The sequence below is a fragment of the Pungitius pungitius genome, chromosome 8 (genome assembly GCF_949316345.1).
Source record: "Pungitius pungitius chromosome 8, fPunPun2.1, whole genome shotgun sequence".
Classification (NCBI taxonomy): domain Eukaryota; kingdom Metazoa; phylum Chordata; class Actinopteri; order Perciformes; family Gasterosteidae; genus Pungitius; species Pungitius pungitius.
In genome coordinates, this window is record NC_084907.1 from 1,088,963 (window position 1) to 1,369,682 (window position 280,720).

The 280,720-nt window shown below is 45.6% G+C and overlaps 20 protein-coding genes and 2 long non-coding RNA genes across 34 annotated transcripts in view; 14 read left to right on the top strand and 8 right to left on the bottom strand.

Annotated features, from left to right (window-relative positions):
• Window positions 1-16,861: 16,861 nt before the first annotated feature.
• kcna3a (potassium voltage-gated channel, shaker-related subfamily, member 3a) lies at window positions 16,862-22,560 on the top strand. Its single transcript, XM_062564154.1, has one exon. The coding sequence runs from the start codon at window positions 20,979-20,981 to the stop codon at window positions 22,518-22,520; it is 1,542 nt and encodes a 513-aa protein (XP_062420138.1). The 5' UTR covers window positions 16,862-20,978; the 3' UTR covers window positions 22,521-22,560.
• A 6,566-nt stretch (window positions 22,561-29,126) lies between these two features.
• On the top strand, window positions 29,127-32,622 carry LOC119229874 (potassium voltage-gated channel subfamily A member 2). The gene is made up of 2 exons (XM_037490674.2): window positions 29,127-29,845; window positions 30,660-32,622. The coding sequence occupies exon 2, from the start codon at window positions 30,797-30,799 to the stop codon at window positions 32,279-32,281; it is 1,485 nt and encodes a 494-aa protein (XP_037346571.1). The 5' UTR covers window positions 29,127-29,845; window positions 30,660-30,796; the 3' UTR covers window positions 32,282-32,622.
• Window positions 32,623-36,614: 3,992 nt separating this feature from the next.
• LOC119229872 (potassium voltage-gated channel subfamily A member 10) lies at window positions 36,615-49,841 on the top strand. 2 transcript variants are annotated; one of them, XM_062563821.1, is made up of 5 exons: window positions 36,615-38,060; window positions 38,203-38,290; window positions 38,865-39,421; window positions 39,696-39,780; window positions 46,423-49,841. In XM_062563821.1, the coding sequence occupies exon 5, from the start codon at window positions 46,580-46,582 to the stop codon at window positions 48,266-48,268; it is 1,689 nt and encodes a 562-aa protein (XP_062419805.1). In that variant the 5' UTR covers window positions 36,615-38,060; window positions 38,203-38,290; window positions 38,865-39,421; window positions 39,696-39,780; window positions 46,423-46,579; the 3' UTR covers window positions 48,269-49,841. The 2 variants fall into 2 exon arrangements, with proteins under 2 accessions (XP_062419805.1, XP_037346569.1); XM_037490672.2 differs by lacking the exons at window positions 36,615-38,060; window positions 38,203-38,290; window positions 38,865-39,421; window positions 39,696-39,780 and adding an exon at window positions 45,446-45,617.
• A 7,769-nt stretch (window positions 49,842-57,610) lies between these two features.
• LOC119229750 (uncharacterized) lies at window positions 57,611-60,954 on the top strand. Its single transcript, XM_037490428.2, has 6 exons — window positions 57,611-57,862; window positions 58,414-59,028; window positions 59,121-59,222; window positions 59,354-59,415; window positions 60,035-60,295; window positions 60,426-60,954. Exons 2-6 carry the CDS (start codon window positions 58,428-58,430, stop codon window positions 60,462-60,464), a joined length of 1,065 nt encoding a protein of 354 aa, XP_037346325.2. The 5' UTR covers window positions 57,611-57,862; window positions 58,414-58,427; the 3' UTR covers window positions 60,465-60,954.
• A 1,859-nt stretch (window positions 60,955-62,813) lies between these two features.
• On the bottom strand, window positions 62,814-64,593 carry rplp2 (ribosomal protein, large P2). 2 transcript variants are annotated; one of them, XM_037490435.2, is made up of 5 exons: window positions 64,483-64,509; window positions 63,415-63,538; window positions 63,285-63,333; window positions 63,112-63,201; window positions 62,814-62,938 (listed from the first exon to the last, which is right to left on the bottom strand). In XM_037490435.2, the coding sequence occupies exons 2-5, from the start codon at window positions 63,535-63,537 to the stop codon at window positions 62,862-62,864; spliced, it is 339 nt and encodes a 112-aa protein (XP_037346332.1). In that variant the 5' UTR covers window position 63,538; window positions 64,483-64,509; the 3' UTR covers window positions 62,814-62,861. The 2 variants fall into 2 exon arrangements, with proteins under 2 accessions (XP_037346332.1, XP_037346330.1); XM_037490433.2 differs by having other exon boundaries at window positions 63,285-63,538; window positions 64,483-64,593.
• A 1,490-nt stretch (window positions 64,594-66,083) lies between these two features.
• Window positions 66,084-69,616, bottom strand: LOC119229753 (adenosine receptor A1). Its single transcript, XM_037490431.2, has 2 exons — window positions 67,855-69,616; window positions 66,084-67,070 (listed from the first exon to the last, which is right to left on the bottom strand). The coding sequence occupies exons 1-2, from the start codon at window positions 68,208-68,210 to the stop codon at window positions 66,431-66,433; spliced, it is 996 nt and encodes a 331-aa protein (XP_037346328.2). The 5' UTR covers window positions 68,211-69,616; the 3' UTR covers window positions 66,084-66,430.
• Window positions 69,617-72,521: 2,905 nt separating this feature from the next.
• LOC134132261 (uncharacterized) lies at window positions 72,522-73,513 on the top strand. The gene is made up of 3 exons (XR_009956798.1): window positions 72,522-72,653; window positions 72,744-72,837; window positions 73,455-73,513. It is a non-coding gene; the product is annotated as an uncharacterized LOC134132261 (long non-coding RNA).
• A 9,601-nt stretch (window positions 73,514-83,114) lies between these two features.
• On the top strand, window positions 83,115-85,193 carry LOC119229754 (adenosine receptor A1-like). The gene is made up of 2 exons (XM_037490432.2): window positions 83,115-83,443; window positions 83,649-85,193. The coding sequence occupies exons 1-2, from the start codon at window positions 83,115-83,117 to the stop codon at window positions 84,268-84,270; spliced, it is 951 nt and encodes a 316-aa protein (XP_037346329.2). The 3' UTR covers window positions 84,271-85,193.
• An 11,401-nt stretch (window positions 85,194-96,594) lies between these two features.
• Window positions 96,595-106,194, top strand: LOC119229751 (tubby-related protein 1-like). 4 transcript variants are annotated; one of them, XM_062564146.1, is made up of 15 exons: window positions 96,595-96,801; window positions 96,959-96,995; window positions 97,453-97,495; window positions 99,722-99,851; window positions 99,976-100,086; window positions 100,168-100,305; window positions 102,053-102,172; window positions 102,278-102,409; window positions 102,483-102,565; window positions 102,647-102,811; window positions 102,899-103,011; window positions 103,103-103,211; window positions 103,327-103,425; window positions 103,765-103,936; window positions 104,937-106,194. In XM_062564146.1, the coding sequence occupies exons 2-15, from the start codon at window positions 96,985-96,987 to the stop codon at window positions 105,068-105,070; spliced, it is 1,560 nt and encodes a 519-aa protein (XP_062420130.1). In that variant the 5' UTR covers window positions 96,595-96,801; window positions 96,959-96,984; the 3' UTR covers window positions 105,071-106,194. The 4 variants fall into 4 exon arrangements, with proteins under 4 accessions (XP_062420130.1, XP_062420129.1, XP_037346326.2 ...); XM_062564145.1 differs by having other exon boundaries at window positions 96,596-96,801; window positions 99,719-99,851; XM_037490429.2 differs by lacking the exons at window positions 96,595-96,801; window positions 96,959-96,995; window positions 97,453-97,495 and adding an exon at window positions 97,771-97,907 and having other exon boundaries at window positions 99,719-99,851.
• A 10,672-nt stretch (window positions 106,195-116,866) lies between these two features.
• tead3b (TEA domain family member 3 b) lies at window positions 116,867-132,897 on the top strand. Its single transcript, XM_037448158.2, has 15 exons — window positions 116,867-116,875; window positions 118,828-119,089; window positions 124,126-124,190; window positions 124,653-124,715; window positions 124,862-124,924; window positions 126,819-126,830; window positions 127,651-127,776; window positions 127,925-127,965; window positions 128,194-128,250; window positions 128,709-128,776; window positions 128,897-129,033; window positions 129,410-129,583; window positions 129,950-130,093; window positions 130,292-130,444; window positions 130,884-132,897. The coding sequence occupies exons 1-15, from the start codon at window positions 116,867-116,869 to the stop codon at window positions 130,995-130,997; spliced, it is 1,488 nt and encodes a 495-aa protein (XP_037304055.2). The 3' UTR covers window positions 130,998-132,897.
• A 609-nt stretch (window positions 132,898-133,506) lies between these two features.
• smpd2b (sphingomyelin phosphodiesterase 2b) lies at window positions 133,507-139,103 on the top strand. Of its 3 annotated transcripts, none has more exons than XM_037491322.2 (11): window positions 133,507-133,754; window positions 134,687-134,801; window positions 134,901-134,997; window positions 135,136-135,212; window positions 135,580-135,673; window positions 136,228-136,317; window positions 136,398-136,480; window positions 136,596-136,728; window positions 136,803-136,907; window positions 137,003-137,186; window positions 137,746-139,103. In XM_037491322.2, exons 2-11 carry the CDS (start codon window positions 134,752-134,754, stop codon window positions 138,201-138,203), a joined length of 1,371 nt encoding a protein of 456 aa, XP_037347219.2. In that variant the 5' UTR covers window positions 133,507-133,754; window positions 134,687-134,751; the 3' UTR covers window positions 138,204-139,103. The 3 variants fall into 3 exon arrangements, with proteins under 3 accessions (XP_037347219.2, XP_037347221.2, XP_037347217.2); XM_037491320.2 differs by having other exon boundaries at window positions 133,508-133,754; window positions 134,681-134,801; XM_037491324.2 differs by lacking the exon at window positions 134,687-134,801.
• A 678-nt stretch (window positions 139,104-139,781) lies between these two features.
• On the top strand, window positions 139,782-146,469 carry pkp1b (plakophilin 1b). Its single transcript, XM_037491319.2, has 13 exons — window positions 139,782-140,127; window positions 140,756-140,838; window positions 141,266-141,558; window positions 141,658-141,784; window positions 142,213-142,420; window positions 142,839-143,004; window positions 143,550-143,667; window positions 144,083-144,262; window positions 144,627-144,797; window positions 144,968-145,121; window positions 145,217-145,403; window positions 145,541-145,625; window positions 145,913-146,469. Exons 1-13 carry the CDS (start codon window positions 139,932-139,934, stop codon window positions 145,973-145,975), a joined length of 2,031 nt encoding a protein of 676 aa, XP_037347216.2. The 5' UTR covers window positions 139,782-139,931; the 3' UTR covers window positions 145,976-146,469.
• Window positions 146,470-146,659: 190 nt separating this feature from the next.
• Window positions 146,660-149,621, bottom strand: LOC119230224 (troponin T, cardiac muscle isoforms-like). The gene is made up of 11 exons (XM_037491325.2): window positions 149,592-149,621; window positions 148,952-148,978; window positions 148,810-148,831; window positions 148,658-148,721; window positions 148,459-148,575; window positions 148,283-148,360; window positions 148,104-148,205; window positions 147,907-148,016; window positions 147,736-147,826; window positions 147,242-147,282; window positions 146,660-147,066 (listed from the first exon to the last, which is right to left on the bottom strand). Exons 5-11 carry the CDS (start codon window positions 148,555-148,557, stop codon window positions 147,027-147,029), a joined length of 561 nt encoding a protein of 186 aa, XP_037347222.2. The 5' UTR covers window positions 148,558-148,575; window positions 148,658-148,721; window positions 148,810-148,831; window positions 148,952-148,978; window positions 149,592-149,621; the 3' UTR covers window positions 146,660-147,026.
• Window positions 149,622-152,814: 3,193 nt separating this feature from the next.
• Window positions 152,815-154,163, bottom strand: LOC119193873 (troponin I, slow skeletal muscle-like). The gene is made up of 5 exons (XM_062564084.1): window positions 153,903-154,163; window positions 153,696-153,827; window positions 153,525-153,614; window positions 153,207-153,383; window positions 152,815-153,058 (listed from the first exon to the last, which is right to left on the bottom strand). Exons 1-5 carry the CDS (start codon window positions 153,984-153,986, stop codon window positions 152,954-152,956), a joined length of 588 nt encoding a protein of 195 aa, XP_062420068.1. The 5' UTR covers window positions 153,987-154,163; the 3' UTR covers window positions 152,815-152,953.
• A 2,025-nt stretch (window positions 154,164-156,188) lies between these two features.
• On the bottom strand, window positions 156,189-163,557 carry csrp1b (cysteine and glycine-rich protein 1b). Its single transcript, XM_037447762.2, has 7 exons — window positions 163,142-163,557; window positions 160,080-160,266; window positions 159,199-159,315; window positions 158,675-158,843; window positions 158,442-158,577; window positions 158,260-158,353; window positions 156,189-157,654 (listed from the first exon to the last, which is right to left on the bottom strand). The coding sequence occupies exons 3-7, from the start codon at window positions 159,305-159,307 to the stop codon at window positions 157,578-157,580; spliced, it is 585 nt and encodes a 194-aa protein (XP_037303659.1). The 5' UTR covers window positions 159,308-159,315; window positions 160,080-160,266; window positions 163,142-163,557; the 3' UTR covers window positions 156,189-157,577.
• A 406-nt stretch (window positions 163,558-163,963) lies between these two features.
• Window positions 163,964-213,945, top strand: nav1b (neuron navigator 1b). Of its 3 annotated transcripts, XM_062564081.1 has the most exons (30): window positions 163,964-164,026; window positions 171,898-172,689; window positions 172,829-172,917; window positions 183,373-183,475; window positions 184,687-185,037; window positions 195,848-195,992; window positions 196,883-197,183; window positions 197,888-198,638; window positions 199,268-199,687; window positions 200,309-200,469; window positions 200,968-201,141; window positions 201,688-201,740; window positions 201,958-201,981; window positions 202,264-202,341; window positions 203,600-203,683; window positions 204,032-204,143; window positions 204,236-204,357; window positions 204,919-205,091; window positions 205,464-205,620; window positions 205,862-206,054; window positions 206,576-206,676; window positions 206,764-206,859; window positions 207,108-207,276; window positions 208,769-209,004; window positions 209,114-209,268; window positions 209,359-209,430; window positions 210,007-210,203; window positions 210,336-210,454; window positions 210,551-210,748; window positions 210,830-213,945. In XM_062564081.1, the coding sequence occupies exons 2-30, from the start codon at window positions 171,926-171,928 to the stop codon at window positions 210,911-210,913; spliced, it is 5,682 nt and encodes a 1,893-aa protein (XP_062420065.1). In that variant the 5' UTR covers window positions 163,964-164,026; window positions 171,898-171,925; the 3' UTR covers window positions 210,914-213,945. The 3 variants fall into 3 exon arrangements, with proteins under 3 accessions (XP_062420065.1, XP_062420066.1, XP_062420067.1); XM_062564082.1 differs by lacking the exons at window positions 163,964-164,026; window positions 171,898-172,689; window positions 172,829-172,917 and adding exons at window positions 176,691-178,255; window positions 200,166-200,207; XM_062564083.1 differs by lacking the exons at window positions 163,964-164,026; window positions 171,898-172,689; window positions 172,829-172,917; window positions 201,958-201,981 and adding exons at window positions 176,691-178,255; window positions 200,166-200,207.
• A 300-nt stretch (window positions 213,946-214,245) lies between these two features.
• On the top strand, window positions 214,246-222,006 carry mybphb (myosin binding protein Hb). 2 transcript variants are annotated; one of them, XM_037448496.2, is made up of 13 exons: window positions 214,246-214,521; window positions 215,964-216,023; window positions 216,141-216,275; window positions 216,797-216,964; window positions 218,709-218,797; window positions 218,880-219,072; window positions 219,707-219,846; window positions 219,925-220,084; window positions 220,240-220,376; window positions 220,757-220,943; window positions 221,046-221,099; window positions 221,627-221,658; window positions 221,748-222,006. In XM_037448496.2, the coding sequence occupies exons 1-11, from the start codon at window positions 214,296-214,298 to the stop codon at window positions 221,075-221,077; spliced, it is 1,527 nt and encodes a 508-aa protein (XP_037304393.2). In that variant the 5' UTR covers window positions 214,246-214,295; the 3' UTR covers window positions 221,078-221,099; window positions 221,627-221,658; window positions 221,748-222,006. The 2 variants fall into 2 exon arrangements, with proteins under 2 accessions (XP_037304393.2, XP_062420093.1); XM_062564109.1 differs by having other exon boundaries at window positions 221,627-221,657; window positions 221,757-222,006.
• A 4,447-nt stretch (window positions 222,007-226,453) lies between these two features.
• On the top strand, window positions 226,454-247,009 carry LOC119229892 (synaptotagmin-2-like). 3 transcript variants are annotated; one of them, XM_037490696.2, is made up of 9 exons: window positions 226,454-226,738; window positions 241,138-241,366; window positions 241,455-241,612; window positions 243,523-243,657; window positions 244,072-244,239; window positions 245,375-245,542; window positions 245,714-245,831; window positions 246,179-246,312; window positions 246,444-247,009. In XM_037490696.2, exons 2-9 carry the CDS (start codon window positions 241,162-241,164, stop codon window positions 246,657-246,659), a joined length of 1,302 nt encoding a protein of 433 aa, XP_037346593.2. In that variant the 5' UTR covers window positions 226,454-226,738; window positions 241,138-241,161; the 3' UTR covers window positions 246,660-247,009. The 3 variants fall into 3 exon arrangements, with proteins under 3 accessions (XP_037346593.2, XP_037346595.2, XP_037346594.2); XM_037490698.2 differs by having other exon boundaries at window positions 226,455-226,738; window positions 243,532-243,657; XM_037490697.2 differs by lacking the exon at window positions 226,454-226,738 and adding an exon at window positions 238,273-238,448.
• A 4,286-nt stretch (window positions 247,010-251,295) lies between these two features.
• Window positions 251,296-256,792, bottom strand: LOC119229648 (protein phosphatase 1 regulatory subunit 12B-like). The gene is made up of 7 exons (XM_037490224.2): window positions 256,466-256,792; window positions 253,749-253,765; window positions 253,535-253,673; window positions 252,754-252,855; window positions 252,399-252,446; window positions 252,258-252,308; window positions 251,296-251,540 (listed from the first exon to the last, which is right to left on the bottom strand). Exons 1-7 carry the CDS (start codon window positions 256,592-256,594, stop codon window positions 251,454-251,456), a joined length of 573 nt encoding a protein of 190 aa, XP_037346121.2. The 5' UTR covers window positions 256,595-256,792; the 3' UTR covers window positions 251,296-251,453.
• On the top strand, window positions 253,302-274,279 carry LOC119229649 (uncharacterized). The gene is made up of 3 exons (XR_005121636.2): window positions 253,302-253,439; window positions 254,202-254,317; window positions 274,170-274,279. It is a non-coding gene; the product is annotated as an uncharacterized LOC119229649 (long non-coding RNA).
• Window positions 259,655-269,865, bottom strand: LOC119229646 (immunoglobulin-like and fibronectin type III domain-containing protein 1). The gene is made up of 23 exons (XM_062563732.1): window positions 269,829-269,865; window positions 267,492-267,614; window positions 267,271-267,410; window positions 266,969-267,068; window positions 266,839-266,865; window positions 266,687-266,720; window positions 266,414-266,609; window positions 265,362-265,475; window positions 265,097-265,259; window positions 264,728-265,000; window positions 264,313-264,609; window positions 264,085-264,209; window positions 263,861-264,002; window positions 263,474-263,767; window positions 263,088-263,387; window positions 262,439-262,615; window positions 262,114-262,242; window positions 261,645-261,953; window positions 261,429-261,514; window positions 261,144-261,336; window positions 260,733-261,029; window positions 259,927-260,253; window positions 259,655-259,831 (listed from the first exon to the last, which is right to left on the bottom strand). Exons 1-23 carry the CDS (start codon window positions 269,863-269,865, stop codon window positions 259,827-259,829), a joined length of 3,888 nt encoding a protein of 1,295 aa, XP_062419716.1. The 3' UTR covers window positions 259,655-259,826.
• Window positions 272,897-280,720, bottom strand: part of LOC119229647 (immunoglobulin-like and fibronectin type III domain-containing protein 1) — a 13,447-nt gene continuing 5,623 nt past the window's right edge. The window contains exons 6-23 of the mRNA XM_037490223.2: window positions 280,657-280,720; window positions 280,374-280,566; window positions 280,183-280,296; window positions 279,742-279,910; window positions 279,346-279,618; window positions 278,992-279,207; window positions 278,597-278,656; window positions 277,327-277,442; window positions 276,996-277,137; window positions 276,610-276,903; window positions 276,152-276,454; window positions 275,785-275,964; window positions 275,561-275,689; window positions 275,384-275,463; window positions 275,029-275,221; window positions 274,143-274,439; window positions 273,167-273,493; window positions 272,897-273,074 (exon numbers count right to left, since the gene is read on the bottom strand). The exon at window positions 280,657-280,720 is cut by the window's right edge and continues 18 nt beyond it. Coding sequence (XP_037346120.2) covers window positions 273,070-273,074; window positions 273,167-273,493; window positions 274,143-274,439; window positions 275,029-275,221; window positions 275,384-275,463; window positions 275,561-275,689; window positions 275,785-275,964; window positions 276,152-276,454; window positions 276,610-276,903; window positions 276,996-277,137; window positions 277,327-277,442; window positions 278,597-278,656; window positions 278,992-279,207; window positions 279,346-279,618; window positions 279,742-279,910; window positions 280,183-280,296; window positions 280,374-280,566; window positions 280,657-280,720 — 3,155 coding nt within the window. The 3' untranslated portion in view covers window positions 272,897-273,069. The remainder of the gene's footprint in view (window positions 273,075-273,166; window positions 273,494-274,142; window positions 274,440-275,028; window positions 275,222-275,383; window positions 275,464-275,560; window positions 275,690-275,784; window positions 275,965-276,151; window positions 276,455-276,609; window positions 276,904-276,995; window positions 277,138-277,326; window positions 277,443-278,596; window positions 278,657-278,991; window positions 279,208-279,345; window positions 279,619-279,741; window positions 279,911-280,182; window positions 280,297-280,373; window positions 280,567-280,656) is intronic.

The window sequence follows — 280,720 nt, forward strand, 5'->3', positions numbered from 1 at the left end:
TGAATGAATGATCTACCTAAAGATACTATAAGGAAATGGAAAAATTACTATAGAAATGGTCAAAAATGAACATTTTTGGATCAATCACTCATCTTAAATCACTCTTTAAGATGAGGCCTTTTGGAGAACAATAGTCATTTTCAACAACTTTGACTTGATAACCTCCATACAAATATATAATTACCAGCATAGATGTTTGAGGGAGGGGTGGTTTTGGTGTTGGCAGATTCTTGGCGTTCCTCTATCAGTATTGGACATGAAAACTGATATTTACTTCACTTTAATTGTATCTGTTCATTGCTGTTTGTGTCTGTTTCTGCTCTGATTTCATAATGTGCGATGGTTTGAACAGAGAGTCCACATTATGTTGTTGGTCTTAAAACAATCCAGCAGGCCCTGAGTTCCGTGGTCACATACCGAGTTGTGGTCTGTTGTGTTTGTGCCGACAACATTTTCTCAAATACTGTTTTTTTTTTTTTTTTTTTTTAACCAAAAAGTCTCAAAGCTCGTCTGCACCAAACTAGCAAATATTTGTGCGTCAGCTTCAGGCGCGAGACAGCTGGTCTGAAGCCTTCGCCACGCGGAAAGACGACTCCATTTCCTTTGCTGGCTTTTGTTTCCGTCTTTGCTTTGACATTCTGTGGCAAACGCTGCCCACGTGTGTTGTTTAAAGCCTGGTTTTCACTGAGCGTGTGATACATCTGCACCTTTATGACCAATCAAACCTCTGACACCTCCGAGGCTCTGCAGCCGCCGCTTTCCCCGCTGCAATTTTCCATATCCTTCCAGCGTGTCATTATGGTCACACCGTCTCCAAATAAGTTCACCCCTGCTTTTTGTGGAAGGTAAATAGAGCGAGTGTGTTTGTACAAATGTATATGTTTGACGTTAAGCAAGTTCGGCTGTCACCTTAAATGCTCGTCTGAAGATGAAGATCCCTATATTCATTTGTTATATGCTTTATACTTATATACACTTTATATACAGCTATTTACGCCGCTCTATGTGCACTTTCTGATACGTTCGGAGGAGGCACCTGTGAAATCGCAGCGTCTCGTCAACAGAGGGAACACTGCGTGTTGTTACCCAGCGGGAAGTTTAAAAAAGTGTCTTTTCTTTTTCTTTCCAGGTTTTGTTAGTGTTCCGTGTTCCTTGAACTGAGCCTGAGGCTGCAAGGGATGATGGGACATTTCTGCATGCGTGCACGGTGCAGACATAGATACTTATGCAATTATGTAAGAAGGGCGGCTAATCGGGTTTAATGCCAGTGAAGGGAAGAATAACAAAAGATTCTGTAATTGTTGGCAACTCTCTAAATATTCAGCTTAACGTTTGTCGTGCCGTCCAATCGAGAGTTCATTTAAACTTTGAACTGCGTTAAACTTTGGTCTTTCCTAAATTCATAAGGAAAGTTTTATTTAGTGTTCACAGCATTCTGGCATTCATCAGAAGGTGAAAATAAGTCCTTGTCTTGTATAACCCTAAAGCATGAGACACAAACTGTAAATCCTGTTTGCTGTGTTCAGCCACCAAGTTACAAAGGTGCATAAAAAGATGCAAAGAATGCATGTAAAGAGCCTCTTTATTGAGTTGATGACCGTTGAACCACCATGCTTAAAAAAAAAAAATGTAATTGTAAATAAATTCTAAGAAAAACGGTGGTTACCTTTGAAGACCTACAAGGAAGGACCGGATCTCATTAACCCTCCTACATAGAAGAGCAAAACAGAACCAAAGTCAGATCCTTGTCGCTCCCATGAATGGAAAGCAAAGCAGTGGGATGACAAAAAAAGGAAGAAAAATGTGTTTGTGATTATCACTGCAGGCCGATCTTTCCTTTAAGGTGTGCAGAAGCCTTTATTCCAACACAGCACCTGTAACCTGTGTGTTCTGCCGGACTCTGGTCCTCCACCTGTGGAACGGATAGTTCAGAAGCTCCACTGATGGAACAGCAAGCATGTGGTCCCTTTATTTCCCTCTGTCTTCTGACCACACAACCTCTTAGCTCAAGTTCAACAGCATCACATGTCGATCGCAAGATTTTCGACGGGTCCGACAACAAAATAATACGTGGTTTTCTATTCAATTAGAATGCAGCCAAAAGTCCTCTTTTTGGTTTGGCTTGCATGGACTATTTCCACTTGACTCTTTTCATATGTGGCGATTCCAACATGTCTCTCAGACCTAAAAGGTTGGAACGTGTCCTGCAGAAGTCACCAGCATGTAAATGTGTACCGTTAAAGCCCATTTATAGGAATACGGCTGCAGTATTTGGCACAGCTAATAATAATTGTTTAGTCACGTTCAGTTAAGCATAAATATGAACTCACAGCACATCTGTTGAACATTTTGCAATAGTGCTGAAAGATTTAGTTGGATTAGTTGTATTTTACCACTTTTCTGTTTTGATCTCATTGTAGAATTTTGAACCCTTTTTCACAAAGTTTATGCCTCACTTTTAAAGACACAAGTTTAATGCTTGAATCTGTGTCGGCACCACAGAAGTGTCCCTCACAGCATCGGAGCAAAAGACCCAGACGTTTACACAGAGAGCGTCACCGAGGCTTCAAACGGCCCCCTGCCGATTAAACCTTAGTCTGGCCCCTTCAGACGTCTTTCCTTACTCTACGTGCAGGTGATCACCAACACACTTCCAAGACACAGGGGTGTGCATGTAGGTGGTCATAGTGAAATGTATAGTATATCTACAAATGTATTATCAAAGTCCTGTTTCTCACCTGGCATTTCATTACATTTGGTTTGGAAATTGTGCTATTCAAATGTGTTCCTTGTTTAGTGGTAGTCTATTTGAATTTTCCACTATTTCGGTTTCACATTTTCACAAAGAATTCGTTGAGTCTGGCAACTGGGAGTCAAGTAGCGTCCACGCTTCTTTTTTCACTTATAAGTTCAACCACAACTGCCAAGGACACTGTACGCTGAGCTTCCCAAGTCAAAAGACACAACCACACGCTCCCTTTGAAGGCAGCATGGAGCACAGAACAAGTGGCCTTGAGTTCAAAGATGCCTCCGAAGGCTGGATGACGAGCTCCGCCCCTCATGACGGAGAGTAAAGCGGGCATCAAGCTGCCATGGGTGAAGATGAACTTGTGCGTGATGTAAGACCAACATAGATGCCATCAGAGATGTATAAGGGGAAAAATCTGCTTTTGTTATTTCCATCCCTCTAATTAAGCGCCGAGACCCCTCCTCTGATTTCAACACTCTTTGTTGCTGTAAACGGGCTGCTGCCTCTTTTGTTTGAGCGCAGAGAAGCCTCGCTATTGATCCTGCACATTGTTTTTTTCTCCCAGCCATGTGGTTTGGATTAAAGAGGTAAAAGATAAAAGAGTTGTGCTACGTTGCTCAAATGCAATCTGTATACTATAAACTCTTAAACTGTTCAGATCTCAAGCAGAAGTATGCATTTTGGCGATGCTGGAGAGTGAGAGCATGTGTCTGTCATACGCATCAAGGTGTGTTTGAATTCCTGTTCCAAAACGGGCAGATGCACGGTATGGAAAAAGTACAAAAAGAGCATTGCAAGTCTCCTCGAGTATAATCACCTGCGATTATGACAAGAATGCAATGATTTGTTTTTACTCCGTGTTGCACATCATTTGGGGAAAAAGTCCCCTGCAGCACGCTCCTGGTTTCCAACCCAACATACCATACGAATGCAAAAACAGTGCAGGAATGCTTTGAGAACATCACCTAGCCCGAGGAGACGAGTGAAGGTCTAATGGGTGCTATTGTAACCTGACGAGCCGGAGGCAAAGCTTAAGTCTACGAGGGGATGGAGGAGATGATCAGTTCAAACCCCCATCAACTGTCTAAAACAAAGCAATTCACACAAATCCTCAGTAGTAACTATCATACCATATAGATACAGTAGGTATAAAAATGTGTTTTACTTTAACTCAAAGGGTGCACATTTAAACTATTCCATATGAATAATATGTGAAACCACTTTGCCCTTTCTATTCATGCATTATAAGTTGAGGTAAAATCCTCTACCTCTGCAGGAGCTGTCGCTTTCCTCCACGGACTCAAGGCTGCCGAGGATCCCTGAAATGTATTCCAGTTTCTGTCCAATTCCAACAGTGAGGTGAAGAAGATCTTTGAGTCAATTATCCCAAACAGTCCTCTCTGAGTCTTGCACTTGTTTGAAAATCGTTGAAAAAGTAAGTGTGCAGCGTCCCAGAGGCTGCAGGATCCGTCTGCCCGCTGAGGGCTGCAGGGTCCTAGTGCCTGCCCAAGCAAAGGCTCATCAAGAACATTTCAACAGGATGGTTGAGTTTGAAGAATATAGAAAGAAATCTAACTACTGTTATTTCAGTTGGATATGTGGTTGTATTAGAATAAATAGTTTATTCAAATGAACTCAAACTAGAATTTGTTTCTTATTTTAACTTAATCTACTGCTGTTGATCCTACTGATACTATTCATGCCGTGCTGACATCGTGGTCATTAAGACGCAACATCCCTTCGTTCCACACTGAAATATATATATATATATATATTTAAATTCATTTATATATATAATATTATTTATTTCCTGTTGCTTATGCTTCCACGTTGTTACTTGTATAGTGACACTCATTGACACAATGAATGAACTTTGTATCTAACATGCGTGAAACTATTTTACAGAATCAGTCCCCTTTTCAGATTTATACAGTTATTGCATCTCAATAAGCGTTTCTACTTTGTCCTCAACTGAAAGGAATTAAAAATGTCAGTCCTGCTAGTTCCACGCACAAGAAGACCGTCATCAGGTTATAAACAAACACAGGAGCCCCATTCGGATTATGCAATGCATGGATTATATATTATACATTTATGAGATTACCCTTTTCCCCCAAATAATTCCACTGATCAGATTTTTTGGCAGATAATCTCATCCACACTGGTCAATTTGTGAACTCCAATACTGGAATAATGTTCTTTCTTTTTTCTTTTTCTTCTAACGTTCTTAAACTAGGAATTCATTCATAGGTTGTCATCGCTCCTCAGAGTCTTTGCAGGTGTTTGTATTCCCCCAGATGTTAAATTGGTGAAATTCTTTTTCTAAACTGACGTAATTGTGGACACCCCCTCTGGTGCAGGATAGTGTTACACAGCGGATCGGTACATGAAACACTGGGAGTTCGTGGGAGTGAGCCGGCATAAACTAACCCAGGTGTGGAAAAAGTACATATGTGGTAGCGAGGCTTTCCTCTCTCTCATCCCCCCCCCCTTCCCTCCCCCCACAACAAGTGTTGCAAGTCTCTTTCTAAAAAGGGGGTCGGCAGGGTGTCTGCATTTCTGTCCTAAAATCGTATCACACTGGCTTCGATGCTCCTCTCGTCATGGACAGTGTTTTTCCACCGTGCTCCTCTGATCCTTGTTCAGCTGCAGCGAGCGGTTCCACGCTGCATGATGGGTCGGACTCGTCAATTTACAACATCGCAGTTAGATTTGTCTTTTGGGAATATCTGGTCGACGAGACACCCATCAGAGAAGCGTTACATGGGGGGGGGGGGGGGCACTGCAGGGCTTTGGGGATTTGAAGCGCGGCCGTCCCACCGGTCTCCTGTGAAAGTCATTTGCAGGAGCCGGGTCAGTACCTGGGGCCCGGACAGAGGAAACAAAGTCACACGTGTGTTGTGCATGGGGACGGACGGCATTTGATGTTTCCAGAGCTCAGATGTCGTTTTACAGCCACTTTTTTGTGTCGTGCATTCAACTCGCTGGAGGTGTGATGAATTCTTTCGTTGCTTTTTGGTGTTAAGCAATGTAACGTGTGCGTGACAGAACATGATGGCTTTACAGTAGCTAATGCGGGGGGGGGGGGTGATTAGCTCCGTTTGAACCCTATCTTGCATTCCTTTGTCGGAGTGGAACAACATCAGAAAGGTTTGAATCCAGGTTGCTGGCAAACGGGTGGAACAATCGGCACGCCTTCGCGATGGCGCTTTGTGACGAGCTCTTGGCAACAACTGGAACAAGAGCTGAAATATATGCGGCATCCTCTCCAAAACCCCACCGGGGCTCAGTCGGACGTGAAAGACCAGTAACGTGGACGGTGTTTCATGGGGGAGCAGCGATCAGATGGTCTGCCTGTAGAAGCAACACTTTATCTCCAAATGACTCCGAAGAGAGGAAATGTGCGACGCACATCTGGCCTCCATCAGCCACATCAACTCAGACCCGGCGTTTGAAACCGACAGCGGACTTCGTGGAACTGAGCAGGAAGTAGGGCTTCATCTTCGTTCTATAAAACATTCACATTTGATTACCGCGGAGACACAGCAGAACGTACCGCGGGTCGTCTTCACGCCCGGCTTCAGCTCTCCCGGAGGGCCCGTCACAAGGTCGCGTTCAGTTAAACAGGTTATATGCAACTTTATTCTTAGACTTTATTTGCTGGGTCAAACCTCATAAAACCAGTGCCAGTGGATTAAAATCAAATTAAACTTAGAACTGGGTAATCAACGTTTCCCTGAGTCCGTATTCAGGTCCTGTAGCATTTTTAACTCTTATTAGGGGTAATCATCAGTGGGCCTAACCCTAAGTGTATTAAGCAGACACTCATAATTCCAACAAACCTGGGGATCCATTTTTGGATCTGTGATCACCCATCGGTAACCACCCTAAACCTAACCCTCCTCCATTAGGACGCCCCAAAAAACACAACCAACTGTGGTGTGCAATATTGCTTTTAAAATGACATAACTTACTTTCCCTGTTCCTTTGAGGAACGGCTGCGTCGGCTGTGCTTTTTTCTTCCTGCGAACGTGATCTCAGGAGCCGACTCTTGACCTCAGATTGTTTGATCTGGTTTTAGTTCAAACATTAATCTTAAACTCAAATCCTGCGTCTTCAGCAACCAAACTACAATAAAAAAAGAGGAACCGCCCAAAAGGTACGTAAAGGTACTTAAGCTCTTTTCAGTGCTTATCTCAAGCAAATTGAGCACCTGACCTGAGAAGTGATCTGAAGGATCTGAGCTCAGCCCCCCAGACAGAACCAGGCTAAGCATGTGCCCTGTGACCTCCAGTCCCCAGCCCAGATTAGCCCGGGGCCACCAGGCAGATAGCCTTTCAGGGAAAAAGGCTCCCCAAGTCTGGAGGACAATAGCTGTGTTGTCTTTGACAGAAAGGACCATTTCTGTATTGGATTCCATTTCTTCTCCAGCAGAAGAATTCAAAAAATGTCACCGCTGTCCTGTAATTTCACGTCAGACTGTCTTCGCTGTCCTGGAGGCTCATGGTTCTCCAACAGAACGGTTCATCTGAGTCCAAAGCTGCACCTGAAACCTCATTTCTCTTAAAAGATAAAAGATAAAAAACGTCTCAGCCTCGTCTGGGTCCGAAACATGACACGATTCTCTGCACATCTGTGTTTACAGCTGTGTGATGACTGAGGGATCCATCCTCTCTAGTTAGTGTTTGTTTACAAAGGCTTCGGTGTGTGTGTGTGTGTGTGTGTGTGTGTGTTCTGTGAAGACTGACGTTTCAACCATAGGGATACAAACTCACAACAAGAAACAACAATTTCATTAAATAAGCCAATTTACTTGTTCTAGATAAGTCCAGTTTAAGGTCTACAGTGTGTTAGTGTTTAGTGTGAAGATGTGAAGGCTCTCTGTGGTCCTGATGTCATCATAGAGCTCCTTCCACCATTTAGGAGCAGGAGAGCAAAGAGTGGAGATCTAGTACAGTGTTTTGCTCTCAGTGAGGGAGGAACAAGCAGCTTGATGTTGGGATGGAGGGTTTCACCAGGTCCTGGATGGAGACTGGACTCTTTGTGTTTACTGCTCCGGTTCCCCATCTTACCTTGTACTACTTCATAGGCTTTGGTGGTTGTGCATGATTTAGTAATGATATGATGCAGTCAGTACTCTATGTGCAGTAAAACATTCAGACTTTATACGTTTTCAGATGTTTTAAAGGCGATGTTCTGATGCCAGAAACAACTGATTTCAATCCTCCTTTTCTTTCATAACATGGTCACTTTCTCGTTTTCAGCAGCCAACAAGTTTTTTTTTTCATGGGACCAAGAAGAGGTTTCAAGTGTGATATTCAGTAGACAATAAATAAATAAAGCCAAGCATTATTAAATATAAATGAATCCTTCTCAAGCTCGTTCAAACAAAAGTACAATGAAATAAGTTAATCTGTCTGCTACAACCTCAATGGGATCTCAATGCCAGACGATGTAATGGTAATAGTGGTTTGTGATATAATCGGCCATTGTCAACTGGGCATTACGTCTCGGCCTTGGCTACCCCCCCCCCCACCCCCACCCTCGACCCCCCCCACCGATGCCCCGCGGCACAGAGCCGCTGCCCTGCAGTTTTGAGCTGAAGGGTGGAAAACTGAGCTCGACAGAGGAGTCTGCTGTCACATCCATGAATGTTTGTCTCTCATCCATTTGGAATGTTTCCCAATATGAAACATACTTCTTGTTGATTATTCCATGCCATTTCCTCTCATGGGTACAGACATCTTTGTTTGTAAAAACTCAAGCACCCATTCTCCAGAGAGCAACCTCTGGCTTTCCATCTCAATTAAGTTGTCAAATGTCTTTCCTTCATCTCGGGTCTTTCCATGATACGTTTCTTTGTAATGAGTATAGTATTCAGGATTTAATGTATTCCTCCATCTTTAATCTATACGTTTTCACATTTACATCTAATCACATTCAACCACCTACTTAGCCAGATTGAAAACATGTCCTGCAAACGCAATGATGCTTTCATAAGCACTGAAACATCCTCTCAAGTGGTGGAGAAATGCATCGGCCACTAGCCAAAGACGCAACCTCTGCATGGACGCCTCGCGTGGCTTACAGGGCCATAACACTGATGAGGAAACGACAGGAACGCATCGGTCTTTGATCTATGGCTCGGGCCTCCTCTTGGTGTCGGCTACAGGCCCATTTATTGGCCCGACAGCAAGAGCTGCACCGCGGGAACGATCCCAAGAGGCCGCTCCTCCGCCTCCAACTCCTCCGTCACCCGCCCAGGACTCGTAAAGCCAACCATTGGCCCTTGAAATCAAATATGACCGAGGTGGGACACTCTGTCTCAGGGCTGGATAGGTTTGACCCCATGGCTGGGTCAGTGTCTATTATACCATTATCCAGTGGGGGGGCATTGAGGACCCCCCACTGCCACCCACACACACACACACACACACCCAGAGGATCAGGTGACCCTCCAACCTTTGAAACTGTGTATGTGATCAAACCCACTGCCTCTGCTAAGGACACTTTGAGTGAAAAGTCCCCCCCCCCCCCCACTCCAGTCCTGCTGTGGTTGCAGATACTTGGATGGGAAGAGAAACCGTAAGTTTAGGGCCAAAAAAGTGTCCTTGTGTGTCCCTGATTTAGCAGTAACACAAATTAGGCCAAGATTGAACTGATTTCTTTCATTGTAAAACAAATTCACGCTCGTAGTCGCTCTGACTCTCCTCCTCCATCCGTCTCCTCCTCCTCCATCCGTCTACTCCTCCTCCATCGCACTCCTCCTCCTCCATCCGTCTCCTCTTCCTCCATCCGTCTCCTCCTCCTCCATCGCACTCCTCCTCCTCCACCCGTCTCCTCTTCCTCCATCCGTCTCCTCCTCCTCCATTGCACTCCTCCTCCTCCATCCGTCTCCTCTTCCTCCATCCGTCTCCTCCTCCTCCATCGCACTCCTCCTCCTCCATCCGTCTCCTCTTCCTCCATCCGTCTCCTCCTCCTCCATCGCACTCCTCCTCCTCCATCCGTCTCCTCTTCCTCCATCCGTCTCCTCCATCGCACTCCTCCTCCTCCATCCGTCTCCTCTTCCTCCATCCGTCTCCTCCTCCTCCATCGCACTCCTCCTCCTCCATCCGTCTCCTCCTCCTCATCAGTCTCCTCCTCCTCCATCGTTCTCCTCCTCCTCCATCAGTCTCCTCCTCCTCCATCGCACTCCTCCTCCTTCATCGGTCTCCTCCTCCTCCATCGCTCTCCTCTTCCTCCATCGCACTCCTCCTCCTCCATCGGTCTCCTCCTCCTCCATCGGTCTCCTCCTCCTCCATCCGTCTCCTCCATCGGTCTCCTCCTCCATCGCACTCCTCCTCCTCCATCCGTCTCCTCCTTCTCTATCAGTCTCCTCCTCCTCCATCCGTCTCCTCCTCTTCCATCGGTCTCCTCCTCCTCCATTTGTCTTCTCCTCCTCCATCGTTTGTTACAACCGATTAAATGACGGTATATTTTATAGATGTGGTTGACTAATCAGAAAATACTCAGTCATTTGAAGATAAGACACATGCAAAATAAATAATTTTTCTATTTAGGTAGCACAAAAATCTAACTGGTATTAGTCCCAGTACATTGACAAATATGAAAATGATGTGTATTCTATTTGTATCACTTCAATGGTTGGAGTGGAACATTTCTTCCATGTACTACGTGACCCGACCTCACGCGGCTAAACTGATTTAGGCCCACTTGTAACATGAAAACTAACACACAGGATGGCGCCCAGATATTTGGCAATCTGGAGTCCAGATGTCACGAGGTGGCGAGATGCTGGAGCAGGTTGCGGGCGGAAGAAGGCAGGACTCAGGCGCAGGATTCTCAGACGAAGTGCCTTTTATTCAAAAAACCAAAAACCCACGTGCTCCAACCATGGGAGACATTAGACAATGACGCGACAAAGGACAACTGGCACGCAGAGCTTAAATACACAAGGGAGGTGCAGGTGATTGGACACAGGTGGAAACACTCAAGCAATCACAAGACAAGGCAGGAAGTGAAGTTAACCCAGGACCACAAGGAACATGAAACTTCAAACTAAAACAGGAAGGGAGACCAAACCGTGACACCAGATGTGTCTGATCTACACTGCGCATAATTCCCGACCCGGCTGCACTTGCAGTCTGAGGCCGAAGCGCTGTGGTTGATTCATGGGACTCGAATGGCTTCTGTAGCCTCCCAGCGGTCATGAAGGTATGTTTCTCCACCGTAGAGTCTGTAGGAATAACGTTCAAACAGGTGCGACCAACCGCTGAAAACTGGTTCAATATTTGTTTCGACATTATGTCCAGTTTCCATCTTGGGACCTTCAGGGTTGGTTTAACCCTCGGAAGCCCAAACGCTTCCTCCTGTCGTCTTCTGGTAGCTGGGGCCTTGTTTTCCGTCTTTTTTTAGTTACAGTTTCAGAGACTTTTTTTTGTGCGCCGAGTAGCACTCAATAAAATGTGATTTCAGGAATCATTTCAAACGTTTATTTGTCACAGCGTTTGAAATGAGACAGAATGACGTGATTTTGGTCACATATTTAATCTTCTAATCGTTCAATTCTCCCAAGTGAAGCGTTACGTGATGCGTTCAGGGACATTCTCTGCAACTCTGCGATAATGTGTGTGTTTCTACAGACAGAAAACATTCTTCTCCGATTGGCCGGTTTGGTGGGTTCAGAGGGTTAGTAACCACAGGCATTCTGAGCATCACCATCAACTGCACATTTGTGGCCTTGGCCCTGAAGTGAGCGTGTGATTTTCACTTTAAACATCTTTGATCTCAGGTTCAACACTCAGGTTGGAGGTTTAAGGGGGAGGGGGGGGGAGCACTGCTAATCCTTAGCTGTCATTTTCAATTAATCTGTCTGTTCCAGTCCAACAGTGCTGCTGAATGCCAACATAATTGAAACAAGATGGAATAGTGTCTGCAGGGTGTGTGTGTTAGCAATCTGCTGCCCTCCTGTGGAGTCACGGCAACTCTGTTCCTGATCAAATATTGCAGTAGATGAGAAAACCACAGAGAAGCCCTCACGGTGATGGATTGTAGATCATTTATTCATCTTCTACACTTCTTATCCCTAAACGGCCAACGCGGGTGGAGTTAGATTCATATTTATTATTCCACCCCGCCACAAAGCCAATTCATATTCATCAGTCTTTTCATTGTGCATTGCTGACCAAATAGCTTGATACACGAGTGGTGATGTCTTCTTCTTGTGTTTTTTTTCATATCCTCTCACCGTTGTTTCACCCCCTGGGCACCTCGCCGGTGGATGCATAGCACGACACCTCCTGTTTTGACGCCTATATCCTCCGAGGAGCAGCGACGGGGCAAGAGATCCACCGTCTGACTGCTCATTAGAACGAGAAGATGAATCCTCTCAGGGATCCCTTTACCGCACGAGACCCAACGACAACAAACTCAAAATGATTGTTTTCAATGCGCTTTCTTTGTGGAGGAAGGTTTTGTCCCCCCCTCCCCCCCCCCTCCCCCCCTGGGTCCCAGGCTGGAAAGCAGCAGGGCCTGACTGGAGGGAGACACTGCAGGACTCTCTCAGGGACAGAAAAGTACTTTACAGGGAATGCGTTATGCATGCTCATCCATAAGAAATCCCAGCATCATAATGAGGCCTATATATAGACGGCGACATACATCTCGATGCTGCACGCGGCCTCAGAGGAGAGCGGGGTGTTTGATGTCGGATGCAGTGTTGCGAGCGTGAACACTTGACGGATGGCATACTTTTCAGTTTCCTTTGTTGTGGTATCCGCTCTTCTAACTTCTTTCCATAGAAATATAAATATTGCATCAATGACGTCGTGTGAGGCTTTTATAGGAAGACATCTCGTTTGTGAAGGCCGGTTTCTTTCCAGCGGCGTCCTCGGGTCCGTCATCCAGCGCATCCGCTTGGGGCTCGCTGCTCGCCGCCGCTTTGCTTCATTTAGGCTGAAACGCAAACTCCAGCCCTGCTTAAAAGAAAATGCACCAAAAAAAAAACTAGGTTTATAAACCAAACTGGTTCCAAAGTGACCACTGAATTATTCACATTGGAAACAAAACCAAAATCCATCAGGGTTGTCATTCACTGTCAATTGAGCTAACAAATAAGTTAACGGCTATTCTGCAACTCGGCACTTTCTATCAAGTTTTTATTTTCACGCTGGAAAGTGACGTCACAATAAGCGCATCAGGCGTAGGTAGTAACTGTGCCCCCCCCCCCCACCCTCCGTGTGCTCTGTGAGATCACTCGGAAATGGCCTGGCCTCCTTGTGACAGGTCAGAATATTTATATCCATGTCGCATCTGTGCACAGATTGTTCTCCTTTTCATAAATCATTGAGCTAAGGCAATTGCACATTCAGGAAGAAGTGAGACCCCCCCGCCCTCCCCTCCCCCGTCCTCCCCCCCGTCCTCCCCTCCCTCCCTCCCTGGTGTGGCAGCAGCAGCCACTGTGTCCAATATCTCGTGCTTGTTTGTTTAGTGAGATGTGCCGAGGGGACGAATGTGAGCGGCATCCAACGCGACAGCCTCAGAGCGCGAGCGGATGTTATTGCGACATCTTTCTGCCGCCTTCATCGTGCGCATGAGTTGCTGAGTCTGCGGGGGGGGCTTTGCGAGTGATAAACATCCTTCATCACACCTACAAAGATTGCGACCGTGTCATCTTTAATGGTTGTGTGAGATGGAGTGGGGGCCGTCCATGGAACCAGTGCACAGACACGCAGACACACGTCTACCAACAGGTCTCCCTGAGTTTGGTCATTGGTGGTAAACGTTTTCATGTGAGGAAGAGGGTCTCTCCTCAGGGGTCTATCAATCATTGATACCGTCGATAATAAGCTCATTAAGTGGTTCAGGTATTGGACACAACGTGAAAAATCCAGATTAAACGCAAGTCCTTCTTTTTCATTTCATTGTTTCTGCTAATAGTTTCATTTCTTTGATGACTTTACTTCCACCTCAATTTCCTGTCCTCTAATCCCATTAAAAAGAAATCATTTCCAATTAGTTGAATACAGTGAGGTTTGAGAGCCGCGGCTCTTATCTCGTCGGTTCAGTCCCGTTGGGGGGATATTTTGGGACTGACTGGGTGCAGTTTCTTTAAAACGACGTTATTGTGAGTAGTCGAGGTTGAACTGACTCAAACTTGGTGGGAGGGTGAAGGGTAAAATTCATTCACACATTCATAACCATGATCGTTTCACAAAAATGTCTACTAGGACGAAAGGATGAAGTGACACGTTTCAGACAAACCTGAATGATGAGAGGAGGAAATGAGACATTATTTACGAATTTAAGTTCTTTTCTGACAAAGGCTCATTTATATGAGGGCAAGTTGTAAATATCTGTGAGATGTGGACAAGATTTGAAGATGTTTTCCATTATTTTTGTCACGGTTTGGGTCTGCTTCTTGTCTTATTTTGTAGTTTTCATGTCTCTTGTGATCCTGGGTGACTTCACTTCCTGCCTTGTCCGGTCTTCCCCTGTGATTGTCTGCCGTGCCTGATCCTTTTCACCTGTGTCCAATCACCTGCACCCCCCTTGTGTATTTAAGCCCTGTGAGTCTCTGGTCTTGTGTGGCGTCATTACATGTCGACGTTCTTGCCAAGTGAGTCTGTTTCGTGTTTTCAAGTCCAGGTCCCTGTTTTTGTCTGTTTTGTTTTGTTTAATGGAGCCAATTTATATATATATATATATATATATATATATATATATATATATATACGTGCAGGAACACCACTTGGCCTGTCGCAGGTTGCAGATACACGGCTCGTCCAAAGCACCGAAACAATACGTCCAGCTAACGCGTTCTTAATTAAAGGAGCACAAGAGCGGAGCTCTGAGGGAGATCCATCTGTGATGTTGCACTGAGGAGTGCTGATGTCTCTTCAAAGGCGCAGTACGTCTAATGAGGACTCGCGCTTTGAAGTCTGTCCTTTGAAGTCTGTTTGCTTTTGTTTGGATTTTTTCTCAGAGAAGATGAATTGCCTCGTCCATTAACATTAAAAAGAAATGAAGAGGGGGGGCTTACATCCTGCCTGGCTGATTGGATGTGATTGTTGTCGTTTGGTAATTGTAATAACCCCTTGAAATGACAGAGGGTGCTTAATAGAGGACGGTAGCCCCCTACACACGTTCACTTTGTGTTCTTTATGCGACACAAACAGACGAAGCAGGTCCAGGACGCGTCTTCTGCTTTCTGCTTCTTCTGGGAGATGCAGGAGAAAAGCATCACATCTTTGTTATTAGGCAGAAATGAATGCTCATTATATTTCTGATTGAATCTGCTCCACAGTGCACTGCGTGTGTGAGCAACGTGATGCGTTGGTTTTTTCAGAACCGGGTCTTTTTTTTTTTTTTCCTCAACTGTCGTCAGGCTCCATCACCACCACAACCAGTCAGTGTAGAGCATGTGTCAGGGTGGAACAGAGGGAGTTTTAATGATGTTCCTGTCACCGTGGTGATGAGGAGACAGTGAACCCACAGTGGCAGCAGCATAATAGAAACGGACCCTACCTGGGTTAGAAGACAACATCTCTGACGGACAACCGCGTCATTATCTGTGGTGGCAGTTGGTGGGAAACTTGGCTGTGTGTGTCTGTCCATGCATGAGAGTGTGTACTATTTGCATGTGTGCACGTGCACACACACGTGTGGCCACTTATCGTGACTGTAAATACTCACTGTGTTTAAGGTTTTCTCTCTTTGTCATGAGGAAATATCTAATCCTGCTTTGCATATTGCCCTACTCGTGGGTGTATGAATGCATATTGGCGTGTGTGGTTATATGTATGAATACACACACACACACACACACACACATACACACTAACATGTGCTTCGGGTGAGGTCTTAAGTGGGCAGCAAGCTGTGAAATTTAATCTTGAAGTTGTAATTTATACAGCCTGAAATACAGAGCTGGAAAATTCCTTTCGCTTTATCGCTGTGCTGGGATCCCCCCTTTGCCGTGGTTACCATGGTTACCACCCGCCTGCCAAAATACCATCAAAGCAATGTCACCATCTGTCTGCACACTGATATTAGTTTTTGTGCTGTAGAATTGTTGGCAACAGATCTACACAACTGGTATCTTACTGCTCTCTATCTCTCCTCCTGACTTTCTTTCTTTAAAATTCAACTCACACGCGTCACATTCTTCTAATAGTTTCCCGACACGGCAGCCATCCAGATTCTTTGTGTCTCTACACCAAAAATAACGACTGGAATGTTGGTCTAAATTCATTTTGGCAATGTCTTTAGTATCTTGGTGTCCATCCCTTTTTATTACGGAAATGTGGGAAACGTCGTGACTTGATGGACGGGACGGTGTAGCATTAAAATGGACTGGACACCCCACAGGGAGGTGATCCACCGCTCTAATTATCTTTAAGCATTAAGCTTGAGCCCGCTCCCTTCTACTGAGACACACCCAGGAGCCGAGGAGCCTGGAATTTAATAAGCATACGTCTTTTGTTGTTTATCGTGAGCCATTTTAATAGAGGTCTTGCTCCTCTTCATCCTGGTGCCCCCCCCCCCACCCCCCCCCGTTCCCAAATGAGCCATTCTGCCTTCTCTCCCTGTGATCAGCGAGACCTTCACACCTCCACTCGGGACGTGTGTTCGTCTGCCCATCTGCTCCTTACAAACTGTGGTTCACACTGGCATCGCGTGAGGAAGGTGCGAGTCTGAAAATGTGCAGAAATAATTCAGCAGGAAGCCGTTTCTAAGACGAGAATAAGAATTATTGAAGGAATAACGTTTGGTTACTTTCTGCTCCAACTGCACCGTTTGTTTTGTTGATCAAAAGTCAATTAAATATAAACCCAATATACTTTATTTTTAATTTGGAGCTTTAGTCGTAAAATAAATATGCAATAATACTTTAACCATTTGATTGTTCCAGCCTCTAAATCGAATTGCTGCTTACACTTTTTTTTTTTTTTTTACATCCATATCAAATATAGTTTTCCGATCGGTCGTCAAACATTTGCTGTTTTTTTTGTTGGTGAAATAAGTTGGTGATTTTTTTATTTTGGTGCAGCCTGAATCCTTTTGGCCCCTGAATGAAAGTCGGGTTTTCTTTCTTTTTTTAAAGAGACCCGATTAGCATCCTGGTGCTTGTGGTCTTTCTGGTCTCGGGTCAGACACAAAGCGATGGTCCAACCCTCAGGGGAGTCTTACCAGCACCACGCCGATACCACCGCCCACACCTCCGTCACAGCGCCGTGCAGGGCCCGGGGAGCGCCACCCTTCCACCCAACCTGCCGCTCGGAATAGCACGGAGTCGCGTGCCATCGCCGCCTCTGGAGATCCTGGGGACCTGCGTCACATGACCTCCGAGGAGAGCGCGGCGGCTCCAGCCCGCAGTCGCCCCTCAAAGGCCAATTTGTATCCACCTTGAGTGGAGAAGAACCTCATTGAAATGCGTGTTCAATGCTGCCCAGGCTGTTGAAGGTCAGATGATGCTAATCAGAAGTGTTTAGTAATGGGACTTGTGTTTCACTTGTTCTGTTCTGTCTATATTTGCAGGAAATGATTTGTCTTGGAACGTCTGGTCTGGTTTCTGCTTCTGTGTGTGTGTGTTTTTCTGGATTTGTGCAGATACAACTGTGCACTGCATGTAAGTCGGCACCGGTAAGTGGCGTGTGTGTGCGTTTTGTGTGTTTGTTTTGTGGAAGTGCAGCTGTACCGTTAAGGCACAGACGTTGATGAGATGCAGAGTTTAATTCCCCCGTCGTCTTCACGCTTGTTTTATTCATCGCTGTGGCAGCAGCTGCTCGCGTTTCCTTGGTGGGGAAAGACTTCCTGAGGCGTACGCAAATTCAAACACACAATCTTACCACACTAAGAAAAGTACATTGTGACTCATACAAATAAAACCACTTCTAGATTTTCCTTTTACAAACCCCGTTTGTTTCCAAACTGTTCATTAACTACTTTTTAAACTTGTAATATAACCTTTGTGCCACATGAACTATGCATTTTTACCCAATAGAAGTATTTACCGCAGTTTTTTTTCCATAATATACCTGACAACGTGTAAATGTTTCCCAGTGCCACTGCGGTCAAAGACTTTTATTCACAACCAAAAAAATGACCCAGTAGATGATCAGCCTTTGTGTGTAACTGTATTTAAAGTGGAGTTTTAAATTCTACTCTCTGTAACAGTTCTTTGGTCTGGACAAACCGCCGTGTGATTCTATGCTATCGGATGCCATCTGATGGCTTGATTGGGCCCTTTATTACATTGACTCGGATTGAATTCGTCACCTTAAGCGTCTGACAGGATATTGACTGAAGGAGCTTTCAAAACCACTTCCATTATTCATCATTTAACCCCTCGCCCCCCCCCCCACAGCTTCGCTCCGTGGCGAGAAATAGTGTTGTTGCATGACTCGTGACCTTGACCTTTCACCCTGACCCCTGATGGCTGTGGCAGCGGACAATAGCAATGTGTAATGATTGGGTGCTGTTAGGGCTGGCAGCCAATGCCTGACTGATCAATAGATGCTGCTCTCCCTCTCTATTGATCCATCGTGCCTTGCTCCTCGTTACTCCATGAGCCGTCCATGTCACGTTGGAGGAGAACTCGCCCTCTTTGCTCATTACGCTCGGTGTTGGAGAAAGAGAAACGCAGTTCAGACCTCGTCTCCCTCTCGGGTCAGAAGCACAATGTCACTTGTAACGTCACTTAAAATTGCACTTTTCTGCCAGCATTATTAAGTCATCCTTTAACTGTACACATGACATCCATTGCAGTCTGTCCATCCCGGGAGAGGGATCCCTCCTCTGACGTTCTCCCTAAGGTTTCTTCCCTTTTTTCCCCATTGAAGGTTTTTTTTCATATTTTGGGGAGTTTTTCCTGTGCCGATGTGAGGGTTTCGGGACAGAGGATGTTGCATGTGTACAGACTGTAAAGCCCTCTGAGGCAAATTTGTAATTTGCGATTTTGGGCTATACAAAATAAAATGAATTGAATTGAATTGAATTGAACTTGCCAGACTGATAGAAAAAAGCCTATCTTTAGCTTTCTTTAGCTCCAGAGGTCTGGATATGTAATATGTCTGTTTTTTATTCTCAGCCGGCAGGCAGCCAGAATGGGCTAGAAATGGACTGAATGACCTTGTGGAGGTAAAACTCCATTTAGCATGTATGAAGGCATGTGAGGTTGGGAATATGCATGTGCTCAAAAAGGTCAGTGTCTAGGGGGAATCATTGGCTCTGCTTTATGAGGAGAATAAATCACCTGTACTGCTGTGACTGATCAAAAAATAGACTTGATATCGAGTCTGACACCTTTGCTCTCACGTAGATGCTATCTGCATGAAAATATCCTCAAAACCACGGCACGCATTCAGCCGCACACAATGTAACCAGGAATGTAGACGTCCAGACTACGAATCAAACCCGTCCTGAAGGAATTTACATTTCATTTTCTTTTCAGCTGTTAACTGGAGTTTGAATTGGAGGATAGAAAGAGAGAGGGAACACAGAGCTGTTCGATGATGAAAGTGTGTCTCGGGTTTTCTGATTCTTCGGGGTTGGATAAGCTCGCCGTAGACGCTCACTAATCGCCACAGTCTGGGTTTCTTTACGCGTGACGTGTTCATTCCTCACCTTTCACCCTGACCCTGTAACTCCTTGAACTTATCTCCCTCCCACTTTACAAAACACTTCATATTGGGTTGCCTTGGCAATAAAAAATGAATAAAATAACCCAGACAAAGACTTCCCGTGCTGGCTGAGAGGCGACTAACAGGAGGTTGTTAATGAGAGCCGGGTTTCTTATTTTAATGCAGCGATTTTAATGAGTTGAGTAGAAATAAACCGTCAGTGTCTGAAAATGGACGAACCACTTTGAAATCTATTTCATCACACAGAAACATCACAGACAATAAAGATTTGCATCGAATCAACTTTAACCCCAAGATTAACAATTGCAATAGAACTAAAGCATGAATTAAGAAAAATAATGTAGGACTTTCGGAATTTCAATATAACATAGACACAAGTGTGTCTTTTTGTGGACATGGTTGACGCTCATTGTCCTATGTCCTATAACTAACAAATATCCATCCATCCATCTTCAAACCACTCATCCTTGCTAGAGTCAATCCCAGCTAATAAAAGGGCGGGTAAACCCTGGATCGGTCGCCAACACCGACAACCATTCACCCTCACATCTACAATGATACACCTACAGGTCCCAATCAACCTAATCCACACAGAAGGGAGTCAAACCCAGGACCTGCTTGCTGTGAGGTGACCACCACACTTCCTAAAAAAAAATTCAAAATATATTCAGTTTAAAATAATCGAAAATTCAGGAAAGCAGCAAAGCAATCACTTTGGAGTAGTAGCTGACATGATAATTAAGTGGAGGTCCTTCACCAGGAATTTTTGGACACTTTTTTGTATTCTGCTGAATCTTTTTGCAACATTTTATATTACGAACAAAATTCAGTTGTCAAATACCATTTAAAAATAATATCTATATTTAATAATATAATTAAAATGTGTCATCTCCTACAGTGAGAGGTTTTCCTCTCAATTGTGTTTCTGGCGGGACAAAAGACTTTTTAGAGTGTCAGTCAAGAGGATTTTCTCATTTATTCGTTTGAAAGGACGTTGCCATGTTTGTACTAAGCTGTTTTTAACTTTCAATTTGACATGTTGAAATGAATACCCAGAGTTTCACAATAGTAAATTAGCCCCGTCGATTCGGAAGCGTGGCGCGCATGTTTCCAGCACCACGGAGAGCTACAGCCCCTCGACAAGAAGAAACCAGACGCGAACACTTCCATTCATGTGGTTTGGACTGTGAACATCTGGACAGCCCCAACCCCCCCCCTCGCTGTGTGGACAAACCTGGTTACATCAGCTCAGGTGCTTTGGGAGATGTGACGCGATGCTGCTGTTGTTCCTCTTAAAGAACGCTGTTCCGCCGCATGAATGAAAGTGTGAAGTTCCTTTCCCATTGGACGGATGGTGGACGTATGCCAGACATGTGCGCGCCGTGGGCGGGTGTCGGCGTGCGCGCGCGTGTCTGTGCGTGTCTGTGTCTGTGTGTGTGTGTGTGTGTGACGGGGCGGTGGGGAGGGGAGCGCTCCAGTGCGTGAACACGCGCAGAAAGGTGACAGTTAGGAGACATGCACTTGGCATCGGCCCCGGCTCCGCGAAGCTGTAGGGCTTTGGCTGGGAGAGAAGAAAAAACACCTGTATGGACGAGCAGGCGTTCAGCGTGATCCATCCGCGCTCCACCGCCTGGCACGAGGGCGACGGCCCGGCGTATGCCGAGGCGGAGGAGGGCGTCATGACGGCGCGGCGCATGCTGGAGGAGCCCGCCGTGCCCTCGTCGCGTCGCCTGTCGGTGGACCGAGGCGAGCGCGGCCGGCAGGGATGCTGCGAGAGGGTGGTCATCAACATCTCGGGCTTGCGCTTCGAGACGCAACTGAAAACTTTCAACCAGTTCCCGGACACGCTGCTGGGGAACCCGCGGAAAAGGATGCGCTACTTTGACCCGCTGAGGAACGAGTACTTCTTCGACAGGAACAGACCGAGCTTCGATGCCATCCTGTACTACTACCAGTCGGGGGGGCGCATCCGGAGACCTGTTAACGTCCCCATTGATATTTTCTCCGAGGAGATCAGGTTCTATCAACTCGGAGAGGAGGCCATGGAGAAATTCCGCGACGATGAAGGGTTTATAAAAGAAGAGGAGCGCGTGTTGCCCAAAAGAGAGTTCCAAAAGCAGGTTTGGCTTTTGTTTGAGTATCCCGAAAGCTCCGGACCCGCGCGGGGGATCGCCATAGTTTCGGTGCTGGTCATTCTGATTTCAATCGTTATTTTCTGCATGGAGACTCTTCCGGAGTTTCGGGATGACAGAGACCAATCCACAGTGGCCCCCGCGGTCAACGGCACGGCGCCCCACGCGGCGAGCCCGTTCTTAGACCCCTTCTTTGTGATCGAGACCCTGTGCATCATATGGTTCTCTTTCGAGTTGCTCGTCCGGTTCTTCGCCTGCCCCAGCAAAACGTGCTTCTCCAAAAACATCATGAACATCATCGACATCGTGGCGATATTCCCGTACTTCATCACCCTGGGCACCGAGCTGGCCGAGAAGGAGACCAACGGCGGCCAGCAGGCCATGTCCCTGGCGATCCTCCGGGTCATCCGACTGGTGAGGGTCTTTCGCATTTTTAAGCTGTCGCGTCACTCGAAGGGACTTCAGATCCTGGGCCAGACGCTCAAGGCCAGCATGCGGGAACTCGGCTTGCTCATATTCTTCCTTTTCATCGGGGTTATCCTCTTTTCCAGCGCGGTGTACTTTGCGGAAGCGGACGACCCCTCGTCCAGTTTCACCAGCATCCCCGACGCGTTTTGGTGGGCGGTGGTCACCATGACCACGGTCGGATACGGAGACATGCACCCGGTGACCATCGGTGGGAAGGTCGTGGGTTCGCTGTGCGCAATAGCGGGCGTGCTGACCATTGCCCTGCCCGTGCCGGTGATTGTGTCCAACTTCAACTACTTTTACCACAGGGAGACGGACGGAGAGGAGACCCCCCAGTACGTGCACACCAGCAGCTGCGAGCACCTCCCCCCGGAGGAGCTGAGGAGGTCGTGCAGCTCTCCATCCCTGAGCAAGTCCGAGTACATGGTGATAGAGGAGTGCATCCACAGCGCGTTCAAACAGCCCCACTTCTCCACCGAAAACAACCAGAACTGCGTGAACATCACAAAGATCTTCACAGATGTGTGAATGAGCCCCGCGATGCACTTTTATGGAGCATGAAGACTTAGTAGCTATATTATATTATATTTATATACATGAAATATATATATATATATATATATATATATATATATATATATATATATATATATATATATATATATATATATATATATATCATAATGTGTCAGTCCATATCTGTGTATTTTTTATTAACGAAGGCTGTAAGCAAACGAGATTTTTCTTGGTTCCATGTGATTCACATGTTTTGAGTATTTCTAAGAGGTCAAGACGTGTTAATATGAACCGGAAAGATTTGCACTGTAAAAGTAACCTCAGTAATTACAAGAACAACAATAATAACAACAACAACAACATGTCAAGAAGTAAGCAGCTTGTTAAAAGCAATATTTTTGCAGTACAGGGCCACACGAGGCTCCACATATCTTGATATTTATGCGGACGTTGTTGGTGTTGATGATAGGAATACACGTGTAGCATATTATCTACTTAATATATTGCATTTACCCACAAGTTGAAAAATATGTTGTGCTTTGTGGAAAGAAAACGTTCTGTCAAGTAATGTGATATACAGCCAAATGTCTGTTTTAGGTTATATTTAATGTCATAACTTCTTGAGATGTTGACATGAATATTCAGGTAATACAAGTGGGTTAAATGGAAACACTTATCATGAGATATAAGTCTAGCTTTCCGTAAAATTGTATTTTTATTCAAAGTTGCCTATTAAATAAAATGGAAAATGACCTATCCCGACTCAAAATGTAATTCAACCAATATTTCAATTTCCATCCAAAGTGAGCAGAATGGAATATATGAAACACATAGAGCGTGTCGGAGGTCATGTGTGCATGACTAATATATTTAGGAGGCACGGCGTGAGGAACTTCTAGTCCACTGCTCGCCGCTCACGCCTTGTGATGCAGTCGCCATGACGACGGTGGTTTCCTGGGTAACCCCCCTCTGACGTTACCGTGGTCTTGTGTTTCATTTTCACAAAGAGTGTACAACAGTTGTGTCCTTGGGGGGTAAAAAGGGGGCATCCACAGGTTAATGGTGTGGCTATATAATGTCTAATGACTAATATGATCATTTATCAGTTCATTTACAGCACACACATTGTGGAAATGATGAGAATATGATGAAGCTGCTCTGTATTTCGGATGCGAGTTGGCATGCCAACTGGTCTGATGTCAGCTAAAAGTGAGCATTTGGTACAAAGTGTCTGAATGACATGAACAAACAGCAAAACTCAAAGATTTGACATTAATCACAGCGCTTCCTCTTAAAATATCAATTATGACTTTACTTTTGCTGTTTTATTGTTTTCAGTCTCAATTGATGTATTGATTATTTTCTCCTTCTGCTGATTGAACATTTCATTTACTTTGACAAGGTTTCAAATTATGTCTTATAAGTTCTTGTTTTGTTAATCTATAGTGGTTCTGTTTATGTAATAAAATGGAGAATAGCAGCAAATGTCAGAAACTTGCTGCACAGAAGGTGTTGAGCCAATTAGAAGAGAAATGTGTTCAAACACAGCATCATTTGTACAAACTACTGTCTCATTAATTAGTTTAACTGAATTTGTAATGATTCCAAACCAGGTTTAATCATTTTAAGTCGTCTGCCTGAAACAGAGCTCCATCACTATGGAAATAGCTATGTGCTGCCCTCTAGTGGATGTACAGAGCCATTACTACTGGGAAGGAGTTGAATATTCAGCTTATGATGACACTATTTAGCCCTGTTTTAGATAGTTATTAGAGTGGATCTGTATCTGATTAAACCCTTATACTCATCCTCACTTTGTTAACTCTATTCCCTGAGCCCAGTTTAAAAAAAACATGACAACACCATTGTTTATTAACTCAATACTACCGTCCACATAAGGACACATTACTTTTGTCTCTCATCTATTTTCCTATATATCAGTGGAAGGATTGTCTACTGTACACTTCTTAGTATTTGATATTTTTTCGTCTCATTCTGGTTTGCGGAGAGGTCAGGAATCCCGTCAGAGGGGAGATCAATGTTGTCATTTATTCTCATAAACTCTCTTTGAATGGCCCCTTCTTTCCATATAGAGCTGGGCATCAAACTGTATTAGAAGAAGCTGCCACATTTCTCCATATTTTCCTCTCGATAATAGACACGCTTCTGTCAGGGGGTTTGCATCTCAGCTTTTTAGCTCTTTTTTAGCCCTTGTAGTCCAAGTAAAAGGCATCATGAAGACAGAAGTTAGGGAACACACTGCAGCATCTAGCAGCTAAATAGTCAGAACCTGGTGGACACAGAACTAAAAAGAGGGGGACTGCTGGACTAGAAACGACCATTGGTTTGTTGCTTTAACACCTTCAGAAGTGTTTTGTCATGTTCAGGATTATGTGTACTTTCTCTCATTCAGATGTTTCTTGATCTGAATGGAGATATCTGCATTATTGTATTTAGCTGAAGGCTGCTTGGACAACATTGGCTTTTAGAGACACCTCATTTTCTTATCTTCTGTTAAAATGTTACCCGACCCTCTGTGTGTTTTACGCCACGTACGTATGTAGGCATGGAAATGAACGTGCAGAACGTCAAGTTAAGAGGTGGACGCAGGATGAACAGCTATTTAAAAAAAAAGGTTGACCTAATCATCTAGTTTTGGGATCCTGGACACCGTGCACGTGCATGCTGACACACACACAAACCCAGATGCAGGAGAACTGCAAACCGTCAGCTGCGCAGCTGCTCCTTTCAGATACTGCAGATAGGAGGAGTGCAGGATCGGGTTCGGGAGGGGGGGGGGGTGTAAACCGGACCCTGGGCTTCCCCCCCCTCTGGTCATGTCAGCATTGGCCACACATGAGGAGAATCGCCGCTCGTCATCCTTGAACTTTACCAAAGCGACGCAGCGGGTGCGGAATGGGGGGGGGGGGGGGGGTGGTTAGTGAACCCTCGTCTGTTTAGTCACAGTTTTGTCTCTTTCTTTTTTTTCTCTGACGGTGTTTTCATGTGGTACAATATTTGCCCTTAAACTGTAAATCCGTGCTGCCCGAAATAGAAGGCGTGTGACGTATTGCCATTATCTCTCTGGGTGCCATTCATCCATCTGCTCATGTAATCATGCTCTCGGGGGGGATTCAGAAAGTTCAGTCTTCTGCATCAGGACTCGGTCTTCAGGCTATCAGTGAAAGCGTTTCAGACGGAGAACCTGTCCCCCTTCCCCCCCCCCCCCCCCCGAGGGGGAACGTGTAACAAGAACTACCGAGCCAGGTGTGGAGCTGTGAGACGAGGAGGACGATCCTTCACGATGCACTTCTCCTTCTTCATCTTCATCTTCATCTCCATGCAGCCGACCGCAGGCAAACCAAAAGTGCTTCGTCATCGTGCCGTAACTTTACCTGAGATCTCTGAGGGGCACGAGAGATGCCGTGGGCGTGATGTCACCGCCCAGCCTCCTCCCACCGCTGCCCCTGGCGATGGTCTCCGTAGCAACCGAATGAGGCTGAGGGCAAGATTCACCCAGATACAGGGACAGTGCTGACACTGGGCAATTTCTGTGGTGCTTTCAGGTGCTTTTCAGCGGTCCGTTCGCCCTTGAAGGACAAGGTGAGTGTCCCATTTAGTTTTTGGATGATGCGACATGGCAAACCTGGGAACCGTCCAGCGCCGGTCGGCTCATACTTCACGGACAGTGGCTGCTTTGCAGTGTGGACTGCAGACCAGAGCGCCGCACGAGGCTGAGGCGAATGAAAAAAAGAAAAAAAAAAAAAACCCCAAAGGATTGCATCGCCGCAGAGACACAGTCGCTGTCACTCGGCATCCCACAAGTCCCAGAATGTGCATCTGTGCTGCGACAAAACAAGCACAGCCCACTGCCTCTGCAACGCTGATGAGCAGACCCGGATAGTGCTCGTGCCTTTTGATGCCACATTATTTTGTGGAGCTTTCTAAAACAAGAAAAGAGAGCAAAAACCAGGATTTGCCAAATCCATTTTGGGGTGGAGCGACATGCTGCAGTTCCCAAAGTCACCCGCTTCCCTCTGTGCATTTTAAAAAGCTCTTTGTCACGAACACAATCGGTTTCACATTGGTCCTCTCATCCTCACTCCGGTGACCTTGGTGTAATACAACCTGAAGTGTTCCTGCAGCAAGCACTTACCTCGACTTGAATTTCACTCAGCCAGACGCACCGTGTAGGGCACGCAGCATCAGGGTCTCCCTGCAGCAGTCACACCGACTCACAGTCCAAATTCAATGCAACCCCTTTTTTTACTTTTCTTTTTTCTCCTGAAGACAATGTGTGTGTTTGTTTCAGGATGTAGTTTTTTTTGACCTGCAGATGGGCCGCATTCGTTTGCACCGACGCTGTAATTACGAGGAAAATGTCCACAGGTGGCGACTGGTTTGCCGCAGACCTGCGAGTGTAGATCCTCAGCTCAAATCGCGGGTGTGCGCAGACCTCTGTGAGGTCATGCGGGTGTAACTGAGGTGCAGCTTGCCAGTATACCGCAGTGGACCAGCGTCCTTGTGTCTCTCCTGGCGTCTGGCTCTTTTCCAACCCGCTGGGCCTCAATCTGACGACCCTCTCCTTCCCTTCCCTTTTGTTCCTCTCTGTACGGTGCTCTCTGTCCCCTATCCCTCCCTCCTTTATCTCCATCTCTTCCTGTATCTGCCTCAGATCTACTGTTTGCTCGGGTTACTGGACACAAGGAGCCGCATTGCTACATATTCATTTTACCGAGCCACCCTATTTAGCATAATATGGCCATTGACTATGGTGATGATTTTGTATGGAAACACTTAATACTGAATGAAGGAATTGTTCACACACTAGTATACACACTGCGTGTTAGCTTGAGACCTGTTGGCTGCTGCAATGCAGTGTCAAGGACAAAAGGGGTTAAACGGACATTAAAGAGAGTTCTTAAAAAGAGCCCTGCAGTCCAGAGCACTGAGGCAGAGAGCGGCGCTGACACAGGGGTTTTGGGTTTAGATCGTAAGAGCTAAAGCAGGGGTCACTTACAGGCAGACAACCGTGAATCCGGGTCAGAGTACGGACCTGGACCACATTCTTAAGGAGCGCTTGTATTTGATCCAGGAAACACACCGTTTAATTACACACACCGGCCAATCAAATATGTATTTAGATGAACTTATTAGATTCCCTATTGTATGTTGGTTTGTTCCATAACTCAACGACGACTATAGGAACCAGCCGTGGGGTTCTGTGCTCTGTACTATCGATCAGAAAGGGGTCCTTGACTGATCAAGATTCGGGAACTTCTGATATACCCGTATACAAAAAGTCTGTTCAATGCAAACTAGTCTGACTGCAAAACTAGATTATGTACATGGTAAAGGTTTAAATGGGCCGGGCCATCTTTTTTTTAATTAATTATAGAATTATATTAATTACCCGACAAGGATCCTGCGCCCAAACTGCATCTGATCGGAAATCAACACCTCTTGGAAACAAATTCATGGATGACGCCATCATTCGCCAACTTGCATCCATTTGTCCACACGTGATAGAAGCACGCACAGAGCGGGAACCCTTCACTTTGAATTAAAGCCCACCATCGGATCCAAAGTGGACCGAGCTTTAAATCCTGCATTAGCTGTCTTTGCAACGGGCCCCCGGCTCATAAATAATGGCCGAGCTGCCATGAGGGAGTGGGGAAAGCCACTGAAAGACAGCGAGAGGCAACAGACAGGCAGACAGACGGAAGGGACCCGGCGGGGGGGGCGTGGTGGTCTCATGTCTGCCAGGAGTAACCCTCCCTCCCTCCCGTTCCCCCCGACCACCGCCTTCCCTTCAAACGCGAGGGATTCCCGCTGACCTTTGGCCCCTCTGGACGTCCCTTCTGGCCACGCTGTTTTCATTCCCAGCTCCAGCACTGATGGCGTGGCGAGGATTTACTATCGACCCCCGTGATCTTCGAGCACAGTGATGGAGGTTTTGATCTATTTTAGTCACCCTTCTATCTATTATTGATGCTGCTCGTTGCGTTGTCGCCTTAGGATGTTATTCTAATTTCAGCAGGAACAGCCTGGGAAAGACCCCTAAATGAGGGAGGCGTCCCACTAAAACACCGTTTGTGGAACAAGTGTTTTTTTTCCCCCCAAAGCAAACCGCTGCAGCTTACTTTGTTCAAATAAAGTTGCTATAACTCGACCTTGTGTTCGTCCAATCTCGTTCAAATGAAGCACAACACGTGCTTGTCTGCCTCCATCCGGCATTGAACAACGCTGGAGATGTGTACCGCTTTAAGGTGCCCACGCTGCAGTTAAGGTGGAAGGAGTGGCGCCGTGGGCTTCGGTTTTCCCTCCATCACCATCACGGCTCTTGGTATGCACGGCAGTGCCCGAATGCAGCTTGGACTGTGAAGCTTTATTAAGCCGACCGCTGCAGAAGGAGGTTTCACCCAGAATTCTTTCACCTGGGGGAAAACAGCGTGTCACTTTGTGGCGAGCGCAATAAAAGGGCCCCTCGGGAACCAAGAAGCGCAGTTATTGCGTAATCCCGGAGCCGCCACGTCGGCCGATCCTTTCATGCGTGCCGTTTCAATACTCTGCTGAGGAGACTCTCAGAACTGTGAGAACTGTCAGAACTGCTCGTTTAAACGTTCGGACGCGCTTGCACGCGCGTATCCACGGCGCGCACACGGGAGCCTGCGTGATGTCTCCACGTGGCGCGCCTCAACGGGGGACAAACGTGGAGATTGGCCGAGTGATTTTCAGATGAATTGTCACACTAACACGAAAAGAATAAGTCCTGATGCGCGTTTCCACAACGCGTGTTTTTTTTCCTTTTAAGCCCACTCCCTCCTCCTCCTCCTCCTCCTCGCCTCGCTTTTCCTCCCCACCCTTTTGCAGATGTTGGCTCTGCGAGCCCCTCATCAGGACCATTTACCTTTGCGCGTCACAGTCATGCTGTGCTGGAGGGCAAACAGCGGGGGCAAATCATTGTGCTGATGCTGCACCTTTGGTCGGTGGAGGGAAACACCAGCACCTCCTCGATCGGTCCCCTCCCTCCTCCCTCCTCCCTTTTTTTTTTTTTTTTTTTTTGTTGCCAATCGCCATCCAACGACAGCCTACCCGTAGGAAAGGAGTCTGGGAGGGGAGAGCGAGGACACACCCGCACATACTGTACCCGGTGTACGCGGCGAGGATGCCGCAGACAACACGAGGTGAACATCATCGAATGCTCCACATTGGATTTTTTTTTTTTTTTTAACCTGCTCTGACGACCTGATTGTCGCAGCTGGTTATTCACCTCGCTGATATCAACGTCCAGCGGGAGCAGCAACTCCCACCACGTATGGAAAAGATGCCTCCAGGTATGTTGCAGATCACGATAAAGCAGCTTATCATCTCTGATTTCTGATATATGTGTGTTTTAAAGTCTTGGCATTTGGTTCATCCGTAAAGGTTATGAAAGGCAATAGGCAGTTCTGGATTTGTTTCCTATAGATTTTATTCAGTAAAACAACGTGCTGCCACTCTGAGTTGAGATGATGCAGGCGAGAGACAATCTTGCAACCTATTTCCTCTCATGTATAAATTATTTATGGTGGTTTTTAAATATTTCAGAGACAGGCACCATTTCAAGACTAAAATGCTGCAACCAAAACAAAACATAAGTCCGTTGGTATGACTGTGTGTGTTTGTTTGGTGCATCACTAAATCTTAATAGCGTCTCGTGTGTGTGTGTGTGTGTGTGTTGAGACTGCAGTGGATCTCTATGATATTCTAGACAGGATGTTGTCTGTGTGAACTCGGTGCTGCGTTGCCGTATTCATGCAGGGCTCCACTGCAGAAAAGGTAGTGCCGATCATTCAAGCGGATTCTGTCCATTGCAGCAGACCAGCAATTTACACGAGTCCAAATGCTTTTATGCACTAGCGTGCTAGTGAGTTTCCCTGCATTGAAGCAGTTCATATGCAGGAGTGATGGTTCATTTGCATGTTAATTTGTCCAAGCCATGGACAGGACTGTCCCAAGTTTACATGAGTGGATTCATTGATGCATCCATTGCCCTCTCTGGACGGCATAACTTTGCATGAGTCAAATCAAATCTTCTGACAGTGTTTTGTATGTCCCCGGTGGGCCTGACCTGGTTGCCTGTCTCTGCTTTGTCTGTCCCGCATGCAGTCGGAACCTAGGGGACACCCTGTGGCCGTCAGGTCATTACGCCGTTGAGCCCCCTCCCTCTCCTGGACCCCGCCCGCAGTTCTCCAAGCTGCAGGACCCTGACTCACTGAAAAGTGCAGGCCTCCACCCCCTGCAGAATGACTGTCGCCACCGGCGACCCCTCTGACGAGGCGGCCACTCACCCGGGGCAGGACTACGACCCGGAGGCCGACCACGAGTGCTGCGAGAGGGTGGTCATCAACATCTCAGGGCTTCGCTTCGAGACTCAACTAAAGACCCTCTCACAGTTCCCAGAGACGCTGCTGGGGGACCCCAAAAAGAGGATGCGCTACTTCGACCCGCTGAGGAACGAGTACTTTTTTGACAGGAACAGACCCAGCTTCGACGCCATATTGTATTATTACCAATCAGGGGGCCGGCTAAGAAGGCCGGTCAACGTCACCCTTGATATTTTCTCAGAGGAGATTCGCTTCTACGAGCTGGGCGACGAGGCCATCGAGATATTCAGAGAAGACGAGGGCTTCATCAAGGAGGAGGAGCGTCCTCTTCCGGACAACGAGTTTCAGAGACAGGTGTGGCTGCTGTTTGAGTACCCAGAGAGCTCAGGTCCTGCTAGGATTATTGCCATAATCTCTGTTATGGTCATTCTGATATCTATCGTCAGTTTCTGCTTGGAGACCCTTCCCATTTTCCGCAATGATGATGACGATATGCACAGGTCTGAAGTCTATTACCCCGAGACCAACACCACAATCATCACTTACACGTCCACCTACTTCACCGACCCCTTCTTTATCCTGGAGACCCTCTGCATCATATGGTTCTCCTTTGAGTTTCTAGTGCGCTTCTTCGCCTGCCCCAGCAAAGCCGGCTTTTTTGGCAACATAATGAACATAATTGATATCGTTGCCATCATCCCTTACTTCATCACTCTCGGCACGGAGCTCGCGGAAAAGCCAGACGACGGTCAGGCGGGTCAGCAAGCCATGTCTTTAGCCATTCTCAGGGTCATCCGCTTGGTGCGAGTGTTCCGTATTTTTAAGCTCTCCCGTCACTCCAAGGGGCTTCAGATTTTGGGTCAGACCCTGAAAGCCAGCATGAGAGAGCTGGGCCTGCTCATCTTCTTCCTCTTCATCGGGGTCATCCTTTTCTCGAGCGCCGTCTACTTCGCCGAAGCGGACGAGCCCGAGTCCCAGTTCGAAAGCATCCCGGACGCCTTCTGGTGGGCCGTGGTGTCCATGACAACGGTAGGCTACGGCGATATGGTCCCAACCACCATCGGCGGCAAGATCGTGGGCTCCCTCTGCGCCATCGCCGGCGTGCTCACCATCGCCTTGCCCGTGCCCGTCATCGTGTCCAACTTCAACTACTTCTACCACCGCGAGACCGAAGGCGAGGAGCAGGCGCAGTACCTGCAGGTCAACGTGGCCAAGGCCGACTCGTCGGAGGAGCTGAAGAAGAGCCGCAGCGGCTCCACCATCAGTAAATCGGACTACATGGAGATCCAGGAGGCGGTGAACAACAGCCGCGAGGAAATTCAGGAGGAGAACCTTAAGACGGCCAACTGCACGCTGGCCAACACAAACTACGTAAACATCACCAAAATGCTCACAGATGTGTAGGCTTCTGCTTTTTCTCCTCCCCCGTCAAGGCGGGAAAACGCGCAGCCGGGCATCTGGGCGGGACAGGCGCACAGCCTCCCATCTCACGTGTGCTGGGAAAAGAAGGCAATAGAAATCAGGGTGACGATGATGGACAGTTGGATATTAAAGAACGCGAAGCCCATCCGCTCACTCCTCACTCATCCTGTCTTCCCTCCTCACAACTTGCCGTTAAAACTCCTGATGACTGTCAAACAGAGTGGAATTTCGCATTTCTGCATGGAGTTGGCTGGCTTTTTGTGTGTGTATGTGTGTGCGTGCGTGCGTGTGGCTGTTTTAAAAAAAAAAAAAAAGAATAACAATGCCTAAAAATGTCCCGCTCACAACAGTAGCCAATATTAGTGCACAACACGAAAAAAATGGGGGAAATAAGGCAAGAATAAAAATAAAAAAAGTATATTAAGTATTTCTTTCAAAAAGAAAGAAGAAAAAAAAAAGGCAGACTAACGCTGCTTTCATGCCCCGTCCCCTTATTTCCCGCCATGCGCTTTCTGAAGGGCCCCACGCGCGCGCTACATACGCTGCTTCCTGGAGCCGTGAAAGGAGAATCGTCTCAGGCTGAACCGTTTAGAGACAGGAGGATGCCTGAGCTCCCTCCGGCGCCGGTAAAGGCCAGCGGGCGGTTTGCGACGGCGTTGGTGGAGAAGCACGCCGCGTCGGAACAAGGATGAATGACAGCCGTTAGCGCACACAGCTTACGGTTCGGCACCTTTTCGTTTTTTTTCCCAGCAGACATCAGTATCTGATGAATGACTGAGAATAGCCTTGACTTTTCACTGCTTGGGTCTTACTGTGTGTATTGCAATGCAAGCTCCCCCCCCCCCCCCTTCCATTCACCCCAAACTGGTCTTACTGCAGAGCTTTGAGGACGACTTGAATGTTCCTTCTTGTTTTGTTTGTTCTTTCAAGGTTTTGCAAACACGCACACACGGTGCGCACAAAAGCACACATATTCAAATAGTAGGTTAACTGTGACTTTACTGATAGCCGATAGGTAGATAGGTGCTGTTAGTATTAATCATATAGCCAATAGATTATTGCATGACATTTTTATCAGAAGGAGGAGTTCCACTCCTCGACTGCCACTTGCTTCAATCGCACCACTGTATATTTGTCTGTACACTGCCTTCTATACATATCCACACTTTGGAAAAGGCCGACTGCAGGTAGCTGTCACGCAAACCTAAAGCTTTATGTTAGAGGATTTCTTAAGGAATAATAACGAGGCAGAGTCCCCCTCGATACTAACATTCCACGTAGAAGTCGCCGCGTTAAACCTTCGCCAGGTGGCTGTAACCAGCTGGGCTGTGATTTGTGAAGGACTTGCAGAGCTGTCTTTTTCATAGGTTTAATCACGCCATCACGTCGTCGCGATGAATATAGCAACTTTTAAGGAATCGTGTATAGAACAATGCCTCCCCCCTCCCCCCCATCCCCCAGATTTACGCTAATCTCTTAATGTTGCATGACCACAAAACATTCCGAGAACGCATGCAGATCAAAGAAGAAGCCAGACGAAACATGTAATTAATATAATAGATATATTTATGACTTATATAAGATACATGTATACACACGAGGCACATATACAGCACACATACACTTTTATTGGAGGGTTAAAAAAAACTTAAAAGAGCAATGTTTAAGAGAAAGCTACAGACTTTCGGCAATGCGCGGATCATTGCCGCGTGTTTATTTTCAATGACAATAAGAATTGTCCAGAGCACTTTTTCTATTTTGCTCCCGTTTCAGGGCCTGTGGAGAGTGTCTGCGACGCGCTCCCGCTCGCCAGCTCAAAGGCGTCTTCTTTCCCTGATTTGCCAGCAAACACAAAACGTTTGCTTCACTCGGGAATAAGAAAGTCCGTCTGTGAATAAATTGTCGAAAGGCGGGTTGGTGTCCAAACCGGTGCCACCCAAGAGTCAGAGATGCGTCTGCGTTAAATTATTATAAAGACGTGCCACGATGCCAGAAGCTCAAGCTGTCTTTAAAAGTTGGTTGTGATTCACGGATCGTGTCCAGCTGAGACTCCTCCTCCGTTGGCTCCGCGCTGCCACTGTAACGGCCAAAACGCAGCGCGCCAACATGGGAAGTGATAATTGGCAGCAGCGCAGCAGAAATGGCTCCTCTGACTCCCCTCCCTTCTGCATCGGTTCACAGACGGCCGACGGGAAGCTGGTGCTTCGGAAGGAGGCCCCGTCTCACCCGGCCCTGCCTCGGTTCTGCGTCTGTTGGAAGGGTTGCGGAGCATTAGGGGGGGGATTGAGATGTTAAAAAGTTATGGGACTCAATGTCGGACCATTTTCAATAGTTATTTAGCAATATTCCCATAATCCTTTGGGGGAAGGGTCTGTGTCGAAGACAAAGATGTTTTTTTTTTTTTTTTTTAAGACTGAACCTTAATGGACCTCCACCGTCCAAGATCTAGTCGATCATCAGTTGAGTATTGCTGTGTGTGTGTGTGTGTGTGTGTGTGTGTGTGTGTGTGTGTGTGTGTGTGGGAGAGCAAGCGAGAGAACCACTGAATGTCAGCGTCTTAGCCTGGTTGTACAGCTGCATTCATCAAACAACCATTTGCATATAGCTGTATATGGAGGGGGGGGGGGGGGGGGTCACAGAATGACCAAATATATTTGTCTATGGATGCAAATGCATTGTATCTTTCTGCATTCCATGTTCTTGTTTCTTTACTCATGTAAATGATGAATGTTACGGATGCATGCAGCATCTATCTGAGACGTTGGGGAACGTCATCAAACCTCAGACACACAACCTGAACATCAACAGTTATTTCTGCTTAGAGCACAAAGACGAGCAGAGTCATCCTCGTCTGTAGACCTGCAGATTTGACTCTTCGGTGAAAACAAAATCCATTAAGAAGAAGCTGTGTGCTCCACAGCTACTTAAAACAATAAAACCCCCACCAGCAAATCCACTCCCCCTAGAAGGCTGCCCAACAGTGCAAACACTGAGAAATCTATGCAGAGTAAGTTAAGAGGGTTAAAGTACAGGAAGTTTTACGGTGGCAGACTGAGCGCTGACGCTGCATCCGAGACGAGCCTCGAGAGAAACACTTTGCAATATATATTGTGTCTGTTTAAAGCGCGATGTCAGCTCAACTCAAACATACCACCAAGGAAATGAATATGCAATCTGTGTGCGTGTGTGTGTGTTTGAGGACAAACATTTTGTTTTTGGTTTGACCCCCTTGCATCCGCTGAAACAATGTGTACAGTTCACCCGCCCCCCCACCCCGGTCAGCCCCATCCACCCTCATTTCATAGAGGCCTGAAAACATCCATCAACGTTGGTACAGTGGATAACGGATTTTCTTTCTATGAAATGAAATGTGAGAGAATAATGTACATATTAACCAATGGATGATGGATCAAAGTCCATGTGCTCGATACTGTGTGAGAAGTCTGGATTTAAAACGTAGTATTATCTGCACTTTACAGGACAAAAAGGACAATCTCTGGACAAGACATACATGTGAAATTAAAGATGCGTATACTCCTTCCAAATGATCATAGCCCTGAAAAAGTAATATCAGTAATGAAGCCAATAATAATTCAACTGAAATGTTGTGTTCAGTGTGTTTATTGTGTGTCACTTTTTGTTGCTCAAGATGGAAACGTACGAGGGGGGGTTTGTCAGATGTTTGCTGCAGCCTCCTTCACGCCGTTCGCCATGTATTTACTCAGCAAAATGATTTGAGGAGCTAATTTTAGCCCGAAGAGCGTCTGCGCCGACGCCAAATGCCACGAATCGATCACAGGGCCCTTTGTTGGTATTTTTAGGACACCTAGCAGCTTTGTTGCCGGGGGGCAGCGTGGAGGACATCTTTCAAACGCCTCCTGGTATCTTCAGCTTCTTCCTCTCTTTAAGTGCACGGTGTATGCTCCCTGCAGTTAAAAGAGAGAGAGAGAGCAGGCTGTTCTATTAATAGCCTTTTTGTTGGAGAAAGAGAGAGAGGTGCAGGAGGAGGAGGATGATGAACGTGAGCAGAGGAGGAGACATGGAGGAGGGGGGGACGACTTAAAGATTTTTCATGGCAGCACATCCATGTGTGACGAGCCACTAAAGGGAAACATGGATTCTGCTATTGCAGATGTCTCAGGTGATTTGGCGTTTTCTTCTTCTGGTTCCTTTCCATGTTTTGCCTCCGCTCACCTCAAGGTCGCATCCACACCTGCAGAGTGTAGCGAGGTACCGGCGCTAGAGTGCCGTCTCGGTTACACCACTGCGTCTCACCGGGGGCCCTCGGGGGCTGCAGCTGCAGGGGGGGGCCAAAACGAGGTAAGAGGCAGGCGGGATGGAGCGGCCCAAACCAAGGGCACCCAGGCCTGCCGCAGGTGGCGCCTGGTGTTGTTGCTGTTGTTGTTGTTGTTGTTGTTAGGGAGGAGTGTGTGAGTGCTGGCTCATGCCCACAGGAGCACGGCGCGTACCTTTCACTGCGCGTATCAGCTGGTAATTAGAGCCAAGCGCCGTGGGACCTGATGCGTCAGCGCATGAAGCGGGGGCCCGGGCCGCGCCTTGTTATCACCAGGTGTTCGGAAACATAAAAAGTCCTTCCCTGCGATCCGCCACCAGGCCCCACCCGAGAAGACCTGCAGCCGCGCGTGTGGAGGGGAAACGGTGAAAATAACGGATACGGAGGTCCGGTGTTTGGTGTGGAATCCTTGTTTGTCCAGTGATGAGGACAAACAAGGAAGAGAACAACATTACTGCCCTCTAGGGGCGTCGTTTCCCATCTCTCAGACACCCAGGGGTTACACTGACATGGGGTTAGTATCGATTAGAGGCCAATTCAAATGATGTGTCAACCAATAGAATAATCCAAAAATATATGATCACGAGTAGAGGTCCTTACTACATAAACATATCATATATATATATCTTCAGGTACTATAAGCCATGAGATAGTAAATATGATGACTTGATGAGTAAGTAGGGTTTTTTTGGAGCAGGTTGGTGTTTAGTCCAGCTGGACCCACTACTGAGGCGGACATGATCAGTTTGTCTCTTCAAAGCCTTTCATTAGACACAGAAGGCAACAACTCAAATATCCCAAATGGGACCAGAGGCCCCAACTAGAGGCCGACGTTGGTCATGACTGGATTCATCCGAAAAGTTACTAAAGAAGAGTAAAAAAAGTCATTTAAAAAAAATGAAAGTAAAGTAGAAGTGCAATGAAACATGCAATATTTTAAACAAGTACACGTCGATCCAGACGATCCAGATTTATTCTTGATGGGTTTAATCTGTAATCCCTCCATGTGGAGACATGACAGTTGTGTTGGGTTTCCAGACACAATGGGACACATGTCCACGCCTGCTCCGTCCTCTCGGCCCCACTGAGAGTACACACACACACACACACACACACAATAGGTGACCAATGGGCAGACATGCAACCCCTCTCACAGGGGAGCACACACAGTACCAGGAGACATGAAGTTATATGAAAGACCACAGCAGAGAAAATCCTTCTGTAAGTCCTTAAGTGGAGAGAGGTCTTCGGGCTGCGGCTCCTCAAACGTCAACGTGTGATGTTTGTGTCTTCTGACCTGAGGGACGGAGGGATCGATGGACATTTTGAGCCATGTATAATCTCAGCATCGGAAGCGAGGTGTGGAGATCCTGTGTCCACTGAGGCGAAGCCCCGGAGGACCTCATGGGGCTGTCAAAGGGGAACAGTTTCTTCTTCAGCTCCTGGAATGGAACGGCTTTGTTCACAGTAAGTGACTCATCGTCGGGTTGTGAGGAGTCCTTTTTATTAAAATCCATTTCCAACATCTTGAAGGAACAAGTGAAACATTTTTGAAAGTATGTGCTTTCATTTGAGAAGATCAATGGCAGTCTCTTATCTGTGTGTCCAGTGTGAGCTGAGCATAAAGACTGAAGAGCCAGAGCCAACGGTTCTGAAAAGAGCTTTTGTGCTGGAAAGGAGTTTTCTCTTCTGAGAAAGTAAGTCTGAGCTGCTAAATTAATTTAACAATCAACCTGCAATCATTTCATTAAATAGCAAGGACTTCCACACTGTGTCAGGACCGAGGATACAGAAATGACATTAAATACCACCAACATAAAACATTCATAAATATTAGCAATTCAGTGAATGTCCATGGAAGCATAAAAGAAGACACTTTATGGTCATCAGCTCCGTGTTGATTTCAAAATGAAGGATTTCAATGTGACGGCCAAAAAGACACTTAACAAGAACGATACACTACAGACTGCACTCATTGAAAAGGCTCAACGTGCGACTCAATCATCTCGATCAATGTGAGGTTCAAACCGCGTCCTTGCTGCTGGAAGAGGAAAGAATGTCAGAGGCTTTAAATATCCTCTGTGAGTTAATATTTAATCAACATCTTAGTCCCCCCCACCCCCCCACCCCTTCCTCCTACATCCCACCTCCAACTCTGAGATTGTGCGTAATGCCTCCACTTTGTTTTGTTGAAGTGTATCCTGCTTGTGATGCAAATGATTTGTTCTCTTTCTGCTTATCGGTTCAGAAATGCATTTTCCCTCTTTATAGAAAACGGCTGAAAAAAGAAAGGAGAGAGGTGAAATCCCAATTAAAAAGAGACTGTCACGGTTTGGGTCCTCTTCCTGTTTTATTTTGTAGTTTCTTGTCTCTCGTGTCTCTGGGTGAACTTCACTTCCTGCCTTGTCTTGTGATTGCCTGATTGTTTCCACCTGTGTCCAATCACCTGCACCTCCCTTGTGTATTTAAGCCCCGTGAGCCTGTTGTCCCTCGTCGCGTCATTGCCTATTGTCCCTCGTCGTTGGTGCACGTTCTTTAGTTTTGTGTTTGATTAAAGAGCACTCTGTTCGAGAAATCCTGCGTTTGAGTCCTCCCTGCAACCGGCTCCAGCTGCTCCCCGACAGAGCCGTTGGAATGGGCCTGAATAAGTGGTCCAATTTAAAATGACACAGAAAACTAAAGCTCGTTAGGTAGAGCGTCTCCTCGCGTGTGTTTGTCTTCATTATGGATGCTGATGAAGAGGGAGCCTCTGGCCTCAGCGTCTTCATCACTGTGTGGATGACGCTGCTTGTGTTCCTTCCCAAATCCACAAAGATCGAAGACCAGCTGTGAGTGTGTGTGTCTGGTTTACTGCCTTGATTATTTCTACCCAGAACAGAAGAAGAAAAAAAAAAAGACAAACTATGAACAGACCACGTTTTAAAAGTGAAAATGATCATCCATCAAATCAATTAACATTGTATTGGTTACTTACTGCAGACCAACAAGCTGCATTGTAAAGTGAACAGTTTTATACCCAACCCAACAGTCGCAGATACACAGTAAATAAATATGTCATTTATGTTTCCTCCCCAGAAAATTTTGACTCCAATTCCTTTTCAGCTCTGTTTGGGTCTCCACCAACCCTGAAGTTAAACATCTGGATCTCCATCTGCGTCCGCTGGCTGGTTGACGGTGGCGAGTAAACGTAAGCATCAGACCCTAAAACACTCAAGTTCACTCCTTCTCACACACTCATTTCAGCCGTTGTTCACACACAAAAACACGGTCACTTTGTGCGGCTAAATATCTTTCTGCACTGAATAAAAAATGCTAAAAAGTAAACATGCACCATTTGGTAAACTGGACGCTGACGGGGTTCCCGGGTGGAGGAGGTTCATCAGCTTGCCTTGGTTTATTATTCATGTCTGATCAGACAGAGTGAGGCAGTAGAAACCTGCACAGAGCCTTAAAGAGCCAAGACCCAAACCGACGCGTCCCGTGTGATTTGGGATTTCTGTCTGAGGGAAAACAAAGGAAATGCTTTTTATCAGGAGTGTGCACGTAGGTACTTCAGTGCATTCGTCAGCGAGTCATGGGCTCTATCCCCATTGGTTCCTGTTACAATTTATTGGAATGAAAATCTTTGAGATTAACTTTAACAGAATGCATCTTTAGAATGTTTCTAGAGAGTATTTCTAGAGCAGAACAGCAGAACTGAACTTATATTCCACCCATTCACTGATTATGTTTAGACCCATGCTACAGCGTGTGAGAACCATCATCTTTGCCCCGGGGGGTGTCTATTTCCTGCACATATACACGGTGGCTGCACCAGGCGACCAGAGACCCTTTGGTGCAGAGACATTTAAAGTCCAAAGAAGAAGGTTGTTCCAGGGGAGAATGCTTGCAGAAAGGGGGGGCGCGATAGTGGTTGTGTGGGCTTTGGAGCCGCGCTGTGGGGCCGAGGCACACTGTGTGTTGGCCTCAAATTACAAGGGAATGTATCTCATCTGGACTATTTTCACCTGTGAATTTTGTACTGTTTTACAGTTCCTTGTTCACGATTATATGGATAAAATACACTTTTTTTGGTGTATTTTGAACACTGCATTAGGCCATCACGTTTTTGAGCTAAGTGCTAACACCAGCACGCCATCATGCCCAAAACGCACAAACATACAGCAGGTATAAAGTTCTTAGCTTAGTATAGCATGCTAATTCATATATTTGCCTTTTATCACTAAGCTCAAAAAAAGATGAGATGAGGCGAGGCGTTCAAGAGATGTGAACCTCTTTAGTTCTGCAGGTATCATGTCAGAAACAGCTTGTAAACTGTTGGACTAATCAAAATGTCGACGTGATGTTGGCACTGGATGGATAATCGTGGAAAGCTCTGTGATGCCTCAACCCGCAAACATGTCACTCTCATTTCTCATTGTCACTTTGCGGGTCAGCCGAAATGTCAAAACCCGTCGACATTCAACAGAGACTCAGTGGGTCCATGTGAAAACACGCACACACGAAACGATGGCGCCTGATCACTGGATCCTGCGCTGCACAGAAAGAGGTTTTCTGCACCGATGGAGGCGGAAGGACGAAGGGAACAGAGTTTTATTCAGAGATGACAAAGAACTTGGAGGTTTCAAGTGGCGTCGGCTCTCCTCACGTGAAGGTCGCGCGGATTGTGTTGCTTCTGGTGCATTAGTACAGCACGGCGGTGTATTTAGAGCTAAGTGAAGGGGTTGCGTTCCCTCTGCAAAACCTGAATCAACACGACGTGAACTGGGAGATATTTGGGGATTTGTTGATTTGCACCAAATCGATTGAAACCTTGTTCAATCTTTTTCTGCTGTGCCTTCTGCTAAATCCTCTCCCTTTAGAGAGACTTAAAACTGCTCCTTAAACTGCTCCTCAATCTGAGAGGATGCATTAGGGAGTCGAGACCAGCTTCTTTCACCGCTGGATGACGAGGTAATTTGAATTTTATCCTTTTAAGCAGAGCTAATAGTTGAATAAGCACATTTAATTCAAAATCTCACGTCTTAATCTTCCTCCGATCATTTCAGGTGAATGCTTACAGAAAAAGCAGCTTAAATCACATATTGTTTTGTACCTTACAACAGGCCAGGTGGGCGCTCCACCTCGGGGGGGCTTCGGATGAGCTCGGGGCGCCTGCATTCGTGGGTTCAGCGGTGAGCCGTGTTGACGGATGGAGAAAAGTACCTGTGACCTGGTGTTCTGATGGGTTCTACAGTGTGACGCAGCATCTGCAGGTGGATGCAAATGTTTTTCTCCTCTAAAATCAGAAAAGAAAGTGTGATTTAATCAGTGAGTTTGAGTTCAAGTTCTCTGCTCCTCCCCCATCGCGTTGGGTACAAAGAGTCAACCCAGATTAGCACTTGTCTTTTGATTAGTGAGGCCGTGGAAACAACCCAGACATTTCAATTAAGTGGGGAGTATTTAGCACACACTGCTGCGTGATCTCATTTGGGGCAAAACCTCCGTCTGAACAAAGAGTGGAAGTGTGCACTCATTCATTTATTATTATTCATCCAACTTGACTTGGTGGCATCTAAGTCTCTGAATTGATTCAGATTAGATTCATATGCATATTCCTTCAATGTGGGAGAATTTATCGATCGTAAATTTTAAGAATTTCTAACTTTCGGGGAAAACGATACATGAGATACAAACTATTTTTCCTGTTTAAGGTTTTGTATCATGTGATCATGTGATCAACTGTGTGTACTAAAGTGAACCATTTGCAGTATATTGTACTTTGTTAAGTTGCGTGGCACATTGTCAAAGGACTCAGGGGGGAAAGGAAGGTGTTTTATGACCACACTGAGTTTTCAGTGTGTCATGTGATTTTTTTTTGAGGCCCATCCACCTTTTTCTGGAAATGATTGTCAGTAGTTTAGTGATATTGGAGGGAGGGGATTTTTATTCTCACTGAGGCTTTGAATGAACAAGGAAACTCAAAGTGGGGTCATTGCAATTACATATTTTTATTAGGTTCTGTTTGATTTTCAAGACCACAGAGGAATGTCCAAAATGATTCAATGGAAAAAATATATATATTTGCAAACCTTTTTCATTTTAAAGGCACAATTTCTCACAATTGTCTTGAAAGCTCCTTGTGCCCCCATCTGGATATCAAGTTCAGCCACGAGGGATCCCGGTTTGAGAAAGGCAGATCCCTTGTTTGACACTGAATCCAGATGAACCCGTGACCCTCTGGAGGTTTGCCCTTGTGTCCCGCTGACCCGACCTTGAAATGGAGAGAACCTCTGCCGCAATATATAGGATTACTAGACTGGAATAACCAGCTGCCTTTACAACTGCTATAAAATTACCAGGTTGGAATATCTAATCCCTGCTACTTGACATGCACTTTGAAATCCTGTCATCTCTAATGGATGAGCATACGGGCTTTTGAGGTAGAATTACTCAGATCAAGTGCACAAGATGAGAAAACCACTTATTCTATTACTGCGTCTTTAACAGAGACAAAGGGAGAGTTTGGGGAAAGCACATGAACACGTCAACAGGTGCAGGATCAGAAAGGTGTCAAAAGAGCTCTTCACCATCTGCTAATCACTACAACGAGCATTCTGAATATATTTACTCACTCAGGTGGTCGTGATCCGGGAGACAGAGCCGGATAATACGTCTCACATCGGGGAATAAAGAAACGAACTAGAAGAAAATATTGATAGTCTTTCAAAACTAAAACATTCAAAATTCAGCAAGAAATATAGAAAAATAAAGGATAATACATTTAATTTGATATGAGCGTTTAATTAAACAAAAGCAAGGGGCCCACAATAGTATTAATAAGAAAATGTTTTCACAAAAGGAAAACTTAGTGCCTTCTTATTTACAGTAGTTTAGTTACTGGCTCTTTTAAGATTCTCAGATTTAAGATGTTCCTCTTCCATCCCTCTTTCATTTCTCCACTGTTGCTGTTTAAAACCATAAGTGTATTTTATTCAAAATGAATGTTGAAATTAAACCACCCAACAATCTCTGAAATGAAAGTGGCTCCAGAGACGAATGTTTCATTGAAGGCTTTATTTTAGACTCAAAATGCTGCTTTTCATCTGTTGTCCTTGAAGAGATGTTCTTAAAGTTAAAAGAATGGAATGAAAAAATATGGTATCAGCTGTCACAAGAGGACTATGGTTCTGTTTTAACCCCCCCACCCCCCCCCCATGCAGGACTTGTTCTGATACTACACAGTGTTCGTGGCTTAAACTTCCTTGAAGGTGTCTGGATGTTTATACTGATGCTGCGTCAGTGAAGTTCACGCACCAGCGTGCCGATGGGAAACTGCTTTGTCGACGCAGTCTGTTAATGAGTAAGGTGACGGTGTCGTAGAGGCTGGACGCCTGTAGGGGGGGGGGGGGAGGTATAGAGCGCTGCGTAGAAGGACGGGAGGAGGCACGTTCTTCCTCTGCTCCTGAGACGAGTGACACTGCAGTGGCTGCGGTCCACCTCATGGTACCTGGTACCTCACCCATTTACACCCCCCCCCTCCCCCCTCCCTCACTGACTGGGGACGGATCGATTGTTTACCCGCTCAGTCCTCCTGTCCTCCTGTCTCTCTTCGCACGGACAACACTCCATCACCAAGTGACGGCTCACGCCTTCTCAATGACACGAGACATGTGGGGGGGGGGGAAACAGGCAGTACTCGTGCAGCACGTCAGCTGAGGGACGTCTCTGCTGCTCATGGGGACGAACCTGCCCCTTTACGTCGGGTAAAAAGACAACAGCTTTCTATTCCTGGATGCACACGTGCGTGGAGGACGTACGTAGACTGCGAAGTCTTCTCAGAGTGCGCTGCGACCTTGAAGCCCGGAGCGCCGCAATGTTACAGCCGAGTCCGGGCTGCGGCGGGGCGGGAGGAGAGGGAGGCGGAGGGGATGACTGGTGACTTCGGGCAACTGGTCCTCTCTCAGGAAACTCAATAGTCAACCCGTGATGCCAAATTGGCTGCCCTTCCAAAAAAAAGAGAGAGAAAGAAGTAGAAGATTAACTTTGATTAAAGTTTGAGCTCCTCGAGGGGATTCAGAGGAACTTGAAAAAAAAGGACGTGCTGCTTTTTCTGTAATTTGAATTGAAGCTTTTAATTAAGCTCGTGGCACTTTTTGAAAGCTACACAGCCACTGTATCAACATGACGAACCTTTAATGTGTGACAGGCGCAGATGCCGGAGTTGCCCCCCCACACACACACACACATCTGCAGGTGTCTTGGAAAAGGACTGTTTTTGACACCAGCTGATCAATACTAAACACCACTTATGTTTGCCCAGAATAAATGACCTCTATGGATATTTCAAGTATTTATCAATGTAAGCGATATCAGTGTTGTGTTTGATTCTAGTTTCTAGTAGAGAAACTGTTTAATGGATTCCCCTCAAAAAATAGACGCACTTGACATTTTTTGAAAATGAAACATTTTTCTAGGATATTCACGACAGGGGCTGAATCCCCTGGGAACATGTGCACTGCTGCAGGTGTTGCGCGCTGTAACAGGGGAAGAATACACCATAATCCCCAAGGTGAGGGAGGATTGGATGATCCCAAATGTGGATGCTTGCTCTGCAGGAAAGAGGGGGAAAGAGTGGGTGCCACTCTGCCTCCGTCACATTCAAACAGTGATTGGCTCCTGCAGGGTGAATCTCCCATCAGCTTCCTATATCATCCTCCCTTACCTCACTGGCGGAAGAGGGAGCAGGGAGAAGGAAGCCCAGGTTACCCCCCCCCCACATTCAAAATACAGTGAGTTTCCTGCGTTCTCTGTTTTCGCGCGCGCGTGTGTGTGTGTGTGTGTGTGTGTGTGTGTGTGTACCTCTGGCGTCTCTGGTTTCGTACAGGGTGTTGAATTACCCAATGGGAGCTTTAATAGAGCCTGAGGCACTCTTGATTGTAAGTCTGGATGACGGAGGGATTCAAGGGAGTGAGGGGGGAACAGAGCGCAGCCGTAAGGCAGGAAAAGAGAGGGCACGACAACTCCTGCGGAGCCGGGGAGCGGGTGAGTGGTGCGGACATCTGCACACAGCTGGATTTAAACTTTACATTTACTTAAACCCAAATGTGCGTGTAACTGGGGGTGACGAGAGCAGTGATGTGATGACAGTGAGTGTTTCCATGATGTGTGAGATGAGGCTGAGTTGTGAAGTGGGAGGATTGCAGTAGTAAATTAGAACAAATTACACACAATTAAAAGCATCTAAAGATGCGAGACAGTACATCTGCTGGCACTTTTCTCTCCTTCAAGTGTCCTTTTGTCCTGGACTCAGTAATCTGTCTCTGCCAGTGGGGCACAATCGATATGTATCTTTTGCATGCGCCGCATCGCGATGTCCTCAGAGAGGAGAGATACGGTGCCACTGTATCTGCCACGATATGCAAGTGGAAATAGTCCCTAATGAGTCTCACGCAGTGCGCAGGGCCCTCGGTGTCAAGTGGACACGGATGTTGCAGCTTGAAAGCGCGTGTCAGGATTTGGTTACCTGTATGAACCTGACAAGTGGAATTATGAACCGCTGTTTAGCTCCACATTCATAAGTGAAGACTCGTTTTTTTCAATCATGTTCAGACATGATCAGCAGTACTGCACATACCTTTGTAAGCACTTTTACATCCAAACTTGCAGAGCTTGTGTTTCTGTTCGGTTGGAGAATGCGGAGAAAAGAATTACTGTAGAAGCACAGTATCGGATGACAACTTCTATGCTGATGCAAACACCAGCTGAAAATTGCCCCTGCACACAAAACTGTATCCCACTATACAACATGTTATAACATACCTGCTTTCACCCCCCCCTTCTTCTACAGATCACTGAGAGGACTGAATCCAAATGTAGCATACAGCTGCCTGAATGATAACCAGGAGGAGGGGGACCCTGCCAGGATCTTCAACGTGGCACCGGTCGAGGTGTCCCCTCTGTTTCCTGCTGTCCAACCCGGCTGACAGCTAGCCACCGCGCAGGCCATGGAGGTGCCGCTCGTAAATTTTGAGAACATGGACGACGTTGGCATCCACCTGGGAGACCCGAGTGACTCCGGGTACCCAACGTCCCCCCCGTCGGAGGCCCCCGATCCGAATCTGTTGACCCACCGCCTGAGCTCGCCGCGCCAGTCGCCGGGCAGAGGACGACGCGGGCATCATTCTGGTCAAGAGGGGCTGTCGCCGTCCTCTCCCCCGACTCTGACCACCAAAGCGGCCTCCAGCAGCGGAAGCCTGATCTCCAATCTGAAGCTCCTAATCAACAGCGAGTCTCCCACCGACAGCGTCTTCAGTAAGATGCCGAGGGACTGCTGCGAGAATGAAGACTTGTTTGAGAAGCACTTCGTTGAAGAAAAGGACGAGAAGGTTGTCATCAATGTTTCCGGCCTGATGTTCGAGACCCAGCTCAGCACGCTGAATAGGTTTCCAGAATCGTTGCTAGGGGACCCCATGAAGAGGATAAGCTACTTTGACCCCATGAAGAACGAGTACTTCTTTGACAGAAACCGCCCGTCGTTTGATGGTATTCTGCACTTCTATCAGTCGGGGGGGAGAATCCGCAGACCAGTCAACGTTCCTTTAGATGTTTTTGCGAATGAAATAGTTTTCTATGAGTTGGGTCACGAAGCGATGGAGCAGTTCCGCGAAGACGAGGGGTTTATCAAAGAGCCTGAGGTCCTATTGCCCACCAACGAACTCAAACGGCAGTTCTGGCTCCTGTTTGAATACCCGGAAAGCTCCAGTGCAGCCAAATTGGTCGCTTTAGTCTCGGTGTTCGTCATCGTCATTTCCATCGTCATCTTCTGCCTAGAGACTCTGCCAGAGTTCAGGGAGGACACTGACTTTGTCCCGAGTTTAACCCAACTCCTCAACGGGACCCAATCGGCCACTCATCCCGCCACCAAAGACGTGTTTGCGTATCTGACGGATCCCTTTTTCATCGTGGAGACCATTTGCATCGTTTGGTTCTGCTTTGAAGTTGGTGTCCGCTTTGTGGTGTGCCCCAGCAAAAGGGATTTCTTCAATAACATCATGAACACCATTGACATCGTCTCAATAATTCCCTACTTTGTCACCCTGGGAACCGAGCTGGCCACGACGCCCGATGAGGATTTGAACTCCAGCCAGAACATGTCCCTGGCGATCCTGAGAATCATCCGTCTGGTGAGGGTTTTCAGAATTTTCAAGCTCTCCCGACACTCGAAAGGCCTTCAGATCTTGGGGCAGACGTTGAAAGCCAGTATGAGGGAACTCGGGCTTCTCATCTTCTTCCTTTTCATAGGAGTCATCCTGTTCTCAAGCGCCATCTACTTTGCAGAAGTGGATGAGCCGCAGACGCAGTTTGTCAGCATCCCCGACGGCTTCTGGTGGGCCGTGGTGACGATGACCACGGTGGGATACGGAGACATGTGCCCCATCACAATTGGAGGCAAAATGGTCGGCACCCTGTGTGCCATCGCCGGCGTCCTGACCATCGCCTTGCCCGTCCCCGTCATCGTTTCCAACTTTAACTATTTCTACCACCGCGAGACTGAGCAGGAGGAGAAGCAGGTGATGGACGCAGCCGCAGAGGCCGCGCAGAAAATGTCAGCGGCAAACAAGTACGGAAGCACGCCGTCTTTAAACAAAAGTAACGGCACCTGGCAGAGTGAGAAGAACGGCACGCCGCAATAGAGGAAGCATGTCCAGGGCATGAGAACGTGCCCCGCGGTGAGTTCCTCCTTATTCTCACTCTGTTTTGTACCGTGGACATTACGACAGTATTAAAAGGCCCTGTGTGGTGAGACGGCCTCTGAATGAGGGCGTCCGTCTGCTTGTGGATGTGTCAAAGTGCAATTAACACAACTCACTCCAATGAGAAGAACTCTTTCTTTCAGGGCAATTTGAAGAAAAATATGATGGCTCACTTGCGTGCGATTAGCATTTCAAATGTAGACGGTTGGAGGAAAGAAATTGTTAATTTTGGTCAGATTGGTCGTGTAGGATCTACGGTACATAAAACCACATTCATCGAGAAAATATACGGGATGATCTGGAATTATACTCAGAGCTCAGAGTCTATCTTCCCTTCATATTCAGCAAAACTTTAATAAAACTTGGCTTGACTTTCAAGGGCAGGCGAAGGCGTCCTGTGGAAGAGGACACACATTGTGTTATCAGCAAATCTATAGTTGTACTCAGCCAGCAGAACTTCTCCACATGACACAGTGCAACAATATCAGGGCGATAAGTAGTCGGCACCTTTGCACGTCCGTCATTAGCCTTATGGATGCAAAATGTAACTATTATAGTACATGCAGTAGTTTCATGCAGCTTTAAAAATCCCAATATATATTTCATGTCATATTATTTTGCACCCTACACCAGATTATCACCTTCTGATATTATCACTATATGAATTTGCCCTTTAAAAAGCATATCAATGCCTTCAACTGGAAGCTTATTTCACAAATATCTCTCCTGCTTTGTTGGAGCTTTACACCATCAGCTGTTGGCAGGGAAAGCACATTTCTGCATAGATGTATGAGATGTGTGTGTATACCATGTATGTATGTATATATGTACATATATTTATATATACATATATACATACAACCAGACAGAGAAAAAAACACTTTGCACACTTGTATTTGACCATATCTCCATTTAACATCTCAATTGTATTGCATGACATTATGTGCCGAAAAAAGGCCCAACTCTTATTAGGAGGAACTGAATGTTTGACATATTCATCGTACCGATATGTCATGATCTTTGAATCGTGTGATGATCAATATATTACATGTGATTGGGAAACCTCAACTCAATTTGTGAAATGATGACAGCAAGTGATGCGGTGTGTGTCTCATCAGGAAATCGGTTTCTATGTATGCATGCCACGTATATATATCTTGAAAACTGACTGTATTTGAGTTCATTATAAGTATGAATACAGCTTGTACAGGAATGTCAGCGGACGTAGATGCAACACAAGCAAGGCCTTTCTAATAATCCTGCAATATGCAAATGATGATGACGTGTGGGTGGAAAAGCGCTTTTCACCTGTTGAAAGGGCAATAACGAATCGATCCAAATGAGACGCAATAAGGTGACATCAGTTCGTCACCTTGGTACTCAGCACTTTACTATGCTATGAAGCACTTAATATTTAAGGACTGTTACTGTGTGTGTCAACATTTTACGGTGTACAGTGTCAGAATGTTTAATTTATTCTCTTAAGAGTGCCTTCCATTAAACATGTATCCTAACCCAGGTTTCCCTCTGATGATTTCTGTGATCGATTGGACTTGTGTCATCAGGTGAATTTAAGTTTAGAATTTATTTTTTAAACTGTTTCTGTGTCCAACAGTAACAGCGATGGATGGAAGGGTCGCTTGCTCATTATCACATTTTCATTGTTACAAAGCCCTCTTGACCCGGATGTTTTCCAGTTTTTTCTTTTTTAAATATACATTTCTAAAAATATATAGATCTCTGGTGTCATGGTGGCAGAGTGGAAGAGCAGACCTTTTCTCCATGGTGGTTCCGGTAAGAAGACTTTTATCTCATTAAGAAATGAGGAGAATGGAACACGCCTGGAAACGCAAGGACAGATGTCACATTATTGATTATTATTAAATCATGAGGAAAAGCAGGAAGAGGAAGAGTTTTTGTTGTGGTTGTTGGGATCAAATGAGCGTCTTCTTTCTATTAGAAAGGTAATTCTTGTGTCGTGACGTGTTGGACGTCTTTGACTGGGATGGCTTCAAATGCACCAAATGAAATATGCAGACCAAATTAATCATTTATAAAATTTGCTATCTTGGCATCTGAGGCTGGCGGCCGGCTGTTTCATTTGAGTGCTAAACAGTCAGTGAGACAGCTGAAAAAATGACTTATTTTTGTGATTAAACATATTTGTATATATATATATATTAGGGCCAGGGCTTTAGCGCGTTAATTACGATTAATTAATTACAATGTGAATTAAGATTAATTAATTACACAAAAATAACACATTAAACATTTTTTACGCATTTTTACACTTATTCTTTGCACCGCGGAACGTTTCTCACTGGATGAGTTTCGGAGGACCGATTATACTGGAGCACCAACTAGCGTTCATGACGTCAGACAACAACAAACCACAGTGAACATGAACGAAGAAGCTGATGAGACCGTGTCTGGTGGCCCCGTGAATGGGAAATCTTATTATAATAAACACACGGATGGAAGCGTCGATAAGAGCGTGGTTGTGTGCAAGCTGTGCAACAAGGAATTCACATCGAGCCTCAAGTATCACCTCAACGCAAAACAATTAGCAGCTAGCATGGACGTTAGCTCGACCCGAGTACAAGGACCCACACCCAACCCACACTGCACCAGATGACTGGTTTAAGGACCAGGGTAACTTGAAAGTATTGGTCTACTTAAAAAAACCTTACCTATAGGCTACCTGAATTTCTGAAAGTACTATATTTCTAAATATGCTATTTCTACACTTGTCTGCTGGAATTGGTTGAACAAAAATAAAAATCCATGTGAAAAAAATTACTTCTCACTGTTCTCAGGTCAAATATTTATGCAATTAAATATGTATTTAAATTACAAAGCCTCTAATTAGATTAATATTTTTAATATATATATTATATATATATATTATATATATTGACCTTACATATATTTTTTTATAATATTTTTTTACCTATTATTTAAAAAAAATCTTTTCTGTGACATTTTTTGACCCTACATATTTTGACTTTTTTCACAATATTTTTTTTCCCATGACATGACTGGAATGATCTTAGATGGAGCAACCTACACGTCCCTGTCACTAATGCCAAATGCCCCAAATTTCTGTGCTTTAAACCTTTTCTGGGTTCAACCCTCAAGGGACATGGTGGCTCTTCCTAAATCCTTTTTTAGTTTTGGGTAACTGACATTTATAAAAAATCATAATGGGATATTGCCCCAGAGACGGATTGGTGCATCTTGGAGGATCAACCATGCTATTCATCCTTCCTGCATTGGTAAAGGCACAAGTGAGTTGAATTTGAATGTAACAGAGAATTGGAGGGTGGATGCACTAAAAAGGGTAAACAAATCTACACCCTGTGCCAGACTGTCAGTTTAAGGTTGTCTACAGGATGCCCTGAAGTAGATAAACATGTGATTGTCTTGGAAAATGCCCTCAGAGGCTGTAATAAGTTTCATGTCAGTGTGACCACTGAATGAGACACATCTGCTCATCTCTACTGACTCATCCGGCCTTCTCTCCCGTCAAAAAGGTGGAACCCTATAGGCTACGTAGCATGGCTAATAAGTGCTAAAAGCTAAAGCAATTAACATCAAATTCAATTCATCATTCAAAAGATTCTTCATCATTCTTGACAATGCCATCATAACTCAAGTGAACGCGCCTTGTGTTTCTGCAGAACCCCCAGGGTACACTTCTCTGAAACAACCAGTGGGGACAATGCCCCCACTACTACCTCCGCGGTAGTGCGCTCAAGACTTGGCGGGTGGGATTTGAACCCACTGGCGGTGCGCACAGAGGCTTTTGGCACCCCGCACTCACCCCTACACTACCAGTCCTGGTCACATTTTGGCAACTTTGATTCTCCTATTTAACCTTGAGCATGTGAGTTAAACTTTAAAACTCTTTTAATTGCTATTTCCACATCTGGGCTTGAACCCACAACCTTCAAGTGCAGTGCAGGGGATTATGTCAGCAGCTCTTCCACTGTGCTACTTCACCACACACTAACCAGCCCTTTGTTTGTTGTATTTAACCTTGAGATTGCTACTCAAACCTGAAGTAAAGCCAAAGACTCAAACCCAAAACCTTCAAATGCAGTGCAGGCTTGTGCCAGCAGCTCTTCCACTGTGCTACTTCACCACACACTAACCAACTCTTTGTTTGTTGTATTTAACCTTGAGATTGCTACTCAAACCTGAAGTAAAGCCAAAGACTCAAACCCAAAACCTTCAAATGCAGTGCAGGCTTGTGCCAGCAGCTCTTCCACTGTGCTACTTCACCACACACTAACCAACTCTTTGTTTGTTGTATTTAACCTTGAGATTGCTACTCAAACCTGAAGTAAAGCCAAAGGTTCAAACCCAAGACTGGGCTTGAACCCACAACCTATAGAGTAAGGACAGTAGCTCCTCAGCTCTTGTGCTGCACTACCTCACCATGCACAAATTAAATTGTTGTTTCTCGTATCCAACCTTGAGACTGCTACTCAAACCTCAAAACTCTTTTTAAATGCTATTTCCACATCTGGGCTTGAACCCACAACCTTCAAGTGCAGTGCAGGGGCTTATGTCAGCAGCTCTTCCGCTGTGCTACTTCACCACACACTAACCAGCCCTTTGTTTGTTGTATTTAACCTTGAGATTGCTACTCAAACCTGAAGTAAAGCCAAAGGCTCGAACCCACAACCTATAGAGTAAGGACAGTAGCTCCTCAGCTCTTGTGCTGCACTACCTCACCATGCACCAATTACATTTTTGTTTCTCGTATTTAACCTTGAGACTGCTACTCAAACCTCAAAACTGTTTCAAAGCAGAAGTGATGTCTGCATGAAGGGGCATGAACCCACAACCTCAGACAGCAGGTTGGAGCCTGCAGCCCTTCAGTTGTTCCCTTGTGCTATTCAAGCACATCCCTCATTGTGTCCGTTTCTCATATTAGACCTTGGGATTGTTTACTAAACCTCAAAACTATTTCAAAGTTTACAGTTTGAAGCCCTGACTGCAACCAAACCCTCCTTCTGAGAGAGCAGGTTTGAACTGAGGATCCTCCACACTTCAGCCTTCCTGCTATCTCCCTGCACTGTTCCACCACACACCTGTTGATGCTTTTGAATCCAACCTCAATTCTCATAGATTCTCAGGCTGGAATCCACAACCGTTCCATACCGTTATAATAGAATTGCAGGTCAAGTAAAGTCATATAATGGCATTTCTAATAAAGCCCTAGTTGATTTCACTACTTTTATGCTGTGATCCTTATTTCACTTTTTTCGACATGTGTGCTGAGGCCCGCGTGTGAATTGAGAGGATCCATACCGACTCCCCTATGGAGCTAAACCAGTCTGACGGTCCTCCTCAGAAGCTGTCCCCCCGTGTCTGGCGTGGGGGGCCCTGCAGCGCTGCCCGGGGGAGGGGGGGGGGGGGTCGGGTGTGTATCTGCAGTGATCTTGTCCTGCCTGAAAGAGCCAATGACCCCCCCCCCTTCCGCCCCACTGATCACTGATCGGACCCCGAAAGACGAGGCCTGATGGCCTCTAAAGCGTTTAACAGACAGGCAGCTCCGGCAAGGTCAGCGCTGATGCCAGACCGTCGTCTATAATTCATCGGGCATTCCACGAAGAGATCACATCCACCCGGCCGTCCATGAAGAAACCCATCGAGCGGCCAGTGTCCAATCACGGTGACGCAGCAGGCCCCTCCCCCCCTCCCGTACGCCTCCTGTTGTTCCCTTTAGGGTACCATGCACTCCTTTGAGAGAAATGGGTCTCACAGGAGCAGTGTCACATGGGCGGATTGGGTTACTGTTTGCTCAGCAGACACGTTATAAGCTTCACGCCCTCCGCGGGGACAAAGTCAAAGTCGGCGCTGTGCGGCTCGACTTCGAATCAAATCCCTCCCGGGTGTCGGGTTTCTTGCGGTGACGGTGACTCTCCGTCCGCGGCGCCGGGCCTCGCCTCCGGGGCGCAGCAGTGTAACATTAAGCAACGCTCATGGGTTGGATATCGATCGAGGCTCACCTACAGTATTTTTGGAGCCATTGATTCTGCTGCCTGACTTTGCTGAACAAGAACAGGGAGACATTGAGAAGGTTTTGCATTAGGCGAATGAGATCAGACAGGTGGACACACCTTGCTTCTTAAACGGGGGCGATGACATATCAGGTGTCCTGACACAGCGGTGGTTGAAAGACTCTTTACGTTTGGGAAGTCCTAAAGTTTTATTCGCTTTTATAATGTAGGGAATCCTGGACGTCACCGATGCATCCAGCGTGTCCTCCTGTTTATCGCTGTGTCACATTTAAAGAGAGCGTCTTTGTTTAATGTTTAACTTTCCAGTTTCATTTTCCTGTTTGTCACTGGTGCTTTAAATTCATTTTATTTGACAGTGGCGTCCATCCGTCATCTTTATTTCTCCGGCTTTGTTCTCCTTGTTCCGAGCTGTTGTTTAATTTCGGCGTCAGTGACCAGAGTGAAATCTCTTGTTATGGACAGTTAATGTCATTTCAGTTCTGAATACATTTTTTGATATTTGCCATGCAACAGTTAACCAGTAAATCTGTCACTTTCTATTCCTGAAATGTCTACGGCTGGTGTCATTCTTTATCTCTCTTATTGTCAACAGAACCCATAAAAAACAAAAGCAACAATGAATTCATCCTATGACTATAAAATGTAATGTAATATCAATGTAAATATTAACGATTAACGATGTTTGTTCAGAAATATAAATTCCTGTTGTTGGTTTTTAACAGTTCAAATGGACCTAAAGTAACATTTATGCCAAGCTCTCAATATATGAAATAAATCATTATAATGGATATCTTAACAAATCCATGAAGCATTCTGAGTACACAGGTATGTCATCATTTGGGGAATACACATTACTGGAGCCATTGTATTCTCATCTATCTGTCTGAGGATGATTTGCTAGCGCAGTTCTGCCTGGATGCACCAGTACACATCAATCCTATTTCTTTTGATTGGAGATGGGAGTCCCATGAGAGGGCAAGTAATGATTCAGGGAGATAAAGATTTATGACAGGTAACTGCAGGCTGGCTGCTCCGCTGCAGTGCGCCAGGCCCGGAGGTCAATGAGCAGACTTTGTGGGACGAAACGTGAGCATTTATCCTGCTTAACGCACATGAAAAATGACCAAGGTGACCTGAAGTACCAGCCGGGACCAGACCGGGTGCTTTCAGGGGACGATGTGAATGTGAGAAGTGAAGTAAGTAGGGTTAAGATAAAGTAAAGTACAACACGGTAGAAGAAAGTAGCATGAAGTAAAAACGTGCTCATGGGGAGTGGATTTGATTTGTTTTTTCCACAGAAAGTGTTTAACAGTGTTTAGCACGACACCTAGTGGCTTTATTGTGGTACTACACATAAGCAAAGTGCACTATTTTCTTTATTTCCCTGGCAATTTTACATTTAATTTAAAAAAAGGAGTCAGGAGTATGTCTAAACAAAGCTGATAAATTAAAAGTTGAAATTAAAAGATGTAATTAACAACAATTTACTTTCGGATGTGAACATTTTAAAACACAATGTGATTAGGAACGTGTAAAGCAGTTTTAAAACGTACAACCAAAAGAGAATCAGCCATGTGTTGAAGACATATTCAGGCCGAGTCACAAGGTCAAGGTCACATAGTGTCGTCATAATGATCGCACTCCAGACCTGCTCAGCAGCTGAGCCCCACGGCGCCTCCTACCAGCAGCTCCTGGTCACGTTGCTTTCTGTTACAGAAAGCGTCTCCTGTTTCCAGTAAACAGAGGAGATAAGAGATGCCTCGTAGGAAAATAAGAGGCCTCCTGTTGTTTTTCTCCCCTCTTCACATAGTTTTACAATCACTTCCTGGAACGTTGCATTGCACGGCGCGACATTCACCGGGTTCATGTGAGCCGGCTGGACAGGAAAACAGCGGCTCAAACTAAAACGATGTGATTCACGATAGTTTGGTCCATTCAGCTCAGCAGCAGGTAAATAATTAAACAGGTTACAAAAGGTGGAAACCAGCCTCGAGAGCTCTCCCTTCATCTCCTTCTCTCTCTGCACCTTCTATCCATGTTATCTTCTCTCTGTCTCCATCTGCCTCTCTTCATCCTTCTCTCTTTTCCTCTTTTTTTCTCCTTTTCCCAAAATATTTCATGACACCGTTTAAACTAAATCAATCTATTCCTCATGAAAGGATTCACAAAGGAATACATGTTGTAATACAGTTTACATTTAGGTGTAATTGTTTAAGCCAGACTACAAAAACATGAATTAATATTATTATATAATTGTTCTGTGTAGTGTTATATTTTCTCTACACTTAGAGCAGGGACGAAGCATAAAGCAACAACGCTAACTGCAGCATCTGAGTTTTCCATTAAATTAAAACAGCAAAAGCAAACCTTCAACACTCGGCTGTACTGATTCTATTCTCAGACTTTAGGCCTCGTCTGGCTTGATTTATTCATGGATCTAAAGTGCACCCACCTGAGGGACAAGATGTTGCAATGAGTGAACTAAAACTGAATAACACTATTATGTCCGTGTGTAGAGCAGCTAATACAAATGCTAGAATGATTACAACTTCATTTATAACCTGCCCCTTTAGCCCTTACAGGTTTTACCCTCTGACTCTGTTTTTGTTGTCAACTTCATACTCAACGTCATCCTCAAACACCAACAAAAGGAAATAGGTCTCTGTTATTTACTGAAGGCAGCCTGAGGTTTGTTCCGCTTTCTGTGTCTTTTTGTCTGTTGTTGGTTTCTCTTTTGCTTTGTGTGGGTTTTTCTCGTAGTACTTAGTGTGACTAATGAATAAATCAATGGGGACTTTTGAATATTGGCAACTGAATCGGGATATTCCGAGTAATGATGCAGCTTGTGTTCTTATTGCGAACTGAGTGTAATTAGATAAAGCCGCGACAATAGTTGATCAGGTTCATTTTATTATTTGATGAATGTATTGTACTCATTGGACAAAATTATTTATTGAAGTTTCCTAAATTTGAGCATATTGTAATTTGTAAACCAAACGACAGGTGGGCATCAAATCTTTTTGCTACGTTTTATTGGCCAAACAGGGAATCGATGAACAGAGGGACTCAAGTGGGTTGTTGACAGCATTCTGACAGCCCATAATGTCACACACACACACACACACACACACACACACACACACACACACACACACACACACACACACACACACACACACACACACACCACGCCTCTAGCAGGAAGTGAGCGGCTTCTCTTCCCCTCAGACACTCGGAGGGGGAAGTTTTACAGCCGAAACCAAAAACAAGTGCGAGAAAAAAACCGAAAAGCAGGAAGTGTTTTGGCCCTTTCCGACCTCCTTCTCAGTAGCCGTGCCGTGACGTCACGCGGCTCCAGGTGAGGAGAAGGGGCGAGCACGTGACCAAATATGGGCGGAGGAGGCGCGCAGGTGGACTTGCTGCGGAGTGTCCCTCCGCGGGACGCGTAGCTCGCGATCACTCGCTGGAGACACAGGTCCTGAGGAGGCTGCGGGAGGACGAGGTGAGTCCCTCCGGCCCCGCGGCGCCCGGTTCGCTTGGTTTCGTTTGCCCGGCTCCTCTTTGCTCCTTTTGGAGCAGTTTGAATAGAACGCAGGATTCTGTCTGGTCCACGTGATAAACATCTGTTTGGCTGTACGTGTAGTTTCAAAGAGGAAACGATCAGTCGATTTTGCTTACCCTTAAGCATTGAGTTTTTCTAGCTCCTCTTGTGGTAATTAACTGAAAACCTTTGGGGTTTTTTTACTCTGTTTGGATGAGTCAACACGTCAAGTCAGATAATTGTGATCCAAAGGATAAATCATTGGAAAGTGAATCGATAATCTCAATTATTTTTTACCGTTAGTAATTATTACCGTAATAATTGTATTATTATTATCAACAATTTTTTTGGATCTGCAAACAATGTCCCATCAGCATTTTTTCTGCCTTGTTGACTTGTTGTTGTTTTGGCTGTAACAGCTTCTTCCAAAGAGCTTTCTCACTAAAAATGGCCGAATCGTCGTACAAGACAATTGTAAACTGACGTTATTTTCTGCTGTTTTCTCGTTCCAGTAGTAGCCGAAACCATGGCAACCCACCCGAGGGCACAAAGGCCTCCTAACGGCCAGCTGATCTCAGTTCCTCACAAGGACACGCTCCGTCTGCTGGAGGTCTACGTCAAGCGCAGCCTCAGCCTCAATGACGGGGCACTGGCCGACAAGAGGCCGGGGGGGAAAGAAAAGTGGGTGACCATGCCGAGGAAGCTGAGGCGACACTCCAGCGACCCGTCACTCCGCTTGGCCGATGGACCCGAGCAGGAAATCGGTCCGTATTCCGCAGCCGATCCGGCCCCGGAGCGGCCTCAGACTTGTCCGGAGGAACCACCGAAACCAATGAAGAAACCAAAGAAGAACAAGAAGCCGTCCCTGTGGAAAAGCTTCCTGGGGATTTTCTCCCGGAAGTCCGGCGAGGAGAAGGACGAGGCGGCGGACGGCGCTCCGGAGGTAGCCGAGGCGGCGGCCTCTGACGACGCGACCACCTGCCTGCCCTCGATTCAAGTCTCTTCACAGAAGAAGAAGTCCTCGAGGAGTAAATCCCTCAGAAGAAGGTTCTCCAAAAGGCGATCTCTGACGAAATGGGACAAACCGACGAAAGAGGTCAACCACGCTGACATCACTCGAGTTGAAGGTAAGGTGGGATGGAGAAATGGACTTTGTGGGTGGGATATAAGAAATGACAATTAGTTGGATGCTCATCAACACGGACGCTTTCCTTTCCAGCTGTGGAATCGACGTATCACTACTACGAGACGGTGTCAGAGGAGCTGGAGAAAATTCTCCACGAGGTTCAGGAAAAAGAGGAAGTGGTACCGCTCTCAGATGGTGAGAACCATATTGTTTTATTCCATTTCTCAAAGGTTTTATATCTTATTTCTCTTGGCATTGTGGCGCTTAAGATAAACTAAATCCCCATCATTTTCCAGCACATTGATTCCACTTTTGTTTTTTCTCAGGGGAAGTGATTGACAGGATCATTGCGTTGACAAAGGAGGAGGGTGATGCCATAGATTGCAAGGTTTGTATTCATTTCTCTTTTGGGTCAATCGAACTCCAGTAACGTTTGATCATGTGGAGAAATTCACATGAGCATTAGCTTAAAATGCTTCAGATGGAGTGGGGTTATTCGTGAGATGATGTAACTAGTTAATACGCATATGAAGTGTTTTGGGGCTCCAGCAGTTTCTACAGAAAGCCAAAACACATCAATAAACCATAAACAAAGTCATAAAGTTCCAATCATAAAAAGTACAAACTCCACCACTAGTGACTGGCGCTGAGGTCGTTGTTATGCAACAGCGCGGCGTGACGCGAGCCTCCCGGCTGCAGGCCGTTCATTCGTCACCATTTTGACAGAAAGACGCGTCAAAGCGCAGTAGCAGTAAGTCACGTGACCTGCTGCGTCACGTGACTGTTGTTCAGTCAAAACAGGGAGTGTGATGACGTCACCATGTGCCGAGCCAACCCGGAATTCACTGCAAGGTTTCTCAACCTTTTTAAGGTTGATTGTAAAAATAATAAAAGGTTTTCAAATACCACAGCAGATTTTTTCATTCATAGCGTGTGTTTATTAACTACAGGTCAAAGTGCTGTGTAAATACTGACGCCCCCCCCCCCCCCCTCCCCGTCTCCTCCAGCTGAGAGACAACCCCACCCTGAGCAACTTCTTCAAAGGGATGTCCTACTCCTCCTTCCAGAAGTTGGCCGATGCCTACCTGGAGACGGAGGCGACGCCGACCCACAATCCCCCCACCGTCCTGCCGACGGCCCCCGAGCTGGTCAAGCTGGCCTTCACGCTGGACTTTACGGCCCGGATAGCCGGGCTCTCCAAACAGAACGTAGGACACATCACGGGCCTGGGGAACCGCTATCTGCACGACCGCTTTGAGTACCAACAGGTGAGGATCCGACCTGACGCCCCCTGCGCTCCTTTTCTATACTTCATCTGCATGATTATTCAGATTAAAGCAAAAGGTGCAGCATATGAACTGTTTAACGCACTAAACAACGTTGGTTTTCTTCCATCAGGCGTGTTCTGGCCATCCGGGGTCGGACAGCGAGGACTGAGAGGCCTCAACCCGTCTCTGCACCACAGATGTGGTTCAGGATGTTTTGCAATAAGTTTCTCACAAGCAAACACTCGTTTTTAGCCTGCGTTCGTTTTCATGATCACTTGCCATTTCCTGTTTTGTTTGCTTTTGTGAGAAAAAAAAAAGCACGTTGAACGGCTTTGTTCGATTTATATGTTTATTTTTCAAAGGGTTGACTGGACAATCAACTTATTATATTTAAGAAAAGCGGATTCTACCATTTTAAATGAAGATATTCTGCACTTATTTAATTATATTTGTTCTTCCCATTGATTTGTAGTGATACAAACCAGTGACCTTTGTATATAAGATAGATACCTTTTGTATAATATTTGTTTACAGATTTTAATATAAGCCAAACTTTGTTTAATAGAAGCTCCCCTGAAATGTGACATCCAAATTGTGTTGTGTTGAATGCTGGCATTCATATAACGTACACAAAATAAATATGTTTAATTTAATGCTTAACCATATATCAAAATCATGTGACTATTTATTGTGTGTGTCCTTGAGTCTCGTATTGCGCTGCAGCGAATCACGGCTGTGACTCACACTTCATAAGAGCACCTGTTTTACACCTGCTAAGGGCCGCTAGTGACTACACAGCTTAGTGCAGCACCCCCCCTCCCCCTCACCCCCCCCCCCCCCCCCCCTCACACAACACAGCAGCAGACTTCACACACGGCGGATACGTCTGCTTTCTTTATACCAAGGAGTCCAATCCTCGTCCTTGGTGAAGGGGACCTTGAACAGCATCGGCCATGTCTAATAGCTGGCAGCGTTGGTTAAGCTGCGTATACAGCGTGTGTGTGTGTGTATACACACATGTGCACATACGTGACCGCAGCTTTCTAGCAACATTTGGAAGGGTCACACGTCAACAGGTGAGCAAGTGCCGCCCTGTTATGTAAAGCACAAATAGTTGTGTAATGGAACAAGAAAGAGCGTACACACCTTCCGAACGGCACGGACACAAAAACTCCCAGACCGAAATGAACATGTCACTACTACTACTGTCACTACGTACGCACAGTGAAGGCTGTCATCCACAAGGGCCCAGGTGTAATGAGACGTGACAGGCTGTCGGTTCAATCCTTAAAGTGACGGCTCTCACCTGCAGGCAGGAGGCCTTTAATCCTGCACAAATGGCGTTTTATGTGGATTTCAGCGGCACTTTGCTACGACACGTCAGGAATAAGAGACAAAGGACAAAGACGGAGAAACGGGTCAGGGAACACGATGCTCCTCATGTCCTCATTCACGGCCATAAGAATCAGAGATTGCATTAAGGTGCCAAATGTGAATCTTTAAATTCACAACACTACGTATTTTGGCTTTACGCTCAGTTGTTGTGTCTCTTCTTTTCAACCGTAACAGTGACGCCTTGAGATTGACTTATTTGTTTGTTGAAAAAGACAGAGAAACATTTAGTAAGACGAAAACAAGTGCAGGGGACGAGTCAGTAAAAATAATGACAGGTACTTTTCAGGATTGCTCAACAGCGTTGGAAAGTTAGGTGACTAAAAAAGCTATTACACAATTATATATTAATTTAAAAGGAATTAACAAAAGACCGATTGTGATCCGACTGATGACTCACATCATCAGATCCTCACACTAATATACAAATACTGCGTCATCATTTCAAAGCAGACTCTTGGGCCAAGAATACATAACTTTAAAGTTCTCTGCTACCAGCAAGAAAACCCGGCCGGATCATTAAGAGCATTTAGCAACTACTAAATCCAGTAACTTGGCATTTAAAATGGGTATGGTCTATTTTCATAGATTCAAAGTAATTATAACCTCTATAACCTTTTGTTTCTAGAGTTTGTAAAAAAGTTGTTAGTCAATAACTTCGCCAGAATCATTTCATCTTGAGTCAGTCTTTTCATGATTCCATAAAAATCTAAAGATCAAATTGTCAGACCACATCCAAGTTAAAACTACTTCATTATTGCATATGAATTTGAGTTTAGTTTAATTCCAGATTAGTTGAAATATGCGTTTTAAGGGCCAAGCCGTAATAACGCTGGCTGTTTAATGACTAAAAGGTGGTGCCAACAGGTCTTTGGTTTGTGGTAGGCAGTGGATCCTGGCGTGTCCCTTTAAGCCGGAGCCATTATGTGGTTTGGACCGACTGACCACACGCAGAGTCCAGATTGCCGAATGATGACACGCTGCCCTGTCTGGACTATTTTTAGCTAATAACAACTTTCAAAGTCAATCTACATATTTCTAGAACCCCAATGGTGATGAATTTGAGTATAGCATCATTTGTGAGAACTATTTCAAACACAATTATAAAAAGGACAAAGACAACATGTTGTGTGTAAACCTTTTACATTTTTATTGCTTTTCAAAACAACGCAGATTAATCAAAGAGTCCAAAGCCCATATCTTCGTCTGATTCTTCTGACTCCTCTTTCTTCTCCTCCTTTTTCTCTTCCGCTGGAACCAAGATGGAGTAAGACGACAGTCAATACTTCAGACAGACTTTAGGATGAATGTTTAGCAGCACTTGCAGCCACATTTAGTTGTAGGTCTGCTAAATTTGAACATTTACGAGGGCGGTGAAAGTGCGATCTGACAATACAATTTAGAACTGAACTGTGTGCACATACCAACAGCAGGCGCGGCCCCAGCCGCCGCCACGGCTGCCACAGGTGCCGCCACAGCACCTCCTGCTGGCACGGAGGCTAACTTAGAGAGGCCTGGGGACGAAGAAAATCTAAATTCACCACTTATCCACAAACAACAACATGATGCTCTGGTGCATTTACGCTAAGACCTTTACCTGAGTTCATGACTTCATTGATGTCTTTTCCATTAAGTTCACTTATGACCTGCAGAGAAATACAAGATCCACCTTCAGCACTAAAAATGTCAAGTTTTTGTCTTGCACAATAAGGCGTTAAACGGCGTACTTTGTTCAGGCGTTCGTCCTCTGCTTCGATTCCCACGCTGCCCAAGATGTCCTTGATGTCCTTTGAAGACGGGCTGGTGTTTCCACCGAGCACAGCCAGGAGGTAAGCGGCCACGTAACGCATTCTGTTCACAAAGGAAACGAATTAACAGCAACTGTGTACAAAAACAAACATGGTTTTACACTGTTGACAAAATAAACAGTGGCACTTTGGCAACTTGGAGCCATTCAATTGTGATGGCCACTTGTCACTATTTACACTTGCAAAAAGAAAATGTCGATAATTGAAATAAAAATAATGTGCATTTTATTGTTGCTTTTGTCAACAAATGAGTCATCCATTCGGTTTTGTAATATTGAGACTTTGGTTTTCCAATCAACATAGTGACTCCTCTTTGGGTGTAATTGAATGCAACATTATGATCTTACCGAAGTAGTAAAAAATAGTAGTAATAAATTAGTATTTCCTAAGAAGTACCCTCATGTTAAAGGACCACGCCGTCGCGTCTCGTGCGGCCCACTGAAATTCAACCCTCCTCCAACGCAGGTTCATTATTTTCCCGACAACGTGCACTCATTACGTGAGCTTTTTAATCATCCATACAAACTCCTACACAAACATACCAGCAAAGGAACATCACAATTAAAAGCATGGTCTACACGTTGTACGAATCTCTTAATGAGTCGGGCGGAGCCCTGGGTGACGTTAGCTTAGCGCTGGTTAGCTTAGCTGGTCGTATATTGTTACGAGTCTTAAGACTTCCGTTAAAAAGACAACAGCCAAAGGTCGGCGGTTAGAGTTTGTCGGTTTTAATTTGTAACGTTGATTTTTACTGCCGCCACAGTTTGTTCCCGCTGAGATTCTTTTGTAATTTAGAGCGAACAGAAAAAGCATGGCGGTGTTTTTACAACAACGCCAGATGCCTTCCATTTGTGACAGCGGCTTCTGGTCCGGGACCTCCCCGTTTTTCAGCAGCTAGAACCAAACCTCGAGAACACGTCGCTCTAAAGAAACCCAGTTGGACACCAATCATTTTACAAACATTAAACTATTTAAATTTGGACTTACTTTAAGTCTAAACAGACACGAAACGTCGGTCACGCTAAGAATAAATCCGGAAGAGAGAGAGCTGAAACCGGAAACTGCTGAAGACTGTAAGCTTGTGATTTCATTGGTCCACTCAGACCGACAGTGACGTTGGTAATGGGATGAACCAATGAACGAGTGTAAATTAATTAATTAATTAATTAATCTTTTTTATACTATGAAATAGTACGTTTTTCATTTTAAAATAACCTAAATCTATTTATATTAATTGTGCGGTTTCACAATCGTGTATTTTTTTCATTATTAATATTGGTGATTTTTGCATTGTTTTTGTAAGTAGTGCAAAAACATTATCCTGTATCCCACAAATGTGTACTTTGAGCATACATATGTATATAGGTGTGTATATATGTGCAAATGTACATTTACAATACCTCAAATTCCGTGTCTCCACTGATTATAAAAAAAACCTATGCACCTTTGAGCAGTTTACGTTTTATGTTGTACTGTTAACATTAATACACAAGGGAAGGACACATTAAAAAGATGAAGATGCTGAAAATTGTTTGTCTATAGTATACAGTATGAAAGAAAAAAGATTCAGTTGATTTGCATTATTTATTTCCAATAATTTACCATCCAAACATAGTTTAAAAAATGATTCCTTACTGGGCATTTGTAATACCACAATGCAGAAAACACAAACACATGATTACACCATGAAGAGGTCACCGTCCATTCGTGTCCTACAGGTCCAATAATTCCTCCTGTCTCTCCTGAGCAAAGAGCCGTTCGACCAGAAAGGCCACTGAATCTGAAACAAACTCTGCAATCTTGTTCACGTTTGTCACGTACCACATTTTATAGGCAAACTCTCCCAATAGGATGATGACAAAAATGAGCAAGAACCCGAGGAAGATGCGGTCCACACAAAAGTTTGCCTTTTCTCTGAAGGTCCACCGGTCCCAAGGTAGTGCACGCTGTGCTTCATAGTATTTACCAAAGTGTAACAGGGCTGTGTGATCGCCATCCAGCTCTTCCTGCGGATCCTCCAGGTCTTGGACTCCATCCGCTCCGTCGGTTTCAGCCATTTCACAGTGGTTCTCTGCTGCAAATTTCCCTCAGCTGTCTGAGAATCGAAAAACAATACAACAAATATTGCTTTTGGAGATTGACGTACATCTATATGAAGCTTAAAAAATGTTTTTTTTTTGGATGAATGGTAAAGATCTTACCTCACAGAAGATTAGTTTCAGAAAAAGATGAGTTGCTCACATAAGATTTAGACACTTTGGGCTTTTTTGTCTTTGATGTCCCTTCAGGCCACAAGCCACTGGAGGGTGTGCTACGAAGGCAGTGAAGGCTGGATGGCTATGCTGGGGGTTAGGCTGGGGATTAGAACACACTCAGCACTTTCAAATCCCTCATCAAGGATGAAGGCGACAGATGGCAACATACGTTTTGATACCACGCCGGCAGGTTCATGTGCGAGCGTCTCAGGTGGGCAGAGCATAAGTGTGAGAAATATCTCAGCTAGAACCACAACAAACCCACACATCAGATGACAACCCCCCCCCCCCCCACACATGCAAGTTCCAAACCAGATTAAGATTCAACCTTTATTTAGGATCTGTAGGTGGTAGTGTTGTTACACGGACGGAAATCATGCAGAAGTGAAAGTGATGACACAGCAGAACGAGAACGAGGATGCAGCAGAAGCTTCAGCTCGAGAGTCTGAATAAATCCCCTCAGCATAAAGCTCAATGACATTTTTACTCAAATGTCTGCCACGGCTATTGAAATATCCCAAAGACTAGTTGAAGAGATGCTGGCATCCTCTGATTTCAATTCCATTAGTTTTAGTGACTTTATTATGACTTTGCATTCTAGGCAGGGCCCTTACACGTTTCATGAATGTCTTTCTGGGAGACATTAGGGATCCAGACACGCCGCTTCGCTGCGAGCCACTTTACGGGTCTATAGCCTCCTTCTCTGTCTGGGCCTGGATGCTGGCGGGACACAGGGTGGCCTCCTTGGGCTTGCACATCACGCAGCGGTTGCCGATCGCGATCAGCGTGACACGGAACGGCTTTATCCTGAAGGCGTAAACCATGGGGTTGAGGGCAGAGTTCACGTGGGACATGAAGATGCCGGCGAACAGGGCGGAACTGTCCACGGTGCACTCCGGGCAGAAGAAGTCAACGCAGTTCATGATGTGTATCGGCAGCCAGCACACGGCAAAGAGAAACACCACCAGCGCCAGAGACTTGGCCAGCTTCAGCTCCTTCCGGTAGTACCTCTCTCCGTCACACGTGGCCTCGGCGCGCCGGTTGAGCTGCCGGCGGATCACCCTGAAGATCTCGGCGTACAGGGCGATCATGGCAGACAGCGGCACCACCACCCAGCCGAAGAAGTTGAAGTACACCATGTAGTCCATCCTCATGACCGCGGTGAACTTGCAGGCGATGTGGCTGGAATTGCCGAGGCTTCCCTGAGTTTCATGGAGTTTATTCCATCCAATCATTGGAACCAATCCGGTGAGGAAGGAGAGGATCCAACACAGACAAACGGCCACGCATGCCCTCCTCTGGGTCACCACGGTGCTGTACCTGAGAAGAGTGGTTGGAACACACATTTTTATAGCTCAAATGCATACTGTCCTCCTGCAAATATTCATATTGCATTTTTTTTTTTATATAAAATATTGCTCAGACGGATATTTCACAAGTGGCAGACATCAGCAAACAAGAAGCAGTATGGGCGACTGCCAAAGTCATGTTAAGTAATTGTATCGGTTATTTTGCCAGACTGGGATGTTGTAATTTGCTTAAAAGCTTCTGATGTCCTACCCGTAGGTTTGTACTAAACCATGTAAGGATAAATGGTGCCTTATCAGACAGTGAAAAACACGTCCTCCTGATTCACCCTTTGATGCAAAAGATGATATAGATGGGTAATCGGGGTGTGTAGGACTTTTCCTGTTTAAGGGAGGAATTATTTTCCAAAACATGTTGACTCTTAGAGGCAATTTGGTAACTCAGATAGAAAGAAAGTGAAATGTAGTGAGGTATTAATAGAATAAATCAGGAACACACCAGAACAGCCTATTCCAACCAGGCATTGATAATGAGTTTGAAAATAACATCCGCTTCCTATTGCTCCTAATCATGAATATTTAATTGATCTTTATCGTAAACAGAGTGTCACTAATTACGGCAAATTGATACAGTGATTCTTTTTGAATCAATGTCACTCACCACATTTATCACCCAACACAATCTTTTCCAAACTAATCTCTGCTTTCTTTCAATATGCCTGAACCCGGAGAAAACTAAATCACACTTCCTTTAAAGTGAAAGTGTAACCGACTCCTTTTTAACAGAAGTTCCTCACCTGGTGGGGATCTTGACACGAAGGTATCGGTCGATGGCGATAGCCAGCAGGGAAAGGATGGAGCTCTGGGTGATGATGAGCAGCAGGCAGGACAGGAAGAGGCAGGTGTGGAACTGAGTTTTAAATTCCAGACTGAGGACGATGGCCAGGGGGATGACCAGAACCCCCACGGCGATATCAGCCACGGCCAGAGACACAATGAAGCAGAAGGTGGTGTTGCGCAGAGCTCGGTTCACGCACACCGCCAGCACCACCAGCACGTTGCCCACTACGGAGGCCAGGGCTATGGCCGTCTCCACGGAGATGTACATGACGTTCACGTGCTTCCAGCGCTCGATGCCAGGGGAGGACGACATCGTCACCGTTCACAGCTTACCTTTTGCTCCGGTTACAAAGAGGAAGAATCAAAATGTGTCGTTAAACCTTCCTGCCTCCACTTCTGGGTGTTGTTTCAGCAAAAACATCATCCATTTGGAATGTTTTAGAGCTGGAAGTACTTTTTCTCCTTGTGCCATGTACACAATGCGTGTCCCTTGTGCTCCTGACAGGATGTTGGACAATTAATCCTCAGCATGTTGTTCAAGCTTTGTGCGAAACTGGATTCCAGTGCATCACGTCTCCTCCCGTCTCTCTCTCTCTCTTTTACTAATCTGTAAAAAACCGTCCATAAAATTGAGGGGAGGGGCTTTACTTCCTGCAGTACCCTGCAGCAGTAGGTTTTCCCACATGGAGTGTGTTGTATGAGGGTGTGTGCGGTGTGTGTGGTTTCTGAGAGCAGCTGTGGGCTCCACACAATGTACCACCAGATGTATTTTGATTCCCGTGTTGATGATGAAATATTGATATGCACTAGAGAAGATTTGATCTCATTGCATCTTTATTGGTAATAGCTTGCAAGTTCCAGATGAAAGTTCAATGCCAAAAAAGATATGCTGGAAGAAAAAGAGTCGATATTACATCGTGTGCAAATGTGATTGCGTTGATTGGTTCAAGAACCAAGCTCACGGGATGCATGCGTTTAACTTAACTGGAAATACAAGGTTGGTATGGAAATTTAAATAAAATGAAAATAAAATTCTAGAAACTACGCCGGGTGGAGGGACAAAACCTCATAGTACATAGTGTTTTTTTCCACAAAACACTATGTACTACATGTAAAATATCATGCAAAGACCTGCAAAGAGATGCTTCTGTTGTGATGCTATTTCAATGGCAACATTCAGTGCTTCTTTGATAAATGTTTCAGAGCCACAGCGACGGCATTTCATTTCCATGATGCGTGTTTTCCTCTCCAACCTTTTTATGGCTTAGACACTGCAGATTAAAATGCACGTAGGAATCGTAATGTAATATTCTGTCAGAGAAGGAAAAGAGTTTGGCAGCAGGTATCACTGAGCAGGCAATCAATTAGATGGTCTTTAGTTGCTTAGGGAGGCACATTTAATGTCTGCCAGTAAATATACTCAGTCTGTTATGGTCTGACCTTTTTTCAGAAAGGAAAGGGTTGACTCAGGATCTTGTTTTTACTGTAAGATCTCGAGGCATGAACTGGTAATGACTCAGTTTTATCTGGCCTCTGCATTCATTAGCTTCATGGCATCCATTATCACTCCTAGTCTGAAGATGCAAAAGCTGTAAATGCCATAAATAATGCCTCATCTAATACATTTGTGTAGCTCTCAACAACTGTTTGCTGCACTTAAATTGTTATTACAGCCATTTATTCATTGCACTTTGTGTCTAATCGTTCAGAACGAGTGCTGTCTTCTTCATGAATCCACTCACATCTGAGTAGAAATCATCTAACACGGGCAACCTTCCAACAATCCTAATCATCAGCAATGAACCCAACAGGCAGGGCGGGGCGGGGCGTCTTGGGCGATTGCAGCCTGGGAAACAGATCAATCAAGCTAATGTTAATAACAGACCGATAACAACTAGCCAAAGTGAAAGAGGTCAAAGAGAATGCACTTCAACATTTACAAAAAGCACACTTATTTTGAGAGCCGTTGGTAAAACTACTAAGTGCCTACCCCTGCATTAGCCAGCATGGATTACCGCATACGTCAATATTTCTTCCGCCATTATTACCCTGAGGAATACTCCCCTTTGTTGCATCCCACCACACCTCATTATTCATAAAAATGGCGTAATGACGTAATGAATTTGATTACGGCCTCGTGAGGATCCGCCTGTGACATGTGGCACAGAGATTACACAAGAGCAGCCTGGAGCTTCTGTTACCGGTTCCAATGAACAGAATGACTCTCACCATCCTCACAGAGCATTACGGCTGCATTCATTTCACTGAGAAGAATGACTCTGCTGCTACACTGTAGCACAATTAAAGATGAAAATTAATTTACGGACCAGCTCATAAAATGTGCCTGTTTTCATCCACTTCCTGGTTGTGTGTCCTCACCACCGTCCTGTGTGCGTCGCAGCTGGGTAGCGATGTGTAGAAGCCCACATGGAAAGAACCTATATGTGGATATATGCACATATATGAAACATATATGCAGTATATATGTACATATATACTGCATATATGCGTATATATGCTACATATAGGCGACATATATGTGGCATATATGCGCATATATGCAGCATATATATTGTCATATGTGGCATATATGCGCATATATGCTGCATATATGCAGCATATATGTCGCCTATATGTAGCATATATACGCATATATGCAGTATATATGCTACATATAGGCGACCTATATGTGGCATATATGCACATATATGAAACCTATATGCAGTATATATGTATATATATACTGCATATATGCGTATATATGCTACATATAATTCGGACTAATGTTATGTTTGGTAACGTTAAACATGATTCGACAAACGTTTGCAGTTAACATTTAAATTTTCTTGCACCAGAATTTGAAAAACCCCTCTAAATTAAACTGCGTGAGATCGAGGTGGAGAAAGAGGGCACACATGGGCAAACAAAACGTCCTCCCATCCCAAACTCAAAGTACATTGAGCAGCAGGCGAAGACTGAGAAGGCTTAAAAAAAGGTAACTGACTGCACCAATTAGTGCTTTAGTTTAAGTTATCTCCCCCTCTCCTGTTTCTTAATGTGTATGTTTGTAGGTTTGTAATTAAAACTTGGATGACCTGCAACTTCCTGATGTTAAACTCGGAAAAAACGGAAGTTATCATGATAGGCCCAGAGCGCCTTCGAAGTCAGCTGTCACGTGATACAGTCTCTATGGATGGAATTGCTCTGGTATCCAACAGCACCGTCAGAAATCTTGGAGTTCTCTTCGACCAGGATATGTCCTTCAACTCTCATATAAAGAAGACTTCAAGGACTGCCTTTTTTCATCTACGGAATATATCGAAAATCAGGAACTTTCTGTCTCAAAGTGATTCAGAAAAACTAGTTCATGCATTTGTTACTTCTAGACTGGATTACTGTAATTCTTTGTTATCTCTTGTAAATCGCTTAAACCTCTCCAACTGATTCAGAATGCTGCAGCACGTGTATTAACAAGAACTAAGAAATGGGATCATATAACTCCTGTGTTAACTTCTCTGCACTGGCTTCCTGTTAAATCAAGAATAGAATTTAAGGTACTTCTCCTCACCTACAAGGCACTTGCTGGTGAGGCACCGTCTTATCTTAAAGAGCTTGTTACACCGTATTGCCCTACAAGACATCTACGCTCCATAGATGCTGGGCTACTTGTGGTTCCTAGAGTTTTAAAAAGTAGGATGGGGGCCAGAGCCTTCAGTTATCAAGCTCCTCTTTTGTGGAACCAGCTTCCACTTTCAGTCCGAGGGGCAGACTCGGTCAGTTCATTTAAGATAAAGCTTAAAACGTTCCTCTTTGATATTGCTTATAGTTAGGGCTGGCTCAGGTTAGCCTGGACCAGCCCTTAGTTAAGCTGCTCTAGGTTTAGACTGCCGGGGGACTTCTTAGGACACACCGAGCCCCTCTCTCACTCTCTCACTCTCACTCTCTCCTCCCACAATCATCCATGTTTTAATAATGTACATCACTAATTAAGCTTCTTTCCGGGAGTTTTTTGTGCTTTCTCGCCTAGCAGGTCTCCGTGGATCATAGTTTCGTGCGGACCCCGGTTCTGACTCCTGGCTCATGGCTCTGCTGACACCTGCTGCTGCCATCATCATTACTTTAAATATGATTCATATTACTGTCATCAAAAACCAACATCTTTCTGCTCTCCCTCCCCACAGAAGCCTCTGTGGATGGTGGTTCGATCTGATGGAGGTTGTCCCTGCAGTGGTCCTGCCGTACACCTGTTCTGCTACTTGCAATTACTTGTATCATTTCAGTTAGAGAAATTGAGTGTATTGTTGATTCTGTACACATGACATCCATTGCAGTCTGTCCATCCCGGGAGAGGGATCCCTCCTCTGACGTTCTCCCTAAGGTTTCTTCCCTTTTTTCCCCATTGAAGGGTTTTTTCATATTTTGGGGAGTTGTTCCTGTGCCGATGTGAGGGTTTGGGGACAGAGGATGTTGCATGTGTACAGACTGTAAAGCCCTCTGAGGCAAATTTGTAATTTGCGATTTTGGGCTATACAAAATAAAATGAATTGAATTGAATTGAATTGTAATTGTGTCATCTATGATGATTTAATGTGCTTTGACAAGATATATGTGCAAGGTGGTGTAACGCAAGTCAATAAGAGTTGGGCTAAAAGTCAGTGTCTTGTGGGTTGACAGTAAAAAGGGAGGGTCTTCCAAAAACAAGCACCAGGAGGGTGAGAAGCAGGAGGAGGGTCATAACAGACTTTCAAAGAACAAGGTACACTACCAGTCTGCATCCTGTGTGTGTGCTGTTACATTACATTACAATACATTCATGGTTCCTCTGTTTCTCCCTCTCCCTCCAAAGGTTGTCGTGAAAAAGAAAAATGTTTCTAAATACGAGACAGGAGGAGGAGGAGGAGAAAGTGGATGATGAGGCGCGTCATGACACAAAGAACAAGGTACACTACCAGTCTGCATTCAGTGTGTGTTATTAACTAAGCTATAGAGATTTTTATGTTTGGATAGTTAGTGGTAATATGTCATTTACTTGCCCCACATGCATAACATTGTTGAAAAGATGTTTTTCTTCTCTAACAAGACTGCGGCAACAACTAAAAACGCAGCGAAACCACAGGTGAATAACATTATGTAGTAAGGATGAGTATAAACTGTATGCTTTCCACTGCATAGTACAGCATGGTACGGCTCGCTTTAAATGGTACCTGGTCTGTTGATGTTCTAAGCGTACCGTAACGGTACTTTAAACGTGACATGAACACACTGAAGTGGTACTTCTGCAGTGGAAAAGCAACTGAGTTAAAGCGAACCGAGCTGTGCCGTACTGAGACGAGTCGTACCACGCAGTGGAAAAGCAAAGCGAGCCGAGCCGAGGCGTTACATGCAGTGGAATAAATCATGTTTGTGTGCGGGCATACCATCGCTTTTTTACTTGCTATTTTTGTATTTCCTTGCACCTCAAGAAAACGTGATGTGTGTGTATATATAAAAAAAACTCTTGCTTATTCCACCTTCATTTTACCCGCCTTTCATAATAATTTTGAAATATTACTTTAAGGTGGGAAGCCAACCAGAGGGGACGGGGAGCAGCTGGTTGCCCTGGACAAAATAAAAAAGCAGCCATTATTGGTGAGTAAATGCATAATGTGTTGAGAAGGGAAAACAAAACTTTTAAGACGTTATAAGTTCACCACTTTAACCATAGCCTACTTGTATCAATGTATAATAGGCATCAATGGAGACTGGATAAGGTAGGGCACCCATTATTGTTACTGTATCTGCTTAGCACCTATAATACTAATTCATTGCTTGCACACTTTTTGATCCCACCTTTCCTTTTCTAAAGCCTCATTTCTGGGGTATTGCGCTCAATGTGCTGTAAGGTGTGTAGTCTTCTATTTTGTAGAACATGTATTGTTGCAAATAACCTCATGGCATATTGTTGTTGTCTGAAGTGTTCATAAATAATATTCACCCCTCCTTCACCCTTAATCCCCTCTGTCCTGCCTTATTTTGTCTATGCCGGTAATTGATTTGCTTGATTTTAATGCATACCTTCTTCGAGCATGGTGTGTGTGTGTGTGTGTGTGTATGTGTGTGTGTGTGTGTGTGTGTGTGTGTGTAAAACAAAAGGTCTTGTTTGCTCAAAGCCCAGCCCAGAGAACACGGAATGTGTTAAAAAGTCAGGATTTGTTAATTCAGAACAGATGGCTGAATGCCATTCGCTCATTATTGTTACGATATTATTATATTGTCTAATTATTTTTGTCTTCTCTAGATACTACATTGAAGAAATGGCCGGCAGCCAGCCGAGGGCAGATAGGCACAGCTATAAATTCCAAGCTCGCAGTGTTAGTAATTTCAAAAGAGAGGCTCGTGTTCAAAAATTGGAAGCCTGGATGGGGACGTCTGGAAGAATTCAGCCAAACTACTTCTCTCGTTCTGGTAGATTTATTCATCAGATCACAGGTCAAGTATAAGCGCTGCGTTTGCAAAGGCAGGAGCAATCCTACCGGCCCGCAGGCCGGAAGAACACACACTAACTAACATCAGCAAGAACATGTTTTATAACCCAAAAGACAAAGAAAAGATTTCTATTGGCCCTAAGCTGGCGTAGGGGATGAACCTTCTCCCCCCGCCTCTAAGGATCCGGTCACATCCAATGTGCAGACCACCTTGCCTAACGTAAACAAAGAACAATGGTTGAGTGTTGGTTGGGGTGTGGTGTGAACCTCCCTCCTTATCTTACACATCTGCTGGTTGACCCGCTGACCTTGCTTCCCTAGTCAGAACAGAAACCGATCCCCTTATCAATACACACAGAGAAACCTCTGTTTGTCCGTGCGGGTCCCGACTCTTAAATCAAGTCCAGACAGGAACCCCCATCCTGCCAGACTGTCTCTGACTTGAATTCTTCAGCAGGACAGGAAAACAATTTCTAACTCAGCACTAAGAAAAAAGCTTTTGATTATCAATTCCCCCTTTTTACATAATTCATTATGTAAACCAAAAAATCAAAAGAAACTACTAATCTAAGCACTAAAAACCTATATCAGTGAGTACGGGTGAATGCAGCAGAAATGGAAATCCTCTAAACATAAAAAAAACAAGACACTAAAACCTATATCAGTGTAGAGGGTGTATGCAGCAGTTATGGAAATTTCTATGCATCATAAGGGACACTAAAAAATCTCTATCACATCTAAACCGATTACAATAGACACAGAAATACATCCTAGCCCCAAAAACTATCACACCACCTACGTGCGTGCATCCACTATATATGATGTGTGCAACAGTTAGCAGATCATCTATTCAGGGACGTTGACCCTAACGGGGTGTCTTCTTCAGGTCCATTGAAGTCGGTTCTTACAATATCCATCTCCTCCATTCTCCCACAGCCCTAACAATTGGATCCTTTCATGTAACAAAACCATCTTGTATGGCAGGGGCATTTTAGCATCTACTGCAGTTGTGATGCATTAAAGACATAATTGTCTGATACAGGGATCTAGTATCCACAAAGGGTGAAGGCTACTATGCTATACTATAGTACAAAACAGTGACATTATCAAACCCTTTCATTGTCCAAAATGTTGACTTAACCAATTATTAATGGGATTGTCTATGCCAGAGTGTTCAGCTTATTTAAAGGACATGGCTCTTAGTCTATTTAATGCTCTAGTAAAGGATCCATCTGGGGCAGAGTTAATTAAAAGGAGAGTGTCAACATATTTGACTATAAAAACGCCTTTTATCCCATGTGATGTACGCACAACAGTCTCGTGTTCCATTTTTAACTGGTCTATTTTAGTTTTAGTTAGTTTTTTTAGCTATGTTCCTTACACAAGTGGGGTGCCATATTTCCATATTATCTAATTTGCCACTATATTACATCAAAATCTTAATTCTTTAACCTGTTCTACACACCCCCTTTTGAAACAGAACAGAAACCACAAATCTGTTCTTTTCATAAACACCCAGATAAAACAGTTACAATTTGTCAGTTAGGACACAGAAAAAACATCTGCCAGGTTGATGCTGGTGAAACATCTCTCATCAGAGCCTATTGCATTAAACATAGTGTTAAACATAGAATTTGGGGCGTTAATAGTGTGTTGACACCACAACTTAAAACTCAAATCGTGCACCGTATGATAGTCGGGCTTCTGGTTCTAGGGACCCAATTAATCAAGGTATTCCAGGGGAACCTCGTCTTTTCCAAAACGCCTGCATCCAGCAATCCTTCAATTTATTTTCTATCCCTACTGCTTATTATCCCTTACGGGGTACTAAGGACGGTAAATTTGGACCGTTCCATTTAACCATTTCAATTCAATTACCACCGTTGCAATTGGAATCAATCCCACATCAATCAAGCTCCCCCTTTCGTCCAAAATGTGTCAAGAAATCTACCATGAGTTGTGTTTCCATTGTCAGTGTGTGGTTTCACATGTGTTTCTCTGATTTGAGTTTACTTCAAATGTGTGTGCAATAGTTTAATATTTGTAGTGGGCTCCCAGTCCGTGGCATCAACCCCTGTCTTTAACGATTGACCCCATGTTCTCAGCTTCTCCTCTGCTTTGGATGATCAAGGTGATGTGAGGAGCCAACGTCTCCCGTAGCGCATCTGCTACGCCTTGTTTTCCCCACAAAGATGTCACAGACGTTGGATGTCCATTCAAACTCCAGTCGTAATCCACAGGATATCATAGTCCTCCTCAGGAGAAGACAAACAGTTAATTGTGCAATGTTCAGTCCGGTGTAACACCTTGAATCAGGAGCCCCAACAGTGAACAGTCTCATGTAGATCAGGTTGGTCTTAGTCTTCCACTCTCTCCCACCAGACGTCTGCCTCTGTCTGTGTCTGCTGGACTTCAGCTTGCAGCAGCTGGCTGTCAGAGTGGGGCGTGGATAGAAAGCAGCCACTCCTCTGATTGGCCCGAAAATCCGGCACAGCATTCCTTGATGGTGGCAGATGGCATGTTCACTGTGGAATAGCACCAGAGTCCAGCATAGATCTGTAATGTCTTCCATTGATCGTCAGAGTAACCTCAGGTTCTGGAACAGGTTACCATCAGCCATCGGATCTGGGCACCACTATGGCATCTATTATAGTGTGTATGGTGCTTGTGGTGGATGGACATCATGAGGGTCTCGAGCTGTGTTGGACTGAGGCCTCTGGCCTTTAGGTGATTAGGAGCATGCCCTGGAACAATTTCCAGACTGCCCACAACAGAAACAATTATTTTTCTTTGTCTAAACTGCCCCTCATTCATCTTACCTCGGCCTCGGTTGCCCCTCCCCACTGTCTTCTCGGTTGGCTGTAGCACCGTACAGTGGGGCCCCCGTCATGTCCTGTAGTCCTGCTTGTACGAGGCATAAAGTTAGGGACAGAGAGCCTGTGGAGGAGGGTATGCGTCTGGTTGCTGGTAGACGGCGCCTTAGGAGAAGGGAGGGTTATCTGGATAAAGGCTGAATAGGTGCTCACTCTCACCCAGTTCACCTTCTTGGGATATTAAAGTCTGATCCTTGGCCAGAGCTTCGCAACCCAATTATCTTACAATTAGCTCATTTTCTTAATTTTATTTAATTGTAGTTTATTCATTAGTCCTGCTTACTGTGGCTGATAAGAAACAATGTTGTACATTCATCACAAAGACAAATTTGTTCTTACTCTCCGATATCTAAAGCCTTGGTATAATTTCTCTCTTTACTTGTTTTTTTTAAAACATCTACTGTTTTATTGAACACAATTCAATCAATCTAGAAGGGTTAGGGTTAAAGATCTTTAGTTTTAATATTCAAATTGTATCATAACGTATCGGTGCAATTTTATTAAATTCTGGTCATTTAAACTTGAGGATTGTGTTTTGCACAATTAATCCATGCCCAATATTTCTCTCTTCTGTAGTAAGTAGCACAGCAAAACTGTACACACATCTCCATCACTCCTGTTGAGGCCTGTATCAATTTAAAACATGGTTAAAAATATCCCCATATGAAGTTAAATCTAATATCCAAATAACCTCAAGACCTCTAAGGCAATATTTCAAATTTTGTGTTTATCCCCAAAACGAATCTCCCTTCTTACTCTACTATGTTTGTTTAAAAATGTTCATTTTTATTTGTTCTAATCATTCTACGTTAAATCCTCAATTTAAGTGTTGCACTTAAAAAGAAAGTAGGTCAGGGCATTTGTTGTTTCCTGTTGAAACACGATCAGCACCTGTTGTGTGTTAACCATCTAAAAGTTGGAATATATTTGATCAATCTGTTTGTAAAATCCCATCTACAATCCAATTGTTTGTGTAACTTTGTAACTTTTGACATTACAGTAGTGATGAGCCAAATCATCTAAACTAAAAAGGAAAGAATATCCTCTTTATGTCCTAATATTTAAGAAAACTACATAGACTTAATCACATCACTGAAGAATACTTACATTTAAGATTCATTTCATTCAACAGTATGTGTGTGTGTGTGTGTGTGTGTGTGTGTGTGTGTGTGTGTGTGTGTGGTTCAAGAATTTGCTTGAGTTGCTCCAAGTGAGCAAGCATCTCTTTGTCCAGCCTTAATGGCCCCACCGTTTCTCCCACGCATCTTCTGACTGCTGTGACCTTGTTACTCCCATAAAACCCTTCAACAAGATCTATTATGTGTCTTCTAGCATATCTTCCTTCCTGCATGTCTACAACTCTAATGATTTCCCTTCCCGCATTAACTTCTCTAAACTTGTGAACTACTATCACTAGTGGATGGACATCTGCAGTTGTATCAATCACTAAAACCCACAGTTTTAAACGATGTATCAGAAGGTTAATCCCAAACCACCAGTGAAATAAACAATAGGACCAAGAGACGATAAATTCAGTTTGCAGCAGACCCATCTGGTCAGGACTTCCTATCCTACAGCAGCCTGAGTGTCTCCACTTTTACTGCTTTTCGGCCCAAAAGCAAAACGAAGGCATATCTGTTACTTGCAAACACAACTTAGCTCATGTCCAAGTTGGGATCCAATACATTCACTCATTCATTCATTCAACACTGATAGAGTACAGATCTCTCATGTTTAGCACAGTCAAATGCAGTATGTAATACTTTTTACTTGTTGAACCATTACAAGACGACAGTCTGTAACAAAGTTTCCATATTTCATGTCCTGCTAGTATCAATATTCCTTGATCAGACATTTGCTTCCATCATCAAGATACTGTATCAAGTGTATCGTGCACTATACACTCAATATCAGCACTCAACGATTTACAGCTCATCTCTGAGTGTAGGAGACTAAAACTACAAACATTAATACCAAACGACTGACACTATATACACCTACTCTCCTCATTTCTCATCACTTCTTAGGTTTCAAATCATTACTTTGATGCAGGTTCTGATCTGGCCGAGTTTCCTTGATAACATCACCCTGTCTCATGCTTGTTCTGTCCGAACCGGGTGATTGATTGCTGTTTTCCTCAAGCTACGAGTTGGGGCCTTTTCTGACCATCCCGTGACCTTGTGGTGTGTTTAGATTACTCTAATTTACAGGCTCCGGCTGGGGTCTGTCTTTCAAATACCCAACTTTTCTCGTTTCTCCCAGAAATGTTCTACCACATTTCCACATTTAGTTACAGTTCTTAATAACCTATTGTTGACCTCATATAGTTAAATCAACATTGGGGTAATAGCTTGGAGTCCTAGAAACTCATTCACATAGAAGTCATTCATGCTTCATTATAACAACTTTATTCACTCTGAAAAAACAGGACAACCAAACAATTTTGATATCTCCAATTGTTGTTTTGTTTGTAAACCTGTTGTTGGATCTACAATCCCTAACTGCACCGACGCTTGTGCGTGTCTCACCCATAAGGGGTGTTAACATATTAATTTATTCTGATTCGTCAAACTAACTGATTTATGTGAACCCCAAATGACACAAAATCATTAAACCATTACAATCAATTTTTATTTTATATCTTTTTCTTTTGCTACGTCTATCTAATTCACTTCTTGCACTGAACTTTTCTAACTGTCTGTGTGAAACTCTGTCGGCATCAATAATCACACAACTTTATAAGAATTGATCTTCTTTCCACATTGTCTCCCTTTAGCTCCTAGCACTGCATGTGCTTGTGTGTGTGCTGGCTCTGCAGCCGGCTGCAGCACCCTGCTGGCTGAGTCTCTGTCTCATCATGATAAGGGGCTCCGCAGCTGCAGCCTTCCTGCATCTCTACGTCCCGCTCCACTTATTTCTGTTACATGTTTCCTTTTTTAATTTAGATTTTTTTCTTTTCATAAATCTCTCATAGATCTTAAATAGACCCAGAGTGCCTACTTTGCATCCATCCCATATCATTATGGTTTCCTCTGTTTTCCTCACAGTTTCACAGGTTATTTTATTTGTTCACACATGGCTTTAGAACACCAGAGAAAGGACACAATGCCCAATACTGTGAACCCAATCAAGAAGCTTCTACTGTATTAGAGGAATACAGCGCTCGATTGTTGAGGCTTATAACACCAGTTCACCTGTATTGTTTTATTTCTCTCATGTTTGTATCACCACTATTGACTATGATTTTCCCTTTTACCCTTTAATACATATCCCCACAGATGTGTAGTCCGGTCAAACACTTTTCACTGTCAGATTCTCAGTCCTTTTCAAGTCCTGATCCACAGCTTCTAGGTTCGGTAAAACACCAGGAGTTACACCAACCACCCACACATTTCCCAGTATGAAAAATAACAAATCTTTCCCTGTGTCCTTATTTCGTCATCTAATATTCTAACCTGCCAGTCCCCATATCACACTAATGGGGCTGCAGGACCAGAGGTACCTTTCAACTTGGGTTTTCTTCTGACTAATGATTAACATAAATTTAAACCCTGCTCTGATCTAAACTGCCAGTCCACGACATACATACGTGCAACTGCAATCACCAAAGGGACCGTTTCAACTCTGGATTTCTACCGACTAAGAGTCGACCTCAGGGAACTCAAGTGAGCCCCGTCATTCCTTTTTAAACTCTATATAATTACCTAAAGTTCCCTACCCGCTGAGTCCCTACTCTTTCTTCTAAACCGCCAATATTACTGACGTAGTACTGCGGTTACCAGCGGTACACAGACCCATCTGGATTCCTAATGACTAAGGGTCGACCTTCGATAGCTCAAATGAGCACCGTCGTTCCTTTTTAAACCCTGTATTTAATTAACTAAAGCCCTACCCTGTGTCCCTACACTAACTAAATCGTCAGCCTTACCGCATGCGAACGTAACGATCTGCGATCACCAGGAGGTCCACCGACCTCAACTCTGGATTTCTAATGAGTTGACTTCAGGCAAACTCCTTATATATATATAACTAAAATCCCTACCCTATGGACACTCATTTACTTTCCCTAATGTTGAATTCAATGTGATTATGTGCTTATACTTTACATGTGATCATCAGAAAATTTTGAAATTTAGTTTAAATTTAGTGGTCTTATAGGACAGAGACGTATTCTGCAGTTGACAACAATTATTTTAGATTTGTCCAATCGCAGACTTTTCATTCCTTTAGAACAAAAAGGGGCTCGTCTGCTCACCCATTCTGTAGCGCGCTCCTTTGTTGTCAACGCTGAACCACGCCGCCGGCCTTCTGCCTGTTCCGGAAAACGGATGCCCCCTCGATCTTCATCCAGGTCAGCCAATCACGTCAGGGTCACCAAAATTGTTAGTAATTTCAAAAGAGAGGCTCGTGTTCAAAAATTGGAAGCCTGGATGGGGACGTCTGGAAGAATTCAGCCAAACTACTTCTCTCGTTCTGGTAGATTTATTCATCAGATCACAGGTCAAGTATAAGCGCTGCGTTTGCAAAGGCAGGAGCAATCCTACCGGCCCGCAGGCCGGAAGAACACACACTAACTAACATCAGCAAGAACATGTTTTATAACCCAAAAGACAAAGAAAAGATTTCTATTGGCCCTAAGCTGGCGTAGGGGATGAACCTTCTCCCCCCGCCTCTAAGGATCCGGTCACATCCAATGTGCAGACCACCTTGCCTAACGTAAACAAAGAACAATGGTTGAGTGTTGGTTGGGGTGTGGTGTGAACCTCCCTCCTTATCTTACACATCTGCTGGTTGACCCGCTGACCTTGCTTCCCTAGTCAGAACAGAAACCGATCCCCTTATCAATACACACAGAGAAACCTCTGTTTGTCCGTGCGGGTCCCGACTCTTAAATCAAGTCCAGACAGGAACCCCCATCCTGCCAGACTGTCTCTGACTTGAATTCTTCAGCAGGACAGGAAAACAATTTCTAACTCAGCACTAAGAAAAAAGCTTTTGATTATCAGCAGAGATGCGAAGATCCATGAATTTTTTTTTTTTGTTGTCATTTTTGTACATTTTGATAGACCTTAAATAAATAATGTAAATTTCCACATTTTGGGCTTTTATTTTTGTTTCCTATTTTGTATTTTAATAATTTTACTAATATATAGGTGGACATATATAGGTACATTTATGCATGTATATATATGTGTACATGTATGCACGCATATATGCGCGCATATATGCGTGCATGTGTGCGTGTATGTATGCGTGCATGTATGCGTACATGTATGCGTGCATATATGCGTGCATATATGTGGCGCATATATGTACATATATAATATAACATATAGGAAAACGGCAAATTTTATATATGTCACATATATCAATTACCTATATCAAAACATATATTAAAACATATATGTTTATATAGGTTCTTTCCATGTGGGAGTCTCCACCGCAGCGTCCGGTCTGGTCTTCTTGGAAGGACACTGCAGGTGGTGGCTCTTGTCGTGTTGTTAAACGGCGCCAGAGACTCGCCCTGCAGCGGTGGGCGGCAAAGGGCTAAGCCCAAATCTCAATGGATTTTAGAACACTGAAATTATGATGTTATTTACTTTTTTCCAGAAGTGGCAAAGCATCAAGACTCATCATTTAATGAAACATCTACCATTATGTAAGCCTGCAAAGACTCTAGATGCACAACTTACAGCCGTGTTATCTTTGAGGAACATCACAACGTAACAGGAAAAAAGAAAAAAAAGGACTTCCGCAGAGGTTTCACAATACTGAGATGAGTGATAAGTGGCACAACACAGCGCCGTGCAGTCACGCTCGGACTCGCACTCCGACTTTCCACTCCTTCCACCATCGGACATCATCCAGATCAGGAGCGCAATGGAGGCAATAGTCGTGATCTACACGGTGTTGGAGTTGCTCATCGGCGCTAGCTGCTGTCTTGGTAATGCGCTGGTCATTTTGGCGCTGCGGGCCAGTAAAAGCCTTCGCCAGCCCACCTTCTGCCTCATCGTCTCTCTGGCTGTCACCGACTTTCTGGTCGGCATCGTGGTCGTTCCCATAGCGCTGTTCGTGGACAGCAGAGTAGAGACGTCTTTCCACGGCTGTCTCTTCCTCAGCTGTGTGACCATCCTGTTGACCCTGGTCTCAGTTTTGTGTCTCCTGGCCATTGCAGTGGACCGCTTCCTCCGGGTGTTTGTACCTCTCAGGTAAGCCCGTCCAGACGCACTCACGCCTCCTGGATGCAGAGCCAAGTTAAAGGGCAGGGATTAGTTGGTGATTCAGTGACATCTTCTGTTAAAAGTCTTCAAAACTACAATCACAAGATGGTCTCTGTAAAACGTGTTCATACAGGGTCACAGCACTCCAACACCTCTTTGTTGAGGCTAACCGCTGCTTATTTTCTGTCTGAAGGTACAAAAGGACAGTAACGCAGAGACACTCTTGCCTTGTGGTAGCAGCGTGTTGGCTGCTTGGAATCCCCCTGAGTTTTGCTCCCATGCTTGGATGGAACAAAAATGGCTCCGTGTCCAACTCGACTATTGAATGCAAGTTCATAGATGTGATCCCCTTGTCATACCTGGTGTACTTCAACTTCTTTCTCTGCAACCTGGTACCTCTGACCGTGATGACTGCGTTGTACGGCTACATTTTCTGCACCATCCGAGGAAACCTTCGAGAGAAACCAGGCAACAGGCCCCAAAACTCATCTCAGGACTACCTGAAGAAGGAGAAACAGCTGGCAGGGTCTCTGTCTCTGGTCTTGTTTCTGTTTGCCGTGTCCTGGCTCCCTCTCCACATTATGAACACCATTAATTACTTTACATCACCAGGTTCTGTACACGAAATAGCTATCTATGTTGGCATCGTGCTCAGTCACGCTAACTCGGCTGTAAACCCAGTCGTGTATGCGTTCAAAATAAAAAAGATCAGGACAGGCTACATGAAGCTCTGGAGAAAGTACGTAACATGTGGAGAAGAAAAACCAGTGAGTCAGACATCGCAGTCGACAGACAACAGTAACAATGACACCTGAGGACCAAAACAGGGAACAGGACAGGGAAATGTCCTTGTTGCTTCGCGCCTTTGTTCTTCAGGAGCAGGTTTGATTTTTATAACTGGAATTGAACATTCATATTGACATTGTGTGAACATATAAGAAGTGAATTGTATTGGAATCTAAAAAAACATTCCTTATTTATACAGTGGAAACATATTTAACAGTTTGCACTGAAAGGCATGTTGTCTCTTATGTAAAGAAATGTTGTGTGAATGTGGTGGAGCTTGCATATGAGACTGTTGCTAAATATTGTCTTACAGAGAAAAAAGACAACTTCCACTTTTTAAAAAAGCTTTGGTTTAGTTTCCCTGTTGTCTTTTCTGTTGCTGTTGCGTGTCCTCTTCAACAGAAATAACACTATTAGCTTCACTAAAAAAGCCCTGCGATGTATTCGAGCTTGAAGTGTTTGTTTGTATCAGGTGGGAGCAACATGGCAACCACCTGTTAATAATGTCCCATTCTCCTATGGAAACATAATTCTAATGATTATTAACATTGCAGTCCAACACAACAACCCAACACAAAATACAGCCTACAAGCTGCAGAGCTGTTGGACGGCATTCACAGTGTACTATGACTGATGCCTTTTTAACCACCAATCTTAAGATCACCTCCTTAATGAACCAATGCACACCTACTGAATTAAAGAAAACATTCCAACCTGAAATCTGTTTGTTGGTAAATCTTTTATTTAAATGTAAAGATGAGCAGTCGTATGTTCTTAGTTCAGTGTGTTACAGTTAGCCATTATTTTTTATTTCCTCACTTTAAAGTTCCTGACCAGCGCAAGATGATGACTTAGTTTGGAATAACAACCTGTAAGTGGATTTTTTTATCCTTCTTTTTTATTATTGTAGAAAATCAGCTTTTTCAAATACAAAAATACAATACAAATTTTTTGAAGCAAGAGAATATTCCTAAAGGAAAACTGCTTGAATGATTTTTGAGTTTTTATTGTAATGCTAGAAGAAAAAAGCTTGTGTTATAGATTATAGCTTGTGGCTATAATCTTACAGCACAGCGAGGCAGGAAGGATGGACCCGTCTGTGGTCTGATGCGGAACTAAAGCATCTAACCAACAAACCAGACTTTGGGCCGTGGGAACTTCAAGTTTAATCTCATTCATGGTTTTAAGATTAAGAAGCTAAAGTTAATTGTTTCAATTTTGTCCAACCGGGTTACCCAAATAACCCGAACATTGTAGACCGAAGTCATGGGGCAGAAAAGTCCCCTATAAGTTGGCTCTTTGTGCGCTCTCCTGCCCTCGGTGTGTTGATGAAGCTGCTCCACGCCACACAGAGGGACCGGCACCGGAGCCCGCTTGATTGCGGTCCCGGGACCACCTCCTCGATGCACACCAGGAAGCGGTTGTTTGGTCTGAGCAGAGAACGAGTTGTGCAAACTGCACTGGAGGGTAAACGCTTCGAGGACAGATTCAAACCAAACAAAGCTACGGGAACGCAGCCTAAGAAAATGCTGTTTACAGCTTTTTTTCCATGTAACAACTCTGTTGTCAAATTGAAACCACCAGCCTTTTTGCTTGCTTATATACATTTTTACAAGTTACTATGATCCAAATTTCTTTAGACTTAAACACATGCACGTGCAATTTCAAACTCTGGTTGCGGCTTTCAGCTAAATAACAGCGTATCATTTGAAAGATCTGAGCCCACAATATCTCATTTCCTGTTTTTGCAAGTGTGAGATTTGGAAAGTTTCAATCTTCTATTATTAGATTTCTTTGCTGACTTATTTCCGACCAAACAACCTAATAACTAATGTTTTACACAATGATATTAAAGTGCGATTAAGAGTATAAGGTGTACTCCCTGAATGTTGAAAGTTTATGACGTGTCCTTATTCAGAAATCTCTCAGATTCACTGAACAGTCATGAAATTTAACCAAGATCGCCTTTATTCTTTGATTTTCAGGCAAAAACATTTATTCAACATCCTCTGCTTTCCAGTTACTGAGAAATTTCAATTCAATTTAAAAAGGTTATATGGTCCTTAACACAGTTTAACAGTGATTGAAACAATTTACAACTGCAATGAGGAAGTCAATGAGACAGAGTCAAATACAAACATACAAATTAAAAAATTAAACCCCCAACAATAAATGAATAAAGCCATATACTCTGCAACAGTTTGGTTTCCAGTAACAAATCAATGGCTTAATTTCTTTCAAATACATACATTTATCAGATATTTTATAAACCGCATCACAGATTTCATACGTGAAACAAAATTAAATACTTAAACTTATTCTCTCTGGCATCATACATCAATATCACGTCATCTTTTTATAGTCATTCTTTTATACCTGTGTAAGTCAGATTTTACAGGATAAGCTGCTAGAGCTATTGTTGCGTCTGATTACATCCTCATCGTTCGCCATCATCAGCACGTGATTAATGTTCTGTTTCTACAAGAGACGCATGCAATGAGACACATTACCAGTAGCTCCTTAATGACTGTAAGGATCCTGCTTCTATGGAGGGCCTCAAACGCCTCACAGAGTGGTGGCAGTCTCTGTCCACACGATGGCCTCAGAGAGACTCCGACGCCACGCGGCATCAATCCGAGCACTCACTGCACCTCTCAAGGAAGGTAATGGGCTGTGTAGTTATCACCTGAGTAGGAGTCACTCAATCCCACAAACTATACAACCTACTACCTCACCTTGCTAGGCTCAACGTCAGGCACAAATGAAGGACTACCCCATACGTGCCAACCTTAGTGCGCGTTGTTCCTACCACCGTGTCCTGTGTGTGAGGTACAACATGCTTTTTATTGTTTCCTGAAGAAAAATGACTTCAGAAACCTAAACCCTATTAATAGCAGGAGTGATACAATAACCACTAACCAGATGGGTTCTGGGAACTAAAGAAATATTCAAAAACGCCTTGACTTATTATTAGTGAGCTCTTTTATTCACCCGGAGTACATTCTCACAGCAGATCAACCCGTCTCCTAAGGAAAGACAGTAGACTGTATAGTTATCTCAGAGGGAGGACAGGGACCCCACAACTATTCAATCTACTACCTCAGCCTTGAGGGCGGATGCTTCAGCAGCAGGCAGTGGGAACCTGTCAATCAGACTGTGAGAGAGAAAAATAGAGAGTGATTAAAACAACGTTTTTATTCCACTCGGGGCAAACAGCAGTTGTTGGTTGTGCGGCGGCAACTCGGACGACACCAAGAAATCAGGTGTGATTGCAGTTTTTTTTTTTTTTTATCAGGGATCACCTGATAGGAGCGATTTCCTCCTGCCCGAGTTGTTAAATCAAACCAGACTGACAGTGTGATTCGGTATCTGACCACTGTGTTAAAGAACCACTGCTGAGGGACACACACACGCTGCTTAATTATCCCCCAGCACATCAACAGCAAAAATAATATTTGTCTCTACAGAGGGCTTAGTTTGGTGGAAACTGGCTCATAATGTAGGGCAGCTTTGCCAAGAACTAATACTTATTTCACTCTCCAACTTGAAGCCACGCTTCCCCAGCAGACAGAACGAGCTGCCCCCCCCCCCCCCTCTAGTTCACTTTCAACGGAGCAAAGGGGGAATGATTGAAAATGGCAGCACCTCGGCCATCTTAGGGAGCCGTTTGGCACCAGTACCCAACATCTGTGGTGCAACCGGTACAACAACTCTCTCCTCCTTCCAGTCCCTGTCGTTGGTTTAACTACTGAAGGAATGGCTTCGTCATAGATTATTTCACAGAGTTAATTGGTGTTTTTTTCTTCTTTTTGCCTGGAGTTTGAAATAGAAAAGCTGCAGGTTTGACTGCAGTTTATTGCCCTTTTTGGTCAGAGTTAGAGCCACTTTAATTCCATTGAAAAAAAACAAAAAAAAACAAGGTCTGTTGTGCCAGCTGGAGTCTGGGCAACAAGCCGGGCCCGAGCTGCCCGGGCCCAGACAGAGCCCCACTTTGGCCCCGGACCATGTTGTGGTAGACGACGGTGGTTGACCCATGCAACAGGCCGGGCCGCTTTGCATAAATTAAACATGTGAACCGAGCAGTTCATTAACGCTCTAAATTCCTCTTTGGCCTAATTAATGGCGGCGGTGATGGAAATGTTTTGGCAGGCTGAGGTGCAGTGGTGCAGAAAGAAAAGGCAAAGGGGCATCAGAGAGGGGGAGGACTTAAATGAGATGTTGAATTAATTAGACGTTAAATGCTGTTAAACTCCTCCAAGCGGCCGGCCGATGCAGACGGGTTGGAAGCAAGAGGGAGTCGATTCAACTTTTCACACAAAAGGTTGTCTGGACTTAGGTGTTTTGGTGTTTTGGGGATGAAGCACTACTGTGTGGTGGATAACTTCTGTAATTTAATCACATGGTATGTTGAGTATTCACACCAATGAAATATATACAAATTTACACACACACACACACACACACAGATACACACATACACAAGCGAAGGTCTCATTCAACGTCTGTTCCTACCTTTCAAAATGTGCTGTTTGTGATTGAGGGTTTCGACAAAAGCCGTACAAGAGGTAAACCCAAATAAGTATCTCCATGACGATACGTTCCGGCGGGTGGATCCAACGCCGGCAAACCGCTCTTTCCTTTTCGTTAGTGTTTTACACCCGGAAGTGATGTCCTGACTTCCGCGGTACATCCGCCAGCTGCGGATGAGGAGAAAATGGCTGCTCTGTTGCAGAGTATAAGGAAGTCTCACTCTGTCCCGTGTCAGGGGCGACAGGTTGACTGGTCATTGTTCTCCTGCCTGCTTTGGAGCAGCTCGTCCCCAATGGCCAACGTATTACATATCCACGTTGGATGCCCAGGTGTGTGAAGGAGCTGCAAATTTAGCAGATGAACGCGCAAAGAAATACACCCACGACTTGTTGGTCCGCGATGATCGGCCCGATCAGGCGGCTGTGAAGGAAAAAGACTGAGGTTGGTTCCCTCGAGTGGCTCCCTCCCCGATATTTGGTGCCAATAAATGGGCATTGTCTGCGTGCCAGCCTGAATCTCAATGAGACAAAACAAAAAAAAAGGAGGGTGATGCTGTGGATGCAGCGTCGCAAAAAAAGCTACCTCTGAGGGGGGAGGAGAGTGTTGGCATCCAAGCAATGAGAAGAGGCCATGTCAGAAAAAAGGGGGGCTCCGTTGCCACGCTATAAGGTGGCGGCGGAGCTCGCTGCCAGATGCTCAGTGCAACGTGAACTCCACGCTTCACACGTCCAGAGAAAAGGTCCTTTGTTTCCCAAGAACACTTTGTCCGGGTGTTGGGCGACGGGTTGTGTTGTTGCACGAGCCTGTGGCGTCAGGTGAATCTCATCATCTGCGCTGCAGGTCCAGATTTAATGACGTCCAGTCAGCAAGCCAACTAATTTACAGATAAACTAATTGAATGATAATCTAATAACACATATTAGTCGTTCCGGGTATACCTTTCCTTGTGTGTTAGTGTAATTGTGCGATTTTGGACAGTTATGAATAAAGACTGTTATTCGTTTGCTAGAAATGGAGCAAATGCTGAGAGGAATAAAACCGATGGTTTGATTGTTTTGTTTGTTTTTACATTTACATCCAATCAGATTTTCTTCCTGTGAAGCAAAGCTAGACGTGTGCTATAGCAAATCAGTGGCAACCAATTTTAACCCATAATATAAACCGACAGTCTTGTGTATTTCCGTAAAACTACATTCAAGCTCATTAAGATTTAAACCAGACGCGTCTTTTGTTCAGCGCTCAAACAAACCTGTTCCACTGGTTTTTTAATCTTTCGACCCTTTCTGGGGTCCAGACCCCCGGGCCGCGAGCCACTGCGAGATTTAATATCTGGTCCCAATTTAAAAGAAAATAACCATCTATATTTGTCAGGATGTCATTAGATGGACCGGCTTTGGGCTTTTAAGGCCCAGTGGGCAGAACAGAATGAGTTTTTATGAATGACATGTGGCTGGACGTGAAGTGCATTTAATTTGAGTCTAGAGTTACAATGCAACTTCTAAGATAACATATTACCACTGCTTTTACCGCTTCTACTGCTTCAACTTAATGCATGTTGAATAAAGGGCAAAGTGCATTGATTTAATTGCGATGCAGGCTGAAAATCAATAAATGCTAAAATACAAATTCTGCATCTTAAATTGTTGGGGCTTGCTACAAATACAAATGCTAATTATTTAAACTTGTTTTTAAAAAAAACAAAGCAATGCGACTTCGAGCTGTAGAAAACTCCTGTCTCTGGACATGTGTGTCAGATGCAGATGAAGTTTGAATCTTCACTAGACAGAGTCCATGGTGGGAAATAACTAAAATAATAAAATTGTGGGTTGTTGCATTCAAAGTTAGCAGCTTAATGTCAATACGACGCGTCTATTTGTCACACGTGGCTGTATATTGTTGCAGGAAACCTGCTAATCCAATATTCCACACATTGAAGCTAATGCAAGGACACTGGTGGAACATCTGGACCTTCCAGATGTAAATCCCAAGATGGATGTCTGGTGGCTTTTTTGCACAAAACTAGAACAGCTTAACAGTCGTAGTTAATGCAAACCAGCGGTGGTCTGAAGAGTCAGATCAAATGCTGTTTATAGCCCAAGATGTGTTTGCCAACAAACAGGAAGAGACCTTCCTGACCTGATGAAAGCAGCAACACCCCCCACCCCTCAAAAAGAGAGACTTTGATCCTGTTAACCACACAGTCACTCTGCGACCGGAAGAGAAAAAAAGAAACTAGCGGAGGATGTGGCTTTCCAAACAACATGTCATTGAGCAAGTTCATTTCAGGACGGCAAATGGCGGTGGGTGGGGTGTGGGGTGTGGGGCGGGGGGTACATTTATTTTCTCTCTCGCTGCCCATCATCGCTGCGCCATCCCGCTTCTCTCCTTCCTGCACCCTTTGTGTGCAACTGTCGTTATCCCGGACCGATGGCGGTGTGCAAACAAAGGCGGACGCCACGTCGAGGAGCATGTGGCTCATTTCAAACAATCGCTCCGCAACGAGTTCGCTTCATAAAGAGGAGTCGTTTTAAAAAAAAAAAGAAAAACCACGCTGTTGTTTAGAAATGTTCCCTCGTTGTCCAGATGTTTTCGTAGCTTTTCGTAGCGTTTTGCGTTTGGAACCCAAACGGCGGGATCTAAAAACCGGAGAGGCTGCGATCTTCCAACGCGAGCATGACTCGGAGGGATCTGGTTCATACTGGTTTGTGAACAGTTCCATCAAACCGCAGCTCCCCAGAGCACATTAAAAGTAATCTATCCTGTGTGTTAGAACATATAAACACACCTATGATTCATCACTTGTGGTCAAATGAATGGGGAACAATAGCCAAGACACAGCGGAAGGTTATTTTGCGTTGCCTCCGGTGCAAAGATCTCGCACCTTCGTTGCAATCATGCAAGAAGGTTTGATTAAAAGAGACAAACAATTTTTATCTCTGAGATTTCCCGGTTTCAAACTTAGAGGTTATTATCACTTTTACTGGGGGGAGGGGTGGTTTGTTTGATCAAGTCACTGGAGTTCAAGTGTCTTGTGGTAAATAATACTCTCATTTGCAGTAAATTATACTTACATGTTGTACAGTAAGAAGCATTTTCCCAACCACTAAAGTGTCTTATTGTTGGTTCGGAGCTATGTAAACACACGGCTCATTACGGTAACTATACACATGCTTTGGTGATTATTTCTCAATGCATTCAACCCAAGAAACAAATTCCTACAAACTAAAGGTCGGCATGTCTTGATTCAGCAGAAAGGGCGGAGGTTTTCGGCATCGTGTTCGGTGCAAGCAAAGCAGACGCGTGTGCAGTGTGCAGGGTGAAGATAAAGAAATGCATTCTGCTGAAGCATAAGGGCACACTTCAGCACAAAGAGGAATATATCAAGGCCAAAAAAGAAGCTAAATCAAAAAAAATGGAAATACCTGGAGGTGAGTTTTTTTGTACAGGTCAGGTAAGTGTTCACCCGCAGAGAATTGGGCCATGGTGGAGGAGATGAAAAAAAAAGGCTGATTAGAAAAAGGAGACAAGAATGCATTTCCACATCCCTCTCTCTCGCCTGCAAGACAAGAGAAAGGCTGAGCGGTGTACCAGCGAGCAGCCCCACTTCAACAGGGGCTGGGGCTTGAGAGCCCTTTCTGCGCCATGCCCTCCTCTCTCCCTGCCCACTTTCACCCCGCTGCCAAGAGAGAGAGAGAGAGAGAGACAGAGAGAGAGACGCAGCGGGGAGGAAGCATGAAGTCACAGAATTGTGCTCACGATGGTGTTTAAAAGCAGACGTGAGCTCTGAAGTTGACACAGTCCGCATAATGGCGATCAGTCATTATTATCGTCAAATAGACGTCTCACTTGACAATGGGATTAAGAGCTGGGAAGGGGGGGGGGGTTGCAGAGAAAGGAGCCCAGGTAAAGACATCCAAAGTATACTTACAAGGTGTCTTCAAAAAGGTTTGACAGATTCAAACCACTCGGGGCCACATGAAGCTTTTCAGAGCTCAGGATGTGCAGTAAAGCCCTTTGTCAGCAGTTGGCCTCATTCCCAGGTACTACATGCCTCATAGATCCTTTTTCTCTAGTCACCCGGCCCGTCTTTAGTTGTTCTGCACCTGCCTGTGTTTGTATTCCTCCTCCCAAGAGAAGAATAAAAACCACCGAAGTTCTGATTCGGTTTTGACCGTTGCGGTGAAAGGAATCCACTGTTTACTGTCTGGATGTTTTAGCGCGACTCTTCCACAAGTAGCTAACTGTGTCATGCTGATCTGAAGTTAAAAATTAGGGCAGCGAAAGGGTCAATGTCTTTAGGGGGGGGGGAGCCAATCCAAAGGTAATGTTTTGCATGGGCTGCCACCAAGAATTACAAGTAAAATCACTGAAAGCGTTCGAGTCCTGAATAGAGCCCAACACTTAAATGTTCAAACTCATTGGCGTCTTTTCCTCAGGCAATATCCAGGACAGCCTCCCGTGTGACGTCACTAACTGTTTGTCTTTTTGTGATGCACATGTGTGCATGCACGTACTTTGAGTCCTTCCCCTCCCCGTGCCGCCTTCTTTTCGCTGCATGTTCTGCGAAGGATTTGCGGCTGTATGAGTGCGTCAGAAAGAGGGCAAGCGGGAGTCGCAGCGCTGGCGTGTGAGGCAGCTCAAAGAAGAGAGGCGAGGAGCTGAAAACCAACCTCGACTCCGTCGTCCTCTTCCTGCCGCGAGCTCGTAAAGGTTTCAGCTTGAAGGGTTTGGTTCAGCCTCCGTTGGCACCGTTGCAAAAGAGCACTGGCTGTTTCACTTTTAAAAAAAAGAGAAAAAACGCCCTCCCCTCTCACCCTCTCTCTCTCTCCGTCTCTTTGTGGGAGTCGGGGGCAGCGACCCCTCCCAGGACTTTTTCTCTAAAGCTGGGCCGGTCTGATAGGTATCCACCACCCATCGCTCTGGGGAGGCTGGTCTCTTTTTGCAGCCGCCCGAAGGGTAGGAAACGCAAGCCGAGGCACTACTTCCTGGACACTTTGTCCTCCATTGGAGATGTGTGTCGAGGCTCCCACGAGGCTCAGCCCCGCTTGTGTTACAGTTCAGACTCTGGCTGCTCGGCCATGGGTTTGCGGCTCAGGGGAATCTCAGCTGACCTTCCACGTTGCTCCCTTCCAGACACTCCAAATGTGCTCAGTCCCTCTGTCGCCGTGTTTTTCATTGCATCATGTGCTAACGTAAATAATGGGATCTGCGACAGAAGGTCCACAACGGAAGGTTTATGCTAACGCAGCCCATGGGTTTCAGTTCTCATGTTACAAGGGAGCCAGCTCAGAGGGAGAGCTGGCTCCCTCTTCACTGTAAAATCTCTGTGCAGGCGTCACAGAGCAGGTAGGAAGGATCTACCCCCCCCCCCCCCCCCTCTCACTCCCCCCTCACCCGCTGTGTCCAAAAGTTAAAGAGTGACAGGATTGATGACAGTACAAACAGAAATGATGCAACAGCAGACTTTTTTTTTTAACTTCCTCAAATGAGAGACAAAGTCTTTCCTCAAAGTGTTAGACGGCCACGGTTTGTGCTTCAGAAACACACTGACCCTTCAAAGATCACATGACCTGCTGTAGATATAGAAATAATAAGAAGCAACTGCTTATTCTCAGAGCTCATACAAATAAAGTTCTCATTAACATAATGTACAAGGTCTATGAAAACATGATATTCCAGTGGTTTAATATAGCATATACCATGTTATATGTTTTAGTCAATAAATCACCAGCTCACCAGTCACACTTTTTGAGGCACACATCTGTATGCATCTACCTCCAGAAGACATTCAAATGTATAATAACTCACTGTATGCATGCTACAAGAGCTATAGGGAAATGGTTGGGTAAAGTTGAGAACACTTTGAATACAACAATATACTATAAAAGGTATTCCCGAGCTGCTCAGCGTTTCTGGCCGTCCGGCGGCCATCTTGGCCTCGCAGACCTTTGTGTGTCCTCACAACAGCTGGCCAGGGGGACTGAAGTGTGTGTCACAGCGCCGCGTGTTTACAAGACACAGCTTTTGAACTGGGGACAAGATGCGTAGACAAAGGGACGCTGATTAAAACGTAGCCGAGTGTGAGCCTAGTGGGCTGAGAGCGAACGCCTTTGATTCCTCCTCTCTGCCGCCACCTTCAGGCCGGACAGTGTACTGTTTTCAGTCCCGAGATTGTGAGATCTTGTGATTTTTCTCAATTGACTCCCGACGCCTTTCAACGGATCACAGCTCACGACGCTAACAGCGCTAACAGCGCTAACAGTGCTAACAGCGCGAGCCACGGCAGCAGCGCAGCTAACCAGTGGGGCGGCCTCACACAAAACCTGCTTCAACAAAGCAAGGATCACTTCATTCTCTGATCATGTAGACAACACCACACCCTGAGTGTTAAATACAGCTCCTTTAAGAATCTTAAGAACAGAAACCCCGACTTCATTTTTCAGGATGTGACCTTGTTGAATCAACAGAGTGAGATTGTGAGTTTCATTTTATCTTCAACACAGGAGACTCTTCCCAGTGTCTTTCCATTTGCTATGGATGGAAAACACCTCCTGCCATTGTCCTCTATTGCAGCTTTCCACTTTCCTCGAACAATTCCTCCACTGGGGACGGACTCATTTAACGCAGACTTTCCTGTTCCGTCCACATTGTTTGCCCTCGCAGAGATACGGCCTTGAGTTGATGATTCACCTGGCTTTACAGTGCCACCGGGTTCACGTCCCCAACAACGTGCTGTTTCAGCACTCGACCCATGGGTGAACTGGAATATCCTCATCCTACTGGCCCCCTTTTCTCAAACACCCCGAGGCTCCACCTTTTATGTATTTAACGTAATTCTTCCTGGTTCAATGTTTGTACAACTGCGTTGAGTGGCCCCCATGACTTTGATTAATGTGTTTTCATTGCATTCAGGTTGTTGTTACAGTTGTTGGTGTCGTACAAAGGGCATTTTAAGGCCTCCCTGGTCTACTCCCGCTGCTTCTCATTGCTTCAGCCATGTTTACCGTCTTGATCGCTTGAATGAAACGCATCTGACACACAACTGGTTTGGAAACCCAACGTGTGTTTAGAAACACACTGAAGTTTCTGTCTCTTTAAGATCTTGATGGCTTCTGCGCCGCTCCCCTCCGAGGTCGCTGGCCTTCCTTAGGCCGCCTGCCAACTGCCATGTTACTGTCAAGCGTTTGCAGAAATGCCAGCAAAGCCATTAGTACAGAGCCCTTTTCAACAGTCAGCAGACTGGACAGCGTGAGCAGCACGGCGATGTGGAGAAACGCGAGGCCCGGCCTTATGAAAATACTACACGCATTACTTTTCTTTCTTCATGTCCTATGTCGCATGTTTGGTTGTTCACTCCGGCGGTGACTCCTCTCCTCCAATCTCCTGTGAGTTGTGAGTCTGAGGTTGTGGTGAGTCACCTTTCAGGAGAGAGAAACATGTTTCCTGAACAGTTCTGGAATATTATGGTTGAAGTTTAGCCGGTCGTGTACCTCCTTGTGCCCCCTGGCGTCTCACGGAGGAGCCTTGTTTTTTTTTTTGTCTCTTGAGGCACAGCAGCATCTGGTGGTTGACTGATGACATCACACTTTTCTAACATCATCCTGCCCTACGCTCACACTGTTGCACACGTAAAAGCAAAGGTCAATGAAGAGAACTTTTTCACCTGTAGGTATAAACCACATGCATTGTGTACTTTTATCCGTGTTTAGCTTGACACACCAAAATGAAAACGTTATTGTTGTACTTAACCTGAATCTTTCTCACTTTCCTCCGCTGAGTCTCTTTGTGGGGAACCTCCACAGAAATGCTCACAGATGGCGAGTAGCTGATCACAGTAGGCTAATCCCAGTGGAAGCGTTGGGCCTCCTGGTTATGTGGTCGATTGGGGGAAACCTGCTGCTTTGCTAAAAAGCCTCTTAGAAGTGGGGTCATGTGACCTCTCTGTGGGCTGCAGGGCGTGTATGGAGCCCTGTGCACGCTCCTGAAATAGATTGAGTAAAGTGCTGCCAAGAAAAACCTCCACATTCTTGGTGAGAGAACATATGCATACATGCATGTTTTTACATGCATACTATTACATGCAGGTTCAAATGAAGGGCTTTTGTATTGGATAGTATTCTGTCTGACACTTACTTACTTACTTACTTGTGTAACATACATCAAATGTTGTACCTCTTTACCCATCAGCCAATCGCACCGTGAGAGAGGCCTGGATGCAAGACGAGTAGGTCAACATCTCCACACAACGACACTAAACGTTGGGTTAGGGTTAAGTGTTGGTTATGCTCCTCATATTGCTGCTACCTGAAGCCTTGCGACCTTCTGATTGGTCATTACTGGCTCTAGCACACCCACTTTAAGCTGGTGGCAGCCAAGTCGTAAACCGATTCACAGGAAGGGTTCACTTGTTGTCAGGCAGACACAGACGTCATCAAGTCAATCAACATCTTTTTTATCGCCATCAGTATCTCCTATGGAATGAAATTACATATTGTTGAGTGAACATGAATATTATATCTTATTCATCGTTTAATCAATGAATGCAGAAAATTGATAGATTGATAATGATGCTAATTGTTTGTCGTTGTCCTATTAAATATCCCACATATGAGATAGAGGGAATGATGATGATAACGCTAATATCATTACATAACATGCACATTTAATTGTTTTCACTTCAGGATTCAAGAGCTACAGGACTCGGCCACGCAGCTGCAAGTTAAGGTAAATCTTTCATTTTGAAAACTATAATCTGGCTTTTGCAACTAGAAACAGTTAAAAAAATAGACGTGAGACTTGAGCTCCAGAGAATGAGGCCCAGCAGTAAAACCTGAGAGGAGGACAGACAGAACGTCTTGTTTCCCGGTCCGTGGATACTGGCCACGCACGATGAGCAAGTCGTCTCCCTCCTCCAGAGCCTTTGTTGGTTTCTCCCGTTGACGTGTTTCTACAGAGCAGATGGCTTTACACATAAATCCTATTAACAACTATCTGCTGATGGAGACACAGTGAACACAGGGATTTCTTACTCTCTCATTACCTCTGCTGAGAAGCCTGCTTTTTTTTACTTTTCTAACCTACAAAGAAAAGCAGCGGTAGAGCTGAGGTCAGAGGCCTGGCCATGTCTGCAGAGAAGGTAAACGGGTGGGGATGTGCTTTGTGGGGTTTTCTTTAATTAACTTTCAGATGTGATGTAATGACACGTGTGATGACATGAAATGACGTCTAGAGAGAGATAAATTATACTTTTAATAAGAATCAAATAACACTTTTACACACAACAATATTTATGTGTTTATTCATTTTGAATATTTACAGTAAAAAGGCAGAATTTATACTTTTGGCACGAAGCATCTATGGGTGTGTTTAGGCTCACTTCAACAAATTCATTTAAAAGGTGATGATGATAATGAAAATATCTACACACACATACTGCTCCCTGTGCCCTCATGGGACGGATTTATTAAGTGTTCAACAGAGAGAATACTTCGAAAGCATCGATTTAGGCGGCCAGATGATGGACATCCTCTGACGCTGAGTTGTGTCCTCGTTTGAAGACGTGCGAGTTTATTGAGCGATGCGTAAAGCATGCATGAGGGATTGAAGGCGCTCGGTAATCCAGCTCCCTCTCATGCATTGCTTCTGTGGTGGCGGCCATGTTGAATGCAACTGCGTTTCCTTCATTTGACAACTACGATCTACTTTGACCATTACAAAGGCATATGTGAACAATCACTTAACGTAACAGATCTTACATCGTCATGTGCAGAAACTTTAGAAATGTGGCTCTTTTTACTCAAAGAACAAGGGGATTATTGAATACTAATTTATACATTATTTTAAAAAAAACATTCGATTTGATAGTAATAACTCATGTTCTGACTGCAGTAGACGGAAATGAACAAAAAGATAATTGATTTAAGTTGATTATACAAAGAAATGATCTTTGGGTAGATTAAAAAATAACAGTTCATTTCAATGTGAGAAAACACAAATCTGCTGCCATAACTGTGAGTTGTGGATTGTGTGAGAACACAAATAGAGCTCCATCGTTGCAGGATCTAATAGGATTATCTTTACTGTCCCTGCTGGATGCATCACACCGACCTGCTTCTCCGTGTCTCGGGTCAGTGACGTGCTGTTCTGGGTTCAGATTTCTCACACTTCCAACATGGATACATTAGATGTTTGTGGTATAGAAATCCTCATAAAGACAAAGACGTGTAGGTGGACTAAGGTTCAGGGGGTTTGACCCAACTTTAGCATTAACAGTGTTACCAGACAACCGAGATGAGAGCTTCTATCGCACAAAATGACCAAAGGAAAGCAAACTTGGCAGAATAATGCAGTTTATTTCAGTAACAGAATAACAGAAAGATCTGCAGGAAAGATTCAATGGAAACTTTTCCCTTACATTTCCTCTCCGTTGTTTACTCTTTCATAGAGGGAATGACCTGACAAATAGGATGTATAGTGTGTTCGGGGTTTGCTGTGATTTGATTCCTTAGTACTCAGAAGGATGCTTAAGCTAATTCCTAAAATAGTTTTGTCACTTGTTGTTTTGCACGTGTTACAAAACTGTTATGGAAGGTAGTGCTTACACAGTTCTACAAAGTGCAGGTGCTCGTGCCTCATTGTTCTTATAAGTACATTCGCTGTGACAGTACGACTGCATTATTTTATTTTATGTGAGGATGTTCTTCATAAAAGAAGAACCACTGAACAAGAACAACAAAGCTGTGTGAGATTTAATAATTCAGTTCTTTAATTTGCTTTCTGCCCTTGCATATCTCTCCTTGAAATGGTAAGTTATTTTTTCATCAAGACCTTGAAATTGATCTGTTTTCTTGCGATTATACAAAGACATTCATTTTGATTTTCAGTTTTTTGTGTCACCTTTTCTCTGCTTTTTAATATGTTCTTTAATTTTTACAAGAAACTCTTTAGAAGCTGAAAAAGAAGAAAGAGGAGACTAACGGCACAACAGATGCCGACATGAATGTTAAAGAAGCGAAGCCCAAAAAAACGAAGATTAAGAAACACGAAGATGTGTCCGATGAGGACAGTCCCTCCATCCAAAGTGAGGAATTTTAAAGAGATTATTCTCATTAAAGCATTTTGTACAAAGAAAGCAGATATTATACTCCATCTCTGCTGTGATGTGATCACTTTGGTCCAACTATTGTTTCCTATCAACATTATAGATGGAAAGAAGCTGAAGAAAAAGAAACCAGAAAAAGACAAAGAAGAACCCGAAAGAGAAAAAGAGAAAGAACCAAAAAAGAAAGTAAAAAGTGCTCCAAAAAAGAAAAAAGGTACGTCATCGATGGCGTGTGAAAACCTGTTAAACGGTTAATGAAATATATTTTGGGAGTGAAAAGTGTTTTGCGTCGCAGCGGGTTCAGGCTCAGACAACGACGGCGACGACGTTGACAACGATGAAGAAAGCTCCAAAAAAAAGACAAAGAAAAAAACACCAAAGGACAGCTCTCCATCCGCAGCTTCGGCCAAAGAAAAGAAACCTAAACCTAAAGGTATGACAAGAAGCAAGGAAAGGCATTAAGCGTTATGAGAGCAGCCCAACGTCCTTAAGGGGATTAAATGATTTCATTGTGTAATGGTGAGACAGTGGAAACACTGACCTCGTAGCAGAGGCAGGAAAACACGGCAATTAAGTGACTAGAAATGTTGTTAAAATGGTCCAATCCTTTTGTTCTGCTTCAGTTAACAATGCAACTGTTTGGCCAGACTGCTGTGCACCTTTGTGCCACTTGTACTGTGCAGGAGATCTGCGGTAAATTACGCATGAAGGTATTTTCTTCCAAATTGTTGAACACATTCTCAATTAGTAAATTCGTAATTAGAAAACACTTATTGGCCATCAAACTGAAGGAGGCTGTTTTGTAGGCCCCAATGAATGGCATGACATTTATTCTGGCCCTGTTGATCCCTGAGCTTTCCTGTACCTCCCCAATTACTTTTATATTTGGTTAAATATCCATGTTCATCATCATAACTTTGGTGATCCTCTGACTTTTCATCAAGTGGCATCATCTGGTCGTATGAATCTGTCAGGAACCAATCCTTTGCACTGTAAAATAAATACAGCATTTCTTCCGTAATAAAATGAGAAAAAGATTTGTCATGATTAGCATAATACTTATATTTACAGTTGGACTGTTCATTTACAGATAATATCTTCTTTTTTTTAACAGAAAAACTACTGTACATTTTTTTCCATAAAAATTAGGATCTTTTTACAGTGTGGTTTCATGACGTAAATATCTTCAATTGTGATGTAAGGCCTTCAGACGCCTTCAACATTATATCTGTTAAACATCAACATTATTAGTAGGCTAACATTAGCATTTAGCTCAAAGCGCTGCAGTAGCTCATAACCTCATGGGGAAACTCTTCAAGATGAGTTCATGATCTCAATCACAAGTTCATGTCTTTTTAACACAGCATGAATGTAATTGTAAATGTTTTGTTCAGCGTTTGGTTGTACTTCACTTTTACTTTCAATAAACCAAGATGGCTGCAACTAAAATGCCAAACTCGAGGCTTAACAAAATGACTACAAACCAAGGAGTGACGTCGTGGCAACTACCCCCACTTCTTATTTACAGTCTTGACACGCTGAGCCTACTTACAGCCCGTAGACTCTTTTAGCACGGCTGTAGGTTTAGTCCTGAAATATTCATCCAGCACATCAGATTAAGGATGGGTTGAAAATAAAGTCAACAAGAATTGTGTCACTTTTACACTGAATTACTACGTGATGTCCCAGAGTGGTGCTGCTCTTTTCTAACACTTTGGCTGGATCGTCTCCAGAGCTTTTGCCTCTGAGCTGAACTTAACCTCCGTCCACCTCGGATCAGCTGTCGAGCACCTGCTCCGACTTGAGCTCCTCGCTCCTCTGGTTGAGTAAAAGAAAGCCAGGCGCTTGAGTTTGTTTGTAACCATGACAATTCAGTCTTTTGGTTTACTTTTTAAATCACACTTTTATTGAGAATGTGAGACAAAACACAGTTGTAAGAAACAAGGAGAACTAATTTCAAACCGAGCCAACACACTAAAAACGTAACACTTGAAATCCTTGCTCTCCGGTCCATCACATTTTCTTCCCCCACTGTCTAACACACAAAGGAATGAGATTTACATTATTTGCCTCTGAAAGAAAAAATAGATTAAATTCTTTGGTGTGTGGTCACATTTTTCTCCTTGTTTGGTATCAAATTCAAGGACAGATAACATTTTTTTTGAATTCTCTCTTTTCAGAGGACAAAGATTCCGACGGAAAAGAAAAGAAGTCAAAGTTAAAGGAGAAAGACAAGAAGAAAGAGCCAGCTTCAATGTTCCAGATAAACGAAGAAAAAAACTCAAAAAGCAAGAAGAAAGGTGATAACACTTTGATAAACTGTTTCACCTCCTCTATTGTAAAAAGAACCCATGCATCCCAACTGGAAATAAACCGCCTTACCGTTGCGTTTGTCTCCTGAGCAGCCAAATCTGACAGTGATGAAAGCGAAGAGGAGACAAAGTCAACCAAATCGAAGAAAAAACCGTCCGCCGGCTCAGCATCCATGTTCCAAACATCAGGGGACAAGGACAAAGACAAGAAAACCAAAAAGAAAGGCATGTTCGCTGGCACGCACATTCTACCCGTCAGTGAGGACAACTAGCTAACCATCTTTGTTGTATATTCAAGCAAAGGCAGAAGAGAGTGATGATTCGGACTCTGAAAAGGAAGGAAAATCTAAGAAGAAAAAGGGCAAAGGCAAAAAGAAAAAGGTACCTGACGTCTCACAATTCACCTTTCATTAAATAACCCATTTGATTTTAGCCTGAACCCATTGTTGCTGTCTGGGCCAGGAGAGATCGCCGTCCCCTGAGATTCAGTTTGACAACCTGGAGGAGTTTGTCATGGAGCCGGCGACGCAGGGCGTGACCGTCAAATGCAGAGTGACGCGAGACCAGAGAGGCATGGACAAGAGCCTCTACCCAACGTACTACCTCCACCTGGACAACGCCAAGAAGGTCAGCGGATGAGTTTGTGCGCATCACGTTGCCTTCCTTTGTGCTCTGAAATCTAACCTGGGTACATGGTCTTTGTTTCTTTTTCAGACTTTCCTGTTGGCCGGCAGGAAAAGAAAGAGGTGCGCGACTTCAAACTACCTCATCTCCATCGATGCCACAGATTTATCCAGAGGTGGAGAGAATTTTGTCGGAAAGCTGAGGTACACCGCAAAAATCATTAATAATTCAAAAGTATTATTACCAAATAAGTAAGGACTTTTTGAGTTTCACATTTTTTGTCACGTTGTCCAGGTCCAATTTAATGGGGACTAAGTTCACCGTGTTTGATAACGCTCTGAATCCAGAGAGAGCTCTTCCAGACATGTCTAATGCACGTCAGGAGCTAGCAGGCATCATCTATGTAAGTCCATCAACAGCTCATCACAAGAATGAGCTGCGTTGAATTGAACAAAAATAAAAAAAAGATGTACATTTTCAAAGAAAAGAAATGCTGATTTTACTTGTTTCTGACACAGGAAACAAATGTCTTAGGAATGAAAGGACCCAGAAGGATGACCATTATCATTCCAGGGATGGACAAAAACAACCAGCGAGTACCTCTACGACCAAGAAATGTAAGAATTATACATTAACTGTAATTATACAAACTGTAAAATCAATAGAATGAAACAAACCAGCTCACCAGGGTCTCACCGTTCTGCACAATTCATAATTTGGGATTCAGATACAAATGTGAAGTTGGAATTATCAAGTATCTCTTGTCTATCAGTAGACATCTCCGAATGACTATATTCATTGACTCATCTGCCAGGTCAGGTATCCCAGAACCCCCTGCTGCTTTCTTACACATCAAAATAGCGTATCCACACAGTCTGTTTGCTACCAGAGTCACACGAGGCCAACGTGTCAAATTCTATGACGCCCTGTGGTTGTGTTCCTGACTTTCCTGGCAGGAATGTGACGGCTTGTTGATGAGGCACCAGAATAGAAGGACAGAAAATCTGATCGAGCTACACAACAAGACGCCCGTGTGGAACGACGAATCCGCGTCTCACGTGCTCAACTTCAACGGCAGGGTCACCCAGGCCTCCATCAAGAACTTCCAGATAGTCCACAGCAAAGACCGTGAGTGTCCACCGCTTGTTCTTGTCACCCCTCATCACAAGCAAATGTCAGTAGACCAAGGAATACACAAAGCAGTCCACTGCCAAGTCACGGAACACGTCAAATAACTGGGGACGATGAGCACGGCCTCTTAGTTTAGTTTAGTTTGGCATTGAGGATCATCCAATGTATGAAGTCGCATAGATGCAGACATCGTACTGGTTTTTTCACCATTGTTTCCATAATGATAGTTTGAGAAACAAAACAAAAAAAACCTTATTTTTTTTAAAATATGATTACAGATGAAATGTACTTACTTGGTACATAACTACACTCTTAGAAATGAAGGTACTGAATAGGGTTATTTGACTTTTTATTGCGTTTTTATGATGCTTTCAAAAAGAAAAAACCTCTTGCAAAAATGTTTTTTTTAGATGAAAGGGGTATGTTTGACAAAGAACCTTTTAAATTGAAAATCTCCAATAAAGTTTTATTTTGAAGCAAATGGTTCTGGATAGAACCGCAGCATTCCAAGAAGAGTCCTTATTTCTAAGTGTCTACTCACTCCGTTCAATTTAGAAGGAATTCTGGCCCAGTTAGAAATAAGTGACAAACGGAAGACTTCCAGGAAAAAAAGGTTGTTGTTGCCATGAACCAACAAACAAGAACCGGGCCTATATATATATATATATATATATATATATATATATATATATATATATATATATATCTTATGGCGGAGTATAGAATGTCCGCTCATGTTGTTAACATTGTGTTGGTAGTGGTACATGTACTTTAAATAATAACTTGCTCAATTTTCAACCGATTTTTAAACGGTTTGGTTTGTTATGAACGTCAGAGATGTAGTAATGACACTACATACTTATGAATAATGTTCTGTTTAATGTCATTTTCGTATGAAAACCCATGGTTATAATTATTCATAAATATGCAGTGTCATTAATACATCTCTCTACAGTACAGAATTCCAACGATTCCTTGCCTTTTTTATTTTTTACAGTGGACTACATTGTGATGCAGTTTGGACGAATAGCCGATGACATTTTCACGCTGGACTTCAACTACCCGATGTGTGCGGTGCAGGCCTTCGCCATCGCACTCTCCAGCTTTGATGGCAAAATCGCCTGTGAATGACCTCAATGTTCCCAGTTTACTCTTTGGACTCGTCTTTAGCTCGGCCGATAGTGAGCGTGCTGCTGGGCCTCGTCTCATGTTGTCATCGGATTATCACGGCAGGACAAAGGAGATTCCTGTTTTTCTGTCGCTAATTTAGTGGAAACGAACGGATTTCTCAGAGAGACACGCATCAGCTGAAAGGACCTCGATGACTGAACAATTAAGGGTTTTTTTGAGGGAATGATGGCACACCTGGATTATGAAAAGTGCAAAAAACAGTCTCAAAAGATGTCAAACTGTGTTGTGTTTTTTTGTTTGTGCTGTATGAAAGTAACAATTACGTTGTGTGGTTCATGTGAAATTCAAGCTCGCCAAAGATTGAGTCAAGATGAGTGTTAAGGCCCATATGTGGTTTTTATCAAACTAAGGTATCAAAAGTCTACCAACACATTCTCTCACAGAATAAATAATAGCTTAAAAAAAGAACGTATTTTGAAGTCTCATGACAGCTGTTTGTTGTTTGTTTTTATAAACTCCAGGTTCCAGGAATTGTTACAGTGACATGGAAAAGTTTAATATTCAAAATAGAAATTCATAGTTCTTATATTTGGTGTTCACGTGATATTTTCACACAATATAAAGGATTTTAGCTGATTCCAGCTCCTGTAGAATATTCTATTTTGTATTTTCGGTTCAACATTTTTATAAAATGTTTTTTTTTTTTTTTTTAACACCGCCTTTGTTGCATTTGGGAAAGCATGTGAACTTTCGATCATGTTTTTGTATTGAGGAGACAGTGTGTGGCATTTGGCATGCTCTATTGGCAGAGATTGGACGTTTTCTTCAGTGAATTATCAACCAAACGGGTCCATGGCTCCGTGTAGGTAAAGAAGTTTGTTTCCCTCTGCTCGATGCTTCCGGATGAAACACACTGCACCTCTGATTGTTAGTTGTTGGAGTCCGGCTCCACCTGCCCAGGGACCGCAGGAGGAGAGTAGCATGCAGCGTGAGATGTGCTACATCTTTTCTCCTTGTATGAGAATGTTTTTGTACGTGGTCAAATAAATGTAATGATATCAGCACTTAGTAGGTCTCCCAAAATACTTAAATATTACAATAATTGATACCAAATGAGGCCAGAGCCCCCCCCCCCCCCCCTCCTCCCTCCTCCGGTGCCCTTTCTCATACGCTTTCAAAAATAGAACAAAAACTGAAGAAAAACATGGGTTTTGTAGGCACTTGGTGCTGAAGGCCAAAGATAAGATATGATAAGATAATCCTTTATTAGTCCTGCAGCTGGAACAGTTACAGGATAAATAAAACAGTAACTGAAATGAAATATTATATATAAAGAAATATTAAATGATACGGATAATATATATATATAATGGTTATGAAAGTTATTGCAAAGGTTCGCTGTGATTTGGGGGTTTAACCTGTATGTATGCAGTCCCACATTACACTGTGGGTTTTGGTCATCTGTTGTAATATATTTAATGAAAGCACCGAGCTGGCAGATGCACAGAAAGACTTCCTCTAGTCGCAGCTTATCGAGAGACACCCACGGCGTTCTAGTTTTCTGACACGTTGAGCTTCCCTCAGGATGAAAAACCTGTTTGACCCTCAAGGTGTTTGTTTGAGAGCAAGCCACAGGTGTGTATTCCGCCTGAACCTGCTCAGGCAGTTGTCCAAACTCGCAGATTTAACGAAGCCTGAAGCTGGCGGCTCGTCTGGACAGATGCTGCAGAGTGAGTTCTTTTACTCCTTCATTGTCTTCTTCGGTAACTGCTGAATAACTGCCAAGAATACTGCCGTCATTAGACCCTAATACACTTTGTGCATCTACTGTACGGGTGAGTCACTTTCACACCGCCTGCACATGCAGCTGCTCTGCAGTGGATGAACACACGGCCGAATGCTCGAATGTTGCAACCACGATGTTGACCAACAGAAGGAGCTGTTGCAGGATTGACGTGTGCTTTTTATCGGTTGTACTGATGAAAGAGATCCTCGGTCAGTGAAGATGTTCCTTCGGTAAGTTAAGTTGCAACAAATACACTATTCTTTAAATCGATTCAAATTCAATAAAGCCACAGTGAACTCGGTATGGAGTCTAAACGTGCACAGTGCTGGAAAAATAGACTCAGATGTCCGCTTTCTATTAGACAAATGCCCCGTTTGAAGTCAAGGTTCATGAAATGTTCAGTAAAATATCGGTAATTTACTGCATTAAAAAAGGTTAGTCACATTTGTGATGTGTGATCCTTTATGTTGTTTAATTAAATTGCTTACAGCAGCCAATGATGCGTCCTGCTTTGATTTTAAAATAAAGTCATATAAATGAAGAATATTGTCACGGTTTGGCTTCGCTTCCTGTTTTAGTTTGAAGTTTCATGTCTCTTGTGGTCCTGGGTTAACTTCACTTCCTGCCTTGTCTTGTGATTGCGTGATTGTCTCCACCTGTGTCCAATCACCTGCACCTCCCTTGTGTATTTAAGCCCTGTGTGCCTGTTGTCCCCTGTCGCGTCATTGTCAAATGTCCATCGTCGTTGGAGCACGTTTTGGGTGGTTTAAGAATAAAGAGCACTTTTGATCGAGAACCTCTGCATTTGAGTCCTGCTTCCGCCTGCTTCAGCATCGAATCGCGACAAATATATACTTAAATCTACATGACGGGTTAACATTAACATCTTGAACCATTTATTTCCATCCACGAAGCTCTGATGTTGGTAAAAAACCTTTTACAACATCTGAGAGTGTCTGTTCTTTATCTGCTTGTTCCAACATTAATCTGTGAATGATGTTTTATTGCTGTAATCCATTAAATCATTTTAGATGCCTTGTGCATATTTATTCTTCCTCTGCATGTCGTATGCATTACCACGAATGCAGCATGAAATATTTAATTCTATTCATTTTATTTCGTAGAGCCCATAAACGCTAATTACAAATTTGCCCCAGAGGGCTTTACAGTCTGTACACATGTAACATCCTCTGTGCCCAAACCCTCACATCGGCACAGGAACAACTCCCCAAGGAATGAAAAACCTTCCATGGAGAAAAAAGGGAAGGAACCTGAGTGAGAAGGTCAGAGGTGAGGAGGATCCATCAGGATGGACAGACTGCAATGTTGTGTGTACAGAAGGAACAACGTCAAAAGGTGTGAACACTTTCATTCCCATAAAAGAGATGATGCAAACAATTGTGAGCAGTAAGTGTACGGCAGGACCACGGCAGGACGACCCCCATCAGATAGAACCTCCGTCTGGTGGAACCACTGGGAAAGCACAAAGACTTTAGGAAAGGGTCATGTTTCTTTATGATGACAGTAATTTAGTACAGAATCCCCTTTATAATGGAATACAAAGTTTAAAGTTTGTACGGTTTGTAAGAAAAATGCATCTGATAACATTATTTACATCAGTTACCTGAGTAATTACAAACTTAAAATCAATAATAATAATATAATAATATGTACGATAATAATTGTAGATTAAACAAGAGTAAAAACATTTGTCAAAATAAGCCCCATTTTATATTCAGAAATAAATAATTACATCCAGTGAAATGGGTCATGCTACATGATGCTATTTCTTTTCCTTGTCACATGTCAGCTCTTTTACTTGTAACTTGTATTTGAGTACAGACCTTCACCTTCATACCTCCTCCAGCGCTCCAAAGGTGTAGAATTCCTCTTTAGATCCAGGATCTAAACACGTCATTTAGCTTCACGCCGTTCAGAGGGTTAGTTTTTGGGACAGGAAGCTGCAGCCCGGGTCTGCAGGGTTCCTGGTGGGCGGGGCCTGTGAGGAAGTCCCCGCCCCCCACGCTTGTTGATTGACGCGCGCCAGTGGCTCCTCCTCGGGAGTCTTTTCTTTTTTTTCCCCTCCCTCCCCCTTCGTTTTCCAGTGTAGTGCGTTGATTTCATACCAAAGTCATACTTAACATTCCACTTATACTGTCAAACCGCTGAGAAATATTACGGCAAAACAACAAGGCGCCAAATGAAAAGAAACTTACTAAAGTGACCCGCTGCTCCCTTTGAGAAGAAGGTGACTGCCAGATTATATATTTAAAACAGGGTAAGTTCTCCACTCTTTCTGTTTAGAGCCCTTTTTCTGCCGGAGTTTTTTTTTTCATGCCGCTTCTCTCGCTGAAGTTTTCAGATCTTTGTCATTTTTGACATTTTTCCGCGGAGCTCCGCGTTTCGAGGGAAGCAAACGGTTGCAGATTGCGCGTGTTTTGTGTGTTGACTTTGCAAGTGTGCATGGGTATATTTGACAGGCTCTGTACAATCATATTTCCACCGTTTGACGCACGGACACACACACACGCACGGACACACACACACACACACACACACACACAGACGCTATTTCAAACCGAAACACAAAACGTCCCTTTTGACAGGACAGAATATGTTTGTTTTGTGTCTCAGTTCAGTACCTGGATCACCCGACCCTCCCAGCCGGGTTCCTCAAGAACCCAACGGGTTTACCTGCGGGATCAGAGGGAGAGAGAGAGAGAGAGAGAGAGAATCGATTTGGAGGAATACACAACGTTAGTCTGGTTCGGACCTCTGCTTCCCAAAGGTAAGACGAGTTCTGGATTTGTCAGTGCTACTGTCACACTCACACACACACACACACACACACACACTCACACACACACACACACACACACACACATGGGTCAGACAAAGAAAAAAACAGATTTACAATGAACATAAAACATTTAATGAAATCATTTGTTTTAAGGAAGATTGAGATACATTGTCCTTTTCTTTAGTTTTTGATGAGATTTTAATTCAATTAATAACTTTTGTATTTCCATTTAAAGACTGACATTGTTTTATCAAAACTCATTTAGTAAATACACATTTTTTTTTTTTAGTCTAAGGTTAACATGATTTGAACAGACTTTATTTGTGGAGAACAGAACTCCAAAGTATACGAATAAAACCCCAAACTATGTGCAGACGTATAAAGACACAAACAAATGGCGTGGAGGCTCCTGCATACCCAAAGTAATGTAATTACATCTTTGCTGCTCTGTCAGCACGAACAAATACTCTCAGCTCATTGTGAAAAAAAGTCACACTTTTGTCTGAAGAAGTTGTCGAACCACGAGGAAAATGTGACGGGGACCGAAACACCTATTAGATCCATCTATCGTTTCCTTCTATCTTACACACAGAAAACACGCGGTGACACCCTGCAAAGTCCTTCTAAGCACATCATTCAGAGGTGAGGATTTGAGATGCACCGATATGCACGCAAGCTAATGGTATAACTCTCTCTAAGTGCCACCTCGGGCTGCACCTGCTCTCCCACTCTGTGTCGTTAGATCGGGTTTGAACGTTGATCAGAGGAAGCCACCGGTTGGTCAGAGGGCTTCTGTCCCCCACATCTGCACGTTTGACTGAGGAGCAGAATGCCGTCCGTCAGGTTGCTCGCGGGGGGGGGAGGTGGAACCCGTCTGCGTCGCTCCTCTTTTGCCGCCGTGCTTACACCGCAGCAGCATTCCTGAAACGGTCATATTTTCGTTCAGTATTTTACCACATTGTTGAATTATCCTCACCGTGTTTGTGTGGAATAAAAAAAAAAAACACTTTCCCGGGGCCCGCGTCTGCCTGCGAGAACGAGGTCTGGTGTTGGAGATACGATCTCCTGATGCGACGCCGATAAGGAGGACGTTTTATCTTCCTGGTCGTCTCGTCAGGCGAAAATCCACAGTTAGAGCCGTACTTTTCGATCAACATGTGGGAATGATGTTCTGAGAACCAGAACCACCACAACCAGAACCACCGAAACAATGTGTCTTTGGTAAATGAGACACGCCAACATGCCTAATAATAGATTCTGATGCCGATGGGTAAATCTGGAAAGGATTAAGCATTGTGCTGCTCCGACAGATTCCCATCCATTGTTTTCATGCAGCCCTCCAAATCTGCAATGTGGTCTCCTTTTTTTGGGGGGGGAGTGGGGGGGGTTTCTTCTCCCGTTGAATGCACTTTATGCTCCCGAAGCCGCTGTGGATTTCGCATGTGAGGGGTTTTACAGCTTCGCTCGCGGTCACGGAGGTCAATTAGATTACTCGGGGTTGTATCCCCTCAAAGTGGCACTTTTTCTCTCCCTTTCCTCCCCAGCTGTGTTCCTCGGTCGGGGGGGGGGGGGGGCGCTGGTTCGTAAAGGAAGAGTTAATGAGCATGTGCTGATGTTTATGCTTTTTTTCAAAGTTTATTCACAATGTGCAGAATGTGCTGGTATTCCCCCTCTCGGAGTGTTTGCTCGGCTGCAGCTCTGTTGACCGTTTGTCGGCGAGCGGCTTCGCCCGGCGGTGTGAAACCCACAGCAGGGCGGCTAATGAGCTTCGGCCCATTTGTGCAGACGTTGGCCCAACGGCGCTCGTACAAATGGCGGACACTTGCCCCCCCCCCTCTGTCGACCCAGATGTGAACAAATACCGCGTGCACGTGTGTGCGTGGCGAGCGCACACACACAGAGGGGGGGCCTCAGAGAACAGCCCGCGGCCCTCGGGGCATTAGCGGCGGCCGGCGGGGACAATACGCGGCCTGCCGCTAACCAGCGGCTAACGAGCCGGTGGTTACAGGCGGACCAGCCAAACGCCCCAAACGGTCTCCTCCAGCGGCCTCTTCCCCCCCCTCGCACATTGATCGGCATTGTTTTCCCCGTTAATGCACCGCACATGTTGACGTATGCTCCAAACCGTGAGGTTTTCACCAGATAAGCTCTCTGGCCTCCCATTCGGAGCGCTCAGGGGGGAGGAGCCGGGGGGGAGGGGCCTAGAACAGTGTGGTCTTTGTGTCGGTTGTCCCCAACTCGCTACACGTTTGAGTTCTTCTTTCTCCAGCGGAGGTCCACACACATGTTCTCCAAAGAGCAGCGTCTGTGTGTGTGTGTGTGTGTGTGTGTCCTCCAGCCTCCATTGTAGATGACATGAAGCTCACCCAGCCCGTCTGTTGTTTCAGAGACGAGTGTGTGTGTGTGTGTGTGTGTGTGTGTGTGAGGCCTGTTTGTCGCACTGGAGCTCCAGTGACCCAAGGGCACCCATGTGAGACCCCTTTAATCCTTTTGCTGGTTGGGGGATGATCTCCCTTTGCAGCAATGAGTTTTTTTTTTGTTTTGGCTCCAAATGTGAAACCACACAGGTGTCCGAGTGGTTTTGTGGGGGGGGGGCATCGGGCCTTTTAGAAAATGCATTAAATGTGCAACAGTAAAACAAGTTCCCTCTCTCTCCGCTCTGGATTTTTATGTCTAATGGTGATTTTCCTCCTCATGAAAGTCTCCTCTGTGTGTTCCTCATCAAAGCCACGGCTGCTTTTAATGCCGTGTTCCGAGCTCCGTACGGTCCGAGGACTCATTGGCTGCTGCAGAGGTTCTGCATGTCTTAAAGGTTTCACAGATTATGGCTTCAAACCGCTCCCCTCGCCACAAAATGACCAATTCAGGCTAGCGTGGCTTCTCCGCTGCTTTCTCTGGAAATTTTCCGATTTTTAAAATGCTGATTCAGCCTGTAAGAAAAAAAACAAAAAAAAACCCAGAGAGAAGTTTTCTGGCAGAATCCCACCGTTTTTTTTGTCAGTCTTTCCCTCTTCAGCTGGATTTAGGCTTAACTCTGTGAAAGTGTGACAATCCAAGGTGGACCACCAGTGAATGAATCGGGCTTTGTGTTGGTGCTTGTGGTACCAAGTCATCAGTGAAAAATAAAAAGTGACCCCTCCTCACCTCAAAGCGCGTTTCCACACGGCAGCAAAATAAAAATCAGTGACGGCGAGAAAAGAAAACGATGTCTCTTTATTGTTGGTCTCAGCCATGCAGCTGCAATCAAACTGCAAATGTTTGACTTGACAAGCGTAGCATGTGGCATGTGGCATGTGCGTGTGTGCGCTTGTGTGTGTGTGTGTGTGTGATTGTGTGCGTTTTCCCTCTGCCTCTCTTTCTGCCTCCTTTGCAGTTGGCTCCCTCTCGGCTCTGATTGTTTCCTGAGCGCCGCGCCAGATAGGAAGTAGGAGGAAGTTATTGGAGGAGCTGGAGGGAATTTATTAGGGCCAAACACAGACACGGGAGGGAGGGGGGGCGAGGGGGGGGGGGTTCTGGGTTTTTTATGTTATTATTCTTTTTTTCGGGGAGATCGGTCTCATGCCTTCGCGGAAAACTTCACCGCCTTTTAATCCCTTAGAAATAGTGGCAGCGTCAAAACGTGGCTTTCTGCTTTAAAGGAGTGAGGAAGCGTCTCCAGCTTCCCTCGCCTGCTCCCCAAAATGTTTTCTTTATCTGTAATCTGACCCTAGAGAGCAGCTGCTCTTTCTGCCACCAAGTCCTGTTGTTTCCCCTGTCAAGAGTGTGTGTGTGTGTGTGTGTGTGGCTGTTGCCCCGTGTGTGTGTGTGTGTGTGTGTGTGTGTGTGTGTGTGTGTGTGTGTGTGTGTGGATGACATCTGTGAGCGCCCCTCAACCCCAGACGTGTGGAGGAGCTTCAAGCTGTGGATCTGTTACTGTGTGTGAAATGTGAAGTTTGGTGGAGGTGTGTTTAACTCTTGGCTAAGCGGGAGGTGGGGGGGGGGGGGGGGGGCCTGTCCTCTGCCAACAAGTGTCCCAGCCTAACAAAGGCTGCATTTCTTTTAAGACAAGGGGGCACATTTGGTCGTGCATCCGAGGTGCATCCGATGTGCATCCGATGTGCATCCAAGGTGCATCCGAGGTGCATCCGAGGTGCATCCGATGTGCATCCGATGTGCATCCGAGCTTCCGGTGACGTAGAGACCGACGCTAGCAGGCCCTGCGGCTCCACGGTGGACCAGGACCCTTCCTCTGAGTCGGCAGAATTGAGTCATGGTCAAGTTGTACGGTTTAGGTGAATGAGTTGTAACGGTCTCCTATTCAGCACCGAGCCCCTCGGAGGTCTTCAGCCCGGTGGACCCGGTGCAGGAACCCGTCGAACCACCAGCCTTTCTGCCCGTGTTTGCTTGTACCCGGCAGTCGGAAGCACTTTGAGGAGAGCGCGGGTCACATTGTGTTGTTCTACTCGGCTCTCTCTCCCGGCGGGATGTTTAGTCTCCGGGTGAGATCCTACGATCCATCCTGTCTGGATCGTGAGGGTCTGGAGGTTTGACTGGACCAGCGGCGCTTCCATGAGGCCCGGAAAAAGAAGAAGAAAAAAAACCTGCCGAGACGTGACGCAGTGGTTCTGACCGCCGTAGACTTTTAAAAATTCCACCGCGTGAGTAGAAACCCATCTGGTCGGTGGGGGATGAAATAGAGGAATAAAAACCCGCTCTCCTTCACGGCGAGGAAGGCGTCGATCGACACGCCGTCCACCAGCAGCTACCGAAACCCGAGGCCTTTGTACGGGATTTCCTCCTTTCTAACAAAGGCCTGCGACGGCATCCCTTTGCTGGTTTAGGTAATAGCGAGCGCTCGCCCCCCCCCCCCCCCCCCCCCTCCCCCGGTGACCTGGCAGCCTCGCAGTGACTCAGTAGAATTACTGGAATTCGTTGGAACACTTCACACAATCCCGTTTAGGGGAGAAAATGTAAAAAAAAAAAAAAAAAAAAAGGGGGGGGGGGAACCGAGCGCGGTGCCAATAGACTTTGGGCGGGGGGAGTCGCAGATAAACCCGCAGTGCCCGCTGTGTTTGGGGCTGGGAAGCCAAAAAAGGCCGTGGCACAGGTGACCAACGATTGATTTCACTATCCATTGATCTGGAGATTACCCCCCCCAACCCCCCCCCCCCCGATTAATCTCATAGTGTGTTTCGACGGTGAAGGCTAATTTGTGTCGTCGTTGTTAATTTAAATGGTAAAGATGTCATTTGAGAAGCCGCAGGTTGACTTAGTGACCGCATGCTGCCTCCGGTCTTCATCTGCACTTTATTTAGTGAAATGAGTCGCTGCTTGTTGTGACACGGCGTCTGCACCACAGCTGTTCTAATGGGACCAATGTGTCCGTCACAGCAGCTCCTCTGCTCTGACGACTCCATCTTGAAGTTCGAACAAGCCGTTGCATTTCAGGCCACAAAAAAAAAAACAAAAAAAAAAACAGCTTTTATTTATTCAATTTCATCCCGAGTGTGGAGCGACTCCGCAGGATGTGAAACGCCTCCAGTCTCACTGCTGATGGCGCATTCCAGCTGGAACAATCCCACTGGGCTTTTTTTTTTTTTTCAGACCCCAAAGTGGACGCCTAAATTGGACAACCCCCCCCCCCACACACACACACACCTCCTCCCCCCTGCACCCCCCCCCCCCCCCCAAGCTCTGCAACGAACCAACCAACCAAACCCCCCCACTCCTCCCATACACGCATCCCCTGGTCTCCTGTCCTTATTTGGGTAGAGACGTTCTGAGCACTGGGTGGTGGGGGGGGACGGGGGACGGGGAGGGGGGGGGGTTATGGCAGAGGAGGGAGGGCGTTGGGTTGACACAAGGGAGGCAGGAGGAGAAACAGTGAGCACTCGCAGCCCTTTCTTAATAAGGACATGTCTGGAATTCAGCCCCCCCCCCACCCCCCCTCCTGTTTCTCCCCCAGTCGGAGCGCCTCTCTCTCCTCCTCCTCGACGCCGCTCGCGTCGTGCATCGCGGCACAGAGGAGCTCTGCAGTGTTTTCTCTGCTATAATTGGAGATAAACAATGGAGTTGGCCGTCTCTCCCCCATGCCCCCCCCCCCCCCCCCCACTGCTCCCTCCTTTGCCACCACTTGAGTCTTTGATTTGCTGCTCTACTAAAGCCGTCGCCCTGCGGCACCTGTGCGTTCATTAATGAAATCCTTTGGGCCGCACAAAGGGACCTTCAAGGGTTTCATGTGTGAAGATGAGGAGGACTTTTCAGTTTGCTGACAGCAGGAGAATGATGATGATTTCAATGTTAGTATGACCATTTGTTCCTTCAAAATGATTATTCAAATCATTATCAAAATGTTAGTTAGTTAGTAGTTACATTTTTTTTAGTACACTTTCAAGAAATAATTGTTAAGAAGGTTCTGGTCATCTCCTTGTGCATCTTAAGACATTAAGACGAAATGCTTTTGTATTTTGAACTATTAGTTTAAAAAAAACCAGACATTTGAAGTGGACATCTTTTCTTATTTGAAATGAAAAGTCCTTTAATATCTGATTAATCAAATAAATAAATAGAAAAAAACACACACGGTTCATTTCTTTGTTTCTTGAAAAATAACCAATTTAGTATATTTCAATCCAAAGCTTTTGGTTTTATTATAATTGACTCAACATTGTTTCTATGTTTCCGTCACGGGGGGCGACCGGCGAGGACGAGTCACTTGAGCTGCTGGCGAGGGCTCGGTTTCAGCGTTGAGTTTTAACGCCGTGACCCCGTTGCAAAGGCCCCGCGGCGACCAAGGCCCCCGCCGCTAAAATTAGCAGCTCGACTTGTGGATGGCTGTCAAAGTGTCGCTTGAGTTCAGTGACGTGCCTTCGTTTCATCGTAGAATAGGATCTCCCCCCCCCCCCTTTGATCTTTTTATTTCCTGTTCAACGATGACGGGGAGAGAGAGAAAGCGGCCGTTTGTAGATCATAATGCACATTATAGATTATATTAATAATGACTCTTGATAAATAGAGAGGAGCCTCTCTATTCATTAAGAGTCGTGCATTATGATCTGGAAGAAAGGATATGTCAAGGCTCCCCCATTTATCCTTAACAACAAGAGGTTGATATTCTCCTCATAATATCATTTTATCAAATAAAATTAGAAGAACAAGATGAAATATCTGGGTGGATTTTTATTTCACAAGAACCATACTGATAACATTTGACCTAAGTGTGCAAGACCTCATGATCGAGGTAAAATATGGCTCATACTTAGGAATTAACACTGAGGGGATAATGTAACAAATCATTCTGACCCCCGATAAGTAAGTACAACGTGACTCTTTGTATTTACCCCTTGAACATTTCCCTTTATCAGCATCTGCAGAAATGCAGACAGCAGAAACACGAGCATCCTGGGAGCGTCGTGGTTACTTCACAGACGTCCCTCTCAGAAACAATACGATGCTCAACAGGCATCTTGAAGAATACTTAAGACCTTTGCCTGCCGTCAGCCATAAGGAAACCACACTGGGACCCAGTTCCCACACCACAAGGATTCTTTGAGGCCAGCGCTGATTAGTGAGGTCTTCAAACCCCCTTTTATGGAATATTTTAAATTCATTTGGCCAGTAGAGAGAATTATAGTCATAATTACAGTTGTTTATTCATTGAAATGTCAGAGAATGCCAACGCAGTGACCTACAGATGAATGACATTCCTCATTCTCGTTGTGCTTTACATGGACCCACGAAGCTCTGCAGCCATCTTGTTTTTTTTTTTTCATTTTTGCAACCAGTTCCAAGCTTATTTATGGCCCATTTGACTCCAAATGGCACCATCCTTTACTAAATGAACATTGTGCTCTATTGAAACTGCCAGTTGTTCACCATCTTTGCTCATTGACTTAAAACCAGACTCCTATTTGTGACAGAACAATTGGCTCCGCGGATGTCGGGGACGACGCGAGTTTAAAGCTCGTCTGAATTGGCTTAACTTTACAGACCTGGAGGTCAGAAATGTATTTTGTCAGGTGAACTTTGACCTCCAAAGGGAAACGAGTTCCTCCTTGAAGTCCAACCTTCATATTGAAGGGATCGTCTGCAGGCGCTATTGTCGGGTGTTGAATTGTGAATTGAAAACGAGGAAACGCTCAGCGAGCCGTGGGCAGCCGGCTCTTTGCCGACTGGTTCTTCCAGTTCGGCGTGAAGAGGCGAAGCAACGAGTGGATGCAGCCCAAGAACCGCTTTGGGGAGATTACGAAACCAGCAGATCGGCAGTAAAGGTTTTTTTTTTTAGTTCCTGAATGTCACGGAGAACAGAGAGAAGGAGACGGGACGCTTTTCATCACGTGACTCGCATTTCCAACTGTGGCGTCGAGACAGAAAACAAAACGCGATGGTTTGGATCATTTCGGCGGCTAGAAGAAGGATATAATATTATTAATGTATTAAAAAACCCAAAGTTATTATTGGATATGTTTTTTTTTACTTGATGGTGATTGATGGAACGGCTAAACACTAAAGAGTGTATTTGCAGCTCAATGTTTTTGTTACACAACTTTGTTAAATAGTCGATTGTGACTTGATGCATTTCTCCAGCTTGTTGTTTCCTCATCGCACACCGTTGCTATGGAAGCACACCGTTGCTATGGAACCGTGTTGTTTGATGTAACGTTCAGATGAATACAAAAAGCCTTTTTGAAGGGATGCTTGGTTGAAAAGACTTGATTGCTTTGGTCATAAGCTGATGAGAGCGGGGGCCCTGCCCGCTTTGCGTTATCCGTTACTTAGACAACAATGGAGTTCTGCAGAGTGCACAAGGGACCACGCATTATTGTTAAGTTAGCAAAAAAGGGGCTTATTTACTTATTTTACTTTTTTATACTTATTATTTACGTGGTAGAAAAAAACCTTATGAAATCTGTTCAAGTCATGTTGACCTTTGACCTTACTTCAGGCATTCTAAAAGAATCTCATAAAAAATAAAAACACATTTACATTAAGCCGAGGGGAAAAATGCGGCACTTATTCCTTAATTATTCTGCAATAAATAAGCCATATTGAGTTAAGGCACAGATATGGTCTGTCCAGTCATCTTTGATTGATTGATTGATTGATTGGTTTTCATCGCGCTGCCTGCGTGTTCGTCCACATCTGCTGAAGAATTCTATTGTAAATGTAACCTCCCCCATCTCTCCTTGCCAGGTCTTCGCCGCAGATCCTTTTGACTTTCGGGGGGCTCGGGGTCGGGCCCAAGGGGGAGCCGCCACCATTGCGTCCAACGAGTGGAGCGCCAACGGTAGCCCAGAAGATGGGCTGGACGGGGACAACGAGGACAAGGCCATCGACGGGGACGCCGAGGGCGTGTGGAGCCCGGACATCGAGCAGAGCTTCCAGGAGGCCCTCGCCATCTACCCTCCGTGTGGCAGGAGGAAAATCATCCTCTCCGACGAGGGGAAGATGTACGGTGAGTCCTCCTTCGGGCTCCAGGTGTTCGCTGAGGACATGAGGACACCGCACGTGGGCCCCGATGGTTTTGTGGCTGAAAGAGAAGCGAACTGGAAGAAAAAAAAGCGCGCTTCCTTTCTCTCGTGAGGTGGAAACCCTTTGTTCCCACAGCGAGCGCTCGTCAGCAAGTCTGTGCGTGTCGGGTCGTGACCCAGGGGGGCCGGTTCTTCCAGTCCCTCAAGAGCCCGCTTACCGCTGTCCTGAGAGCATCTCTCCCCCCCCCCCCCCCCCCCCCCGTTTTACGGCCTCCTTTCTCTTCCTCGCTGCGCGTTAGGTTGCCAAACCTGCTTTATCTGTTTGGGAGAGGGGTTTTTTTTGTCTTGGGGGGGGGGGGGGGGGTTCGGTTCGGTTCGGTTTGGGGGGTAATTAGCACAGCGTGAATGGAGGCATCGCGTTGGCATTTGGATTTCGATCCTCCGTATGGTCCCTGGGTTGTTACCTGGTCTCCTGCGGCGCCTCCATTAAAATGCAGGTGTCGAGCGTTTAGAGCCCTGAAAAGAATCCAGATGGACGTGTTGGCAAAGGGCTCCGACTTGAACGCGTTTGTCTTTCATCACTTCATCTGCTGATTCGGTTTAGCACTTGAAGCTGAAGGTGCTGATTTCCTGGAGTTTCTGCCTCACTTTTTAACCTCCTCATGCCGCTCCGCCCCTTTGATTATTGTCCACAATGAGTCAAAACTCGAGAGAGAGAGAGAGAGAGAGAGAGGCCATAAAAATCCCCAATCATTGACAACAAGGTCTCAACCAGGCGGCACATTTCACAAACATCAGTGTTTGCTTTTTAAATCCCTTTTCTCCTGGTGTGTGTCCTCGTGTGTGTGTGTGTGTGCGTGTGTGTGTGTGTGTAGATTTTTCTCCTCCTGAAGTCAGATGACATTCTTCTGGTGTGATTCACCCATAATTATATATCATCTCCTCATTTGATATTCAAGGACAAGCACATACCTGAAATACCTCGGCTTCTGTTATTCTAATCCCGTATTAAGGAGCACTAGTCGGGATTAAACAAGTCAACAGAAAAGGATTCATTTATGATTCGGTCAGTTATCAAACATCTGTAGATTCCACCTTGTCTAATGTGATGCTCTGCTGCTCTAAGAGTATATTGTTAAACCAAATATGGCCCATAAGGACATTGCCTTGGGCTCAAGGGTAGATTTTTCATGTTTATTTTGACATTTTTTAGATTAAAAAAAGTAAATAACACACCAGTCTATAATGAAACGTTCAGTCTGTATACAGAAAGCATTTCTGATGTCATTCAAGTAGAATTAAATTTGAATATGATGAAACCAATCAAATGTCAAATGTCCATTTCAGGCGGACAGCATCCGTAAACCTATTCAATAATTCTCAGGGTAACAAGTTCACAACATGCTTTTAATTGGGGTACAGAACCAAGGCCCAGCTCATATTAACCCTGGTTAGCGGCGCCGTGCATTCGCCCCCCCCCCCCCCCCCCCTCAGCGGCACACTGCCAGGACCCCTTTCTGAAGCCCCGCTCCCCTTACAATAAGTCATGTGAGGCTGCGCTGGCAGGGCCCCAGAAGAAGCCGTCTCACAAGGTGATTACCTCAGACCTCTGAAAGCGGCCCTGACGCCAGCTGGGGGGGGGGAATGTTTACCGCGTAACGCCGTCTACCTTTCAGCCCCCGACTCCCAGTGGTCATCCCTCCTGTTGGGAATGTTCCTTGCCAGATAAAGAAAAAATCTGTTTCCATCTGGTGGGAAACCTTTTGCAGTTTTCCATCTCCACGAGCGAGATGACTCTCCACACGTCTCCAAACCCGTCTGGACCCCCCAGACGGGGGGGACCCGGTCGTGTAAATGGCTCACAGTTGACAACGAGTTCAAAAAAACACTTTTACTTGAATAATAATCTGAACTGGCTTTGCTACGCTCATCTCTCTCTCTGTGAGGGAAGCCAATCTGCACACACACACACACACACACACACACACACACACACACACACACACACACACACACACACACACACACACATCAAAAATGTTGGTTCCCATTCCTCCAGAAAGCAGGACCAGCATTGGGGGAACAGCTGGCTCCTCCGTGGGAGGGTTCGCAGGAGATCTGTGCGTCAAAAAGAAATGTGGTCCATCTTGTTTTTATTCGGGGCTGTGCTGACATGTTCTTCCCCGGCGTTTTCTGGCCTTGACAGGTATATTGAACCCCCCCCCACCCCCACCCCTCCCCTCCCTCCCACACACACACACACACACACACACACACACACACATATCTCCCAGTCCTGCAGCAGTCACGCCTGCAAAGCACTCTGGGTAAAAAAAAAATGAGAAACGTTTTTTTGAAGGCCGCCTTTAGCAGCAGTTTTCGGGGGGGGGGGGGGGGGGGGGGTAAAAAGAGGAGATGTGGTGTGTGAGGGTCTGAGCGAGTGATGACTGAGCAGCTCCTCACCGAGATGTGAGGAATGTTTGCAGTCACGGCCGTGCAGTATGCTAGCAATTTAGGATTACCTCAATGTTATGAGAAGGGAGGAGGAGGAGGAGGAGGAGGAGGAGGAGGAGGAAGGGTTCGGGAGAGAGGGAGACGGAGGAGGGAGGGGCCAGCGGAGGGAGATCACCTTTTTGCTCTCTATCTCGACGTGGAAGTGGAAAATTCCAGCGGCCGTGTAGTAAAAGGCAAAAAAAAAAGAAGGGGGTCGGCGTGTCCCGGCGGGCAAGAGGTTAAGGATTGGAGGCTGCAGCGCTTCGGGGGGGGGGGCGCGAAGAGATGGAGGCACAGCCATTGTGGGGCGGGCCGAGGGCCGAGCGAGGCCCTGACCAGCGATTGCACAACCGCGTCTGTTTGCGTGCACCTGTCAATGCCCCCCCCCTGCACCCCCCCCTCTCCCTTCTCCCTGACCTTCACCACGTCATGTCTGAGCAGATCTCGGCTTCCACGGCTGCAGCTGCTGTGAACACGGAGATCTAACCTCTCTATTCCCTAAAAATAAAATCATCAACTAATGACACCAGTCTGCTGCTGCTGCTGCTGCTCGTCAGACTTCAAAAGTTCAGGCTTTTTAAAAATATAAGTCAGGATGTGATTTTACATCGCGAAGCAGATTTGAGTTTCTGGTGAGAGAAATAACCGTGTGAACGGTTTCCATTTGTCCAGTTTTAACGTTCATCTAATAAAAAGTTCTTTTTGAAAGTTGCTTCAAGTGGCTTCGGTGAGGCGTCTCTCCAGGAAACCGTGCGCGACGTGAAACGAAACCTTCATTTTGAAACCCTCTGAAAAGCGGCCAGATGTTTGGGAGAAGATCCGCTGATGTGATCCGCTCTGCTCCGGTTCACCAGCAAAGCCTTAGGCTCTAAAAATAAGTAGGAAATTCCCAAACATCGTGAAGGGGAGCTTTAGCCCTCTCGGAACCCAAAAGTCGGCTGTGAATTTACCGTCTGACCAACAACCCCCCCCCCCCCCCCCCTCCAACCCCCCCCCCCCCCTCCAACCCCCCCCCCCAGGAGGAGTCCATGTCTTTCTCTTTCTCAAAGCCGACTTCACGCAACGAGATATCTGTGAAATTCTGAGAAGAACCCTGTGGTGGGGACGCTGTAATACCCCCCCCCCCTCCCCCTGCCCCCCTCCTCTGCCAAAGAGATTGAGACTGACAGTTGCGCGCGCGGCGCGGGGGGGGTCGTACCGCCATTGTCCCTCCTCTGCCGTCTCTCTGCGGGGACGGCCGGCGGCAGGTGCTGCCGTCGTCCACTGGGGGCGGGGGGGGGGGTCACGCGGTGGTGTTGTTTTGGGAGGAGGGGGCTGCTCCGCTGCCAGGTGGCAGTTGTTGGCAGAGACAGTTCTGGCTTTGTGCTTCCTCCAAGAGTTACAGCATCAGCTGCCCCTTTTGCCCCTCTAACCGACGACCCCCCCCCCCCCCCCCCACCACCACCACCACCACCACCACTACCCCCCCACCCCTAAAGGCCCTCGCCCCAGCTCTAACCTCTGTGCTCGTGTGTGTGTGTGTGTGTGCGTTGGTCCAAGCTCTGCCCGGGCCAATCAGGCCGCCTCGCACAGATGTGACAGGCTGAGAGGAATGTTAGGAATGCGGAGGCGCTGGAGCGGGCGTGTCCATCCTTGGCCCGGGGCTGAGGGGGGAGGGGTGGGTGGGGGGGGGGCTGGCTAACTCGGTATCGGCAGACAGTTCTTCTCCTGAGAGTACAGCGAGATGGTCCGCAGTACTTTTATGGAAATGATCCTGGTGGAGGCCCAAGTGCTGAAGAGGCTTGTTGCTCCGGTCGTTATCGACTTCCTGGACCCACAGTCTGCCGCGTGGGTTCTGAAGGGCCGATCCAGACGGTGTGAATATCGGATCATTATTGGTAGTGGCACCGCGGCTCGACTTCTCCCTTTTGGCCCAATTCTCTGCCACAAAAGCCCAGTAAACGTGACTCGGCCAAGACAAGAAATGAAAACAGTTCCGACGTACTAATCGTTCTTTTTTTTTTTTTTTCTTCTTATAAGCCAAAGGTGACTTTAGTTTGATCCCAGATTAACGAGATTATCGTCTCGCGCGCGGCATCCAATGTGCAGAGGGCCGCTCGAAAGCCTCGAACAGAAGACGCCGGTTCCCCCGCACAACCTGTTTGTGCAGAATGTCGAGAGTAGATGTCACGTCATGAAAACACGCTCGTGTTTTCCAAGCGACTCGCTATAATTAGGCCTCAAAGCCACGTGAGGAGACAATAAGTAGGTGGCAAACGTCGGGGTACAGCACAAAAATCCACCTTTTTAATGTCAATCTTATTTTAAAAGAAGGAGGAAGCTTTTTAAACGCGGCCTCCTGTAGGAAACAGAGGTGTCGTTATGACCTGCGACCTGTGACACAAGTGTGTTGGCCTCGGGGGAGGGGGGGGGGGGGGTCACGCTACTGAAAAGACTGGACTGAAAACCTGTGACAACAGGGCCACCTTCTGGCAATTTCAGGGTGTTATCACTGAGGGAATATTTTTTCTCTTCTTCCTCTTTACAGGTCGCAATGAGCTGATAGCCAGGTACATCAAGCTGAGGACGGGCAAAACCCGCACGAGGAAACAGGTGAACCACACGTGACGATGGATGGATCAGAATAATCATGCATGGGTTTGGTTTTGAATCACTGACAATACAAGACATAACCGAACAGCACCTGTTTCATGAAGGATCATGCTAAATTACAACTAATAGTGGATTACTAGTTATTTAAAGTATAAGTCTGGTCTTATATATATATATATATATATATATATATACATTTCTGATAACACATCTCATGTAAAGACCAAAATATCAAAGCTTGCCCACTGTATCTCTACTGAGTATCTAAATCTTTAAAAAGTAGGTCATGCATATGTAGTTTAGAATAATAAAGTATGACCAGCTTAATTGTATTGTAAGCTCTTATTATCTCTGTAAGCACGTCTGTGTGTGTGTGTGTGTGTGCGTGCGTGCGTGCATGCATGCATGCATCTGTGAGTGCATGTTGTTTTTTTGCTCAAAAACTGTTTCACACCCCTCTAGGTGTCTAGTCACATACAGGTGTTAGCACGGAAGAAGGTCCGTGAATACCAGGCAGGTATAAAGGTAGGTGCGAGCCACCGGCCTCCCGGCCACACTGACCGGGCGTCTCTTTCCTCTTTGGTTACGGCTACTCTTCTTTCTTCCCTTGTCTTCTCTCTCCCTGCCACCTCATTTCCTCTTCCCTCCTCTGTGGCTATTCTTCTGTGCAGGTTTCTAGCCACTTGCAGGTTCTCGCCAGGAGAAAATCTCGCGAGATCCAGTCAAAGCTGAAGGTATGCGCTTCACCGCGGCCTCGGCGAGGGGCTGGTTTCAGCGTTTGGCTTTTTGCACTAACCACCATATTTGTGCACGTCGTCATCGGTGCTCGCCTTTCCGACGCGCGGATAAGTGGACGCAGGCTTGGCGAGGGAGCGAAGGATTGGATCAGATCAAACAAACACAGTTTAGCAGTTAAATCTCTGACGTGCCCACAGTCCTGCTGATTGCAGCGTGCATGCAGCGTGCATGCAGCGTGCATGCAGCGAGGCGCTCTTTAACCAGAACTAGTCTCGCCGTAGTAAGTGTAGCGCTCCCATGAGCCCGGGGATTGTTTTAGCCGCATGTTGCTCCAGCTCTGTGCCTGTCCTCTGCAGCAGACTCTCACTTCTCTACCACTTCCTCTTTGCCTCAAACTCTTTCCACTGGGACACCTGTAGTTCCTCTGATGTGTCTGTCTGGGATGTGTTTCCACGAAGCTCAACGTTCAGAAAAAACAAACAAAAAGAACGACACATTAATCTGCATCAGATGACACCTTTTGTAGTTCTTTCAATCCCTTCTGGTCTTCATGCTTTTAAAAAAGATAATGTTTGCGTTCTAACTTAAATTAACACATTGCAGACTTGTGTAAATACCCCAGAAATATTCTTTAGTGCTCACTTCAACTCAAATTAACCCATTTAATGCAGACTAATAATGCAGTGGACACCGGCGTCCACATGTGACATATTTTTGCAGCAGGAAGATTCAAGTGCAAATGAAGCAGTTTATCTTTTTATTTGTATTATTATTAGATAAAGCAGATGTTGGTTTGTCAACAAGCAGACGGGATCATGCACATTATGCACCAACTGAGCGGTTTTATTTGTACTTTAATCCTCTCTTGAGAGGGTGAAATAATTCTTCTCCCTTTTTACTTTTTTTTGCATACACAACCATCTGCATTTTGCCTCCTTCACACCACAGGACACATTTTACTGGACATATTGTTGTGGCAAAATGGATAAGAATGATTTGAATCATCTCATACTGATACCGTGTGTACTTCACAAATACATATTTCAATTGTCCAACTGCCCGGCATGTCATTTATTCCAGTGGTTTGTGTCCAGCACCGCACCTCGGACGATGATGGTATTGGCAGAACTTCAGTCGGTTCCCCCCCCTTTTGTAGCTTTTAAGTGTCAGAAATCAACTGACAAAGTGCATGTGCGGTACGAGTACAAATCAAAGTATTAGTCAAGCCAGAAGTCGTTTATTTTCCAAAGAGAAAAACCCGCTTAACTCACCAGCTTCCAAAGCCTCTCTCTGTGAGTCCGGTCGCCCGGCGATGAGCGACTCTTTCCACTCGGGGAATGAAGAGAGTAGCCACTGCGGCATCAGCTGCACAAACAGGAAGTCCACGAGTGTCGGCTCCACTGGACGCTCGCTGGGGCCCCAGCTGTGCATTCCATGCAACACGCTGAAGGCCCGCAAAGGGCCCCGAGGAGATGGCTCCTTTTGGTTTGGTGTGTTTCCTCTGTCGGTCTTTCTGTTCCGTGGAAACATCCGATTTTTTGTGAAGCAATGTGCTTCCCAGCTTCAGAGTTCACATGTTTACTGAATGAATATCCTCAAAGAACACCTACAAACGTTTTATGATGATAACTGTGTGAATTCATGTGCATTGCTTCAACATTTTACTGTAGTCCAATGACGCAACACAGTAGGCTATGTGTCAACATTACTAAATGTAGCCAGATTATATACAATAATGAATGTAGTTACTGTATATTGCAGCATTCTGTGGAAATGTGCCTCATGTGCCTTGAGTGTAAAACACAAAAGAGGCGTTTTTATGTGCACCAAAGCGTAATGAAATCATTTAGTGCTGCTCCGTACTAACGGTTTCTCTCTTCTTTGATTCAGGCGATGAATTTGGTAAGTGGACCCGACTTGTTCAATATGCTTCCCTCCTGCGCTTTGTTTGGCAGCACCAGTGCACTGTCCCCTTTGCTGTGGCCCTCTGCTGGCATGGCGCCCCCCCCTCCCCCCCCCCGCCCTTGTACCGAGGCAATGCTTAGGAAACCGCCACGCTTTCAACCCCACGCTGACGCGCACGCCGGCCTCCGTAGCGTAGCGCCCCGAGTCTCCTCCTGGAGGAGTCTTTCTCGCTTTGGGGTCTCCCTCGTGAGACATCTGTCCTTCTTATTGCCAAGTCACAGCTGAATTGATCTTATTCCATTTTTCATGCAAAAATGGAAAAAAGGAAAAAAAAACGGCAAGACGATGCATTTCAAAGTAGGTTGGTGCATTAGGATAAAAGCTTTAATGTGTTTGTAAATCATGGAATGTGTATCGTACTCTAGGAATTCGTTGGCTTTTTAATTTCACCATCATTTTGCCGCTTTAATCCGCACAGCAGTCATTTTATTGGTGCACTCTCTTTGTTCTCTCTTTCCCTGTGGTGACCCTGGTAATATAATGGAATTCAAATATTCTTGTTCATCTCAAGCTAACGGACCAGTGCAGCTTCATCTTCTCCGTCCTACTCTTTGCTTTGTTCTGTCAAGCTGCTCTTTCATAATGACGAGATGGGTGTTTGATGGTAACCCCTCAAGGCTCTCCTTTTGAGATTCTAGATGTTTGAGATGTGAACCAAGCAGAAGCACAGCGATGCATTGTGGCGTGGCGCAGTCGGTCGGCCTGAGGGCTCCACCTAGTGGCTGACTCTCGTCACTGCTCTTCTTCCCCTCTGCAGGACCAGGCGTCGAAGGACAAAGCCCTGCAGAACATGGCAGCTCTGTCGTCCGCACAGATCGTCTCCCCGAGTATGATAAAGAATCACCTCCCACCACTGCCTCCTGCCCACTACCAACCACCCAGAGTTAGCCCACCACTCATTTTCTCACTCATACGGCACATTTCGTCACATTTGTTTAGTCATAAAAGTGTCATTGGGTTTTACCGTAGCGAACAAACCAAAACAATGGAATCCTTCAAAACCCATTAACAATGTTTTCTCCTCTCTGCAGTTCTGGCCCTCTCTCCCAGGACAGCCTGGACCTTCTCAGGAGTGAGTAAACCCTTTCTGCTGACCCCACGGGGCGTTTGGGAGGTGACACCAGGGCATATTTCCATATTAAAATCACATTACATGTCATTTAGCTGACGCTTTCTTCCAAAGCGACTTAGACCATAAGTATCTGGAATTTGGGTGGTGGGGATGAGTGGAGCGGGCCGAGGTTTGATGCCAGGTGGGTAATGCGGGGCATGTTTAACGGATCACGTTTTTGCACACTAGGCTGGTTCTAGATCTCAACCCGGGAAGGACTCCTGGGCTTGGTCGCACCAGGTATGCGTAAGTGCCCCCTAGTCAATGCCCTGCTGTGAGCTCAAAGCAGAACTAACTCCTCTTCCACACTGCATTGTCCCGTATGTTTCCTGCACTGATAAAAAAAAAACCCCAATGGACTGCTTTCAATTTGATTGAAGAAAACAAAAAAAGCCGAAAAAAAGGGATGAAACCTCCTCGTGTTCGATGCTTTGCGTTCACTGAAAGCACCAAAATGTAGAAATACTTTGGGGTATTTTCAGTGTATATATCAGTAAAAGCACCATTCATGAATGATACGCATCACCTTTGAGTAGCAATGAAGCGAGTGGACTTACGACTGGCTGGTTCTAAAGCTGACGCTCACGCTTTGAAACGGACCGAATGTGTGGTCCGAAATACAAATGCACCAAATGAGCCGTGTGCCACAAGCATCTGTGTCAGGCGCAGCTTACTGTCTCACTGAACCAATCCTTGTCTTTCAGCATCAAGCCTTTTGCACAGCAGCCCCCCTACCAGAGTCTGTCCGGTCCTCTACCACAGTCCATACCAAGTAGGTACCAAGTGGAACCCCTGTGAGGATCTGTAGGGAACGAAAGCAGAATTGTTCATCAATGCGTGTGTGTGTGTGTGTGTGTGTGTGTGTGTGTGTGTGTGTGTGTGTGCCATCCAGGTTATGAGCCCTTGGCCCCTCCTCCTCCTCCATCTGCTACCGCTGTGCCGGTGTGGCAGGACCGGACCATCGCCTCCTCGAAGCTGCGGATGCTGGAGTACTCCGCCTTCATGGAGGTCCAGAGAGACCCAGACAACGTGAGTGCAAATGGGCAATAGGTCCAGGGCCCCCCCCCCCCCCAGGGGTCAGGAGGCCACTTGGCCCAGAGCTTCTTATTAGGGTGACGTCACAGAGCTCATTTAAAAAGCAGGCTTTTCCTGATGACGTGTTCTTGCTGTGAAGCCTGCTGAGATTTTTTAAAGATAGATGCTAATAGACGCTGACAGGAGTCAGACGATACCGTCACATGTTCAGGGTTCGTATGCTAAGTTGAACTTTGCGATACGTCAGGTATCAGAAAACAGCAGAACATTCACCCGGCTTTGGTGGCCAATGCATCGCTCTCCTTCCTTGTTTCACGTTCTTGAGGATAAAGTCGTTGTCCCGTGTCTCTTTTGTCTCTGCCCACTGCAGTATAGCAAACACCTGTTTGTCCACATTGGACAGACCAACCCCTCGTACAGCGACCCGCTCCTCGAGGCCGTGGACATCCGGCAGATCTACGACAAGTTCCCTGAGAAGAAAGGGGGGCTTAAAGAGCTTTATGAGAAAGGCCCTCAGAATGCTTTCTTCCTTGTTAAGTTCTGGGTGGGTTTGTGTTCATTTGTTATCATCTACCAGTTAGCAGGTGATGTTTTTCATTTGTTTATTACGTTGGGTGGTTCATGCCTGACTGGACCCCCATGTGGACAAAGCCATTTTAGCACAATGGGAGACAATAATAATGGCAACTGATTTAGATTGAATCAATTAAAACACACATCCTTAAAACCACACAAGTGTTCTTTATATATATTTATATGTGCGTGTGTACATGCACTTAATTGTATTCAACTGACATGATCCCATTGCATTACAGTTGGTTTTAACACAAGATGAACCCAAAACACGGCGGAGAAGCCACGTGCTGCAGGGATCATCACATCCCATCTGATTAAATGTGTCACCCTGCAGGCCGACCTGAACAGCAGCGGCATGCAGGACGGGCCCGGCTCCTTCTACGGCGTCAGCAGCCAGTACAGCAGCCTGGAGAACATGACCATCACCGTCTCAACCAAGGTCTGCTCCTTCGGCAAGCAGGTCGTGGAGAAGGTCGAGGTAGGCGCACCCAAACCAGTCTGTATTCGACACTTGAAACAACGGATGTTGTGGTTTTTGACTCTCTGTGTGTGTGTGTGTGTGTGTGTGTGTGTGTGTGTGTGTGTGTGTGTGTGTGTGTGTGTGTGTGTGTGTGTGTGTGTGTGTGTGTGTGTGTGTGTGTGTGTGTGTGTGTGTGTGTGTGTGTGTGTTTTACAGACAGAATACGCCCGCATGGAGGGAGGAAGGTGTGTTTACAGGATCCACCGCTCTCCTATGTGCGAGTACATGATCAACTTCATCCACAAACTCAAACACTTGCCGGAGAAATACATGATGAACAGTGTTCTTGAGAACTTCACCATCCTACAGGTAACGCACCCTTGGTTTTATCGGATTGTCGAGGGAACAGTTTTTATGGATATACGCACCGTGCACTTTCTGGACGAGAGTCGGACAAGATGATGGATGCAACCCTCAAATCTTTCAAATCAATAGTAAGCTGCAGCCGCTTGATGTAGCTTAGCTTAGCTTAGCTTAGCACAAAGGGGGACGAGGGTGAAACAGCACAAAATACCTCCTCTAAACTACAAAACGTGTATTATTCTTTTAGAATGTGTTAATTCGAGGGCTTTTGTTGTGGATTATGTGACTTCGATGCTATAAGCTAAGCTATCGGCTGCTGGCATCAGCTTCACATTTAGACCATTGATGGCACATCAGATATCAAAATAAGCCATTCACAAATGAAGAAATTAGGGTGTTTTTCGTCCGTCTCACTAAGGTGTTTTCCCTCTGCCCCCCTCCCCAGGTGGTGACGAACCGGGACACCCAGGAGACCTTGCTCTGTATAGCGTTTGTTTTCGAGGTTTCCACCAGTGAACATGGAGCTCAGTACCACGTCTACAGACTTGTTAAAGACTAACGGCTCCTCGGGGGTGTTTCGGAAAAGCCAGACTTTAGAATGAAGCGTGACGCAATCTCTCTTCAACCAGCTCAACACCCCCCCCCCTCCCCTCCCTCAAATAAAGACATTCAAACAATGACATGGACACTTTTAAAAGTATTTTTAGCAAGGGAAAAAAAATAGTGAATCTCAACGTGCTCGAAACACGCAAATACATTTTGAAGAATTACGGATTTTTTCGAACAACCAGCCATTTTCCATGTGTTTCAAACATGAATGATGATGAAGTGGTTGACTTTTCGTGGAGGGAAACGATGGAGCCTGAAACGTCGCGGGGCAGAGAACGCGTTGGAAAGCGTCGTGGAGTGAAGAGGGAGCGCGAGCCACGGCCACGTGGCGTCGTCGCAGTAGGTTCTGTCCAGAAAGCAAGTCCCCAAAGATCACATCATTGTCTGCCACTTTGGATCGCTATCTTTCTTTTTTTTTTTTTACTACCTCTTGTTTTTAAGCAGTCGGATAAAAAGTCAGACACGTGTACTTTGTCCAAAAGAAATGGGAAAGAAGCCTCTCAGATCGACGTGTTGGGAGGCTGTTTTCTGTAGTTTGGAGATCATCCCAATTTTACAGTCCACATAGGGAGCAATTCAGTTGCGTTACCCTACTATTTCGATTTTTTTTTTTTTTTTTTACATTGTAATACACCGTTCAAAATTCAGGTCTTACAAGCATCTGTCTATAACTGCCTTTTGACACTAGGGGTGCCTTGTAATGTGCTCGCCGGACATAGAGCCAGGGCGGCGCCATCCTTACCAGATCCACTGTTAACTCTGTTTGAAGACGCGTGCCGGGTTGCACTTAAAAGATCACGAAGGGGAGCTGAAGCAGCAGCTTGTCTTCTGCCTTGAGTTACGTGGCCTTATTGAGAAAAAGAATGAACTGTTTGTGTACTGTGAGTCAGTGGATGCTAAAGGAATACGTGTTACATAGGAGTCTTTCTGTTCATATTTGTGTTCAAGTAACTCAGCACAGAGACCATGGTTTGAGTAAGGGGGGGGGGGGGGGGGGGAGGGTGGAGTTAATCACTGTTTCTTTTGTTTAAAAAAGAGATCGTATGCTGTGAAGTGGGTTCATTTGCTTCACCGTTTTTAAATGTGTGGAGAAGCCGCATTCGTTGATTCAAGTTCAGTTTTGATATTTAAATCTTTAAATCTTTTTTTTTTTTTTTTTACTGACATTAGACGTAAAATAATTTTGGAATCAAACAAAATAATTGTCTTTAATGCGAGCTATTGTCTCTGTGCTGTGGAGTATGACCATTGATTGTTATTTATAGGGTTGGAAGAGAGTCGGTGGGAGGGCAGGGTGGGGCACTGGAGATGTATTGATCGTTTTCCACTGTTATGGAGATTTGTAAAACGTATTGCAGGACTCCTATTGGAGACAGGAGAACTGTCCCCCATGGATCCTACCAGACACGTGTCTACTCCGGGTGGTTCACTGGACGAGTGTTTTATAAAAGTTCAAGATGTTGTGCGTTGGGACCTGGCTTTGAATGTCTTATTTCACAAGCTAGACACAACGACGCTCCCCCTCTAGCAGGTTTCTCAATTTATCTTTTATACAGACGTGTTTTGCGCCATTATCAAGATTCATGCTTGGTTTTGATTCTGTTTTCTTTTGACTTTCAGTGTTTGCCATATGCCTCACTGAAAATAATGTGTGATTGTGCTGATAATTAATAATGAGATATATAATGTATCATATTCTGAATGGTGTGGGCAGTTTTCTGTTGGTTTTTTTGGTTCAAGGTGGTTTACTGTTGTCTTTGTTACCATTGTGCATTGCAATTTTATACTTCAAAGTAGAGGTTGGACTATGTAATCAAACAAATGTATCTAACAATAAAAGACGCATGGTGCCTTTGGGGCCATTTTTCCCCAGAAAACATATTAAACATGTTTGTAAAATTCTTTTATTCATGATGCTTATTTTATTTGATACAATCAAAAATACCATTAGACCTATAGAAACTAGATGTTAGGTTTGTGTTTGGATTCCACAATTTAGCTTTCTGCATTTGACTAATGTATTGTAATTAACGGTTACTTTTCAGACTTTGCATCAGAAGAATAATTGCCTTAAAGATTGAACATTTGCTTCCCAAGGCCTTTGTTTTGAACCCCATTAAAAAACGTGTGAGTCAATTGTACATTGCGCTGGATAATAATACTTATGTTCCTAAATAGGGCCGAAATGAGCCCTGCGCACAACAAGAGAACTTCACTTCCCACAAGCAATTGAGGTTGCAGAAATCAAACCGGAAATGACGATGAAATTAGCTGAAATAAAACCGGATGCTCGATAAAAGCTTCCAAATACAAATTGTGCACTATACATGATCGCCTGTTTAAATTTGACATATGTTTTAAACTAAATCCACAGTTCAGAAATTTTTTATTACAACAGCGTTTTTTCATGTACGGAAAATACAGACGAGACTCCGGTTACTGTTTTACTTTGAAGGGAAAAACATAACCGGAAGTCATTCACATGTTCCAGCTGACTTCATAGAAAAAATAGTGGACGAACTCCGCAGAGTTAATGTTCTGAGATACTGACCAACACACTTTGGCAACACTTAGCTAGTATTCCTTTAGTAGCTAGCTGGCTAGCACGCTTAAAGGGAGTGTAAAGAGTGTAAAGAGCTAAACTAACGTTACGGCACATCGGTAAAACGGCCCGGTGAACTTCAGCTGACGTCCACAAGTTCGTGAGGTGAGCGGGATAAGCTAACTACTAAATAAATACACCGGTAAACAGTAACCAGAGGGTCCACGGGGACTCATGTTTGTCAAACAGCTTTAAGTTAGCTGCAGCGGATCAGCAGTCGACGTCATCGAACCCCGGTTTACTTGTAAATTAGTGATTAACCATCGAATATAACGTGACAATGAGCTCGTGTGGTCATTTAATACATACGTGTTTAATACGTACACGAATAACGTCACAATCCGCCGAGCCGACCAGCTAACGACGGGGCTCTAGGCTCTAGCTTGCGTTGTTTGGTGCTGGTTTTATCAGCTGCATCCACAGAATTCATCCGGTCCAAATGGGGCCACATTGTTGCCCCATGTCGCAGATTACTGTCAGTAACGCGTGTGGTTGTCGTGGTGACGTCGTAGACCGTCTCTGCCCTCCTGTTTCCGGTTGCACAGACCGTGATGGTGGCAGGGGGGGGGGGGGGACACCGTTTGTTTTGTTCATGCTGGACTCCCGGTGAAGAGGACAGGGACCCCTCGGTGCTCTCAGGGCTCCTCTGGTGTGTCGTTGCACTCCCACGAGAAGTGGCCTCTTTACTCTAAAAAGGATTTATTGACATCTCATCCAAAAGAAAAGCTGGCTGCTCGTATTCCTAATGGTGGTATCGACAGTCTACTCATGTCTAACAAAGTATTTCAGAGGAACATGTGAGACATCTTTACAGTTTTGGCAGAAATGGGCTGATTCTATTGGGGCTTGACATTTTTATTGTTTACTTGTTGCCTTTTCGGCAAACTGCGTTTCTGTGAATTACTCTCTACTTTCATCCGTGTGTGACTGGCGTGTTTTGTGCACTCCGTCATGCCACCTAACGCGTGTTGCATCACATAACAAAGAATTCAACTTCTTGATAACAACGATCATTTCGCGTGTCACGGTAGGAGCAGTTCCAGTCATCTCACCTGATCTGAGCCTCCCATCATCCTCATCTACTGATCTCTGATCTGCCAGCATGGCTAACACCGACTCCCTCAATGTCCGGGTCTTCTCCCTGAACTGCTGGTCAGTGGCTGCGGTTTGTAGTGACTTCTAAAAGCGCCTGTTTTTTTTGTGGCCTTAATACATTAAGAAAATAAAAACTCTGTCTGTTGACGTCTTCAGGGGGATCCGCTACATCAGCAAACACACGACTCAGCGCTACGCCATGATTGGAGAGCTGCTGTCCAAGGAAGAGCACGACATTGTCCTACTGCAAGAGGTTGGTGGACGCCATCCTTCAGCTTCACACTTGAGTTTCAATCCATTGACTTTTTTTCAGTATTATTATAAGACCAACCGTAAGTCATAAGTCTGAGATGTTATTGTATTTTTTACCTGACATGCTTTTTTTTTGCAGGTGTGGAGTGAGAAGGACTATCTCTCCTTGAAAAAGAAACTTGCCCACTGTCATCCTCACTCTCATCACTTCAAAAGGTTATTTATTTTCCCTCCAAGATTAAAATTCCTGTTATCAAAATGTTTCTTCTGATTTTGCCCTTTGCCAGAAAAACGTACTCGCATGGCATTGATCCAAAGACCAAACATTTAAGTGAAGCCTCAGCTGCACCTAGAGGATTAACTTTTGTTGCTTCATCCTTTCGTTCTCGACCTTCAGAGCAAAGCACAAGGCTGAGATTAACCATTCTAATCCCCTTTGCAGCTCACAAAAATGTACTCCCTGCTAGATGCCTCCTCAGCAGGGTGTTCCTACTGTACTTGCATCTGGATGGAAACCAGAGGTGGCCACGTGCTGCTGAAGCTGAATGCGACTTCTTCTCATGTGCTGTTTCTCTTCTTCTAGTGGAGTCATCGGCAGCGGATTGGCCATTTTCTCCAAACACCGGATCCATGACACTTTTCTGTATCGCTACTCTCTGAATGGTTATCCTTACATGGTGGGTCAGGTGTTTTGTAACATGAGAAAAATTATAAAACCAAACAGTTGAAAAAAGGTCATCTCATAATTTGCCACAAAATATTCACAAGAATTTACCCCCACAGCAAAATTTCACAAAAATGGTTTCTAATTGCTTCATAAAAAGACAGAAAACCAAGAGATACACGGCGCACTAAAATATGAACACGGTTCACGTTTAAATTTAAATGGTTGACCAAAGACTGTAAATGCATAGAATAAAAAGTAGTTCAGACAACAAGGTCACCCTGAGAGCCAATGATAACTTCAGATGTCTTTACGTATTTCCAATACTCTCATTATGGTGTCAAAATATGTTTGCTAGCTATTATGTACCTCTAAGATGGAGAAAGTTGTTTTCTCCAAATTGTGTGGGTTCTTTCTTCAACTTCAGGCACCAGACCCACTGGGTTAGGTTTTAGGAAACAACCACTAGGTTACTAGGTTTTCTTTTGAGTTGAATTGAGACCTGCAACTCTAAGAGTAAAGAGCTGGCTTTCCTGATCCCTCCCTTTTGATCCCATTCCTTCTCAGGCTCATCATGGCGACTGGTTTGGCGGTAAAGCTGTTGGCATGGCGGTGTTGAAGCTGGGCAGCCTGACCGCCAACGTCTACGTGACTCATGTGAGCTTTCCTCGGTTCGCTTCTCAGCTTGGCCCTTCTATTCTGTACATTTATTGGTTCATTGATTGCATGGATTCCAGCTGCATGCAGAGTACTGCAGGGACAAGGACTCGTATCTCCCTCACCGGGTGGTTCAGGCCTGGGAGCTGCAGCAGTTTGTTCGGTAGCATCTCTTTTTTTTATTTTTTCCACATATGCTTCTCACTTCCTCTGTTGCGGTTTGGAGTTCCTGAAATGTTTGATCTCGGTGACGGTGTTTTTCTTCCGTGCTCTCCCAGTCACACCTCTGCCGGAGCCGATGTGGTGATTCTGGGTGGGGACCTCAACATGCACCCCGAGGACCTCGGCAGCAGGCTACTGATGTCTTACACTGGACTCCGGGACTCTTACTTGGAGTCTGCTAAGTTTGATGTAGGTAGAGAATGAGGCTGCACAATTAAACCAAATGTTAACAATGTTCACAAAAGAACCAACTGTTGTTTCAGGGATGTGAGGATGGAATGACTCTGATAGCTGACAACGCTTTCATTGGTAAAGGGTCCATCGGTCCATTCGAGAAAGGAATTCGAATCGACTACATCCTGTTCAAGGTGGGGGTTACGATGAAGAAACCAGGGTCGCCACATCATCTTTATTCGGTTTTCACCCGAAAAGCATTCCCCTATTTTTTTTGTTTGATTCCCAGGGATCGTCCAAAACGGACATTTATTGTGATTTCATGTCGACCACCAAAGGCTCCGCCCCTGACCACGCCTTCCCGTACTCTGACCACGAGGCTCTGACCGCCGCGTTGAGAGTGGAGACACACACGCCCTCTGAGACCCAGCGGGACGGGCAAAGATCGTCCCCGAATCGGGACGCTGCTGCAGGTGCGTCTGCTCAACCACGCGAGCTGATTGGCTCCTGTGACCTTCACGCTTTCCTCAGGAGGAATTCTGATAATGTCAATATTTTATATATATATATATATATATATGCGTCAGGAATAACGGTCCCTTCTTTAGTCTCTGCATAGTGTCCATGTCTGTTACAGAAGACGTCCTGTAATTATTTGTATTATGTATCTTATTTGATGATCCACCCATCAATCAGCAAGAAGAACTTTCTGTTTCTGACTGAGATTTGTTCTATATTCTTATCATCTAATTGACATTGGATTCATGCGAAATTCCTTCTTCTCCTTTCATAAAGAGAATCTGTAGCCCGAAGCCAAAATACACAAAAGGCAAGTTCCTTGAGATGTCAGATCCGCCACAATGAGTTGAATTTTCTACGACCACATTGAATATTTTCCCGTTACATTGTAATGTTTTTCCTGTTTGAATGGAGCTCAATCACGGCCTCACAGAGACGCCTTTTTTTCGGTGTCACTGCGACACGTCTGACCCTCTCCTCGTCTCTGCCCCCCCTCCCCCCGTGTGTGCGTAGGGAAGACGGCCGGGTTGGTGGACATGGTGACGGAGGCGCGTACTGAAGTCAAAGTGGGCTTGCACTGCGCTGAGAGGATGCGCCGCACGGCGACGCGCACCGGGGCCATGGGGCTGGCCCTGCTCTTCCTGGAGCTGGCCATCGCCGCCGTGCCCTGGTTGGCCCTGGGGGCGGAGCAGCCCTTCCCTCGCACCTCCTTCTACCTGCTGGCCGCGCTGTGCTTCGCCATCCTGGTCACCACCGCGCTGCTGTACGTCTTCTACAGCACGGAGCTGAAGTCTCTCCAGGGGGCCGAAGACCAGATGAGGCTGGCTGTGGGAGGTCTGCAGGAGCAGCTCCGGGGGTCCGCAGTGGCTCAGCCACACGCCGGCCAGCGGGGGGCCCCTGAGGGCCGCGGGCCCGGCGCCCGAGGCCCAGAGGAGGGAAACCGAGTCCCGCTCACAGATCCCATGAAGTGAGCTTTCGGATGGACGTTTGAGGAGGTTTCATCCTGTGAATGTGTTATTACTGAGATTTAGACGTGCACTGCAGAAAGAGTTTCCAAAGAAGGTTTCTGAAAGTAGTGAAGGACACGCTCTCGCTTTGACCTCTTTTTTTTCCCCTACTTTTTCTATCCTGGTCACCAGCTTTTAGTCCTCCCTGTTGCATGGTAAATGATGTCCGTGCCACTGCTGCTCCTAAAGGTCATAAAGGTGACCTGTTGCGTGCCTCGAGCCTCACGCCGTGTACCTGCATTCCACCAACCGGTACTTTCAGCGGGACCAGTTCTTTCTGTTCTTGTTCTTGGGATTTGGACACAACTGCCGTGGGTCCAGAGTGTCTGCTGACACTCTGGAGGTCCGCGATGTGCGTTTTGGTCAGTAACAGTTTGTCTCTGCAGGACAGATTGTAGACGGCTTCCAGCAGCACTTAAGAACCAGGATCCTATGCACCAGTTAAGACTTTTTAGTGTTGTATTTAAAGGAAAGGGACACACTGTATTGGTCTCATGTTCACTGTCCTGCACTGCTAAGCATCTTTATGCATCAACATGTTCCCACATGATGTTTTTGTACTGTAGAAAGTGGGCAGGACACTTAGTCGACTAACCCAATGAACCACTTCCTCAAATGTAACATAGCAAATTACTCAACTATCTACATGGCTGTTAATCAGTATAACGACTCACCAAAAGCCTGACAATGACTGATCCTTTTTTAACTTTATTCTTTCACCTCCATGCCGGAGAAGCACCTGATGTTTTTAACTTAGTGAAGGATGTAGCTTTTCAATATAATACCTGATGTTCATTCCAATTGAAAAAATGTGACGATCCTGATTATGAAAGCGATAATAAAGGCTTCAGCTGTGGAGAAGTGTGACCTGTCAGCGTTCACCACTAGAGAGCGATGTTACAACGCGTCAACTTTTCAAACAGAACTTTGCAAAACTGGATTTTACAAAGTAATTACAAGAAAAAAGTTGGCACAGCGCGAGAGATACGTTTGCTGGATGGCAGACGTAGGCCCTCAAGGCCAGGAGCACCCATGGGTGTGGTACATGAGCAAACAGAAGACCACAACATTCCCAGGTAAAGTTTGAACCCCAAACATCACGTGCTCTCCCAGTTAACGCGGGCCGAGCCACAGAGGCCTCAGGCTGCGTGACCCCTCCGCCGAATGCAAATCAGGCTCCGCTGCGTCGATGCAAGTGAGCTCCAAGTCTTTGGAGAATTCACAAAGGATTGATGAAGTAATTGTTATTTTTTATTGTGAAGAGTAGAATTACTTAGTAATGTGCCACATGTCTCTTCTTGTGCACGTTTTATTAAGCATTAAGTTGAAAGGAAACATTCATTCCCAGTATTCTAATTGTATATTTTGGTATTACATGTTGGCATCTTTGCAGGATAAACTGTGATGTCACATGATCAGATCAGAACTTTGACTGTGTCGTATGACACTAATCTACATTTCCACGCGCGGTGAGTGGAAAGGTGCCAACAAAGTGGTGCGCAGTGAAATGCGCCATGGGCGCGGTCTAATGGGGGGCGGGGGGAGGCGGGGCCAGGTGCGCGTTCACTTCCTCCCGAGCGCCCCGCCGCCTTCACGGCTTTTACGCACGGTCCTCTCCCCGATCGCGTCTCTCCCGACCTCCCGCACAGCGAGGGGAAGAAAACAAAACCCATTAAAAAAAGAAGAGCCAAGATGAGTGTGGAGCCGCTGAAGTCTGCGCTTTCCATCGGGAACGTGGACGACACGTCGCTGGCGCTGCCGTCCGGGCCGCACGGCCGCTCGGGTCAGCAGCGCGTCCTGGAACAAGTGCAGACGATCCGGAGGAGCAGGTCCAAGAAGTCCAGCAGCAGCAGCAGCAGGAGCGCATCGATGTCCTTATCCCCCACATGTGAGGAAGCAAGATGTAGATGTACCTACTTTAAGGGGACGGGGGGGGGGGGGGGGGGGGGACGGAGATCATGTCCATCAGTTCCACCTGTTCACCTGTGTCGTTTGTCACTTCACAGTGTAAGAGAAAGCCTTGGGAAACGTTTTAGACTCTGTTGCTGTTGGCAAATTGATTTAACTAACGAGCCGAATAATTTATTATAAATAATAAAAACCTTGTTTATGGACCCTCTACGTGGTTTGAAGTAAAATGGTTATGGGTTTGAGGGGTCGTTACATGTTACATCTCTGAATCGCATTTTATTGAAGAAAAAGAAAATAACACGAGGAAAGACTCTACCATCTGATATTTGGGAAGAAAGTATTCAAAATAAGAATTCCAAAAGCTCCAAAATGTTACTAGTGGTTATTGATTGAACATTGACAACAAACAGTCCTGAATATCCGAATGAGATTAACCCTTAAAGTATAATAAGTAATCATCTAAACTGTGTGGTTCCCACTATAAGGCCTCTTGTTTCGTGTTAGTGTTTTTATTGATAGACATAGATAGTCTCTGTTTTCTCAGAGACGTAAGACATTGGAAGCCTTTGTGATGAGAGCTGATAACCTTCCTCATGTGTCCTCAGCTCCGCCGTACGACTCCATTTTCTCAGAAGCTCTCAAGTCACCGACCAGCCCAACTAATGGATTCCTCTTCTTTTCTAAAAGTGTAAGTCATTGAACCATTTTTATTGTCACTTAAAGTCTTTTCGTTTGGATTAACAATCATTTCAAACACAATGAGACAGACAACAAAACGTTTTGATGTCAAATATTTTCAGAATTAATTGAGGGTTGTTTTGTCTATAAATTAGTAGCAAAGTGGGGGTCTTGGTTTGGTCAGATTAACCCGAGTGTATTTCATTTATTTTTATAAAAGGCAAGAGAAAGGCTTAGATTTTCCATTTGTGCTAAAAGAAAAATAATCCTGTGTCTGTTTATTTCCAATAAAAGAAAGTGAAACCTTTTAAAAGATATCAGCTGTTTACCAGCAGCAAATAACCAAATCCCCACCATCCAAGTATCCGTTGCTATGCAACTTTGTATCATCCCGGATTCCCCTCCATTGGAAACGCGTGTAATCTTTGGCTCTGCAGATCACGCAAGAGAAAAACGCCGTCGTGGGATCGAAGAAGACCGCGTCTTCCACCCATCTGTACAGCTCGGGTCACGCCGCGCTCGGACAGACCCTCAACGGCCGCGGCGTCTCGGACCAGCGCTCCGCTCCCCCGCAGAGGCTCCCGTCCAACCTGAGCGCCCACCGGGCCTCCGTGAACGGCACGGGCCGGAGCCACGCCGACGGGCGCGTCCCGGCCGACCAAGTCGACGGCGCCAAAGCCCCGCCGGAGTCCCCCGTCAACGGCGCCCCGAAGACGCAGGCGGCTTCCGGGTGAGTTGCTCGCCGATTCTGCTCATTTGATTGGCGCATGCGCTCGGTGTGTCTTGGGTGGCGTTTCCACGTTTCCTCTAACAACTCAAACGCCATCAGCGGAGCTGCAGACATCACCATGAAGGAGGCCGTGGAGTACCTTTCCCACCAGGACGAGACTTATCAGCACTGCGGCGCGTCCTACATACAGCACAACGCCTTCATCGACGACAAGGCCAAAGAGGAGGTGCTTTTTTTCCCCTCCTTATCTTCACGTTGTGCTGACGTGGTTTTTAACCTGCTGTTTATCCCAACTGAAGACCTGCGTGTGTGTCAAAGCAAGGACTTGATACAGATCAACTCAGAGCTTCCCTGTCAGCTCCTCATTCGTTGATCTGTTCAATCCTGCAACGCAATGAGTGACGCGTATTTCCTCTCATTTCCTCCCCGTTGTTCTCAGCTGTTTGGTGTGAAAAAGGGTTCCAACAGGAAAAAACAGACAAAGGGTCCATGACACATTCCAACACCAAAACACTTTAGAGTGATTTAGAGCTATTGCTCTTAAGGGAAATATGTTTTCATTCCAGGCTGAGGGTTTTTGGGAGGGTCCTTTGGGTCTCAAATCAAGGATAATTGAACTCATTGTCGTCCATCACTATTGCTCGGACACCGCAGGTGTTGAGGCTCAACGGGATCCATCCTCTGGTGGCCCTGCTGCGCGGCTCCAGCCCCCGAGTCAGCCAGACGGCGTCGGCCGCCCTGCGGAACCTCTCCTTCCGCAGCGACGGCAACAAGGAGAGGGTCCACCGCTCGGGGGGCGTCACGGAGGCCGCGGCGCTGCTCCGGGACGCCGACTCCGCGGAGACACAGAAACAGCTGACAGGTACAGGCGCCACGCGGCACCAAACGCACGGGCACAAACAGACGGGCACGCGTCCAAAGGTGTGCCCGTGCACGTGTGACAGCGGGACACTTTTAAGGCGCTCGAGTTAATCCCGTTTGGATCCCCCTGTCAATCACTTTGCTTTTCTCGAGTTCCGCCAACACGCGTTGTTTTAGGGGGGGAAAGGTTGTAAATGATTAAACAATGACTAACTCTGACAGTCGTAAAAGACCAAGTCTCAGATACCTGGCCAACACCCGTGTTCCCCTCTCATTAAAACGTTTAATTAAGTAGTAAACTGTTTGCACACCTTAGAACCATGTAGTAAAGATGACAATGAGGTTGTATTCTTCCCACGGGCCTTTTTTTTCCCCACATGCCACTCAAACTGCTCGTGTTTTTTCTCTCTTACTTACAGGTCTCCTGTGGAACTTGTCCTCTGTGGACAGCCTGAAGCCCGACCTGCTTAAGAGCGCTCTGCCCGTCTTAATGGAGCGCGTGATCCTGCCGTACACGACGGGTCCCGACCGGACCGGCAGCCAGGACCAGGACGAGGTCTTCTTCAACGCCACCGGCTGCCTGAGGCAAGCTGCCGAGCCGCCCCGAGCGCCTGATCCCACGAGGCTCGGCTTATTTTGTGCTCTTTGTGTAACTGTGTTCTGTCCATTCGGCACATCAGCAACCTGCTGATAGTCTGCTGATAGCAGGTGTTTTACTGCGTTCACTCTCTTCTCCTGTGTGTTTACAAAGGGTGGGGCTATATCACAGGAAGACTAGTTACACGTGGATAGAAGTAGGTGTAAAACACCATGTTGACTGAACTTTAAATAATAAATAAAAGGTTTAATAAGAACACAAAGAGTGTCAGGCTGCAGAGTACTGAAGGAGTTTCACATGTGAGCCATGAACACTTTCTCGCTACTTGTACTCGTTCGACTTGTTTTATCCGTTTCAACGAGTGAACAATGATGACTATTCAAGGGAAATCACCGCATCGCCACAAATAACTGCTTCCGTGAAGCGCTCATGCTGCATTAATACAGACTCCACCAAGGGGGGGGGGGGGGGGGGGAATAGTGTTCTTTGCCCGTATACCTGGTTCATGGTTCTGCTGTTCCATCTTCAACAGAAACCTCAGTAGCACGAAGCAAAGCAACAGACAGGCGCTGAGGAAATGTCCCGGTTTGGTGGACTCTCTGGTCGCTCACGTTAGGGAGCGCGTGGACGCAGGGACCCCCGACGACAAGGTGAGAGCGAGACCACACAATGTGCTGTCTGTCTGTCTGTCTGTCTGCAGCTCTTCTCACAGGTCACACCTGGTCACACCTTTGAGTGGAACGTGGAAAAAAAGCCCATTTGTCATATTAGTTACAGTTTGAAGTGTTACTATTGTAGTTGGCACAGAGGGTGAGTCATCATGTTCTAGGCTGCCTGGACCAATCCGTACAGTAATATGTGACCTCGATACAGTGCCCCATAGAGGCAGGCTGGTGGTGCTCTATCTAGTAGTTCAAATTATTTCTCTTTCTATAGTCTTTAAATAATCAATTTCCTCAAAAACGACCTAAATCATTTTTCTGGATTAGTGGGTCATTTGCTAATTTAGGGGCTGGAATTTTCACACAAATGAACAAAGGCTTGATGTTCTTCCTGTGGAAACAGTCCGTGGAAAACTGCGTGTGCACCCTGCACAACCTGACCTTCCAGCTGGAGGCCGAGGCGCCGGCTCTGTTCAGCAGGATCGCCGCGTTGGCCCAGGACGCCAACCGGGGCCCCCCCGGCAAGGCCGACGCCGGCCCCATCGGCTGCTTCGGTCCGCAGAGCAAACCGCCGGGACACGAGGTGAGAGGACGGCGCTGCACGCACACACACGCGCACGCACACACACACACACAGTGTGTCTAGACACAAGCTGTCAGTGTGTCATTAATCCTTACCCGCAGTGCGACTTGTCTATGAATTGCACCGACGTTATGGCGGTTAAACCACTTTCTAGTCTTTGAAAGGCTCTGAGTGACAGTGTGAGACCGTGCGCTCTGATTCCCGGAGGTGTTACCTTTCGCTTTGTGTTCCGTCTGCTGCTCTTTGCTTTCCCATGAATGTGTTTGCAAATAGTTTAGGTTCATCTTCTATTCCCCAAAAGTCCAATTGCTGAGTTTCCTGCACACATACACATTGTTGGTTTTCCTCTCCTTTGCTTGTCTAGCGGCGCTTTGACTTCCCCGTGGTCGAGGATCCGCAACCCAGTGGCGCCGGTTGGCTGATCCACTCCAAAACTATGCAGAGTTACCTGTCGGTGCTTGAGACCAGCCAGCGAGAAGAAACCCAGGAGGCCTGTTGTGGAGCCCTGCAGAACCTCACGGCACAAGACAGCACTGTGAGAGGAAATGTGCTGTGCTGTTACACACTGAACAGAGCGGAGAAGCAACAACCTACATTCCATTTTCAGAGCACCTTAAGCAGAACAGCTGAGATCACCTTTTGGTTATCGTTGTATTTTCCTGTTGTTCCCTGAATTCAAGTTTTTTTTTTTTTTTGTCTTCACAGGTCTCCAGCGTGATGAGTCATACGATTGTGCAGAAACTAAATGGCCTGCGAGTGATCTGCCCTCTTGTAAAATCAGAGAAAGTCAACATTCAGAAGAGCGCAGTGGCTCTGTTGGGAAACCTGACCAAAAACCCAAACCTGACCAATGCCATAGGTGAGAGAAACATAATTGAACATAAGCAGTACCTTTAAAAAGTGAGTGTAGGTTTGCTCGACCTAAACGGCCTTTTGTTTGCCGTGATACCGAAGCTCGTAAAGCCCTCCCGAATCTGCTGGACGTCCTCAGCGCAGGCACCGAGAAAGGCAACGAGTCCGACGACACGCTGGCCATGGCCTGCCAGACCTCCAACGGGCTGCTCATGAACCAGCCCGAGATGGGCAAACGCCTGTTGAACAACAAGCTGATCGACTCCCTGAAGGATCTCAGCCAGATCGGGTAACAGAGAGAGGACGTGTGTTCTTATTATTAACCGATGACTCACCGCCATTATATTCTGCATGCGTGAGACTTCCGCCATGATAGAGGTCCGGGACGCTTCTTTTGACTTCTCTGGTTTCCCTTTTTTTGTAAAGATATTTACCCAAATCCAGCAAAGCGGCAGCCCTGCTTCTCCGTAACATGTGGTCGGAAAAGGATTTACAGAGCGCCCTGAAAAAGGTGAGCTGAAGGGGGGAAAAGGACCCGTCGGGGTTTTGGGTGTGTCCTCTCCGGTTCTCACCCTGAAAGTGTCCAACGCCCCTGGCAGGTATTTGTGAGAAGCGGCGGGTGGATGGGGCGGCGCTCTCGGGGCCCGCAGAGCGTGATTGATGCGTCTGCGGAGACGTCTAGCAGCTCAGCGGCTTTGACGCATCGGGGCCCTTTTTCAATGATGCATGACCGTGGTTTCCTTCACGGGTTCCTCACTGCTGGCTGCACTGATGTTCTTCTCCCCGTTTGTCCCGCAGCAAGGGATGAGCAAGGCCTCGTTTGTGAACGACATCACGGCGGCGGCGCTCAAGCCGACTTGAGGCGTTGGTTGAGCGGGCAGCGCGGGCCGGATGGCCGAAAGTCGCCGTGAGAGAGGAACTCCGCCAAAGGGGCCGCAGCACCTCCACCGCAGGGTTCATGACACGGATTGACGTAATCCTTCCATCAACACGCAGTAAGCCCGTGAACGCTGTGAGGTCATCTTTGCTTTGTAGGGAACAAAGGGTGAGATTTAACATGTCAGGCGCTAGACATGCTTTGTTTGAGTTTTAACTAATGTCTTTTAAGGTCGCTTGTAAACGCGCCTGCAGTCTGCTGCAGTGAGCTGGTTTTGGGAGAACAAAATGAACCAATATAAAAGTAACTTAAGTAACAGAACTGGAGTTTACTATAAGAGCTCTGACCTTGTTTTAAAAAAATGTCGTTTTTATGATTTTTGTCGTCTGTGATTTTTTTTCTTCTTACGATTCATATGAAAATAAATATTTGTAATGTCCCCAAAAAGTGAAATGAATAAAGCGGAGCTTTAAACTGACGTTGTAGCGTATCGTTTACTCCACCAGTAGAGTTTATTTTCTTAGGAGCATCATGTCATCTTTCACCACTAAGCCAATTCACCCGAGGGCCAAGAGGGTGTTCTGGGGTCAAAGGTGACACCATTTTACATGTTGTGTAGATTTTCTGCTCGTGTGCAGACATTTGGTACCACAGGGAGCGCACACAAGGCTGTCTGGATTTGGCAAACACAGCTTCACCTTTTATTAAGTGTTCAAACAACAAATAACTACCACGAAGAAAGAGACGGACAACATTTGTGGTTTATTAAACAAACAAGATTTTCTTTTAATTTGTTGCAACCACAATTTCGTACAACACAAGAAGTGAATCATTTGTCTCAACTTCTCTTTAGTAGAAGATTCAGTGGTGGGACAGAACTTAAATTACTTACACATTGTCAAATCCCTGTCGAATCTTCTCTTCTACATTCCTGCAGATGAACTTTGTTTAAGAGCATTTGCTATTTTATCGTAAAGTATGTGTAAAAACATTGTTTTGCGGTCAGAATCCGGTGTTTCCTTCAGACGTCACACGTTACTTCCTCAGGCCGCGCTTGCTTCTGCTGCCCTTCGGTCTGAGGATGAAGTGAAAGCCAAAAGAAAACAGAAACAAGGTGGAATAATGGCTCATTTCAGGTTGGGACCTACTGATATAATTTGCTTAACAACCAACACTTTATGCTGACGTGATTATTCTGTGTTATCCAGCAGTTAAAATGATTCCGTGTGAACTCTGATTCCACGACTTACACTTTCTGATGATCACTGACCCGGTTTCTCAGCACTGTGATCTGTGGAAATAAGGTTTTAAAATATATTGAAATCCACTTTGCTGATTCATTTTTTTTAAATATTTGCCCAAAACTGAAGGTGACCTTTTGAAAAGATTGAGGCATTAAAATAATTTATTGGGCAGAAACCTAAAAGAGCACAAAGAATAAAACCGTTTCCAGTAAATTGAGGGATTCCTTATGATGCTCTCGCCTGTAAGTATCTCAGTTTAACGTCTCAAACACACGGTGCAGTCAATCCGACGTGATGGAGGGAGAAAGTAGGCGGAACTAATCATGCTAAACTAGTCTAGCTGCTGTCTCACCCCACATTTAGAATAAATCATACATTATCAGTTTGACTTGGAGTTGGACTAAGAGGAAATATATGAATATAACAATGTTTGGCTAGCTAAAGAAACCCTGATCTTTGAGTGTTTTTGTGTGTGTGTGTGGGGGGGGTGGATGCCTCACCTCATACTTTTGCTTCGACTGCTTGTACTGGAGTTCAAATTTCTCGGCCTCCAGCTGGCGGATGCGGTCCCACAGTTCCTCGGCCTTTTCCCTGCGTGGGAGCGGAGGACAGAGCGCTTGAGTACCGGAGTGGAAGGAAAAGGGGGACGTCCGTCCGTCCCCTCTTGTTACCTGAGTTTGTCCTCTTTCATGTGATCCACATCCAGCTCTTGGCGTCGCTCGCTCAGGATCTTCTTCTTCTTCTCTCGCTCCGTTTGTCTTTTGGCGCCGGGCTGTGCCTGCTGTTTCGAGAGGAGGACACGTGAAGCCACGTGCGCGTGCACGTGCACGGGAAGCTTAGCGTAGCGTTACAGGAAGGAAGGGCTCACGTTGTATCCGGTGAAGCTCAAGTTGGACAGAATCATCTTCTTCCTGGCGTCGTCGTCTGCTTTCTTCTTGGCCTCTTCCTCTTCTTTTCTCGCTCTCTCCTCCTGAAACATTATTGGTCTCGTTCATCATTTCCACGAGTGAACTTCTATGCTTTTGTTTTTTCAAATGAAATACGTACGTTTAGTCTGTTTTGCCGTTCTTTTTCTCTCTCGGCCCTGATCTTCATCTGCTCTGCTCTCTCTGACCTGCGGGTCTCCTGGGGTAAAAAAAAAAGAAAAAAAAGAAAAGTAAATCACGTGACGTAACGTCATTCGGGAATTTGAACCCGGAGCTGAAGCCGCGACATGGACGCACGATGCGGTCCGTGAGGCCGATCAGCTCCTCCTCCTCTTTCTTCCGCTTCTCAAAGTGGGCGCCGATCAGCGTGTGGAGCTCGGTCAGGTCCTTCTCCATACGCTTCCGATGGATGTCCTGAAAGAAGTCCAACTGTGATCAATAGGCCATCCCCCTCCAAAAAAAAATGTGCAGCTCGCTGGTGCTGAGATCAACTCACATCAAAGTCCACTTTCTCTCCATCTGGGATTTTAAGAGGGGCCAAACCCGGCACGAAACCGGGCCTGAGGAGGGCAGAGACACGGAAATGTGTTCCTCGCGCTGCGTGTCTCACGGAGACGTTTTAAGGGTTCAAACAAACTGTGAGCTTACTTCGACCTGTGCTTCACCTCGTCTGTGAACGCACACAAAAAGAAAAAGGTTCATGAGGAAAAAAAGGGCCAAAGACCCACAGGGACTTCTTTTTTCTACTGCTGCACAAACGCGTCTTTGTGCCTCCAGACATCTTTCATACCTGCTTCGTTTTCCTCAGAATGACCTGCTGAGAGATGAGAGCGTCAGACATTCAATGCATTAGAGTTCAAAAATGGAAAAAATAGTTTATTGTTAGGGAACAAAATTATACAGAAAATAATATCCTGAAAATTTATGAGATCAAATTAAGTTAAAAGGATCCCTCACTTTAATTTCTCTTTTTTGTTCTTGTTTATTTGGCAAATACAATGGACACAGAGTAATAATTGCTGATTGACACTCGCTGCCGTCCTGCTGGTCTCTAGTTTAAAGGGAGATGTCGAAATGTCGGACTGAGGCGACGTGTGTCAGCGCTGAAGATCCAGAGAGGAATGCGGCTTTGGATTCTCATCACAGATGAACTACGTGTTGTTTCCACCTTTTCCACGATTTTCAGCAGGTACGCGGATGCATTAGTGCAGAGAGACGGTTTAACATTATATTCTTATTGTCCAGTGAAAACTATGAATCAGAGTGTAAAGTGTAGTTTATCATTAAAACGTTCATTGTCATAAACGCTGGAACAAGGTTGTTTTTCGAGAAATACTCTTTTCCTTTGACTGCAACAATATCTGATTTGGATAAATGTGCACTTCTTATTCCAGCTGCATGCAAACAGGTATTAGTATAAGCAATGCTACCTTCTAGCCCTTCCTCTTCCTCCTGCTCCTCCTCTTCTGTGCAAAGCAAGCATGTACAGTACAGTTAGAAAGCAAACAATGGGAACATTTCATTCAGCATTGATTCCAAAATGATTTCTGTGTATTTTTGACAGTGCCGTCCAAACCTTTACATTTCGACGCATTTTTAATTGTTCTTATCTTCTGGACACATGGCCTTTGGATACAAAGGTCGGCCCCATATGTAGATTAAACGGAATAGAGTTCCCACAGATGCATTTAGCCCACTTTTAGTTTGCAAAGTAGTCAAAGTTCTCTTTGGTTCTGTCCTCGCTGGCCCCCTGTGGGCTGAAGAGTCCCTTCAGGTAACTCAACCCGTGTTCCACTGCGCTCAGGCCTCCCAAGAAATGAAAGTGGGTATTGTGCCTGGGTCGCTGTTACACACGCTGACCTACATCAATGGGGGGGGGGGGGGGGGGCACACGGACAGCCTCACAAAGACATAAATAGAGGCACAAACCCTTTAGCTCTTTTGAGGCTCGGTCCACCGGGATGTCTATACAAAGCCGATGGAGGGGGCAGGACGGGGAGGACAAAGGTCAATCTGGTAAAAGAGCTCAAGGACAGCAGCTGCTTCTGCAGCGGCACCGACGCGCCAAAAATACCGTTTGCTGTGTGGTGAAGCCGTGAATACGAGGCGCTCCATGCGAAGCTCGAGCAGGTAACAACGTTCAGATTTAGAAGCAGTTTTCACAGGAATTGATTCGAGTATATCACCATATATATATATATATATATATATATATATATATATATATGGCAATGAATTGTACAGGTGTTAATGGACGTTTGTGATACATGCAGCCGAGACACAATACGGATGCTCAATGTAGTTGTGCAGCATCCAACGGGTCCGAGTAAACCCGCATGCGGTGTGGGTCACCACACTTCCACTGTGGAGACCCTCCTGGGACCAAGAAAGTGACTTACGTTGTCGCCTAAAAGGAGCCAAAGAACAAGAAAAGAACCGATCACACCAAACGCATTCTGTGACAATGGGCTCCACCGTTTGTCATCACCACGCCCGGCTTTTGGGGAAAACAATCCGTTCACTCACTCGTCCGTGGCGTCTTCTGTGTCAGACATGTTCAGGCTGCTGCACCTGCACAGGTAGGTCCAAAATCAAAGTAGGGCAGGGAGTGGCCCTGCACCAAGAGCAGCCCGAGGTCACAGGATAACGCTGAACTCATTTACTGATTTGAAAACACACGAGAAGAGCGAACGGACTCACCCGGATCGTACGATCTGCTCTGTGGACCGGACTCAGTGGGGAACTGTACACTGCGCTCTCCTCTTTGGGCCGTAAGCTTTTAAACCCAGCTGTGGATCACATGGCGCCATGCGACCCACGTCCACAATGGGTGGGCACATACCTGCAAACAGATGGCAGATGGCATTAACTCGAATGGGAAAACGGAAATTCTCATTGTCTATTTTTACACGGCTGAACAGCGCAGGATTATTCTTCTCACAAAGTTTCAGTAACTCAAGTCCGGTGGACAGGAGGAAGGTTCGAGATAATCCTTGTAAACCACCAAGTACACTGAGGAGGGGGGGGTGGGGGGGGGTTCTGCAGATCAATGCCACATCGGCATCAATAAACAGCCGATTTCCCCTAAACTCGATGCTCATTGCAACTGTATAAATGAGCATTATTCCCACAGCAGGTTGCCATGGGAACGGGTCCAAATAAAACGGTCTCCTGCGCCTCGCCTTTAATCCCTGCCCCGTCATGCATCAACGTGCCGTAAACAACGGCCTTTACGACCATGCCAAGTCCTTTGATACGCCCTCGCTGTTGACATTGTCTTCGTTTCAGACCCCTCAGTTTGGATTATGACTCATCACATGTCTCTGCTGAGCCAAAATGGGGCTGATTGGACGGAGTTCCCCCTCCACCTCCACGATGGCTTCTCTACAGATGGCTTGATGCCTTTTTGAAGCCCTTTTTCCATTAAAAGCTCTCTAATTGTTCTTACATGACTGCACCTTGCAGGTAAATATTCACCTTTTTGGGTCCACTTGGCCTTTTCCTTGAAGAGTCACTTTGCAACGAAGGAGACAATCCAGATGTTTCTTTGTGGTCATTTTAACGACTAAATAGATTTTGGTGTCACCTCTTTTTATCAGTACTTATCAGTACTTGTTTACATATATGAGAAAACAGAACAAACGTACACAACTTTAAGACTGATTCGCTTCACATGAACACAAACAAAGGCCACGGAGAAGGCCTTGGTAAACAGGCCTTTCACATGCAAATCTGATGCAGATATAAAGTGTGTTTGAACGTTAACTGCTGGTGTTGCTTCATCAACAAAAGCAAAAGTGATAGAGAGTCATTTTTAGCATTAAGCCTCAACTACTTTCCTTTGAGAAAAAAAAAAAACTTTTACTTGCTGAAACATGGTTTGAAACCTCAGCCATTTGGAACCTGAGTCCCTTAAACAAACAGAAAGCGCGTAGAGGTGATACTCTGAGAGGAAAACGGCCCCGAGCGAGCTCTTTATCCCCCATTAAGATGAGTTAATAAATATAATCGTTACAATAAGCTGTGGATTTAGTTAGACAGGAACAATACATTTATTCACTTTGCTCAGTGAACCGATCATGAACTGATGCTGACACCTTGTGGTAGAAACACCTTCATGCGCTTTAATGCTTATCTCTATGTTAGCTTCCTCAAACCATTGAAGATTCAAAAGGATTAATGCACACAGTAGAATCCTGGTGCAGAGACCTCTGACTTATATGCAATAGAGCCAATTTGAGTCATTTTTTAATCAATAATCCAAACATTTCCCACCTTATTGCATTGGTAGTAGTAATGGTTCTATTCTTTGTATGTTGGTTTGGTATCTAATGCACATGTCGATGCTGTGTGGTGAAGTATCAGCTGGATTGTTGCTCTCGTGTCTTGTTGTGTTGATGTTTTGTTTTGCTGGTAGTGGTTTGAGACGCTTTCACCACAGCTGATGCAGAGATTCACTTCTTTTCATTTTCAAAGAGTTAAACACGACCGAATAGACACGAGAGCAAATGCATAGTTACACATTGTGCCTTAACAGACAATTCAGCTGGACAACAATGAGAACAAAAAATAAAGAGGAATAAATACAAGAACGTACAAAAGAATGTGGAAATACATTTATTTTTTCTCTTCTTTACAAGCTCAATCTTTCCATATTATGGGACTCTAGTGACTCTATAATGAAGTGTTTATTTTGTACTGAACATGTCAAACCCCTTCAGTTCATGCTTTTATTTTGCGTGCTGACTCTGATGTCAGATGGAACACGTCCGTGTCTCCCCACCATGGACGTTCACTGTTTTTCTCCTTTTGCTGCGTCGAACATCTTCTTGCGGCCCTCCATGCCCGACATGGCCTCCACGTTCTTCCTCCAGTCGCCCACCTCCGCCGTCTTCTCCTGCAACCAGCAGACCTTTGTGAAGACGTCTCGCAGTTTCCTCTCATTTGGGTGCAAGACATTTCTGCTCTTTATGCTTAACAGGCTCTCTTAGTGTAATCTGTGGTAGTTTGATCACACGGTTTTTTGCATTTTTACCCAGACCCACCTTTTCTGTGTCCTCCTTCTTGACCGATTTGAGATTAGCTCTCAGATCCAGAGAGACCTTGTGTTTGGAGCCCAGGAGGGAGCACAGGATGGCGTCCGCAGAGACCCTCACCCGCCTCAGGCTGGGTCTCTTGAACTTCCCCCGCAGGTCCACCACCTTGATGTTCAGGTCTTTGATCTGCAGAGGAGAGAGAGGTCGAGGAGTTGATCCACGCGTGTCGGTGTGTTTGGACCCGAGGGGCTCGTTTCCCGTCTGTTGATCTTTTTGTGGTGGCTGTGGAAACCATCAAAGCTGTTCACTGGTATTTTCCAGTTGTACCTCTCTGGTGTTGTGTGAGACTTTGGCCTGAATGTCGTACCGCTCCTCGTCCACCGCGTCTATCTTGGCATGCAGCTCTTTGCATAATGCCTAAGAAGGGAAAAAGGTGGAGGTTAACTCTGCACCTCCTGGGTGAGTTTTAGCAGCTGTGGGGTCACTGAGATCTTCCACCTTCAGGTCGTCTGAGGACATGCCGGCGGTCTCTAGGGGCGGAGACGTTTCTTCCAGGTACTTTGCCTTCTGTTCCTCTTTTTCTTCCATCTCCTGCTCCAGCTCCTCCTTGGCTCTGGCCACCATCATGCTCTGAAATAATAGATGAGTTCAACCGTTTGACTCATTGTGACGAAGCAATCCGTCCGAACCACAATGAGGACTCACCTTCAGCATCAGCTTCCGAGAGGCTGAGATTTTAGATTTTCTCTGCAAGAAATATATTTTTATTATTAAATTCCATTGCAACATTTTAAATAGATATGGGATAATCTTATAATAATATGTGCAGTTAAATTAGTCCTTAGTGAGTAATGTCTTGCAAAGTCTTACCTCTGGTCTGTGGGAAGAAAATACAAAAGGGACAGAGATGTAGCATTACACAACTTTTATTGATCTAATCTAATAGTTGGCAACTGATTTCAGGATCAGCAAATGCTGGGAAATATTTCAGAATGATCATTCATCGTCTTTTAAAGGAATCTTCTTGTGATGAAATCATATATTAAGATATCGTGATACACAGTAACATTATTAATAAGGATGTATAGTCAAATGTCTCACATAATCAGAGTAGATAATAATAATAATTCAACTTTTATTTTACCCTGATTAAAACAAGATTTTAACAGAATTGCCCAGCTGTACTTCCTATAGATAAATCCCTTTTGTCTAAAGCTGACAATGATTTGGAAATGAAAACAGTCCACTTACACTTTCTCAGGCATCGTCACTATTTCAATTCCCCCTGGAAGACAAAAATAAAACACTCAGCTGTGGGGACCACTTGGGCCCCCCGTGGGTCTTAACTGGTTGTTCCACAAATGGAAATCTAACCAGTAGATTCTAATGGATCGTTCAAAGCCGGTCAGATGAAACCTTACCTTTCAGAGTGGAACCTGTGGATGCAGACGGACACGAAGAGAGCGCAGAGGATATTTATCTCCTGCTCCCCTTCGGCCCTCCTCTTTATCCAAAGGAGACTTAAATAGAACACACAAAGGAGAGAGGGGGGGGGGGGGTCTCAGCTTATGTGTTGATGGATCGATGCCCTCTGCTCCCATATAATATGTGCGAGCTTTTTGGATGCACACAACTTTCCCATCAGCAGTTTTCAGTTAGCTCTTGATCTGTTTTCCCTCCTCCACATGTATAAACTATTTAAATCTTCTTTACACACAAGTTTTCTAAATCCTGACAGACAGCTGATGTGTGCGTGGGATGCTCCTGTTTTTCTTTACCCCATATTGAAGAAAAACAGCTTGTCGTGTTGCTTTGGACGATCATGTGAGAGGTTCTTTGGCTACTCGGCGTCATGTTGGAGACGTCGCCCCCCCCCCGACCCCCCCCTCAGACTGCAGGGGCCTGCCGGGCTGATTAGGACGATATCTGCAGGCGATGCTAAGCTGAGGTTTTAAGGCAGGAATGCGGTTTCCAGGACACATTTAGCTCCGGCCCAAAGCTAAGCGCAGCGCCGGGTCGTCATTTCTTCTTCGTGTTCGGGCCGGTTTTGAGGAGCGAGTCGGGTCCCGGCGTCGTGCGGTGCTGACACTCGGCCCCCCCCGGAGAGGTTTGACAGGAGATGTACGTTTCTAAAACTAACAGTTTTATCAAAGAAAACCAGCTGCGGAGTACCTTAGTACACCATCTATTAGCGTTAGCGCTTTTATGCTATTTTTGAATCAACTTTTAACCCACTATGGAATAATTGATTTAGTGACCTGAAAGGTCGACTTTCCTATAGATTATTTTAAAATGTGTTTTAGCTGTTAAGGCAGAAGAGCTTCACTACACTTTGGCATAGATTCAGACTCCAGGGATGAACATTCCTCCAAAAGATTTTCCTTTATTTGTTTCTCCAATAAGTTTTAAACTGAGTTGATCATTTTTCACATAATCATCATTATTCTCAAACATGACTATGAACTGTATTATCTATTGATTCTAATGGGTAACCTATCTGCGTTTGCACTGTAAATCATTGAACACATGCTTCACATATGTGTCTCCTGCTTACAGAGGAGCAGGAAGATCAGTGGGACAACTGTGACCTGCTGGATCACCAGCACAGTTATTTATTTCACATATTGTGAAATATATATATATATATATATATATATAGTCATATAGGGGAATGTACTTTGCTGACAATCCCATCAAGGATTCAATCGTGTCCTCGTTTTTTGAAGTTAGATTGTTTCTCCGGGCCGTTCTTTTGTTCTCGACAATATTAACATCCCTGATTTGATTTATGACACTGAGATCCAGGCTGTTGTCCTCATGGCAGATGATTATAATCCCTCAGTATATGTGGCAGCAGGATAAACTGCATGTTTTTACTGGACAGTCTCAGACTCTTACATTCCGATGCCCTAAGATAAAAAGGCACATTTTTTTCCTTCTTTTCACAATTAAAAGACGGTATCAAAATATAGTCACCATGCAGGAAACCCATCAAACATTATATTTATTGTCAGCCTTTATGATCTTTTTGATTAATGATGCAATAAAGCGATGCAATACAGCTGGTAAAAGTGGAGTTTGTTTGAATTGTCCCACTGCTGGTTGACTAGGGGGCCCTCTGCTGGGAGACTAGGGGGCCCTCTGCTGGTTGACTAGGGGGCCCTCTGCTGGTAGACTAGGGGGCCCTCTGCTGGTTGACTAGGGGGCCCTCTGCTGGTTGACTAGGGGGCCCTCTGCTGGGAGACCATGGGGCCCTCTGCTGGTAGACCAGGGGGCCCTCTGCTGGTTGACTAGGGGGCCCTCTGCTGGGAGACCAGGGGGCCCTCTGCTGGTAGACCAGGGGGCCCTCTGCTGGTTGACTAGGGGGCCCTCTGCTGGGAGACCAGGGGGCCCTCTGCTGGTTGACTAGGGGGCCCTCTGCTGGTTGACTAGGGGGCCCTCTGCTGGTAGACCAGGGGGCCCTCTGCTGGTTGACTAGGGGGCCCTCTGCTGGTTGACTAGGGGGCCCTCTGCTGGTAGACCAGGGGGCCCTCTGCTGGTTGACTAGGGGGCCCTCTGCTGGTTGACTAGGGGGCCCTCTGCTGGTAGACTAGGGGGCCCTCTGCTGGTAGACTAGGGGGCCCTCTGCTGGGCAAAGTGCTGAAGGCATTTAAAAGCACATGTCCACAGTATCTTGACACAGAAGGAGACTCAAGGCAAAGGTCAGAGGACAAACCCATTACAGCTGACGCGCTGACAGACAGCTGCGGGGCCCTTCGGCCCGAGCACTGCGACTCCGTTTGTTCCCCCAAACAACCGCTGGCCTTTAGCTCTGTTTTTTTTTTCATGTCGAAGCTCGCCCGGCGGCGCCATGATTTCATCGCACCAGGACCGTAAACAGAACAATGGCGCCGGTGTGGAGCGGGCCAGAGCAGCATCACGGGGCTGTTAGTACAACTTCCATTGTCCGTTTGTCTTGTGTCTCGGGATGAAAGCGCATCTGAAGACACCACCATGTGACACGTGAGGCGGGAAAGCTTTATCTTGGGTCTGCTCCAGACCGATTCGGACATTAATCAAACTCAACATTTGCCAAACTTAATCATATTACTACAGTGGAAGTGTCTCTTCGATTTGCAGTCAACAAACACACACACACACACACACACACACACAATGAGCACATCCGAACACAGTTAGAATTTAGTTTGAAACACTTGATGAGCATCGTCATAACATACGTGACATAGAAAGCTCAATCGGCTCGGTGAGCTCGTACAAGAAGCTGTGCGCTGTGCGCCTCTTTCGTTCCTCTTTGCCTTTAGCTGCGGTGGGCGGGCAGATTAAAGTAGGCTGGATGTCGACGACGGCATCACAGTGAGGTGAGTCCTCGCTCCAGCTTCACTGGGAGTGAGCCAGAGCTCCTGCACCCTGACCGAAGCCGAACCCTTTGGGACCGAAGTTCTTTGCGTAGCAGCCTGCGAAGGAGAAGACAAAGGGTGAAAACAGCTGGTTTACACAAGTCATGTGACAAAGGGTGAAAACAGCTGGTTTACAAAAGTCATGTGACAAAGGGCGAAAACAGCTGGTTTACACAAGTCATGTGACAAAGGGCGAAAACAGCTGCTTTACACAAGTCATGTGACAAAGGGCGAAAACAGCTGCTTTACACAAGTCATGGTCAGATATGAGTGAAAATACAAAAGGTCAAGAGGTGCTGCCTCTAGTCGAGTCATTTGGGACAACATGTTGAAGTTCAACCAGATGTGACATCTCTTATAAAACATCTGCATGCTCTCTAAAGCAGTATTGATTCATTCGTGTACTCATCTCTCTCTTTTACGAACAACCTTCAGAAACCATTTCTAACTACTGACAACTGTTCTGATGTGAGATATGCAAGCAACAATTATTTTTATAATTGACTAATCAGCTAATAATTGCTTTCCCCCGATAGTAGATAGTTTGGTCTATAATCTGAAAAGTCCTTCTGTTTCCTGAAGCTCAAGGTGAAAGCGTGTCGTTACTTCCTTTCCTAGAATCTGGAACAAGACACGATGTGAACAAGTCGATCCACACGGACCTTTGCAGAAGACCTCCCCGTCCCGGTCAGCGACCGTCGTGGACTCGAGTCCTTTTCCACACTTGGCGCAGCGGAAGCAGCCTTTGTGCCAGGACTGATGAGAGAGAGAGCAGAGAGTTCACGCTACACAGGGCACTGACACCGGGGCCGCTTTGATGGCGCCACGCGTGGCTCCCGCTTACGTTGCCTCCTGCGACAACCTTCTCGGCGGCGTACACCGTCTTCCCGCATCGGGGACACACATCTGAGCCGCCTGGCTTCTGGGTGAACTTGGAGGCGTTGGGGTTGGGGTTGTTTGTGGGCCGGTGAGGGGCTTGCCTGTGTAGTAAATAAACCCCAAAAGGATGAACAGTGTTGGGCTTTAAACTCACCTCGACGGGTACCACAGGAGGGGGGAAGGGATGCTTTCACTCACACTTCGGGCTTGATTCCAAGTCCCTCTCCGGTGTCCATACTCAGGGTGCCGGCCCCGCCCCCGAAGCCGTAACCTTTGGGCCCGTACTTCTTGCCATAGCAGGACTTGCAGTAGATCTCATCCACGTGGACGGCCACTGTGGTGCTGTCCAAGTTCTTCTTACAGACCACTTACAGGGGGAAAAACAACAAAGAAATCAGAAACACAAAGCTTTACTTTCCTCTCACGAGTATCTACAGCAAGCTGAGCTCTCTGAAACACTGCTCCTTCTTCTCACGGATGTTTAGCCGTGACGTCTCCTCAAACTATGCGTGACATGTTAAAGAAGCCCGCTTTGTGCGGAGGAGGAGTAATAGCACCTTCCTCGGCCAAAGAAGGAAGGCCGAACCTTTGTCACATGTCTCCAATGGACCCAAATAAGGACTGGGATGCAGATGCTCACTATGCTGCCCTGGCGCCAGATACTGTGCATTCCAGCCTGGCGCTGAGGGGGAAGCGGATCACCTGAGAGCTGTAATACTCACTGCACAGAAAGCAGGATTTATGCCAGCTCTTCCCCTCGCACTGCACCTCCTCGGCGAAGTAGACGGTTTTCTGGCAGCAGCCGCACTTGTTTCCTCCCCCGAAAGGCATTCTGTGAGCTTGCAGGGGAGTCAGTCCAGTCAGTCATTTTTCAATTTACTGTGTACATAAGGCCTCTCTTCTGGAGCGCAGACCGGCGTTGCTCTGCAGGCGGAGAGGCCGTCCGCAGAGCACTAAGGCCACACGCAACCATACCTATAAAAGGAGAGGTTCCAGTCCGCCACATGCCGGCCTTTCTTTCCTTCAGAGGACTGAAGGCCTGTTCATCCCTGATTGTAAAATGCAAATTATGGCTACTGGCGCTACTCGGATAGCACAGTACTGTATCATCAGCAGAGCTTCTGAGATGTCTTTTTATGGCGTTGACTGCATGTCGTCATCCCTCAGTTGAAGTCACCAATCTGCTAGATTCTTCTGGATAAACAGGAAATTCCTCACATTTTATTTTGTAATCAAGCAAGTTAAGAGTGGTGACCTCAGACAAGCCAACACGCTGCCATACAGATGTTTTAAGTATAACTATTATACAGTGTAACTATTAAACTATTCTCATGTGATCCCGTTTGGGATCATTTCAGTGCAGCCTCCGGGTGTCGATAGGATCAAAGAGGAGCTTTTTTTAAAGGTTTTTCTTATCTGAGGCCTTCCGTTCATTTTAGAAACTGTTTTAATCAAAGACAAGAGGAGGATATTTCAGACTTAGGGATCATTTTGTAGATATTTGATTAAAATAGAAAATGTAAATTCTTACAATTTAAAAATGGCTTTACACGTTCAGATCAAACCACGTTTTTCTGTATTCGCATGAGTTAAAGAGACCTACCTGTCAGGAGGTGAAAGGTCAGTCCCTCTGGGCTTCAGGAAAAGAGTGAGTTGAGGAGTGGAACGGTCGGATGAGGAGAGGCAGAGGGAGGCTCAGAGGTCTGAACTGAGGGAGGAGCATGAGGGAGGGAGGGAGGGAGGGAGGGAGGGAGTATTCATTGATGGGGATGGTTGGAATCTGAAAGGACCTGTTGAAAAGTGACTGTTTTAAATATTGTTGATATTTTGCACTAAAGACTCTTTTTAGAAATGACGATGCGTTGCGCAGTCTGTACGTGTTATTGTTAGGGACTTTATATACTGAGACACCATTAAAGGGAAACTATCACTTTTATTCCTCTTTGGAATCAAACGGCTCTAAGGTGAAAGCTGTGTACTTCTTTAGGGCTGAACCCAAACAAGTTTCATCCATCTCTGACGTCATTCATTCTTTCTTTCCCCCCATCTGTCTGGTATTTAGTGAGTGAGACACATGACTGGCGGGATTGAGGTCAGATGACTGATTTGGCGAGTCCAGAGCCGTTGTTTGCAACCAAAAACCGATTCGCAGTCGCTGCACTTCCCCCGAATATGGACCTTGTTAAAAACCGGCTGCACTGTACTTCAATTTAGCAACTTAACGTGAGAACGCGATACAAACTGACATTTTCTCCTCATTTGTCCGTAGGGTGGTGTGAACATTGTTTGTGCTCCCTTCAGTGTCTCTGACAACCAATGAGAAAACCCGAAAGCTTTAAGATAGCCGTGACATCAAGACGTCCACATTATTGTGTCCACTTGGAGGAGAAAGAGCCTTTGAAGGTTGGTGCTGAGATCACCCAGTGGATCACTCAGTGGATGTGTATACGTGAGCCGTGTGACTCGGGGGGGGGTCAATGGGACAATCGTTGGTCTCGCTAGTGATGTGACACGTGACACGTATTTCATATGTTTCTGTCACAGGACGTATCATCTGAAGTCATCATCATTCATTTAATAGGAAATCAGAAGTGCTGATCTATAACTTGACATTTTGCATGCACATCCCTAGACTGGATTTCTATGATGCAATTATTTGATGACATATGATCTCAACCTATTTTTGGTTCACAACGGTTCATTCATCTTAAGAATTGGGAGAACGTGGATGTGGTGTCATTTGGCCGCTGCAGTGCGTGACACGGGGAGAGCCGCGTTGGCATTTCACTGGTGGCCTCCTCCTCCTCCTCCTCCTCCTCCGTGACATTCAACTATTGGGCGGGCGGGGGGGTTTCACTGTCACTCGCGCTTTGCTAGATCGCATCCCCCATGTGACCTCTGCGCCGTGAGAGACGGCTGGCTGGCCGGCTGGTAGGCGTAACTACGAAGTTAGGAAGGTAAAAGCGGACGTGTGGGCGCCTCCAGCTCGGCTCGGAAGCCTCCTGCGGAAGAGGTGAAAGTGATGCAGGAGGTCTAAGGTCGATACGAGGACAGAAGTGAGAGCCAGAAGAGAGGGATGCGGCTCGGTCTCTCGCCCGAGCCCTGCAGGCTCTTCAGCATCACACGAACAGACAATGATGAACTCAAGAAGCCTATTTATAGATTGGCCGACACCAGCCCTGTGTTTCTGCTCTGTGGACATCCGCCTTGTTGTGCGTGTGCACATGTGATTATGCTCATGGCAGGGAGGGAAGAGAGAGAGGAGGAGAGGAGGAGAGTGACAGACACTCAGTGGATTTAATCCACAGGAAGAGGAGGAGGGACGAGGTCGGGCTTTGAACACCCTTCAGGCTGCAGAGGAGTGCTGATTGCTCGTCTCATACAGGAATTTAGCCCCGTCTTTTTTCTTTGCGTTTTTGACCTGACTCGAAGCCAGGACTCCTCCCGCCCTGATGATCCCCCTTTTGGCAGCGATTCTTTTCACAGAAGCTTTGCCAGGTCCTACGGTGAGGAGGAAGAGCTGGAGGAGGTGAGTGGGCTTCAGGCTGAGAACGTGTTTGAAGAGCAACCAGCCGTCACCACGTTGGTGCATTTGGCTTTTTGCATGGCGCCGTTTAGCGTTAAAGCCGCTGCGGCTGATGCTTTCTGCTTTATCTCTCTCTCTGTGTTTATGTCCAGAATAATCTAATGGAGCCTCGTTTTGCAATGTTCAAGTCCATGCAGTTGTTGGGAGTTTAACTTTAACGAGGAGCTGTAACAATTAGTTGATTAATGGATTGACAGGAGATTAATCAGCATTTATTCCTCCAGCCCCTCAAATAATATTTAATATATCAATATATTTCATCTCAGCCTTCATGCTTAGGAAAAACAAGATATTTAGTTATATCGACTTGGGCTTTGAGAAAACTTTATGACCTTTTATGGACCAATCAATGCATTAAGAAATGTATCTACAGTAAAAAGTAACCAAGAGTTTGAGTATACTTTGTTGTATTCATATGTGAATGTTGTATTGTTTGGTCCACAACCTAATTAGAAGCTCTTCGCAGTGAAGCTCACGTTGATTCTCGAGTCCAAGCTGCATGAGAACATTAAAGCAAGCCACTCAAACAGTATTCAAAAGAGTATTTCACATGATGTATTCATCCAACAAGCATCACTGGCTGCATTTGGGTGTTTTAATGTGCTCCCTCTGCAGCGGAGAGATGCAGTTTGACCGACTGAGTCGCTCGAGGCCCCCGTACGGGCAGAGATTACGTTTGAGTGATGTGCAGACACGCCCTGACTTATACATCTCGCTGTGGGCCGCGCCGAAGGTGACGAGCTTTATCCGCTGAAGCAGAGCGTGCAGAGCGCATTGGAGGGTGAGGCGCACTGTTAACAAGGCAGCGAGGGTGCAGTCGGCTCAGTCGGGCTGCTCGTACCTGCGTGTGAACCCACTCCTTCTTTATCTCGCCACTTTTTAATTGAGCGGCAATTATGTGCCAGAGATGTAATAATGTGGATAGAAATGTAAATCCTTCAAGGTCAGACAGTGTGAATGCAGTGCGTGTGTGCGTGTGCGTGTGTGTTTGCAGATTAATTACACATTCAAGTATTTCTGCGTGCAGCCTGTGCACATCTTTGCCTGTAATCCTCACTTATCTGCTGTCTGTGACTCACCACGGGCAATGCAGGGCTTTTCCAAACTGCCTCTAGTCTTTAATCTCTCAACATGAACTTCAGTCGTCGTGCAGAGCGAGTCAGCTGCAGGCAGAGGCAATTTGCTCCAATTTGCAAAAGGGGGGAATATACAGTACAGCGTGAGCCACCATCAGATCCACACCCCGTCGCCACGCAGCCTCGGCCTAACAACACACAGGAGGACGGGTTGTCTTCTTCGCAGTTTTTAACATCAACCTCAGAGTAGAAAGCGTGTGTCAGCCGACGCTGTCACAACATCTCCATCCAGTCATCCTCCCCTGTTTCCCGGGCTGACACCTCTGATCCGGCTCCCTTTGGCCCCGATTCCCACCGATGGGAGCCTGCGCGTCCCTGCAGGCGGCCAACTACAAACACGCAGTGACAATCCAAATCAGGTCCGGTTCACTGGGTCCGGCTGTGACTCAGGACGCTGAGCACCAAGCGGAAAAGACGCAATCCGCCTCTCCGTGACAGAGGGGGTGGGGGGGGGGGGGAGCGCGAGGTGATGATGCCGTTTTAGGGGTGTTCCACCAGGTGTACGTCTTAGCTCACAGCGACTCGGACTGGAGCAGCGCCAGAGTCCATTTGCAAGTAAAAAGGGAGGGAGGGAGGGAGGGAGGGGGAGCGGCAGGGAGAGCGGCTGCGGCGCAGGGTCTGTTGGGAGCATATTGTTATGCAAGCGGTGAGGGAGCAGCCCCACTTTGATCCAGGCGTCGGGCGGAGGCTGGGATGCTGCGCGCCGGTTGAGCTGGAGGCTGCTTGTCGGTCGGCCGGCATCACGCACGGAGACGTGGGGGGGGGGACCGATGGACTCACTCACTCAGCTTCCATTGCAAGGCTAAGTTTTTATCATCCTCATTTTAGGTAAGTTGGAATTCCTGGTTGAACGCTGAGAATATGTTACTCTACTGTATTTGACTGCATTCCTAATTAAATGGACTTGTAATCATTTTATTGATCTAAACTTTCCATTCCCTCTGATGACCTTATTGGACAAAAAACAAACAGGCAAGTGTCCTACAAACTGCATCGTAGTGGTGTGAAAGACCTTCATAAGGTAACCCCCCGGGGTGTGTTTCATTATGCTTTGCCGTCCCGCGCTCCACTTTTACTGTCCCTGCCGGTGACTGGGAGTCATGAGTCATGTGCCCAGTAACTGGCTGGGATGCACTGCTGAATCATACCGGTGTGTGTGTGTGTGTGTGTGTGTGTGTGTGTGTGTGTGTGTGTGTGTGTGTGTGTGTGTGTGTGTGTGTGTGTGTGTGTGTGTGTGAGAGAGTGCTCTTGGCTCCCACTGCTTTTGTTATTCACACTACTCATCTCCTACAGTGAGACACAAGGATCAACGTATTATTTTTATTTTCAATAAAATATTTCCTTTTGCACTTTTGCCACCCATATAATACTTTTTTACCCTGATTTGGTAGAAGATAAACACATTAAAGCTTTCTGCGCTGAGCACTATTTTTTATTAACAGTTTACATTTACATTTACAGTTTATCATTGCAATTCTTGTTCTCATGTTGGTGACCAAAACAGAGCTAAAAGTGATGAGAATTTAGATTTCAGTTCATTGGGTAACCAGAAAACAATTATTATGCTAAATGTGTGACACCAGCTGTTTGCCAACATAACAAATCTATATTTAAATAATGTTTACAACTTGTTCTGCTGCCGCCAAGTGGCCGAAAAATCAACTGAAGAGGGAAATTCAGAGGTTCCCTGCAAACATCCTTGTCCGTCTAAGATACATTCCTCATTTGTATATATATAGAATGTAAAGAGAGCATTTAAAAATGCAGGTACTCGGCTATCTTTGATCCTCTGAGCCTCCCTGTGGTCGGTGCTGTGAAGCTTTGAAGTTCCATACCCCGCCCTGGAAATACAGACCATAACGTAATTCAATTCTATGTAGGCAGTGCACGCTTGGCTATGGGCACACCACTAATGGCGGGTGATGTCATAGCCATCATAGAGGATGTCTGTTTTGTGCATGTTTGAACTTAACCTACTTCAGTGTCTCTCCGGACTACGAGCCGATGCAGAAATAGAGTCCGAACACTGTCATGGTGGTGTCCAAATGTTCTCTCCTCTCACTTTCACAAGCAGATGCTCTGTTGCTTCCTTCCCATCAGAGGAGTACCACTAAGAGCTTTGTGGTTACATCGAACAACTGCGCCGTGAATCCAAAGCGGGTTTTAAATTACACGTATCAGAATGACTATTGTGGCCATGATATTACAGGGCATGATTCCATGATGGTATGTTCTCATATGCCCGGAGAGCATCCTCTTCAAAGGGCGATCTTTGTTCCCAGGGTAAATGCCACGTCTCAGTGTGTCCACAGTCCAACTGTCTCCTCGTGTTCACGTGTGTGTGGTTTGTGGTTTTTTTTTTTTGGAAAAGTCGTGTTCCGCTAACCCAAAACGACAGCCTCGGAGGACCTGATTCATATTTCATGCGTTCCTCACCGAGCTGTTATACAATGTTTGAGTGTTCGGAGCAGAGGTTTGTCGGATTGGATACGAAAGATGCAAGACAAGATGAAGGCGACTCCGCCCCTTGTGCAGAGGTGCAGAAGTCTGGCTTGGTTTCTGTGTTGTGATGCTTCCAGTCTGTGAAGGCTGCCGGGGGCCGTGATGTCAAACATGAACGGTTTGGGGAAGGAATGTCAAGTCGGGGGTCTTCACACCATGGTTTCATGCTGGTGCAGCTAAAAAAAAAATGCATTTTAGTAGCTAATGAAGTGGTGTTAAATCTAAGGTATTTGTCTTGTAATCTATACAAAAAAAATTAAATAGATATTTAAACCGGTCCTCCTTGATAAATTCATCATGATTCACACTCGGACGTGATACAACAAATCCTGTAGAAACCCACTTGAAGCAGTTCTTCAGTCCCCTGGTCTTATCTGTTGATTGACACGTTGCAGACAACTGCACCTCCTTGGAGAAGAACTGACATTCGAATTCGAGGCTGAACCACACATTGATGGAAGGACACATGGGGCTCTCGTGATACCACTGTTTGGACGAATCCTTCCATAATACATGGAGGCTTTTTAGTTGAATGTTCCTCTGTGCTCCATGTGACTGAACAGCTGACTTTGATTCAACCGGCTCAGAACCTTTCAGGGGGGATAAACATAGGTCTGAAATCCCGATGTGGACGGTCCCGCCCTGTAACGTCTTCACGCAGAATAGGTCAGGGATTTTATTTATTTATTTCATTTATATTATAGGGAAAATCTTTATTGTGAATGCTGTCTGTTTACGCCCACAGAACTCAACCAAAATCTGTGAGGGAGTTGTAAAAAAAAGATGGGAATAACAAACAAAAATGGATAAAACACAAACACTAGCATTATAGCATATAGCAAATAGTAGCATTATTTATTTACTTTTGTTTAAGATAAGTTAACAAAAAATATTTCTTATAGCAGACTATTTGTCACTTATTTAGGAAACTTTTAACATTTGATGAATCCCTTTAAAAGGGAGAAGAACAGAATAATTGAGGCAGTTTATTAAGTTATTTACAAATGTTTCCATAAAGATAGCGAGAATTGTTCAGACTGGGACCTTCGGATTGGGACTCATCACCAGGGAGGTTTTTTCAACACATGTTGGATTGCGACCCCCAGACAGAGGTTTTGTGTGCGTTTCCCTTTGTCTCTCAGCTGTCCTTGAATCCACAGCAAAAGCGAGTCCGATGAATGTAGAAGATGCCGACAGATGGAGAGGCTTTTAGGCTCCGCAGCGTTTCAGGCTGAGCTCAGTGGTGCCACAGAGAGCCATATGCACACAGGTCCTCACTCCAACCGTTTAAAGCGCTTTCACAAATGAACTGCTCTCCTTCTGGCTGACGCTGCGTGTTGTTGTGCCGTAGCAGCCGGAAAGCCGCACTGATTTCTGTCGTCATCGATGAGAAATGAAAGATCGAGCTTTGAGAAAGGAGAGGAGCAGATGCTCCGTGTGTCACAATAACAGTGACAGCTGAAGGAAGGACTCCCGTAGATCGGACTTTGCCATGTGGACAATGTGTGACTGTACACATGGGTGTAAAGGTGGAAAGGTGTAAAGGTCATGGTGTTTACGAAGCACGTTCAAAGGAAACACCGTGTGTTCACACAGGACACACTTTGTCACGTCTGACTTTGAAAGACTGCTGGTACAATTCCAGTTTTTATATATTTAAAATATTAGAAAGGACAATGACTTTCCTGGAAAGGTGGGATTTCACAAGGTTTCAAGGGTCACATATTAGCAAGAATGTGATGATACTACTATCCATAAAATCTAAATACACTATTGACTTTTTTTTAATGAAATCTGAAAAGTAGGCTTTGCATTGGCACATATAAAAGTCAGTGTAGCATCCGACGTTGTAGCACTGCTTTGAGGGGACACCGAGAGGAGGCTTTTTAACAGTTAAAAATTTAAATAAGTTTATCTTTGTGCGGAATCTTATAAACCTTATATCTCAATACTTATCATTGATGATGTTTTTCACAACCCTAATGAGGCCAGTTTGCATCTCATTCGCCAGAAATATGGTATAAAAATCTATTAGAAGCGCAGTATATAATGTTTGATTATTTAATTAATATGTTCAATTTATTATTCTTACTATAAACAAACTACATACAGTTATGTGCTGTGGAGCAAGGAAATACATGAATAATAGTGAATTCATATTGTTATAAGTTAACAAGTGGACTTGTTTTTATTAGTAGTGTTGCCTTGACGCACTTAGTCATTATCTCTACATCAATGATGATTAGTCTGGCTTTTTATTTTTAACTAAACAATTCAGGCACCAACCTTTAGGAAGTTGTCTGAAACTAAAAACCAAAATATTAAATAAAGTACGCTTGGCCTGACAGAACTTGCTGATTTGCCAAGAACCAAATGATCAGAAATGAATCTAGAAATTAATTCCTCTTTTAGTATTTCAATCTACAAAATGTTTCTTTCTTGGGGGGCTTCAAGGATAAAAGTGAAGAACTGTGTTTCATTCTCTTCTGCAGGAACTGAATTACTTGTTCTATTTTAGGAGCCGTTTCTGCACACTTTGCTTCCTTTTTGAGTGCACCTCCAAAGCACTTCTCTTTTTTTCTTCCTGTTCTAATGACCCAGTTTGCAAAAAAAAACAAAAAACTGACGGTCCACCAGAGGCAAACCGTCCCCCCTTTGACTCCTCACGGCGCCGAGCTGCTTCAGTTCACTTCAGAGAACCGTGCTGCTTGCATAACGCCAGCACTGCTGCAGAGGCACCGGCCCACGGAACAACACGCCGTGCTGCTTGTCGCATGCTTCTGGGGCAACGGGTCCACTTGTGCTTCCGGGGTTGAGAGAAATAATTGATGCAGCGATGCAACCTGGAATATTGTACGTGGAAGGCCTCATTGACCCCCTTCTGAAAAGTTACAGTTGGAATCTGGCTCCTTTGGGCTTGTGTTTCTTTTAAAAAGAGAACCAGGTCACTGCACGACTGAGTCTGTGCAATAGCTTAAAGCAAAAGAGCAAAGGCAAATAGCCACGTTGCGTTTTAATCAATTTAAGGTTGGCACTAAAAGAAACATCGTGATGACACTCCAAACATAGAAAGCGTATCATTTGTGCCTGAAGCCTGCGGTTTGTGACTCTTTATTTTCTTTCCTAGTTTGGTTTGATTTGGCCTTTGAGACCTTGACGTCACTTCACTTTTTGTGTCAGTTACTGAAGTGTTGCACCGGTTTGTTTTCTTTTACCATTTCCACTTAGAATCCATCCGGCCTGTATCCACCTGGGCATTCTAGTTAGGCCGTGATAAAATGAGTCATCATTTAAAAAACTGTTCTGACATCTGTTGAACAAACCTTCACAGAAGAAAGTCGGGAGATTAAAAAACATCCTTTCCACTGAGAAAGGCCTCCAGCGCGTTCTTTGCTCTTTGAATTGGAGAATCTCAGAGTTCATAATCATTCTATGCCATTTGTAATGGTCTCGTACTTGTTCTCCTCCGAATGTGAGTCATTCATTTCACAGAAGAGTATTTTTTAATGCTAATTTGGGTGCGTAAAGAGGTACATGACTGCATCAGAACATCGGGCCTTTATCTCTAAACTTTGATGTTCTCCATCAGCTGAAGCGTTATTCAGGGTGTCGATGACGTCGTGGCATTACGGGCCATGGGTAATCATGTAAAGTAACTTATAAAGGACAAATCCCTGAGATTAACTCCGCCGCCTAAATGCCCGCTCTAATCTCACTACAGCAGGCTTTAATGGAAAAGGCTGTGTCAGTATTTAATGGTTTTATAGTAATCTTTATGTTTAACAAACGTGAAAACAAAAGAAGTGACATAACAGATGAACACATCTGAAGCCCACTGCGGGGGGGAAGGCTGCTGCAGACTGCTGACGTTACATTATCATTAATTAACACTAAAAAGAATGTACATTGTAGTTTATGAACAAAAACCTTAGCATACCCGCCAGTACCAGCAAACATTTCCAACAATATCGATGGAGCTGGAGAGGTATAATATATTTCATAATAAGAGCAATAAGAGTGCATTTATCAAATTGGACCAATTGCTTCACTCGTGACCACCTGCATGTTCACCTGCACATGTGAACGCGTCCTCGTGTGCAAGTTGACCTCAGCTCTCGTCTCCCGCTAGGACACAGGAAGCAGTGACAATCAGGAAATCTGGGACTTGATGCGGCTATATTTAAAAATGAGATCAGGCCTCGTGTAAAACTAGATAGTAAGACAGCATTGAAAAATAAATTGAATTATGTCGATAAGGATGGACTCGTTGAACTCTGTGTTCTGCACCCTGGAGCTCAGATGGAATGGAGAGAAACTGGAGCCCAGAGAGACCGAACCTGCACGGCCCAATTCAGCTCTGAGAAGTATCTGCAATGAACCCCCCCCCCCCCCCCCTCCCCCACCAAGGTGACAACTGACCACCAATTACAGACGTTGTTAACGATCCAGCGAGTGATGATGACCCTCCATTTGATTGATATTGCTGAAATGGGTCCACTGCATTCAGGAAATGGGCTCCTCTGCTTTCTCGTGAGTGCATTCACTCTTCACTCGATCCCTCCCCAACATGTCTCTGGTTTCTGGTCAGGACGAGTATCTTTAGTCTGGCCCTGGGGCTGATTATAGGTCTGGAGGACTGGGGCACTTTTAGCTCATCGCTTTGCTTCCTGGCTTGAAGCTTTTGATGAGGGCTTGTTGCAAAAAAACAGAAGCTCAAAGTCTCGTTCAAACACGGGCCCCGGGGGAGGGGGGGGGGGGGGGGCGGAGGAGGCATAATATCATAAGAGAAAGTTGAAAACATGAGACACTAATAATAATTCCTTTTGTTCATGTTTCGTGAGAGGTTAAAGGAGTGTTTTCTAAGTGTACGTGTGTGCAGAGCAGGGTTCTGGTGACGGGAAGGAGTGGAGCTTCCCTTCACTTTGGCTCTCAGCATCGATTGCCCCCCGCTCATTTTAAAGCGGCACGTGGGTCTAAATGACATTACTGTAAAGTGTAGCCCGTCCCCGCGGAGGGAACGTTAGCCGCCTCGCTGCCTCCTCACCTTACTCATCGATAACAAAAGAATGTGAAAAAAGACGAGAATGTTCAAACGCACGGAGGAGTAAATTCCTGAATAATCACTGGTAAGAGCAAAATGTGAGGAAAGGGAAAAGTGGTTTGTATTAACCAGTTTATACATAGTCACTATTACTTTCGTTATCTACTGTCAGTTATCGGCGTTATCAGCTGCGGGATGAGGTGGCAGATTTTGGGGGGACGGGTGGAGCCCCCACCTCTTCGGTGGGGGGGGGTTGGGGGGGGGGACAGCCGGTGTTGGCACGGCCTGAAAGGAGCCGTTCTCCTGCTGCATGTGCCAAGTGGTGTCAGCCCGCCGGCGGCCTCCCCGCTGGAGGTCGTGGCGAGAGGACCGGGACACATTAAGAAAAGCTGTTGAAACACATGGCGTCTTTTGGAGATGCAATTACTGCTTTGGTTGATTTAATGCTACGTGTTTGATTATTTTTTTTATCTTATTCTAAATAAGGAGTAATTGAAGTTATGGTTTCTTTTAATCCTCATTTAACCTTTTTGAGTTCTTCTTAACCCTTTGATCAGCTGTTTCACTTCCCCACTTATAAGTGCTTCCAAACCACATTGACGGAAGAGTTATGTGCACTTTCTTGATCACGGTGTTTCTGCCAGATGATAAATCTGAAGTGACGGCTCGTCCCGGTTCTCAGACATTTTGGTCACTTTGATGTTGTTTCCATCTCGCTTCGCATCCACATTGAGTCAGTCAGCACCTCTGTGGTTAGAAACCTCTTCTCTGTGAGCCAGACGTCCTGGAATGCACAGTTTAAAGATGAAATGACGGCTTGTTATCCATCATAGATGAACAGATGTCCACAGGCTCCCACCGACAACATGGAAACCTTCAAAACACAATCTCCATTCATCCAACCCACATAAAGTATTTTTGAAAGTTGGTTAAAATCGAGGTTTTGGAATTGACCGCAGCTTTGGAGTCCACTTGTGTAGAATAAGTTCCTCAAAGAGGCAACTACATGTTTCTGACCATGTTTTACCATTTCAGATGGATGTTGCTGATCGAAAACTGATCTGAATTGTTGCCGTTCTTGCCTTATCAGCATATATTAAAGGGGTATGTCATATTTGGAGATTGTGTTTCTAGCTCGTCTTTCTTTCCCGTCCAGGCCTGGATCTCAGTGACTGTCACCAACCATGAGCGGGGGGGTGAACGTCAAAGTCATATCTCAGAGTCAGAGCGACGCAGGTGTCGGCTCGAGTCTGCCTCTGCCTCGAGGCGTGATGCCGCTCTCCAAGGTGGATCCCAAACAGCACTACGGCGCCCCCCCCAATCCGACGGGGCAGTATCACCATGCAGCCAGGCGACAGCCTTCCTGCTCTTCCTCTTCCGGGTCCTCGGCTCCCGCAGAGCTGCTGAGAGGTGCCGCGTTGAAGAACCACCTGCTGCAGCAGAAGACCGCCTTGTGTTCCCCCCGAGGCCCGGCGGCCACGGAGCGGACTGACGGAACCTGCTCGGCCTACAGCAGCCCCCGGACCCCCAAGAGGGAAGTCCGGCGCTCCAAAGACACCCTGGACCTCCGGGCCGGCACGCTGACCCAGACGACCATGCAAGACCTCCAGTTGAGACGGACCACCAACAAAAACTGGACCTTCGGCAAGTACCGGCTGAAGAGTGTGGACAACGCGGCCGAGCGGGACGCCTGGAGCCGGCTCTCCGCCGGTGTCCAGGCGGGACACGCCAGAGGACGTCTCTGTGGTACCAAAGGTGCCAACGGGAATGAGCTGCCCGCCGTGTCCACCTCTGGAATGGGCAATATCCAAAGAGAGGTGAGGAGCGTCTCCTACCAGCACCAGTCCAGGGGAAAACCAAAACCTTCTCCTCACACATTCAACCTGCCACGGCGAGGGAGTGAGCCGGGACAAGTCAACGCGGCCGCCGTCGCTCCCTTCCGCTTCAGGTGAGGGCGGTTTTTACGTACCATTGCACACACTGCAGTTAACTTTAAGGACACTTTGAATGTACTGTATTTTCTTTTATAGTAGAACCTCATTGATACTAAATGTAGTTTTTTTTTTTGTTCCTTTCGTTTCCTGAAGGTTTCAGGTCCACGAGGACACCGACCCCCCCCTGGATGACCTCAGTGACTGTTCCTCAGACTCCATGGAGGTCTGCTGTGACGAGCTTGGTGAGTTTCTTTGAATCTCCTCGCGTTGCATCCTGGGAATGTGGACACACCTGATGGTCTAAATCAGGGCTTCCTGACCTGGGCGTCTTAAAACAAAGATTAGAGTGTCCGTGAAGTTTAATGACTTTATCGGCACAATCGTATTCAGAGATTAAAGAGTCTTGATCCTCCACCGTGTTGTCGGAACAAGTCCCTCGTGTCTCGCAAACAGCAAACGTTTCCACTGAGTTCACGGCGTTCGTCCTCTTTGTGACGCGAGAAAACCCGTTTCTTCCACTTGTGTAATGGGGGCGTCCTGTAACAGGCGACCTTTACTACGGCTGAATGTTGACACTGCATGGGCTGTTCAGCGTGCCAGTTGTTCTCACCAGAACTGCTGCCAACCCTCGCTGATGTGCGCAGCACCTGTTATGTGCATCAGGAATTCCCCGAGTGCTTCGTTTCCTCCTCCGTGTGCGTGCGGGAAAACACACGGATTCACGGCGCAGGAAAAGATTCCCGAATCTTCTAGTGCGGAACGAACCAGCGTGAGGATGTTTACGTCATTCCTGTCAGCGCTGTGTTAAACATTAAAAGTAGAGTGTTTTTATTCTGCTGCCTGCGACAACATCCGTACAATGTTGCTAAGAGACTGACATACAAACATGACGCGCACGCACAAACGCGTGCATGGTCTGTATCGGCCCGAAGGGCTGTTCGCCATCAGCAGACACAACCGCAACTATTCAATCACGCAGTTCTAATTGAAGAGAGGTTACATGAGTAAAGATCTACTCTGAGTAAGTGATATTGATTAAGGCGCGTAAGGAGACCCTTTTGACTATAGTGTACCAGCAGTTGTCACTAGACAGAATTATTACTTGAACATGTTTGTTGTCTGAGTTCATGTCAGGAGATTTGTAGATATTCTTCCAGAGGCCTCACCATGTTGAAGTGACATCAACACAGGCAGAGCTTTAGGCTAAATGCTAACAGCACGTATGGTTAATCATCACAGGAGCCTGTTAGCGTGCTAAGATGGGTGACTTTCATTAAACACAGAGTGCAGCTGATTGGCTGTTGGTGTTTATATTCCACCTGCCCCGATGATGGCAGCAGACAAAAAGGCTCAGGGACCACTAGACTGATTTATAAGGGTGCTTATTGAGACATTTTAACCACATGGTGGGGCCAGAGGGTATTTCAGCGGCTCACTCCTCTGATATAGATGTACCCTCTGTGGACCATGAATGCCTGTGATGCTGTCATTATCAAAATGTTGGACTATTGGGATGGTGTTGATTGTTCCAGGTATTAACAAACCCTCAGATCTTAAGGACCATTTATCCATTTATTCCTCATAATGGACCCCTCGTCGGCCATTATCCCAGCAGCATAAGGTTCAAAGCTCTAAATCACTAGGCTGCGTTACTTTACAGGGCATTTTAAATACAGTGTCTGATATATTTGGCTCCTGATTACACAACATTTTTTTTTTAGAAATGACCTCATGTAATTGCACCAGGCCACTATTATAAATGTGTTCTTAATTACCATAATGACTTAGAGGGGTAAGAGCATCCAGCCAGTCTCCTCCGGGAGAGACGAGACCTGAGACTGAGTGGTCCTCAGCTGAGGCTGGACAGATGCAGGACTGGGAGATGGAGTGAGTGGTTCGATGGGAGGATCGGCTTTCACCTCCTGTCCCTCACCGGATGGACCTGAGGGTGGCTTAGATTCAGTGTTTGACCGTAGAGAACAGAGATGTGTCTCTGTGAGCTGTCCTCCAGCTTCAACTATAAGTAACAGAGCTGTTTTAACGCAGCAGGAAACATCTGCAGAGACAGGGGAACTTTTAAGATCTCTGGTGAGAAATCTTACTTCAAAATGACTAGAGTTTCACATAAGGGAGGATTCACTCACCCAGATTTCATATAAATAGAGCATTTATCACTCAGATGTTCAAGCAAGATGTTTTCACCACTTCTATCGTTCCGAGCAGCTTGAGTTCATCATGAATGGATTATTTGTTCTGCATATGAAGAAACTCTCATATCTGTTCAGGTCAGTCTTCATCCCTCACACTAACATTACCGCAGCACAATGACTTCATAAGATCTCCTTCCAGAAGCTTTTGTGCAGCAATAATTACCGCATGACTTCGACATGGTGCACAAACGCACTCTTCACACGTGCGTTTATTACCATCCTGTGGCCACGTTGATGTTCTCTGCGGCTTTCTCCTTTGAGCATGTGTGGAGTTTCATGAGTCCGTCGCTTTGTGGGAGCTGAGAAGCCCTAAAATGTTAACGCGTGCTGTCTGGGGAAATGTGTTTGAGACAGCTGTGTAACTGTGCTGTCATACCATTCACACACACACACACACACACACTCTCCTCAGCTGGCCAGTTGGCGAGCTGGAATCAGACCCAGATGTGAAGGAGACCAAATGCAAAACGCAGCCCCGCCCTTCTCCTGAGACGTGGTGGATTTCAGAGTTTCCACATCTTTGTAAAGTTGCATTTTACATTCAACCCAAAACCAGCAGATGTGGAGCCCGTGGGGGGGACAACGAATATGTGTAGAAGGTTTCATGGCAACAACTCCTAGGGGTAATGGACAAAAGAAAATTCAGAATAATGGAATTTAGTCTATTCACTTTTTTATGTCATGAACATCTCTGTTGAATTATCCTTAAACCATCGGCCTGCTTTATAAGCAGCCCCAAACCTTTTCGAGAAAGCTTCGCTGCTTGTTCACCTCTTCACATGCTCAATTACTGTATTAATTGGCTTTTTTTAAATTACCGTGCTGGTTATTTTAGTTAATGATATTTGATATTGGAATTTAGCTCTACTGTCAGCTTTCTGTCTGCAAACTGTATACATACTTTATGTATATTCATATATATATTCCATGGTAACTTGTTACAGACAGACATTGGAAAGAGTCATCTTATGATTCATGATGTAACTACGTTTTTCAGTCAGTCGGCTGTTCTGGGGTCAGCAGGGGAGCCTGAGAGCTTGCGATGAGGAGGAACAACACATGACCTTGTTTCCAGAAACTAACTGCCAGATTGAACCCGCCTCACTGGTCTGTGAGCCGCCCCAGGTGTCCTGAAACCCAAATTAAAAAGAAAGGCGTTGGAGTGTGGTGCAAACCCACTGTGAGGCTCAGAGCCGGACCATGTGGGCTTCGCCGCCAGCAGGCCAATCCCGTCCTGTGGATCGGCACCGTGTAGCATGCATTGTTCAAAGAAGACATTTTAGCCGATGAGCACGCGGGGGGGATGCATCACAGGGGTTCACGGAGAAGGATCACGTTCATGTTGACGAAGGAGGGCGGTTTCCATGGAGAAGCGCTGCATGCGAACGCTGCACAGCCTCCTGGAGCCTCCTGAGAGACGGACCGAGGGGAATATCTTTAAATGATATACACTCGAATGTCAAAGAAAAAAGACTTCCAATAAGACAGCATCCTGTGTGTGTGTGTCTTATATTGTCTTGAAGATATTTTCAAAGTGTGCTTACGGGTGTGTTCCTCGCTCACACTGACACATCCTGTTGCTTACTTCAGTCTGCTGAAGTGAAGTCACTCATTTGGCCCAATGCGCTTTTGGAATTTTAAGCCCCACGTTCTCGTTTTTTTTTTTTTTTTTTTTAAAGCAGTGGACAAAGACAATATTTTCTTCGGTGATTTTCATTAACTCATGTCATCATTGTGAGGATTACAGATGTCCATTTATATATCGTAGCACTGCTAATCCCTAACATATGATTTATCCATCTGTTAATCTGGAATTGATACCGTAAGGAAGCTCAGACAGGATCAAGAGGTAAGCTGGATGCTCCAGTTGTTCTAAGTGGGATTTCAACAGTGACCATCATGTCTGCTCTGGCCTGGAATTACAAATATGAACGTGCATCCATTCACATTAACAACTTGTCCACTATCAACCCAAATCATGCATCGCATTGAGAGTATTGAAGAGGGAGCACTGTAGGTGATGGAGGGGGAGGGGAAGAACAAAGGAATCAGAGGAGACGCTGAGGAAACATGGAGCCTCGGAGCAGAACGGAGCCTGGCTTTTAAATCCACAGATGGTCGCCTCTCATCGCTCTCTTGCATTTCACATATTCTGCCGAGACACAGCAAAGCATCTTTTTAAACGAAGGGAAAAAAGCAGGGAAGGAGGAGGGATGGCGGGAGGGAGGCGAGTGGGAGGCGAGGCAGAGGCAGCAGAGAGTGGGGGGAGGAGGGAGCGCTGATGCGTCTGCTGCCGCTGTCATTCCGCTGCTGCGCGGCTCGGCGGCAGGAGGGTGCGCTGGGAGGGAGGAGTGTGGAACGAAATCGGAGGAAAAGGAGGACGGCAAGGGAAGGAGAGAAAGGGAGTGCCTGGGAAGCACTGCAACAGCTGCAACTGCAGCAGCCTTAGAGGAGGAATACGAGGAGGAGGAGGAGGAGGAGGAGGAGGAGGAGGCGGAGGGAAGAAAGGGAAGGCTGCGGGATCGTCTGAAGGGGAAGCATTTTTATATTAATGGTTTTGCACGAGGAGAAAGGTTTGATACGGGAGCCTGTTTTCTCCCTCGCTGATGCCTTTCTACTTGGTCTCATGCGGGAGGCGTGCCTGGGAATAGTGCGACAGGCAGAGAAGGAGACTTAAAGATGGAAAGGACGGACAGCACAAAGGCATACGGCCAAGCAGATGGCAAAGGAGTTGGTATGGCAGCAAAGAGGGCAAAGTCTGGCGTCCCCCAGGGCACGCCGAGGGGGGAGCTGAAGGTTTACCGGGCCGGTAGCTCCGACGGCCGGCTGCCAGTGTCCTCCAATCTCCGCAAGCAGAGGTCTATGACGAACCTGGCCGTGCTCACTGACGCCGAGAAGAAGTTGCACCTTTACGAGCCCAAGTGGTCCGATGACATGGCCAGGCCCGGGGCAGGGCCGGCCAAGACGGGCAAGCCAAAGACAGCCGGGGTCGGCAGCAGTGCCGGAGGGGGTGCCCCTCTTTCTCGGAACCTATCCAAATCCGAACACTCGCTGTTCCAGGGCAAACCCAAGCCCTTCAGCCCCCTGGCCGCGCCGTCCGCCCTGAGCAAGCAGAGCCGCATACCCCGGGCTCCTTACGCCGAGGTGAAGCCCCTGAGCAAGGCGCCCGAGGACGGGAAGTCCGATGACGAGATCCTCTCCAGCAAGGCCAAGGCCAACGCTAAGAAGCAGGGGGCCGGAGCCGGAGGGGAGTCCGGCTCCAAAGGCCAAGGGGAGGAAGGGGGAGACAAGCCCTTCCTGAAGGTGGACCCGGAACTGGTGGTGACTGTGCTGGGCGACCTGGAGCAGCTGCTCTTCAGCCAGATGTTGGGTGAGTAGAGCGGTCTCGGGTACCCGTACCACCCCCCCGGCCCCCCCCGACGCCACGGTACGCGCGGGCCGCCATGTGCTACAAACCAAACGCCCCTCTTGTAAGATTTGTCGGTGCTACTCCGCATGCACGCCCCCTTCAATACAGCCTCCACACGGCACCTGCTGGAGACCCGCATCCCCCCTCCAACGGATTGAAAGCAGCCCAGCGACTGAGAAAAAAAAAAAAAAAGATTAGAGATCCTCGTGGTGCTGGCAAAGCAACCTGCGCTTCTTCATTATTTCACTGAATGCTGCGTTGGTTTTGTTCCATTCAGCTCAATGCAAGAAAACACCAGACGCACAGCGATGCTCTATTGTTCTTATGCATCCGGCGTGTCACGTAAGGTGTCTAAGGCCACTGACTCTTTGAAATGTTCCTCTCACAACGTTGCCGGCTGATTGCATGAACGAAGCCTGGGGGGGGGGGGGGTTCGGGGATTATTACGAGCAAACTGATCTCCTTTTCTAAAGCTCTGGTTTTGCTGCAACACGTGCCTTTGCACTCCAGGGTTCATCCGCTCCTCCACGTCCGCGACGGGGGGAAGAAGGCATGCCATGTTGAATTCATTTTAGGCACAGCTCCACTCATCTGTGGAGTGCTGACGGACGAGAAAATGTCTCTGTCTCCCTCTGGATGCATCAGGAGGCAGAGCTTAATGAATATTAAATAGGTATAGATCACGTGATGGCGATTCCAATGGCTTCCATCATATTTTCTTTGTGTATCAAAGCTTGCGTCCTTGTTTAGCTGAAGGTGTATGTATCTAGTCATGATGTGGTTCAATATCAGGTTAGATTCAAGTCATTTTACAATTCAGCTGAGATCTGTAGTGACTATTAGATAGAAAGAGGAAATGATCATTACTGATCCTCAATGCATAAAACACCTTTTTTTTTTCAATGATTGTGTTTCTCACCACACATTTGATAGCAGATTTTCCAATGCACAGAACAGGAAGATTAGAGCATTAGAGCTTTGCATTAACTCATAGTCCTAAAATCCTATCATTGACTAATCTGATTCAAGCATGTCATACCGCAACAACCAGCTCATGTACTATTTAATTATTTGCGATTCTATCTCACCTACATCATCAGCAGAGCGTGTTCTCTGTTGCTTCTTAATAAACCCATCTGTGGTGATTAAATCTGTTGTCCATGCCTCATTAGCCAATGTGGACGTCTATCAGTCATGTTAGTCACACGCAGAGTCAACCACCAACTGTAAGCAATGACAGACCAGCAGCATCACTGGTGTTTGGGTGTGAAACCTGAAGCAACGTTTCTAAAAGCTCTACAGAACGTGGCCTGCTTCTTTAACCTATTTACATCACGTTTGCATTAGAGTGCCTCAAACTGGTGCATTTTTTCCCCTCGTTGTACCACTTTGACCTCCATGATCTGAAGAGCAATTTAAAGTCATTAGTCCCCAAATAAGGGGTATTTTTTATCTAAATTAATTATTTATCATCATTTTAGGTGAGTGAAGTGCCTTTGGGCTCAGGAAAAGCTGCCATGAAGGAAACAGAACCTGCAAAGGCGGTAATCTGTCACAAAAAAAAATGGAATTAATATGAATTATATATTCATTTTCATTTATTGAGCTCTGCATAGTGGACCGGAACTTTTTTCCCTTGCCTGACGGCATGTGGACAGCCTTGTTACTAAAAATAGATCCATTTATTCATTGTCTACGATGCATTTGAGGCCAGCTAAATGAAGTCCCTTGTATCTGCATTACATCACATGATGAGACGGCTGAAAGGACGCTTTTTGATGACCACAGAAGGTCTCTTTGTTTACCAACAAGGCATCACAAACACGCTCCTCCATTCAACGGTTATGCTGATATTGTCTAAGTTTGGTCACTAGTGGAACGTGGTCTTCATCACGAGACGAGCCTGCAGATGATCCTGCACAATACAACACTAGCATTCGAAAACAAATGGAGCCTTCATGCTTTTATTTTGTGGTTGGATTATCTCGTTAAAAAATTCTTCCTCTTCCAGCAGAGCGATTGTCTGCTGTGTAATAAATGGAAACAGACTAGCTTCCAATTTGTTTCTTGAAAGTGATTAATGAACTATGACAAATAGATTCTAGGTCATTAAAACGATAGATAGAGACCTGAAGATGAGAGTAGAAAAAGACAGAAGGACTCCTGGAAAAAGAGTAAAAGCAAACTTCAATCCATTGTGATTTTATGTGATCTGACGTGTAAGACGAGTAGTGGTAGTAGAATACAATAGATTGTTATATTCCACGTTGGCATGAAAGGATCATGATGTTTTGGCTTTTAAAGGGACAGTAAGATCAACTTAACTCAGTTAAAGTAACAGCTGAATCGATTGGAATCGGGACTAGCTTTGCGATTTACCCGGTATCTTTCAAAAGTTCAAGTTCAAAAAGTCGATTCCTAGTTTCGATTCTCAGTCCGCCGGCGCCGACCGGAAATAGAAACCGCTGAACACCAACGAAGAAGCGTCCACCGGAAGTGTTGGCGTAACAGCGCGATCGAACACGGACAGCGTGCGTGCGCGCGCGCGGGTGCCGGGAGGCCCGAGCGGAGCGGTCCTCTCTGTTAAAATGAGCCGTGAGGCTGGCGCTGCAAAGGAAAAAAAGATTATGCTAGCACTCCCCGACCGCTAGCACCCCCCCCCCGTCAGCGAAAGGGGGGGTGGGGGGGGTGAGTTGGCCCCGTCTGTGACGCGCTGCCTCTGCATCCGTGGGAGCAAGGTAACGTTTAAGTACCTGCAGCATCACACACTCGCGTGTAAATGTGTTTTTGTGAGGTTTCAAAAATAACGCTCTCTTGAGGAAAGTGTACCCCTGTTAAAATATATTCATTCATTTATAATGTTTATACAATATTCAAGTTCATAGCTTGATATTTATATTGTAGTTGAAAACAGCCCTGTTAGAAATTCATAGTAAAGTTAATAAAAAGTTTATAGAATTAACGTTGATCAGGTCAGACTATTTCCTTCAGAAAGACCCTTGGTTAGCAAGCTCATTTAAAATATCTCAAACTTTTTTGACCCTGCCTCTTAAAAGAATCGGAATCGAGAATCGCCGGGAACCGGAATCTTAACAAGGAATCGGAATCGTTCAAATTCAAACGATACCCTAACCCTATAAGTCACCAATCTGCATGATGGAGTTGAGCAACCTATGACATTGCTGCGAGTTACTTTTTCCCATCTGCAGCATCAGCTGCTGTTGTGAGAAAGCTGCAGGTTTGTCGAGGGCCTCGGGTTTCACGGGAACTCTGATCCGATGACACAAGCTTTTAAAATGAACCGTAGAGGCTCATAAAGACTTTCGCTCCACTTGCTAATAGGTTTAGTTTATCGAAATTTGGGTTGAAAGTTTCAACCATTTGGGGCACCATGTGGGACCAATTTTATTGATTGTTTAGCAGTGTGTGTTTTTTAACTGTTACTAACTTTAAGGCATTAGGATTTATTGTGCCGCACTTTAAGATGTGTTTCATGCAGATCACACCCTGTGACATCATTCAGAGGTCTTTCCCAATTTACATCTGCTTCAGTTTTATTGCTCTGCACTGGAGGCGTCAGCGAGGGCTGCTTACTCCATTTGGAATCACGAATCAGGAAACATTTATTGCCATAATATGTCAGACATACAAGGAATTTGACCTGGCGGTTGGTGCATGACAACAGACAAGACAACATAGTGCAGGAATAAAAATAATAATACTAATAATAAAATATAATGCTATGGGTTATTCATCTAAAGCTATGGGTTAGTTAAGTGGAAAATAAAAATGCAGTTGGTACAGATCTGTTGATTAAATAAATCACTAATAATAAAAGACGGTCTTATCTTGTCTTATCTTAGCATTGGTTGAGGCTGGTGCTGTTGCACGTGTGTCTCTGAGCCCACGATGAAGGTTTGAATACGTTCCCAGGAATTCAACATGAATAAGTTAGCAGTGTGCCCGAATTAGAATGTGCTGTGACTAAATGATTTATTCTTAAACTGAGGACTTTCAAGAAGTACGTAGAAATTAGTCCTTTGCATCACAGGAAGCGTGTTTTTAACTAAGCACACCCTGGGTCGACCCTGTCTTCAAGAAATTACATTTACTTAACAACATCTTCCATTTTTTATTTTTTAAGGGAAACCTTCATTACATTTGAGTAACTTAATCTGAGAAAATTGTTTCCGATACCTGTCATGTCCGCATTGTCATTGACGTATTACCTAATATCACAAAACATTCATCCACACACACACATGGGCTTTACACCAGTGGTTCCCAACCTGGGAACAAATGAGGTACGGCCCATTTGGGGTTCACGCATTCACCACAGGGGGAAGTTAGCAGGTCTTGTGTGTGTATGAAGGGCGTGTAATTGTTCCCATGTGATATCGATGCCCACTTTACGTGAATGAGTTCAACCTCCTCATATGAAAACAGCCCATTATTTGGCGTCTGCTCACGTGACCTCATCTTCCCCTTTCCTCCCTCCAGTCAACGCACTGACATTGCAGTGGAAATCCCCATCTCATATTGTTCCTCAGGGTGGTTCCTCTCATTTGTTACAGCTAACACAACCACATCATTGTAGTGTAATATGGACGTGACGCGGTCACGGCACACTGACTGCACACTTGGGCCCAATGGCGCTGAGTCAATGCTTCCATGGAACAGAAGGAGGTAAGGAAGAAGAGATCCTGCTGCGGCATGAATGTCAGAGCTCATCCCCCCTGGTGGGCGATCTGTTTCCGTATTTCATTCCCCGGGATGTACCACCTCGGCGGCGAAAGGGGAGGGATGGAGCGGATGTCACCATGGCGAGGGAGCCCATGGAGGGAGATGTGTACAGCTTAATGATGTGAACACACGCCGGCTATGTGCTTACACAGGAGACACCTTGTCCCATCAGTCCAGACACGAGTCACGGCGAAACCACGCCTGCGTCCGCGAGTTTCTCCTAAAACGCCCGCACGGACCACCGCAAAACGGCAGCTGGTGTCTCATGGTGGAGGGTGGATGGAGTTTTACTAAATGTTTCATGACCTTTTTGTTCTGCATGACTGACCCCGCAGACCCCGAGTCCCAGAGGAAGCGCACCGTGCAGAATGTCCTTGACCTCCGCCAGAACTTGGAGGATACAATGTCGAGTCTGCGAGGCTCTCAGCTCAGTCACAGGTGAGTGCTTTTGAAATCTGCATTTTGGGGATTTTAGCATTGTCTCTTAATGTTTATATCACACAAATAAATGAAGACTGTGCATGTTTTGTTCAGAAAATTGAATTGTTTTTTAGTTTGAACTGAAAGAAAAGCCCATGTGAAGAGCAGAGAGCTTGTTGGATCGATACAAGACACATTAAAATGTTTGGAGAGGCGCCACCTGGTGCACATCTGGCTTCCCTCCTTCCTAAAGAGCCCGTCTCTGTTTCGTGCTCAGGACTTTTTTCTAGGAATCTCTCTCATCAGCAAAAGGCCCAGGAATTAAACTGGGGCAACAACCAGAGCACAAGGCACGTGTGGAGGACAGGTCTTGTCACTTTCATACGTACGATAGAATCCTATGTGCTTAAGCAGGAGCAACATTCTGCTTTTATCACTTGAAACCTCCATCATTTTTTTTACATGAACACAGAATGAATTTTCTTTGCAATTTGCAGTCACTTCTACTTCGGATCGGAATTCTGGAGCTCTATGAAGCTCTTTTTGACCCATTGTAGCTTGAATTGGTAAATCAGAGCTGCTCATCAACCCCTCGTTGGAAAAGCTGCTGATTGGATCTCTGTCTTCTGCTTTAGGTATTAAATGCTGTGCATTTACAGGTTTTTTTTTTAGTACCACCAAAAACGTTGACCTATTATTAGTAATTCCCATTGGATGCTTTGGGATACGTCTTGTTTTTTTTCCGCATCACATTTCTGTAGAACAATTATCTTCAATCTTTCGGATGTCTTTTACAATGCGAATAAAAATGAACCCTCCGTGAGGTTCAGCACCATGTAGATGAATTATCCATCAACAATGGGTAAAAATACTCCCAGAGTCGCAGCCATTGCAATATTCATTTGGGGGAGCTGTTACGTGGAGTTGTGCGATCGGCAGAGAAGAAGCTCACAGCCATCAGATCAGGAGGACATTTCCAGTCCTGCCCCACTTCCAGTGAAATGTTCAGGATGTTGGAGCTTCAGATAGAAGCTTCAGATAGACGACACTCGTGAAAAGCACGCTCTTGTGTGAATGTATCGCTCAAAGAGACCACGTTAACACATGGGTCCATTTATCCGTATTCGGGTTCAAAGAGCCTACATTTTTAGACCTGCTCTACCTGGGCCATGGGGGGTTCTTTGACGGAATGAGAGTTGTCTGAATCTGACCCCCGCTGCCCCTTTCAGCTGCATGGACAGCAGTAACGCGGGCTACGACAGCGACGACACCAACGCCCGCAGCGTGTCCAGCCTGTCCAACCGCTCCTCGCCGCTCTCCTGGCGCCACGGCCAGTCCAGCCCCCGGCTCCAGGCGGGCGACGCCCCGTCCTCCACGGGCGCCGGCTACAAGGGGGCCAAGGTCGCGGCCCAGACGATGCCGGCCCGCTGCGCCGGCCGCCTCCGCGGCGCGTCCCGCGCCGAGCTCATCGACGGGCTGGACGACGGCGACCTCAAGTCCGGTTACCTGAGCGACGGCGACCTCCTCGGGAAGAGCCTGCCGGACGACGACGACGACAACGACGACAACCTGGCCAACGGGTAAGAGCGCCCGAGGGCGGGGTTTTGTTGCACCTCCTGTTGCCGTGGCAACGTGAACCGGCGATGGCGGATTGGCTGCCTGCTGGTCGGTCCCTTCGGCCTTCACCTTGTGACCTTCAGGAGGTCGTTTCCTTTTACTCACAACGGGCCGTGAGCTCATTGTTGCCGTCTGAATTTCAGTTTTCTATATGCAACAGTGGTTTGGTAGAGGCTCCTATTGCCGACACAGTGTCTCGTTGTCGGATGTTTTGCTTCCAGCAGCTGTCTCTTGTTTCTTTTACGCTTCTTCTTGCCCTTGAAGCTTTTTCCTCACAGTGAACGTGACTTTGTCGCAGGGCGTCTTTGACTTTGAGAGAAGGCCGTCAGAGGTTCTTTGAACTCGTGAGGCGTCCTCTCAGTTACACAATGAAACTGTTCAGCATCTGAATCTTTGAAGATTAAGGTTAACAAGTTAAAAAGCAACAATTCAATTTGATCAACCTGTTTTATTCAGGAACAGGAAATCTTCCTCCTACAGTTACAGTTGCTCTTCCTCGTCCGTCTTCTTCACGCTTTACTTATTATTTATTCTTCTCTTACTTCTTCTTTGCCTTCCTGTCTTTTATTTTCACACGTATCCTATTCTTGTTTCTCTGCTTCTTCACCTTTTTTTATTTTTCTTCTTTATCTCCCTCTTCTTCACTTCTTCTTATTCAAGCTGTTTTCCTTCTTCCTTCTCCTTGCTGTTCCTCCTCCCACATCCCTTGTGTCTTTATCTACGTTCCTCTCCCTAGTTGACAGCTGACAGTCAGAGAGAGAATCCAGGGCAGATCTCCTGTGTGGTTGAGCATCTTTATCACTTTTACACATGCAGTGGGATTTAAGCTCAGCCCCTGTGGGGCGCTCACTAGTCCCTGCTAGCCAGGTCACGTTCTCACTACAGTATGGACGAGAAAAGGAATGAGACTCATTTGGACGAGGGGAAAAAAGTGGAGCAACGAAGAAAAGAAAAGAAAAGTGTGAAATGGGTCATTTGAACTTGCAGTTGAGGAGGATCACAGCGACCAGGAGCGATGACAGAAAGAAAAAATCGACCACATGCACCGTTTGTTAAGGTGTAGAATTTATTTTGAAAAAGATCAGACATGAGAAACCTGATGAGTTTGGGATTAATCAGGGATTATGTCATGTGGGTCCAGTCCTCACAGTAACGTTCGTACACACGAAATCCATTTAAATCTGTCCTGAATTTTGAGCTCTGCTGCGCTGCTTCAGCACCATGTGAGAGGTGAGCGCTGCAGCACCGCAGGCACCAAATGATGCTAATCACATTACGTAGCCCCCTTGTTAAAAGTGCACCATCATTCATCAACAGTCCAGGAACACCACGAGCTGTGAGACATCATGGGGATTATGGGTGTGTTTGGATACATGCATGGAGGCTATCGAAGCTGCAACAACACAACCGTACATGGAAACAGCTGTTTTCTCTCTGACCTTGAGGAGGTTGCGTGCTTATATTTGGAATAAACAGCACCGTGGAACCCCTCTAATTTGCATGCTTTGGTGGTCCGTGTTTGCAGTGGTTTTTATTGGAAAAGATCCTTAAATCTCCTGCCGGAGTTGTGCAGAGCTGTTCTCGATATCAAGAACTAATCCTCCCCTCTATGAATATACCAACAACCTGTTGGTGCAGATAACTAGTTAATCCCGTTTTTCAAGCAGGCACTTGCTCTAATTTCTTTCCTCCCGGTTTCAAATTCTGTGTCACATTTGCATTTCTACTGTACATCCCTTGTCACACTCACACTGCAGCTCATTGAGAACCATTAGCTGCAAGCTCTTGAGAGGCTCCCCCCTACGTAACCATGGAAACCTGCTGGTAATCGACTGTATGGTGAAGTGAAATCTCTGTTCTCTTTCTCTTCCGTCCTATTGCCCTAGTTGTCCATGTTTGTGCATTTCCCTGATCTGGAAAAAAGCACAAAATTTGATGAGCTAAATCCAAACGCCAGAGTGAGACTTCTCCACAATAAATAATGATGTTGTGCCGCTTGTGTGAACGTGTACATGCAACGTGTACCGCTTAAAACGCTGTGGAAAGAGACAAATTATCCACTGGTGAAATCACAAGGCATGCATGTTGTTTGGATGCAACGACAGCGCAAAGCTCCACGTCTAATGGACATTGATTAAGCCACGCCAGACAGCTGTGGTTCGAGCTAAACACCCAGACAGTAATCACTGCTACAGTGTGTCTGCCTGGTCAATACTCGGATGCAACATACATCTCCACCTCCTCCAGAGCGCCATCTTTCCGTCACAGCCTCTTCACTGCTCCATCATAATCTGCTTTGGCTCAGTTAAAGAGAAAAGGGTTTAACATACAAAGCAAATATTAGCGTCCAGCAGACTAAAGCAAAGGGCCTAAAGGGCCCAAACCAGCTAAAGATCTGACAAATACACAACCACTGTGAGATCAATCAAAATGCTGTAATAGTTGTCTTTCACCATCACTGGTATCATATCACCCTATTGAAGCCATATGACCACTATTCAACATCGCATGTCATCTTAGTGGTCTTCCAGCTATGGTTGCTGTATTAATATACAAGCGCAGGTTAGTTATTTATGTCTAATGCAGATGTAAACTGGGAAAACGGCATGTTTTTTCCATAATGTCATTTAGTGGAGCCTAATCTTTGCAGCACAACATGTGAATTCCACAAGAGCCCAATCACCCTGAACATGAGGATTGTATCTGACAGATTAACTTCATATCTTGGAGGATTAACAGTTGGAAAACCCTGGTATTGGTATCCTATAATACATTATATCATATAATATCTGTCTACATTGGGTTTGGCTTTAAACTCTTTTTGGCTGATTGAGAACCTCGTAGAAAGCTGAAGTCAGTTTTCAGTCCACAGCAAATGGTTAATTTTGTCCAATATCACATTTTAAAAAACCACTTCAAAATTCCTTGTGTCACAGCTTCAGTGCAAACGATCCGATGGATTTAAATACGATCAGATAGTTTAAGAGTTCATGGTCTCACATCAAGCCACAGCGTCCACATAACCAGAGGATAAATGGTGGAATACACATTGTGGATGAGGATGTGGTGCAGTGGAACCAAAAATAGCTTGTCCTGCTACAAGGTTTTTTTTTTCTGGGGGTGTGGGGGGGGGGGCGGGGGGGCGGGGGGGACGAGGATTTAGGCATCTCGGGACCGGGGGCCGGTCCTTTTTGTGTCTCCCCCAACAATGCAGAGCAGAGAAGGGAGTCCAGCAGCATCACACCTCTGATCATGCGACACGGAGGCTCAGGATCCGCTGCCATGGCAACCGTCTTCCACTGACCGGCTGATGGACCGCCTGGTGTGTCAGTGTGATAGCTGCTGAATGGATGTACGTGTGGGGGGGGGGGGGGGGGGGGTGTACTGTATGTGCTAACTGCTAGTTAGAGAGAGAGAGAGAGAGAGAGAGAGATGGGTGTTGAAGCAGCACACTAAACTACTACAATTTCCACTGTGGGGGAGAGCTGTGTGTCTACATAGATATTATGTGTATTTCCAGTAGCATTAGTTTTTTCCAGAAATCTGATCGGGATTACTGTGAAATTGACCAAAAAAATAAACAAAGCTCTTAAATTAAAAGCATATGACGGCAGGTTTCAGACCAGAGTGACACACTTTTACCCCTCAAAAGCACTGAATGCATGGCATCGCTGTCTTCGCCTTCACCGCTTCATCTTGCAGATGAGCCAGGCCCTCGGCTTAGTTTGCCCCTCTGGCAATGTCATCGCCATGGCAACCGCAATAAAGCCTTGCCCATACGAGTCAGTGCATCCGCTCGGAGGTCGGCACGCGCGGTACAAAAGTGAGTGTTTGTAGTTCTACAGCATCGCTCGTGGAAACTATGTGTACCGACGAGCACGTCCTGCAGCACACAAAGGGGTTTGTTGTAGTCATCTGACCCTGGATCTGTGCCTCTGGCCGTCTGCTGTCAATTTCCCTTTCCTGCCCCATGGGTTGGACCTTCCCATGGGTACGACCCCCTCAAACCCATCTGCACCAATGGGTTGCGGTCAGTCCGTCATTGGCCGTTGTCCTGGAAGACGGGATGTTGTTTTGAGACCTCTGAAGACTACACACACACACACACACACACACACACACACACAAAGTTTTGCATTTGGTTTAAGCCTGCTTTCCAGACGCATCTGGGGTCAATGTGGAGCTCTCATTTTCCACCAAAGGGTCAATGAAATATTGCATCTAGAAGGCACCCCCCCCAACCCCAAACCTGCCTCATGTAGCATCCTCCCCCACGTGAATAATGGACCATTACAGCAGCACCCCAGGGAGTATGAATCACCCCAGTATCATGTCTGCGTGTGGTCGTCTGCAGTTTGGATTCCACCAGTGAACAACACTCCCCCAGGGTGGAAACTATGATGCTGTCTGGCTCAGTGTATTTATATATATATATATATATATATATATATATATATATAATCTCAATTTCTTTATCGGAATAATGTGGAACGTGTTATTCCGTCATTCTGCCTTCATTTGAGAGGTTTGTTTGAAGTCAGTACAGAGATGTCAGATTATCTGCTTCAAGTCTAGCTAATGAAGACGGGTGAGTCCAGATTAAGGAACATACGAGTTTCTTTGTGGTGTTCAGCTGTAGTTCAGTGTCCGAGGCCCGTATCCATCAAGTTGATATTCACTTTGTGAGATGAACACAGTTCACTAACAGAGCTCTCGGGTGGAAGGGTGCATCAGCTATACTGTGGCTGTGAGGGGGGGGCAGGGTGTCCTGTCTGAGGCTGATGGAGACTACATTTCTTTTCCAGTCCAATAATCAGACGAGTCCTGTTTCTGGGGCGTCTGGGAGATGGTCTCTGTGATGATCCCGTTGGATGCGTAATGATACCAAACGGCCTGTGATGCTGTGAGACAATCAGCCACGTTGTAGAGGGACGCTCGTTCTCTGCACCAAAGGCTTCATATCGTGTCCTGCGAAGAGGGTTTTACGTGCCTTCTAAATGCCAAGTGTGGCTCTTTTTACCAACACACGTTCACGAGGCACGTGCACTAAACTATAGCTACATACTGTAGGGCACAGCTTTAGGTCATTGTGCCCCCTGCTGGAGATCTAACGTCACAACGACACAAACCCACCCAGGTTGCTTTAGTTATTTTCTCATCTCTTGTATCGTTAACTGAAAGCATTCATTTGGATGAACTTCAAGCTGCAGAGAAGGATGATGGGCCCGTTTGTTTGATGAATAATGTAGTGGCTGGAAGATGCATCACATGTGAGCCCTTTCCACTGTCTGGCCCGTTTTCAAGCTTTTGGCTCTGTGCCTTTTTTAGATTAAAATAAATCTTACTGATATGATAGTGATTTGACTTTGAGCTTGTTCCCCTCTGCACAAAACCAGGCCGCTGAGGAAGCAGTTTTCCGGCATTTGGTGCACATGAAGGTCACGTATTCCTGCCCTCAAATCTCCTCCAACACCTCCGGGGTGAACTGGAAGCGGTTTGGAGGAGGCCGGTCCTTTTCACACGCGGTCAGCGCTTAACCCCACTAATGCAGGGAGCAAATCCCAGCTGCAGTAAATCCTGTGGAAAGCCTTCCCAGAAGAGAGGTGGTTGCATTGCATCATAGTTCTACCCATTGTTATGTATTTGATTGGTGTCAATCAACCTGTTTCTCCAGATTGACTCTTTGCCTTAACATTGTTACAGCAGCTTTTATATTTTGAATGTATCAAGAGTTGTTCTTGAAGACTTCGATGTTTTGGGGGGGGGGTTCTCCAATATCTTGTACATATTTACTCATGTTGCAGCACATGAGTAAATATGCCTCTGGTTACTGCACCAGAGGCAAATCTCATGGGTCAAAAGCACCGACTGGCACGGATCAGAACATGAAGCCGGTTTTATTGCAGAGTAACGCGAAGGTCCCTCGTGGAGCCACGACCACCCACACACGGGGTCAGAGCTCGACTTCAACAGTTTGTAAATGGCCAAACTAGCAAAGCACGCAGAGGATGTTTCGGTTGGAAGCCGTTGTGTTATCAGTGTGGGACAGCTGTTAGTGTGCAGCGCAAACATGGCTGCAAGGCCTACTCAAGGCTTGGCTGAGATAAACAGGAGACGGTGTAAACAATTCAGCTTTCATCATTCTGGCCAAAGACATTTGGGTTTGAGGTATTCTTCAAAAAGTCTTTCTTTTTTTTTTTTTATAGCAAGAGGCGGGAAAACCAACCCTGTTTAACTAAACAACATTTTTAAACGAGCAAAAACTTATTTTCTCTCGGATTATGGTTGGAGCAGTTTGTAACAGTTTGAAATATGTGGTCAATGTAAATTGCAACTAAACAAAAATGCAGCAGAGTGACTTTGATATGTTTTAGGAAACTAAAGCACTCGCTTATAGGCAAGTTCCTGCTTCACCAGGGAAACAAACAACAGCCCTGATTGAAAGATTGTGTCTTTTCATCCAAACCTTATCTGGATATCTCAAAAGCAAACGTGGTCCAACGCAAAATGCAAATCCTCCGTAAGGTTTTGTGGTGAAACGTAGCTCTTGATCAGATGACTATGATGAGACGGAGGCAGACACAACAATCCTTTAATCCGACGAGCATCTCACTCCGTGAAAGGCCACTGGAGACCTGCCTGTGTGGCTGCAGCACAAACAGCTGTTTGAAACCCCTTGAGTTCCATGTGAACGAGCTCTATTAACATGATGAAGCAGCTTAATGGGAACAAAAACCCTGATAGCAATACTTAAGATCACTATATGCTCGTTAGGCAACTCTCAAATGGCCACACCTTCGGTTGGTGGTGCCAGCGCTTTGTTTGAATCTGAGTCTCCTAATGACGTAATAGGGCTTCTTTTTTTCTTTTTTCTTTTCCAACTGGAGAAACTTGAGCCACAGAACAGTCCACGTCTCAGGGGCCCCTTTGTAGTAACTGCTGCCCCCTGGTGGCGATGGTTCGGAATAATTGGATTATTTCAAAGTTCGATATTTGAGGACGTTCGGTGACGACAGCAGGTAACAACGGGTCGCCCCGTCGCGCAGTAATTGGGGTTGCCATGGTTACGGTGCAGCGAGACAGTCTCTCGGGGGGACATCGGGTCCGCTCACGTCACCGTCTTTTTCTTTTTTTTCTTCTTTTTTTTTTTTGAATCGGGGGAGTTTCCTTGAGCTGTGCTCCGCGAATGGGAGAAAGGGGGCTCCGTGGGGCTCCGTGGGGCTTCGAGGGGCTTCGGTGCGCATTTGGATGTCTGCAGCACGCGGGACCGTCAGCTGGGTCCGGATCGATCGGCGATGAGCGGCCGGGTTCGGATCGGAATGGTCCCTCCGCAGCGAGCCAACAGAACTTTTCTTTATACGTCGAGGTAACGTTGAAGACCATTTATCATCTCCGGTGACGTCAGAGACGCTGAACTTTTCCGACCTTTTTTTTTACTGGTGTTTTGGTGTTAAATTGCCCTCTAGATGCTAAAATCGAACGGAAACGCTCTCGTAGTGTCGTTGAACCTGTGTGATCGATTCATTCGTTGGTGTTTCCTGTTCTTTTACTAACTGCACAGTATTCTTATTTCGGCAGATTAAATATCGGTGAAAAAAGGATGAATTCGGCTTATTTCGATTTTTGTAGTAGACAACTCACATAATGAATTTTGCTGTTAAATTAACCAAAGTAATTTTTCTTTCATTGATCATGTGAATTTGCTGTTGAAAGATTTTAAAGATGAAAATATTAGTGCATTGACAGTGGTTTGGAACCAGCATCTACACTCACCGGCCACTTTATTAGGTACACCTGTCCAACTGCTCGTTAACACTTAATTTCTAAGCAGCCAATCACATGGCGGCAACTCAGTGCATTTAGGCATGTAGACATTGTCAAGACAATCTCCTGCAGTTCAAACCGAGCATCAGTATGGGGAAGAAAGGTGATTTGAGTGACTTTGAACGTGGCATGATTGTTGGTGCCAGAAGGGCTGGTCTGAGTATTTCAGAAACTGCTAATCTACTGGGATTTTCACGCACAACCATCTCTAGGGTTTACAGAGAATGGTCCGAAAAAGAAAAAACATCCAGTGAGCGGCAGTTCTGTGGGCGGAAATGCCTTGTTGATGCCAGAGGTCAGAGGAGAATGGCCAGACTGGTTCGAGCTGATAGAAGGGCAACAGTGACTCAAATAACCACCCGTTACAACCAAGGTGGGCATAAGAGCATCTCTGAACGCACAGTACGTCGAACTTTGAGGCAGATGGGCTACAGCAGCAGAAGACCACACCGGGTGCCACTCCTTTCAGCTAAGAACAGGAAACTGAGGCTACAATTTGCACAAGCTCATCGAAATTGGACAATAGAAGATTGGAAAAACGTTGCCTGGTCTGATGAGTCTCGATTTCTGCTGCGACATTCGGATGGTAGGGTCAGAATTTGGCGTCTACAACATGAAAGCATGGATCCATCCTGCCTTGTATCAACGGTTCAGGCTGGTGGTGGTGGTGTCATGGTGTGGGGAATATTTTCTTGGCACTCTTTGGGCCCCTTGGTACCAATTGAGCATCGTTGCAACGCCACAGCCTACCTGAGTATTGTTGCTGACCATGTCCATCCCTTTATGACCACAATGTACCCAACTTCTGATGGCTACTTTCAGCAGGATAATGCGCCATGTCATAAAGCTGGAATCATCTCAGACTGGTTTCTTGAACATGACAATGAGTTCGCTGTACTCAAATGGCCTCCACAATCACCAGATCTCAATCCAATAGAGCATCTTTGGGATGTGGTGGAACGGGAGATTCGCATCATGGATGTGCAGCCGACAAATCTGCGGCAACTGTGTGATGCCATCATGTCAATATGGACCAAACTCCCCGAGGAATGCTTCCAGCACCTTGTTGAATCTATGCCACGAAGAATTGAGGCAGTTCTGAAGGCAAAAGGGGGTCCAACCCGTTACTAGCATGGGGTACCTAATAAAGTGGCCGGTGAGTGTATATCTGTGGATACCAACGTCATTCTTGGAGGACAACCTCAGCTGTCTGTATAATACGAGCCTGGTTCTGTGCATCTGGACCGGGCCGCTGTGAGTGTGATTCCTCCGTGATGCTGTAAGATGTAACGCCCCCGCCCTGCTGCGACCACACCAGTCACCCCTCGGTCTTTGTAAATGAAAAAAAAAAAAACATTTTCACAGCTACCCGATGCGAGTAAAAACAGACCCACACACCACGGAAAACAATGCTTGACTTGAAGTGTCTGAAGTGTGCACTCCGGCCTCTTTGTGTCTGCGTTTCACCTCTGAGAGTAAGACAACTGTAATGTCAACAATCCACCGCCCCCCCCCCCCCCCCCCCTGCCTCGTGCGGGCTGACACCCCTGTGGGGTTACCCCTCACAGAGGTGGTATTGTTCGGACATACCACCAACATCTGGGCTGAATGTGAATCAAAGGGATTCCCTTTAGTGACGTTTTTTGAAGATCATTTATTAATCTCAGGTTCCTCCTTGGTCACGTCAGAACTGTTGATACCAAGCTTCTGCACCGTTACGCAACTCGGCTCCAGTTCAGGGTCCATTCGGTCTCCCTGTTTTTCTCTGTGCAGATCCATGTTCCTCTAATTGCAGACTGCGGAGCCACAAGTGGCTCTGAGTCGGGAACGCAAAAGAAAAGGAAAAGGATCCAGTGAGTCAGCCCTAAAGTGTCCTATTCATTCACCTTTTGCACTGTGACAAAGCATCAATTAGTTTACCACCTGTGGTCATGATGGGGAACGTAGTGGGACAAATCTGAGTTGGACTCGCGTTTACCTCCCTGGAGAAGTCCTTTTCAAATGCAACATTTTATTGCTCTTCTGAAGCACATTAGAGCATTTTTAACTTTTGTGAATGGAGTGACTTGGAGGCTGCAGCTCTTGTTGAACTCTACACGGTGATCTGCGTCTCCAATGTATTCAAATATCCTGTCTCCAGGGACCTGAGGCGCAGTGAGCACCTCCCCTGGTCTGTCCCCGCTCGCCTCCCTCACACGAGAGGCCATCTGGTTCAGGGCAGCGGGGCGGGGGATGGGGGGGGGGAAGGGGTCAGGGAGGGGTTGGAAGCCTGTCACTCTGATTTCTTCTCATCCTGCTTCAGAGCCTTCCAGACTGCTTTTTAAACCCACAGCTGTCAGTCGGCGTACTTTGTGGATTTATCAGCGTATCCTGTACCGTTTCACTCCAAGCTGCTGAAACACACTGCAAACTTGTCTCCTAAAAAAGGACTTTGCTTTTTTGCTTTGCTAGTTTATTAAATCATGGTTAAGCTTTTATGTATATATTTTTTTAGCTCAAAAGGAAATATGCAAGCTTACCATTTAATTATGACTCCTAGCTGAGTTTTCCGATCAAGTTTTTAAAGTTTGTCAAAAGCTTCATTTTCACCTCTTGGCTTAAAGTTTGTGATTTTAACTCAAATCATAATAGAGCAAAATGAATGAATTACAACTGCAATTTACTCCGCCGTGTACTTCTTTGGCGCAAGTACGTGGCAGAGTAGATTCTATAGTAAGTGCAATAAAATCCTACTTTATTTCATTACTGCAGAAAGAGGCCGGGGCTCAGGTTCTGATGGGTTGTGTAAATGCAGCCATGTTGATGAGGAATCAGGAATTACCTGCTTGTGTGAGCGTGTTGCCACCTCAGCTTACTGTAGGCAGATGGGAACATACGGCGCTCGCTGCCCCCCCACCCCCCCCGGCTGCCCTTTGACTGACACGCAGCTCCTGTCCCTTCTCCTTTCAGGTGGGACGAGAGCAGCTCCATCAGCAGCGGGCTCAGCGACGGCGATGGCTCGGAGAACCTCAGCTCGGAGGAGTTCAACGTCAGCTCCTCCCTCAGCTCCCTCCCCAGCACGCCCCTGGGATCCCGACGCAGCTCCTCTGTCATGGTGAGGCCTGCGACGCGGTACCCGACGCCGCGTGGCGCCGCTCGGCCTCCTCTCTGCGCCCCGCTGGATGTTTTATCTTTCAGGCCTTCGCTCAGTGCCCTCGTTTCGGTGTCGCGTGCTGAATGTGAGTCTCTTCGTTATTAACGAGGCCACGAAAAAAGACCCTCTGCCATTGAGGTGGAACCAGAAGAGGATCTCGGTACGTCACAGTGTCATAAATCTTAGCCGCGTCTTCGGATCCCCCCCCGAGTGTCCTTTGCACCTCCCGTAGTTACTTTCCACTGAAGACACTTCACCTCTCCTGGAGGTTTGACCTGCAGAACCGAGGTTCACGCAGCGCTACACACTACTGGACCGTGGGTCCACTGGACGGTGAAAAGTGTCTATTTGTCTGGAAGGAAACGCGTTTGGGACGTTAAACAAGGTGGATTTGATTTTGTGGGTGGGGAAAAACAAACATGTCAGACACTAATGATTCCTCACCACATGCTCAAATAGATCAAAAGCTTGAAGGGATTTTCACCGTTTTCCCAGGTAGACATTTAGTCTTTTTTTCTTACTTGCAGAACGTTCACTTGGGAGAAATGAGCGAGCCATCTGCCGCTCTGTGTTGTATGAACGAGGTGCCAAGAAGCAGCGTGCTCAATTTTGTCCTCGGCGCCACCTCCTCAATGCACCACATGATCAAGTTTCTATTAAAGTATAGCTGTCTTACTAGTTCCACCGTACACTGTGATCAACATAGAAATGTTCTCTTCATAGTTCTAGTCTTTTCTCTGAAAGTATTAAATCCATATTCTTTTATTCGGGGGCTTTGTTTTCTTTCCTTTGGCTTTGTCTAATCTGCCTCCCCCCCCCCCCCCCCCCCCCCCCCCCCCCTTCTCCCGCAGCTCCGCACCGACGCAGAGAAGCGCTGCCTGGTGGAGAGCGGCCTTTCCTGGTACAGCGAGGACGGCAAAGCCGGCCGCGGGCTGGAGGGGGGCAGCTACGACACGGGCAGCCTGAAGGCGGAGGCCCCGAGCAGGTGGAGGAAGAAGCCCCCGAGCCTCGGCGAGGAGTCGGCGTGCAAAGGAGAGCTGAGGAAGCCTCAGAGCTTGGGTCATCCCGGGGGTTTCAAGAAGGGCCGCAATCCCCCCGTCGGAGTGACCTCCCCCATCACCCATACCTCTCAGAGCACGTTGAAGGTGGCAGGTGGGTCCTACAGTCTAGCGGTGCTCTCACTGTCCATTCGCCTGCTGTTCTATCCGCTATTGGGTTTATTCTCTGCTGCTTTTAACTCGCTTTAACTGCTAAGTCGATGTCATCCATTCTCTCCTTGCATGCTGTATCTAAATGTCGAACAGGCTGTTTTTGGAAGCAGCCAGGGCGGATGTCTGCTCGGTGTCTGAAGTGTGGACCCGTAGCAGGAGCCAGCTTTTGTTTTGTAGCCCGGGAAAAAATGCACCAGTAGAGCTTTGTCCTGACAAAAGTCAGCCTCGAGCCCAGAGTGGAGCCGGTTCCTGACTGTAATGTCTGCACCGACGCTGTGTCTGCAGCAGCTGGATTTATTAAATCCCCAACAAAACGTGAAACTGAGATCCAATAACAAAATGTAATGTGCAGTCAAGTTTAATTAAGCAAAGGAATCTTTTGAGTCAACTTTGAAGTCATTTAGTTTCAGATTTGAAGTAAAATAGAATTATTTTTCTTGCTATTCCAGCTGCGATGGATGATGGGATTTATGGATTCACTTTTTGTCTAAAATAATGTATAACAGATTTGACCATGTTTCACTGCCCCATTGTCGTTCCGTCCATTCAGCATTTCTTTGTCTGTTTTTGGGTAACAAGACAAATAAAAATACTTTTTTTTTAAATACCCACATTGTTGTTAACTAAACGCTTTCCTTTGTCTAGCGCCTAAAAGTGAGAAGCCAATGGATAAATCCAGGATTTCCCTCAAATCCGCCGGTCTGCAGCGCTCTCGTTCAGATGCCGGAAGGGACCATCACGGGGAGCACCGCAAGCCCCCGTCGGGTTTAGTCAAGCCCACGGCAGGGGCCTCCTACGGCTACAGGAAGCCCCCGGCAGCCACCGCCACCGCCACTGTGATGACAGCAGGGGGCGCCGCCATCTCCGGTGGCTCCGCCACCGTGGGGAAAACCCCCAGGTCTTCTGGCATCCCTACGAAGCCCGCGGGAGGGGGGGCGCCGCCCTCGGGTCGGAAGAACAGCTTCGACGGCGGCAGCGAGCAGAGCTTCCTGGCGCCGATCGCCCGGAACAGCATCCAGTACCGCAGCCTGCCTCGGCCGGCCAAGTCCAGCGCGCTGAGCGTGATCGGCCGCCCGGCGCCCCGGCCCGTCAGCGGCGCCATCGACCCCGCTCTGCTGACCCTGAAGCCCGTGCCCACGTCCTCCTCCACGGGCCCCAGGGCCAAAGAGCTGGGTAGCTGCGGCGCCAAGACGCCCAACCGAACGGGCAGCGCCGGCCCGGTGAACATGACGGACCGGGAGAAGGAGAAGGAGAGGGCCAAGGCCAAGGCCGACCTGGACTGTGGTTCCTTGAAGAGAGAGACGCCGTCCACCGGGGAGTCCACTCTGAAGCTGCACGGCCTGAGGCGGACCAGCAGCGGGAAATACCCCGAGCTGTCCTCGCCCACCGCTCCAAGGTGTCTCCTTTTGATATTACCTCAAAGATTCTTTTCTGCTTGGGTAACAAACGGCGGTACAGTAACTGTGGTTTTATTTCACCCCTCAATACAATGAAAGTCATTTCACAGGATTTAAAACCATTGATCCACAGAGCTCATCAACAGTTTAGGCTAATGGGAACGCTTTGCTCTTGAATCGTGAGGCAAGAAATCCCAAGGATCAATTTAAACCAGTGGTTCTCAACTGGTTCTGGCTCCGGGACCCACCATCACCCCTTAATGACGAGCCGCGGCCCAAATCGAGGAACATTCTCAACTTCTCAAATTTATTCAAAATCAAGTTCATAAGCTGAATTTAATATTTTATATTCAGGATGTTTATTTATCCCAAAAACCCAAAGTCTCCCCCATATCAGAATGGTTTGACCCAACCTGGCACACGCTGCTGAAGCGAGCCGGCAAAAAAAACGACACTGCTGCATAAAATAGTCCCTTCAAAATAATTTTTGTGTTTTTTTTTTTTTAATTCTAATTTTTATTTTGCCATGCAAAGGCCCGGGACCCATTAAAAACAACAATTATCTACGTGGTTTTGCAGTAGGGAAATATTGCTTTATTACAACATCTTTTTTATCCTCCATCCCCAGGATGCTGAACACTAAGTCCCTGGGCCGCCCCCCCAGCTTGGCTCACCTGGACAAGGTCAACTGCAACAGTTACGATTTGTGCGTGACCCTCCAGGACCTCCCGCCCAAAGTCCCCCCTTACTCCAAGCTGCAGGACTTGGCCGGCTGCCACAGCTCCTCCCGCCTCACGCCGAGCCCGGCGCCCGTGCTCCACATCGACTCCCCCGGCTCCTACACCAGCGAGAGCCTGAGCCTGGGCGCGTCGCCCCTGCTCTACCCCAAGCTGTCCGCCACGCACCGCAGCATGGAGTCCCTGCCGCTCCAGATGAGCGTGCCAGCGTCCAGCGCCAGGTTTGTCAGAACCGAGGTGCATGACAGGGACGAGAGGGGCGCGGGAACCTGGGGGGCCGGCAGCCGGACGTCCCTCCACCTGACGGATAGGTGAGTTGTAGACGACGTTACAAAAAAAAAAAAGGTACATATGAACCGATACTGGTGGAAGGAACTGCATGAATCACCGCATGTGAAAGCGCTTGGAAAGAAAATGTCCAGTTGGTTGGCTGCAGTGGTACCAGCCGACCGTGTCTGGAGCGGAAACTCTGTGGTATCATTAAGAAGGTGGAGGGCCGGCCCTGGTGGGAAAACGTCTCTCCGTCTAGCTTGAAATGATCCGAATCCTTTTCCTGCCTAGAGAAAAAAATAACGTCTACGCAAACCAACGCAGGGTGTGTGTTGGCGCCCAGTAGGCCCAGTAGGCCCTATGGGGACAGGAGAGACAAAAAGGGTTCAAAGAGAAACCTTTGAGGTGTCGAACTCCTCCGGCTGCTGTTCCCCATCATTAGCGTTTGTGTAGCAGACGCCTTCTGTTCCCAATGACTGTTTAATCCCTATTATCAATGTCTTATTCTCTTTTCCCCAGCTTGCAAACAGACAGAAATACCGTACCGAAGAAAGGCTTAGAGTACGTCCCCGGCGTTACAGTCCCAGCACCTATTTGAACCACCGTGACCCATCCTCGTTGTCTGGAGGTAAAAATGACTTTTCTCTTTTTTTTTCCGCCAGGCGCTACGGCTCAAGCCTGTCAGAGAGTGACGGCAAGCCGGGAAGACGCCACTCCCACAACATCGTGAGCATGGCTGAGAGCGACACCCCCCCCCAGCTGCCTTCCCCCACCCGCCCGCTCCTCCTGCCCTCCTCGGACAAGGCCCCTCTCACCAACGTGGGTGAGTCTGCTCGCTCCGTTTGGCTGAAAACACGCCGCTCTTTGGAACTAATGACACTTGATTCGTTGTGTGAGCCGTCTACGTAACTCTTCATCGTCACTGAGCTCGGCGATATCAAGTTTCCACCGAGAGGAATATCCATCCATATAATTTAGAGTTAGGAAAATGATGACATAAGTTGTCCATAAGTGATTATCAAAATTCTTCTGGTATCCGGAGGAACATTGAATATTGCATGTTATTTTAGATGTGAATATTAATGTCTGGAGGAAAGTCTGATAGGTGCTGGAGACGGAGGCGGTTAAGGGTCACGTCAGGCTATATTTACCCCTACGACTGTTGTGAAGCCGTAGTGTTTCCTTTCACTGAGTCATCAGAACAGTCCTGTACCTGTGTGTGTGTGTGTGAGTTGGAGAGAAACTTGCTGTACATGAATGCGCCCTACTTCCTTATCTGTGCCACTCACTGTCTCTTCCAAACATCTCTCTTGTGTGATAGTTGCCCCAATTTCTAGTGGCACCCCGAGGATATCGCGTTCCAACAGCATAGGGCCGCCGGGCGAGTCGGCCTGCGACCTCTACGGATCCTCCCCCCTGGGCAGCAGCATGTCCCTGGCCGACCGGCCGAAGAGCTTGATGCGGTGTGGCTCTTTCCGGGAGCCGGGGGATGATGGTGAGCCTGCTGCGGGGGGGCCTGCTGCGGGGGGGGCTTGGTGTGGGGGGGCCCCCTGCAGGGCGGTCGCCCCACAAAGCCTCAAGCGAGATAAAAGCTCATGCAGCCTGTTCAGGGCGATGCCAGAACGACATTTGTTCCCAAAAATGGGAAAAAACGTGCAGTCTTTGTGCATCCATTTTAGATTAAAGAGCAAATATTACCTATATTTTCTGTTTATATTGCTTCTAATTGGGATGAATTAAACATCTGTTGACTATTTTAACATAAAATTGTTTGATTGTGTTGAATTAAAAACCCCACAGCGGGTCCAGCAGACCCACAACACCTGCTGAGTTACAAAAAATGAACACCATGCAAGGGTTAATAGTGAGTTATGTGAACGTATCTCTTCACCAGTGACTCAAACCTGCTTTCACTCTCAGATGATTAGCAGACTTGTGAAAAGACTTGATGTCACCTCCAAGCTCCCCTCTGAGTCACTGGGGATCGCAGGGAGAAGAACAACTCGAATACTAAGTCAAGTCCCTCCTTTGCCTGTTTCAGTGCACGGCTCCGTGCTCTCTTTGGCGTCCAACGCTTCATCCAACCATTCCTCGGTGAGTACATGCAACCCACGTGCACAGAGGGCGGTCACCTCTGCTGCTGTGCAGTGCTCTGCGACCCATCTTCAGTAAACCAGGCGACCTTTGTCCATTGGGCGTCGCGGCCTCTACTAGAGTTCAGTGACGTGTCTTTCTTTGTGGATCAGTAGCTGGAGAACGCGCTCCCTTATCCCTCTTTGTTGTTCATTTGCTTTCACCATGCCTTCTTTAGAATGAGGAGAGGATACAAGGAGAGGTAAGGCCCACGTGCCCCCCACTCTTCAACTCACAGTGTGTCTTCTCATTTCCTGTGGTCCAAGGTCTCATAACTCGGTTCATTTTGTTTTATCTATAATGTTCTTCATTGTTCAGCACTACCTGCTAACATTCAATAAAGACGTTCTCAGGCCTCATGAGGTCATGAGAAAAGTTGTAAAACATCCCCTGTCATCCATTTGAACGCATCGTGAATTTTGCTCATCTTTGTGTGTAAGACATTGTCCGTTCTGCCGGGGCTTACTGTGCAATTTGTCCACAGCAAATCCGCAAGTTGAGGCGAGAGCTGGAGTCTTCCCAGGAAAAGGTCGCCGACTTGACCATGCAGCTTAGTGCCAATGTATGTATGATTTATCTAAAAAGAACAATGTAGATACCCTCATGATTTATACCTGTCTCCGAGTTTGTACTGGAATACAGAAACCTGTGTTTCAACGTGTGGATCTAATGCCGGCCCTGGATTTTCGTGAGATGTGGGGAAGATGGGCCGTGAACCCTTGCTCACTTACGAATGTGACCGATGAACTCTGTCTTCTGTTGTGCTGCCAGCGAGAAGACAGATAACAGATCTAGTATCTACCTGCCCAATACCTGTTCTGTTTTATGATGGTGCTGTGGGGCATTTACTGCCTTCATTGGAAAGCTGATAGTAGGAGTATGACAGGATAACAGAAAAAAACACAGCATGGTGGTCCTACAGCATGCCATGTTTTCAGCTCTCTCACATCTTCCCACTGTTGCTACAACCCTTCAGTTCTGTTACCTCTTCCGCTCAGTGTCACCCTGCAGCTTCCAGATGCTTGAACGCGGCTGTTTTACTTTTAACACCAAAACGCCCCTGAGACTGAGATCTAATAGACAAACACGTAGAAAATGAGTTGTACTGAGTGAGTGTCTGCGGCCCGCCTGTGTGCCCGTCTTCCTCTCTCTGAAAATGTCTCTTCTGTTGAAGAAGTTTAACGCCGCTGTCCCTCTCTCTTGCCCTGTTGGACTTGTTGGACTTGCTGGACTTCTCCCTGCCGGCCTCCCGTTGACCCGCACCTTCGGATGCTGGGTGTAACAGCTGGGCCAGGTTTGTTGGACTGTCGCTTCCAGGGCGCTGACTCTGACTCCCCTGCATGAACCCGAGTCAGGCCGGGGAGACGCTGTCATTGACCTCGCCACCTTGACGCATGTTGACGTTTCGCCAACTAATTTTCGCTTATAAATATATCATCAAGATTTTCTGTCATTTCGCTGACAAATGACCCAACAAATCGCTTTGCTATTAAATAGGATCATAACGTGGGATTATGTGACCCAACATGCAAACAAATAGATGCTAATTTCTCGCCATACGCGGACAAAACGGTACGAGACGCCTTTGACCTAAAGGTCAAACATGCTACATGAGGTCGGCGACATTGGTCCCGCCCCCCGCCGCCGTCACGTCATCCCTGACATCATCCCCTCCATCCCCCCCCCCCCCCCCCCCAGCAGAGAAATCCATTTGCTTGATGTGCTGTGAGCGTGTGACTGAATCGATGCAGCCGGTGACTCATACCCACCCACCTCTTGCCCCCCCCCCCCTCCTTGTCTCCCTCCCCCTTCCTCTAAAGGCGAACCTGGTAGCAGCGTTTGAACAGAGTTTGGCGCTGATGACGGCGCGCCTGGAGACCCTGTCGGTCTGCTCGGATCAGAAGGTATTTGTTCCCTAATTGTCAAAGCAACGGAGACGTGTGACAGTTTACATTTAATGAAGAAAACGTAAAAAAACTCACTGGTGTTCGTACACCCAAATACATGACGGTAAACCTTTGGTCCAATTATCATTCAACTGCTTTATGTGAGATTCATTAGAAGATGCCACCAGGTGACAGTTTCTATTGCTAAATATTTAATAGCCAGGTTAATCCATTCACATTTACAAGGGGGTCCTGGCCACAAAGCAGATTCATACATCAAAATAAATGGAGATACTAAAAATGTTTCTTTGTGCTCTGTTTGTTTGCTCGTTTCTCTTTATTGGAAATGTGATGTTCCTTCTTCAGGACTCTGAGCTCACCGAGCTGAAGGATACCATCGAGGTCCTGAGGGTCAAAAACACAGAGGCCCAAGAAATCATCCACGGGGCCCTCGCCGACCCGGAGATGGAACCTCCAGGTACAGAATACTCAAAAAGACCTAAACGCAGACGAGGGGAGGGATTTCAAAAGCGTCCGTCTCATCGACCAATGGGCTCTCTCTCTGTTCAGCGCCGCAGATCAACCGACAGAACTCGTCTGAAAGCATCTCCAGCCTCACCAGCAACACCAGCCACTCCAGTGTGGGGAGCCTCAAAGAGCAGGAGGCCAAGAAGAAGAAGAAGAAGAGCTGGGTGAGAACATGTAGAGGAAGGTGTTGGATATTGAGAGGAATAGTTCAACATGTGTAACTGATCAGGTGAACAAATGGTTATTTGGGATATTAAAGGGTTTTAAAATGCCTGTCAGAGGTATTGGATGGTGGGGGATTATATGACTTAAAAAACCCATAAATAAAACACGTTCCTTAGCTGTGAGCTAGTAAACCATTAAGCTAAAAATTAATATATTTTATTTATATATAAATATACATAGTCTGTGGTTTTATTGCTGCATGTGCGTCTCTCTCGTCCCAGTGTGTTATTAAGTATGACTCTGGTCTCTCCCTCATGCTGCCCTGCTTTTTATTTTAGGTCTTTGAGGTGAGTGATGTTAAATAAACCCGGTCATACTGGGGAAACCTTTTTAAACTCAACACACAACATTCACTTGAGTTTGATCATATTTAAACGTTTGTATGTAAAAAGGCAAGATCGCGGTTTGTGTACTTTTTGTTACAGGGTAACTGGTGAGGAGGAATAACACTAGTTTAGTATTTAGATCCACCATAAATCTCTTATGTGTCTTTCTTACAGTTACGCAGCTCCTTCAACAAGGCCTTCAGTAAGAAGGGCTCCAAGCAGTCTGGCCCGTACGCCGACATCGAGGAAATCTCCACGCCAGAGTCCTCTGCACCTTCCTCCCCTAAAGTCCACCACGTAGGGAACAACCGCCCACTGTCGATGAAGTCCTCCACCTCGTCGTCAGGGTAAACTGATCCATTGAACCTTTGGAGTCGCGTTATGGCGCCTTTCATTGCCCAAAGTGTACGGTCAATATGCGGTAAATGATTAATGCTCAATGCCGTATGCACTCGTGTTGCTGTGTCTGCATCTGGAAATTGGTTCAACGTCAAGTGAGAATGCTGCAAGAAAATGTCCACACCAACAGTCTGAGGCTGTGGTCAAGCTTTAACCACTGACTTGTGCAGCTGTCTCCCTCATTTGTTTTAATTTTTAAAAAAATGTCGTTGCCACAAGTCTCTGAGACACAAACACGCGTGAAAACGGGTCCTCGGTCGAGAAGGATTCTTCTCTCCACTTCCCCACGTCTCTGACTCTTTTGCACGGACGGCCTGCAGACTCTGTGACGGACAGGAGGCGGGAGACGACAAGGTTGTGACAGAACTGCGCTCGGAGCTGTGGGAGAAGGAGCGCAAACTGACAGACGTGCGCCTGGAGGCTCTGAGCTCCGCCCACCAGCTGGAGCAGCTGCAGGACGCCATGACCAACATGCAGGTACCAGGGAGATCTTCCTTATTTCATTTTTTACCTTCACTCTGCACATGTTTAGGGGAAAGCAGTAGTTTTTCGCTGTTGGACAGTAAACGTACAGCTTTTATTGTTTTTGACTTTAATATCATCATTCTACCACATACGCCATTCTGTATTCAGAGTGCTTCACGAAAGATCCGTCGTGCTGTCTAGTGGAGGGAAGGGGCGGGCTGCGACCTCACGCCTGTGACTTTTCTGTCGGCAGTCGACGGTGGAGAACCTGAAGGCTGAGAACGACCACCTGAAGATAGGCGGCCTGTCCCCGTGTCCGTCCCCTGGACCCTCCAGCTCCGCGTCCCAGTCCTCGGGCCTCACCGCCCTGGGAAGCTCATCCCCTCGGCAGTCGGTGGCGATGCCCAAGAGCTACAGCAGAGGGCCGAGTGAGGGCAGCAGCTCCGGTACGCTGGCGATGTGTCACAATGGTGTCACCGGTCTGAACAACTAGGATTGAATGTGACTGACACGCTGGGGATTCACAATATATTGACTTGATTAATGTCTGGCAGGGTCGGGAACCACCGAGAATAGCAAGATATCAGAGTGCTGGCCCACTAATTGTATTATACTTCATGCTCCAATGTCTCTAATGCATTTATATGTTGTACTGTCACTCAGATGTAGTTTACATTTAAATAAAGACACACTTAGAAATCTACTGTACATATGCACTACCTACAAGTAATTACACTATAAACAATCTGTTGAATTATGGCAACCAACGTTCCAATTATATTAGTGATACATATATATGTATGCAGTGCTTGTGTTTAAGGTCAGGTGTCCATTTTGCTTTGTCAACCCTTCACACTTTACTCATGTGCACATGAAATGACTACAAATCTCTAAGCAACAGGCCTCGTTTGGCATTCTTTGTGATATTCTACATTTGTAATATCATTATTTGGTTTGTGCTCCTCAGCAGACGTCTTCTTCGCAGACTCCCTCGGTGTTTCCTCGCAGAGGGATGAGCACCGCGTCCGGGTGGTGATTTGTGTCGCGGATTTACACGTCTTCAAAGATGTAAGCGCGTTGGACGTTAAACACCCCGGCCGGACGCGCTTTGGAATCTGTGTCACATGCAATCCTCCCTTTTTGTCCCGCGGACAGGAGGTCAAACAGAAGGATTTCTTCGTGGGCACCGTGCGGGTGAACGGCAGGATGGACTGGCCCATGCTGGACTCCGCAGTCAGCCAAGCTTTCAAGGTGAGTCCCCTTCTTCTGACGCCGGGACATGTCCAAGGACTGCATGTGCGGTCTGCGTCCTGCGCGTCTCAGCTGTTGAAGTAAATTTAGCGCGCCGTTGCTTTAAAGACGTCCTCAACTGCCCAATGATGGAAACTAAGACCCCCCCCCCCCCCTCCCCCGCCGCCAGCGTCGGTAGTTGGTTCGCTCCCAAACGCCTCAGAGGCAACAATCGGACACGACCACCTCACCTTTGCTTTCAATTCCAGGTGTACGTGGCCAAGGTGGACCCCACATCCAGTCTGGGCCTGTCCACAGAGTCCATCTACAGTTACAGCATGGGCCACATCAAGAGAGTGCTGGGAGGAGAGTCTCCAGAGACCCAGCCGTCTCGCTGCATGTCCCGAGGCCCCAGTAGCATCACGGTGGCCCTCAAAGGTCTGTGGAGAAATGTGCTGTGTGAAAAGCTGCTTGGGTTCGGATTCAGTCGCAGTAAAACAACAACAACAACAACAACACAGAGCGAGACACACAAACATACTGTATCATTCGAAGCGTTGCGCTAATGGCGTCTCGGGTGGAGTCCAGAGGGCAGGAATCTCCTTTCTAAGAGCGGGGAGGCTGTCACACTTGATGACAGACGTTTATTTCTCTGCTGAGTGCCAATACTTTAGCTGCTGCCTTCATAGCGCCATTTAAATGAAAAGGTCGAAATGCCTCCGGTCGAGCAGAATTTGGGCCGATGAAATAAACAAGTAAATTTACTTAATGAAGTGTTTTTCTGCAGTTCGTCAGTGCAGCTTCAAATGTCAAATCTTCTCAATTTGTAAACCGCAAATCTTTTCACTGAAACGTGTGTCCTCGCACACCCACGGTACGTTGAGTGTTACCCAGCCAGGATTCTCCTGTCACCCTGATTAGCTGCTGTGAGGTGTATATCTGAGGAGTTTAACTGTCTGAGTCTCAGCTCGTTTTTTAATCCTCAGCTAAATTGGGACTTTTCTGTTTCCATTGCTGTCTGTTTCGGTCTCGCTTGATTATATTATATTATATTATGTTATATCTCTTCTTTACGTCCAACGTGCATCAAGTTTAATTTAACTGTGAGACGTTCTGATTAATGATCAAAACATAAACTGAGCCCGGAAAACAGCTGGTGCAGCCATGCGTCATGTTTTGTTTCTTTGGAAATGGCCGGATTTCTTTTATTTGATAAAACACTTACGGGCCTGACATTCTCATCACAAGCAAGGTATTATATTTCATACGGTTTTAGGTGGGAGCTGCATATATGCACAGCTCGTCTGTGACTGTTAGAGAACAGTCGATGGACCTTTTGCAGGCAGGAATGCAGGGAGCGAAGTGGAGCAACGGCCCCCGACAGGACTCCGGGTAACCTGATCTCAGCCCAGCTGGTCAAGCCGCCTCAGACACTTGGGCCCCTTAGATGCTAAGGCGAGCGTTGGACTCCTTCATGCTGGTGGGCGGGGAGGAGGGAGGGGGGGGGGGGGGTGCACGGACTCACTGCACTTGATGCAAAGTTATTTTGAGAGCATAATGCTCAAACTCCATGTTGCTTCTAAAGGACATGCAAGGACATTTGAATCTGTCCCATCTAATCCTCTTATTTCTTAGTCTTTTTTTATTTTCTATATTATCATGTTAAAAAAACGAAATTCAGAGCACGTCTAATGGCTCCACGCGTCTGCCAGCATGGAGACCGATAAGCCGGCGGGTGGATCTAAGCGCAGATAACAGTGCTGACAGATATTACCTGAGGGCAGCCAAAGCCGTGGCGCCAAATCTGTGCGACGAGGCCGTGGGTCGGGACGCCACGACCTTTTAACGATCATTTTAAACATCCAGAATGCCACTCGGGTTCATCCCCCAGTCACCACAGTCCATCCTCACTTGTCTGCACTGTGTTCAGGTCTGAAGGAGAAGTGTGTGGACAGCCTGGTGTTCGAGACGCTCATTCCTAAACCCATGATGCAACACTACATCAGTTTGCTGCTCAAACACCGGCGTCTGATCCTGTCCGGGCCCAGCGGGACGGGCAAGAGCTACCTCGCCTCCCGGCTGGCCGAGTACCTGGTGGACCGCAGCGCCCGCGAGGTCACCGACGGCATCGTGGTCACCTTCAACATGCACCGCCAGTCGTGCAAGGTGACGGGAAAAGAGGGCGACTCGCGTGGGTTCTGTTCGACGGCGCGTTGTGGAAAAGCGTTTTCACCGTTTCTCTCTCTCTCTTGTTCCCCCTTTTTCACCTCCACAGGATCTGCAGCTTTATCTCTCCAACCTGGCCAATCAAATCGATCGGGAAAGCGGCCCGTCAGAGACGCCGCTGGTCGTTATCCTGGATGATATCCATGGGCCGGCTTCCATCAGCGAGCTGGTCAATGGCGCGCTCACCTGCAAATACCACAAATGGTAACAGACGGAGAATCATCCATAACAAATAATAATAATCCATGTGACATTTAACCTGAGCGTAACTATGGAATTGTTCTCGTCACTCAGTCCTTACATTATTGGGACAAGCAATCAGCCCGTGAAGATGATCGCGAACCACGGCCTCCATCTCAGCTTCAGGTGGGTCAAAGGTCAAAGGTCGGGTTGTGTCCTGGTTGCATTGCAGTTAGATTGGAAGCTCTCTGTGGAGTAAACAGCTCAATACAATTAAATGTATTTAAAATGTAGGTCAGTAGCAAACTGTGAGTTAATGTGTTTATAGGTGATCTGATATTTAACACGGTTCCATTGCACTCAGCACGGTGAACACCAGTAACGGTAGACGGACCTCTTTGTGTGAGACTCAGTGAGGAATCCATTAATCAGTCTAGCTTCCATAAGTCTGAATTCAAAACTGAGACAGATTCTGCAACAACTTGTTTCTCCACCGCTGCAAATAGTAAAAAGAACACCCTGTTTTACCCTTAAAAAGCAAGATCCCAAATAGATGGTTGGACTCGACAATGAAACTGACATTTAGCCATTTCAACCTGTGACGGGCTGTTTTGGTGATGAGGGAAGAGCATAGAGCCACGTGAGAAACCAACAAACTGTAAACTCGAGGCTCCACTGTTGAAAAGGGGGGACGGGGCTCTCGAAAACAGCCAGCTGATGTAATTGAATATGATTTCTTGCTTGCTCCTCTCCTCATTTTAGAATGGTGACCTTCTCCAACAATGTGGAGCCAGCCAACGGCTTCCTGGTGCGGTACCTGCACAGGAAGCTGATGGAGTCGGAGGACGAGGGAAGCTTGACCAACGAGGACCTCATCAGGGTGCTGGACTGGGTGCCCAAGCTGTGGTATCATCTGCATGCCTTCCTGGAGAAGCACAGCACGTCGGACTTCCTCATCGGTAGGAGTCACACTGGGGACACTCAGGACGGGGTCGTGACCTCTGAAGAAAAGCTGTGTTCCATTTCATGTGGGATATGGAGAACTTTAAGTATCACATTGTGTGTCCTGGGTTCTTCTCGTGTCTGCTCAGGCCCCTGCTTCTTCCTCTCCTGCCCTGTCACGGTGGACGAGTTCCGGTCGTGGTTCATCGACCTTTGGAACCACTCCATCATTCCTTACCTGCAGGAGGGGGCCAAGGACGGCATCAAGGTGACAGGACGCAGCCGACTTATGGGCAGGTTTCCCCCTTTCCCGGGAATTCTTGTGCTCTGACCCGACCCGTCTGGTACCTTGTGACATTTCTAGGTCCACGGGCAGAAGGCGGTGTGGGAGGACCCGGTGGAGTGGGTGCGGGGCACCCTGCCCTGGCCCTCCGCCCAGCAGGACCAGGCCAAGCTGTTCCACTTGCCCCCCCCCAGCATCGGCTCCAGCAGCCCCGGGCAGCCCTGCGACGAGAGGCCCCACAAGGAGACGCCGCCCAGCTCCATGGAATCCGATCCGCTGGTGAGAAGGCCCTTCAGGGTCTTTCCTGAGGTCGGATGTTGGTCCAACGCGCATGTGTCAACCCGCTCTTCTTTGTTATAGATGGCGATGCTTTTGAAACTTCAAGAGGCTGCGAATTACATCGAATCCCCGGACAAAGACGACCCCGCCCTGCCCAGCCTTTGAGCACAAAGCTCCCACCTAACACTTAGCACTTCCACCTTCATGTCTTGTGTCCATGGTGATGGTGCAGTACTCATTCAGGAACAATGGATATTGGGTGATTTCAGCCATCATTCACGTAGTAAGTTAGGAGGAAGACACAGATCATACATACCAACATACACGCAGTATTTCCAAAAATCTGTATTTTCAAAAGACTTTAATCTATTACCGTAGTCTATATTTGACTGGAAGTCATTCACAGTTCAGATTGTTTTTCCACCACGTCGGCGATCACAGATTGGTGCTAAAAGGTCTCAAAGAATCGTCACAGCACTTCAGACTTCAGGTGATTTCTACAACAGCACAGGTGCATCATGGGATGCGGAGCGCTTACCAACATCAGCTGTTTCTAAACTTTGATTGGAAAAGAGTATGACAGCAGTGCAGATGCTACAAAGTTCTTTGGTACATATCTACTGTATACGTCTTTCAAGGGCATCTTCTACTTATGCAACCTGAGCAGGAGAAACATATGAAATGCCTTAAGAACAAAGACGTAAATGTCACCTCAACTTCAGCAGGGAACACTGGTGCTCTCATCACTATCCCCCCCCAGCTGGGACTGTCAGGAGTCACTTCTTTTTTTTTTATTTCTCTGCATGAATTCAAATAAATAATTTGATTTTTTTTTAGTTTTTACAATATCAAAAAAAAATAAAGATATGAATATCAGTATATGTTTTCACATCGTCATTATAATTAATAATGGTTAATAAGTTTAAAAAAAAAAGGTTTAACTTGCTGTCATACTCTTTTGCATGAAACAAAAGCTCTTCATTAGTGGCGTGAGTTCAACACTTTGTTGCTGTACAGCTCCAGAAGTACTTTAGGTGTCACCAATGCTGCCGTATATATATTTATCAGGTATTAGAAACGTATTACACAGGGATAATAAAAAAAATAACCAACACCATCTGATTAAACAGATCGAGCAAATGCGGTTTGAATCCTATTCAGATTTTCTTTTCTACAATATTTATGTAGGAAAGTGTGACTTTGATCTTTCCCCCGGATTCATAACAGCTACTGTACATATTATGTAAATGCAAACAGGCTACATCAGTTATTTTAGCTATATTAGTTGGTGCAAATATCTAATATAATAAACCAAATACTGTACTTTAATCAAGCATATTGACATATCATGTTAGAAGTTTGAGTTAAACAATGAATGTATAGAAAACACTTTTAACAGTATTACTCATTTAAAGGAAGCCTCGATCACAAAGCTCCACTGCGAAACACTTTTAAGTCTTACTTTAAAGCTTTCTGCTGTGCGTACGTCCGTCCATTGTTATTTACAACACTTCAGGAACAGACTGCAACGGAGAGCTCTCATTCTCATCCTCACTATCATCCTTTAGGTACTTTTGGTGCTCCAGTGCTGAATAAAGATCACATGGACGTTCAGGCTGTAGTTTTGTGTCATACAGTAGAACCATCTGAAGCTAAAGTAAAGTGAACTAGATCCGGATGCTAAGCTGGACCCGTTAGGCAAGAGGCAGTGTGTGGGCACGTTAAAGACTCGACACTTTGGGTACAAGAACGTGACGACGTTTTCTGAGGAATGATTAAAAAGCAAAAGATGTAAACACTTTTTATAAAAGACGCCCGAATGCAGTAAGTGGCATTTGGTCCACAAAACGATGCACCTGTCTTTCCCAAACTGTGTCACGTGTGTGTTGAGGAACTCTGACAACACGTCACATGTACGTCGTACATCATGCAATGAATGTCAGACCAGCCTGATGAGAAAGTCTAACGATGAATGATTGACATGGCATCCGAGCTCTGTTGCTCTGTTGCTGTGCTGTTTGCGTGACACTGATAATCTGCAGCTCTGTTCTGGAAAAAGGGAAAAAAAGAAGCCCGATTTCACGACATCGAAGAGCAAAAAGATCCCAAATGGCCTGCGACTGTCACGCCGGTCACACGCCACCGGAGAGTAATGTCAGTTATTGTAAATATTTCAGGTGTTGGACTACCAGCACCTGGTCTGTCTCTGCAGGTCAACTGAAGCCATCGGCTCCTCATCTCGTCCACTGGTTGTTGTGCCCGTGGCTCCGTAGTAGCTGTGATTTGTGTTGACTTACTTAGTGAATGGGGACTATGCAGCAACTTCTACTGGTGTTGGTACTCAGCAAAACGCCTGACTGCTTTCAAGCCGGTCTGTCCTCGACTCGTCCATTTGGACCAAATTGCACGACGGGACAGAAGTGTGAGCTTGTTTTTTTTTTCCCGCGGGCGGTTCTGAGCCTTAAAGAGAAGGGGGTCAGTGTGCCGTTGGGTTCTGAACAGGGTTTATCCATGTGGCCAAAGGACAAATGAAGCAGTTTGGAAGCATGAGTTTTTGTCCTTCCCCAAATGGCAAAAAAAAACGTCACTTAAATGAACAAACGAGAAAAACGAGTCGGCAGGAATCAGCACGTCATCGTGGAACTCCGTGTCCAATCGGAGCAGATGAAGACATGAATCCCATCTCTTGAGGCCAATACAGGTTGCTGAATAGTCATATTTTTGAAAACCTTGTTGTGGACAATACTGAGATTAAAAAAAAATGTTATGCGGTATATAATGTCACTGACGTACAAATGTTAAGGGTTTCTAAGTGTTGTGAATGCATGTCAAATTGCTGTGTGATCAGACTTAAAAAAAAAAGGTTAACAACAGTTTATCGTTTAGGAAATCATTCCAGAGAATGTTTTCCTTTTGAATACTCAAAATATTTGATATTTCTTTTCTCTCTTTTCTAAAGAACCCTTTGTAAAACTTAATTTCTCTATTTTGTACAGGCCATCATTGTAAAGAGTGTAAATAGGTCAGCATTCTGAATGCGGCAACAATCATTGAGGACGGGAGACAAAGAAATCATCCTTGACAGAAAAAGGACATTTCTTCAGAGTTGGGTCCAGTTTATGGATAAAGTTTGTTTCTGAAGGCTTTCATCCACCTGTCACTGGTTGTTGGAATCAATAAAATACATGTTATATTTATTCTGTTGTGTTGTTGATGTTATTATATTATTTTCAAATATTTATGATAGCTCTATAAATCATGTGCGTCCGAGCAGCACAACTTAAATGTGTGTAGATCTATATATATAATTGAATTAGGCCCTAGTTCTGGAGTAGTTAATGACGCTGATGAGTGAGGCAAACAGACATGGGGGGGGGGTCTGAGTCAGACCTGGTGCTCGGTGTCTGTTACATGGAATCCATTGAGGGGGGGGGCGGCGCCTCCGGCATCCCGGACCTATATAAAGCGGCCCCCTCCGCCGCAGCGATGGCTTTGGATCCAGTTTTTAAGGGACTTCGTGACTTGGGAATTAGCCGCAACTGCCGACATGCCGTCCAAGCCTGCCCCGATCAAGAAGGCGGCAAAGAAAGAACCCGCCAAGAAGGAGGAGGCGGCGGCTCCGGAGCCGGCCCCCGCGGCCCCCGCTCCGGCCGAGGCGCCACCTGCCGAGGCGGCCCCCGCTCCGGCCGAGGCGGCACCTGCCGAGGTGGCCCCCGCGGAGGGAGAGGCCCCCGCTGCGCCGCCAGCCGAGGAGGCCAAACCACCCGGAGATGGTAATGCCGCGAGTCGCCGGTTATTAAGCCCACCTGCACTTTTATTCTCCTCCAGCGGAGCACACCTGGATTAGGTTTTGAATCTTTTAATCAAAACCACAGTTGGTAACCTCTACGCACGCGCGCGCCGTGCGCGAGGTGCCGTTTGGTGAGGAAGGGTAGCCACAGGGAGACCACATGGAGCATGCACTGTGGCCGCATGAAAGCGCGTGCTTGGACTCTCTCTCTCTCTCTCTCTCTCTCTCTCTCTTGGAAACCATACTCTTCAAACCCTTCTTGTGCAAAAGTGTCTGATGTGCGCTGTTGGTTAAACTCCACCGTGACGCATAACATTAACCAAGCTCCACATCCACGTGTTTGCACTGGTTCATGTGCGATAAATAACGCGTAATAACATGTGTATTTACTCCTTCTCACATTTTATATCCCACTCCTGGAGCTGCTATGATGCCCCGAGAGGAGCCTCAGTTATTGCTCAGTGCCCATTCCTTTGCTTATTTAAATAGATTTAACCTCTTATGAAAAAGTTGTGTCAACCTTCTAACCTCTAATATCAGCTACAAAAGAGCCTCCTGCTGAGGGCCCTGCTGATGGAATATTTGGCAGAGTATTAACATACATAATGCATCTGGAACCGCCTACACTCAGCGATTGATTCACTAATAGCAAATGCTAATATCTTCTAACCTGCAACATCAGCCGCTGCAGATTAAACGGCAGCAGCTGCCGAGATGTTAAAACGGACCACCGGAGCATCGGCTCACGTCCTCCATGCATCTTCTGGGACAGTTTGCCTCATGCTTCTTGTAACGCTTTTATCTAATGCCGATGGCTTCTTTACATTACATTACATTACATTACATGTCATTAACCTGAGGCTACAATAAGTGCATATAGATAAGAGCCATTAAAAGTAGAATTTAAGTGCTGCGGTTTGTTAGCGCTTGGCCAACTTGTATTTCAGTTTAACTTCACATCAAACCGTCCTCCTCCTGCAGTAAAGCTAACTTCACTAACGGTGACATCCTCTAACTTCTACTACCAGCTGCCGCTGCCGAGGAGGCTCCACCTGCCTCCAAATGACACGTCAGAAACATCAGAAACCTTCTTAAAGTTGACCCTCTCACGTTGTCGCTAACGACACTGACTGACTCAACACACACGGAAACTCGTGTCATCGTCTGTCAGAACCTGCTTCATGCACTAATAAATAACATCTAACGTTCAATAACAGCTGAGGACGGCGCTCCCGCTGCTGACTCGGAAGCACCGGCTAATGGTAAAACAGAACATGTTCCCGGTCCACTGCTCTCTCTTATTCTGATATCTCAGATGATTTAAGGTCACTCGTTGAGCCGAGAGGTGCCTTTTGTTACATGCTTTGGCTTCGCTCCGCTCATCATACGCTGCTAATAATCTTGTAAATGCCCATCTAACGTCAGCTGAAGCTGCTGAAGTGCCTGCACCAGAAGAGCCTGCACCTCCTCCGCCTCCACCCAAAGGTAAAGGTCTATTCACAACCTCCATGACTGCTTGCATCACTGTGTCTTCTTTTCCTTTTAATGTTGCTCCTCAAACTGTTTTCTGACTGAAGCGGGGTTTTTTTGTCTCGTCCGCAGAGCCCACAAGTGTCCCGCTGGATCTGTTGGTCCAGGATAAGAATGACACTTCGGTTTCTATCATTTGGAGCCAGCCGGAGGTCGTGGGACTGTCCGGTCTCGACGGATACACCATTGAAGTGTGCAAGGATGGAAGTAAGTCCGTGCCCCTGAGAACCGAGTCGCATTAGCCCGATTCTGTGTTTCATCCCAACACCTCTATTTACATCCATGATCTCTACGCTGTTAAGTACATCATGCAGCTTTTTAAACACGCCTAGGAGCATGTGGAATTGCTGTTTTCCAGTAATGCGGGTCAGCCATTTGGCTCGCAGCTGTTCCCCCGAGTGTCAGTCCGTTATGTCACGTGCTTCCTGACTTCTCCCTACAAGGAAGGAGGCATTTCAGGAGCTGCTGTGAGTTTCTGCTTTTAGACTCACTGCCCTAAGCCTTATATCAGCAAGTAGTTCAATGAAGGCTTGGTGCTAGCTGTTTACCCGCAGATCATCCATCCTAAATCGAATTGTGTAACAATGCTCCTGTGTGACAAACACGATCACCATTTCCTGCACGAGGCCTCACGACAAGCCGCTGTCACGGTCCTCATCCTTCTGTGTAACATCAAGACGAGCAACGGGGCCCTCATTTGTCATTTATCTTTGCGTGATCCCACTCAGCCGAGGACTGGAAGGCCGTGAACGAGGAGCTGCAGAAATCCTGCCGCTACATCATCAAGAACCTGACCACCGGCGAGCGTCTGAAGATCCGCGTGGTGGCCGTGAACGCCGGCGGCCGCAGCCCCCCCGCCGCCCTGCCGGAGGCCGTCCTGGTGAAGGAGGTCGCTGGTAAGAAGACCCCCCCACCCCCCATCTCAAACGTCACCGCCCACTCACTCAACTGAGTATTTTCAGCACAGGGACGACTTAAGTTACCAGATGGTTGGTGTCACACTTTGTCACACACAAAAAAAAAACAGATTGCAGATCAGAAGTGTCGCAGAAGCTAACGGATGCGTCCAGAAGATGATGGTGATGGTGCACAGACCAACACGAGAGAAGCCACAACATGTTAAAACGGGCTCGAGCTTAATCCATGTGTTAAGTTAAATTCACACGGGAGAAGCTATTTAAATCAGGTCTCAGGCTTAAGTGTTATAGAGCCATTTATTACGGGAGAGAGGAGCTGTAAAGTGCACGCATACCTGCCCCCCCCCCCGCAGCGTGAGAACTGCACACTTAAGTTAAGTCGATGGGTTTTTCGGCGTTAACTGTACGCGGTAAATGTAGAGTGCTTGTGTGCCCAAATGATGATTGGCCCCCTGAAGGCTTTTAAAAATCACTCACAAATCATCGTTATGCAAAGCGGGGGGGGGCAAAGAGGGAGGGACGGCCACCCGACCCCCGGGCCGGTCCGGCGGGGTTTCAATTGGTCCGTGTTTAACGGCCGTGTTCGCCATAGCAGGCGCTCCGCCGCATATAGAAACCACTCATGAATGGTTTCCAAAAAAACATTCCAGCGGGTTGCCGGGGGGGGGGGGGGGGGGGGCGATATGGAGCTTACTTCTCAGGTGGCACCCAGATCTCATGACACCTCCAAGGAGTCAGCGTTCATTTTGAATCAGACTTTACAGGCACAGTGTCGATTGAGCGATAAGACGCCAGGCGCTGTGTCACTTTTCCTTTTTTTGGTTTTCTCACACCAGATGATTCATGTTTTTTTTTTAACGTTTCCTCCCCACTCATCTTTGATTTGGATGCGTTCTGACGACAGTGGGGGGGGGGGGGGTAACTGAAGCTCAGGGGGGGAGGTGATATTCTACAGTACGCTGTCTTTTTTTAGAGTCCTGACAAATGTTGCTGCTCCGGACTCAGCAGGTGGTCCTTCTAACCGAATCTTTTTTGCCAATCACCTTCGGCGAGAGGCTCAAGTATCGTTTCTAACGTCACAGTGGCTGAGTCTCCGTGTCATAGAGGGAAACTTTAATGAGCCACCAGGGTACTTATAGCTTGTGATATTATCATACTTCTTTAAATGAAAAGTGATGTGGAATCCCTGCATGCAGATACATCTACTTCTCCAATGTGTTATTGCATCTTAATTTAACCCACAAAGGGAAATTGTGTGAATCTTACACAAAAATAATGAATAATTGTTTAAAATAAGGCAAAACATTATATTTTTGAGTTTGATTGAATGCCTTAACTTCTTAAGGCATTATAACCGTATTAAATAATATTTGTATTTTTTATAGTGTATTGTGCTCAAACACAATGTGCAGCTTCTCATTTGGTTTCGCTTTAATGTAAAATCCACAAAGCCCCAGGATCTGTGAGGTTGCTTTAACACAACATGCCATTGTAAAACAAGGACTCAGTGGACGGAAATAAAGCGACGGGATAAAGGACTTACTTTTACAAGCAGTCCAAGCACGGACCCCCCCCCCCATGGTGGCACTGGGGGGAGACTCCCTGGCTCACATGGGCTTAGTTCGGCCCTGCAGGTTCATCGATTGCTTCACAAAAACAAAAAAAGCTGCAGGTAAGGCTGTGACGTCACTGGTCCTCAAACCACGTGTTCCTTTCTCTCCAGATCGTCCTAAGGTCCGCCTGCCGCGGTACCTGAGGCAGAGATACGTCGCCAACGTCGGGGAGAAGATCAACCTGACCATCCCCTTCACGGTACGGCAGACTGCAGACGAACGCTCGCCGAGTCAGCGACGGCGCGGCTCACTGTCTTGGTTTTTTTTCCCCGCGTGTGCAGGGCAAACCCAAACCCGCGGTCAGCTGGCTGAAGAACGGCGAGCCGCTGGACAAGAGGGTGAACGTCCGCAGCACGGACAGAGACAGCATCCTGTTCATCCGCACGGCCGAGCGGGCCGACTCCGGCGTGTACGAGATGTGCGTGAAGGTGGAGGACTTCGAGGACAAGGCGTCGCTCATCCTGCAAATTGTCGGTGGGTAAAGAATGTGACGAAGTTTGGCACGGCTGGTTTCACCAGAACGGCGCTGATGGCCACACAATACAAATGAACAGAAAAAGAGCCACTTTAAAAGAGTTCAATTGAATGAGAAGAAAAAAACAAAAACATTACACGTGTTCTGCCTGCCATCATGGGGTCAAATGTCCTCAACACATGCTCTGTAGCTTTTAGTGGCACCACGTTGTCTCCAGCGTCCATCGCACAAATTCAAATTCTGTGTCACTAGGGTTAGGGTCATCTCCCAGGAAACGTCAGCTGGCTCCATGACAAGACGACCGTCCTGAGTGTGGCACTCAATGAATTGATGCATTTTTAGTTGCTTGGATATAAAACAACTAGCTTTGGAATGTCATTCATTTTGTTAGCCTGTTTTTCTAAGTGGTCTGATGCCCATCTGCCGCTTCTAGAGGATGTGCAAAGGTTCGTGGGATTTAAAAACAAAAGAAACACACAAATCAGTGAGATAGTCCTCCAAAAGCATGCCATGGACAGAGGTCAGGGGTCGGGATTCAGTTGCAGCAGTTCCTCCCTCACGGTGCGTCTGATTCAAATGTCAGATGTCATTTAAAAACTGTTGTTGTTGTTGTTGTTGTTGTGCTGATCCCAGAGCTGCCAGGGCCTCCCGCCAGCCTGAAGATTGTTGACACGTGGGGCTTCAACGCGGCTCTGGAGTGGACCCCGCCCAAAGACAACGGCAACACGGACATCACCGGTTACACCATCCAGAAGGCCGACAAAAAAACCGGAGTGAGTTTTTCTGGTCAAACAGAGTCGCAACATGCGGCGCGTGGTCGTTGCTAACGGAGGTGTGTGCGCGCCCCACAGGACTGGTTCACCGTGTTGGATCATTACCACAGAATGAACGCCACCATCTCCGACCTCATCATGGGCAACACCTACAAGTTCAGGGTGTTTTCTGAAAACAAGTGTGGCATGAGCGAGGAGGCCACTGTTGCAAAGGAGGAGGCCCAAATCCTGAAGATAGGTAACTCAGTGAGAACCGTCCAATAGCACGGCTGCTGTCTGCCAGTAGGTCTTTCACCCAGAAGTTCACTCTTCAGGAACTCGTTGTTTGTGTTTGTGCCTGAGACGAGCGGCTCGGAGCCCGATGGTGAACAACCTTTCTCTCCCACCCTCCAGGCATCGACTACAAGCCCCCCGAGTACAAGGAGCGCGATTCCACCGAGGCGCCCAAGTTCACCACCTCTCTGAACGACAGAGCCACCACCGTGGGCTACAGCACCAAGCTGCTGTGCTCCGTCAGGGGAAGCCCAAGGGTACAGTAGCCCCCACTTTGTTGTTCACTTTGATGCCGTCATGCTGCTCCAGTGGACGTAGCAGGAGTCTACCTCCACCCCGGTGTGGATATGTCCATGTTCTACCTGGCCTTATGAGCCTCCTCTCTGGGCTCAAAATCCCACCGCGTGGAAGGTCTCAATCATCTGAAGCCGAGGAGGAGGAGGGGCAGTAAGGTCACGGGGTCACATTCCCTGTCCTCACCGTGTCAGTGCCATTAAAAACTCTCAAACTTGGCGTCGAGTTGTTGGGCCCATGTGGCGCGAACATAAATAGAAACAACGCCGCGGCTCGTTTGTTTGCGAGATGATGGTCGTGAAATAAAAGCAGTTTTTGGGGGGGTTTTTTGTCCTTCCCACAGCCCAAGGTGATATGGATGAAGAACCAGATGATCATCGGAGACGACCCCAAGTACAGGCAGATCTGCGTCCAGGGCATCTGCTCCCTGGAGATCCGTAAGCCCGGTAACTATGACGGAGGCGTGTACTCCTGCAAGGCCAAGAACGACCTCGGAGAGGCAACCGTCAGCTGCAAGCTGGAGGTCAAACGTGAGTCCCGATCTCCACTGGAACGTGTGCTCTGGGCATTTCGATATGTGGTCTGTGTTTTCACCTTCTGAAAGCTAACGGCTCGCTCTCTGTGTCAAACAGAGCCCACGGGCCCAGACGCAGAGAAGAAATAAGTCAACATTCACCCTCTCACAGGTCAGACGAATCAAAGCTCAAATCCAAGCCGTTAAAAACGGTGTAATTCTCTTCAATAATGTTTCATGAATGTTATTTGAGAAATGAATGCGGTGGAATAATGGAACCGGTTTATAAGAGTCCTGAGTTGACATCTGGCTTCTCTGTGACTTACTTTCCTTACATGGAGGGCACTAAACTTGGAACGGGGGGCGGGGGGGTTGCTCTGCCCCAGAAAGAGTTCAGCCCCCCCCATAAATTAAACGCCTAGTTGCTCCCCGTGTATTCGGTTCAAACTTCATCATATTTCATCGCCTCAGCAGCAGCCGCCTTTAGGACGCGGCGACACGGCATTTTCTTCTCAGCTCTGACACGGTTTACATCTTACAGCTTTAATCTGTGCAATGTTGTATTTTTTACTTTACCGGATAATTCATTGCTGAGTGAAGTTTATTTTTAATACAAAAAAAATAAATTTTCTTGTTGTTCTGCGACACTTTTAACCGATTATTAAGTACAGTACTGGTTGTGATTCTCTCCCAATTCAGGAGCAGAAGGAATGAGGCCTTTGCCACAGAAGGTACGCGACACCTTTGGCGCCTCTAAAAAAGTTCGGGTACCACATCGAGGAAAAGCGGACGTTTTAATTTATTCCTTCCTCTTTTACAGGAAGCTGCTGGATTCCTGGGAGAACATGTATATATGGCCGGTGACCTCACTTACCAAAGGGCTGCTGCCTGTGACCTCTCGCCCAGCGTCGCCCGGTGTTATGATGAACAATTGTTGTCGCTTCTTGCCTTCATCGTTCTCGACAATTATTCATGTCCACAATCTCTCCCCAACGATACTAAGACACAAAGACGCCACTGTTCCTATTAGAGGAACTCCATGAAACATCTATTTATATCAATAAATAATTCTATTTCTGGTTTGGTTTTTTTTCAATACAGTGTGTTCTTCAATCTTCAGTCTTCAAGCTTTGTACTTATCTAGAGACATTATTCCAGATAACTCAATGTGTGCAGTTTGGATGAGACGGTAATAAAATGAGTTAATGTTGTATGTACATAAGTTTAATTTCATAGACGTGGATTATCCTGTTTGTAATTAAATTACATGATAATCTCCAACAAGTTTTCTGGGAAGAACTATGTCATTATATGATTATTTAGTGGGAAAACAAGGAGATATTGGAACAAAAATAAATGGAATTCATTATCATTAGTTCCAAATAAAAAAAAACATTTTCAACATAATAAAAACATAATAATAAATCAATAAAATTAAGCAGTAGACAACGATACAATCCATCTCTGAATTGATTAAATCAGTTCTGCTGCTGAATGGATGAAGCCTTTTCAAACCAGTGAGAATCTGTAGAGAGCGACTCCATTCATTTGTCAAGTTTAGATGCATAAAACTATTTACTATTCATCCCCAGAGTGCATGCAGCCAGTATGCCAGGACTTCCAGAATAATAATACCAGAGCTTAATAGCGATCGTGTTGCTATTTGGACCCTGGATTACCGGCATAGTGATGTAGTGCCGGATGCCACAGATATCCAGGTTACACAGACACATGGCTTCACACAGAGGCCGGACCAAATTAGCCTCCGCCCTCCATCTTGCTCCGGCTATTTTGGGAAGCAGATGACTCGACCAGTTAAATGTGCTTTTATGTTAGTATTTGAAGGGCGAGGTTCTTCATTGTGAGCGGCGGATTGTTACCGATTGTGACCAGGCGGTGAGGAGATGTTCTGCTTAATGAATGGCCAGCTGTAAAGTCAGTAAAACCAACGGAATCTTTGAGTGTGGCGGCCTCTTGTGTCACAACCGAGCAATGCCACCCGCCTTTTGAGATTAAATTTAAGAACATTTTAAATTGTTTACCTACAAATCCAAAGAACTAGGAGGCATATGAACTCTGCTAAGCGACCCACTGCTTTGCAGCGCTGTGCCGTTGTGGCGTTGACCTGCACAGCTGGAACCAGTGTGCCGGGCTCAGGCTCAGGCTCAGGCCTACTTCTGCTGGCTCCCTGGACGCTGACATGCTGCAATAGGGTCAGGGAGCGAGAGACTTTGTCTAATTTGGATCGTGCACCGTCCTCAGTCTCCCTCCATGCTGTATATATCAAACAAATATTAATACATGTATAATATGTAGTTGTTTGGAGTCACACACACAGTAGAATCTTAATGTGATTTTTAGTAAACTGCAAACATTGTACTGTAGGAGGCTTTAACTTTATATTAGGGTCGGGACTTTAGCACGTTTAGGACGTTAATTATGATTAATTCATTAAAATGTGAATTAAGATTAATTAATTACACAAAAAATAACGCATTAAACATTTTTTACGCATTTTTACACTTATTTTTTGCACCGCGGAACGTTTCTCACTGGATGAGTTTCGGGCGGACCGATTAAACTGGAGCACCAACTAGCGTTCATGGCGCCAGACAACAACAAACCACAGTGAACATGAAACGAAGAAGCTGATGAGACCGTGTCGGGTGGCCCCGTGAATGGGAAATCTTATTATAATAAACACGCGGATGGAAGCGTCGATAAGAGCGTGGTTGTGTGCAAGCTGTGCAACAAGGAATTCACATCGAGCCTCAAGTATCACCTCAACGCAACACAATTAGCAGCTAGCGTGGACGTACAAGGACCCACACCCAACCCACACTGCACCAGATGACTGGTTTAAGGACCAGGGTAACTAAGACCACGTCTGAAAAAATAACCAATGTTCTGAATGTACTTGAAAGTATTGGTCTACTTAAAAAAACATAGTTTACACAAGGTCTACTTACCTATAGGCTACCTGAAGTTCTGAAAGTACTATATTTCTAAATATGCTATTTCTACACTTGTCTGCTGGAATTGGTTGAACAAAAATAAAAATCCATGTGAAAAAAATTACTTCCCACTGTTCTCAGGTCAAATATTTATGCAATTAAAATGCGATTAATTTTGATTAATTAATTACAAAGCCTCTAATTAATTAGATTAATATTTTTAATCGTGTCCCGGCCCTACTTTATATTTCTGTACGGTGGTTACAAGAGACTTTTTCTCCTCTGTATGTTTAGACAATTTTAGTTATTTTTGTGCATTTCTTTGCAGAACTAGAACTCAGCCCTCCCCGGGCCTTCAGGACAGCTCTTCTGGTCGAAATGTCACACAAACACAGGACCTTCATCCAGGAGACCAGCGCTTGCGTCCCGTAGGTCCGCAGCTGTGCGTCACGGTCAAAATCCGTCATGTGAATGTCAGGCATGTTGTTTTTTTTTGTTGCTGTGATGACAGAAGTGTGATTTCCATCAGTAATTATTCCAATGCAAAGAGGCACTAGCCAGAGGAGTCGGGCTGTGTCAATCAGATCCAGATCCACACCTCGGTGATCATTTGACTGGTGGTATGTATCTATGTTTGTGTTTCTGTTTGTATGTATGTATGTATGTATGTATGTATGTATGTATGTATGTATGTATGTATGTATGTATGTTAGGACACCAAAGTAAGAAGCCCCACCATTGAGCTGTATTTCTGTATTTTAAACTGGAGGCTCATTAGACTTCCTGGATCAGCTCTATTAAAGGAGCGTCTGTTGTGATTTACGGGCATGAGGCTCGGCACAAGGCAATCACAAAATATCCGGCTGAATAATTGGATCCCGTCAAAACGTTCCCGTCCACGGTGGAGAGTTCCCAAAAAGGCTTCAGCGACTCAGCGTCTCTGACTCGTGCACCGGGCGAGTCAAGGGTAGCGCCGAAGGCAATGACACGGCCCGTCCTCCTTGGAGGAGGGGGGAGCCAGTCTGCTATTTGCGGCACAGATACTGGCAACATTCCCAGAAGGTTTAATACGTTTAATGGTAAATCTGGCCTTCAAAGCGCTTTCCCCGCTGTTGCCTTCATTAACAAATGTTGCACCGCTAAATCCGCTGGATGAGTCCAGGACTCCTTTCAGGTGCTGAAGATTTGAGCAGATGAACAACGCCCATTTTTCAGATATCATTCATACAAGACCCTACTGGTTTTAGATCAGCTATAAGAGTATCCCCCACATCGAAAAACCAGACTGCTAAACCAAATAATTACATACAAGCACAGAAACTGTTGACTCTCCAATGATTATCTGTGTTATAGAACCGGGTGTCATCTGGGTATATGGCTTTATTTCCTGTTTCAGAACTGAGGACACAATAAAGCTCCCTTGGGTATAAGAAAGGAAATGGAGCTACAGACTTTAGGAAGCAGTAGCTGTTTGTCATAAACGTTGACAGCGATGTATCCGTGTGACGGACGGAGGTGGGGTTCCACCTTCATGGGCCGTGTAGGGAAAACATTCACTTTCAATGTGAAACAGCTTAAAATAACGTGCTTCTTTATGTTTTTCAGGTGTCTACAGGGTAAATGCTGTTAGGACTTCCCTGGAGGAAGCTGCTGTGGCAGCTTGATGCTGCTCTCCAGCTGTCTATTGATTTCAGATGACGGACTGAGCCTTCTTTAAGTCTGACTAATAAAATGGAGGCACCAGGTTGTCTGGTCTGAAGAAAATTAAATACAAGAGCAAAGAAATACTTCAATGTTACAACTCATCTTTTTTGCTCACCTGACATGACCCGACCGCATTCATAAAAGCTGACCTGTGGGGTCAGATTTAATGCTCTTCCTGACTCCTGACTTTGATTCTTTGTGTTTAATTAGACAGCTGTGTAATCTCCGTCTCCTTAATGAAGCAGCAGTGATCGCCCTGCAGCTCGTCCCACCTTCAGCTCCTTTAAATTATTCACCAAGACGCCAACGAGGGAAGGGATGGAACTAGTTTCCCTCTCTGCGCCGCTGAGTCTGCTGGAGCATCAGCTGCTGCTGGGAAAACAGGAAGAAAAAAAAAAAAAACAACAATATATACTGCAGCAAAACCAGCCCAAGCGGACCGGTACCCCCACTACCCCCACACACACACACCTTCACACTCACACACACCGTCTCTCTATCTGGCCTCCCTGCTCCTCACACCTCACTGCACTCAGGTTCCTGCAGCAGAGGGACACAGGACCCTGAAATCAAGACTGCCGTTCCCCATCTCTTCACCTCTCCATTCATCGATGCCCCCGCCCCCCCCCCTCCTCCCCCTCGCTCTCTTCCTCCCTTCCCTCCTGCGTCTAATTCTCAAAGCTCAGCACTCCCCTGGCTGCCTTTGCTGAGGGGGGGGGGGGGGGAAGTAATGGAGCAAGAAAAGAAAAGAGGAGGAGCTCGGTTGTTAGTGCGCCACAGAAAAATCCAGCCCCCTCCCCTCCATGCCCAACTGATGACAAGGAGGCTTTTTTTTTTTATTGAGTAGCTCCTCAGCCAATGAGCACACAGTGCCGGGAAATACAGCAGTGGAGCTGCACCGGCTTCCGATGCTGATCTCAGTGTGAACAATGTTGGTCTGTGGTTCCTCTCCCGTCTGATCTGATCTGAGTCAGCAGCTCATTGCGAAGAAAAGTCTCGTCAGGGTGAAACTGGGACCTTCCAGCTGTGGGGTTTCCAGATGTCCCGGATGAACCAAAGTGCAGATTGTTGAGATTCCTTCTTGGTTTTTTTTTTGGTTCTTTCTGCACACCTGACCTTGTTCTCTGCCGGAGGCAGCGCATCTCTATTGAAGGTAAGCAGCCTTTTGTATTTCCCTGTCCGTCCCACACTGCATCATCAGATACTGAGGCTTTGCTGCAGGTTGTCACACAGGCACCTAGCCTCATTACACACATCCTGCCTGAGTGTGCAGGGTAAAAAAAAAGAAGGGAAAAAGCTCTGCAGAGAGAGAAAGAGATGACAAATGGCCCCGGGGGTAATTAGAACGGACCAGTAGCCTTTCTCTTTAACGCACTTGAAGTCATCTCTAATCCGTCTGGGTGGAACTTTAAGTCTTCATGCCATCACGTATGCTGCAGTATTATGTTACATATCAAAAGGAAACATGGGCCACGCTGGGACGTGAGATGCTGCGGCATCCGGAAGATATAAGTATAAGTACCATAAGTATGAACCGGATTTAATTGATAGAAGATAAGTTATTTTAACCTCTAACGGATTTCTTTACAGTATGGCCGTCTTAATGGTAGACGAGAGGGAGCTTACTCTCACACAGTAAAAGCTGTGAGGCGGTGTGTTGCAAAGTCAAATCTGCTGTGCCAGCAGGAGTGAAAAGGCCACGTTAAAGTCTGCGGAGCTCATTGTGTTCCTATTAATTTAATAAGCCAATGAATCTGTGCAAAGTCCATTATGAAATTGTCCCTCTTATGTGGAAGCTGGTGGAAAGAAAAGCTTTTATTAACACGCTGTAACATTTTGCGCATTACATCATCTGATGGGCCCTGATTACAGCTTGACGTTTTTGCTTAATTCATTGCGGGAACCTCCCACATTCCTCTGTTTTTCATATTGATTAAGAACATTTTTTCTTTCTGACCTGGAGGTGTGGGGGCGTGAACAGATACGGTGGTGCGTTGGTTCCTCTGTTCCCCGGGGGTATTATGAGTACACGACTGGGACACTCTGGAGTGTGTGAGCCAAGCGAGGGCTTCCTTTTGGCGTCAGCAGCAGCACTGAAGTGTGGAGCTGCAGTGTGTCCGTGTGCACACATGCACACTGTCACGTGCACCTTTCCTCTCCACCACTTGTATGCCCTGGCCGTGGTGCATTTAGTGTTGCAGTGGATGTTTAACAGCTTACAAGTGTCTTTATATATATATACACTCACCGGCCACTTTATTAGGTACACCTGTCCAACTGCCCGTTAACACTTAATTTCTAAGCAGCCAATCACATGGCGGCAACTCAGTGCATTTAGGCATGTAGACATTGTCAAGACAATCTCCTGCAGTTCAAACCGAGCATCAGTATGGGGAAGAAAGGTGATTTGAGTGACTTTGAACGTGGCATGATTGTTGGTGCCAGAAGGGCTGGTCTGAGTATTTCAGAAACTGCTAATCTACTGGGATTTTCTCGCACAACCATCTCTAGGGTTTACAGAGAATGGTCCGAAAAAGAAAAAACATCCAGTGAGCGGCAGTTCTGTGGGCGGAAATGCCTTGTTGATGCCAGAGGTCAGAGGAGAATGGCCAGACTGGTTCGAGCTGATATAAGGGCAACAGTGACTCAAATAACCACCCGTTACAACCAAGGTGGGCATAAGAGCATCTCTGAACGCACAGTACGTCGAACTTTGAGGCAGATGGGCTACAGCAGCAGAAGACCACACCGGGTGCCACTCCTTTCAGCTAAGAACAGGAAACTGAGGCTACAATTTGCACAAGCTCATCGAAATTGGACAATAGAAGATTGGAAAAACGTTGCCTGGTCTGATGAGTCTCGATTTCTGCTGCGACATTCGGATGGTAGGGTCAGAATTTGGCGTCTACAACATGAAAGCATGGATCCATCCTGCCTTGTATCAACGGTTCAGGCTGGTGGTGGTGGTGTCATGGTGTGGGGAATATTTTCTTGGCACTCTTTGGGCCCCTTGGTACCAATTGAGCATCGTTGCAACGCCACAGCCTACCTGAGTATTGTTGCTGACCATGTCCATCCCTTTATGACCACAATGTACCCAACTTCTGATGGCTACTTTCAGCAGGATAATGCGCCATGTCATAAAGCTGGAATCATCTCAGACTGGTTTCTTGAACATGACAATGAGTTCGCTGTACTCAAATGGCCTCCACAATCAACAGATCTCAATCCAATAGAGCATCTTTGGGATGTGGTGGAACGGGAGATTCGCATCATGGATGTGCAGCCGACAAATCTGCGGCAACTGTGTGATGCCATCATGTCAATATGGACCAAACTCCCTGAGGAATGCTTCCAGCACCTTGTTGAATCTATGCCACGAAGAATTGAGGCAGTTCTGAAGGCAAAAGGGGGTCCAACCCGTTACTAGCATGGGGTACCTAATAAAGTGGCCGGTGAGTGTATATATATATATATCTGTCCCAGTCAGATTGATCACGTCTGTCCAGAAACAAAAAATAAATCGCTGCATCGTGTATAATTCACTAATTGGATTAGATTCAACTTTATTGTCATTGCACACAGTACCGGCACTGAAACAACGAAATGCAGTGTATATGAATAAATGTACAGTGTGAATTATACATGGAGCAGCATATACAGTATATACACTAATACGTATAATGCTGAGCCTCTTCATATACAATTAAGTCATGTATAAAAGGCTACAAGCCTAAAACAGTATTGTGCAGTTTACAATTAGAATAAACTATGGGCTCCTGATTGCTAACATGAAAGTACATATTAAACAAATAAACCATAATGAACACTGCCATGAGCATTTTATTCAAACAGATGGTGTCCCGTGCTCTCGGATCCATAGAAGCGATTGATCACTTCCCAAATCATTATTAGCCTCCTTCAATGGCGATGCTTATTCAGCCCACCGAAATATATCACAACCTGATGGATGGGGTCCCACGACATTTGTTGTTGGCTTCCTGGTCTTCTGCACATTGGATACAGATCAATGGCTGATAAACTCCACCATTGGGTTTCACTTACGTCCATGACTTTGCTCCATCTGCTTTGTTATCAGGTTGTTGTCTTCAGGATATTCTGAATAAGTCCTCCTCAGTTCTTGCAGTAAGTCAGAAGGCCTCATTTGATCTCCTCGCGCTGTTAGCCCTCCTCCTCCTCCTCCTCCTCCTCCTCCTCCTCCTCCTCCTGAGGTGTTGGTACCCGCAGGACGTCCGCTGCTTGATGGTTCATGAAATGGGATTCTGCGCCGCGGCCTTTAATCCTGTGAGCTGCTCTTTCACAAGCTGTCGGGTGCATCAATGTACGCACACTGCTGATGTTCCTCATTTACACCGCAGACACAGTGTTGTGTGTATCGTTAGCGGTACCTAATAGTACCGTGCATGGACACGTTGTGACAGCAGTTCACAAAGCGGCATCTGATGAGACCCGTTGATGCCTGATGTCATGGGAGATGTTTTGTAGACTCCCAAAAGCTCTCTGAGGAAGCTGCTGAGCTCATGTCTCCTTCAGTTTAGTTGAAGTATTTTCTCTGTCATGTGGAGGATTTGAGCATATTTCTCTGCCCGAGAATAGAGTGGTTTTGTTTTACTGTCTGCCTTCAAAACAAGAGGTGCGTAATGCAGCTTTTTGGTTTTTTCTCCTGAAAAATCACCAATCAAAAGATGTACCTTCTTTTCAGTTACTGTGTCAAAAAATGGACGTGGATGCTATAACTTCAGAGGGTTTCCTTGAAGAAAAGAGGCACCAGGTCAAATGCACCATAAAAACTGGAGTAACATCAAAGGCTCGGGGGGGAGGGGGGGGAAACCATTTTATGTACAGACCAAACCAATTTCAGGATCAATTCTTTTTAGCAGATCAATTTTGAGAGCTTCATGGATGATTGAAGTGGGTAAGGTGGCTGTCCACATGCCGCGATGATAAAAGGCTGAAATTCAGGACGCAGAAGATGAATTTCACATTTCTAGTAAGAAGCGGCTTTCTCTTCTTTTGAGTGATTGGCAGCAGAGGTGAAAGGAGAGTTGATATCCTGTGAGTTGCTGCCCATTGTTTTGCTATCCAGTGCACAACTTCACTCTTTTAAATCACTCTCATTGCTTCCACTGCATTGTTTTTCATCCGCAGGCAGAAAAAGAGATGTAAAAACCAACAGCAGACCGACACAGTCTGTGTGACTCACTAGAACCATTGGGCAGAGCATTTAACGGCAAAAGACGGATATTTCTCTCAGGATTGGGAATAGATCAAAAACAGAGCTAAAAGGGAGAGAGCATTGGATTTACATTGATCAGGTGGGCAGAAACAAAACTCCAGATGTTTATGTTGCTCTTTAACGATTCCCAATTGGCCAAAACGAATCGGTAATTGCAGCTTTAGGATGAAGTAGCAATCAAACATGCCAAAGTCCTCTGGTCCCAGTAAAACTTCAACGTAGAAGATTCCACTTGGTAAAATGACCAAGGTGCTGCCCTCTGAATGCCCTCTGAAAATGGAAACTGAAGGCTCTAATGCGAGCCGTTTCCCTGATACCCCTGTAAAACACACACTGCGTGACGAGCCCTCAACGGGTCCCTCTGGGTCCTTTTCTCCAAGCTGACTGTGGAACAACGTCACAAAATACCATTCACGTGTAGGGACTGAATATTTTCTCACTAAATTGACTAATGGGCACCTTATAATAGCAGATAGAGGAGGATCTGTCTTTCTCTCTCTGAGATGATGAAAAGGATTTGCTGATAAAGGGTTTTCTTAATGACACCAATTTGTCCCGTTCTCTTCTGGCACGAAACCATGACACATTTGTACATTTGCTGGAGCAGAAAATGGAAAATGCTGGTGCTTGTATTCACCGCCTTGCCTTTGGCCGAGAGACTTGGTCATAATGTCTTTGCTTCCGTATACATCACTTTCTGTGGGGGAAACCTTCTGTGATGGCCATGTCTTGAGTGCATTATCTAAATGACTGTGATTCTTGAATAAAAGCTGATGTGATGGAGATGTTTGAGGCCGGAGGGGAGGGGAAGAAGGTGGGAAGGATCGGATCATTACTCATAGCACTCGTGTCCCTGCTGGCTTCTCCCTGCTCGTCATTACTTGGCCATGTTGCCCCAGATCTTTGACAGTTGGGCTAATCATACTTTACCTTTTTGTCAAACCAAAACCTTAAACCTTTGCTAAAACTCCAGACACCTTTCTGCACTGAATAACTCTAATGGGTCAAGTCAAATCATTTCCATCAAATGCAAAATATTTGCTAAACTACAATGAAACTTTCTTTTATTTTATATGTCCATGTTCCTGTCTCAGTTACATTTTCATAACCACTGGAAAATGTGCGTTTTCTGTGTGTGAACCAGCTTTAAAGGGACATTTCATTGGAAAGCTATTATGCAGTTTTGTATTTTTGGTAGTATTACCCTCGTGATAAGAATAGTTTTCTACTTGTTTCATGATGTAATCAGATGGAAACCAACTGTGACGTTACACACGCCTGTTTGTTTTTAAGTAATCTACATTTTCCAAATCAATAGAGCTCCATTTTTATTCATGTTTTGTTTATCTTAGAGTTGTAAACCTTCCTCAAAGAATATTAGATCATAAAATCTTATATTATATATATATACTGTATATATATATATATATATATATATATATATAAAATATTAAGTCAAAAATTGAATGAGTTAAAATATGTTTTGTCAGAAAATATCATGGTGAAAAATGTTTAGAGAAAAGTCTGTTGGACAGAAGGCTACAAAAAAAGACTACATATTATAGGTAAAAAAAGTCAGCCTAAAAATGTCATTAAAAGTTGAAACATTAATTGAAAAGGAAGTGAAAATATGTAAAAACATCAGGTCAACACAGAAGAAGCTAAATTAAAGATTTTTTTTGTTTTGAAAAATGTTGAAGAATGAAAAAATGGTAAGGAATATTTTTGAAAAAATAAAAAAATATTAGTTCATTTTTTTTTCTCCATAAAAAGTCAAAAAATGTCATGTAAAAAAAGACAAAAATGATTAGATCCAAAAAGGTTTAGAATAAAATGTCAAAATATGTCTTGGTAAAAAAAAACTAAAAGTATAAAGTGGCTTTTATTACTGCTGATGACAATCCACACACTTTTTAGCAGTACAAATTGCTGCCTAGTTTCTGCTTTGAAAACCTTTATTCTATCGGTCAGTCCCTGCAATGGTTGTAATGGCAACGGTACACGTGAAAATGGCCGCCGCTGTGATCATCCTGCTACTTATTACGCACTGATAGGAATGGGAATGTCTGTCCTACTCTTGCTTTATTTCTATGACCCTCGCGGCCCGTCAAATCGTCCTCGCTCTGCATCTTTGAAAATAATAGAGCCGTTCTTGACTCAGCAGCCTCAGTAATTGTATTTCTTTGCTTTAATAAACTATCTCAAAGGGCAACTCTTTTACTGTCACTGCTGATTGAACTCACGCCATCACGACAACATTGACGGAGCACAGCTCTCCCGTAGTGACACTGTGTGGCGTCATCACGCCAGTAACTCAGTTAGAGTGAAAAAAGCGTCGTCAGAGCGCAGGAGCCGCTCTACACACCCCACGAGTACCCCCCCCCCCCCCATTCCCCCCGCCCCGACACACACACACACACAGCCGGACACAGACCCACTGTCACCCTGTTGACCAACTGCTACTTCAAGACACCCAAACACTGAAGTACAGAGCCAACTGCGACCATATGGTGCTTACTGCTGTCTCCGTGGCAGTAATGATGTACCAGAATCCAACCAGTCCCTCATGTGTGTGTGTGTGTGTGTGTCTGTGTGTGTCTTAGAGAGAGAGAGAGATGCAGAAAGTGTGAGAATAATAGAGGGATGGAAGCAATGAGGGGTGGAAGAAGTGAGGCGTGGCAGGAAATGAAGGGAAGGGTGTGAGCGGTGGAGTGTTGGTCAAACTGCCTCCTGGCTCCGTGTTCCTCTCTCTTACACCCCTGCATTGCAGCACTCCCTGCAGGAGCTGAGGGGGCGCAGTCTTTGCCACATCCTCCCGGCTGCCTGGGAGGAAACGGATCATCTGGACCAAAGCGGCATGTGTTTGCTATCGGGGGGGGGGGGGGGGGGGTGTTTGATAGCGGTTGTAAAAGGGTTAATCCTCAGGCCTGACCCTGAAGATGACTAGTAGAGAGAGAGAGAGAGAGAGAGAGAGAGAGAGAGATTTACTCATTCACAAATGCTCTGAAGACAGTGTGGAGTAAGGGAAGAACTGGACTGTCCCACAATGCACCGGGAGACCGGGTGAACCAATGCAGCTGCGTTGACTCTCCTTGTTTCATCCAAAAGTGCTGAGTCAAGGAGCACAAGTGATCAGTGAAAGCTGGTCAAGAACATCAGCTGATTAGATGTGGTGACCACGTCCAGTCGAATGACAAATCTCTCACACAACTTTATTATCTTGTAATGCTGCTTTGTTTTGTCTCCTAATTATTAATACACATATTTTTGTTGTTTATGTCGACGATCTTAAATCAAAGTGGTTATACAACGAACATGAAGCATACATTAATTCATTTATCTGCAGTAAGACAATATTGAATCACATAAGTGTGTTTTCTCTAGCTTGTAATCTCCTGAATCACAAAAAATCACAAAAAAGTTTGAGTCAACTTTCACGAAGCCGTTCGGAGCACAACAGAACAGATCTCTGGGTAGTTATTTTCACTTGGTGTTGTTCTATTTTTTTAAAACCCTTCCTGAGTCCTTCCTGCTTTACATTTGTTTAAAATCTGGAATTCTGAATGAATACACTTAAAAAATAATTTATTTTACTGGTTTAAAAAATAGCCGTTCAAACATATTCATATCACTCAAAATGCAGCCTTTTGATGAATTCATAAAAAAGCAAAGAAATAAAGAGACCATTATTCTCACATCACATATATGGTCTCTCTCTCTCTCTCTTTTTTGTGCTGAAAATGTATTTCACAGTGAAGTCTTGGTTTACCCTAAATCTACTTTTCAGTGGATTAAGTTGTAACTATTGCCAAGTTGTTTCCGATGCCAAAGACGATTTACAGTGAGTGCTGCTGTACCTTGCATTGAATGCTGTGTATATTGCATAATACCTTCCTGTAGGAACTTTCCATTGAGACAGAACAATGAGCGTTGTGGGCACAATATCAGGCCCCCGAACTGCGTCTGCTTCCACTTTGACCACATTAGTTTTGCCAGTGGTCACTCGCTGCCAGCAACATTAAAACAACTGGAAATACAGCAAGTGAATCAGAGAAAACCTAATGTGGCTCTTCAAAAGGTACCAAAATCCAACAATCACCTTGGTTCAACGTTTCAAGGACCAATGTCTGTATTTGTCACATTTTTCCATGTTAATGTGTCCAGGTGACTAAAATGACTGAGCGAGCTACAATGTGACCACATCAGTCATCAATGTGCGCCCACTGAAAGTCTTTGTTTTAATGTGTAACCTAATGTAAAATCTTTGGTGGTGTCTACATTGTCGAACACATGTAATTCATCTGCAGTAATATTGAAATATTTCACATAACACTCTGTACTGCAACTCTCCAACTCTCACTAACTGGTTCATCAATTTTCTTCTTAATATATGACACATGATACAAAAAACGTTCCGTGATGTTGTCAGACACTCACAACAACAATCTGAGCCTCTCAGCGGCAAGAAAATACACTGTGAGAGGAAGGACTTTGAAGGAGTTGCCCCCGGCGATCATATTACAGCATGTTCAGTGTAACGCGTTATCCCTCATTACTGGTCCCACTCCAAACATCGTGGTCCACAAAAATATGGGGAAATTTTACGCAATTAGTTCAGAGAAGTAACTGTGACACCTCAGGCAGTGAATGGTCCGACATGTAATCCTCAGTCAACTGTCTTGTTTGCGCTTTAGCTCTTGTTTTTGAACAAGCAAAATATTACTCATATATGCTTGTAGGTGTTTTTGTTCTATTCAAACTGTTTCTCGGTTCCCTCTTTTTTGTCCTCTAAAGATCCAGTGGAAACATATTTTGCTATTCACTTTAGGAGGCACAACATGTGATGTTTGTATCCTTGCTCATTTAACTTCTGGGCAAAATAGAAGCTTTCTCATGTTAACCAGTTAGCCAGTTAGCCAGGCTAGCTCCACAATTTGTGTTTACAACCCCACCCATGTTATTTCTCTTCACACAAGTAAATGTAGATCCATCCCTTTAAAGAACTTCAAGGTTAAATGTAGTTCATGGAACGTATGCCACCATGAACATAGGAATATACCCCACCATGAACATAGGAATATACCCCACCATGAACATAGGAACATACCCCACCATGAACATAGGAATATACCCCACCATGAACATAGGAACATACCCCACCATGAACATAGGAATATACCCCACCATGAACATAGGAATATACCCCACCATGAACATAGGAATATACCCCACCATGAACATAGGAATATACCCCACCATGAACATAGGAATATACCCCACCATGAACATAGGAACATACCCCACCATGAACATAGGAACATACCCCACCATGAACATAGGAACATACCCCACCATGAACATAGGAACATACCCCACCATGAACATAGGAACATACCCCACCATGAACATAGGAACATACCCCAACATGAACATAGGAACATACCCCACCATGAACATAGGAATATACCCCACCATGAACATAGGAACATACCCCACCATGAACATAGGAATATACCCCACCATGAACATAGGAATATACCCCACCATGAACATAGGAATATACCCCACCATGAACATAGGAACATACCCCACCATGAACATAGGAATATACCCCACCATGCACATAGGAACATACCCCACCATGAACATAGGAATATACCCCACCATTAACATAGGAATATACCCCACCATGAACATAGGAATATACCCCACCATGAACATAGGAACATACCCCACCATGAACATAGGAACATACCCCACCATGAACATAGGAACATACCCCACCATGATCATAGGAGCATACCCCACCATGAACATAGGAACATACCCCACCATGAACATAGGAATATACCCCACCATGAACATAGGAATATACCCCACCATGAACATAGGAACATACCCCACCATGAACATAGGAACATACCCCACCATGAAGATAGGAACATACTCCACCATGAAGATAGGAACATACTCCACCATGAACATAGGAATATACCCCACCATGAACATAGGAACATACCCCACCATGAACATAGGAATATACCCCACCATAAACATAGGAATATACCCCACCATGAACATAGGAATATACCCCACCATGAACATAGGAACATACCCCACCATGAACATAGGAACATACCCCACCATGAACATAGGAACATACCCCACCATGAACATAGGAATATACCCCACCATGAACATAGGAATATACCCCACCATGAACATAGGAATATACCCCACCATGAACATAGGAATATACCCCACCATGAACATAGGAACATACCCCACCATGAACATAGGAACATACCCCACCATGAACATAGGAATATACCCCACCATGAACATAGGAATATACCCCACCATGAACATAGGAACATAGCGATCCTGAACAGTTTTGAAAGAAGCTGCCTCTGTGTTACTTATTTTGGGAAAACAACACGATGAGACAAATATCTCAGGGCTCTACAGGAATAAAATTGTGCTTGGCTATGCGGCACACTTGTGTGAGATCCCTGCCCCTCTCAGGCAGAAAGAGCTCACTGCAGTCCCACAAGGAGCAAGAGGAGGCTGCTGACAGCTGCCAGCTGAGCGTACGGAGAGGTATTTCCCTGAGGAGAGGGTTAGGTGTTTGAGGAGATGGTTAGGTGTTTGAGGAGATGGTTAGGTGCTTGAGGAGATGGTTAGGTGTTTGAGGAGATGGCCCGATTCTGGATCTTTCGCTACACTTCCCTCACATGTATGTTTGAAGATGAACTGGTTTTAACCGAACACTGTGGGCTTCTGCAGGGTCTGTGTGCATTGTAACCGGAGAGTCTGCTTTGCAATCTGCTCACTTCCAAACGTCATTGACACATCTCTGGAGGGATCAGTGAGTGGCAGACAAGTTGACCTAATCATTCTTGATCCCAGATGTTCGCTCTGAATGAGTTTCTCGGGGAACGGTCCCACCAGAGGGTTTATATCGCACTTCCGAGATCAATTGCAGGGATCCAATTAATCGTATGAGCTCATTGTGATACTATTTGAGGCTGATGTGGTTTAAAGTCAGCACACCCTCTGTCGGCCATCCTGCTACTTGCTTGATCTCCATCCCTGACCTACGCAAACTGTCTTTATTCAAACAAAACACACACACACACACACACACACTAGAACTTGTGCACATAGATCTTTTACAACTGCCCTGCAATGCTCGACCAAAGAGTGGCATGCTGCAATCAGCTGTGTGAGCAGCATCGTAAATGAGGTTGGGGAGAGCAAAAGCGAGAGAGAGACAAATAGGGGGGGGGGGGGGGGGGTAAGAGGCTGTGTGCACAAGTACATTGAGGGAGCGAGACAGAAACGGAGCAGGGAGGTGTGTGATGGGAGGGTGGAAAATGGGGGTGATGGTGTGCATTGGACGAGGAGGGTGGGGGGGGGGGGTGTGGAGCAGGAGGAAGAGGAGGGGTGCAGTGCTGCAGTGGAGAGAAGTGAGAGGAGACTGCAGTCTCTGCTTATGGGAGACATCAGGCTATGCTACCACCGCTCTGAGGGACCGTAGATACAGCTGTAGTCATTGATATTAGATGGGCCACCTCACAAAGCATCTGAATACCGCATCTGAACGGTGAGTTTTGTTCTGGAGATCTTTTTTTCAAACGAGGTTGCAGATATATGTGAATACATCGGGAATGTAGGATTAGCAGATAAGATATCTCAGAGGACCTCCTCTGCATTCTCAAACTAAGTGAGTGAGGATGAACTGTGTTATCTGTACGTGAATATATTCTTGTGAGTCAGGATGTGTGTGTGTGTGTTTTTTTTTTTTCACCTGTGCGTGTGGCTGAGTGATGCTGTCCAGCGGTGAGCTGCATAAATGGCAGATAAGGTTTGAGTGCTGATGGGTCAGAGGTAAACACATGTCTAGAACTAGAAAGAGGGGCCATAGATGTGGGATTGGTGTATTTTTGCGTTTAGCCAATTTCCATATCACTGATAAATTGAGTGCAACTCCCGAAAGTTTAGTGTGTTGAGTTATTTCGAATTAAGAATAACTGCGCATGTTTAGAGGTGATTAGAGGGGAGGATTTCTACTACAGATATCAAGTGTTTCAGGTAAAACTTTGATCCCAATCACCATAAATCAGTCGCCACTCGCCCTTCGGCAGGGACTTGAAGCTGGCTTTGAGCCATCTGGTTATTCGATTGGCTGGTCAGCTCGGCTACAGGCGGGTTGGATGGCTGACAGACAGCATGAGGATTGCTTAGCAACAATAATCTGCCGGCCCAGATCACTCAAAACTCTGCTGGGTCGAACGGCTCAGATTTGACCACGAATCCTTCCTCGCCCCGAATAGGCCACGCGGAAATACACATGTTGGAATGCAAAGGTGATCGATCTGTGGCCCGCGAGTCGGAGAAGATGAGGTTACATCACGAGTGTGTTTGCCGACCACAGAGAAGCCGTCTGATTCGGGTTCATGCTGTGATACGGGCATCCTCCCGTGCACTGTGAGCACATCTCGATAGAAATGTCTCCCTGTACATCACTGGTGGTGAGAAGCCCTGCACCCAAATGATGTTGCTGCTCATTTCTTTTATACTGAGAAGGATCGTTTGCTTCTAGCGCTTTAATGGTGGATTGAGATGGCAAAAGAATAGCAATGGACATTTGACTTGAGATCACACACACACACACACACTCAGACAAGTTGTTGATGTATTTTATTTGACTCTGTCTGTCTCTACACAGTAGTAGAAATTATATCAGGAGAATTTAAAAGAGAGTAAATCACATAATGCTCTCTGGGTGTGCTTGAACATGCATTATTTGCTTTTACGATTTTCCCCCTGATGCCATGAACGCAGCGTTCAAACCTCTGTTCCTGTTGTTCACAGCAGGAGCCTATTATTTGTATTAATAAATGCTAATATAAGAGCTAATAATGAAAATTCTAATCAAAGGTGATTAAATGCTTCGGTTGTTAGATGCGTCCAGTTTTCTGCATTGTATCTTTAGCTTTATTTTGGGCCAAGAAGGAACAATAAAATAAGCAGACACACTTAGACCAGAGCTTTACCATTGTCATCAATGCTAATACCTTTCTGGTGTCACATCTCAAAGAGAGGATAGACAGTAACATAATATAATGCCCACTTGAGGCTTAGAGGTAAATTGATTTTGTTTTGCGAAAGATGACGTTTCCAGAGGAGAGAGAAGGTGAATCATTGCATCATTTAAATCTTTTATGCTGAAACCAATTGAATGAAATGAACGAAAGCCTCATTATTTATTTTTAGTTAACAGTCAAAAGAGGAGATCTAAATTACGGACGTCTATCAGCCTGCTAGCTTAGCTCATCATAAATAATAAATACTAGAATCAGATCGCCTGGCACTGTCCAAAAGTAACACAATGAATGGGTTCCACGCCACCTCTATTGTACAGCTCACCAACTAACAAATCATATGTAACTTGTGTGATTCAAAAGCAGGAATTGGGATTTGTTTTTAACTCTTTTCAAATCCACGTGTTGAAGCGGGAGACGTAATCACCTTAGTTTCTGCTGCCGGCTCTCACCGGCAGTAAAGTCTCACATCATCAGCATAATGTGCGTGATTAGTTTAAAGCTTCATTGTGACCTGCGCTCATTAATGTGACCCGTTTCTGTTTAATCTTTCTTTGACAGTGGACATTGTTGTTGTTAGTGCTCCCAGTTTGTTTCTGCGTCCCTCCATCTTCCACAGAGCCGAGTTGCACCTTTATTATCATGCTCGTTAATGGAGGAACAACCGTAAAAAAGCTTTGATCGGTCAACATTTCCACATTGAGAGAATGAACGTAGTTCAGCGTAACAGCTGGAGAGAGGAGGAAACCAGTGCTCTACACATTCCCAACTCATCAAATACATCCCCTCTTTGGAGTCTGTTCAGCACGTGCACGGCTGCCTCAGGTGGCCCTGTTGATCGTGACGAGTTGAGGAGGAGGGGGATTTATTCTTGACAGAGCGTGGAAAGACTTTCATTCAGGAGTCTGCTGTTTGTTTATTTCCCAAATATTAACCAATCGTTCAAGTGTTTTGAGTCTTATTGGTTTTCTTGGTAATTAATCTACTTTTTAGTTTTTCCATCTAGTCTCTCTCTGGTTTCCCACTTGGCCAAAAGAAGACATGACATTAAAACTTCTTCTATCGTTGAGCTTATGGAGAGAAGTATTTTATTACGATTGAATTGGCTTTTGTTCCACATCTCACCCGTGAGGTCGTGACACTGATTTTCTTATCTTTCCCCCTCCCCGTCTGATCCGTGTGCCTCAGGGACGCCGCGCCTAGTCTTTGACGATGAAGTTCAACCTGTTCAGAACGGCACAGGCCGTGGCGGCCGCCGAGCCCACCGGTGTCACCGCCGCCACCGCGGCTCCCACCCAGGCCTTCGTCTCCACCTCGGCGCCGGACACCTCCGGCTCCAACAACACAGAGATCAGCAAGAACGACATGTTTGAGGAGATCAAGAGCAAATTCCTGAACGAAATTGATAAAATCCCACGTGAGTGACCCTGCTTCCGGCCGGGATTCCAAGTGCTCTCCATTCCAGCCAATCCCCACCATTGCTCTCTTGTCTTTGTAACCGACAGTGCCTCCCTGGGCTCTGATTGCCATCGCTGTGGTGGCCGCGTTGCTCGTCCTCACCTGCTGCTTCTGCATCATCAAAAAATGCTGCTGCAAGAAGAAGAAGAATAAGAAAGGAAAGAAGGGCAAGGATGGCTTCAATATGAAGAACATGCAGGGCGAGGTATGCCAACATCGGGGTGACAGAATGTTCTGGGTGCAGTTTGGCCACTTCTATACTCCATCTAATTCATCATTGTTTTATGGTTTGTCGTGATGTATTACTGCATTTCTATTCATTGAAATATGTCTCCAGCTAACCCAATTTGATCTTTCACCAGCAGCATTTGTGTCCCGAGCTGTAGAGGACACAAGGAGAGCGCTCTTCCCCTCCTTTAATTTGATGTTGTTGTTGTGGTCGTCAAACATGTGACGTACTCCATTGTGGCCCGAGGGTGAAAAATGACACACTTTGTCGCCGGGTGGCAAAGAATAATGAGCACCACGGAGGCTAAAGTTTCCTCTGGCAAGTCGCAAACGTGTTTTGTACGATCAAAATGATGGATAAAGGCCTGACACCTGCAAATATAATATATAAGTGAATCAGAGGATGAATAACAGAAGAGCCAGTGATTTATTTGAGAACTAATCAGCTAAAACCAGCAGAGATTGCCCTGACCTCCAGCGACAGCTAATTAATGCAATCAATCACGTCCACGAAGTCCACGAATGCGTCGTCGCCAGACGAGAACTAGAGTGTCATCATTTCTCACCATGGTTGTGTAGCGGTGGCGTTGACGGCCTCTCTTCTCGCAGTGTGTTTGCTGTCTCGTGAGTTGAATCTGTTCCTCTCTCTGCTCTCCCCCCCCCTGCTTTGTGTCTGTCTTTGTGTGTGCCTCGTGTTTCTTGACTGTGGTGGACTCCCGCCTCTACGGTAGGTGGACAGCTCACAGTGACGCTCTCCGGCCACCCGGTCGGAGGGGGGTTTCATGGAATGAAAGTCGTAGCTTCCTTTGCAACTCTTTTTTTAATTTTTTTTTTTTTTTATATTTGTTATGATGGCTTGAGAATGTGACAATGGAAAGCTATGATCTGCTCCATAAACCGCAGAGAGGAGTATCTAACCATCCAATGCATTGTTTCCTGGGACAATGCAACTGTTACTCACACCAATATGGAAAGTATTGGACTAAGAGATGATATGCAAGACACGTTTAACTCTATAACCCATGCATGTGATAAAGGGCATGGTTGGTTGTTTGGGAGACATGGAAACGGTGATGATGAAACTGCATGAAGAGACAAATTACTTGCCAATCTGTCCTTTTTGCATTACAAGGCACAAGGAGGAGGTAGGATGTAAAGACACTGGCTAGCCTGAGAAAAGAAGAGACAGAAGGACATTTTAAAGTCACGATCGCCTTGGCAACAACGTTTTAATTGAACTATGACAATAACACTGCAGCTATGACTACATTGAGCTGGCTGATTTTGTCCTGAAATATGAGTTAGTTATGAACCTAAGGTTAAACAAAGCAGTGTTTCTTTCACAGCCAGCTCCTTGCACTGAATAGAATGTCTAATGTTCCTTTTCATATCTTAATATGCATTGCTTTCGCTGTTGTAGGCTAGTTCCTTGAGGGTTTTGATGTAAAGATTTGGTGAAATCAAAGCCCTTATACAAACAAGAGAGCTAACATCTGATCTCATTGGAAAACCTTCACACCCTTCTTAGTGAACCTGGCATGCAAAGCCTCCCCTGACTCAGGCTGTCACTTTACTGTGAGCATGTCGAGGGAATCAAGCCCAAAATACACAGGGTCGACCAGAAGTGTGGAATAAATAAAGTCCAAACATGTATTTGTGGGTTTCTCACCTTGTAAATAATAAATCCCAGGTTATTATCATCAAGTGCTGTGCAGGTAAGCAGGTAAGCAGTAACCCAAACATGTATCTCCCACGTCAAAACGTCCCGGAGCTCCAGTGTCTGTGGCATGCTGGCTGCTGTAGGGAGCCTTATTGTCCTTATCCCCAAACCCCCCCACTGCCTGACCTTTGACATCCTGCTTTGTTCTTGTCACATTCACATCACAGATACACCAGGACGACGAAGACGACGAGGAGGGAGAAACCGGACTGACGGAGGAGGAGAAAGAGGAGGAGGAGAAGGAAGAAGAGAAGCTGGGGAAGCTGCAATATTCTATAGATTATGATTTTGAAAATGCAAAGGTATGTGGTGGTCCCTGGTGAATATATTACACACATTGCCAAGCTCCAAAGTCGTTTTGAAGCATTGTGAACTATCAGATATGCACCAAATAAAACAACAGGGACCACAATAATAGGTGTACTCTAAATGGCTCAGTTCATTAATAATTTGCTGAAATGGTGTCGTGTATGGCTCAAACACATTCACAGATCTTATGCTACGGTACAGTAAGACCACGAGATGAGGTCTTGTGACAAACGTCTCCGGTCGGGCAAGAAGTTTGTGGAGATTGATGGCGAGCCTCAAGATGTCATGTGATGCTATATTACCAATCTGTGCAGCAGTGACCCTGACAGAAATGGAGACACCTGCCAACCTTGGATTTATTTGGCCTGATGAAATTCTGATATCCGTCTCTTGCACCCTGCACGCAGCTCACAGTTGGCATCCTTCAAGCTGCCGACCTCATATCTATGGATTCGGGTGGAACCTCCGATCCGTACGTCAAGGTCCAGCTCTTACCCGAGAAGAAGAAGAAGTATGACACCAAAGTCCACAAGAAAACACTGAACCCTGTCTTCAACGAGACTTTTGTGTTCAAGGTAAGTCCTGATGCTGGTGGAGCAGCTATGCGTCGTTCTTCGGCACAGATTTGGCACGAATTGATTAGGAAGAGAGAATCAGAGATTCATGCTTATGTAGGAGGAGGAGTAAGTTTGGGTTTTTGTACACAAATAATCGTCCCAACCCACTGGTCCCTTTGATGTTCATGCAGGTCCTTGCAACATTCAGTACATGCCGCTCCTTCCTGCCTCTACTAATGAAAGCCGCAGAGGCTTTACAAGTAGCTCCGGGTCTCACTGGAAGCTTGGCCTACGAGTGCAAAAATACATTATTTTTGCTGATCAACTCTTCTAGATACAGCTAGGAGATGCTGATAGCAACATTGAGGGCTTCACAGGGAAGGTTTATTTCAGCACTGTCTTACTTTCTGAAGGTGGTGACGCAGTTCCGTCCCAGGATGGTCGAATGCATAATTCTCATCTTCATTTAGCAAAGTTTTAGGATCTTTAATAATATCTTATAGTCTTAAACATTGAGATGATATGGAAATGGATTATTTCATGTTATCTAAATATTTGGTAAATACAAGGTGTGCTTTCTCTGATAATTCTTTAGTTCCGTCAATTTCATGGCAGCTCTTTATGAATTCAGCCATTCACTGGTAGCAGCATCATGTATGGATGATGTAACAAAGCGTTCAGGGCAGGCGGCAGACAGGGGGGGGGGGATCCAGCAAGGGGCAAAGGTCACTACGATCAGGCAGTCGCAGGGAATAACGCTCGGAAGCGTTCACAGTAGTGAATGTGTTGTGTGACTGTGGCTTAAATGGGTGTTTGAGGTGCAGGTGTGTGTAACCAGTGCAGTGCAGGTGTGTGGTGTAATCGGTCCAGGGAGATGCATGATGGGGAATGTAGAGCTGAGAGGTTACAGAGTCGGTGTTAATGTTTCAAACATGGCTCTTAATTGTATTAAATGTCCTTCTCTTTTTACTGTATGCTTTGATGGGGTTAATGGTTTCATGTGAAACACCTGAAATGCCTTGTTGTTAAAAATGGGGCTGTACAAGTGCACCGTTTTCCCAAACTCCTTATTATTTGACTTTCAGCATCACTCATGGAATTCTACCTCAATCCCTGAGGTACAAAACCACAAAGCATTGTGTCTGTCACTCAGGTGCCCTACGAGGAGCTCGGGGGGAAGATTCTGTCCATGTCTGTCTATGACTACGACCGATTTTCCAAACATGACGTCATTGGAGAGGTGAAGATTCCCATGAACACCATCGACCTGGGACGACCGATCGAGGAGTGGAAGGATCTGGAGAGCGCCGATCAAGAGGAGGTGCTGTGAACACTAAACTTTCAATGTCAATACAAAATAGAAAATCATAACGGCCTTTATTTTGAGCACCGGATGATGTCACCGTGAGGCCATCGTGCCGTCAGTTAACCTCTGTCCATCATCATGATGATGTCATTCTGTCTCGTCTCTCTCTCTGTTTGGACCGATTAGCCCGAGAAACTCGGTGACATCTGCATCTCCCTCCGTTATGTCCCCACCGCCGGGAAACTCACCGTCTGCATCCTGGAGGCAAAGAACTTGAAGAAGATGGATGCCTGTGGATTGTCTGGTAGAGAAAAGTTACAAGTTTAAAAACACATGACACAAAATGAAATACATTTGAAAGGATCGCTGCATACATGAAACAGTGGTAAGAATCAAATATGAAGAAGAGAAGGCTCTGAACAATTTCAATGTATTAAAAAATATTAAAACTATCAAGAATACACTACATTTCAATCAGTATTGTGTACCGATGCACCAGCTTTCAAACAAGCTTGCAACACAAAATGAGTACCAGCAGATAGACAAAGTGGGCTCATTGCAGCCTTTGGACAACCAGAGATACCAGGATGCAACCAGAACATTGCAAACAGGATGTTTTTCATTGCTGATCACACTGATCACCATTTTCAGATCCGTACGTTAAGATCCAGCTCCTGCAGGGGGGTAAGCGTCTGAAGAAAAAGAAGACGACAGTGAAGAAGAACACCCTGAACCCTTACTACAATGAATCCTTCAGCTTTGAAATCCCACTGGAACAGATGCAGGTACGGTGCTTGTTAAACAAGTTAAATATAGAAAGTGGTGTTTGATGTTTCTTTAATTTGAAAGGGATTTACAAGCAGATTGCAAGCACTTTCTATACGAAGTCACACGTTCTCTCTTGTGCCCTTCGTAGAAAATCTTAGTGGCGGTCACAGTGTTTGATTATGACAAGATCGGTAAGAACGACGCCATTGGAAAGATCTTCGTGGGCAGCAAGGCGTCTGGCCTCGGTCTGAAGCACTGGTCCGACATGCTGTCCAATCCGCGCCGCCCCATCGCCCAGTGGCATCCGTTGCAGCCAGAGGAGGACATCGACGGTCAGCTGGCATCCTTGAATGCAAAGAAGTAACGTGCTCCACCAACCAACCGGTGCACTGACTCAGAATTCCAACCCCCGCCCTCTACTTTGCATGAAAACCATGACTTAACACGTGACTGCTCGTCATGAAACCCGCTCAGCAAAAAAGAGACATCTTAGAATATCCCCTCATTAACTGTTGAGTCGAAAACCAACTCTTTTTAAGCTTCTCATTTCACACATTGGTGTTTGCTGGAGAGAGTGGCGTTGAGTTATGGGTGACTGGTTCACAGATGATCGACTGGTGGTCTTTCTTTCATTTGAAGAAACTCCGAAACTGATTCTTAGGGTGCTGACACTGAACGAATGTCTTGGTGAAGACAATGCTGGAAATAAAGCTTTAGTTTATAGGGCATGCTTTACTTACCCCCCCCCCCCCCCCCCCCCACCGCTGCTCTGCACCCACCACGCCCGGTATCGTATCTAGCTAATAAGTGTGCTATAACTTGCAATAGAAAGTACTGTAGTGTTGGGTTATTTCCTGCATAGAGTCTGTTTAAGTCAATTAATGCAAAACTATTTAATTGAGAATGAATGAGGTCAAGGTCACTGAACGCAACGATCCAAGTTGCAATGCATTTTCAAAACACATCTGCATAAAGGCTTGTCTTGGTTCAATCAGCTCAGTAGAATACCGTGTGGAAATGGTTCATTTAAGTTGCTTGTTTTGTTTTGCCACAAAGGCACATCTATGCATTTAGTATCAACACACACGTCTGTGTCCTCACACAGATCTGATATAAGACAGAAATACAAGGGTGCCTTTTCCTGACGTGACACTTTGAGAAATACAGTGAGCTTGGGTTGTTTTTATTTTAATGAGAAACTTTTGGAAGTCATTCAAAAGTAGTCAGGGACACTGTGAATGTTCCGATCTGGAATCTGTCTTGGGCTGTGTTGACCACTTGGATGTAAAAACCGGGAGGGCTTATCAATGATGTTTAAACCAATCATGACTATGCTTCATTTACATTTTGCTTCATAGAAATAGTTCCATCTATTCCTTTTTTTTTGTTTTGAGACTAGGCGTCTCTCCTGGACTTTACTTTAGTGAACATGCTGCAGTACTCTTCGATACTGTAAACGTTTCTGGGGAGACAGCAGGATGATTTATGTCAAAGATCTTTTTGTAGAGAACTGAATTTGAAATATCCATCAGAGGCATATAATCCGAGAAAGGTGTCTTGGACCTTTTGGCTTGAACCAAATAGAGCTGCAGAATCTAGCATGTATCATGCCTCGCAGTGTTTCATGCTGCTTAGATCGCTCACTCATCCGAGTGCTGCAGCATTCATCACACAGAATAATGTTACACTGAATGTATAGCATCCAAATATTTTTTTTTTTAAATCATTAAATACTTGATCTGTTGTCTTTAACTATTAACAGGTTGCTCATTCAGAAGCTAAATTTGAAGAGGACAAATTACAATATTATATACATCAGAACCTCTGAGAATGACAATGACAGAAAAAGGAGTTTTTGTAAGAGGGAAATAAAAAAAACTAAGAAAAATATTTAAATTCTCTAATATCTGTGGTTCATAAATTTCAATGTCCAGTAAGAAATGGTCATTACATTTTAGAATTAGGTGTTCAGTTGAGTTTAACACATTCAAATCATTGCAGCCTTATTTGCTTCAACAGTAGGACGTATATAGTCACCTAAAGTAAAAAACATAGTGCCGCACACTGACAGGTCCACGCACTGCATCGCCCCAATGTTGACATGATGCACCATGCTAATTTGTTAATAGGCTACAGCATGTACTCACAAGATGATGTAAATAGCAGCATGATTTAACGCGGAACCATAATAATAATGTGTATGTGTGTTTGTGTTCTGTGTCACTTTTGATAATAAAACAGAGTAAAAAAAAGAAGAAAAAAAAAAAGAGTATGCACTGACTGCAAAGAGTATGTATTTTTGCTGAATGGGTTTGGATGTGTGTCTGAATACCCCATGTTAGGGTCCACAGGATCCCTTTAAATCCTGCACGATTGTCTCGTTTTCTGTCACCGTTGGTCCTGTGTGCTGCGATATGGTACGAAGTGCTTGGGCTACAAGTTATGTCATTATTAGTCATCTCTGCTTGCACTTCATGAACAGTATGTGTCGGTCACTGACCAGTGAACTGTATACATTTTAAAAAAAGGAGAATATTTACTGTAAGTGGTTCCTTCATCTACTCCAGCCAGATGGGTGTCAGATCTTTAACAGTTTTATTAAACGTAGTCACATTGGATGATTTAATTGACTTGTAGCCCTTTTTTCCCATCCGTACTTCATTAAACAGCACCGTCACTTCTTATTGCTATTCAAATAAACCTTCTGTCCTGTTAAATTATACTTTTCACCACATGAAATGAGCCAGGAATTTGAATATATATTAAACAAAACTTTATTTTGAATGTCATCATCGTTTATTCCATTAAATCTTCAAGTATGGCTTTGCTGGATTAGTTCTGTGATCACTGATCACTTACATACTATTGATGCAGAGGAGCTGCAGTTGTGCAATAAAGCAATCAATAATCCTTTCATTCCGAATGTCACCTCATGAGTGAACACTCGGTTTGACTAATGCATTGCAATGGGAGGCTTTTGTGTCACTGTCACATGCTCAGAGATATCGATGCTGTGTGTTACCATTGCATCTTTAATGTGGGGAGGTTTTCTTTACTGTGTCTGTGTGTGTGGGGGGGGGGGGTCACTGTCATTTAACCATTATTTACAACCTACAAGTGCATGGAGATAAACAATTCTGATCTGATTCTATCTTCAGACTGTGATGCGGTTATCTCTCTGTGTTTGAGGTGCTGAGAGAAACACGTCCCACACAAACAATCTGCATTCAATATGCTTCCTTATTCTTTTCCACAATGTCACAAGGTCGTCCTTTTTATCAAACTCTCTCGTTCACGTGTGTATGAGCTGCCATCGGATTCTGTCTCCTAGTTTTGTGTATTTGCCAGAGGACCATCAGAGCCCGGTGGTCTGGTAATGGACAATATGAGTCTTGTCACTTTTCTGCAATGCAGGCAACAACAAAATCCCCGTCTTCCTGGGTCTCACAGAGCGAGCTAAGCACAGAGCAAACGCCACCAGAGCAGAACCTCGTTCAACATGCAATACTGCCAACCTGCTGCTTCCATAACGCGCTCCTCTTTAGTGGTCCTGTTAGAACACGCGCAGACCCGAGGGTCATCATCCGGCCGACTCCATCTTCAGCAGCAGAGACAAGGGATGTGCTCGGACGTCTCTCTTGACTCCTGTCTTTGTCTTGTGGTACACGTGTGTCAATAGTTGTGCCTTTATGTGATCTGCATGATTTATTTCCATACAGAATTCATGTTTTACAGGCATAAAAAAAAGCAAAACAAGGGGAACAAAAGGACCACAAATGTAGAACTGAATTACTCAAGAAAATCCAAAATATGGGGAGTGGTCAGGACATGTCTGTGTGTTGTGTAAATGTAATCATAGGAAATAAAGGCATTTTTGAGTAGACTTGTCCTGTGTGGTGTGTAAATGGATCACAGGGTGCTTTATGGTTTTCGGTCAGTGGGTGGCATCATATTCAGCCAAAGAAAACTACTTTGACTCTTCTCTGATGTTACATAAATGGGACGACTCAACATGGATGACAAACTAATCAAAATGTGACACATCTGCAGATTGTTGAGCTATGATGCTGAACTGCAGATAGTGTTAATCTGATTTTAGGATTCATTTAGGCCACCCTTGCTCCGTAGGGACTTGTGTAAACACATTTCAGACAGTCGGTTAGACAATCACTGCTATTCAATGATCCAAATGAAACATGACGTGCATGGTCCTGTGAATGTAGCACCATAAATGGGCTCAATGTAAATCACAAGATTAATGAGGGCCAAGTTGTGCTTCTAAAGCTTCCACGAAAATGTATTTTAATGTGTGATGATCACATTCGACTGCAGGGGAAATCCCACAGGTCAGCTCACGCTGCCCATCGGCACTGTCGGCATCGTGGCGCACAACATCTGGTTCCCCCCCCAGGTAAGCATTGGTAGCGTTAGCGGCGTTAGCTGCTGTGGCCGTCGGCTCAGCTGTCGCCATGTTGAGGGCCGCGTGGAAGTCAAGGTTCAAACCTCCGTTCTGATCTCGTAACAGCAGCTGACAAAACAACCTCATTCTTTCCATCTCAGATGTTTACGTGGCTCCAGAACAGCTACTTTGTTTTGGGAATTTACTTGATTCGTATTTTTCAAAGACCGTGTAGTTCAGCTATGAGGCAGGGCATTTTTTTTACAAACTTTTCACAACATTTGATGTCATTCGTTTTTTATTATATTATATATAGGTATTATCATATTTTATTGCAGGTGAAGAGGAAAACTCTCTCATACGTGACATGCAAAGTGAAGCTCTTGTATCAGAGGTGACGCTCCCCCAAATGGAGCTCATCCATCATCCGCAAATTTTTACGGAACTGCATATGGAATGTAAAATGAATTGCAGTTTCCATGGTAATAACAAGGTAGAAAAACCTGCAACATTTTGTCCATTAATGTATGAATGGACCTTTCTGAGACGATCACGCAGTTTTATGAATGCTCATGTTGACACAGAAGAGAAAAACTCAATGTGGTCGTGTTGGCATTTGCCTTTATGTAGAAATATGTTATGAATATACAATATTAATTTAAATCTCAAATATTTTCTGTCATACTACTTTAGATACAGTACAGTGACACGAAGCTATCACATTTTACATCTGTATTCTTATCTTTCCTGTTTTCCGTATTACTTGGACAGTTTAGTGATGACCCGGATTAAAGCTCCATTCTCGTCCTTCAGTCGCTGGTTTTCCATCTTCAGCTCTGCTTTAATCTAAAGAAAGACACAATGGGCACAAGTGTGAAATCACATGTTCTTGGAGATTGGAGAAATGCAACTAAGAACATACAACTGGGACTGCTCAAGCCTCGGGTTTCTCTCGGTCCAGAATGACTCATCTACAGGCGAAATGAGCTCCACAAGAAAGTGTGGCCCAGTCTGAATGAATCTGGGCCCTCTGGAACAAACAGAACGCTCATGTACACAACCACACACACGGCCTCTCAACACACAGACACAACTGGAACCGACGAGCTCATTCAAACACACACAGCAACAGTGCTTCTCTGTTCAGGACATCTATTTCCCATCCAGCCTGCCGTGTTTGCGTAGACCTCTTATTCACAAATAACAAGAGGTTTTTGTTTGTCGTCCTCTTTGGGCGAAACGCAGCAGACATCTGCGAGCGTTGGACTACGGAAGAATACTGATGCCTCGCTCGCTGCGGAGTCACAAAAAAAAAAAAAAACCTCACACATTCCAGTGCCAACGGAGCACAGTGGTGACAAATGATGTCAGCTGAAACCAACTGCGCTCCACTTTACACCGTTTGGTTGTGATTGTTCTTTGTTTTCCCTCGGGTCCAAAAGGCTTCACTTTCTCCCGAGCCAGGGATTCTGCGATATTATTTTCGTCAAAGGAGACTGAATATAAAAAACAAACATGGATTGATGTGAATGTAAATGACCGTAATAAGAACATCTGAATTACCTTTAACTGTTCTTCCATATCTGCTATCGTCCGTTGTAGAGTGTGACTTTCCTTTTGAGAAGAAAAGGCAACAAAGTAATCAACACACAAGGCGAGACCAACATTGTCACATGAATACAAAGTGTCATCCTGAGTTCGTACCTTCTTCTCTGTCTCAAGCGTGTTCGAGCCACAATCCCCTGCTCTTCCCTTTGGAATAAATGAAAGGTTCTTATGAAACGATTACGGAACGAAGCCCTTTAAGCTGCACCATCACAGGTGCTACATTTTCACAACAGTGTCTCAAATAGTGCCTCAAACGACTGTCATTACTCCAAAAGTCTGCTGCTATAACTGCTGTCTGTCAGGTCACGTTTCTCCCCCATTTACCGCATCACCTGATATTAACATGCAAATGGGTGGGAGACATTTCTATGTGGACTGAAAATCCTTTTCTGAATGATAACTCAGTTTTCAGGGGAATCTGCATGTGGCGCATTTACTGCGCGTGCTGTACCTGGGCTCGCTGCAGCTGGTCCTGAATCATGGCCAGTTCCTGTTTACTCGTCTCCAGCCGAGACTTCAGCCTCTGATTGGTGGCCAGCGCCTTCTCATACATCTACAAGCATAAAGGAAGTATTTGATTGACTGACAAACACTGAGCTCAACAGCTGAGGGTCTGTGTGGTAGTTTCAGCAGTTATTATGAAACTAATATATTTATTTTCATTTTTGAGCACGGGGTCAACATGATGCGTTATAGTAGATAGATGTAATAGTAGGTGGTCTTGATTTTGCCAAATTAATCAATAATCTATTAAAAGTCAGAAAATAGTGAAAGTACTAAATCCTGAGAACTCAATGATATTGAAATTACATCAAAATAATTGGAATATACCATGAATCTTCGCTTAATCAAGGATATAGAAACTGATTTTCATTCACAAAACTTGATGATGATGTATTTTCTGTGGACCAACTCATTAAACGACAAGTCATACGTGGTCTATTTTCTTGTGTGCTTTTATTTTGAAATCTGTGTCGGCGGTGCGACATCCTATAACTACCGGGCGGATGTTCTCATTGGATAATTAAGTAAAGGTCGGCCATCTTGTGGTGCATTTACATGAGGTGTTTTGTTAGGCACCACGTGGACGTTCCTGTGCTGAAAACCATCGGTTGGGTTTAAATGCAGAGCCTTGAAGTGAGTTTGTAACTGTTAACTTTACTTTGTTCGTTTGTTTAGACTTTTTTTGGTTGACTCTGAGTTCTATCAACAAGCAAAAGGACATCACCTGCCTTCTTATAGTCATTGTTCGCTGACTCCTCTTCGGCCCTTTTCCTCGCGGAGAGTCGGTTCTCTCGCCGTAGGAAGTAGGACTCGGCGTGGTTGGTTGATGTGTCGTTGGAGACATCCGAGGATCCAGACGAGTTCAGTCTGAAAGCACAAGGATCGTTGTTCAACACTGGCGCGGTCGATGCGACGTTAAAGCTGTGAATAAGGGTTTCTTACCGAGACAGTCTCTCGTGCTGAAAGAGAAGAGAAATGTTTCAGAATCGTCTCTCTGACCGAAAGTGAAAAATGCAACAACCACAACAGTGTTATTTTTAGAAGGACATTCCTTATTAGCTCAGCTTCTAGTGAAATGTTACATTAAGTCATTCAACCACATCACGACCAGTCCCCTAGATGCTCCTTACTTCACAAACAACAACGTCACACAGCTTGACTTCATCACTTGCTTGACGGCCTTTAATCCACAAACGAGGTCGTGCTTTGTACCACTTTTGACCGTTTCCCGGCACAAACAGGCACACAGGACGTATTTTATGACAAGTACAATGCCAGCATGTACATTCAGTATCAATAGATCTAGAAAGCAAAGCTCTGTGATCCTTTTGAAGTGACATGACCATGCAGGAATTCCTCATGAAAGACTTTTTTTCTTTTCTTTTCTTTTTTCAGTTTTCCAAGGAAAGGTTTATGGCAGCCTGAAATACCAAGCTGAGTCAAAGAAGGAGAGAGGAAGTGATCTCTGAAATAAACTGACAAGCAGAGATAACCAAACACATCCAAAAAAGGTAATAGTTCTGGCAGTGGCTTCTACAATGTGTTCGTTATTGCTTGCTGAAGTTGAAGGGTCACGCGGTTTCCTTTCGAGAGGTTTTCCGTCGGGAAGAACGGAGCAACTTCAAAGCATTGTAGAGTCCTTTTAAAGAGAGGACACGTTGTAGCCTGAAGACTACAATTAAGGTAACATGAAGGGTTTTATTGAGGTGTTGAGCCACCGTGGAATAGAAGACAATTTTCTAACAAAACATATTTCCTTACATAGTGCTCTTGATGATGATGATGATGTTTTTAATTTGGATTTCTGGTTTGATTACATACATAAGTTTGTACATTTTAAGAAGGATTTATTTTTTCAGTATTTCACAACACATTCAATGAGTCTGGAGAAGTCTCCATGTTGCGTGAAGTTAACCAAGCGTTTACTTCTTGCACTTTAAAGATTAAGATTAAAGAATCTCTGCTTCTGGACGGATTGATTCATTCACTCGTGCTATCTTAGTAGCAATATACAACATCCAGAGTTTTAATGTAGCAGCAAAGTGTTTTTGGCTAAGCTCTAGTAAAGTAATGTCTACTAACCAATACTTTACATCCAGAACCCCCCCCCCCCCCTGTACTTTGTGTTTGGTGCTAATTAGCATCACCTTGTTAACACTCATTGTGAGCGTGTTAGCATGCTAACATATGCGCTGCCTTAGTACAACAAGCATTGCTGTAGATTAGCGCTTTGCATAGAAGTTATAAAACAGTGTTGCAACATCTGAACCTGCTGAACTCATCCCCTTCATCTTTAAATGTTCTGATATCACTCAAACTAAAAGCTAATAAGACGGGCTCTTTCACATTTAATTACATTCCCTAATGCCAGAAATGTAATGTGTATTAACCAATAGGTCATTATCCAGGCCCGCATATATATCACCATAACGATGCACTCAAGCACACGCTTGCACAACCTTTAAAACGACACACAAGGTTCCTTTCTGCACCGTGGGGTATTATTTTAGACACGGGGCCTAATTGTCACGGACCCACAAACTAAATCAAAAGGCGAGCTGGTGAACCGTTCCACATCCAAATAAATGATGGAGACGCTGAGAGGATTCCTTCAAAGACGAAACGAGGCTTTCAGTCACAGACACTGTGTAAACACAGCGATATGCCTGCGCTCAGACATTAACAAGATCCCTGGATCTTCCCCAGGCTCTTATGTCAACTCCTTTAAGACCCTCTCTGGACACTTGGATGTGCTCTGTAAACGGCAATTAATGATATACAGTACGCATACTTGGAAAAAGCTCTGGTTTAGATTAAGGGACAGCGCTTCTAAACAGATGCTGATGGAAACACGGGCCCCTTGTGTGTGTGTGTGTGTGTGTGTGTGCCGTGTAGGCGACTCCGTCACTAGGCTTCTCCTCCGGCCTTCCTGGAGCGGTGGAGGAACTTCTAGCTCGCTGACCAGCTATTCCCAAGTGGAAAATGTGAGCTTCCCGTAGGACCAGCAGAGAGATAAACATCCATAAATACTGCGTCTGAGTTCCCACAGGCCGGTCCTAAGCGCTCTATCCCCCCCCCCCCCCTCTGTTCCCCGTCATCCTGCCCCCCCCCCCGCTCCCTCTCTCTCTCGGTTTCTGCATTAATCTTTCCCAAGTGGATTGCACGGATAAGACTAACAGCTTGTTGCGACTTTTCTTTGGTTTCACTTACAAGTTTTGTTCCTCCCTGCTCATGCACGTCGACATGGAATTTACAGTCATTACACGCCATTAGGAAAATGTCATTAGCGTTACAAGAGATACGTCTTTATTATGGGATGGCTTATGGGAATCTAAGATTTAACTGGGTCCACCAGCGTCTTGAATTATTTGTTCATGATGATCACTAATCGCAGCCGAATTGATTGAATTGAAGCTTGATGTAAATGAATTTATTGCAAAGTGCCGTTGACAGTGTGAAGTGGATCGGAGGATTCCAAAAGCCGTCCCATGTAAACAATGCTGTAGCTCCTCTGATTATGTGCCAGAGCCGACAGCCTCTGTGGCTCGTTGGAAACGCGCGTTTGACTGTGAATTCACTGTAATGTCAGTGGTGCCTTTCGTCGGTGGAGGCATTTCCTCTAACCAAGCAGACGTTGGATGGACTGAAGACAGTCTTACCCTCAGGCTCTTGGCGGTGGCCGGGGATGAAGTTGGAGAGGAGTCAGAGGGAGACTTTCTGATGCGGGGCTGATCTTTGCTGTGAGAAAGTAGAGATGACATCGCTCTCGAAGCGGCTGGCCTCCGCATGCAGCTGTGATTTGGTTCAAGCTGCCTCCCAAAAGTTATGTTTCCCCTTTTCTTGTCTTGAAGGAAGAAAAAAGCAGCAGCTAAAAAATGAGATCTACTTTATAATCCACCGACGGATTCTGTGGCTGTGTCCTTAGTTCATGTGAGCAAGTGAGATCTTCATGTGATGGAAGAGATGTTGAATATGTGATGAGCGAAAGAACTGAGCTGTGGAGGAAGTGGGGGGGGGGGGGGGGGGGGGGACTGGGGAGTAGGCGGGCTGTGTGTGTGTGTGTGTGTGTGAGAGCGAGTGAGTGGACACAAGGATCTGACAGCAGCATTGTTCACAAAGACTCTCGGGGGACTTGGTCATTCTGCCAAAAATCTCAAAAGCAAAGCAGCACTGTTTTCCTAATGTTTTGAGGGGGGGCGGGGGGGGGGGGGGGGGTCTGTGGATATAAACGTGAAACTCGTTAACATAATGTGTGCATTATTTACATCCGAGCACGTGTTATGGACAGTGTTCTCATTGTAAGAGAACTTTCCTTTGCGTTAAAATAAATGCGATTATCAGACTTTTTCTAAGGAGAGGAAGCAGTCAGTTCCAACTGCACAACAAAACTTCTTTGTCACAAGTAAACATCTTTACTTTAAAGGAGTACAAGCATCAAAGTGTGCCTAAAGTAAAAACTCATTCTGAGTAAAAACATCAAGTAGCATAACAGGAAATGAGTTGTTCTTTATGAAAACGTAGTTAAGATTAACATTTGTAAATACATGCAGATGAGTTGGACAAGAACACGTGTGTGTGTGTGTGTGTGTGTGTGTGTGTGAAATAGATCGGGTTGGTCGGGGTTCAGGGGGAGACTTGTTGTTTTAATTTGATCAAGCCGCCGGCCGCATGTGTTGACAGTTAAGACCAGTTAACATGCCTTTCTCATTATGTGACGTGACACAGTTGCGTTCGTTAGCACAGGTCACTGCTTTGCAATTTATTCTCCTAAAAAGGGAATGCTGTGCTATGCAAGGCTACGTTTTGCTCATGTTCAGTGAACATGGAACGGGTCACTTTTATATTTCAAAGAAAGTAGCTTACATGGCACAGTTTCACACAAAAGATGTTGAAGAGTGTGAATGTTGGCAACATGACTCAGGTGGTGTGAGGTGGTGTGATACGCACCGCATCCATAACTCTGTGTCTTGGTTCCAGCCCGAGTTGGTTGTCATAGCGATCCCCGTCCTGCACCTGCTGCAAACTAATCGGAGAATTAAATCCGGAGAGTAGATAAAAAAAAGTCCATTCCTGTGGTGACACTGATGAGTGCATGTGGCGCTCCACGTGCACTCGCTCTTTTCCCACATAATGAGTCTGTTGAACTAACGTTAAATGTTTTTTTGTGGTCATATGAATGGTAATAAAGAAAAGGGCGATTATTGATGGTTGTCATGGCGACAGCGTTGTTGCGGCTGGTTATCTCTACAGAGAGCTCGTGCTTCTCTTTTCTCTTTACCAGTTTTTAAAGATACAAAAATGATGTTTTTGACATTCACCAGTTTAACATTCTTTTAGGTTTTCGAGACACTTGATCTGTTTTACATTAAATTTACCTTCCAGTTTCTCTTTGACGTTGACTGGTTATTTGGTCCTGATCGATGAATGTAGATCTTTCCATTAATAAAACCACAACAAAGAATCCCCATTTAATGTTTAGTGTGTGGGATCTAGTGAAGTGAAGAATCTTCTCCCCTGCAAAGCTGTAGCCCCCGTCTCATTCCAAATGAAAACAGGACACTGAGTCCTATTTTCAGTAGATTATGCACATAAGAAAACATACTGAATTATTGTATTAATGCCATTAGGTCTCCCTGTTTGTACATGAGAAGGCTAATGTATGATATTAACTGAATTCGACAGAAGTCATGGACCACTCAGAAATCCCCTTCTTTACAAACAATTTTGTTTTGTGTATCATTCTTTCAAAAAAAAAAAAAAAAGAGGTTCAAACCGAGAGAACAGAATGCACCAATGGAATCATGTGTACCCAAGTGTACTGCATGTACACTTGTTCCATAATTAACTTGGCTGAAGGAAGCACGCTGTAAATACAGTCACAATCAAGTTCTGTCACATTGCAAAAAACACTTTGTACTCAATTCTCATCATGCGTAAACAGATATTACAGGTTTTGATTTAATTTCAAATGATTATGTCAAAGGTTTTTTGTTACATGGCATTTCTAAAACAGTGTGACGTTAAGTTTGTTGAAATCACTTTACATAAACTGTGTAATTTGCATCAACACTACACCCACCCTAAGTAATCTGCATTAGAGCTGAGCAATGGACACCTTTTATATGACCTAAAACATATTATGTTTCTGCTGATTATCAATTAAATATTTACTATTGCTAAATCAAACTGAGCTCCCTTCATTGCAGCCATCTCCTGGTTGTTTGTATGAAGTGCATCTTCATGAAGGTACTTTGGCTCTTTCAGCTCATTCATTTAAGAGCCTCCATGGACGCAACATGATCGTCTCCTCTGGACCACGCGCTGACCGCAGCAGCGGTTGGGCCGGCCACATTCTGAGTCATTTTACAAACCTACCAATGCCGTGTAACCGCCTGCAGGAATGTGCATCATGTCACCTTTTGGTGTAACACAAGTTATCGGACTGAGTTTTTACGGGGCAAGAATCCCAATCCCTTGGTCTGTCTTTTTAACAATTGAATCAATTGAAAGGCCCCAAACGCTAGCAGAAGCAGTTGTGTACTCACGGGGGACGGTATCAGGGAAAAGATCCACGGGATCTCTCTACAATCATGTTCTTTGTACAGTTACTGTTAACTCCAGCTGTTGAAAGTCAAGTGCAGCCCAACTAAATTTAGCACAGGCTGCAAAAACGGCTTGTGTGTGTGTGTGTGTGTGTGTGTGTGTGAGACCTGACGGAAGTCATGCATCAGACCCAGCATTGGCCCTGGAATGCTCAATAGTGTCTCAGTGTTTACTGAGTGTAGCTTTGCAGTGGATTTGAACTCATCTTCAATAAATGAAAGCAAAACGGTGAAATTGCTCCAAAGTTTAATATTAGGGAATATGATGATACACAATGGGGGTTTTTTGTGGGTATTTTTAAAGATGCGTGTTTAAATACTGGTACATCACACTGGCTGGAAATGAAGTAACTGAAAACTGCTTGAGTTGTTACTCCATCTCTGGTAATTGATTTAAAACACAAAAGGCTGCAGCTCTTCATTCTGAAAAAATTGAATACACACATTAATTTAGTTACTGCTCACTTAAATGCCTTATCAGTAATTTTTCTTTTTAAGACCTCGTTAAATGTTAATACCTCTGACGCTCAGTGTCGTTGAGGACTCTGCTGTCCCCAGTTTGTTCTCAATGACCACTTTGTATTCCCCGTTGTCTCTGGGTCCCACAGTCAGGATGAGCAAAGAGCACACGCCGCACACATTGCGGATGTGGTAGTTGGTGTTTGTGCTCAGGTCCCTATTGTTGTGGTACCACGCCACTCGGGGGGCTGGATCCCCCCTGACGGCGCAGCTCATGTGGCTCTCGTAACCCTGAGGAGCTGTGCGCATTTTCAGGGGAACGAGGAATGACGGTTGTGACTGGAAGTCCAGGGGTTTTGTTTCAGGCCTGTTCACTTGAAACTTCCCTGAAACAAAAATACGCGCTTAGGGCTAAACGACTGGTCACTTTAATCTGAACCCATAACACGATGCAATTGAGTTTGGAGCTAGAACATGTGTCCTTCCTTCTAGTCTACGCCTCTGGAAAGCTCCTGGTTCTCCTCACGCAATTCACAACCTTAACTAAAGTGAAGAAAAAATAACATTCAAATGATGTTCTGAACAAGGAAATAATTTACATGAATTTGCTTATTCATTTGTACTTATTCCAGCTTGAGGCTAATATACCCTTTTTAAATATAGTGTTTTAGACGGCATCCAGGCTTTGCTTGTTTTACATACATTTTCTTAGTAAGATTATAAAACAAAAGGTCATGTTGGAATGTAAGCGCTATCCTGAGGAAATCTCTTCAGGAACCATAATCGGTACTTCAAGCAAACGCGATTCAGCGAGATAACTGAGGATGGATTCATACGTCTTGGTGATTTAGCCCAAGAAACCAACCTTTTTGCTTCGTGGTTCCAAAGACGGCGGACTTGGAAGGTGGGGAGAGACCCACGTCATTCTTAGCAAACACCCTGAAGTAATACTCCCGTCCAGGCAACACGTTGACAACCGTGAACCTATTGTTGAAGAGGTTGTCAGCCACTGTCCTCCAAGTGCAACGGAAGGAATCCCGCTTGGACACCATGTAGTGTAGTCGGTCGTCCCTCCTCTCATCTGGAGAGGACGTCCAGGACAGAGTTACTGTTCCTGGGATGTTCTGATCCAGCTCCACTGGACCTGGAGGTTTTGGCTCATCTAAATCCAGGATTACAGAGATAGAGGTCGAGTTGCAAGAGTGAAGCTACCTCGCAGCAAACGGTACCTGCTGTTTCCGTTCTTCAGTTCATTGCAATGTAAACCAAGATTCACCTGTGACTCTGATTTCAACATCGATGCTCTCCTGGCCCACAAAGTTTTTGACGGTAATGGTGTAGATGCCACTGTCGGACCGCTCGGATGTGGGGATCAACATTAGAGAACCTTTGTCTGAGTTGGTGATGGTTACATGTTTGGGCACTGGAGTACCATCTTTTAGCCACCAGATGTGCGGCAGCGGGGAGGCCTGTGGGTGATATGGAAGATTATACATTTGTTAATTGTATTCAATACCTTTTTACAAGTAATCTTTTAGGAGGACAACGTCTTACACAATACCTCAAAGTTGACATTCAGACAGACTGTGTTTCCGCATCGTACCACTACGAAGTTCTTCCTGTTGCGATCTTTAAACTTTGGCCTTACTGTGAAGGGCAAAGATTGGAATAAAATGTTCCGATACTCAACAATAGAGTTAGCCTTACATCGTTCTTAAGATAAGCTTCTCATTCTTGGAGCCCAGAATGGACGCACCATGCGTAAAAATGGTCTTACCAGGAGGGGGCATGGCAATGACATAAGTGTCAAATCCTTGAGGTTCACCATCGCCTCCATAGTTGGTGGCAATGGCTCTGACCCAGTAGCAGGCCATTGCCTTCAAGCCCACCACGGTGTAGGAAGGTAGAGTAATTGGGTTGGCATTACAACGGGTCCATTCTGTGTTTTCTATTGGTCTGATCTCCACATAGTAGCCTTGGGCTTCGTCCTGCACCCCTTTCATCTCTTTAGGTTTAGTCCAAGCCAGTGAAAATGTGCTATAAGTGGAGGATGTTAACTTCAGGTCGGTGACTTTGCCTGGAGGTTCTGAAAATGCAGGAAGGAGAGATTATTGGCTCAACCCTATCGATGCTTGTTGAACAGAGAGGCGCAGACAGCATTATGTGGAGCAGGTTCATCATGATGCACGACTTGAATAGTGGAGACAACTAGAATAGACAATGAGAATCCAGTGCGACCGGCTTACTCATTGGATCTCTTGCGACTGCTGTGTCACACGGATTACTAGGACCTCCAGCGCCAGACAGGTTGATAGCAGACACCCTAAATTCATATGCTGCCCCTTCAAAAACATCTGTCACTGCATACTTTGTATCTGTGGAAAGAGAAAAGGTTTTGTTGTCATAATACTAGAAATGTTGGATGTATATTTCTCAATTCTTGGTAAACACAAATCTTCAGAATTCAGAGTGGTTCACACAAATGGTGCTGATGTTAACCAGATTCCCACCATTAGCATCCATTAATATTCTCAATTGGTTATTCTGTAGCTTGCCATTGGAGTTGGATACCTGTAATGGGCCCGCGTTGATTTACAAGGCTCCAGTAATTTGTGCCTTTCTTGTTCTTTTCCAAGTTGTATCCCACAATAGGGGTTCCTCCAGTGTCACATGGAGGACACCAAGCCAGATTGATGCAGTCTTTAAAGGCACTGACCACTTGTGGTGCAGCTGGGGATCCGGGATAGCCTGTGGAGGAAACCTGATGTATTCTGTAGTTCTTTCTTTTACCATGAAATTAAAAACATCACTAATAAATACAGCAACACTGTTAGAAAATGGCTGGCAAATAGAGCTTGATGTACTGGATAATGTTTTAGTTTGAATTTAGATGTACACAGTGTTTTCATTTACACTTGAATAAACCCCTCTGGGAATTGGATGAAGTTTTATTTTCCTCTAATTAATGCAAAATGATTTCCCATGCGCATTCCGAGAAGGTTTTTTATCGGGCCAACTGATTAAAGCCTGACTTTGATTTCCCAGCGCAAGCATCAGAAATGGCAGTCCACTGTAATCATAATACTCTTGTTATATATATATATGAGAGAGAAAGAGAATACAAGTGAAATCATGAAACAAATGGAAATGGATGCAAAGGAATGTATTCGTTCCACCCTTTTCCAGCAGAAGTAGAGTGAAGCTCAAACTAAAGACTCACGCAAGATGCCGGCTGCGATGACCCCTGTCTGCAGGTGGTCACTGACGCCTTGTGCGTTCTTGGCTCTGATCCGGTAGCAGTATCTCCTTCCGGGGTTCACATCTGAGTCTTTGTAACTCAAGACGCTGCTGGGGATCTCACCGAGATCTGTCCATCTGTTGCGGCCGACCTGTTGGCGTTCGATGGTGTAGCTTGTGACCGGGCATCCCCCACTGTGTTTCGGTGGTTTCCATTGAAACCCGACAGACGTCACGACACTTTCTGTGATGTCCACCGGTCCCCGAGGGGGTGCGGGTTTGTCTGGTGACAAAATGAAACTAGGTTGTACTCTGGAAAACAGGGAAAAGCGCTCGAATGGAAACGCAAGTCTCTCTCTGACAACTCACCCAGTACAATAAGTGTGGAAATAGCTTCCGTCCAACCAAATTCATTTTTTATTTTTATTTTGACCTCCCCAGCGTGTTTCCTCTGACAATTAAAAAGGCGTAAGTGGCTCTCATTAGTTGATGTTTCAATCTTGACTTTGAGAGCGGGCAAAAGCTCCTCGTCATCCTTGTACCACTGTATGGTCATCGGAGCCCCACCTGAGAATAGCAGCTTCCATTCTGCATTTTCACCTGCCTTTAGAACAACTGCCTTGGACAATTTCCCCAGCGCATCCTCCTCGATTATTGGGGGATCTTTAACGTTGGAGAAAAAAGGTATTTGGCGTTACATTCAAAGGATGAATCATCAATTGATGGCAAACCAGGTTGGTTTTTTTTCTTCCTGACCTTGAATGATAAGAGTTGCTTCTGATTTCCGGCCGTCGGCTTCGAAGCTGTACACCGCCGCATCATCTTTATTACAGCAGTCAATAACCAACCTGTGGCAAGCCCCGTCTTTGATAATTCTTACCCCATCCTCATTGGTTAGCTGTGCAGGTAAAAAGTCTCAGTATCCATCACACAAACATTCATACTCTATACTCAAACTCTTCTAAGAATAGTTGACTTACCAGCTTCCCATTTTTATACCAACGCCCCTCAGTGGCCTCGCTGCTCAGTTTGCAGGAGAGCTGTGTCCGTTCCCCGATGTTGGCGGCAGAGTCCGACAGTCCACAGATGAACTGAGCACCGCGACCTGCAAGTAAGAACAAAGGGAACATCATCAGCAAGATTGTATATAATTCCAGAAAACTAAGCTGAGAATGGACCTGCAACTTTATTATCATCTAGATCTTTACCTAGAACTGTGTCAGCGACCAAAGGGCAGGTTGGTAGCCGCTTCTCTTCCTTATCATGTGCATCATTCCCTTTGTTTTCATCGTCTCCTTCTGTCGGGGGGTTCTTATTCGTGCCGTCCCCACCAGTCTGGCCTCCAGAACCATCAGCAGACCCGTCTCCGTCCCCTCCTGCTCGTCTGGCTGCTTCCGAGTCGTCGTTCTGTTTCTGTAGCTTGGCCTGCTGCTCTGCTCCAAGTGCATTCAGGTCATCCTGATTCCCACTCTGGGTGTCCTTTTGTCTTTTATCATTCAGATCAGCTGAATTACAGCAAAGATATACAGGTTCGGGTAATGAATCAATAATAAATATCAAGCAGAGAGTGCCAGTTTATTTATGAATGCATGTGTCCATCTAACTAAATACAAGATGTCCCACCTTCCACTTTTAGAGAGGCACAGCTGGAACTTATACCAACAATGGCATAATAGGCTCCATTATCTTCCTTGTTGGAGTTTTTCACTCTCAACGTGTGAATTAGCTTGTCCTCTGAGACGGTGATCTCATATTTGTCCCCATGTTCAAGTGATGAATCCTGTTTTGACCAGGTGACTCTGCTCAGGGGTGTTGACAAGACACACTGAAAGATGGCGTCTTCACCTTCAGAGGCCTTCACATCTTTAATCTTTGCTTTGAACTCCACAGCAGGCACTGAGAGAGGAGGGAGGGAGGGAGGGAGGATGTGGATCCCTGAATGTGCCTCAACTGCCATCCTGTTTACTTACAGTTGAGCCACTTGTATTTTACCTCGAAAGTCCGTCGACAGGACATTTGCGTCTCCAACATCGACCTGGTAAAATCCAGCATCTTCTGGCTGAGGATCTTTGATGCTGAAAACATATTTTTTCCCCGATGTCTTAAGGCTGTGCTTAGAATTTTCATCCTCTCCGTATGGAACCATTGTCCCGTCCTTTTTACAGAGAAGTGCTTGGATTAGATTTTTCATTTCTATATTTTTTTCTCTACAGTGATTGGTTATGAATGGTCTATTTTGCAATGCAGATCAACTCACCTTGTATAGGTTGATTGGGCTGTTGGGGTCATGCAGCGTCATGTCGAAGCCAAACTCCGCTCTGCCATTGGATTGTACCTCTATTTGTCTGACATTGTCCAGTCGCTCTACAACCTGAGAAAGAGGAGTGAAATGTTCTGTGCGTCTGTATATTCTTCACTGCTGAAGCCGAAAAGCGGCCTTGAATGGAGCAAACGCATCCTCGGATTGGATACACACTGGTGTGACCTCGGGCAACCCAATCAACACAGACCTTGGGGAAAAAAATCCTTCAAAATGGTTTTCCATGAGCGGTAACCTTGCAACCCACTGACTTTTTATACAATACAGAGACACAGGAATGCCTGAAATACACATATTTTTGAGAATCAATCAGCCAGAGTCTCTGGGGGAAAATGGATCTAAAAACACTGCTGGCTTCTTGGTTGCTTCAATTCTGTTTTTTGCAAGATGGAAACGTCTTACACTGACCACGTAGCAGCTGGTTGAGTTTGAATGAAGCCTTAGTGCACACAGTCTATCGGGTAGTAAAGCAGTGGTCGATGCAGACACACCTGGTGTTGACCCGCTCTCTGAGTGCACCTTTCTACTTCTATCTACTGCTGTATGTATTTACACCTCAATGCGTACAGCATCTCATGGAAGTGGTGTTCACCAAGTCTGCTGAACAAGCCTGAGAGGATCATAAACCAATATACAAGTATCTAAATGGAGTAGAAAATAGACATTTGCTTTTTGTTTAGGGAATAAGCGTAATGCTCATTTCCAGCAAAATTCTATTTTATATCACTGATAAAATGAGTGCTGTCAGTTAAACGCGTTAACGCAAACCCCTTTTAACAACGTCAATTTTTTTTCGTGAGATTAACGTTTTCTTGAGATGTTCCGCTACGGATGATATGTGGCCACCAGGTTTGCTATTCCACCTTTAAAACCCTTCATACATATTAATATTATACACACAAAATGTACCACTTTGCTTCAAACCTCACCAACATTTTGCGGGTTCCGAATGTACGATCAGGTACCTCAAACTCCATGCAGAGCGCTACCTTTGACTGCTCGTCTTCCCTTTCTTTTTTCAGCTGGTTGAGTCTCTTCAGCAACCAGCGGAAGTCGGACACCCCAAAGTCAAAGCAGATTCTCTCATAGTCCTTCTTTGGTGCACAGATGAGCAGCTCCAGGAGCTTTGGATCAATTTCTCCCTCTTTTTTTGGCGGGAGTGTTTTTTTTCGGGTGACAACAACACTGAAAAGAGAAATTATGAGTAAACTATAACGTATGAACACAGTAACAAAAACGCACAAACTGTGACCTGCACTTACGTTTTTTTCAGCATTTTTCGGAAATCTTGGGGTTCTTCGCCGGTACCAGAAAATGAGAAGTACATTTGTGAGTAGAAAATCAGATACAGGTTTTCTTCATTGTTTGATTAAATTTTGTAAATGGCTCAACCTAAACATGAGAAATGTGGTACCTTCTTTGGCTTTCTTCTTTAGGCCTCCTGGGGAAAATAAATGATTCTTAGTGAGTTGTCAAATCTCCAGCATATTGCGTTTTAATTGCATTCACCTTTTAATAGAGAAATGGCCTAATAATGATTTTACCTCCAATAACGTTGAGAGCTGCAGTGCAGACAGCCATCCCGAACTCATTGGTGGCCGAGCATGTGTAGGTGTCGGCCTGCTCCGGTTTCACGTTGAGAATCTGGTGGCGCGATGTTATCGTTATTTTAAATCTTATTAGCGGTATTAAGTTCCGTCTCTCGTTGTTACTGGTTTAGAACAAATCAAAACAAGTGAGCGTACTGCATCCTTTCTAAACAATTGCACGAAAGAGCATCGTAACGTTTGTGAGATACGAGATGCGCGTCGAACCAGATGAAGAGCATTTCCCCTTAGATTCTCACCTCTAGAATGTGCTCTTGAGTTCTTTTGTCGTATCTGGTCTTGTATTTCTCCGGGTCATCGACCTCGCCCTTGTTACGCCCCCACGTCACAGCTGGTGCCGGCTCTCCACTCACCATGGCTTTGAAACATCCTTTTTTCCCTGAACAATGAAAAGAAGGCAGGGAGGTTGCAGACAGTGTCTCGTAAACGTTGTCCCAATCAGAGTTCTCGCGCTGCTTGCCCTCTTGAGTCGTGGCGGCCATTGGTTTGCGGGTGAAGTCCGGCGTTGACTTTCCGGCAGGCAGCGACTCCACACACTGAGTGACCGTCACCCCGGGGGCTCTGGACCTCTTGTTGATGGCCCCTGTGGAACCCAGAGAACACCAGTTCAGCTGTGCTCTGTGGGCTGGTTAATGTGTCCCAGGGTTGACACGGCGACGCCCTGTTCGCGGGCCCCCTTTGAGCCAAAATGAGGTGTTTCTGTCTCTGTGTGGGCAACACACGGCGCGGGTTGTTCCCTCGCTGAGAAGTTGAATGTTCGCAGCCTGGCGCTCTTCATTCAGCCGCCGAATGCGACGGCTCCTCTGTGTCATTACTCCCTGCGATATTTACAACTGAGCCGCTGTCAGCAATGGCCTGATATGAAATTATAGCACTCAGTTTCCATCCCGCTGACAACCACATTGTTATTCCTGTGACTGCTGTGCTCCATTATACAAGTCGTGTTGCGCCTTTGACAAGTCAAAGCTTTTAGTGGCATTATCGTAAACATCAGTTCCATCCGCGATGTGGTAAACGGCGTCTCCACAAAATGGGCTGGTTGCAGTTAAGCAGGAACTTCACAAGAGGTCAGTGTTTCCCTTTGATTGGTCGGTTATTACAGCTTCCACAGCAGCAGGCCTTTTATCTCTCAAACTGTGCTGCTGTATGTATCCTGGACCAAGTTACATAACACTATTATATAAAGGATAGAAAATCGGGTAACTACACGATGTTCACGGCAAGAGAAATGAATGATACGGCTGGTGCCTCGTTTCCAGCAGCACTGCCCCACGGGACCATTAACAGATCCCCCCCCCCCCGTGGTGCAGATGGCACATGAGAGATGGCTGACACATTGCGTCAATGTTATTCCTCTCTTGGATTTCCACTGACTCAGCATCCAGCAGTAAGTTGATCCAGCGTCTTGAAATGAAAAACTCCCACTCGGTTCCTGTTTCTGCCCCAGCGCCACACGTCGTAACGACTCCCCATGGGTCATTCGACCTTCGGGCTTTAACGTTGCAGCGAGGCCTCAGTGCTGCATAAATGATCAGACGATCAAATGATCAGAGACTTGTTGTCCTGGTTCTGCTAAGATGTTTGTAACTGTTCACTGAGTAAAAGCTAAATTACATGTATTGTAACGTATGGAACATATTCCTAAAACCCATCCAGATGCATTTATAAAGAACGCCGTCTACAATTGACCCTTCGCCATGTCCTTCTACCTTGTCAAGCAGTCGGAGCTACCATGGAGCTAATTGTCATCTCATTTAAAAAAGAAACACTTTAAGGTGTTTGCCAGTTTGCCTATGAAAGATATTTCCAGGTTCTCAAACTGATTCAACTGCAAAAAAGAGATAGAAAAGATAACGTTCTGTATCCATCAATCATTTTGGAATGTAAAGGCTTTCAGGCGTCACACCCTCAACTTGTTTGATTTTGTAGATACTAGCGGTTTTGAAAGTGGAACAACGCATAATGACCACAGAAAGGACAGAAACGGCAATTAAATGGCGTTAAACGTGCAAAAATGCACCACATGGTGAACTTCAAAGTTACTCTTTGTGAAATGCATGATTTGCCATTCATGACATTCAGTAACCTCGAGGGTTGACTTATAATTTTAACTTTTGGGTGACCTGTTCTTCATTACTTTTCCACAGCGCACCTTCTCCCGGTAGAGGGCATCAATATTGAATATTCATCAAGCTGCGTGTGTCATCTCTCTTCGCTCTTACAGTAAATCATCTGAATGCAGGCAGGATTCTTGCTCCTCATAATCCAGCTGTGGTTGGACTCACTGCTGGAGGAGAAATGTTCACACGTGTCTCCGGGACACCTTCAATGTGACTTTGTAGATCTCATTTCTATAAGTCACCAACAGGAGACATCTAGAACGAGTGTAAATACTTTCATACCCTCTCTGAGCTTTCATCACAGCTCTAAAATTAAATGTGTACACTTCTTGTCCTTTAAAATGTATTCATGATGGACCACATTTCTTTTTGAAGAAGCAGTATTTCTGAGGTCAAATGAAGCTCGAATCCAAGTCATAACTTTTTCATGTTTTGCAATTGTATTCAAAGCCATTTTTTAAATTTAACTAAAAGAAAAATTGTCTGTAAAACGTGTTAAAGGTCGTAAAGGGCTTAAAGTGAAAGGGGTCATTTTCAGGTAGTATTTTGGGGGTAGCGTGGGTGTTAAAGATCAAATAATGTTCACAATAAATATCCTTTTGATACTTCGGTAAGTTGTTTGCTAAATACGTGGAAATTATACAAGTAGCTGATTTCTGCACATTTTCCAAACTTACCTAAGGCTTTTGGGTCCTGGTTGGTTTTTGAACTCATTTCCGTGTTGTTTGGTAACTTAAGAGTTTCTCTTCGGGCTGAAAAACAAAGACAAATCGTGAGGACTGTCGTTCTCTTTTGTTCGGTGTTCAGAACCAAGCATCACGGCACATTATTCATGACCCACATTGAATCGTATCCAGAAAAGCAATTATTTTAACTGGGGGGGTTTACATTGTGTACCACAAAGTATGATGTAAAATGGTCAACATAGAACTACATTTTCAATTTTTATAAAACGCAACAAGGCGAGTTATTGGCAAAAAGGTTCTTGCTGCTAATGTGTTTTTCCCAGTGAGTGTTTTTAATTAATTCATGGAAAAAGAGTACTGAGATAAGTTGAATAAAACACTTTTGGTGTTTTTGTGTATTTGAAATAGGTATGTTGTTAAATGCCATATTTTATGAAAACCTCAAAACACTTAGTTGGAACTAATAATTCCTTTCTCAAAATGTGTGTGTTCACTAAATGTCAGAAAATGGCAACAATGACTTCTATCCTCTTTGGAGAGCTTTTAATGGGGCCGTTTACCAGGAAGGTTTGAGGAGCCTCGGTCTATTTTACCGTATGGCGTCAGCCTGCCGAAGCGGGGATGACTAGTCTCCCCCCCCCCCCCCCCCCCCCCAACACCACCACCACCACCCGCGTGACGCTGGCCGGCAGTTGGAGACATGCTGGGACACAGTAAATGGGGAATGTGTAATTCCACCTGGATGCCGACGCTGCCTGGAGTCAAGTGGCCTCGGCCATTAAACCCAGCCGCAGGGCCGAATGTCTCCAAATCCAACTGTTGAGCCGCCGCGCATACGCGTAAATCCTGAAAGTCATGTTTTGCATAGTTAGCCTGGTTGTTAACTAGCAGCAAAAAGACTGGAAGTAAACTTTATACTTGAACTGGTTGTGCTGGGAGATCATGTGGATGCGTTTTTTGGGTGGAAAGCACCTGATTCATCAATGAAGTAACAAACTCCCGGGAGTTGAGTGATATGAGATTTTTTTAAACAAATATATCTTTACGTTGAGTATCACTTGATGGCAATGACAGGAAAACTGTTAATGATTTTAATGAGAACTGAAATCGAGATAAGGACCAGGAGTATTTTTACAGGACCGAAAGAGGAAGAAGTTTATCAGACCTTAATCATCTACAAACCAGCAAGAGATTTATATTACTGTTTTAATGTGTCACACATCCTTTACTGTCTCCTGCTCCATGCGTTTGTTAGTCCTGTTCATAGTGGCCCATTCGTGAGTGAAATATGTAACACGGTTTAGATCTTTAACATCCGTATTACAGCGTGATCGCAGGTCCAGCCGCGTGCTTTGTTCTTTTTCAGGGCAAGTTTTGCACTTTCACTAAATGTGCCCGTGGTTTCTTTTTATACCACTGAGCCTGTGGCAGAACCAGCAGCAGTATATATATAGCAGGAGTATTGTTATACCGCGATAGTGATGTTATGCCAACAAACCAGCAATACCGTCTTTTAATGGATGTATAAAATAGTCTTTGCAGGTAACTATTAAAAAAATGCTAATCTGATTTTCCCTTTCATTGGGGTTAATAGGTTTTTGCAGCCACATGATCAATTATTTTGAACAATATCTAGTGCTCATCTACGATGAACCGATCCTTCTGCTCATCTTACCTGAGTTTTAAAGAAAAGGGTCACAGAAGCTGCCTCTCTGTTATGCGCTCTTTAGATAATCCATCCTGCGTGAAGGTACATCATTGAAGAAGCTGTCGTTGCGTTTGGTCCGGCTATTGATTGGATGAAAATGATTGACACAAGAATCGTACTTACGGTCAGTTCTTCGTCGTCGTTCGTTCCGCTTTTTGTCTTCGGCTTTTGAACTCTTCTCCCTTTTTGAACACGCCTTTTTGTCCGCATCAGAAGCCATACATGGATGAAACGTAGTTGCTGATAACCCGTATTACAGCCGTGGTTCGTCTTACCCATCCCTATTAAAGCGATCACTTTGCCCTGGAAATACATCATGTCCATTCAATCTTGTTTTGGACATATCCAGCCAACAGATTTCCACCATCGCTGGTGACAGTATAAAACCTCCATGATTTATGGATCATTTTTGCCCAGGCAGGACTCACTGCCCATCAGCTTTCCACAGGCGGCTTCACAAAGTACCCTGTAAGAGGATCACTGTAATGTTGACTTCATTGGCCAATAAACCTTAACCCAAGACACTTTATTTGGTAAAATAATCGCTGGCTGATATGAATGAATTGGCCCTTCCCCTGAGCTGGAATCTTGGTGGCGTGCTTGTGTTATTCAGTGAGTGTCCCCTCGACCTCTGGGAGCATTATAAAAAGATGCTCCTTGGTGGTGTTCTGGTGGGATGGACGGCTTTGGGCTTCACATCGTCAGACGGATTGAACAGTAACGCTCCGTGAAAGAAAAGACCGAAAAGCCCGATCCTCCTTATGGAGAATAAACGGAAATGTTACCTCCAGGAAACGAGGTAAGGACACTAAATATTATTTTAAGTACACTTTTTGCATTATATTGCTCAGTGAGTGGAAGATAAGAGCAATACAATGCAAAATGATCCCATTGCAATAGTGTTTTTGCCCAGTAGTGATGCTACGTTTGATGTCACAATCAGCCATTATTTGTGTTGCCTTTTGTGAGAATGGCTTCGTCATCATATAACCTGAATTAATGTATGAATGAGTGTTTTTTTGTTTTTTTTTGTTAAACGGTGCGACCTCTGAAAGCTCCTGCTGTAGCGGTTATTTGCTTGTTGAAATAGAATTGAGTTATTTAAGGGTTGAAGTTGAGCATCCTGTTCCAGACAATTTACTGGGATGCTGAGGTTGATATTTATGGAAATGCGATGAAAATGTGCACTGTGTTGACAAGCACTTAATGATGTGGGCTCAGATATTGGGGAAGCTATAGTTAGCTGGAAATGACTAACTCTAATAACTCGCACAGAGCTGGTTGTTGGGTAGTGGAGATACAAGGGATGCAAACAAGGGAAAGTTACACACTTGTCAGTTTCTAATTTTTATTGAAGTTGCCACAAAAGTTTTTGACGGATGTCTTTGCATTTGTTTCATGCCTCTTGTGGTTATTATTTCTGATGATTTGATTAATTTATCCCGTCTATGCGGTGACACAAAAACCATTTCCTTCCCTCGTTGTCCAGACTGAGGAGAGGCTGCTTAAAATCTTCATTTCATTTCAATCTGTTGGCGAAAAAGAGAAAAATAATCATTACAAGCAGGAACCTAAATGGAATCATTCTGGAACTATGGCTTCTCCGAAGTGGGAACCCTACCTCTAACGGCGAGTTTGGTCGAGCACTGGGCCCGACCGAAAGCGTTGACGGCCACCACTTTGTAGACGCCGCTGTCCTGCGAGCGGACCCGGAGGATGTACATGGAGCACACGCCGAACGAGTTGGTGATGTAGTAGTTGTTGTCAAAGTTGATGCAGACGTCGTTGAGGTGCCAGGACACGGAGGGCGTAGGGCAGCCGCGGACCGCGCAGGTCATGTACAGGGCGTAGCCTTTGGGCGGGGCGTGGACCTTCAGAGGCACCAGGATGGACGGAGGCCTCTCAAAACTGAGCCCTGATGATTTTAGTCCTTTTGAAGGTATTGGAACTGGATTGGGGAATTAAAATCAAGGATTAAAATGTCGTTTGGGTCACATTAAAATCTTCTCCAACAAGGATCATCGTTTGGCTCGGAGGTGTCTCGGTTGCTCTCCCAGTGACCATGCTAACACGCTAACACACTACTTTGCCATCGTTGGCGCTGTGAACGTTTAGGAGTCTGGAGAGGTAGCTTCCTATTAAGGATCAGAGAGCAAGCCGTCGGTGGTGAAGTGCGTGAAAAAGGAACGTTAGCTGTTAGCAGCCGATGGGCAGCACAGTGCTGCTCAGGCTCCCTTCAGTCCATCGGTACTTTACATCATTATCGAGATGCATTCAAACTTATTTTATGATGATTGTCAGAAGAGATTAATTACTGGTCGATGGAGTTTTTTGGAATTTGAGGAGAGCACATCTATTGTATAGTTTGAGTTAATAAAGCGTACTTAACTTTATTAGATATTCACTTTTTGATAAGCCTAAACTTTCTAACGCAGACAAGTACAACATCTCACCCAAATAAAAGCGTTGATGTCAAGCTCTTGGCATCAGCATCAGCTCTTTACAAATCGAAACCATAGCTCATGCCTCCTTGTCAAGGATACATTGTTGTTATTGGACATGATGACAGAACATTGAAATCATTGATAATAACTCACCTTTGTTGCTGTTCACACCCCACGTAGGGGACTGAGATGGATCTGAGAGGCCCATGTCATTCTTGGCAAAGATCCGGAAGTGGTACTGAACCCCAGAGCGGATGTTGTTGACCGTGTGCGTGTTGGCGAAGAGGCGGTCTGCGACGTTCTTCCACGTTCTGGTGGTGGAGTCGCGTTGCGACACCACGTAGTAGAGGCGGTCGTCCAGCTCCTGGTCCGGAGAAGGAGCCCAGGACACCACCACTCTGCCGGAGACCGTTTGCTCCAGCTCCACCGGCCCTGGAGCTTTGGGTTCATCTGGAAACGACACGATGCACAGCGTATTAGAGAGGACCAAATCAATTACTCAACATCTGTCCCATTTTCCCTCTTTTTCTCTCTCTTTCAATTTCCTTGCACTGCAGTTTCTTTGAACGCTTACTTTAGTCTCACCGTATTCAGGAGGCCTTTCAATCCTCTGGGGGTTTTGTTGAGGATTACAATTACATTTTCTAAGTTAATCAAATCCTATTTAGTGCATGTTACAGAGTAAGAATTATGTTTCTCATTCCATTAAAAGTTAACTGTTAACTATTTGACATTGGGTTGCATTGGTGTGTCATTGCTATTTAATTGGATAGATATAACACAATTAATATTGTCTCTTAAAGTGTCGATATTAATGATGTTCTCCTCGGGCAGTGGAACCCAATTCAAGCAATTAAGTCAATTCCTTGTTGCAACCAATTAACTCTTAATTCAAAGGAGAAAACTGTTAAACTAACTTTCTGCACAGAACATTACGGCTTTCACGTTCTAAATACAGCTTTATTGTATATAATATAACTTTATTGAATAGTTTTATAAGCAGCTCTCATCCTAATATGTATATACAGTTTGCACTTACCTGTGACTCTGACCTCAATGTCGAACGAGGCCTCGCCCATTGCGTTTTTGGCTTTAATCGTGTAAACGGCTGAATCCGAGCGCTTTGACGAGGGGATGACGAGCTGCGACATTCCCTCTGTATTGATGACATTAATCCACGCCGATATCGGCTCATCGTCCTTCAGCCAGGTGATCTGCGGTGGAGGTTCGCCCTGTGGGATGTCGATGCGGCATAGATTAGACAAAGTACGCAGCTTCCACATCCGACACAGTGGTGAACTCATCACTCAAGAATATGGGATGAAAAGTCAAAGGCACTGACTCAGTATTCACACCGTGGAAGAATGCGTCGGCTTCCATTTATTAAATATTACCTCGTAGCAAACTTTGACACGTGCTGAATTTCCTGCTCTGACAACAATGAAGTCCTCTGGGTCTTTGAAGCAAGGTCTCACTGGAAGACGACACATGCAAGACATGAAGGCTGACATTCAGTCGGGATGACAGAGAAGAATAATTAATATGAACAATGGAGGAAGTTAATTGCTTACTGTTGGGGTTCTTTGCACACACCATTGCGGAGGGGGGGCCTGGATCTCCTGCTCCGGACTCATTAACAGCCGAAACCCTGAACTCGTACTCGGCTCCCTCGGTGACCTCTTTTACTGCGTACTTCACGTCTGAGAATCAAATTCAAAGAGAAACAGGATGGAAAAATAAGCAAATTTCGTGAGAAATTTCCCTTCAATTGAAAGATGAAAAATACGTTTTTAACCTTCAATTGGTTCATTGAGGGCATTCAGGGCGATCCAAAGGTTTGTGTCCTTCTTTCGTTTCTCCAATTGGTAACCAATGATGGGAACCCCTCTGTCGTCCTCCGGGGGGGTCCAGCTCAAGTTGATGCAGGTTTTAGTGGCGCTCACCACAGTGGGGGCTCCAGGAGGACCGGAGAGGACTAAGAAAAGACACATAATCCGAGTGAGAAGAGGTGATCATGGGCACAGAATGAATCAAGGACATCTAGATGATATCATGTGCAGAATGAGTCTTCTTGGAGATAAAGCAACCGTGTAAACGTTGCATGTTCCTTCATTGCAACCTGAGGAAGGTTTGCAGAGGAATGCACTCCTCTTTTCTCTCACTCATTATTCCTGCCATGATGCTATCGGCCGTCTCCAGGGTGTCGCTGAGGCCCTCTGGGTTTTCCGCATAGATCCGGTAGCCATATTTCTTTCCGTGAGTCACATTCCTGTCTCTAAAGGAGGTCTTGTCAGCCGAGACGTCCCCGAGTTTGGTCCACAGAGCTTGACCCGCCTGTTGGCGTTCTACGATGTAGTTGGTGACGGCGGAGCCGCCTTCGTCTTTGGGAGGGTTCCATTGGATCTCGATCAAAGAGGAGGTTGTTTCAACGGTCTCCACCGGACCTTCTGGAGGACCTGGCCGATCTGTGACAAAACACTGTGTTACGTTCCTAGTGTACTGATATGAGGGTAATGCTTCAAAAGGGGGATCGTTGGGTTTGGGTTTTGATCGTGGCTCAGATCGGATTCAGTAATCGAAACTTTTATTCCTCAGTATTTCCAACTTTTCTTTTTCCTACCAAGCACGATGAGCCTGGATGTGGCCTCCACAGCTCCGAATGGGTTTTTGAGTTGGATCTTTATTTCCCCCGAGTCGGTCCGCAGGCAGTCTCTGAGCAGCAGGCGGCCGTGATTGGGCTCCCTCGCCGTCTTCACGCCTCCCCCGTCTTTGAGCTCGGTGCCGTCCCTGAACCAACGGACCACCAAACTCCCTTGAGGAGGAAAGGCCATCTTGAAAGCGGCGTTCTGGCCGACTCGTACGATCACAGGCTTGGAGAACTTGTGAAGGTCGTCCGGGTCAAATTCAGGTGCGTCTGTGAAACACAAAGTGTATTTCTTTCAGTGTAATGCACAGAGAGCGCCGTGGCATTTGATGTGTTCCCCCACAGAGGGGAGTAAGTTATACCTCCCACGGTGACCTTTCCTTGTGTGCTCTGATCTCCTGCCACGAAGCGATAGACTCCCGAGTCGTCGTCTTTGCAGCTTTGAATTCTCAGCTTGTGACGGGTTCCATCTTTGGTCACGGTGACCTCAGCGCCCGAGTTTAACTTGCAAATGAATTGTTGAAGGGAGAAGATTACACAAAACAACAATGACCTCCGGCCCCAAAGATACAAGACTATTGGTTATTTCTTATTTCTTTCTAATCCAGAAAACAACAAAGGTATTTTCCCCTTTTACTCTAAATGAGAATCGTCCGAAGTGTAAAATGCACATTTAGAAAATGTTGACCTTACCGGCTCTCCGTCTTTAAACCAGGTGGCGCTGCAGTCCACGCTCATCTCTACCGTTAACTCGGCCGGATTGCCACGAAGAACACAAACGTCGGAAAGTTTGCCGGTGATTTCAGGCTCTGAGCAACATGAAAACAAAGCGACTCAGCACTTTGTGCCTCCGTGTGCAGCGTCTTACAAACAAGGACTGTAGATTATGATCTCTAATCTCTTACTTGTGGTGCATCGTCCATATGAAGGACTTCAGGTGCATAATGTCTTAATTGTTTCTACCATGGTGATTGGCGTTTTAGCCGCTAAAACGTGCCGCCGCCTCTACGGTTAAGGTCATTTAATTGTGAATTATGCAGCTTTTCGGGTCCAATAATATTGCTATTTTTACAGTCGTGAAATGAAATTAAGAAAAAAAATCTGCTATGCCAATTTTGTCTCTTCTTTCAAAACAGAAGTGGTGGAGGGTGGAAATAAAAGGGATTAATTAGTTGGCACAGATAAGACGTTTTACAGACTATTGTTATCGATGACACTCCTGCAGCCAGAGTTGCATGTCAGACTTTGAATGTAGATTAAAATGGGTTTGGTGTATGGAACCCTAATATAGTGTCATTCTGGTCTTGAATTTGACACAACTTTGAGTTCTTTGGCCGCGATGAAAGGCAGTTGGAAAGTGAAGAAATAAATCATTCAACCGTCACTTTATCTTAAAGCTGTGACTTTTTCTCCTTGTAAACGTCAAGCCACAAAACTATCCAAAGGAATTGCACACTTAAGGATCCTGTGATTCTGATCATTTAAGCAATTTATTCAGTATTTTTTTGTATTGTTACAATCTCCAACTGTTATGGATTTTAAGAGTTGGATAACTGTTGAACCAAATTGAATTCACTGTTCATTCAGATTAGATTTTTCTTGCGTAGGAAGGTTATTGGCTTTTTCTTTTTTCGTTTAAGAATCCGTTGACCACCTGAGCGAGGTGCAATATGTATTTAGTATTTGCTCAGTAAGATCTATTCTTTTCGTGAAAAAGCATACCGTCCAAATGTTTCTTAAATAGTTTTTTGTGTTTCTGCATTAACAATCGTTCCAACCCCGTCTGCACAAAGACACTGAAGCGATTTCAGCTCTAACATCAGACACAACACTGACATGGATCAGGTGCATTTCAAATCTCTGCAGAATGACATTTATATTGCAGAGAAGTATCTGCATTTTCAATAGTGCTCATAAAGATCTCAAGAAGGACAGCATGCTGTGAAGTATGCGTGTCTCTTACCTGCGGTTACTACCTTCACGACAGGTGGCTGCGCCGCTGCTGCTGGTTCGCTCTCAGCTCCTAATAACCATTAAAACTAGTTAGTGGTTACATAACTAACAAAATACCTGAAAAAGTATTTCATGTAAATGCCTACTCTTTGTCAAATATTTTAATTAGCAACCTTCTCCCAATCCATTGGAGTTTTTGGAAATTACTTCAAATTAATACATCGCAAAATTCAAACGTTGCTATTAAGGAAGATTTAAATGAAGTAACAAAGTGATCACAAACACAACGTTGATGTCAATGTTACATTCTGATTCCCAGGTTCCAATTAGCCTCGAGTGCAATGAGGGAGGGTCCAATGCCGCTGCCTCGTTGCTGACTTAAAAGCCAAAGCGCTGTGCTCTTACTTGGATGCGGATCTTTGGCTGCAGAAGCTGGAGGAGCTAAAGGCGCTGGAGGAGATTCAGGTGGAGGTGCGGCTTTAATCTGTTCCTTCCTTTCTTCTCTCTCCTTTGCCAATTTGGTTTGCTGCTCTTGTGCAACCTTCTGCAGATCCATCCCAGATCCTCCTGCCCTTGTGGTTTTCCTGGCTGTTTTTTTGCCCTTTTGTGCATCTTTATCCGCTAAATTGGAAGAAAGATTTACCAATAATTGGTCAAAATGAATCAGGCTTATTTTTTTTTTTCCAATTATTATTCCATTGGAAACAATTATCATCAACCGTGATTGAATACGATAGATGAGTGGGTATAATATCCTACCTTCAACAACAAGCCATGCATTGCAAGATTTTATTCCTGCACAGACAGAATAAATTCCTTTGTCTACGATCAAGCAGTCTTTGACCACCAGCTTGTGAACGAGCTTGTCTTCTGAAACCTGGATGTCATATTTATCTCCTTGTTCCAGAGGCAAATTCTTGCCAAACCACAGAATCTTGGAGAAGGGATTAGACAGGACACACTCGAAGACGGCATCTTCTCTCTCTGTTGCTTTCACTTCCTGAATTTTCACCAAGAAGTCCACTGTGGGGACTGAAAAGGGACAACCACTGCGTTTTAGATTACAGATTGTTATATTTGCATACATTAAACAATGATAAAACACATTGGGAATAGTAATAATGTTTTGTGTGTGTGTCAGGGTGACTTACTTACTTTTAAAGTCAGTGGAAAACACATTGACATCCCCCACGTCCACCTGGTACAGGCCGGCATCATCCGGCATGAGGTCCCTCACACTGAAAATGTACTTTTTCCCCACTAGTTTAAGACTGTGCTTCATTGAATCTCCCAGCTCCTTTGTATATGGAACCATTACACCATCCTGCGGGGATAATAGTGTCAATTAGTGTTGGTACATTCCACATATTGATGCAAGAAAAACAGCCCAATAAATTCCACTTTGCCACAAATTATACAGGTTTTTATCAATTAAAAACAAATATGAGAAGCCATGAATTCTAAAAGACATTCTACATTGAGGACCAATTACGATCAAATGAATGAATTAAATGAATGAACAATAAGTGGGCTCACAAGATCATTTTGGTTAATTCAATTGTGCTTATTCCTTCCTCTGAGACTTATCACACTCACCTTGTACAGGAATAGAGAGGTGCTCTGTTCGATGAGGTCCATGTCGAGCTCAAAGGATGCCGTGTTATCTGAATTGACTCGTATGTGTCTCAGGTTGGACAGGCTGCTGACAAACTGCAAGAGAAGTGGAACAAGACAAGTGGTTTTACATAATAGTTTTTTTTTTTTTTTCTTTCAATAATAAGACAAACCTCCGCTTGTTCTTCCTCCCTTTCTTTCTTCATTTTATTAAGATTCTTCAGCATCCAACGGAAGTCGGTCACTCCGAACTCGGCACAGATGCTCTCGTAGTCCTTTTTGTCGGAGCTCATTAGCAGCTCCCAAAATTTCGGATCGATCTCCCCCTCTTTCCTCTCGGGCTGCTCGGACGTCGGCAGGACCTTACTGGGAATTGAACAGAAAGGGAGCACTTAGTAGGAAAGGCCATCTTTGAGACGAGGGGAATCCGTCGCCACTTGTAACGCAACCCCCCACCTTCTCCTTTTCAGTACCGACTTAAAATTCCCCCCGGGGGCCTCGGCCGCTTCTGCCTGGGCTT

Coding starts and splice junctions, on each gene's coding strand:
- kcna3a (XM_062564154.1), top strand. CDS start 20,979: ATGGACGAGCAGGCGTTCAGCGTGATCCATCCGCGCTCCACCGCCTGG.
- LOC119229874 (XM_037490674.2), top strand. CDS start 30,797: ATGACTGTCGCCACCGGCGACCCCTCTGACGAGGCGGCCACTCACCCG.
- LOC119229872 (XM_062563821.1), top strand. CDS start 46,580: ATGGAGGTGCCGCTCGTAAATTTTGAGAACATGGACGACGTTGGCATC.
- LOC119229750 (XM_037490428.2), top strand. CDS start 58,428: ATGGCAACCCACCCGAGGGCACAAAGGCCTCCTAACGGCCAGCTGATC. Junction 59,416..60,034: donor GTGATGCCATAGATTGCAAG/GTTTGTATTCAT, acceptor CGTCTCCTCCAG/CTGAGAGACAACCCCACCCT. Junction 60,296..60,425: donor ACCGCTTTGAGTACCAACAG/GTGAGGATCCGA, acceptor TTCTTCCATCAG/GCGTGTTCTGGCCATCCGGG.
- rplp2 (XM_037490433.2), bottom strand. CDS start 63,537: ATGCGTTACGTGGCCGCTTACCTCCTGGCTGTGCTCGGTGGAAACACC. Junction 63,202..63,284: donor CAATGAAGTCATGAACTCAG/GTAAAGGTCTTA, acceptor CTTCGTCCCCAG/GCCTCTCTAAGTTAGCCTCC. Junction 62,939..63,111: donor TGGGGCCGCGCCTGCTGTTG/GTATGTGCACAC, acceptor TCTTGGTTCCAG/CGGAAGAGAAAAAGGAGGAG.
- LOC119229753 (XM_037490431.2), bottom strand. CDS start 68,210: ATGTCGTCCTCCCCTGGCATCGAGCGCTGGAAGCACGTGAACGTCATG. Junction 67,071..67,854: donor CGTGTCAAGATCCCCACCAG/GTGAGGAACTTC, acceptor CACTCTTCTCAG/GTACAGCACCGTGGTGACCC.
- LOC119229754 (XM_037490432.2), top strand. CDS start 83,115: ATGGAGGCAATAGTCGTGATCTACACGGTGTTGGAGTTGCTCATCGGC. Junction 83,444..83,648: donor CGGGTGTTTGTACCTCTCAG/GTAAGCCCGTCC, acceptor TTCTGTCTGAAG/GTACAAAAGGACAGTAACGC.
- LOC119229751 (XM_062564145.1), top strand. Junction 99,852..99,975: donor GGACAGTCCCTCCATCCAAA/GTGAGGAATTTT, acceptor TCAACATTATAG/ATGGAAAGAAGCTGAAGAAA. Junction 102,566..102,646: donor GCAAAGGCAAAAAGAAAAAG/GTACCTGACGTC, acceptor TGTCTGGGCCAG/GAGAGATCGCCGTCCCCTGA.
- tead3b (XM_037448158.2), top strand. Junction 129,584..129,949: donor TCTTCCTTGTTAAGTTCTGG/GTGGGTTTGTGT, acceptor GTCACCCTGCAG/GCCGACCTGAACAGCAGCGG. Junction 130,445..130,883: donor AGAACTTCACCATCCTACAG/GTAACGCACCCT, acceptor CCCCCTCCCCAG/GTGGTGACGAACCGGGACAC.
- smpd2b (XM_037491322.2), top strand. CDS start 134,752: ATGGCTAACACCGACTCCCTCAATGTCCGGGTCTTCTCCCTGAACTGC. Junction 136,318..136,397: donor CCAACGTCTACGTGACTCAT/GTGAGCTTTCCT, acceptor CATGGATTCCAG/CTGCATGCAGAGTACTGCAG. Junction 137,187..137,745: donor GAATCGGGACGCTGCTGCAG/GTGCGTCTGCTC, acceptor GTGTGTGCGTAG/GGAAGACGGCCGGGTTGGTG.
- pkp1b (XM_037491319.2), top strand. CDS start 139,932: ATGAGTGTGGAGCCGCTGAAGTCTGCGCTTTCCATCGGGAACGTGGAC. Junction 141,559..141,657: donor AAGACGCAGGCGGCTTCCGG/GTGAGTTGCTCG, acceptor AAACGCCATCAG/CGGAGCTGCAGACATCACCA. Junction 144,263..144,626: donor GCAAACCGCCGGGACACGAG/GTGAGAGGACGG, acceptor TTGCTTGTCTAG/CGGCGCTTTGACTTCCCCGT.
- LOC119230224 (XM_037491325.2), bottom strand. CDS start 148,557: ATGGAGAAGGACCTGACCGAGCTCCACACGCTGATCGGCGCCCACTTT. Junction 148,206..148,282: donor AACGGCAAAACAGACTAAAC/GTACGTATTTCA, acceptor ATAATGTTTCAG/GAGGAGAGAGCGAGAAAAGA. Junction 147,067..147,241: donor GTCAGTGATCATCAGAAAGT/GTAAGTCGTGGA, acceptor CTTCATCCTCAG/ACCGAAGGGCAGCAGAAGCA.
- LOC119193873 (XM_062564084.1), bottom strand. CDS start 153,986: ATGTTGCAATGGAATTTAATAATAAAAATATATTTCTTGCAGAGAAAA. Junction 153,615..153,695: donor TGTCCTCAGACGACCTGAAG/GTGGAAGATCTC, acceptor TTCCCTTCTTAG/GCATTATGCAAAGAGCTGCA. Junction 153,059..153,206: donor AGAAGGAGGACACAGAAAAG/GTGGGTCTGGGT, acceptor TGCTGGTTGCAG/GAGAAGACGGCGGAGGTGGG.
- csrp1b (XM_037447762.2), bottom strand. CDS start 159,307: ATGCCTTTCGGGGGAGGAAACAAGTGCGGCTGCTGCCAGAAAACCGTC. Junction 158,844..159,198: donor TAAATCCTGCTTTCTGTGCA/GTGAGTATTACA, acceptor TCCCCCTGTAAG/TGGTCTGTAAGAAGAACTTG. Junction 158,354..158,441: donor AGGTTGTCGCAGGAGGCAAC/GTAAGCGGGAGC, acceptor CTCTCTCATCAG/TCCTGGCACAAAGGCTGCTT.
- nav1b (XM_062564081.1), top strand. CDS start 171,926: ATGAGCGGGGGGGTGAACGTCAAAGTCATATCTCAGAGTCAGAGCGAC. Junction 197,184..197,887: donor GAGCACGTTGAAGGTGGCAG/GTGGGTCCTACA, acceptor TCCTTTGTCTAG/CGCCTAAAAGTGAGAAGCCA. Junction 206,055..206,575: donor GAGTGAGGGCAGCAGCTCCG/GTACGCTGGCGA, acceptor TGTGCTCCTCAG/CAGACGTCTTCTTCGCAGAC.
- mybphb (XM_037448496.2), top strand. CDS start 214,296: ATGCCGTCCAAGCCTGCCCCGATCAAGAAGGCGGCAAAGAAAGAACCC. Junction 218,798..218,879: donor ACCTGACCATCCCCTTCACG/GTACGGCAGACT, acceptor CCGCGTGTGCAG/GGCAAACCCAAACCCGCGGT. Junction 220,944..221,045: donor CTGCAAGCTGGAGGTCAAAC/GTGAGTCCCGAT, acceptor TGTGTCAAACAG/AGCCCACGGGCCCAGACGCA.
- LOC119229892 (XM_037490696.2), top strand. CDS start 241,162: ATGAAGTTCAACCTGTTCAGAACGGCACAGGCCGTGGCGGCCGCCGAG. Junction 241,367..241,454: donor CGAAATTGATAAAATCCCAC/GTGAGTGACCCT, acceptor TGTAACCGACAG/TGCCTCCCTGGGCTCTGATT. Junction 241,613..243,522: donor TGAAGAACATGCAGGGCGAG/GTATGCCAACAT, acceptor TTCACATCACAG/ATACACCAGGACGACGAAGA.
- LOC119229648 (XM_037490224.2), bottom strand. CDS start 256,594: ATGCGGAGGCCAGCCGCTTCGAGAGCGATGTCATCTCTACTTTCTCAC. Junction 252,856..253,534: donor CGAACAATGACTATAAGAAG/GCAGGTGATGTC, acceptor TTATGCTTGTAG/ATGTATGAGAAGGCGCTGGC. Junction 252,447..252,753: donor ACCAGCTGCAGCGAGCCCAG/GTACAGCACGCG, acceptor TTTATTCCAAAG/GGAAGAGCAGGGGATTGTGG.
- LOC119229646 (XM_062563732.1), bottom strand. CDS start 269,865: ATGAGTTCAAAAACCAACCAGGACCCAAAAGCCTTAG. Junction 264,610..264,727: donor TGCCTCTCTAAAAGTGGAAG/GTGGGACATCTT, acceptor GCTGTAATTCAG/CTGATCTGAATGATAAAAGA. Junction 263,768..263,860: donor AGCAACTCTTATCATTCAAG/GTCAGGAAGAAA, acceptor CCAACGTTAAAG/ATCCCCCAATAATCGAGGAG.